The 288358-nt window shown below is 33.4% G+C and overlaps 14 protein-coding genes across 18 annotated transcripts in view; 6 read left to right on the forward strand and 8 right to left on the reverse strand.

Annotated features, from left to right (window-relative positions):
* Nucleotides 1–4369: 4369 nt before the first annotated feature.
* On the reverse strand, nt 4370–16160 carry LOC148608573 (ovoinhibitor-like). Its single transcript, XM_088543909.1, has 7 exons — nt 16025–16160; nt 14249–14369; nt 13503–13555; nt 8932–9052; nt 7967–8028; nt 5046–5178; nt 4370–4440 (listed from the first exon to the last, which is right to left on the reverse strand). Exons 1-7 carry the CDS (start codon nt 16056–16058, stop codon nt 4386–4388), a joined length of 579 nt encoding a protein of 192 aa, XP_088400035.1. The 5' UTR covers nt 16059–16160; the 3' UTR covers nt 4370–4385.
* On the reverse strand, nt 10743–12890 carry LOC148608574 (turripeptide OL11-like). The gene is made up of 3 exons (XM_088543910.1): nt 12833–12890; nt 11422–11542; nt 10743–10879 (listed from the first exon to the last, which is right to left on the reverse strand). The coding sequence occupies exons 1-3, from the start codon at nt 12873–12875 to the stop codon at nt 10822–10824; spliced, it is 222 nt and encodes a 73-aa protein (XP_088400036.1). The 5' UTR covers nt 12876–12890; the 3' UTR covers nt 10743–10821.
* Nucleotides 16161–18357: 2197 nt separating the features above from the next.
* Nucleotides 18358–31544, forward strand: LOC148608575 (uncharacterized). 2 transcript variants are annotated; one of them, XM_088543898.1, is made up of 3 exons: nt 18358–18779; nt 26953–27161; nt 29875–31544. In XM_088543898.1, exons 2-3 carry the CDS (start codon nt 27143–27145, stop codon nt 31476–31478), a joined length of 1623 nt encoding a protein of 540 aa, XP_088400024.1. In that variant the 5' UTR covers nt 18358–18779; nt 26953–27142; the 3' UTR covers nt 31479–31544. The 2 variants fall into 2 exon arrangements, with proteins under 2 accessions (XP_088400024.1, XP_088400023.1); XM_088543897.1 differs by lacking the exon at nt 26953–27161.
* A 15553-nt stretch (nt 31545–47097) lies between these two features.
* Nucleotides 47098–49722, forward strand: LOC148608576 (uncharacterized). The gene is made up of 2 exons (XM_088543601.1): nt 47098–47196; nt 47715–49722. The coding sequence occupies exons 1-2, from the start codon at nt 47098–47100 to the stop codon at nt 48210–48212; spliced, it is 597 nt and encodes a 198-aa protein (XP_088399727.1). The 3' UTR covers nt 48213–49722.
* Nucleotides 49723–50130: 408 nt separating this feature from the next.
* LOC148608577 (putative tRNA (uracil-O(2)-)-methyltransferase) lies at nt 50131–69534 on the reverse strand. Its single transcript, XM_088543892.1, has 11 exons — nt 69003–69534; nt 65902–66013; nt 65324–65534; nt 63745–63813; nt 63180–63287; nt 61641–61712; nt 60558–60664; nt 58993–59176; nt 57911–58259; nt 55284–55400; nt 50131–51010 (listed from the first exon to the last, which is right to left on the reverse strand). Exons 1-11 carry the CDS (start codon nt 69388–69390, stop codon nt 50793–50795), a joined length of 1935 nt encoding a protein of 644 aa, XP_088400018.1. The 5' UTR covers nt 69391–69534; the 3' UTR covers nt 50131–50792.
* Nucleotides 69535–74138: 4604 nt separating this feature from the next.
* LOC148608578 (putative neural-cadherin 2) lies at nt 74139–115710 on the forward strand. Its single transcript, XM_088546988.1, has 35 exons — nt 74139–75380; nt 83284–83469; nt 84249–84480; nt 84925–85168; nt 85629–85737; nt 88238–88346; nt 89335–89585; nt 89956–90236; nt 90773–91225; nt 91635–92012; nt 92673–92876; nt 94290–94476; nt 94926–95066; nt 95739–95860; nt 96293–96469; nt 97519–97837; nt 98973–99430; nt 99775–100019; nt 100520–100686; nt 101303–101557; nt 102195–102416; nt 103149–103263; nt 103515–103693; nt 103851–104074; nt 104574–104836; nt 105511–105862; nt 106287–106517; nt 107120–107321; nt 107659–107840; nt 108527–108818; nt 109237–109426; nt 109887–110131; nt 111038–111160; nt 111683–111781; nt 112368–115710. Exons 1-35 carry the CDS (start codon nt 74372–74374, stop codon nt 112619–112621), a joined length of 8700 nt encoding a protein of 2899 aa, XP_088403114.1. The 5' UTR covers nt 74139–74371; the 3' UTR covers nt 112622–115710.
* Nucleotides 115711–116243: 533 nt separating this feature from the next.
* On the reverse strand, nt 116244–138137 carry LOC148608579 (WD repeat-containing protein 89 homolog). Of its 2 annotated transcripts, XM_088546393.1 has the most exons (11): nt 136789–138137; nt 129454–129538; nt 128075–128201; nt 126228–126417; nt 123500–123526; nt 122069–122177; nt 121310–121341; nt 120137–120239; nt 119519–119584; nt 117529–117621; nt 116244–117089 (listed from the first exon to the last, which is right to left on the reverse strand). In XM_088546393.1, the coding sequence occupies exons 1-11, from the start codon at nt 136989–136991 to the stop codon at nt 116958–116960; spliced, it is 1167 nt and encodes a 388-aa protein (XP_088402519.1). In that variant the 5' UTR covers nt 136992–138137; the 3' UTR covers nt 116244–116957. The 2 variants fall into 2 exon arrangements, with proteins under 2 accessions (XP_088402519.1, XP_088402520.1); XM_088546394.1 differs by lacking the exon at nt 123500–123526.
* Nucleotides 138138–138291: 154 nt separating this feature from the next.
* Nucleotides 138292–146976, reverse strand: LOC148608580 (WSCD family member CG9164-like). Its single transcript, XM_088546399.1, has 4 exons — nt 146836–146976; nt 140020–140318; nt 139197–139436; nt 138292–138702 (listed from the first exon to the last, which is right to left on the reverse strand). The coding sequence occupies exons 2-4, from the start codon at nt 140291–140293 to the stop codon at nt 138359–138361; spliced, it is 858 nt and encodes a 285-aa protein (XP_088402525.1). The 5' UTR covers nt 140294–140318; nt 146836–146976; the 3' UTR covers nt 138292–138358.
* A 381-nt stretch (nt 146977–147357) lies between these two features.
* LOC148608581 (uncharacterized) lies at nt 147358–155915 on the reverse strand. The gene is made up of 6 exons (XM_088546392.1): nt 155712–155915; nt 154177–154412; nt 152856–152989; nt 151602–151734; nt 150124–150265; nt 147358–148027 (listed from the first exon to the last, which is right to left on the reverse strand). The coding sequence occupies exons 1-6, from the start codon at nt 155871–155873 to the stop codon at nt 147563–147565; spliced, it is 1272 nt and encodes a 423-aa protein (XP_088402518.1). The 5' UTR covers nt 155874–155915; the 3' UTR covers nt 147358–147562.
* A 1386-nt stretch (nt 155916–157301) lies between these two features.
* LOC148608582 (striatin homolog) lies at nt 157302–175566 on the reverse strand. Of its 3 annotated transcripts, XM_088546395.1 has the most exons (10): nt 175325–175566; nt 173910–173994; nt 168482–168626; nt 164312–164501; nt 163915–164023; nt 163491–163522; nt 162775–162874; nt 162025–162090; nt 161273–161365; nt 157302–159663 (listed from the first exon to the last, which is right to left on the reverse strand). In XM_088546395.1, exons 1-10 carry the CDS (start codon nt 175435–175437, stop codon nt 159532–159534), a joined length of 1065 nt encoding a protein of 354 aa, XP_088402521.1. In that variant the 5' UTR covers nt 175438–175566; the 3' UTR covers nt 157302–159531. The 3 variants fall into 3 exon arrangements, with proteins under 3 accessions (XP_088402521.1, XP_088402523.1, XP_088402524.1); XM_088546397.1 differs by lacking the exons at nt 173910–173994; nt 175325–175566 and adding an exon at nt 169200–169348; XM_088546398.1 differs by lacking the exons at nt 173910–173994; nt 175325–175566 and adding an exon at nt 169041–169171.
* Nucleotides 161419–192024, forward strand: LOC148608583 (N-lysine methyltransferase SETD6-like). Its single transcript, XM_088546391.1, has 12 exons — nt 161419–161589; nt 175717–175871; nt 178188–178332; nt 179651–179798; nt 181688–181816; nt 182109–182322; nt 182749–182847; nt 183606–183704; nt 185234–185314; nt 186791–186887; nt 190417–190462; nt 191838–192024. Coding segments are annotated over exons 1-12 (1377 nt in total). The 5' UTR covers nt 161419–161588; the 3' UTR covers nt 192001–192024.
* A 37177-nt stretch (nt 192025–229201) lies between these two features.
* On the forward strand, nt 229202–231194 carry LOC148608584 (LHFPL tetraspan subfamily member 7 protein-like). Its single transcript, XM_088544967.1, has 2 exons — nt 229202–230055; nt 230619–231194. Exons 1-2 carry the CDS (start codon nt 229680–229682, stop codon nt 230843–230845), a joined length of 603 nt encoding a protein of 200 aa, XP_088401093.1. The 5' UTR covers nt 229202–229679; the 3' UTR covers nt 230846–231194.
* Nucleotides 231195–247128: 15934 nt separating this feature from the next.
* On the forward strand, nt 247129–252965 carry LOC148608585 (uncharacterized). Its single transcript, XM_088543602.1, has 6 exons — nt 247129–247279; nt 247552–247716; nt 248230–248267; nt 249057–249217; nt 250801–250982; nt 252859–252965. Exons 1-6 carry the CDS (start codon nt 247219–247221, stop codon nt 252906–252908), a joined length of 657 nt encoding a protein of 218 aa, XP_088399728.1. The 5' UTR covers nt 247129–247218; the 3' UTR covers nt 252909–252965.
* A 33124-nt stretch (nt 252966–286089) lies between these two features.
* LOC148608586 (uncharacterized) overlaps nt 286090–288358 on the reverse strand; it is a 2978-nt gene continuing 709 nt past the window's right edge. Inside the window, exons 1-2 of the mRNA XM_088543603.1 lie at nt 288285–288358; nt 286090–288253 (exon numbers count right to left, since the gene is read on the reverse strand). The exon at nt 288285–288358 is cut by the window's right edge and continues 709 nt beyond it. Of these exons, the coding sequence (XP_088399729.1) occupies nt 287485–288253; nt 288285–288358 (843 nt within the window). The 3' untranslated portion in view covers nt 286090–287484. The remainder of the gene's footprint in view (nt 288254–288284) is intronic.

Below are 288358 nucleotides of genomic sequence, written 5' to 3' on the forward strand. Positions count from 1 at the left end.
CCAAAGACGTAGAGTATATATTATTTTGGGGTTTTACTACATCTGTAGATCAAGGGTTGATAGAGTTGAAAATGAAATTGAGAAATTTGTGTAAGAACAAATATATACGAAATTTTCCCTTACTAGATTCGACGAAGATTTTAACGTTATTTTATTGAATGGCATTTGATAAACACGAAGAGAACTAAAATTTGATTTCAGATCAAACGAATGCTAGTTTTACAGATTTAAAACTGATTAGACAACTTGAGACTGTTGAAATTGACGAAGACGTGGATCTTCGTCTAACATTTAAGGTTAAGGTATAAGTTTATTTTACACTAGAGAACATACTTAATATCTGAGTGACTTGTTAATTTAAAACACTATTGATGAGAATAATGTAGTTACATTGTTGCTTTGTTTTCATTCCTGCTGCCAATACCAGAGTTAAATGTAGTTTTTAAGGAAAAAATGAAAGTGTACAGCATTTAAGTGATATTAATTTCCATGAACCAAATTATATTATTATTTTAATGATCAATTAATTACAGCTTTAAATGAAATAAATGTAATCAAATATTGGAATAAAAAAATGTCTAGCACTTGCACGTTTTAAGTTTTGATATTCCTGATTATCTTTTTGTGTATATTTCTGATTTAGGAAAAACCAGTTGAGTTGGAGAACGTCCCAACAAGCACACTTCTAATTATGAAAAAAGAATGTAAGGATGAAATACAAAAGAAAGATAATCCCATAGAAACAAAAGAGCTAGAGCGTGATCAGGCAAAAGTAGAAATAGAACAAAAAGAAGACAAAATCAGAGAGAAATCCAACAATTAAAGGAAGACCTTAATAGACGGGAGAGCTTGGGAGAAATCATTAGTTCTAAATCTAACGAGGGGAATGTCAACGGGAACAAACAGAAATATGATCAAAGTGCTGAAACAGGATCGGACATCGAGGAGATAACCTGGACAGATTCTATAAGATCAGAAAAAGTTGTAAGTCCATCTTACTCGTAAACGGACAGCCCTTTAACTCAAAGGGATATCGTTTTTGATTTAGGAAAGAAAATGGCCGACGGGAAGCAAAAATCACAAGATTTACAAAATAAGATGAATTTAAGTGAAGAAAGTAGATCTTTCGTTAGGAACGGACTCAACAAACAAGATGGGAACAATATCAGAAATGAAGTAAACGATGCGCATGTTAAGGTATCCACAGCGAAAAACACCGAGGGGATGTCGGAACAGAAGCACGGCATGACAAACGGTGATGCTGTATCACCACCTATGGTTATGGATATTACTACGATTAGAATGCATCCACTTGTGATGCCATGTGAAATGTTTGGAACCACCCCAAATGTTAAACACTCCGAGCTGTACCGATATAGTCATGCTCTTACAAGACAGATACAAGAATTAAAAGAATCACATGCCTACGTAAATAAAATGGAAAAAGAAATAGAAAAATTGAAAGAAGAAAAACACGAACTCGAGCAAAAACTGGAAGTACTTCAGGAATTCATAGACGAAAAAGACAAAGAAAACCAACGTTTATTGTTTAAGATACAAGCAGTACAAGAACAACAAAAGAAAGGAATAGACCGGATCACTAAATTAATGGAAGGTTTGTATGGATTGAAACTTTAGGTAAATAGAGAAACTTATGGATGCTCCATTCCTTATTTCTTTTTTATACCTTGTAGAATAATATATTGTTATCCACATATAAGTGGGTATTCTACGTCTGTTGACGAGGGAGCATTTTGCGTTATTGGCAATTTCAGTATTTGTCAAGAATCTTTACGAAAATGATAGTAATCATGTTAGTTATCATTGACACCATTTCATGGTTTTTGCAAGAATAAGGCGTTATACCGTTATACAGAAAGTCGACAAATATCCCTGAATCGTCAACAAAAGTATAATAAAGATATGTCCAAATCCAATTGTTTTGTATGTGAAAACAGAAAAGACGATTGCATACATAATATAACAAGCCAAATGAAATAGACTACTGCATATTGGATCCAAATAAGAATCGTGTTATTGGTATATTGACGTTTAGTTTGTTACTGTACAGTATTTTATTATGTTAAATGCTAAATCTATAATACTAAAATCGGTACTGAGGTTTTAAGCAAATTTCGAAGTTCGATTAAGGTTTGCATGTCATGGGTTTTCATTTGTTTTGTACATGAATTCTCCTTTTTTGTATAGAGATGTAAAAACAGTAGTAATTTTGATCAGCTTATGCCTTAATTATCCTGGACCAAATAAGTTTATGATTCAAACGGTTATGTGTATTTTGCATACCGTTGTTTTCGTATGCGCTCGTGATGTACTAGTAATTTAATTACACCTGTCGATATCTTCTATTAAATGTAATTTTCAATGAATGCCTTATGTAACATGTTTTGGGTGAACACTTTTTTCGACATTGTCGGTATAGTTTTCCTTTTTACCCTTTGATCTTAAAGACGCTCTTCCATGGAAACGCAAGTCGCCTGATCGCAATTCTGTTTCCCGATTGGCCAAATACTGATAAATTTTATAAAATTTTAGTGCGTCGGCCATTTTTTAAGGAGAAGACCATGTTATTTTGCAAGTCATAGATATCGAAACTAATCTGTTAAATATTCATGAAAATTAAATTGAAACAAAATAATTTCCTTTTCTTTATTAATTAATCGAGATTTACAATGATGAAATTTGAATTTCCCGCGCCTATGGGTGCTACCATGATCGGTTGAACTGTGACGTCACGAAGTCGGTTTGTAAAGTGAAAGTAAATAGGTAATTGGTTACGATGTCCGAAGAAATCGCAAATTTGGGACTTTTCTTCTACAATTTCAACCCAAAATAAATAGAAGAAGAGATTGCGGCACAACATGTAAGCAAATGTCAGACATCATTGACGAACAACGGGATAGGCAGCCAGATAGTATAGTTCGTGTTGCTGGTAAAAAAAACTTTTAGAACACTTCCCTTTTATCATTCGTGCAATGGTAAACCTGACAAGTCATCATGTTTCGGTGATTAGATAAACAGGATCGTAGAAATATTTACGGAATATTCTTTGTTTACATATTATTTGGAGTACTTGTATCAGTACCAAACCGACTTAGTGACGTCACGAGCCAATCGGAAGCTATCGGTACAAAGCGATAAAGTCTGACTATGATCTTCCTTCAGATTGGAGAGTTCTGCAAGATGGCTATCCACTTGCATTTCAAGGATTTCGAACTTTTAAAGGTTATTTATTTTTGTTTTCATGGGTATGGTTTATCATAAGAGCGTAACTTAATGCAAAGATTGTCTTTCCCTTTAAAGATAGCACTTGTTGGTGTTAACCTTAGCAAAAATTCGTTAATAATCCCACCTTATATTTTATTTTTATTTAGAACAGAAACAATGGCAACAGTCTAAACAGAAGTCAGAATTGTGTGTTGTGTCTTAGAAGCCAGGATTTCTAATCCCCTATAGACTTTACAATGGCAACTATATATTCTTTTATTTGTAAATAGAAGAAACAAGTATTTTTTTCTCATTTATTGGACTGAATGTTTTAATTGAACACGTTCATGAATATCCAAACTGTTCTTTTTGTTTGACATACACTTCATTTCCGTGGAAACCACTTTGTTTTGCGTTTTCGTCTGTCGGCATTTTATATTGAACGTGCTCGCAGATGTTTTATTTATTAATTACATTAGAGTTCAAAGAATAAATGGTTTTTTTATATAAATGTTAGATGTGCAGTCGTAGTTGTTTTGGGTTATGTGTTTTGTTTTTGTTTGTTTGGTTTTTTTCTGACGCATATCTCATTTCATAAAAAAAATCATTTGAATTGTATTTAAGAGAATTGTAAAGTATAGCATTAGAGTATTGAAATGTGTTCGTATATGACAGATCTACCATGTAAATCGTTATGGTCCGTATCGGCTGATACTAAGGGACTGAAATAATCATGATATTGTGCCCATTTCAACTATTCAGTTATGTTTTGTATGATGCTGAACTCATTAACATGGCGCAGATTGGAGGAAAAACGGAAACTTTAATTTTATTAGTTAACCCAGTGTTTTGTTTTGTATTGTTATTTTTTTGTTTATTTGTTTGTTTGGTTTTTTTTATAGTTTTCGTGTTGCTCAAATTTGGTATTTGTATGCGCTATTAGTAGATTTTTTTATTCTGCCCCGCATCCTTTCAATGTACATTATATTTTATCGCTATTTTTTAAAAGTAAATAAATAAGGAAGATATTAAATATAATATCCATAGATACTATTGAGGGACATCGTATTTTTACATTAAAATAAATATATAAGTTGAGGTGTATGTAGGTATCCTGCTTAAATTTGCTGTACAAATAAGTTCATTTAGATACTCTATCTTTATTGAATGACACTGCACGGGCCTTGATGTAATGTAGTAATGGTACTCTTAGTCCTGGAATGAGAAGTAGTAGATTTAAGTATTGTGTTCTACCTCAACTTTAGTCGAACTGATATAAAGTTTTTCAGTGAAAATGGTCAAATCTTTACATCAATAAATATGACTGATATCTTATGATATTTATGACTGGTTAAGTGAAATGGCGAAACATACTATAAAATTGGACAAATTGATATCTCTAGTAATATTTTTTTATTCTCTCCATATTATCAAACATCATTAAGTATGAACTGTACGGTGTTTATGATAAGAAGGGCCTTAATAGACCAAAATTCCAGGTTTTGTTCGAATTAAACTTTACATTGTCTCCTGCTGATATCTTACTTGTGTAACTTGTTTCGTCGCTGCTTCCCTAGGTTTTGTTGTTATTATAGCTGACAATTCAGTCTTAGATTATCACTCTTGCAATTGGTCTTATTGGTATATCTTTCAACAACGATTTTTTTATATTTTGTATCGTCACTTCATGTTATTTGCCAATTTTACAAATTGGTTTCGACACAAAAAATCCACGTGTATACATACTTATATATTACCTCTTGTCTTCATTATATATACACTTACATACAACCTCTGGACTTTATTATATATATACTTACATACAACCTCTGGCCTTCATTTCACACTCATTTCCATATGTTCTACCATCAGTTCCACAAACAGGCATATAAATAAAGGGACAGATCATTAGGCACCCAGTCTGTTTACTGTCTGTTAGAGCGTCAGGTGTGGCTACAATATAATGATTATGTAAGCGTTAACGTAAGGCATCATAATTAAGGCCTTGTTGACCTCATAGAAATCGGTGACAGCGACAATATAGACCGATTGTAACCAAACTTACTTATTTTTGTCTCTCGTCTGAGACATTATTCTAGAGCCTGCAGAGACTTTTGGAACATGGTTCCTTTTACTTAAAAGGACTTGCAAAAGCAGCATTTTAAGAAACGAAGTAAAACATACGTGTATAGATAAGTGAAGATAAGTCACAACCTCAAACTCCTACAATGACGGTGTGAATAATTAACAATAATTTTACTGTACTTATAGGGCATGATATATTGCGTTTAATGATAAATATATGTCTTCAATATTTTTAGGAATTCAGAAATGAAAAGAAACATTATATCGTTCCTGTTATATTATGTTCAGTCTTCCAATTGATAATTTTCATTATGATTAATTTGAAACTATGTATAGATGAAGACTTTTAATTGAAATTCATTCTAACTGACGAGTTCTGGGTAGCGTTTATTAATGAAGTGGAAAGTAATTGCATAATTAACTTTAACCATTATATATATAGAAAAATTATTGGGGGATATTGTAGTCGTGGGACATTCTCCTGTTATATATAGAGAAGACTTATGGGAGGAAGTTTTAGTCGTGGGACATTCTCCTGTTATATATAGAGAAAACTTACGGGAGGACGTTGAAGTCGTGGGACATTCTCCTGTTATATATAGAGAAGACTTACTGGAGGAAGTTTTAGTCATGGGACATTCTCCTGTTATATATAGTGAAAACTTACGGAGGATGTTGTAGTCGTGGGACATTATCCTGTTATATATAGAGAGTAGACTTACGGGAGGAAGTTTTAGTCGCGGGAAATTCTCCTGTTTTATTTATATATATAAAGGTCTGAAAAATTCCCAACGATGTTAGAATTGTCAAATTTGCGATGCAAAGTTTTGCTCGAACTCGTACTGCTGTGACATCTATGGCAACACCGCCTGCACAGAGTCCAGCGCCCTAGACCAGTCGGCCAGCTAGGCTATATAACATCGTTGGGAATTTTTCAGACCTTTCTATATATGCATCGCAAATTTGACAGTTTTAACATCGTAATATATATATATATATATATATATATATATATATATATAGAAGGGTCTGAAAAAATTCCCAACGATGTTAGAATTGTCAAATTTGCGATGCAAAGTTTTGCTCGAACTCGTACTGCTGTGACATCTATGGCAACACCGCCTGCACAGAGTCCAGCGCCCTAGACCAGTCGGCCAGCTAGGCTATATAACATCGTTGGGAATTTTTCAGACCTTTCTATATATGCATCGCAAATTTGACAGTTCTAACATCGTAATATATATATATATATATATATATATATATATATATATATATATATATATATATATATATATATATATATTTATATATATATAGAAGGGTCTGAAAAAATTCCCAACGATGTTAGAACTGTCAAATTTGCGATGCAAAGTTTTGCTCGAACTCGTACTGCTGTGACATCTATGGCAACACCGCCTGCACAGAGTCCAGCGCCCTAGACCAGTCGGCCAGCTAGGCTATATAACATCGTTGGGAATTTTTCAGACCTTTCTATATATGCATCGCAAATTTGACAGTTTTAACATCGTAATATATATATATATATATATATAGAAGGGTCTGAAAAAATTCCCAACGATGTTAGAATTGTCAAATTTGCGATGCAAAGTTTTGCTCGAACTCGTACTGCTGTGACATCTATGGCAACACCGCCTGCACAGAGTCCAGCGCCCTAGACCAGTCGGCCAGCTAGGCTATATAACATCGTTTGGAATTTTTCAGACCTTTCTATATATGCATCGCAAATTTGACAGTTCTAACATCGTAATATATATATATATATATATATATATATATATATATATATATATATATAGAAGGGTCTGAAAAAATTCCCAACGATGAAAGAACTGTCAAATTTGCGATGCAAAGTTTTGCTCGAACTCGTACTGCTGTGACATCTATGGCAACACCGCCTGCACAGAGTCCAGCGCCCTAGACCAGTCGGCCAGCTAGGCTATATAACATTGTTGGGAATTTTTCAGACCTTTCTATATATGCATCGCAAATTTGACAGTTTTAACATCGTAATATATATATATATATATATATATATATATAGATGGGTCTGAAAAAATTTCCAACGATGTTAGAACTGTCAAATTTGCGAAGCAAATTTTTGGTCGTTCCCTCCGCGGGATTCGAACTCGTACCGCTGTGACATCTATGGCAACACCGCCTGCACTATGTCCAGCGCCCTAGACCACTCGGCCAGCTAGGCTATATAAAAATATAGCTTTCGCTGGCCGGGTCATTCCTCCTCGTAGGAATAGTCTAGGGCTGTAACTTAGTACACGATGTATGGTAGTACGGGACAGTTCATCTAGGTGTTATTATATAGGATAGAGGATCAAATTAATGATGCATGTCACTACAAATCAAGCTGGCTGAGTGGTCTAGGGCGCTGGACTTAGTGCAGGCGGTGTTGCCATAGATGTCACAGCGGTACGAGTTCGAGTCCCGCGGAGGGAACGACCAAAAATTTGCTTCGCAAATTTGACAGTTCTAACATCGGTGGGAATTTTTCAGACCCTTCTATAAGTTTACGTTATCTTCCCTGTATCAATTTGATCCGATGGAGCAGTGTAGCGAATAGAGTCGTCACATTCTGAGACGATATATATATATATAGAGAGAGAGAGAGAAGACTTACGGGAGGACGTTGTAGTCGTGGGACATTCTCCTGTAGACATAACTGTAAGTGTTGTCTTCAACCTGTCAACAACAAAGTAGGAATGATATGACAATATTAAAATGTTACTTATCAGATTAATGTTATTTGAATTCGATGTATACCTGGTCTGCATGTTAGTGTATATTTAATTTGATGTGCATTTCGTTTCAAATTCATGACAATAACACCTATCAATTACCATGTATGGCGTAACTTGTTCGGTTACATGTAATGAAAAACACCAGGATTGTCTCTCTTTACATGTAACCACAATTATTAACTTTTAGGTCATTAATTTTGTAAATAAACGGTGATTATATACATACATATGAAGGCTACATACTGTAATGTTTGTTTCCGTTTATCTGCGAAAATGATTTTAAACGACTATCTTAAAATTTCCGTTTTTTTTTCTAATCGGAAACTTCCTGTGATTGCTAATTGACCTTTGACACACGAATTTAGCCAACTAACCCGCAGGCTGCTGCTTCCATCTCACACTTGTTACCATGCCAACTTGCCCGCAGGCTGCTGCTTCCATCTCAAACTGTTTACCATGTCAACTTACCCGCAGGCTGCTGCTTCCATCTCACACTTGTTACCATGTCAACTTACCCGCAGGCTGCTGCTTCCATCTCACACTTTTTACCATGCCAACTTACCCGCAGGCTGCTGCTTCCATCCCACACTTGTTACCATGCCAACTTACCCGCAGGCTGCTGCTTCCATCCCACACTTGTTACCATGCCAACTTACCCGCAGGCTGCTGCTTCCATCTCACACTTGTTACCATGCCAACTTACCCGCAGGCTGCTGCTTCCATCTCACACTTGTTACCATGCCAACTTACCCGCAGGCTGCTGCTTCCATCTCACACTTGTTACCATGCCAACTTACCCGCAGGCTGCTGCTCCCATCTCACACTTGTTACCATGCCAACTTACCCGCAGGCTGCTGCTTCCATCTCACACTTGTTACCATACGTTCTTCCATTACTGGCACACAGCGGCATGTAGATCATTGGACATGCTCGGAGACAACTAGTGTCAACACAAAGACAAGCACCTATAACATTTTACAATTAAGAATAATTTTATAAAGCACAATACATCTGAATTATCTAATACACAAACTATACCGATTTTCTATAGTCATATGCAAAATAAAGTATATGTAAATAAATAAGGAACGATTTAATATAATTGTTTTAATTTAGTTCTATGTTTTATCTATGGTCTGTATTTTTCTTAATGTACGATCTCGACTGATAGTCTATTCTTGGTTAAAAAATCGGGAGCAATCGGACTTAAATCTGCACCGTTCCGAAGCAGGTATATTGTACATGATGTACTGCCTATGGCATGATTTCTTGTAAATTATCCAATGTCTTAAAGCATTTTATTATAGATGTTATGAAGCTGACATTACTTTATACGCTTTCGTCCATATATCTATTAAACTGATTTTGCTATACATTTGCTCTGATTTATTGTAAATATGGGAAAATCCATTATCATTCAAGCGGCAAAGAGGTTTTTAGCTTTTGGGCGTTTTCAGTTGCATTTTCAAATAAAGATCGAATGTGAACTGCAGAACAGAGAAAGCCAGTTAAAAATTATATCTTAACCTGAAAATGTAAAAAAAAAACTGACTATTAAATTTTCTATAAGATGGTTCTGTTTTAAACTTTAAATTACTTCTTTAAAGAACGTAACTTCCCAATGCTCGTCAGACATAAGCATCATAAAATTTTAGGGGTCAAAGTACTTGTAGACTCAGGATCACAACTATCTTGATAGTGCCGTGTCACAACTGCCGATTTTCTTGGGGTTTTTTGGGGTTTTTTTTTGTTTTTTTTTTTTTGTTTTTGTTTTTGTTTTTTGTTTTTTTTTGCATACAAATTCAAAATTAGGTTTAACTAAATGATAATATATTCTAAACAACACTCTCTTGTTATAAGTTACATCTATATTAACAAATATAGATGACCAGAACTTTGTCTTGCATAAAATCTACATATATACATGTACATGTTAGTAGATAAAAATCTAAGTTAATGATAAGGGAACATAAGATAAACTTTCACATCTGCATACATGTACTTACCAAATAAAGCGAACAGTACAACAAAACACTTCATGTTGACAGCAGATATACAATTAAAATGAAATTACAACCTGAGATAAGATATTGAACATGAGAAGTGCCATTTGGCGTTCTATGGACACTTTTCCAAGGTGTGTAATTTGTAGTAATCTGAGTCATCATACAATATTTAGATTACTTATGTAGTCCGCTGTCGGATTTTGTGTGGATCTGAAGCAATATTGCCTGATATTGAATGAATGAATCATGTGCATTTCTATATATACAGAGAGCTGTAATTTTATTTGAACATTTTACAAGTACATACACAGTTGTAATGTTGTTTTTTTTCTTGGTACGTGTAATATGTTTACAGGAGTTCTTCAAACTCTCAAGGTTAAGGTGTTCTGTTCTCCTGATGGTGTTTGATATATTTGTGGGAGTTACTTATCGAGTGCATATTTTGACGACGACTTCATGCAAAACAATTTAAACTATGAATTTTCTTAAACCTGTGAGTTTTTTTCCAAATCTTTATGGTCATTAGAGATGTCATTACAAAAGTGATTTAAAGAAAATCTAAAAAAAAATATGTCAAAGTCGGGCCCTGCTTAAAAGTTGATATTTGATTCATTTATCATGCTCCTTTTATGATAAAATATTCAAGAACTGAAGTATTTCAGTTTTAATGTTATTTTTGTTTTATGCCTTTACATTCTGATAAAAACAGTGAGAATCTAGGACATTCTTTATCCAACAGGGTTAGAACAAGGTCCACTGTGGAGTTTTGTTACACCTGACTTGGTTCTGAAAAGAAGAGAATAATTCTTCAGCAATATTAAATTACATTTACGCATATGTCTAATAAGAATGGGGGATCTGAGTAGAGGTGTGGCCATCGGAATCCATCTTTTGGTAGAACATTTTGTTAATTATATAATTATTTGCCTTTCAAGGGTAAAAAATATTAATAATTGTCTGGGGTCCCCCTTTTTCTGATAACACTAGATCCACCATTGAATAAGGTTTCATAGATTATCTTTAAGTTCAATCTAGACAAACTGATTCAAGTGTGTATATATATAATTTTTTTTGTTTTACAGTAAAGTTGACATGAAAAAGAAACAAATATTGGAAAATTCATTACCGTGACCTTCGTCAGATATAACTAGGTTTTCAAATACAAACAACATTCGTAGGTTTTCTTTAAACACATTCCATACGAGCATAAATATGTATAAAATGTTCCAGGATGACTTTTTAAAATAGACGGACATATTTTTTTCTCATATATTAAAGTCACAGGTACATATACATGCACATTCTGTTAAAGCGTTTTTTTCACTTACAGACAACTTTTAGAAGTCAGTTGGCACTCATTTCCGTATGTATGTCCATCAGTACCACAGACTGGGGCATATTGCATGGTACAAAATACTGCACATTCCGTCTGTCTTACGGCCTTAATAGCTAGAATTTAAAATTCTTCATGACTGAGTTATGTTAAGTTTGTCTAATAAAAAATTTTACGTTAGTCACTTGTCACCAAGACCGGATTGGTATCTATGGTGTCAGTTACCAGTATTACAAATAGCTGTGTTTGTGATCACAGATACAACAAATAGAAATGAAACATAAAAAAGGTAAAATATTATACTTAAGAATGGGAGGCGCATTTTTTTCGTTGGTCTTCGTCTGGGTGAATGATAGCGGACAAAAAACACCGAGTTCTGTTTTGGGTGAATGATCGCGGATAAAAAACACATAGTTCTGTTGAGGGTGAATGATCGCGGATAAAAAACACATAGTTCTGTTTTGGGTGAATGATCGCGGATAAAAAACACATAGTTCTGTTTTGGGTGAATGATCGCGGATAAAAAACACATAGTTCTGTTGACTTAAAAGAAGCAGCCATGGTCTTTCTTTGTAAGGTACAATAATAAGTTTTATCTTGTTTTGTTTTGATATTGTTTTTGTCTTTGTTTTTTATTTATTTATTATGTTTCTGCTGCCTGTCTGTTTTTTTTTATTTTTTTATTTTACGCGTGACTTGTTCTTCTTCTGACCTCTCTTTCAGTTTTCCGCTTGATCCTTTTTACATTTTATCTGTACCTTTATTTTACCTATACATAATATCCTATATTAAACACTTATTACAGTATTCATACATTTCTATATGTTGCGAGTATACAATGTACGTATGAAAACAATTCTACAGCAAAAGATACTGGGGCCAATGATACCTGCAACGTCTTCCTACTTTCTTATTCTATGGAGGTCTTATTTAAAATGTATAAATAAATGCATTAGGTACGGGTCAGGGATCGCAAAAGGAAATGCACTTCCAGAGTACTGATTTAGTAATGGACTTACAGATCCCATTGTCATCATCACACAAACGCCATTAAATAGACAGATCGGAAGAATCCTTTTTTAGGTGGGGTTATTGTAGACGGATGTAATGTTTGGTCTCTTGGTCTTTTGGTGTTTTGGTGTATTTTGTGTTGGTTTTTAATAAAATTTCATCAGTTTCAATTGAATTGCTAGTAAAATATCACACAGTATTTCAGAATCAATCATTTCAATACTTACGTTGGTCATTAGTACAGGGACCGGTTTTGGCTAAACTTAATCACTCCAATACGTACCTTGGTCAGTAGTGCATGGACCGGCATTGGCAACACTTAATCACTCCAATACTTACGTTGGTCATTAGTACAGGGACCGGTTTTGGCTACACTTAATCATTACAATACTTACGTTGGTCAGTAGTGCATGGACCGGTTTTGCTACACTTAATCATTTCAATACTTACGTTGGTCAGTAGTGCATGGACCGGTTTTGGCTAAACTTAATCACTCCAATACGTACCTTGGTCAGTAGTGCATGGACCGGCATTGGCAACACTTAATCACTCCAATACTTACGTTGGTCAGTAGTGCATGGACCGGTTTTGGCTACACTTAATCACTCCAATACGTACCTTGGACAGTAGTGCATGGACCGGTTTTGGCTAAACTTAATCACTCCAATACGTACCTTGGTCAGTAGTGCATGGACCGGCATTGGCAACACTTAATCACTCCAATACTTACGTTGGTCATTAGTACAGGGACCGGTTTTGGCTACACTTAATCATTACAATACTTACGTTGGTCAGTAGTGCATGGACCGGTTTTGCTACACTTAATCATTTCAATACTTACGTTGGTCAGTAGTGCATGGACCGGTTTTGGCTAAACTTAATCACTCCAATGCGTACCTTGGTCAGTAGTGCATGGACCGGCATTGGCAACACTTAATCACTCCAATACTTACGTTGGTCAGTAGTGCATGGACCGGTTTTGGCTACACTTAATCACTCCAATACGTACCTTGGACAGTAGGGCATGGACCGGCATTGGCTAAACTTAATCATTCCAATACTTACGTTGGTCAGTAGTACATGGACCGGCTTTTGCTACACTTAGTGTTGTCTGTAGTCTGCAAAAATATTAAGATAGTCATGATTTTCAAAATAATTCACATTCGTTTTTAAGACTGTATACAGTCAAACTTGCTATGATAAGGAAGGCTATATCTATTGTTATATGATAGAAAAGGGAACAGATATGGTGATATGCTCCATCGTATAATTTTTATAAAATTAGTAAATTATATACTTACAAAGATCACCGGAAGTCTTCAATAAAGTAAACACACTATCAAGTAAGCTCTGAAAGGCCCAGACAACAAAAGTAAAAAAGTCCACAGTAACAGAACGATGACACTTCTTCAAAATAAACTAAAAAGTCAAATATGACACGAAGACACATTTATGACCCATGCACACTATTGATATTTGGGCAAAATCATTCATTTCAAACTAAGAATCTTGCTGCAAGCGCAGCAGAAAACCTGGAAATAGTGAAGAAACATCCATCCAAAATCGACAAAATTAGATTAAAGCAACGAAAAATCGCTATAAATCATGCGTCTTTTATCAATGTTGTATTGAAAATTTCGAATTTGATCTTGAACTTGATATCATAAAGCAATGAATGATGTGATAAAAACCAATGCAGGGGCAAAAATCAAAACAAATAAAATGTATGTATATCTCGATGATATATACAAGTATAGAAAAAAATGAGCTCAGTCGTATATAATAACACTATGTTTGAATAGTAAACTTACTCGCACTCGGCTACGGTCATGGCACACTTGTTAGGATATGTTACACCGTTGCTTCCACAAACGGGCATGTAGTTCATAGGACATGGTCGAAGGCAGCTGATGTCGACGGACAATCCGACGGCTGCAGATAAATTAGATAATTTAAAAAAATGTCAGTCATTATTTTGAATTGGTGAGGTGCAGCTTACGTAGAATCGCTCTTATGCATGTAAAGCTGGAGAAGGTTGATTGCATTCCCCTAAAATTTGAAAAGTATGTTTTGTCATGTTTATTTTTTCCCTAAATTTCGATCGACAGAATTTTACACCTTTTAATCTGCCTTTAATTAGAAAAGTATCGAATTATTCAAAGATGAAATGGAATCCTTTTCTACCAGCGTATCGATCAGAAAACGTCCATGGAATACAAGTACATCCCAGATATATGTAAAATAGTATTATCAAAAGGTTTAACAATAATTCTGGTACATGAATGATTGACTTTCCTCAAAATCAAATTGTTGAAACATGTCGACAGTGATACAATTAGATACCGTTTAAACTAAGTATAAAAATAAATCACACTGCATGAAATTAGATAGAATGTAACTGTCTTAACGCTGTCGAAGTTATATTATTCGTTAACATCTATAATAGCGAAACCTGTCTAAGCTTTACCCCGTGTATACCAGAAACCTGTCTTAACTTTACCCTGTGTATACCAGAAACCCGTCTGAACTTGACCCTGTGTATACCAGAAACCTGTCTGAGCTTTACCCTGTGTATACCAGAAACCCGTCTGAACTTAACCCTATGTATACCAGAAATCTGTCTGAGCTTTACCCTGTGTATACCAGAAACCCGTCTGAACTTGACCCTGTGTATACCAGAAACCTGTCTGAGCTTTACCCTGTGTATACCAGAAACCCGTCTGAACTTAACCCTGTGTATACCAGAAACCTGTCTGAGCTTTACCCTGTGTATACCAGAAACCCGTCTGAACTTAACCCTATGTATACCAGAAACCTGTCTGAACTTTACCCTGTGTATACCAGAAACCCGTCTGAACTTGACCCTGTGTATACCACAAACCTGTCTGAGCTTTACCCTGTGTATACCAGAAACCCGTCTGAACTTAACCCTGTGTATACCAGAAACCTGTCTGAGCTTTACCCTGTGTATACCAGAAACCCGTCTGAACTTAACCATGTGTATACCAGAAACCTGTCTGAGCTTTACCCTGTGTATACCAGAAACTGTCTGAACTTAACTAATGTGTATACCACAAACCTGTCTGAGCTTTACCCTGTGTATACCAGAAACCTGTCTTAACTTTACCCTGTGTATACCAGAAACCTGTTTGAGCTTTACTTTGTATATACCAGAAACCCGTCTGAGCTTTACCTTGTGTATACCAGAAACCCGTCTGAACTTAACCTTGTGTATACCAGAAACCTGATTTAACTTTACACTGTGTATACAAGAAACCTCTCAGTGCTTTACTCTGTGTATACCAGAAACCTGTCTGAGATTTACCCTGTAAACAACAGAAACCAATCACATCAATTAATTTCTAATTTCTAAAATGTGCATCTCAGTAAAACATACCAGTAAGTACAGAGTTCATTTCACTTTAGACAGATATATACAGACAGGCATATACATGTAGCCTTACAATATTTTATTTTGTTTTCATTCTTAATGTTGTGAAAATACAAAGAGCATGTCCATATGCAATGTTTTACTGTATATCGAAGTATATTACGAACGTAGAAAGCCAGCCAAGGGGAAGACTTACCAAAAAGAGACAACAAAATGATACACGTCTTCATTGTAAGTCCTGGTGTCAAATATGGTCGACAATCTTGTCAAAGATAAGGTTTGTCCCAGACTGATTGTTGATAATAGTTGTCCGCATTTCAATGTAGATTGTGATTTAATGTGGTACCTGTTTTGCTACCTCAACAATTTAGTTTATTATACCTCCACTTGGGTGTCCGTCCTTCCTTCCGCCTGTCCGTCCTTCCTTCCTTCCTTCCGTCCATCCGTCCGTCCGTCCTTCCGTCACAGATTTTTTTTCTAGTTTCATTAGTATCTGCCTCTGTATTTGGAACGAATTCGCGTAAAATAACTTTACATATGACTTACATACTATGATGATATTTGTAAAAGGGATTATAGAAATGTGTCTTAATATGTGTCTTAATAGAAAAACATTGCAAAGTTGCCCACACAATCAGGAACTACATGTACGAAGAGGGACGTATAACTTGTTTTTTTTTTATTTAGGTGTCCATAGTCTCCTTTTCCCGTCCATGCTATTGTGATTTTTTCCATTATTGTGTCATAGTGCTGTTTATCTGACTTTACCGACTTTATATAAAATCATCAGAACAGCAATTAAGTTTCGTGATTTGGCTAATAACAGCAACATCATCCACAACATTTATAAAGATTTATTTTCAAATAATGAAATATTACAGAAAATCGATAGAACTTCTATTAAAAGTAGAAATTAATTACTCTACGACTTGGACGAGCCGTTAAATGAAACTACCATTAGACTGTAATCTTTAGAGTAACAATAATCCTATTTCACATTACAATAGACATATTGGTGCAGCATGAACACGTGACTACATTGTGACTTTGGGACTTCAAAATTTGTTGTTTAGACAAGTTTTCTATTTACCAATGTTCACATATAAGAAATATTAGATGTGGTTTGATTGTAAATGAGACAGTCATCCACCAAGCAATGAACAATTAAACTTTTACAGGTCACCACATGGTTTTCAATGGTGGGCAAAACTAAAGTACATTTAAGTGATAAAAAGAGACTTTTAAAAAAGTATCTGGTTTAGACATGTTTTCATTGTTTTAGGAGACGGTTTAAACATGTTTTCAGTGTTTTAGGGGACGGTTAAGACATGTTTTCAGTGCTTTATGGGACGGTTTAGACAGGATTTCATTGTTTTAGGGGAAGGTTTAGACAGGTTTTCAGCTTTAAAGGTGACGGTTTAAAAATGTTTTCAGTGTTTTAGCGTATGAAAGGTTTTCTTTGTGAAGTTCGGATAACTTATAATTTATTAAGTCTTTTCCTTTGTTTTCGTTCGGTTTGTTTTGTTTGTGTTGTGTCTCATACACATTTATGCATGGTGTTTAATCTGGTCTTTAGTATAATTTGTGCATGTGCTTGATTATTGTAAGGTAAGGATTCAGTAAGTCTGCTTTACAGCAGCTGATGAAATTATAAAAACAAAATACTGTACAAACTACACATCCCTTCTCATCATTTGCAGACCTTGGCGAGTTGTACTGACTGTTAGTTATATCCTCAACTTGTACGTCACAGTTGGATGCGAATTGTACTGACTGTTAGTTCTATTCTGAACTTGTACGTCACGGATGCAATCTATACTGGTTATACACACTCGCATGTACGCGCATGCGTTTGAGGTTTAATAAAGTCTTGTCTTACTTTGTCTTGTCAGTAGTTCTAGGTTATGATATAGTCGGGTGGTACTGGTGGAAATGGGTTTCAACTTCTTCGAAAATGTGTACAAGATGATCTGATATATTTAAAGTAAGCGTTCCTTTGGATTGACCTTTGCACAGAGCTCGTGTGCTTCTTTGAGAATTTACTTAGTTAACAGTCAGACCTACATGTACATATATTGACTGACATGAGAAATTTGTGTCTACATCAAGATCAACACCGATACAAATGACGTTTGATAGTTTTCATAATACCGAGTTATTCTCGTGTTTTACTGAAAACCAAAGGTTTTTTGTACCAGTTTTGTAAAGAAATGAATAATTGAATGGAATTTTTTCGTCAATCTGAATAAAATAATTTATTCAAATGAAATGCGTAGAATTCTGGATAAGTTTCAGGGATGTTTACTTCCTAGTAGCCAGGTCTAATTTTATTACCTATCGTGATTTCACATGACTTTACATCAATAGGTGCATATACATGTACACAAAAGAAATAGTTTACAGTCGTTTACAGTCCTGTAGATCACAGATATCATATATCAATAGAAAATCGATTTTTAAGACGTTCCTCACAGGAGAAAATAGAATGATGATTGGATGCTTATTCTGACTTCCCAGTCCTAATGCAATTTGTCAGCTGAAAAGAATTAAATGAAAATATTAAAATATGCATTGTGGTGATCGACAGCTGCAACAATACCCCAATACACACCCAGGTGAGAAAGCTATATTAAATCTCGATTACCTGAATGTGATAAACAGAAGCTTGGCTCATGCTGAGGAAATTTTTTTATTCGATATATAGAGATTTTAAAGATCGAGATAAAAGGAATATTATATTTACGTATGGAAGTATAATTACGGAACAAAGATCATCACACTGTCTTAATATATACATCCAGTTTAATTATTAATCATTTATTTTGTGAAGATTAAATAGTGAAATATATGGATATAGAGTTGTCAAGGATAAGACGATCTTGTGGACAATAACTATCATACCATTCAATTGTTTCTATTTGAAGAAATGAACGGATTACCAGGAATTGAGGGTAAGATTAATAACCTTTTCACTTCTTTAATTATGTCATAAGATTGAAATCTAGGGAAGCTGCTGTAAGAAATACGTGGACAAAATAATGCCAAGAAAAAAAAACATATAGAAGCCAAAAAGGGAAAATAACCGGAACAGAAAAGATATGCTAGGGTTTGTACGGATGAACCATTTGGTTTTTATGGAAATAAATGATCATGTTTTTTCCGGATTTTTTAATCGCGTAAGTTCATACCTTCGTTTTACACTTTATGCCAAAATCTTAAGCATTATACTTCAACGTTTGTTAATCTTATCTATTTCACTCTACACGTTGACGTACTCCCAAATAGTTAGAGTGGGGAAACGCTCTCGGACCCATGTGGGGTCTGTGAGTAGGCCAGAGCGTCAACACAGCAGCCCAGCCCCTAGTAGGACATACTCAGATTGAGTTCTTCGGTCAGGTATCCCGAAGGCTACCTTCTACTACTAACTGGCATTACTAACAGAATCCTCGCAAGGGGCGGTCGTGCGAGATCCGTAAGGATAGTCAAGACCGTAAAAACACCCAATCATCTTATCTATTTCAATAAGAATGATTTGTTTTCCAAACTCCACTAAAACTAAAAAAAATATGTCAATAGAACACAATGGCACTTAATACAGGAGGTCAAGGGATAAAGACAAAATTTAAAAAAAAAAAAAAACAGAAATTGAGAGATAAAAAAATACACGAGCTTAAAATAAATTAAGGGTGTGACAATGAAAGGACAGGTAAAGTGTAATCGATTAATTAATTCTGGTACATGTGGTAAACTCAATGATAGGAGAGAGATATGCGTATTATACATCTTAAACGAAAAGTTTAAGCTCAAACAGGTGCAATTAAATACTTGTACTCGCGAAAATGTATATACAGATGGGACGGATCCTTGTTTTTCGATCAAATGTTTTACAAGAAATAGTGCATGTAATACCGAAGGTCAAAAATGGAGGAGGCGTCAATGGGCAAACTAGCGCCTTAAACATCTTTAAATGAAATTTAAACCAAACAAGTAAACACCAAAAAACGAACAGCACGAAAACCACTCGTAAACAGGGTGAACTGATGTGCCCCGGAAGAATGAACAGCAAATGTTACATGCAAAATTCCAGCAATGCTCTTGTTGAAAATGGAGTCCAGTGAAATAGGAAGACTGTTAATGAAATATGGAGGTCTTATTCATTATAATGATCATATTAGATTGTGACAACCATATAAAGTTTTCAAATTATGACATAAATCTATTAATACAATATAATTACCCTTGTCCTAGTAGTTTTGGTCTATGTAAAACTTTGTGTCGACAAATCAGACCATGTAGCCTTGAACGATTTGTTATATTGTACAGTCCTTTGGTCTGGTATCAATTAATTCTCAAAGCAAGAATTTCGCCAAATTCATCTCCAACTCATCTATCGATCAAACTGTTTACTGGTAATGAAAAGTAACATTACGAAATCCTCTGTGATTTTAAGAAGTACTAACTTTGAGAATTTTTATGAAAATGGTTTCTGAAACCGTTGGGTAATTATACCAAGTTGGATTCACTTTCGGTTATGTAGACTTCACGGGAATCTTGTAGGCATATGGAAGAACACCTACATATAACATTATCTTTGATTGGGTATTGTTAGACTTTTTACAAGCTAATATAAAGAAGAATGCAATATATGGTTTGAATTTAAATTGGCAACTCAAATGTTTTATTACGATATAGTTTTCCAATTGTATAAATATTTTGTGTCATCATAGAAATTTTATCTCTCCTGCTTAGAAAAAGTGCTTCTTCTCATGTGAGCCTTTGTATATATGTTTTAGCTGTATTTAATCTTTTCAAATAATCCTCCCTGTGCATTTTTATAAAATGTATTAACTTTAACTCAAGAAAAAGCAGATTTTTATCCATTTATTGATACGCATGGCATACACTTCAAATGCCTTTTTATTTTTCCCGAGTGTCATAAAACCTTTTATATGGGTGTATTATTTCATTCAAATAATGAATAGTTATTTGGATGCACAATTACCACAAACAGCGATATACAACCGTAAAACGGATATAGAAGTGTCATAGGTTTTTTATTGAATGTTGAGATACAGTATTGTGTAAGGTTGTAACTGTCTCTTGGCATGTATAGACTATATAAAGTCCACTTTAATTCAATATTTACGATGCTTTAATACAGCTGTTATTTTGAGGAGTTTTCCATTGTATAAAGGAAAATAAGGAAGCTGTTGAATGTCTATTTCTGTACAGTTATTTTTTTAAGTAACAACTGAATAAATATAAACATTTATAAATAATTGAATATGTTTATTGACAGGAATTTGGACACTATAACGAAATTTTGGCACATAACATTCTTCTTCCTTGTTCCTATTTACATGTATGTGCTCAAATATTTGTGACTAATGGCGTTCCGTTACATCGGGACACCAAAGATTACTATACGCTGACCAGCACCGCTAACTACTTTTGAGGTTTATGTTAGATAAGGACACACACTTCAGTCTAAGTTAACTATATATTGACCATAGTGCTAGGAAACAAAGAAGCATAATTTTTGTTGCGTTTTAGTGATATCTTGGCTATTGGCAGGCGCGTGGCTGCCGTTAGGCAAAAAAGCTTTTGCCTGGATTTAATTTTGCCATTTTTTTTTTTTTTTTTTTTTTTTTTTGAGATAAAATACATCCAGGAGAGGCATAAATGATGCTCTAAAACGCTATATCCGCGGGGCTTCCCGGGGGGGGGGGCTTTGCCCCCTGGACCCCCTGCCGTAATTTTGCCTACACTTCAATTTGACCTCAGCTACGCGCCGGATTGGCCATTATCTTGTATTGATGTTAATGTTTTGTTATATATCTATTGAACTGTGGACCAAGATGTTTCATTCTATCTTACCTGAATATACTCTATGTTAGTGCCTTTGGCCGGCTGTAGAATAAATAATAATTTTTGTCTTTTTCACGTCCTACCAGTACGATGAGAACTAGAAAAGCGGTTAAGAGAAAGATATAAATAATAATACAGTGTTACTGATTTTGTCTGACGTTGTGGTGCAATCATCTGTTGGTTAAATCTATGAAGAATTTCACTTAATAGACATACTCATATGGTAGTGATATTTTGTTTTGTTTTGTTTTTATGTTTGCTTTCATTAATCCACCTGTTTCACGTATCGTTATGGTCGGTTTAAACCTATATATATATTGTTCTTAGTTTGTGCTAATTTCACACGGTGGAGAAAAAGAAACAGCTCAATGAATTAATGTGTGCAGAATGAATGCGCGCGCCCGTGTGTGTGTGTGTGTGTGTGTGTGTGTGTGTGTGTGTGTTTTATTGTGTTCATGACATCTGCTGAGAGAGAGGTTCTCGAAAAAAAAACATTTCTAGACCTCAAGTCCTGCAGCAGTAAGAAAGGAATTAGTCCTGATAAACCGCGGATTGATGTTCTTTTAAAAACCATATAAAACCATTATATTATAATTTTCAACTCAAAATCTACAGTTCACGGTCACATAAATCGTAACAGAAATCACAATCTTTTAAATGCTGTTTTCAATTTATTGAACTTTTAGTCATGCTTTCACATATCAGTCCTATGAAGCAAGACCTATAAGATTTTCAAGGACGGACCATCTCAAGAATTCAATTAAATTAATGTGAAATCTTTTATCCGTGACAATATCAGTTTCATTTAATAATATTCAATGTAATATGGTTCAAGTTATCAATAATTTCATTCATATAAACAATGGTGCGGTAAATAGGACAGTATCACTTTTATATGGTGCTCCCTCGAGGGAATCCAGATATAATCTATGGACAAAGTACGTCTCGCGCTATGACACAGCAAAATAAATGACAATGTTTATATTTTGTTACCAAAGTTACAGAAGCTTCATTGTTCTGGCTGAAATGAGACGGGGTGTTACAACGAAACATAATGCCTCAATAGCGAATCAAGGGGGAGATTCCTGCATTGGAGCCCCCCTCCCCTTATGAAAAAATGGTTAATTTCGCACAGAATGTAGACACCCCCTTCAAAATATCTGGATCCGCCCTTGAATCTATTTCACATGTATTTTATATATGTCCAGGATTGCCCTCCGTTTGAAAACATTTCAGGACATTTAATCACACACCATAGGCGTTTCACATCACATTAAGTCTACACCATGACTTTATGGCCAGTATATTTACATGGTACGTTAGGTATTATGATATGTTCTGGTCCATGCCTTCCCTTTTGGAAGGTAAACATTTAGCTGTAAATGATAACCATAGTCATCAAACGGTGTGTTTATCTTTTTTCTTTTCAACAGGGAATCAGCAACTCTTTGTCAATGGCAATACACAACGTATTATAATACATGCATATACATATGCCTCGTCGTGCTCAATATCTTTTAAATAATATAGTACATGTATAAGTGTGAGTGTTATTCATGGATACATCATTATCTTGCTCTGTGTGTTCAATAATTTACTACAGTGAATTACTGTAATGCTCTATGAACACTGAATACACATTTATATTAAAGAAAATTTATAAACACAAGTTATAATCTACTAATTGATTCGACTGAATATCAAAGTAGCTGGTTCGACTAAATATCAAAGTAGCTGGTTCGACTTTTGTTGTTTTTTTTTAAGGACAAGTCGATATCAAGCGTGTTGATTCTACTGCATTAAATGTGATAATATAATATACCACTGTATGCAGATATTTCTATAAACCCATTTCTGAATCCAACGAACTCCTTATTCCAGTGTTTCTTGTGCTATCTATAATATAAGGGTTAATGATAAACGTATCCAACACATGAACGTTTATCCAGTTGTGTCTCCTGCATAGTATTTTCGAAAGCAAAATCCAACAATTATACCTTAAAAAGTTGAATTTTTATTTTCAAGAATTCAGTTGTGTAAACAATTCCTCTATTGATAGTTCCAGAGGTATCAAGGATAAGTCATAGTTTGATCTATGTAAGCATTCAATTTTGATTTTTCCCACTAAATCCATAAAGTAACACGGTGATTGTGTTGTAATTCAATTCAAAGATTGAATGTTATGGTAATAATACAACACAGATCATACATTCAATGTGTCTTTAGTTACATCATACGATTACAGATTACAAAAATGGTAGATATAAGAAATCTGTTCGAACATAAAATTCCATCTACGTAGTTTCGCAAATGGTAAGGATTCAGTAATTCTTGCTGATAATTAAACAGGTGACGTTTACCATACCGGCGCACTTCATGTGGTCTGTTTTTCTTTTTCTTTTTCTTTCTTTTTTTTTTTTTTGTAGATGTTTATTACCCGATATATGAAAATCAATGTGATACACATTTTCAAAATAAGAACATTTGAAGCTACCAGAGACAATGATTCAAAACCCTGCATACAATACAAGCAAAATGGGGAATCTATTATTGACAGAATTGCTGTGGTTATGTCATCCGATGTCACTATAATAGAATATCAATCAGCTGACATTTTAATGCTCACTCATGGTGTCTTGATCATCTTAAACAAAAACTATTGAAATAAAAATAGGAGATATGGTATGATTGCCAATAAGACAGTCATCCGCCATATACCACGCAATGAACAATTCAACTTCTAAAGGTCACCACATGGTCTTCAATGATAGTCAAGTTCCATACCATAAAGCAAGCTGTAAAATAAATCATGTTAAACTATTCACATATGACAGAAATCGACTCCATCTGTACACAAATAGCAGTGAACATAAACGTCAACGACAACTTGTGAAATAGAAACATCCAAATCCAGAAAGGACAGATACAACTGTCCATATTATCTTTATTTAAATGCCAATTCATTAGGGTAAATTTTAGCAGTTTTTTTACAAAGTCCGGGTTTTTCATCGTAAACATATCATCAAGATAGCGATTAGTATTGTGATTTTTTTTTAAATTTTACATCAGATTTGGAAGGATAGTTACTCTACATTTGATTATTTTTATTTTTATCTCGGCAGTCCAAACTTTTCACAGGATCGCCGCCATGCCTCTTTCGTCTATTATAACAAAAAAATCTATATAGGAGAAGCGTCTACTTGTATTGTTTCTAATTAATCATGTAAACGTCTGTCCATTATACTATATAGACAAATTATTTAAAAAGGTAGACCTAAGGTAAGGGACATAACTCTTATAATAAGTGATATGTTTACATCTTATACAATATCACAAACGCCTATCAAGCTTTTATTTGAAAAAGAATGAAATCAGTTCAAGCACTTTGATACTTGCATGAAATTGATTTAAAATGCTGAATACAAACGTTCTAGTAATTTGTAAGAGTTGTGTCCCTTACCCTAGGTCTACCTCCTTAATCAAATAAAATGTGCGTCAAAGTTTACGCACAATCGTGTAATTGAGCCATGGAGAGAAAAAATATTCTATATTTCCTCATTACTTAAAAATGTAGATGTAATATTTGGTGTATAGTTAACGTATAGTTGTGTCACACTTAAAACCGCACACGCTTATATCTTGCACAGGTATCTTCATTTCCGTCAGGTATGAGCGAGACCATTACCGTGGTTGCCGCAGCTGTCATATACTATTGGCTTAACACAAAAATACCAGGCCCCACCCCTTTCGAGAAGAAAATGGATTGTGATAAGAGAGCGACTCAGTCAAAACAATATTTACCAAGGAAATTTAAGGGCTGAAATAAGAGTTTCCTTGATGATGCGGGTCTTTGCTTCATTCTATATGTATAATCTAAAGTAAACGTTGCTCACTGTGTTGTACTGGTGTAACGTTATATTTTATATCCAGTATAAACATTGTTTTTGCTGATTATAGCTCTATAATTTTCAAAAAAGTTTGTTTACTTTTACTATAGAAAGTCAACTTCACATACAAAGTGCAGGCGTGTCATATTTACATAACGGTAGTTAAAAGGAAAATTCAAAGAGACATTAGTACCGATGAGATATATTATATTAATTATGTTTATAGCTGGCTCAGTTTATTTACTCTTCAAATGCACTTAAAATCTGTACAAAAAGTACATTTATTGACGTTATAGTCTATTAAACTATTCGTTTTGATGCATATAACTTGTGCATTACGGAAATTAAGACCAAAATCTCTATCATGTTTACCAACTTTAACTTCAAACACGTCTTGTATTTGATAAAGACTGGAACTCTCCACAATTTTGTATAAATCCTGATTGGAACATCTTTGATGAAATTAAATACACGTTTAAATATGTTTAACATCACCAAATAATGGTAAAATTTACACTGAATATTTCGGATAACTCCTTTCAAGAGGGTTAGGGTTTTTTAAGTTCATCCTTAATCAAACACAAGAAGTGTTTGAGGTTAAAGTTGGTATATATATTTAACCTCAATGTGCTTTAATTACTCTTGCAGAGGCATTTCCAAAAACCGAAAATAGATATTAAAACGTATACAGAAAGGGGGCGTAAATTTTGGGATGCATTCCAATTAAAAAAAAACAAACACAAAACTGTTTTATTGTTTATACTCATTAGAAAATCACGATATATTTGTTTTGTGAAGTTAATTGATATAAATAGTTGCAGATTAGGAGTCTACTTGAACTCTTCTTGTCGTAGTGTATCTTTATGTTTTAGCTCGTCCATTCATCCTCCATATGCATTTATGTTTTTATAGGTTTCTTTTATCCCTCTTGACTATCTCATTTCACCATAATTTGTACATTATACCTTAATTGTTATTACAAGTCTTGATTTATATAGCGATAAGATTGATAATTTAAAGCTATGATGACCTAGCAATTCATTTGATATTTCGACCTTATATTATTCCAAATAAAAAAATCTGCATTTTCATTATTTTAAACAACAAACATCGTTAGGTTTATTACTATTAACATTATAATTTGATCCCTGGATGATTTTGAACTACGAAAACTACTTGTTATTTGAAGCCGTTATCCAGCTGGATCCATCTGAATTTAAAATTTCATGCTTATCTTTAATGAAAGCTTGTCGTTTGAGAAACTACTCACTTGTCTACACAAAAGAAAGTGTTGAATTATATTAACAAATGACAAATGTAATAATGCATTGTATTGACAAAACGATTCAACTTCTATATTAAACTGCAGGTGATCCAGAAATTTATTTAGAAAAATGCAAGAAAAAAAAAAAGGAGGACTCAGATTCAGACAATTAAAAAGGAGGATTCCATACAATATGCTTACACAAAATGACTAAATCTCCAGCAAAAAGGGGGACCAACCCAAGCACACCCGCGGACATCCCTTGGATTGGTCATTGAGCTCTACTTTTTCGTTTATGAAAACTACTGATACAAGTTAGTAGAAAAGGAACAATATACACAGATGTAATAAAGATTTTTCTCTCTTAATTAACACCAGACTTATCAGCACATACATTGTACATATATATCTTATGTGGTGTTATTTAGATTAAATTGTTCAATGAAGTGCAAACAAAGTTATAAACATAATCTGCATGTATGCAAGTTCCTTTTAAGGTTCAAATCGGATACTGCAGAATATACCTAACATGACCTTAATTGCTATGCAAGTATCAATATCACGATTTGTCCCTGGTATGCAGATCAGCCATCACCAATCCATCAGGCTTTTTTCGTGTATCGATGTTGAATATCCACTTTTGATTAGTCTTAAAAGTCTTATAATGCACTAATTAAACAACCGGCTCGATTTCAAAATATACTATTATCATTATCAAGTGCTAATCAATACCACTGTACCACTATCCATGCACGTACACTGATTAAGGTTATGCTCTCAGTTTATCATCGGGACGTCTGTTGTCTCTGTTGTGTTTGATTCTGCATGCTAGATATTGTTGTTATAGTCTCCGTTTTTGTGACTTTTGTTTGTTGGTTAAATTAAATCGTTCCACGTGTAGAGAGCAATGATTCATTGTTTTGCTGTAACCTAATGCGATACATTAGGTTACAGCAATGCAATTTGTCGATCTATTAGTGGGCAGAGTTGAACAGTTATTAAGTTGAAGTGTCACTTGTATAATATCTCGTCATGTTTTTGTATAAAGTGAAATAAGAGGAAGCCATTATGAAAACCATTGTCCACAAAAGTACTTCCTGGACGTAGCTTTCAGGAACAAACACGCCAAATTAGGCTTCTAGAGTTTGATTGATACTAATAACCATTAAGAGGTTGTCTCAAATGACTAACATGGCACTTTAGGATTATTTTGAGTTTGTGATGCTGGCGGTACATGTATCTTAGAAGAAATCACATTTAAACAACGATCATGCTGATATATCAAGTAGTGACGTAGAGATGACATCGCCAAGGGAGAACTGTTTATAAGACGGTTAACCGAATAAACCAACAAGAGGGCATATGTGAACAATACGAGGGACAACTTAATCTAAATTTAATCTCTTATCTATCCTTTCTGTGTCACTTATAACTGTACTTAAAGTATCAGCTTGATCGCTGTTTAACTGTGCTTTCTTTTGTGATACTAATACTACCAGCTACACCGAGCGTTTGTAGTGTCTGTCTCACTCAGTGTTGGGTACCGTCCTCATTGAGCGTAAGGCAACGTGTGAAGTATTTGCCTTACTGAGTGTTAGGCAATGTTTACAGTCTTTGCACCACTGAGCGTATGACAATGATTTTAGTCTTTGCCTTACTGAGTGTTAGGCAACGTTTATAGTATTTGCCTCACTCAATGATATGCAACATCTGTAGTCTTTGCCTTACTGAGCATTAAATAACGTGTCTAGTTTTTGCCTCATTGATCGTAAGGCAACGTGTGAAGTCTCTTCCTTTTTGAGCGTAAGGAAACGTGTGAAATCCATTCATTTTTTAGCGTAAGGCAACGTGTGAAGTATTTGCCTCACTGAGTGTAAGGCAATGTTTATAGTCTTTGTCTCCTGAGCGTAAGGCAATGTTTGTAGTATTTGCCGTACTGAGTTTTAGGCAATATTTGTAGTATTTGCCTCACTAAACGTTATGCAAAGTTTGTAGACTTTGCCTTACTGAGCATTAGATAACTTGTTTAGTCTTTGCCTCATTGATCGTAAGGCAACGTGTGAAGTCTCTTCCTCACCGAGCGTTACGCAAAGTGTGAAGTATCTTCCTCATTGAGCGTTGGGCTACGTTACTTTATAGTCTCTACCTCACTGAGTGTTAAGCAATGTTTGTAGTCTTTGCCTCACTGAGCATTAAATAACGTGTGTAGTTTTTGCCTCACTGAGCGTTAGGCAACGTGTGAAGTCTCTTTTTCACTGATCATTAGGTAACGTTTGTGGTTTTGCCTTACTAAGAATGAGGCAATGTTTGTAGTCATTGCCTCACTGAGTGCTCGGCAACGTTTGTAGTCTTAGCCTTACTGAGTGTTAGGCAATGTTTATAGTCTTTGCCTCAATACGTGAGAGGTAATGTTTGTAGTATTTGTATTACTAAGTGTTAGGCAACGTTTGTAGTCTTTGTCTCACTGAGTGTTAGGCAATGTTTGTAGTCGTTGCCATACTGAGTGTTAGGCAATATTTGTAGTATTTGCCTCACTGAGTGTAAGCCAACAGTTAGGAGTCTTCCCCACTGAGTGTTAGCCAACATTTAGGAGTCTGCCTCATTGAGTGTTGGGAATCGTTTGCAATCTTTGCCTCAATGAGTGTTAGTCAATGTTTGTTGTCTATGCCTTACAGAGTATTATAAAATGTTAGTAGAATTTGCCTCACTTAGTGTTAGCCAACATTTAAGAGTCTGCCTGACTGAGTGTTTGCTAACATTCGTAGTCTTTGCCTCACCTAGTGTTAGGCAATGTTTGTAGTCTAGTCTTTGCTTCACTAAGCGTTAGGCAACGTTTGTAGTTTTGCCTCACTGAGTGCTTGAAAACGTGTGGGAGTCTTTTCTTCACTGAGCGTAAGGTAAAGTATGTTATCTCTTTACATGCATCGTATTAGTTGACATTCGATAATTTTTTGTATTTAATTTATTTATTTACTTGTGCTGTGCATTCACTCCATAAAGAATGATTCTTTTTTTGTTTATTTGTAGTTCTGTTTCGTGAGAACAAGAGACTAGCCAACAAACTAACCAAGGACGAACTGAAAGCTTTGAAAACCTACATAAATGATCGTTTAGTTCAAGATAACGAGGATTTGATTTTCGAGTACAACACTCTTAAAGCGACCCACAATGCTAGTAGTATTCAACTTAAAGAGACAATAGACCAGTTGCAGAAAGAAATTGCTTTTAAGAATGAAATAATTCAGAATTACAAATCTAGTGATGAGAATTTAGCTACTGTTTATAAACGGCGTGGTGAGAAGTTGGAAAAAAGACATTCGGTACTCCTTGAGGATTATGAGGCAGATAAAGGAAACATAAAATTATTTGAGTTGAGAGTTAAGAATCTTCAGGGTGAACTTGAGGATTATCAAAAAAAGGTTGAGGAACAAAGACAAGTTATTGAAAATCAAGATGAGACACTCAGACGGCTAGAGGAAGCCCAAGAAAATGTGATTAACACGGACCAGTTGGCAAAAGATTTACTCAAAGTCAAACTAGCTGTAGACGATAAAGAGCGAGAATATCAAAAAGTCAGGAAACAAAATGGTGAGCTATGTGATCAAATTGAAGCGTATAAAGCTAAGTGTTCCGAAATGCAAAAGCACATGGAGAAAATCAAAGCTGATTTTAATGACCAAACAAGAGAGTTTAGGTCAAAATGTGAACATATTGCTACTCTCCAATATCAGATCAATCTAGAAAAACGAAAAGCATTAGAGCTACAAAAAGAGCTACAAAGTCTCCACGAATCGCAAACAAATGGTAGAGGACATTCAGTAGAGCAGAACAATCGCGATACAGTTAATAGTAAAGGGGATTCATTGAGGTCACAGACACATCACTTGGAAGGGAGAGTTAAATTACTCGAAGAAAGATTAGCCCTGTATCGAACGACGGTTCGCGATGCAACAAAAGAAGTGGGAATAATCTCTGGTGATTGTAAACGACTCGAACAACTTATAGAACGCTTAGTAGTTCACGAGTCTACTAGTATAGAAAAGACTCTCCTTGAACTCCGTGAGAGCACTGAAACACGAAGATGTGTGTTAGAGGAAACTATTGATGATATATTGAAACAGGCTCCTGCTATTATATCACGTGATGCAGCTGAAGTTAAAGCGGAAGTGACATCGTTGAAAAAACAAGCAGAACAAATAAGGTTGACGGATGTAGTTGCTAGGTGTTCTAGACTTTTCCCAAGAATAGAAGCATGCGAGAAGGCCCAATTTGCTGTTAATGACAAAGTTATCAACAGACAGTGGAAAGAAAGTCCTCCGTCACCAAAACAGATGATAAAGCCTCGACGAAGTATTGATCATACTAATACAACTTTCTCTGGCTTGCCGAAAAAGCCTCCGACCGTTCCGTTGCTTCTACGATCCAAAACGCAGAATGGAATTACACCCATATGGAAGAGAAAACACTCCGTTTCGATGGACAGTGTTCTTGTTTCGCCAACATTAGTTGATCTCACGGTCAATCCAACTGGTTCCCCACACTCCTCAGACAATCGATCTAGGACTTTCTTCCCGTCAAGCCGACCACTTTCCGCCTTTTCAAACTCATCTCTAGGAAAAACTAGCCAGTAGTTAAAAAGTATCCGAACAATGAATCATAATCTGAATTCAATATTATCATTAAATTTTCAAAACTGAGCTATAATTTTATTCTGGGTATTTTCAATCAGTACACACTAAAGATATATTCAGACCCAATTTAGATTAACAGAAATCAGAATGATATTTAGCACGCTCTTTAAATCTTATTGCATTTTATCAGAAATCGACGTAACATTAGAACTCCTACATAATAAAACCAGCGATAAAATAGTGCAATTATCTTAATGTACAGAGTCACCAGTACTTAGAGATGCATTTAATGATAGATGAAACTTGTATTTAACTTCCTATTGGTATAATTACCTTATGTTTGCTTGTATTTAAGTGCCTGACTTGTATCCAGAAAAGTTTGGAAAATCCTAATAAATGACTTTCCAGTGGAACTGAAACTGCCATTATGAAAAGCTGTTATTAATAGAGATACAATGCCGTTGATTCGTTAGAAAAAAGAATCCAATGTTTTTGGCCATAGATTTACGTCACAACAATGATTTGAATGATTCATCAACAACCTTTTGTTCAACGTTCAAGATTATACCTAATATTTCGGTCTGGAAGAGTAATTAAGGGAACCAAGAATCTAGAGTATATCAAAAGAACGCCATACAGGGACAAAGACAGACAGAGAACAAAATAAGGAAACCAAAATGATACGTACAAAGAAGCAAAATCAAGGATCATGAACCAGGTGCACCGGTAGAGTAAGAGTCCCCTGATTTTCTAGAAACCGTCGCCGAGTTGCTCCTAAAAATCAAATCTGGGGTAAAAGTAAAAAAGAAAAGGAAAACTATGATGGATTATAGGTGTTGCCCTTGAGAGTACCATTGATATATTTTTACCTGGATTTTTTTTCTTGATGTGTTTTCCTACTAAAAATTGATGTCATCAATGTAGGTAATTACCGTGTGAGGTTTTTAGTTAATCAAATGATAAAGGTAAATATCCCAAGTTTCCAAACGTCTTCTAACTTTTCAATATAACATTAGAACTTGTACTGAAGTAAAAAAGATTAGTACTTATTTATGTCACATCAGTTCACAACATTCTTTAAAATTTACATGTGACTGTAAAACATTGCCCCAAAAGTTTGCCCGTATGAATTAATGAAGCCATTCCAGGAAAAAGATACAGTTTCAAAAAGACCTAAAGAGAACCCTCCCAAACTACCTAAAACCTGGGTCGAAAAACGAAAAATCTACTCTAATACTATAAATTGCCAGGTAGAGGAATCACGAGTACGTTTTGATCCCTCAAGTCCATTCGTCAAGAACTACACAATATATTAAAGGTATCATAAAAATCAAATATTGATGAACCAAACACATATTTTTGGTCAGGGTTAGAAGTTATAAACAAATTAGAATAGTAAATGTAAAAACTCCATTAAAAACACCTCAACAAACAATTGTAGTAATGAGACCATGTTCTGGTCAGGTAATGTTGAATGAGATTCGGTATTCCGCCCCTCCCCCACTTAAAATTTTGGGAAAAAAACAGACTAGGGGGAACTTTAAAAAAAAAAACTACATTAGTCTTGAAACTCTTCTGAAAGCGCACCCAGATCAAGATTAGCCTGAATCGTTTATATGCTTAATTTTTTGTCTTTCAAGGGCAATAAGTCTAACATGGAGTATTTGACAATATTAACTAAAAGAAGAATTTGTTAGTCATTAATTGAAAGTTTCTTTTTATCTATCATAGTTTTTAAGATATTTGCTGAAAACTGTAAAAACATAAATTTTTAAAACGAAAATTTCGCCAGGGATAGATCTCTTCATGCAGAACACTTTTATCCTGTCAAATTTTGGCTAAACCGAAGAGTTTTGTAGATAAATGCGAAAAACTTCTGTATGATCCTCGGTTCTATTTTTAGTAACGGCGGCCATGTTTTTGCACGGATCAAACATCCTCACATCATTTCCATACAGAATACTCTAAAGAACATTCATACCAAGCTTGGTTTGGTTTTGTCCTGTAGTTTCAAAGGAGAAGAGTTTTAAAAATTGTTAACGGCGACGGACGACAACGATGACGGGCGCCAGGTGAGCTAAAATGTAAATGAAACGACTTGCATTGAAAATTACTCGGAGTTAGAGATGAACTATATTGATATTTACTATATATCATACATGTACTTTCAATTTGTCTGATTTGGGTTGGGGGTGGCGATTAAAGTGAACAGAAAAAAATATAATGATCAATCTTCAATTTTTTGCATTAAAAAATCTTCGTGTATAAATGTCGTAGTTTCCAGTGGTATGTGGTGATAATCGATTTTCCACATTTTACACTATCACTTCTGTTTCCATGGCATTTATAATTTCTCACAAGAACGAAATACTTATCAAGACTAACTGATAATTACTACATTAGTTTCCAAGATGTCAAATACAGGAAACGAATGTTGTATTTATAACCAACATGTAAAGCTATTTATATCTTATGATGCCAATGGAAATACGTGAAATCTATTTTCGAGCGAAAATACAGATGTATTTTCTGGCGAAATTTCATGCTGTTTGTTACTATTTTAATGGAAAACAAAATAATTGTAAAAAAAGATAAGAACCCTAATTTACTTTTTATTTCATGATTTTTTTTATATTATGAAAACAATACAAAATGAAATGAAAACAAGTATTATATTTCAACGTAAAACAAAATCTATGGAATTTGAAACTTCTGATAATATTATAACAGATGTTTGTTGTTTTCTTAATAAGAAATAAGTTATAATACAATATTTCAGAACTACATTATGGTCATTAGATAAATAAGTTACATGTATAATACAAGATTTCGGAACTACCGTATGGTTATATTAAGATAAAATAAGAACAAGAAGCAAGTAGTATCATCATTGATTAGAAAGAGAAAATTTGCTTGCATTATCAATATTTTGTAAACTAACTTGTTTTTATACAATTTTTGTTAATTACTATTATACAAAAACAAAACTAAATGAAAATTATATCTGTTTATTGTCAAGTTTATTCGAAGTGTATGCATTGTTTGTTTAAACAATGTAAGCATAAAGGGAAGTCTTTATCAACGTAAAACAGAACCCATCTTTTCTCTAAAAAGTGTATCAATCCTTGTATGTAGAATTAAGACCATATCAAATCCTGTTCTTTGGCCGACGAATGTATATAGTCATTATGTATGGGGTTATTGTGGATAAAGCAAAAAGTGTATCATTTCACGCAGTATTGTTTGAAAATACGTATAGTTTCGCTCTTAACTCTTCAATGGAAACGTAAGTCACCTGATTTCAGTTCTGTTTCCCGATTGTCGAATACAGATAACTTAGTTACGTCCAAAAAAAGTGGATCGAAAATTAAAAAATTGTAAGTAAAAAGAACAAATTTAACTACGTCGCTTATCTTTATTTTTAAAGATAGTACTTGGTTTTTTTTACGACTTCGAAATTTTACGCGATTGAAAAATGACATGCTGCTGTAGTAGGACTTGGGATAGTATGCGTATTGACATATGGATCTTAGTGAAATTCACTACAACATTGTGATTGACAGGAACAAAACTTTAAAGGAGTTTGTTCAGAAGTATGAAGTACGATTCGGTCTTTTGAAATAAATGAATGAAAATAGATTTAATGGTAAAATTATAAGAAGACCCATTTGAGCCTACATTATTATTGACATTTTATTGTTTTACAATATATATTATATTATAGTTTTAATATATTTTTATTTGTTCTACCACATTTACAGTAAATGGTCGCAATACAAATAATAGAAACAAAGTATGTAAATTCTGACAACAACAAAGAAAAAAAAGAAAGACATAAATGCATATAGTCTACATCTAGTTTGATTAACATGGGAACTTGCGGCGGTGGTGACTCAATTGTGTCAAAAGAAAAAAAAACAAACAAAACAAAGAGCGTAGTAAGAATATGCGAGAGGTAACAAAATATAGTGGAAATAGACATCATAGAAAGAGTATAATTTGGGGTTTAATATTAAATGTTTTGAAAATCTAGTGTCTTAACATCTCATTATCTCAACAATAAAACCGAAAGACTGTGAATGGATATTCATGAACTAAACGTACACTATACCACATAAAAATGATATATATATATATAATAGGTATGGTAAATATGTCAAAGAGACAACAATCTCACTGAGATGAAGATGTCAGCCCAAGGCTACCAATTGGTCTTCAATGAATGAAGATAAACGCTCACACCACAGGGCAGGCCGCAGCTGGCCCCAAAAACATCATAATACACGGGTCTGGCGAAAGAGTTGCCCTAATATACTTCTCAATTAACATAAAAATAGAACAAAAGTGAAAACGAAACAAGACATGAAGAGGCCTGACTTGGGACAGGCGCAAAAAAAAATGCAGCAGGGTTAAAGTACATTGGCGTGATCATAACATCCCTTTAAAATCTTGCAACTGTGAAAAAAAATATTACACAAAAAGTAATGTCCCCATCGTATGTAAAATCAATGCCAATACTTCCCAAGCGGGATTGAGAATCACGGTACACCATAAGTCATACAATAAGGACACGATTCGTGTAATGCCAAAACCTGCCTTTAAATGCAGTGTTTTCTCTGTAAAGATCTCATATGAGCGAATCAATAATAATACCAAAAATGCTACCCTAAACGATATACAAGATCATAAATATATCCCTTACGAATGAGTCTATTCAGTGGTTTAGTAAGCTTATTGGGTGAGTATCCATCTGTCGTGCTTTGTGTAGAATTTTATTGTAAAATATAAGTACATCGCTGAACATAGAGGTGTTTTGACAAATTACTTATCATGGTACTAAGGGGGATAACTCCATTTCAACGTTGCTTAATCATTTTCAATCTTCACTTAAGTTTCTAGTTTAATAAATAGACAAGTCATTTCAATGTTACTTTGGGTAATGTATTTCCATTAAGGAAATGAAGGAACCAAATTGCTTCAATTGCAACAAACGAATAGAAAAATACCCTAATCTAATACTGATCATCATGTTCGTGGTATAGAGCTACCGATCATCATGTTCGTGGTATAGAGCTACCGATCATCATGTTCGTGGTATAGAGCTACCGATCATCATGTTCGTGGTATAGAGCTACCGATCATCATGTTCGTGGTATAGAGCTACCGATCATCCTGTTCGTTGTATACTACAGCCGTTCAAGCCCGTTTCTTTTGCTGATATACACACGAAAGAAGATATCTTCCTTGACTTATTTAGATAATACAGTGTAATAAGTAAATTACCGAACTGATAGAAAAAATCTATTCAATAGTCAAAGGAATAGATTTAATTGACTTAAAATCATTGAAAAATGTAAGAAATAACTAGCCGAAATAGATGCTATGAAACCCGATTAATCCGCTGTGGATTGTTTTTCCTTCTGACCTTCTAACAGATGAACAATTTCGACGAGGTAACTAGGCTATTTCAGGGACGTTTTCAGTAAATCAGAAATCAGCAGATTCAGTGTATCATTGCATAATATTGTTTGATAAGACCACAGGCAAACAGAGGCATCGTCGTATTCCACTTTCAATGTTTAAAGAGGTACTCAACCACCTTCAAGAACTTTAAACTGCTGGTATAATTATACGATCCCAAACACCATGGTCATCGTAGTCCTGCACCGAATATAAGACGAAAGGTTGACAATTTCCGTTGCGTTCTGGGAACAGTTATCTTCTGGATATTCAAAGTGTTGAACATCAGGCATAGCTTAAAAGAAAATAAGGAGGGAACAAACATCATTTATCGGTCCACCAAGATTTTACGAATTCAACGCCTGATATTTGTTTATTTTTTAAATCAAAAGTCCATCCAAGTACCAACGGCTCTTGGGAGAGATCCTTAAAGACTTATATCTTAACATTTGATTTATCTTAATAACCTTTGCTGACACTTGTTAAGGAAACCTACACTGACCATTAATAGATTGAAAAGAAAAAAGAGAGCGTGGACATAAGCTATCACAAAAGAGTTGTGAATTTATCAAGAAAATCTTGGAAATCCCTCATGATGCCACCAACAGATGGTATACTTCCTGGTCCTGAAGTTTACTAACTTGCCCAACCCATCGTTATTTGGAGCGGTCAGAACCTTTTTGAATTTGTTGGCTATTATCAAAAGTTTGTCAGAGACTTATACAAAGTAGCAAGACCACTAACTGATTTGGTGCCAGTTTTGATGATGTCACCAAAACATCGCAAAGCTAAGAGACCCCTAGTAACATCTTGGATATGGGTCGATCTACACGAAACTACACTTCAAAAATTGAAGGCAGCATAGCATCCTTATCCATACTCGTTATTATATTATATAAGTATCTGACAGAAATATTGAAGACGATATTTTTTTTCAATAATATTGATATATTCTTCTGTGCTGTTTTGATTACTAAATTTAAAAACTTTGCCCACATTTGTTCCACTTATTATGAGGAGGGGGTGAACTGGCTGTAAGAACCTGAGAGTAAGGGGGAAACCCTTGGAACCAAGAGTAGAAGACGGGAACTGGTTGTGTAGGAGGCCAAAACAGTTTTTTTTTATGGTGCAGATGAATACACCATTCGTACATGATGACGACTATAAAACTCTTGTAGTGATGTCTTCAATCTTGTAGAAACATCACCCTGCTCCAGAAGCCTAATTATACGACGTTTGCGTAGTTACAGCAAGCTCTGGCATTACGTATGAGTTTTAATATGAATGCTGCATACGCAGGTGCTGAAGGGAAGTTGCCACAGATGAAAGAGTAATCAAGGGAACCAAGGTTATAGCGGTAATCAAAAGAATGTAATCCAGGGACAAAGACCAGACATGGAAAACAGACATACACAACAAAGAACATAAAGCAACTAAAATCATACATACAAAGTAACAAAAGTAAATGAGCAACTCGGACTCCACTAAAAACAGGGAGCGTGGACAAGGTGCACCGGTAGGGTAAGCGTCCTCTGCTTTTCCAGAAACACCCGCCGAGTTGCTCATAAAAAGTCAAGTCCGGGGTAGACAAATGAGGTAAGGAAAACTATGACCCGTTGAATAAATCAGTTTTCATGGTGCTGATGGATACACCATAACGGTCCACAAGTTCATGATGACGACCATAAAACTTCTGTAGTGATGACTTCAATCTTGTAGCAACATAACCCTATTCCAGAAGCCTATTTGTTAGAGTTCTAGTGCGATACAAAAAGTCTGCGTAGTCCCGGCAAGCTCTGGCATAACGTATGAGTTGTGATATGAACACTCCATACGCAGGAGCCGAAGGGATGTTGCCACAGATGAAAGGAAAGTTGACAATTCTGAATAAAAAGTCATCACGTTTGTCGTAAAGTTTGGTCAATAGTTTTCCTTTACTATCGATTTCTAAGTGTAGGTCAAGATATGAGGCTGACTTCACATTGTCTGTAGTATCTTTTATCTCAAGTTCTTTTGGGTAGATGCGATGTATCAAATTCCCGAAATTAGGATTGTTTAAAGATAACACGTCATCAGTGTAGCGGAAACTGAGATTGAAGGATCTAGCCAAACAATATTCTTTCTTTCTGATCAGATCAGCTATAAAGTCAGCCTCATAAGAGTGAAGGAATAGGTCAGCTAGTAAAGGAGCACAATTTGTTCCCATTGGAATGCCGACCGTTTGTTGAAAAACACGTCCACCACACTGGACAAATATGTTGTCGATTAAAACTTCCAGCATTTTGTAAACATCTTCCTCTGTATATTTACAAAATGATTTGAAATTATTTCTTACAAAGTATGAGGAATCTCTACCAAGAACTGTATATTTGTATCTAGGTGTACCATTTTTTTTGAAAAACAACGATGCATAATGTTTTTAAGTCAGGATTTTAACTGAGTATGGGGAATAGAAGTATACAGTGTTGAAAAATCATAGGTTTTAATGCTATTATATTCAGATAATAGTCTTGAACTGATTGTCTCCAAAAGATCTTTTGAATTTTTTAGGATCCACATTGAATTAATACCACTACGGGAGTAACAAGTGTTGTGGTAGGACTGTAGACCCTCTTTGACAGTTGTGAGTATAGAAGTTAAAGTTTTGAAAGAGGCTTGGTGGTACATTTTGCAGATCCAGCTATGAAACGTTGTTTGTATGGATTCTTGTGAAGTTTAGGAATCCAGTACATAGACGGTAAATCACAATCATCGTCCTTGGTAGAGAGACCAAAAGAGGATAGCACAGATTTATGGTTTTCCACAATCTCTTCTTTGGAAAGAATGGTAGCAGTGTAGGTCTTATCACTGCTATTATTTTCTACCTCTACCTCTGATAATAAACATTGGATATAAAACGCTTTGCAGACAAAAACAATGTTGTTTTGGGCTTTGTCTGCTGGTACGACAACATATTTGTCATGTATAGTAGACAATGTTTTTGCTACATCGCGGTCTTTGAAAACTGACGTAGCCTTGGCACTCATTGACCTACTTAAAACTTTCATTCGTTTCAAAATTAAAGACCTCACGCCTTCAACCACTCTGACAGAGAATCAATGTCTTCTTGTTCTCGTTTTATCCATTTTCTTGCATAGTCCTCGACGGCATCCATAAGAACTTTAAAGTTATAATTCCAATTTATGGAGCGTGGTTCACGGTACTTGGGACCTTTAGAAAGGATATTACGCAGAGATTCGTTTTCGATAATGGTTAAATCTCCCGTAACGACGTGACCAGAAGGACCATATTTGAATGGAGAGGTTTTGCAAGAACAGTCAGGTGGTTTAGCCTTGAAGTCCTCAATCTCGAGGTTCTGCAACAGCCTTTTTATAATTGAAAATTTTGGATGTGAAGTATAGGAATATGAAATAATTGGTATGGATTTGTCTTTGAAATGTGGGGGAATTTTGTTGGTAACGTTTTTGTGATGGAGGATGTTAGCCAAATTAATTGCCTCTATACCTTTGTTGACAAACGGTAGAGGAAGAAATGATCGTTTTTCTTCATCTTGACTTTTCACACAAACTGGTTTAAAGAGTCTGTCGAAACCAATATCCAAAATGATGGCAACAAGTCTGTATAATGATGAAGTGGGGTCAGAAGCAGGAGTGTCAAGACTTGTTTTGTAAAGGGAGTGTAGTAGAGTGAGAGGTATAGAATAAAGTTTGGTTCTAATGTGATGAAGTCCAACAGGTTTTTGTATGAAAGGAAGGAGACCATATGTCATGTAACTTAGGAGACGTATAGTGGCGATGGCCATGACTCCTTCCGCGTCTTGGATTTTTGTCAAATAAATTCATCACATTTATGTTATTGTTATATTGGCTTGAAAGGTTTCCTATACTTTTGATGTTGTCATTGCATCCGTAAGGTATTGCAGTACCTAGTCTGCGTATCCAGTACTCCTCTCTTTTCCTACGATAGGTTTTACTTAGAACGGGACTGTTCGTAGAATGGTAATTTTTTTCTAAAATACGAACTTTCATGGAGAGGATTGAATGATCTTGTTGATTAAAGTGTTTATAAATTGTCGGGAATTTGGTGGTGTTAATTCCCGAGCGATGACCGTACATTCTCTTATTTAATCGTTCTTGCGTTTCTCCGACATATATTAAACCACATAAGTTGCATTCTAATCCATATATTAAGTTTGTTGATTTGCAACTTAAGTCGTCGTGACTTCTTGTATGGAAGGTTTTGTTTGTAAGGGAACTGGAGAAGTAAGGGTCGGTTATAAGAATTTTGCATGTTTTGTAATTTTTATACCACATTTTGATATGGTACAATGTGGTTCGTCATCGTTGTAGTCAAATATATCGTTTAAAGTGATAGAACATGGTTTGATAATTTTAAAATAGTCAGAATTTTTGTACTTGAATAGATGGTCTGCAGACTGAACGTGTGATTGGGTACTTTTAGTTGAATTGGTCGGGGCACTTTCCATACCAGATGTGAGTGTGCTAAGATTCCCATCTGGGGACACCACGTACTCACAAGACAACAGAGTATCCGATCTGCTGTTAGGTTCTGACCTTTTTATACCGGGGACGTCCGAGCCAGTTTTTCTTTCATTCCTCTTGTTAAAACCATTAATTTTAAAAATTGTATTACTGGGTTGATGATACCCTCGGGGACAAAATCCACCAGCAGAGGTATCGACCCAGTGGTGTGAAAGAGTAATCAAGGGAACCAAGGTTATAGGGTAATCAAAAGAATGTAATCCAGGGACAAAGACCAGACATGGAAAACAGACATACACAACAAAGAACATAAATGCCACAGATGAAAGGAAAGTTCACACAACCGAGTTGTTCTGAGGGTTCTGAGCACTGTTTAGATTTAGCCGCCTTTTACGAACAAGCTTAGCGCTTCTGTAGGCCTATTCTTTTGACACCCGGACCTGCACAGGGCAAAAATAAGGTTCTTTTCAATGTAGGGAGTTTGTATCATTCATAAACTTTACATACATGTATCAAGTACCGGGTAGTTATTGATAAACAATAATACAGAAATTATTGGTTTAATGCATATTTTGAAATGATTTAAAAATCCTTGGTATGACTACTAAATATGAATTTTCAGGGTACAAAATTGTTCATGTTTTCCGTCCCGTTCCAAACAACCATCTTTACCCCTTCAGTAAATGTTCAGAAAATCTTTCACATTATATCACTGTACCATTCAAACATATTGTGGTTAATCTTCCACGTAATTCAATCAGGATTAATCATAATTCAAAAACCAAGAATTAGTCTTTTGGATGCATGTTATTACAGTCACTCTGTAACTCATTTTTTTTATTTACGTTGTATCTATATATTTAAAAAAATACAGATATTTTTGTTTAGTTTATGCATTTAGAGCTGTTTATTTGTTTTACTTTAGTGTAGTGCAGATATAAGTGGTATCAGAAAACGCCTACTTTAATCTTTTTACAAAATCTTTTTTTGCCAAAAACGCTTCCCAAAAAAATTGTAAGCTTTGGTAACAGCAAGGAACCAAAGTCATCTCCCCTTTTTAAAGTCTCAATTATCCCCATTTTATTGTTATTTTTGAATTAAAGACAACAGTTATGTAATCAGTAATGTGTGTTCTATGTTATGAGTTATTACAATTACAGTTCAGAACATAATGATTTTCATTTTTTCTCTCCCCTAAAAATTAGACAATAAATGGCTTAAAAATATTCTGACGGAGGTAAAAGCAAGTATTATCTTTTAAAAAAAGATAGCCGACGCAGTAAAATTTTATTTCTCAGTTTCTACATTTCTTTCAAGAAAATAACACATAGCACGCAATTTAAATTTTCGATACGGTTTTGAACTCTATTTCAAGTTTTCGATACGTTTTTTTTACGCCACTAAGTTATCAGTATTTTGGCCAATCGGGAAACAGAAATGCGATCAGGTGACTTGCGTTTCCATAGAAGAGCGTCCTAAGGTCAAAGGGTAAAAAGCGAAAATATGCCAAGTACGTCGGAAAAATTGTCAACACGGAAGTAGTTTTGAATTTATACAGGATCTACATTGAATTAATACCACCGCGGAAGTAACAAGTGTCGTGGTAAATTTGTACGACTGGAGACCCTCTTCGACATCATAGCAAAGCTTGAAAATACACCACTGTACTTTTCCAATTTGTTGTATGAATTAATTCCCTGTGAACATTTCCATCTATTTCTCTCTTTTTTGTTATATTAAAGGTACATCTTGTTGGCAATAACATCAACGTACACAAGGAAATGTTAGTAAACTTTTTGAGGTTGTTCAAATGGGTCATTAAATGTACAACATCAATCTTCTTTTTTGGTGAAACTAATTGCTTCTGCTATAAGCAATTTCAAAAATAAACGGGTTCAGAAACATGGGACACCACAATCCGGTATATGATAATAAAACACTCTGTGTATGACTGTGTAAAATGTGAATGCATTCATTTTGCTTAACATACTAAGTGCCTGGGATGTCTCACTTAAAGTGAGGAAAAAAAGTGATGCACTTTCTTGCATCACAGTAATGTCTTTTAGAATTGTTAAACATTTCGCCAACACCCGATGTTTGTTTTTTAATTGTTGTTTTGTTGGTGTTGTTTTGTTGTTTTGTTTTATTTGTTTTTTTTCTATTTAAAAGTTGACACTCATTTATCTCTTTCAAATGACTCTACGAAGTAGAGAATCAATAATCTAATGACAAGGTTCCAGCTGGAATCAAAAGATTGTAATCCAGGGACAAAGAGCAGACATGGAAAATATAACACAAAAAAGAACATAAAGTAACTAAGTTAATACGTACAAAGCAGCAAAAGTAAATGAGCAACTCGAACTCCACTAAAAGCTGAGAGCATGGGCCAGGTGCACCGTTAAGGTTAGCGTCCTCTGCTTTTCTAGAAACATTCCCCGAACTGCTCATAAAAAGTCAAGTCCGGGGTAGACGAAAAAGGAAAGGAAAACTGTGATACGTTGAACAAATCAGTTTTCAGGTGCAGATGGATACACTATAACGGTCCACGAGTTCATGTTTACGACCATAAAACTTCTGTAGTGATGACTTCATTTTTGTAGCAACATAACCTTTTTCCAGAAGCCTAAAAAAGTCTACGTAGTTTAGGCAAACTCTGGCATAACGTATGAGTTAAGATATGAACACTCCATACGCAGGTGAGGAAGGGATGTTGCCACAGATGAAAGAAAAGTTGACAATTCTGAATGAAAAGTCATCATGTTTGTCGTAAAGTTTGATAGATTGTCATATAGGACTATGAAAGAAAAAAAAATGATCGTTGCTTAAAGGTGCATTATCAAATATTTTATTGCAGTGATGCTTGAGTTCAATATATATTCCTTGTTTTCAAGTGATCTGAATAAACAAAAACAAAACAATAATTTATCTATATCAATTCACGAAGAAGCACACTAATCTTTTTGTGTTTACTTAAATTCTTGTAATGATTAAATCGTTTTTGAATGGATTTTGTTTTTCGAAAGTTATTCCTACCTTTGTTTAGCCTTAATTTAATGTTTCTCGAGAAAAGTTCTCGTGTAAAACTATTTTCTTTAATCAAAATACACAGTTAATGAACCGGTGAATTATGTTTCAATGTTGTGAATTACGTTACACTGCAATATATACCAATGCTTAATTTGTATATCAAACATAGCAATATACTATTGTCATAACATCTTACAAATACATGTATTCTCCGTTTCTATACTAAATTAAACTGAAAATCAATAACATTTAAATAATTGCACTTAACAGAAATTAAGGACATTTACGACTAGAGGGAATGTTTACATCAGGAATTACTTTACAATTGTTCCCGCATCACAACTTCCCTTCTTAAGATGCCTGTATTATAGGCAATTTCACTGATAATGATTTATAGTTAATTTGTTCCGAGAACAGCATTTTTCGTTCGTTTAAAAGAAATTACCGTAACGTAATTCATGGACTTTACCAAGAATGTGAAAAAATATATAGTACCTGAAAAAGCTGTTTAAGAGTCATTTATGACTGACATTGGTATGTGTATAATTAAGAATATGGAAAGTTCCTTACCACCATTAACAGATGCAAGAGACACCGTAACGTAATTCACAATTAAATACATTTGAAAAAAGATAAATATCATGCATTTTTTTTCAATAAAAGCATTATCCTTTACGTGTAAATCACTCATTTTTATCTTGTTTATAATTTTATGGTATTTTTTCCTCACATGGACTTACCGTATGTGTCAATTACATTTGCTTTACTGCTTCAGGAAAATTGAAACGTAGTTATGTGTTTCATGGGGCATCCGTATTTTGTGTAAAAAAATTAAATCGTTTTCGATGTAAAAATAACTGTTAAAATTATATTTTCTAGTCATTTTTCTCCCTAGAAAACTTATTGGGCGTTCTTTATTTTATATTTTTCTCTGTAGTTTTTAGGGGAACCCTAATTTGTGACATAGGGTTTTTGTCGATTTAATCTTAGATATTTACCGTTTTTGTTTGGTGAACCGGATCAATGCCCTGTTAATTACGTTTTTACAATCTAGCAAAACCCTGATAATAATTTGTATCCCAAACTATATCAAGAAATAGCTTTATGTCTTTGAAAACAGCTTGTGACTACAAAATCGGCTTAGGCGCACTTTAACTGAATTTGAGCGATTGCTGCACGATTGAAATCATCACAACAGAAGTTTTTTTGTCATCATCATGAATTCGTGGATCGTTACATTTTGTCCATCTGCAACGTGAAAACAGGATTTGTTTAAAGTGTCATAGTTTTCCTTTTCTCTTTCGTCTACCCAAGACTTGACTTTTTATGAGCAACTCATCGAGTGTTTCTAGAAAAATAAAGGAAGCTTAGCCTACCGGCACACCTGCTCCATGCTTCCAGAGTCCGAGCTGCACATTTACTTTTGTTACTATGCATTTGTTATTTTAGTTATTTTATCTTTTTTGTTGTGTGTGTCCGTTATCCCTGCCTGGTCTTTGCCCCTGGACTACATAAAAGTTGGAAAGTTGACAATACGTAATGAAAAGTGATCGCGTTTGTCGTCTAGCTTGATCAATAACTTCCCTTTACCATCGATCTCTAAGTGTAGGTCAAGATATGAGGCTGACTTCTTAGTGGGGTTACTTTTGGGTTATATGCAATGTATCAAATCCCCGTAACTGTTGTTTAACGGTAATATGTCATCTATATTGCGGGAACTGAGATTAAAGGATCTACCTAAACGATGTTCCTTCTTTTGGATCAGTTCAGTTATAAAGTCATCCTCAGAAGAGTGAAGGAATAGGTCAGCAAGTAGAGAGCACAATTTGTTCCCATTGGAATGCCGACCGTTTGTTAAAAAAGGCGTCCACCACACTAGATAAATGTGATGTTGATAAAAGTTCTAGCATTTTGAAAACATCTTCATTGTTATATTTTGACGATAATTTGGAATTATTTTTACAAAGTATGATGAATTTCTACCAAGAACTATGGAAGTATCGCGTTAATACTACAGTCGATAAAGAAAATGTAATGTATTAATCTATAACCATCGTCTGCATATAACATATAAGAAAACATCACCTTTTCTTAATTATTTCTTCAATGGTGCCCAGAACAATGTATGACGATTTAAACCATCGTCTTTAATATTTTTTTCTAATGAGTTAGGCTTACTTTTAGTAATTGTATAGTTTTGAGTACTGTTTGTTTTGTTTTTTTGTTTTTTTGTTTTTTTTTTTATTTTTGAATGCCGATTCTCTAGGTACTTGATTTTAATATTGCCGGCGAGAGGTTAGTCTTTAAAATATCTCTTATACGATGTGCTTAATAGATATGTGTTTTGATTTTAAAAAATAGTATAAAGTCCATTGGGTATCTTTTTCAGGAATATTGAAGCAGAATGACCATATCCGCTTGTTTATTGCAGACTACGGAGCTTGTGATGGTGGCGACAGTCTAGAGTTATTCCAAAACATTATTGGTTAAATAATTTTATCATTTATTCGAATATCAATAGGCTTGAAATTCAATTTACATAGAAAAATCTAAAAACATCTTACCGTAACATTCAGAAATAGTTACCAAATCGATGGAAGATCACAAGATAAAATTAGCCAAACGTTTAGATGCGATGGAAGACGTCTTGTCAAAGAGGCTTCCAGAAAAAGGAAAGAGCAGTTGATGAAATAGAATCGGAAAATAAGACAACCACACACATCCAATCAGTAATTGGAGACTCTTCCCGCCAGTTAGAATTTTTTAAAACGCGTGGCTCACAAAACCAAATGTTCGTGTTCCTGTGCGAACTTTAACTTAATCTAACAAACCAAGATGCTCAGTTATCTAGTCACGTGAAGGAGTATGTTCAGTACTCGATGTCATAAAAGAAAACTCGATGGGTGAGATCAAAGTAATCTCCAACTTTTGTTCCATTAATTATCAGCAAGATAAATTAGTCGGCGCTCACAAAATGTCGTCTTTAAGGTCAAAGGTGGCGAAATAGTTTAAATTCTTGAAAAATATAAAGTAACCAATGATGGAACGATTTCTGGTATACTTCCTATAAATGGTGATCATTTGATTCCGTTTTTTTATAAACCCAAAGACATATGTTCAAGTATGATATAACGGCGACCGACTGGCGACATTTGACATTGTCGGTCGTCCATGCGGTATCACTTATGGTCAGATACGTAATGATATTATAGTTACTACACCGTGTAATGGTATATATCACGTGCAGAACTTCCGGGTATCAAAGTCCATCAGTGTAACCAGGGAGACGTTTGGTGTATGTTGGGTCAATGGTAAACTGTTTGTCGGTGGAGTGGATAAATATTACATTTTTGACGATACACTTTCATTAATAGACAGTAGAAACATCGAGGGTATACTAAAAAATTATTACATACATTACGTAGACAATGAAGTCTATATGACAGATTATGGTTCAGTTTACTGTTGTCGGCGGGGAGATCATTTTACTTTCAGTTCATTAGACCTTCATGGATCTGTCGGCATAACATCTGATCCTTCCGGCAACGTGTTTGTTGTCGGTAGAGGATCATACAACGTTCATAGACTGTCACAGGACGGGAAGAGTAGTGAAATCGTTCTGTCAGAAAAGGATAAAATCAGAGGCCCAATGGCTATGGTATTTAGTAAAGGTTACCAAAAGCCGTTTCTTTCAAATCAAGGAGGAAGAGAAATCTGGATCTACAATTACAATGTAGAATACTGAAAATTGACAACTATCAACCAAAAATAACATTAAACCATCTTTAATAGACTTATTCCATCACTTTATATCAACATCATTACAAAGTTTTACACGAAATTTTAAAGTTTTCTGCTTTGATAGATCGGTATGTCCGGTAAAATATTTAAGATGAAACTGGAGATAAACACTTTTATTTTAAGGGAACTGGAAAGATAAAAAGGCTCAATGTTCGAGATGGAAGTCATATAGTAACCTCATGTAATTTAATAACTGTAATATGCAGTCAAATTATTTATCGCATTTGTCTCAGAACATCAACAAAATGTACAGTAATTTAAGTATTACCGGGCGACCAACTCAGAAAATGCATAATGTTATATATTTTTTTACTGGTCTGGAAATGAAACATCCCTTGTATCGTTTCTTTTAATGTACAAATGTAACCAAAATTACATTATAATTTCTTTGATTTTCGAGACAAAAAAGATTTATCTCAAATACTACCCTCTTAAATATGTTTATTTCTTGCAAAACAAAAATTATTTCGGGTTCTATTTATATGTGAATGATTGTAATACAAGAAGTGGCATCTGTATTTCTCTGAGTAATTTATAATGACAAATATTCTGTTTTATAAAATAATGCAATCTGGGTGTCCCATGTCAAACATACAAACATTTATATGAATATGTTACCATACAGATAGTGATTAAACAGCACAGAAAGCACCTCAATCTGAGCCATATTTAACTTTGCCAACTAAAAACTTCAATAAAACTGTAAAAAACATCAACTAATGTATTATATTTTTTGTTAACTATGGCATAATATTGTTACATTTTTGTTTTATCAATTTAGTCTTCATTGTCAAAATATTTAAGTATAAAGTGTTATCGAGAAATACAGCCTATATGTGCTTAAGGATAGGCAGAAATGCGAGTCACTGTCTGATTTATTTTACAGGTATTTTATTAGGAAAACGCTAATATTGTTTACATCCTTCAATGAAAAAGGGGGTCTTTTAAAAAGTAATTCAAAGTGTCCTAATCATTACTGTACACATACTAGTTTTGTATAAGACAATTACATGTACATATTGTTAGCGGTCTTCTTTCGCTGTTTCTGAGATCAATCTGATTTCATGTTGTTTTAAATACAATACTGTTCCTCAAATTGCATGTAATTTTTTTCAACAAGAATTCATAACAGTTCAGTTTTCATGTTAGGAATCTAATAGTGGAAATAAAACTACCCCATAATGTCATGATCTTAAGTATCATTTATAAAATACAGAAGATATTGTCTTGTCACAATATTTGTCTCATTGAGTGAGTAAATGCAGTATGTCAGATTGAAAAGTAATCAGTATCATGTATTTTGTATTGAAACATATCAGACGTCTGTAACCTTCCAATTTTCGTAATTTTTAAATTTCAAGAATCAGTTTTCATATGGGAGAGTATTATTTGTCTTATGTAATAGAACAAGAATACAATGTAAATGTAGACATGATTTTAAAATAAACAGAAATTAATGATTACTGTTCTGTTTCTGAAATAAACATAATAACCAGGTAACTAAAATTTTTGTGGTAGTTTCGTTTTTGAGTGATTTCATCCTACTAACAGACTAATAAGAACTGAAGTTTTCATTTTCAAATCATATTGAAGCATCAAAACAAAAGGGCAATACAAAAATTTCAGTGCATGGCTAAAACATGAAAGAGGGGAAATCCAAACACACAAGGTCAACATCATAAGATACATGTACCATAAAAAGCTTGTCAATATAAAGAAAAAAAGACAACACAAAAAAACTAAACACTTTCAATAAAGAACACAAAAAAAGAAAATGGGAGATGTGAGTTCTAACTGAATATATCATACCTCATCAGTAACGAAAACTTAAGGTTGATAAATTTGTAATGACAACAATAAAATACATCATTCACACTTTATTTTATTATTGTATTACCTGTACATACATATAAATAAATCAACAATAGCCCAGTAGCTCATGGCTACTAGATTTTGAGCTGGGCTCCCAAACTTTTGGGTAAAATTTAGTTGAACATATAGAAAATATACAACAAAAATATGGTCTGGGCTACCAGCTTGTATTTCCTAATCTTTACCCCTGTGTACATATATTTAAATAAATGATATATTGTAACTTCATCTCATACAGAAAAAAAAACAGACTCTTCTGGGCTAAAAAACACAAAAACACAACTATCATGGTTTTATAGAGAATACACCCTGTAAGGAAATGCCCTCACATCTTTATTTATATTTTAACATAACCAACTATACAAACAAAACATTAATACAATTCAGTACCTATCCATCAGTCACAATTCAGTACCTACCCATCAGTCACAATTCAGTACCTATCCATCAGTCACAATTCTCCTATACCAAAGCTTCTTCAAGAGACTAACATAGTATAAACTTATTACTGATAAACTTAACCAACTTGAGCACATATCATACAACTGACCTCTTAAGTTATAACATGGTTCCAAGTTCTCTTACAATAATAAAATATGAAAGACCTATGACCTATACTCAGATTTCAAGTTTTCTTTATAATTACAAATGGTCATGTGACCTCTGACTTAAATTTAGGTTTCAAATCTTGTTCACCATGAGCAAAAGTACATGTGGCCCCAGTCCTAGGACATCCATCAGGGTGGTTGGTATAAAACCAACACGGCAGTGTTTTAAAGTACTGGCTCTTGTCTTTACGTGTCAGTTGTGACTTCTTACTGAATGGTTCATCTAAACTCAGGTCACGTAATTGTACCAGGCCACCAGATACTGCAATGATAAACATCAAGTAATGATTATTTTAATCCCATGATCATATGAAAGGTTTAGACTGCCATAATCTTGTTGAATATTATTTTATTTTTCAAAACCTTTTCAATTCAAAATTGATATTATAAGTTATCTACATTTTATATACCTGAAGTACGTTAGTAGATCCTGAGGTGAAGCCCAAGTTTATTGAAATAACGATGGAAATCAACAATGTTATTTTTGCCGGTCAACGTCTCAAAAGTCTTCAAGAAAGGTGGGAGCTTTCTGAGTATCGAAACGATTCTAATGAGTTAATTCTGTACATTTCACTGTCAGATTTTAGAGCTTCGAGATAGAAGTGGTTGATAACCTCACTTAATGTTTTGGAGCTAAAGTGTTCAAACTGTGAATCTTCATTTTTTAGACTAGATATTGTCGTAGCAACTTCGCTGCTCTTTTGTTTGTCCTTCCGGTGCTTGATGCAATGCTTTTGGCTCTTTTATCAAGGATTTCACTCGCTGTGTGTGAAGCAAATCGCTGATAACCTCACTTAATGTTTTGGAGCTAAAGTGTTCAAACTGTGAATCTTCATTTTTTAGACTAGATATTGTCGTAGCAACTTCGCTGCTCTTTTGTTTGTCCTTCCGGTGCTTGATGCAATGCTTTTGGCTCTTTTATCAAGGATTTCACTCGCTGTGTGTGAAGCAAATCGCTTCGCCATCTTGGATGCTGTCAGTAGTGCGTGTGACATTCCTGGGGAAATGTCTAGCAACCCCCGGGAATATGGCTTAGCAATGTCTGGGGATATGGGATTTTAAGCGACGTGTAGCTAACCAATTTAATTTCAGTACTGATACCTAGCCGGGGATAATAAATCTTGTTTTTACCATAAAATTTGTAATATGTGATACACCCCAAAAAAGGCTACATATTTTTATTTTTGTTATTATGTTGCCTTATAGGTATATATGATGGAATACATAATTATTCATTTATACCACATGTTGAAAATAAAAAGCCTTTAAGGAGGTAGACCTAAGGTGTGGCACATAACTCTTGAAATCAGTGTTATGTTTGTATCATATTCAATTTCTCCAAAGCCCATCAAGCTTTCATTTGAAACAGAATGAAGTCACTCCAAGTTATTTAGATGCTTAAATGAGATTGATGTAAAATGATGAATACAAATGTTCCAATGATTTCTATGAGTTGTGTCCCTTACCCTAGATCTACCTCCTTAAATCAAAACATATTAAGCCCAGCATTATATGACCCCAGCTAATCAATTTACTTCATTTAGGACAAGTGTGGACACAATATTAGTCTTTGACACACTTAAACATAGGGACTTACAGTTCATTATGGACATAACTGGTCTGGATACAATATTGCACAATATTTTAAAATTCAAATTAAGTAAAAAAGGTCTGCTTTCAGGGTGCTTATATGGATCACTTTGTACACCATTACCACAAAAACAAAAAGGTTGATTTTTGGGGTTTCACCTTTTCAGTACTTTATAACTCAAATTCTGAAAGAGATGTCTGAAATCTGATTGAATAACACAGGCAGAGATTTTCATAAGTAATCCAATTAAAGAAAATTTTAAAACTGAACCAAATATAATAAAGTTGTTTTCAGGGGTGTGGTCCCTTTGAAAACTGTAAGACCTGAAATCCGATTGAAAAATATAGGCAAGAATTTTCATAAGAAATCCAAAAAGTAAAAACAAAATTGAAATTGGACCAAAAATAAAAAAAGTAGATTTATTCAGGCAATGCCCAACTTTGTATCCCTTTTATTCCAAAACAGTTAAAGATAAGCTTACCCTGTAAAAACTTTTTAAACAGAATTTCAAAAGGAACAGATTGGTATCTAAATCATAAATATTGGTTAAACTTTTCCTATCAATTCTAATGATATAACACCCATTTTCCCCCTTTTAGCCTCTTATTTCCAAAAAGGGTGGGGAAAAAACCTCCAAAAACTATAGGGCTCTTTGTCATGTCCCTAGGAACAATGTGTTGAAATATAAAAAGTTAAGTTTTACTAAACTTAATGGATGCAACCGACAACGGCAACAACAATGACAGGAAAAAAAATATTTGAGGTTCAATAATAAAGTTGTGTCCCAGACATGAAATGTGCCATATATAGCAGGCCTATGTTGAAGAATGAATAGGGTAAGGGCTGGACACCAATCTGCACAAACAGAAAGAGTACACCCGAATGAACTTTGCATCATCTCTTAGTAATACACCCATTTGTCAAATATGGTATAAATAATAACAAGAGGCTCACAGGAGCCTGAATCGCCCACCTGGTTGAATTTTGACTCAAGAAGTCTTTTGGTAGGGCTTGTCATAAGGATCATTTAAAAAATTGAAAGTTCCTTTTAATCTATCACTGTTTTCAAGATGTTGACTGAAAACTGTTAAAAAGTAAGTCATTTTCCCCTATCAAGGGCAATAACTCTTACAAGGAGTCAGGTCTCACTAACAACTTCCATTTCAAATGGCCACCCCTCCACACCCACGTAGTACCAAAATCACACTGAACCTAGAAATATGCATTGTAAGTGCATTATTTACGTGTATTCTGATCAAAAGTAGTTAAAATAAAGCTGAGAATGTGTACTTTAAAATCATTTTTGTAATTTACTACAAAAGTGTATGAATATTGCTTACATGTGTGAGTAATTTGCCTCCATGCTGTCAGTCAGCAGAAAAGGTAAAAATTGTGGATATTCAGTATTTTTTATTCAAGTAAATTTTGTGAAGAATTTCTACTGTCATTGTACCATTAGAATAATGATTTTGAAAGCCTTCTTTTCCAAGCTTCGAAATGGTATGCAACATTGAAAATTACTTGTTTAACAGGTAAAGTAATAGTAACTTTAGAAGTGGTTAGTGAGATCTCATCTGACAAATTTTATCCCTGAAGACTTTTGTAGTCCTAATAATAAGGATCATTTCAGCTACTGAAAGACTTTGGCTAAACCTGTTTTGGGGATATATGCGAAAAACACCTGTCTGACCCCTACATTGTATGTTTTATTTTTAGTAATGGCTGCCATGATTTTTGATGGATCAAAAATCCCCACATCAGTTCTATGCAGGATACCCCAAGGAACATTCATACCAAGTTTGGTTCCAATTGATAAAATAATATTAGAGGAGAAGATTTTTGAAAGAAATAACATTAAAAATAGCAAAAAATGTTGAAAAAGGGCAATATCTCCAACACGACTCAACAGTTTAAAACCAAAATTTGACCATAGATAGATCTCATCATGCTGAACACTTTTACCCATGTCAGAATTTAGTTAAACCTAACAGTTTTGGAGATATGTGTGAAAAACTAATGTCTGATGCCTATGTTCTATTTTTAGTAACAGTGGCCATGTTTTCTGAAGAATCAAAAATTCCCACATCAGTTCTATACAGGATACCCCAAGGAATATTCATACCAAGTTTGGTTTCAATAGGTCAAGTAGTGTTAGAGGAGAAAATTTTTGAAAGAAATAACATTAAAAATAGCAAAAATTGTTGAAAAAGGTCAATAACTCCAAAAGGGCTAAATGGATTAAAACAAAAATTTGACCAGAGATAGATCTTATCATGCTGAACACATTTACCCATGTCAGAATTTAGTTAAACCTAACGATTTTGAGAAATATGTGAAAAACTACTGTCTGACCACTATGTTCTATTTTTAGTAACGGCAGCCATGCTTTTCGACGAATCAAAAATCCCCACACCAGTTCTATGCAGGATGCTCAAAGGAACATTTATGCCAAGTTTGGTTCTAATCAGTCAAATAGTTTCAGAGGAGAAGAGTTTTGTATAATTGTTAAAGACGACGATGACGGACGCCTAGTGATAGTAATAACTCATATGGCCCTTGGCCAGGTGAGCTAAAAATCCCAAAATTTTACTCAAGTTCAAAGATCAAGGTCATTTAAAGGTCATGAATGTACCCAACACATAGTGATCCACCCACACACTGAAAATGGAAAGCTTACAACAAAAGGCAAAAAGTTGTGTCCCAGGCAAGATTCCATTTTGAAAAACCTACAACTTTGATTTGAGGTCAAGGGTCAAGGTCATATAGAGATAGTGAATGTACATGACACATTGGTTCATGCTGATACATCCATGCCAAATATGGTATACCTACGTTAAAGAATATGTTATGGCCTGGTCACAAATTTACGGACAGACGGACTGACAGTAATTACCATGTACTCTGCTTAACACTACTTACAATCAGTACTGTAAGTAAAACTTACCATGAAAAATATTATTATGATTTTTCAGCAGAGTTTGGAGACCACCACATTCAGATTTTAATTGTTTCAATACTTCTTTATCAAACAATTTGACAACTTCTCCCAGCGGTAAGGAACCTAATAAAACAAATAAAATGTCAATGAACATAAAAAATTGGCTATTACATCTGGAGTACACTGACAGGAAGAATCATAATCGTAGTTAAACTTCTTGGCCTACTGATTGATTGAAACTAGTCACTAAGGCCACACCATATGTTTGATATGTTTTTTTCATTAAGGCAATACAATTCTTTTTCTTATAACAACTTGTTTAACAGAGACGGTTTTAATATTAGACACATTAAATTAAACCTTCTCACAATTGTTCAATGTCAATGTGTAAAAATTATCAAATTCGAAAGAGAAAAGCACGAACAATCATGGATGTCATGGTCCCACATGGTGACATATCTTCAAATACAATATAGTTATCGCCATTCTTATACAACTGAAGAATATATTAGGGAAAATTATTAGTCAAAATAAATAAAGTAAAGCCTGAACATGTGTAAAAAGTTCAGAATACCAATCTTGAAATATTCTCCCAACAATTTATGTTACTGCAGTGTATATGGTATTATCATGAAGTATTTGTCATGACAAGTAAAAGACACGTTGACAAGTCAGAATTTTAAAGGTGTATTAAGTTCGACTGTACATATTTTGGCTGCTGATAACTTTACAAACAAGAGGCTCCCATGATCCTGAATCGCTCACCTGGTTAAATTTTTGCCTTTCAAGGGCAATAACTCTAACAAGAAGTTGTCCGACAATTTTGACTCCATGAAGACTTTGGTAGGACTTATCATGAGGATCCTTTCATCAATCGAAAGTTTCATTCTATCTACATTGTATTATAGTTTTCAAGATATTGACTGAAAACTGCAAAAAACATAATTTTTTGCCTTTCAAGGGCAATAACCCTTACATGGAGTCGTCTGACAACTTTGATCCCTGAAGACTTTTGTAGGCCTTATAATGAGAATATTTCAGCAATTGAAAGATATTGGCCAAACCTAAAGGCTTTGGAGATATATGCAAAAAACTACTGTACGACCCCTATGTTCTATTTTTAGTATTTTTTTAGTAAAATATTTTTTAACCGATCAAAAATCCAGACAGTCATTATGTTAAGGATACCTAAAAAACAAAAAAAAACCAACTTTCATTGAATTCTGTATAGTAGTTTCTGAGAACAAGATTTTTGAATGTAATAACAGCAAAAACAGCAAAAATGCCAAAAAAGGCAAGAACTCCAACATGGGTCAACAGATTTTTACCAAAATTTGACCACAAATAGATCTCAGCATGCTGAATACTTTCACCTGTATCACAATTTGGCTTAATCTAACGGTTTTGGAGATATATGCAAAAATCTACTGTCTGACCCCTATGTTCTATTTTTAGTAATAGCAGCCATGTTTTTTTATCCATACGGTCATTTTGTGCAGGATACTATGAGGAACAGTCATTATAAGTTTCGTGTAAATCAATTCAGAAGTTTCAGAGGAGAAGATGTTTGAAGTAATTGTTAACGACCACAACAACGACAACGATGATGATGACCACAGACGCCAAGTGATGGCAATAGCTCACATGGCCTACGGCCAGGTGAGCTAAAAATGTGTCGAATGTCTATGTATTGAGACAATACTATAAAAATGAGTTACACTGCAAGTATAAATGTTTCTTCTAAAATGATGCAACATGCTTCTTTTTTTTAAATTACACTAATTTCAGCTAGTGAATGATGGATCAAAATTTTCAGTAAAGAACATCAGCATATTACCATTTTACATCCATGGTTGGATAACAAATGCTTTGTTCAAGAATCATATTGTTAATAATGTTTGTTCTGGATTCAATTTAAAAGTAGACATTGCCCCTACTGGTACTAATACCCCCACAGCCTGTTGAATCCTGTACATTTGTGGACCAATGTAGCCACACAATTCATATTGGACACAATTATTATGGCAAATAAACTAACCACTTTCGACACACAATTTTGCTGCCATTTCAAAAACACCCAACTTCAAACTGCAACAGTACTTTTTTTGACAACATAATGACAGAATATGACTGCAAATTTACTTTAAACATAAATTCCTGATTATATGCAAGTCCCAATATGGTAAATTAACACCCCATAAAGTTTCACAACTATCCTGTGAGTTGTTAAGGAGTTGAGGACAACAAATGAGGCCAAGTCCAACAGCTGTCATTTCTAAAAGTTTTGCCCAAACATAAATTCCAGAAAATATGAACATATCACAATATGGTAATCTAATATTCCATTAAGTTTCATAACAATCCAATAAGTTGTTGAGAAGGAGTCTCGTAGTTGAGGACAAAGCATGAGACCAAGTTTTGCTGAAAAAGGCCCAAGTTCAAACAGCTGACATTTCTTCAATCTTGGTCAAAACGAATTACTGACAGTATGCACATCTCCATGTGGTTATATTACATCTGACAAAGTTTCATAATGCTGCAAGCTGCTAATAAAGTAGTTCCAAAAGACAGACGGACAGACAGGCTTCGTTTGCAGGGTGTTTCAACACGATATTATCAAGAATCTACATTACCTCCTTTTCTCCAACATCTGCCATCAGATAAATTTCTTATCGTCTCTACATCACTCTCCAGAACTTTCTTAAAAACAGTATTTATAATCAGCTCCTTAATCTCTTTATCTACATGCTGACAATTCCGTGATTTCTCTTTATTCTGTTCTCTTGGTTCAAAATCTGTGGACCATTTCTGTCCACTGTCAAGTTTTTGGTATTTAGCACTTCCAGGGTCTGATTCTCCGGTTGAGTTGTCATGGCTCTTTGTCTTTGATTTTGACCTTGACTGAATATAAACAGTTCTTCTACTGTCCACTTCTGCCTCCTCTGATTCAGGATATGTTCTGTCTTGTCCAATAAAACACACCTATTAATATAGGTCAAACATATATCTTGAATTCTAATATGATGTTCCACAATTGTCAAATGATATACTTGTATTACCGAATATATCTACTCCTGGGAGATTCAGATGCAGAAATAGCTTTTTTGTCACATTAGAATAGAAATAATTCATGTTAGGTATTGAGTTGTACTCGTTTACACATGGGCTGGGTCATTATATTTATTATTAGTGAGGTATAAAATATCAATATAAAGGCCCCATTAATATAAAAACTCAGTCCATGTGTAAATGAGTACAACACCATACCCGTATGAACTATTTCTTTCAAATGCATACATTTACATGCTGGATATATCCCCACTCCTACAGGTAACTAATATCACATAACAACAAAAACTTCATGCTACATGTATATAAACCATGTATCATATTTTAAATCAATTACTCCAATGGCAGCCATACTGTAAACATATTCATTTTGGCCGCTTCTGTCAAGTGAACATATTCATGGGTATCAATTATTTCTCCATCCAAAACTGGTCTTTGATAGCATTTTTTTTTATACTTGTTTATAGAAAATATGTGTATAAAACTTGCAGTAAAGGACATCCATGAACTAAAAGAAATGCAGGTTTGGTTGTAGCAGAACAAATTTAAAAGCGTCCATGACAGACATATACACAAGGGAATATAAATTAAAAAAAAAAGAAAGAACATCAAAACTAAGAGATATATGTAGATACTTATTACTTACTCTTTTTGTGGAGGGTATTCTCAATGTATCCTCCTGAACATTGAACCCACAGACCTTTCCAACTTCCTTCACAAAGTTGAGGTACGTCCTGTAGTTACTTAGACCAGGCTGTTTACTGCCAAACTTACAATCAAAATCATAGTGGCAACATGGGAGAACAAAGTACTGACAAGTGTAACTGGATCTGGAATAAAAAAAAATGTCATGGTGTTTAATAAAATGATTCATGGTGTGTAGCTTGGTACAACCACTCAGGACAAACTCTTGATAGTTGGGCAAGTATTGACATACCAATCAATCATAATAGAGCCTTGGATTTTCATTTGCTGAAAGATAAGAATTTCACCAAAAGTGAAGTGGCTCATTTTTTTATTTTTAATTCATAAATGGTACGTGTCAAAATTTCCGAAATCAATCCCAATCTTCTTGGCAATTGTGGTACAATTTCAAAGAAATCCATTCACTTTCATTCAAGTTAGCATGTAGACATTGAGATAATGCTTGTTCCTGAATGGTTCCTGAAGTTACAACCCCCACAAATTAATCTCGGCCTTTCCTTGGTGGTATGACACCTTGTGTTGTGCTGTAATTTTAAAGAGCTCCATTAGTCCTGACTTCAGGAAAATACTTGTTTCTAAACCTTGTTTTTAATTTTGATATAGATCAACTATTAAGATATCACATGAAAACCAAGTCTCTACCAGCAATGATGTGGACAACAGTGCCATACAATGTTACAACTGCATTTTTTTTTAAGTTGAATAAAAGATGAAGACAAAGAAGACAGGAACAACATGAAGTTAGGTATATTTGCATATGCCTTTACTCTGTTACTGATATGGAGGATAACGGAAAAAGACGAATTTTGCCAAACATTTCATCCAAATATTACTACATGGAATATGCCAAGATTATTTCTGCATTATTTGTTATCCTGATTTAGCTAGATTCATCTCAGTTAATATCATTGGAAAAACATATAACTACCTAGAGTTATCCCTCTTTGTATTCAGATATAAATTTGCATTCCCCTCCATCTATTCCAATGTTCAAAGGGGTATAACTCCAACAAAGTCAGTAGATCACGAATTCCTTGATTGAATATACAAAATTGTATATCATATCTTATCTACCCTCAACTTTTCAAGAAATTTGGTGAAGTAGTTTCCTAAAATTGATGGACATACAAACCCAAAAGAAATGCTTGCATTCGGCACTTTTCTGTCCTCAATTCTTCATAGTTAAGGTCATAACCGAAAAAAAAAATCAATCACAGTATGATCTTTGTGGTATGAAACCTTGTGGTACCATTGCACAAAAATCTTAACACTTATGAAATTATGTAGTCAAATTGAATGAAATACAGTCCTTTGACCATCATTCCTAAACAATGTGGGTCATAACTCCTCTAAGCTATTGTCTACAAAACAGGAAAATGCTTGTGTTCCCTTCACTTTATATACTGAAGCTAATTTCATATTTTATTAATGCTTGTTTATATGACCACCATTTTTTTATGTTTTTTTTTTTAATTTAAAAATCTATATAAAGAATTAGCAACATACCTTGCTGCTATAAGAGGGATCCAGGGGGTTAACTCATCACTGTGGTTACCAATTAGCCAATCATATTCAGGAAATGTATTCTCTGCTGATGGTGTGACTGTTACTTCCTTAAAGCATTATGAACAATATATGCTATAATGTGGAACAGCAAATCACCTACATAATGTTGTTTCATCACCAGAATAATAAGTTGTGAATGCAAAAAGTGTAAAGTTTACAAATGCACCCAACCCCACTTAATTAAAATATGTCAATTTTATAAGATTTCAAAATGGACTGCAGAAGTGATACATGTACCTAACGTCTATTACATGAAGTAAGTGATGGATATTGCATTTCAAAAGACCTTAAGTTTTAGAAATTTAAACTTTTATAAACAGAAAATGTAGAGCAAAATTTTGAGGTTTTGGCTCTGAGTTGTCATTAGTAATGTTTTTGTTTTATTTATCATTTAGATGACACAGAAATAAAATCAACAATCTACATGTAGTTTTTATGTAAACTACATAAAATTTGAAACTGAAAAAATAACAGATACCAACCATATTGATACACATGTACATGGAACAACAAAACTCCCACAAATTTCAGTGGTAAAAATTATGATACTATGCACAACTACATATCTACACAGTTTCATGAAATTACCAAGGACTTGAGCTTATGAAAGTGTGACAGTTGTACAAGGCAGAAACAATGTCTCCCCACCACATAATTACAATTAAATGGCCCTAATATGGCAACATTTCAATAACAATTCAAATTAACAAAAATCATTATAATGAACATCAATGCATTAATTTGAAGTAATATTTTTACAATATACAAAACAATTACTTAGTAATAATTTAAATAATCTATAATATCATTCCTAGTATCATGAACAAGAACATTATATTTTCTAGTCTTAAAACAATCAAAAATATATTGCAAAAATAATATTATTCATGATAGTAAAACTTTTAATATTTTTCTGAGATTATATTACAGTAAAGTGTCTTCAAATTACTGTACACAGAACATTCTAAAAGAAAATTTATTTTGCCTTCTATGTAGTTTTATTTACATTCTGTTTATATATACCTTAAGAACTGTACTGTCTCCATACATATCCCAAATCTTCCTCTTCCGAATATCAAGACCAACACCAGGGTGCTGTAAGGTATATAATAGAAACAATTTGGACAGTTGAATAATAGAGAGCAGCTTTTGTTAAAAGTACAACTATGAAGGATCCCACAATATTTGATAATTTAAGTATTGGAATAGCTTCTGTGCCAGTGAATTGGCTAGATACTGAAAAGTTGAAAAAATAAGTTGTCCTGAAGACATAAAAGCATAATCTGGAAATTCCTGAAACACTGTATGTAGCAACTTATTTATTTTTAAAGTCAGAATAAAAAAGGATCTTACAATCCTGTCAGTTAAATAATGAAATCTCTCAATAAAGTTTTACTGTCTTGATTGTAGAAATGTGGTAACCACCTACTGATTAAGATTCTATACATAGAACATATTTCAACTTTACTAAGTAAGACCTACATAATTCAAAGCATATTTCTATCAAAATAATCCAACATCCCACTCCATTTCCAAACCTTACCCCTTAACACAATATGTATATGTTCTATTACCAGTAGACCATTTCCACATTCCAGATCTTCCCCTTTAGAAGACAATATGTGTACCAGCAGACCGACCAACCCCTTCAGAAGAAAGTCTGAGTACCAGTAGACCATTCCAACATCCCAGACCTACCCCCTCAGAAGACAGTATGTGTACCAGTAGACCATTCCCCCATCCAAGACCTACCCCTTCAGAAGACAGTATGTGAACCAGCAGAGGATTCACATATCCTAGACCTACCCCTCCAGATGACAGTATGTGTACCAGTAGACCATTCCCCCATCCAAGACCTACCCCTCCAGAAGACAGTATGTGTACCAGTAGACCATTCCCCCATCCAAGACCTACCCCTTCAGAAGACAGTATGTGTACCAGTAGACCATTCCCATGTCCCAGACCTACCCCTTCAGAAGACGGTATGTGTACCAGTAGACCATTCCCCCATCCAAGACCTACCCCTCCAGAAGACAGTATGTGTACCAGTAGACCATTCCCCCATCCAAGACCTACCCCTTCAGAAGACAGTATGTGTACCAGTAGACCATTCCCATGTCCCAGACCTACCCCTTTAGAAGACAGTATGTGTACCAGTAGACCATTCCCATGTCCCAGACCTACCCCTTCAGAAGACAGTATGTGTACCAGTAGACCATTCCCATGTCCCAGACCTATCCCTTCAGAAGACAGTATGTGTACCAGTAGACCATTCCCCCATCCAAGACCTATCCCTCTAGAAGACAGTATGTGTACCAGTAGACCATTCCCATGTCCCAGACCTACCCCTTCAGAAGACAGTATGTGTACCAGTAGACCATTCCCATGTCCCAGACCTATCCCTTCAGAAGACAGTATGTGTACCAGTAGACCATTCCCCCATCCAAGACCTATCCCTCTAGAAGACAGTATGTGTACCAGTAGACCATTCCCACATCCAAATCCTACCCCTTCAGAAGACAGTATGTGTACCAACAGACCATTCCCACATCCCAGACCTACCCCTTCAGAAGACAGTATGTGTACCAGGAGACCATTCCCACATCCAAGATCTACAAAGGATTGTTTCTTCTCTAACTTCTTTTTCTCTCTTTCCATCTTCCATAATACCTACAAAAAGAGATAAATGAAAAACCATTAGTTCCTTCTGTAAGTTCATACTCAATCACAGCTTAAAACATCAGTGACATATAAACAATTTTTAGTTTGCAACTGTCTTTTTCTCCCGGGAAACATAACATTAAAAAATTAAAAAATCTATGGATCTTCTCTTTGGCGTAGTTGTCCATCGATCACTTCACAAAATGTTTTTATATCCAAAGAGTACAGTAACATTGTAGTAAAAGTTTAAAGGAGCAATCAAGGGAACCAATATTTTAGTGGAAAACAAAAGAATGTAATCCAGAGACAAAGATCACACATGGAAAACAGATACACACAAAAAAGAACATTATTTTAAGTTCGGTGATTTAAGGTGAGTTAGTCAACAGCATGGGAAACAATTAAATTTCTTAAATTATGGCTCATCATGAACACTGCATACAGGAAAGGCATATAACTACTTTACCAGCAAGTAAGAAGCTATGGCTACATCTTCATAAACAAACTTTTGTGGATCTGTACTTTCAGGCCAGTTCTAAAATAAAAAGAATAGTGATTAAAGGTTTTATTATCAACTGGAAACCACAAAGTTTATTCTTTAACAATCACCTTTAATTCATGCTGATTATTTCATAGTCTTCTTCTCTTATAATTCTTAAATCTATTTAAAAAAAAACATCAACAATTCTTCCAAAAGCTCAGCCAAGCATCAAGTATTTTGACCTATTTGTACACTTTCATCATCTTCATACCCCAACAAAAAATACATTTACTTTAGTATCAGCATTGACAAAGGTGGAAATAACTTGAATTAAACAGTGAGTACTCTTTTGAGGAAGGTACAGTTTGTTGTCTTTTGTTCTATTTGTTAAGGTGTTCTGTATCCATCTCAAGAGTGAAATCTAACACTGACAGATTGTTTTATTGATGTATTTTCCCACCCCTGTCCCTGGTTAGGGGAAGGGTTGAATGCTCACAAACATGTTTAAACCCAGCCAGATACTTTATGTGCCTGTCCAGAGCCAAGAACCAGTAGTTCAGTGGTTGTTGGTTTTTTTATGTTCATTGCTATTCCTTTTATGTTTTTTCTTTAGTTTAGGTCAATTTCATCTTTTATGGATAGTTTCATATAATCTATTTTGGGGTCTTTAACAGGTCACTTTAAGATATGGGTTTTACCATCATTGAAGATGCAGGGACGGATCCAGGGGGGCCCTGTCCCCTCTTAGAATTGCAATTTTTAAAAATTGTTGAAATATTGTTCAAGATACCCCCAGAATGCAGGATTTAAGGTTTGATATTTCAAAATTTTATTGAAATTTTATCCAAAGCCCCTAACAAATTCAGATCACTTCGTGACCTGTGATCCTGTCAAGAAATTTTTATGAGGCCCCCCATTACCTAAAACTCTGGATCCACCATTGAGATGTATGGTGACCTGTAGAAGTTATTTGCCATTTGGTGGATGACTAGCAATCATACCACATTTCCTATTTTCACATCCTTACAACAGTAATCACAAACAATTGTAAACATAAAATAAAGTAATTCATGATTTACTACAACTAATCCAATAAAACATTAAAAACTTTTTGTGAATATAGCAACTGGAAACTAAAAAAAATTTCTAAAAATTCTAATTTGTTGCGACATCACATCATTATATTTATCTTTTTTATTTCATCAACTATTAATAGTTGATACTATAAATGCGATTCATTTTTACAGCCAGAATCTAACTAGAAAAACTCAGACCAAATCTCACTAAAGGATACTCCCCCTCATCAGTAACTATATGGTTAAATTAATAAAGAAAGATGTTGAATATGAAGTAGGTGTTGCTTCAATCTGAAATCATTCTCACAGTAAAGCTTCCATCACAGTATTAGGTTGCCATGGTAAGTAGTTGCAGAGAAAACTAAGAAAAAATTGTGAACAGATGAACAGATGTACTAACAGACAGACTGAAAACACAACTAATGATCAAATTACCACCCACAAAGCAGAGGATATTATAATTGGAACTTTAATCTAGCATCCCTTACCTGAACAAAATATCTTCCATACTTTTCCTTTAATGTGTTGTAAACCTGGCTATACTCCTCAATGGGAAGTTGTCTAAGGGAAGTAACTGTTGTTTTTAGTTTGGACTCAGCACTCCAGGAACATAGCTTTGGTAATAAAACAGTGGACATCCAATCAAGAACACTTGATTCATCACATGACTCTGTAATATTTATCTTCTTCAGCTGAATTCTAAAATATACCTTATTGATATAGAATCATTTTGTTCATGGATGGTAACACTGCTAGTTACTGTTTTTTTTTGCCAAGTATGCAGTGAGTAGGAGACAGAGTGACAATTGAATGGTTCTGAGTTCAAATAATGCTTTGGGGTGAGATGACATATGCCTAACTACAGGCCAAGATTCTGTGAGCTAGCACAATAAAAATCCAGCTCAGCTTGTCATAGTATTAACAAAATTATGTGTTAATTTTGTCAAAAATTTTACCCTCACAAATTGTATCCCTAGGAATTACCAGATCAAATCAAGCACTTTCAAGTAACAACTTTTTGTGATAAAAGATTGTTAAAGAAGACTTATATTGATTATGTATGTACCTGTTGTTGGATTGCTCTGGACCAGTAACAAACACTAACTGGTAGGATGATACATCTGGAAACTTTTCCTCATTATATACATAAAATGATGCTACTACACTCCTCTCTTTGTCTAAAATACAGTATCATAAATGTTCTGGGTTTCATATGATGTAAAATGTATCAAGTGTGAAATGATTACTAGATGTTCACTTTATACATGTATATAACTTGGTCCTATTGTCTACTTCTCAGATGAGTAGATAATTGTGATTATATATCACAACAATGTGATACCATCAAGCACATTCTTTTCTTTTTTTTGGTTGCAATTGGTTATTGTGTGATTGTTTCATGTTGACAATGAAATCTGATTGGTTAAAAGAATCATACTGACAGTTCTTGCACTGTTCTCATAGACAGAAAATCCTTTAAATTTCATGCCAAATATCAAGCACTGAAATATTCCAAATGATATCTCATTAAACCCAGGCAAACTACAAAGTTATTCAATTTCAAAATCATAACAATGTGGGTAAGGCAATATACCCAGTAATTAAATCATCAATGCTTACAACACTGTACTAAACATGACCTGTGACATTGTCAAAACTGATTTGTGACATTGTTGCCTGATCTGTGAGATTGCTATCATACATGTGACATTGTTATCTGATCTCTGACATTGTTATCTGTTCTGTGATATTGCTATCATATACATGACATTGTTATCTGATCTCTGACATTGTTATCTGTTCTGTGATATTGCTATCATATACGTGACATTGTTAACTGATCTGTGACATTGCTATCATACATTTGACAATGTTATCTGATCTGTGACATTTCTATCATACATGTGACAATTTTATCTGATCTGTGACATTGTTATCATACATGTGACATTGTTATCTGTGTGACTTTGCCCATGTATGATCATTGAAGACAATGGTTGTATTGATGAACAATTTATAGAGAGCTACGATGATCAGACGTATTACAGTCCTGATCTTCATCAATATATGAAAATGAGAGAGTGACATCACTTTAATTTTGGTGTTGTCAGAGGGTAAAATGACCAACACCAGGACAACTACTTTGCCCAATCGCCAGTAGCATGAACTATGATCAACAGTCTGTTGACAGGCAGCTCAGTACTGACATGTAGTCATAAGTTGGTGTTACCTTTAGTTTTTCATTCACTGTTGATGTGGCAAACATGAAAGATTTCTTTTATTCTTATTTGAATCAAAGAAATTTTTCCTTGAATTGAACTGGTTTATGTTTTATATAGTTCTATTCCAGACAATTATTTAAAAGGATTTTAAAAGTCATGACTTAAAGTACTGAAAGAGTAATCAAGGGAACCAAGGTTGTAGTGGTAATCAAAAGAATATAATCCATGGACAAAGACCAGACATGGAAAACAGATATACACAATAAAGAACATACAGTAACTAAAATAATACATACAAAGTAACAAAAGTAAATGAGCAACTTGGACTCCACTAAAAACTCGGAGCATGGACCAGATGTACCAGTAGGGTAAGCATGCTCAGCTTTTCTAGAAACACCCGCCAAGTTGCACATAAAAAGTCAAGTCCAGGGTAGACGAAAGAGGAAAGGAAAACTATGACACGATGAACAAATCAGTTTTCGTGGCACAGATGGATACACCATAATAATCCACAAGTTCATGATGATGACCATAAAACTTCTGTAGTGATGACTTCAATCTTGTAGCAACACAACCCTTAGTCAAAATTTCCTCTGTCCCTGCAACCCTCCTCTTTGTTATTTGGATATTGATATGTTGGGTTGGGGTCAGAACGATGTGCCATACAAAAAGTTGGAGATTTAGCGGTACCGCAGAGTATCGCCCTTCAACCGCTTGCAACGACTTTCAAGTTGAAATTGTGCATGTCACACCTACCTAGTTCGATTCCGGAATCATTTTCCTGTATGCTGATACCAAATTTGCTACAAAAATTACATTTATCATTGAAGTTTCGATAATTTTTTACGAGAGACCCTGTTTTGTTGACATTTTGAACCGTAATAGAGAGTAGGCGGAGCTTGTTACCTTTGGAACGGAACGGAGCAGAAACGATTTTTTAAACAGGAATCCAACAGAATATTTCAAAATTCCGCTGAAAAATTACGTGTCCATTACCTTTCCGTTCCAAAAGTAACAAGCTCCCCCTACTCTCTATTACTTTTGGAACGGAAAGGTAATGGACACGTAATTTTTCAGCGGAATTTTGAAATATTCTGTTGGATTCCTGTTTAAAAAATCGTTTCTGCTCCGTTCCGTTCCAAAGGTAACAAGCTCCGCCTACTCTCTATTACAGTTCAAAATGTCAACAAAACAGGGTCTCTCGTAAAAAATTATCGAAACTTCAATGATAAATGTAATTTTTGTAGCAAATTTGGTATCAGCATACAGGAAAATGATTCCGGAATCGAACTAGGTAGGTGTGACATGCACAATTTCAACTTGAAAGTCGTTGCAAGCGGTTGAAGGGCGATACTCTGCGGTACCGCTAAATCTCCAACTTTTTGTATGGCACATCGTTCTGACCCCAACCCAACATATCAATATCCAAATAACAAAGAAGAGGGTCAGAGGAAATTCGGACTACACAACCCTGTTCCAGAGCCTACTTGTTAGAATTGTAGCGCGATACAAAAAGTTTGCTTAGTTTCGGCAAGCTCTGGCATAGCACATGAGTTGTGATATGAACACTTCATACACAGGTAATGAAGTACTGAGAGGTTTGAAAAAAAATATATGTCTTTGAACATGAAAATTTTACTTTCAAATGCTTCCTGTTTCCATATAAATGTATCATTCTAATTTGTTTATGAAATTATCAATTCAATGAGAATCTCTCCAATATTATCCCAGTTATAATCTCAAATAAAATAGATCTTTTCTATAATGGAAGCAAATGCGTTTATAAGTCATCTAAGGGACTGTGATGTTTAGTGAAAGTTACTTCTTTCAGTATAATTTTGATTGAAAAAAAATCACTAGATTACGTGTACATGTAAGTCAATTCAAAACAAATATCCTTACATGTAGCTTTCTGAAACTTCAACCATTGAAATCTTTAAAGTACCTTCAATAAGAATTAATTCATTTGTATTGTTCCTCACATCTTTACTATTCTTGTAAATCAATTTTCTTTCAATGACAGCTGTTTCATTTTTTGGAATGTCCTGTAGATTTTCTATTTCAAGAAAAGTAGTCTCTTGGTGAATTTCGTTGTGACCTATCGAATTTCTTGATTTTTTCAAGTAATCGTTTATCTTTACACTATCGCCGTCCACAAAACAGAAATTCAATATACAGGTACCACAGAGTCGCCTGTTCACGACATGTGGTTTGTTTATCCAGACTGTGATGGCATCAATAAAACCAGACTTATTACCGTTCGTGGTTTTTTCGGCTATAATATGGTCAAAATTAAATGGGTCACACATATCGGAAATCTTTTCAGTAGTCATGAAAACATCTTTCAAGGTTATTGTCCGTCATCTAAGAGGTTAAAATGACGATACTGTAAAAGGACGGCACTGGTATTTGATGTTTGTCTTCTCATAATTTCAACATGAAAAAGGGGGCTGACATCTTGGAAAACATAATACCCTAACTCATTGACGGACAATTCCGGATATTTCACATTCACGTATTAGGATGAACAGTGGTAGAAATATATTTTATACACTGACCCAATCATCTGTGCCATGGGAAAAATTAAAATTTCAATTAAAAAGCATTATGTGCACAAAATACTTGACAACTTGTATGCTGGGCTGGATTATGAGATGTTTAAAAAAAAATGATAGTTGAGGGGAAGCATGGACTCGTTAATAGTTAGGTAATTATTACCCCCCCCCCGTCTTTTGCATAAAAAATGAACGATATCCTGGATCAGCCCCAGTAGTCTTATATACAGCTACATACACTGCTAAGTAAACAGATCTTTGGTTTGGTTTACATAATTTGATTGAAAGACAAGTTTCTTCATTTGAATTTATTGAAAGACAAAGAGTAATTAAGACAATCGTAAAATACACCCCATTATACTAACATTCACCAAAAGATTTTTTAACTAAAACAAGACTAAAAAACCTTCTACGTGACCATAAAAATGAGATGATATTTTTTTTATTCATATGTAAAATTAATTTGAAAAATGTAATCTTTAACAGTTCTTCTTTCATTGCGAACGCATATCTCAGGTGAAATATTAGTGCCCTAAATCTGATAAAAAGTGTACTTCATAAAACAAAGGCACGGATGGTTCCTTTTTTCTCAATTTAAGAGGCATTCGTGAATTTAATTTACTTAATTAAAGGTGCTGATCCACAGGTGGGTGTGATTATATTGATCATAAACATTTTGTATCTGGTCTGGAAAATTGGCTTCTTTATGAATTTAAGAGTTTTCTTCTTGCCAGTAAGTTACTGATTTAAACTGAACACCAACATGACTTAGGACGTCAATTTGTATCAAGAATTTAAGAATTTAAATTACTTTTCAACATTTCCAGGGACACGGACGTTTACATATGTCCCTGCCATTTCTGATGATTTCATATCACAAGATGGTTGACAACACAAGGGCAATAGAAAATACCATGTAGTAGTGCATTGAAGATTAAATGAGTACCAGGAGCTTGTTCGTGGTTACATACCTGTGGGGCTGCATATTTGATCGTGGGAGCAAGCCCTTGTGATGAATGCACTCTTTTGAGAATTGAGGTTGCTCTTCACAGACAAAACATGTAACAGTCATTCCTTGATTATACAGAAAAAAAATCATTTTATCTGTTGTTTCTAGCAGGGAGCATATATTGAAAGTCCCTGTTTCTAGTGGTCATCATGGGTCAAGCATGCATTAAAATGCCAAATGTTCATCTATCTTTCGAATTAAAAAATATAAATAAAACATAAGTATTACGATATCAAATTTAAGGTATTATATATTTCAAGGTTTAAATCACCAGAAGATGATATTACATTATGGCATAATTTAATGGATGGGTGTTTCAAAAAACGTCATTGAAAATTTGTATTTGGGAATGAGCAGAAATCCACGCGAAGTATTACTTCAACAAAGGATGATTATATTCGGATGAAAAATAAATATTAAAAGCAATTTTACTGAATACACAAAATCGTTTTACTTTTGAAGAAATGCCAATATAAGAGACATACAATCTGTAAGGAAAGGGCTCTTCATTTCTGAGTGGGGATCATTTTTCATGTAAAAAATAAAAGAAGCTATAGGGAATCTTTTTTATGAAGACAATTACAGAATGGGACACTTTTTTGTGTGTAGGAAATTAAAAGGTGACATTGTCATAACTTATTGCGTAATTACACAAAGGAATTAGATATACATTTGTATGTGGATTTTTTGGAGGGGTCGGTGTTTCTACTGTGGTTGTACCATCTTGCTATAGTCAAACTTTGAAGAGAACAAGAGGTGAAGGTTGTTGTCTGAGTGATAACATTTGTTCCAAGTGACTATGACATTGAGATTGACCTTTATATTCAAACATCTTGGTATATCAGTGGGAATGGCCCATGAATTCCAACTTTGGTGATATTGAAGAAACTTACATTGTATTTGTGTCACAACCTCGAGGGGGGGGGTATACTTCAGTTAAAATTTGGTACGGGATGAGCTAGTTCATAAATAAAAACAATAGGTCCCCAGCATTTTGTAGAAAGGGCACATAATTGCTAAATGTTTTGACCGAATCTCGTACATCTGTAATTTATCAATACATCACCTTATCAGTTAAGATTAAACAGACATTTTCCCCATGGCTATTAGCTGCAGCAGACACCAATTGAAGATTAATAGGTGATATAATTGGAAAGTTTGTCTTTTCAATAAACCGTACATTTAAATTGTAGAAATATGACCCATTGTAATAGTATAGTTCAGAAATGACAGCTCATTGACATATGAAAGTAAAAAAATATGACCCAATCATATATTTCAACTCTAGAAAAAAAACAGACACATTTCAGCGGCACGTCTGTATATACTCAGTCTGGTACAATGTACATAGGGAGTGACAATTTCCACCTCCCCCCTCTATGGTCACAACTCGTTCAGCACCTGGAAACATCTGAATTATTACATAATAAATATGAAATAAATCAATAAAATTTTAAAAAGAAGAATATAATTTGTGTTAACTATATATCTAACAAAATAGGGGTGACATTTTATTCAGAAGGGCTAGAGTGGGGGGGGGGCATTTTTTCTCAATCAGCATTAGAGGGGGGGGGGGTTTACATATTTTTTTTCTTTTTTCATTGGTCAGGGATGAGAAGATCCTGGTAAGTCGATATCCCTAATAAAGTAGTTTTTCTATCGAAAAATAAGTGTAATGTTGAAAACTACACATGACGGGATTCTTTGCCAACTTTCTTCGCGTCATTCTAGATTCAAATATGGAAACAGTTTATTTTTTTCCAAGACAGTCAATTATTTACAAAAACAACAAAAGATTTTAGGAAGTTGATTACCTGACTATATAGTACCAGTACAATGTACCAAATTATACTCCGTGACATGTCATATCCTATTTTTTCAGGGGTAACTTCCATTCTTCGATTTATATACGGAAAGTTCTCAATGTTTTAAAATGCTGTTGAACATTGAAATGCTGGCGTTGTGCGACTGTTTCTGGTGTTGTTTCAGTTAGAAGCATTCATGCAACGGGTTATTAGTTAACATAGAATTAAAATGCTTAAGAAAGCAAGGAACTGTATATCAGAGACGTGGAACTGACTACATTTACACGAAAGAGAACGATAATTATCACAACAACAAAATATATTCAGTAACAAACCCTATTTTCGAATGATATACAAACAATGAAGACAACATATCGTATGTCCATATTCATATCTGAATAAAAAACACACCATTAAGGAATGAACATTAAAACCACACCCCAACGCACGTTTAACTACATGGACTGCACGTGAATGTAAAGACGAAGAAAGAGAGTAGAAAAAAAAACATTTAATATTTCCGACAGTCGTCAAGATTAAAACGAATTGCACTTTTCTATATGTAAATAAATATTAACAATTGTTATTGGTTCCCACGGGAATTATACCATGTTTAAAAGTATTATACGACACCTTTTCACGCTCAAAATGAAATATTTATTACTTTTATTTTGTATGTTGACATAAGTTTACTTTCAACATGCATTGAGTTTACAATCAAATAAATTAGTAGAACGGCATTCACGGGCACTCAGGCTGATAAGCAATTGCACGGACGGACTGACAAGAACACGGTGAAATCATGAAATTATTCCTACAACATGATTTATAGCGTGGAATTCCGTTCCTCCATACTCAAACGATGACACCTATACAGTAAATTCATTATATAGCTTGCCATATACAAACTCTATAGCATCCCTGGAGAAGCAGATAAAGCAGGCAGTTGTTCACACGTGGATACGGGTAGACAGACAGATAATTGAGTGAGCAAACTGTCACGACCAGTAGAAACACAAAGTGACAAAAGAAATGAAAATGTTTATGAAGGTTTTTGTTACCGATAACGCGAATTAAGGTCTGGAGGGCCGGACGCGCGTGAATTAAAAGAAAATTACTGAAGCGGACTGTGTGTGTCCCGTCCTTAGGTCAGTCAGCAATTTCTTCAATTCCCGCATCCACTCGGCCCTGAGATTAACGAGTTTTCTTGCGAAAATATACTACGAGTCGTCATGGACTTTAGTATATGAACATATCTGAATTTTATTAAAAGATGCAATCAGCAGTCAACTTTATTGACCAATTCCTTATATAAACATAGTAAGCCTTTCTACTAAAATGTATCTATACACAGTCCTAAAATTTACAGCCTGACAAATATATACATAGAAAAGATTTGCCGTAAGATGATGAGTGCAGATAGAGATATAATCATTTACAAACAATAACGCCGGTCTCTATAAAATAAAGGAGTTATAAAACATGTAACAAATTCACTGTGCAAACACAAATGTATTTTATTGCAGTAGAACATTTATGTCTTTTGTGGTATTGTAGTTACCTGAATAGCTTCAGGAATTTTAAAATTGAATTGGTCATTATCTTACTTTTGTAAACATTCTTTTGAAATGTACCTAATTTGATCATTAAGATAGTATTTTTAACCTGATTAGTCACTTCGTCCCACAGTTAGTCTGTGACGCGACCACTTACCTGGATTTTTACCTGTTTCAAGGTGGGGATAATTCATAACAACATTCCATACATAATATGTGTGTCATATTTGAATTTTCGAAAATGGAAGTGAATTTGTGAACAATATGTAAAAGGAGGAAATTTTGGATTTTGTTTCTCATTCTGTATGTATTCAGTTTTTGTTGATAAACTTAGTGTTAAGAAGATCAATTTAGATTTTACTGTTCAATCAAAACTTCTATAAACCAAGATGGCGACTAAAAATCCGGTAACAATTCCTTATATGTGTTTGGAGTTATTAGTTTTCGTCTCTTTTGTTTTCGGTGCGACTGTATTTAGAGACAGCGTTGATTATATTGTACCAAGTAATGCACAAACTGGACATATTATAACAAAACTTGGGTGTAGTGACACCGGTATATTAATACGACCTGAGATCAGAGGTCAACTAGATTATCAACTATTTTCAGAGTTGTTTTCTTTAGATAAAAGCGGAAATCTAGTCGTTAAAAGTGAGTTGTCTTTACACGATGGAAAATATTTTACAATATCGGTATTTTCAAAAGATAATTGTTTTCAAAATGTCGAGAACACACGGACGTTTGGTGTTGTTATATCAAACCCACAAGATCATTTAGACTTGGGAAGACAAATATTCAAAGGTTATGTGGATGGAAATTCAAAACCTGGAGATCTAGTGAAAGGACTGGAAAATTTAGTGCAATCGTTGAGAGACCCATCAATTTCATGTTCCCTGATTGGTGATAGTGCCAATTTGTTCGATTTATTACCCTCATCAAAGGGTGTAAAAATCTTGTCAAATCCCTTATCCCAGGGTGAATCCGTGTATTACTCACTCCAATGTATCAGAGGTAACGCTATAACAACTAATGGTCTCCATATATCATATCAAAATCAATCACCAACAGACACCGCGGCCGATCAATCCGAACCACTAATTGACAATCTCCTCAAATCTTTTGATCAAATATCGGTATACCCACATACACAGTCACATCACCGTAGGAAACGACAAAGTATCGATGTCCGGACGCTCACTGTCAAAGAGAACGTCACTGAAATCGTAACCCTACCTAACGATGCACAAGGAAACATACAATGGTCAATCATAGACAACACCGATACATTTACAGTAAACAATCAAGGCAAAGTCAGTGTGAAGCCTGGCAAGAAACTGGACTATGACTACGGTAGACGACAGTATAGTATTACTGTTACTGTAGCAGATGGGCAAACTGGTAGGTATACACAATCATCTGCATCAATAACTTATAGTGCACATTGCGTACATTCACCAATGACTTAATACTCGATCATTGACTAAATTTGAATAGCACACTTGTAGTTTAAAATATATTTATTTCATATACACTGTCGTGTACATCGGTTCCTTTCCAACTTTCAAGACGAGCCCTTTTTGTTAAATTCCGTGTACACCACCCTGTCACAACATTGCAATTCACTCGACCATAATATCATTTTATTTTAAGTTTAATCCAATTTTAAAAAGTATGAACAGTTGTTCTGCTGATAGGCTTAGGGGGCAAAGGTCAAAAGGTGTTTAATAGGCATTAAATGGTATGTCCTGTGTTCTGTTACTATTTTATGGTAGAGTTGACACATGTATACCCACAGGACTAGTGCATGTCAAAGGTACATTTGTACACACGAAACTGGAGGAATGCATGTCAAAGGTCAACAAATTATAAACATGTATGACTTGTATACCACAAATTCATGTTTAGAAACAAGGAAGACTGGTTGATGTCATATTGACAATAGTTTGAATCTGACTGGCAATTGGCACCTACATGTACACTATAGTACATGTACATGATTGTGCGTTTTAAGTGTTTTAGTTCTATAGCTTGTCACCCCATTGTAATGGTATGACAGTATAATAATTGAATTCTTCGATAACTTTATCTTAGGTTATCATCAGAATAAACATAACAATTTCTGCATAGACAAAACAAATTAGGAAATGTTGAGATTGAGTCGTTTACAATGCAGGAAAGACAAAAATGCAGTTTATTTATATTATAGTGAACACAAGTAAATGTACATGTACCGCTATCATAGTTGATAACTAAGCATTCGTAATGTTCACTGTTAAAACCGATGTCCCACCCCATGTCTGCATTTGTTAACCAAACACCGTGACCGAACTAACATAAATATACCCCAATCTTACAGTTAGTCCAAAATTTCTCTTGACACCGCAACTTTTTTTTATTTGGGCCGACATATCAATATCCAAATACATGTAATAAGGAGGGTTTGTGGCAAACGCCAGAAGAAAATAGTGTGTGAATTGGTCCGTGTATGACTCGTAAAGGAAGAGCATTCGGATATGTCCAGGTAAGAGCAGAGATTTCATCTCAGCCGAAACAAAATACAACGGCCCAGTGTCAACCATGTGGAGATATAGGCAGAGGCTGTTCTTGCTTCGAAAATTTTGTCGTGAGAAAAAAAGATGCAAGACCTGTACCCAGATACTGCACAGTGCTGAAAACCCGGACGGACGGACGCCCGGCATTTCCATGTTCCCTCGACGCGTTTTAAAGCTTCTGCACTGGAAAAGGAATACGCTATTTTTTTGCAACGTGACTTGCAAATTGAAAACACCATATATATACCTTCTCCAGTGCCGATGTGGTATGCAGGACGTTGGCGAAACAAAATAACCTTTCAACAGGCGTATGAATGGTCATCGCAGTAACTACAAGTGTAAACCAGACTTCCCTCTAAGTCGCCATCTTAGATCTGCCGGACACATCCACGAGTATCTCCACAACATTGCTTTTACGATCATACTAACAATTGGTCAAAAAAGTAAAAGAGTATCTCTCGGGAAAGCTTAATTTTGGATGAAAAAATTACAAACAATTTCTCCAGATGGAATAAAACGAGAAAAAATAATTCATTGTTAGGTCCGGTTATAAAGCTGTTATAGCAGTAAATGCTATATATCAATGCGTCGTACTAATATAATTTGACTTTTCTTAATTGTTTTCCACATTAAAATCATTTCTAGTTTTTGATACAAACACTCCCGTTTTCGTTCTCATTCAGATTCTTTTATCATTTGCGTATGTGTTTCTTTGATATAGGTACAATCACCCACAGCGTGATTCAGCTTCAGAATCAATTAATGTTTTGATCTTGAACTTTGTTAGTTTTATGTTGAAGAAGGATATCGGTTATCCGAAATATTTAAGGTAAATTTTACCATCATTTGGTTATGTTGAACATGTTTAGACGTTTATATATATATATATTTGACAGTTCTAACATCGTTGGGAATTTTTCAGATCCTTCTATGTTACATTATCTTCCCTGTATCAATTTGATCCGATGGAGCAGTGTAGCGAAAGGAGTCGTCACATTCTGAGACGTTTGTATAATATTGATTTGTTGTGACATGTATCGTTAATTTGCTCCTCTATCCAACATAAAAACACCTAGATGAGCTGTCCCGTACTACCATACATCATGTATTAAGTTACAGACCCTCCTATGCTTACATTATCTTCCTTGTGTCAATTTGATCCGATGGAGCAGTGTAGTGAATCGAGTCGTCTACTAAGGGTTTTTTTTAACGTCCTTGACTACCCTATCGGGTCTCGCACGTTCAGATGGAGTCGTCAAATTCTGAGACGTTTATATAATTTTTGAAAGACTTGTGCACGGTAATATGTTTCGTAAAATAGAATTAAGTGAACGAACTTGCATTTTGTGATAACATAATTCTTAGTACATTGACCACACAAAAAATCGCGAACTGCTCTAATTCTTTGTTTCGTTTTTAAAAGGACGCTTTTGGGTCAGAATAGAAAATTTTAGTCATATTCGGACACTAAACAGGAAATAGATCTATATTAAGCTTGGTGTAATAATGTTACTCATACTTAAACAAACATGAAAATCCAGGTATACCCAGGTGAAGGGACAATAAATTAACCATTTGTACTAATCTGTTATTTATCGGAAGTCCAAACATAAAAACTATTGGACCGTAACGCGGGTTGATTCTGATCAGCAGATAGGTGTATTTAGCTGATCATAGAACTATATACACTTACATCAAGGATTTAAACTACTATATATGTAAACACTTATTAGAAATAATGGCCTCTTTGGTTGATTCTACATCTGAACTCTTAATTATTGTGCGTTGAGTATATATTCTATGTACCCTCTCCACTTTTCCACTACATGTACATGTAGGTAACAAGACTTACCTCTTACTGTTGTTACGCACATTAATTTCTTTACTCTTCTACGCCGTGTTTTTTTTTGTTATTGTTTTTTTTTATGGGGGTAGTCCGTCTTCGAAGTTCAGTTATGCTCTGTTCACTGCGTTTTTTTTATTATAATGTACATTTAACTGAATAATGAGTCTCTCTATTATATATAGAATTTTCTTCTTCTATTTGAAAGTACATGTGTACTTATGGCGGTTGCTTTCAATATGCTATATACATCGGAAGGCAATAAAATAATGTATTATAATGAATTAAAACCGATTTTTGTGTGAAATCAGACGAATTCGCGTTATTTGCACAAATCTAATTTTATTCAAAATTGTCATTCTGCCAAGTCATTTTTGGGTGACTCGGTCACCATTCGAATTCAGAACTACAACCATAGATCGTTTGAGTATAACCTACATATCCCGTAGCATATATATTCTACATTTAATAGATTATTCAATACCTAAAGAGATCGATTGGCCTTAGGGTAAAAAAAACCTCCAGATTATAATACATGCGATTACGTATGGTTCAAGTATTTTGTATAAATCCAAGTAAAATTCAGCGCAAAAGATGCTTTGAATAATGATACATACACTGGGGAGGAGGACTAATGCAATTTGCATTCACCAAACCAGACAATCAATAAATATGAATCTATGCTAAGATATATTTCATCCGTTTTCCTGTCGTTTAAAATGGCAACATAAAACTATACAAGCTTAAGTGTTAGACCCGAAGAGATTTTATCTTTAACACCACTTTAAATGTTTACCCTTATAGATAAGTTACTTTAAGATGTATAGAACTTGTAACAGACACTGGAATAAAAGTTCGATTATATATACATGGTACCAAGGATAATATATAAATATTCTATAATTAACTCCTTGCTGATACGGACCATTTTTGTATGAAAATCTCTGCTTTATTATGTTATGTTGTCGTTTTAAAACTGCATATTATTATCACCTATGTTACAATGTATATAAAGGAGCCCATGTTGTTATGCATGTATATATGATAATAATTTGATCATATACAGTCATATATGCCCTTCAAACTTGGCTGAGATTGGGAAAATCTGTTAAAAAGGATGAAAAACACCATATGTTTAGCAGTTTTTCACTCTTTTAACTATGGCCACACGCGTGTTAACTCTCGTCTAGACTGGTTCCCTATCGCAATATTCAGTATGTTACACATATACAAATGAGTGAGAGTGTATTGCTAGTAGCTAATACCTGGAACGTAGTCCCAGTAACCAGGAAAACTCTCGTCCTTCATATATTTTGTGTATAATTGTCAGTTACAACTCATGTAAAAATATCTTGAATCAACAGATGTGTGGCCAAGTCTGTTCCTCACAAAAAGCATCCTAAAAATTAAATGTTAAAAGTTAAAAACTTTTGTAAAAGTTACATAAATGCAGACTGTTATTTCTGAAATAACGTTATGAATCTTATATTCTTCGTTCGCGTCCATTTTACTATACTAGTACTACCTAGAAATCAGCTATAATCAAATTTTCAAATATTCTCAAGTTATGAGGCCGAAAGGGAACCTTACCGAACTTTCTCCTTTGAATAAGAATGAGCTACTGATAATCTTGAACCCTTTCATAAATTTTTAGATCCGCCCGCCCTGAATAAGCGGTTATTTATGTGACAAATTGCGATAAAAAGCCCGCATTTCACGATTTCCATAAGCCGACTTTGTTTTTCTCTGGTCGGTACAAATGTATTTTTTATCCTTTTTTGAAACTACAAATACATGTAGAATACGAAATGGAGAACACTGCCGACAATATTCTATATAGCTGTGCACAATACATATCATGTTGTATGTATATTGTATGTTCTTTTGAAAAGTAAGAAAATTGTTTTAGAATAAAATGACAAAAATATGGAAAGAAAAACAACAACAACAACAACAAAAATACACATGCATAATTACGACAAAAGAAATTGACTTAAAGTACATATTGTATAATTGAAAGAAGGTTTCTGTTTGTCATCATATTAAATTATACAAAATCAGTACCCTATCGAACCCGTCTGTTCATAGCTTCTCCTCTTTGGCAAATTTTGTTTTCTGTACGCCTTGCGATTGTAATCAATGAATTGTGGTAGTCAGCACAATGTATTTTTTGAAACAATATGTTAGTATAAGGATACATGCCAAGAGACTTGCAAGGGAGTCCACTTTTTGTTGTTAACATGGACATGGTCGGTAATTTACACAATTTACAATTACGAAATCATTCAGATTATAAATAAATAAATAAATAAGTTTTATTAAGAATCGACATGAAATACACAATAATAAACATAAGCTCTATTGATCTTTGACCGACATATTTCTATATGACTAATATGAAAAAAAATTGAAACATGAAACATTTCAAAGACAAAATTCTTACTAAGCAATGAACATTTTGTCAGCATTGGTTTGACCGATGTTTTATTAATGCTGCTGATTTCTATAGTTAGCGATACTACCACCTTTTATAATTCTTGAGCGTGTACATTGGATTGGGTCTTGTTGATATTTTTTTTAATAGATTCAATAGCCCCTTGTGATTTTTCGATGCTTTCTATAGCAAGGCTTGTACGTGCACATCGTTATGTGTTATCAATTTCCCTAAAATTATAAATCAAGAACTCCAAATAAAACTGTCTTGTGTAACATCATTGAATTACATCAGGCACGTTCAATAGTGATTAATAAACCTTATGTGGGTAAATAGGAAAGTGACTCACACCACAATATGCATACCATGGGAAATGTTTACGTCTAGGAAAAACATTACAGGTAATGATCAAACACAATAAAACCAATATATCAGGTGAAATATATACCTGTCATACTTACATGTTACATTCTTATAAAATTATCAAATTTAAATATTTGAAAGATTTTGAAAATATAGTGCATTGGTTTACATGTACATACACTCCCGAATTATTTAAAATTATATCATTCAAAGCCATGGCAATAGGTCAAATCCAGATCAAAATATGGTGCGTTTAAGGAACCCAAAGGGAATGTTAAATATATGCTGTAATAAGAGTGAATCTAGTGATTGTTTTGTTTCGTGGTGGTTGGAGTGGTAGACAGTTCCTACCGTTCTCTTCTTTATTCAAATTTGATTTCTATACACCGGTTACACCCACTTTCAGACCCCCTAACTTGTGCCACTTAACAGCCCCTGTGTTCCTGGTAAATACTGATTTGTCTAAACCAGGAAACACTACGTTCGCTCGGATTTGAACAATGGTCACTCGAAAAAAGAAAATAAGGCAAGGTTTGATTTAAAAAAATTAATCAATGTAAGTTTAACGTCGATCCTTAACATTTAAAGCCAGGGGCGGATCCAGGATTTTAGCTTTGGAGGCATACAGTTATAATTTCACCGAGCGGAGGGAGGCGAAAAAAATTTTTGAGGTTAAATCTTCTAGAGTGGGTGCAATGTAAATAACTTTTGTGGTAAAATAAGCGAGAAATTAAAGTTTTAACCTAAAGCTCCTAAATCTACCCCTGACAACCCATGTTTTGCAAATTTTAAGGGGGGCATACGCCCGCCACACCCATGCCTGAATCCGCCTTGAAAGCCACGTTCTGTGATCAAGTCAGTCTTGAGAATATTATTAGACTAATCAAATCGTCAAATGTTCTATGCCACTGATTTTGGGTTGCTTTCAACATCCATGTAAATTCAATGTTCCATTATTAAATCAATCTGTGAAGGTATATGTATGGACTTGGTTCAGATTTTAAAACACATTTAAAAAAATCACAAATTTTGGTGAGCTGAAACTTTAAGATTTAGGTCGATCATAGAAAGACTATGCTAGGTTGGTAATCGTGTTCTTTTCTATTTCACATCTTTTGTACATTACTAGCAAATTACGTGTAATTATACTTGACTCTTTAGAACTATATTAACGAACGTAACAATTCGTCAATCGGCTGAGATTGACTTTAAAAGTGATTTTTTTTGGAAATATTAATAAGGATTTAATATACAAATGAGGAAAAACAAACACTGATCCTATATAATCACATTAATATCAGACTCCGATAGACTCCAAGATCATATGCTTTATACGTAATACGGAGTGCACGTTTGCGAGAAAACAGCGTGAAAAACCTGTCAGTCATTCGTCCATCTTATGTCCGATTCATCATAGATGTTACTTCATGTTTGATTTAACAGAAATATAGACACCATTGAGTTAAATTAAAGAAGGCAATCTTGTAAGTTCGCACCCGTTTCATTCCCCAGTTGATTATCTCTCGTATCTCTTTGAAGCTGATAAACGATCTAGACTTTTTATGAAGACCACTAAAAGAGTGAATTTAATAATTATGTTGATAATGACATATAAATTATATGGAATATTTAACTCAATCAAAAGCAATACAATTAAAAAATAGTTTTTTTCTCTGGTAAGTAACTGCCTGGGTTACCCTGCCTTATTTCATACTATGTCCAAAATCTCCCCCTTTTGACATCATTGTGGGTATGATTTGATATCAATTTTCAATGGATCATTGATAAATGATGTGCATTCAGTTTCATGATACATTATAATTTCTGTTGAGATTTAGTGTCAGAATTCTAGCTGGATACTTACTAAAGTACCAAATCAGAAAATGTTTTTTGATAATGAATCCTAAAAGAAATAACAGATGCTTAATGATTATGGTGTCAGGCTTATAAGAGCAACCAATGTGAAATCATGTATTAAATTTAGTAATAAATATGTTTTTTTTTTTTTTTTTTTAATTTTCTTTCTTTCCTAACTTCTTATGATCAGTTTTTATTGTTACTTTTTAGCAGTTCTGTTTACATTGTAAATTGTATTTATATGTATTTCAGCACTGAAGAATTACCAAGTTGATATCACAGTAGATGATATTAATGATGAACTACCAAGAATCATCAACCATCCTTCACCTTTCCAGGAGCGAGTAGATCCAGCCTCTGCTACGCCTGGTACAAGGGTGTACCAACTGAAAGGATTTGATCCTGATGGAGGTTCATCACTAAGTTATTATCTTGATGGTAAGCACAAACTTTTAATTGTCCATCTATGTAGATTGTCATTATTATTCATCACAATATTCTCACTCAGTCATTGGTTTCTTTGCTTGAGATGGTATACTGGAAGCTCAAAAATCATTTCAATTGAAAGTAACAATGGTAGTCTGTATATTGGTCTTATATTTGTGTTACTATTTAAAACAAGATGTGCATGTGTCCTTTGTTTATATATCATCATGTGTCCCTAGTTTCTAGCAATTATATTCATTGTGATCCTGTTGTACATCAGTCAGTAAGAACAAAGGAAAATTTGTAGTGTTACGCGACAGATACTGATATTTTGCAGAATTCCTCTGCTGGTATTCATGTTTAAAGCCATCAAATTCTGATTGCGTGTCTCAGAAGTTTTTTCCTTGGTAGCAGGGTTTGATTAGGGGATACCCACAATGCAAGCAGCCTAACTAGTATATAAAAACTAAAAAGGGTGATCCTAGATTTGGGGAGTGCATTACTTCATCACAATTATTTCGAATATTGTATTGTTATTAACTGCTCTGTAATCACTTTACTAAGGATGGATCCAATAGATATAGATTTGTACATTCAAACTCCACATTTCTACAAGTGCTTGGACAGAAAGTGAAATTACTGCAATTGCTAGACAAAACTGTTTTTAGAGTTTCTGGTGTCATTGCACACCACATGATAAGTATCAAGGAAACCTGGTCTAGTGATGTCAAGGTATCAAATGATTCCTGAGACTCTGAAAAAAAACTTTAATAAAGAATTATAATTTTTAGGATTAAATGACAATTTTGATGTTGAATTAACTGGAGGGTGGATCATAACAAAGAGACAGTTGAGTAGCGATAATGTTTACACAGTCAGAGCTTATGTTATGGATACAAGAGCTCCATCAACACAAAGGAGTCCAACAGTCGAGGTCTTTATCTACACTAGGGACTTGAAACCTCAGTTCAATGAAACAGCTTACACAGCTAAAGTACAAGAAACCAACCAGCCAAGTCAGACGTAAGCTTTTTCACAAGTGTGGTATTGTTTTTTGTCTTTTAATCATCATTTTCATGTACAAGTACAAGGTGTGAACACGACTTTGCTGTGTATTTTGTGAACATGTACATTTTTTATTATTCCAATATACTATATAGTTGGAGATCCTGGACACATTGGTGATAAATCAAATACAAACACATGTCTACTGATAATAAAAACTATTTTATTGTGTTTTCATTGCAGGATAAAACAATATTAGAGTATTGTTGAAAAAATACAGCCTTTAGGAGTACTTGACACAGGACATTCAATTTCCATTAAAACTTGACTTCTTGCTGATTGTTTGTGAAAAGTGCTCTGCATCATTTTGATTTTCACAGGATCTCTTTCATCCACCCCAGCTTGAAATCCTTGATAGTTCCTGTTAGCATCAGTTCAGTTATATACCTAACTCTTTTTCAGCTTTGATACATATAGGCCAGATGGCCATGTTAGTCTTGTTAGTGTCAAAAACTTCCAGGCCAAACTTGGTGGCAGTACAACGATTGCCGTCATGGATGGTGGCACAGAATCTAATAAGTTTAGGATAGACGAGGATGGACGTGTTGTTACCATGACATCGTTAGATTATGAAACAGATCCACAGACTTTTGATCTGAAGATCGTGGCAACTGATACCAAGTCTTCAATGAGCTCTTCAGTTAATGTAGGTTTTGGATTAATTTTAACTTTCATGAAGCATTTTATATTTGCTATTTTTTATGGTGGATAGTGGAAAAAAGTATAAAACAATATTTCTTATTCAATGAGACTTGCCATCCTTTTTGAAAGTCAAAACTGCATAGAAATAATGCCACTAAACATATTTATTCTACTAAATCCCCACAAAAGAAGCTTCCATAAAAATTACTTTTACACCTTTACATTAAGTTTATTTAAACTTGTTTATGTTGACTCACCTTTGTTTGTTATTCCACTGGTGCAGAATTTGCCAAATTAATTTTCAAAAAAATGGTAGTGGTGGAAATTAAAAACTACATAACATAACTCTTTATTTGCTTTGTAAATTATCATTTAAAAAAAAGAAGCAACTAAATTGTGAAGACCTTAAAGTGTTGTGACTGATATTACCTTGTCATTACAATTTTGTTTTTTGGTATTTGTAGTTAACAATAAATCTGCAAGATAGCAACGAATATGACCCGACCTTCACCTTGTCAACATACACAGCTAGAATAGCAGAGAACCTGGCCTCAGGATCATCTGTTCTGCCAGGTAATTATTTGCCACAACAGTCACACTCCTCTAGACAGTCATAAGGAAGATGCCTTGACAGTCACAATTTTCCTACTGCTTTGGGGAAGGGACCTGGGGCCCATGCAATTGGCAAAAAGTCTTTAAAAGACTAAAATGTACAATTCTTGAGATGAAGTCACAATCTGGAATTTCACTAAAGAAATTTGGGAAATTTGTCTTCAGGAATGTGACCGAAATTGAGACCAAAATAAGGTTTGGAATACAACCGAAGGAAGATGTCTCAACAGTCATACTTTTGTCCCTAAGAAGGGCCATGGTACTCACAAAATTGTCCGATTCAATGAGTCATTACAAGCAAACTACTGTCCATATTGAAAGCCATGACACTCCTGTCCCATAGAGGAAGCCATGACAATTCCATCCCATAAAGGAAGCCATGACATTCTTGTCCCATAAGGGAAGCCATGACACTCCTGTCCCATATATGAAGCCATGCCACTTCTGTCTCAAACAGGAAGCCATGACACTCCAGTCACATCAAGGAAGCCATGGCAATCCTGTCCCATAAAAGAAGTCTTGACAATCCTGTCCCAAATAGGAAGCTATGATACTCCTGTCCCATAAAGGAAGACATGACATTCCTGTCCCATATAGGAAGCCTTGACAATCCTGTCCCATAAAGGAAGCCATGAAACTCCCTGTCCCATATTGAAAGCCATGACAATCACATTTTGTTCAAAGATGGAATTGGGTATCAGTCAATGGATTTATTAATATTTCAGACCATTTGGTTTCCTGAGTTGTAAATGGCAATGATAGCATAGGCCCTAAATAAATAATAATAATAATCAAATCCATGGCTATGATTTCTGAATGTACCTGGACTTGTACTGAATTCTTTCTTTAATTTCTGTGTTGACAAAAAATTACCCACATTCCATTAATTAAGTTTTCTGTGACTTTCTTCAACCATTGGGATAAATAAACAACATGACAATAATAAATTGTTTTGTACTGACAATCAATCACTCCAGATAGCAGTGTTGTCTTAGTTCTTCATTTTTCTATCTCTCTTTTTTTTTCCATTTTAGCTGGTAACACAGGTATTTTGATTACATATAAAATGGTGTATTATAATTATCCTTGTATTATGTATCTATTATGACTTTTACCTGTTTTAACTTGGTCCTATTTTACTTTTTAGTTTATAATTGCTCCCAGTATTTGGTTTAATACCCAGTCTCATCATAATTGTCTGATATAATCTCTAATCCAACTACAGCTGTACCGACTTACAGCCTATATGTAAACCTTTGGTTCTAGTTCTGCTAATCACAAATAATCTTCCATAGCTTCTCTGGGTACAAATTTAACCAATGTTGTGAATTATGAAGCCAGTATGATCTGTTGTTGAGTTGGTTTAGATGTTTCAAAGATAAGGATGTGAAGCGCAATGTAACAACTGATCTCATGGTAGGTTGATGTTACCATTTGTACTGGACTTTAAGCCATGCTTCCTTAAACACTTTAATATATCCTGTTTGTTGTGGAAGTTACATCCTTATTTACTGTTCTGCTTCATAATTTCATTTTTGTTTCTGTTTGAAAAATATTTGGTTTTATTTTCCTTCACTTAGTAATTCTATATCCATACTGTCCTTTGATGATTCCCATTGTGTTTTTGTACCATAAATACTTGTGATTTGCTTTGTTCACAAGGTACAGATTTACCAGATACACTTTATACAATTTACCATCAGTACATTTCAAGTTAACATTGTACAGCTATATATACCATTGTATTACAGTGAATAACAGAATCTAACACTATGTACCTAATATAAGTGTATAGTTAATCAGAACAAAGATGGGTGGCAGACAGTGCTCTGACACAATGTACTCCAGAAGATAGAGATGTCTCCCTTTGATAAAGCTCAGTGCCTTTTAGATAGGTCGATCTTTCTATGAGTGCACTATTAAGGAGCAAAGTGCAGTATTTGCTTCTCCCAAATTTTGCTTTATTGGTTAAAGGTTTGATTTTATCAAGAATTTTGCAAGGAATTTTTCAGAGTTAATTATTTGTCATACATTGATAGAAACAGTGCTTTGGAATGTGAAAGTGATTGATGAAGTTTGTTGAAGATTTCTGTTAACCAGTAGATCTGTTTGATACAATATATTATTATAATGTACAGGACATGTAATCTTAATTTGGCTTGTGTGTATTCCTTTTATATCTCATTTAAATGTGGAAGACAACATTGTGGAATTGCCTTGAAAGTATCGACTTTTGTATTGCATTTTTAGGATATTCCACACTTGTTACCCCAGTTGTAGTATAAAGCTGAGTCTTTTACTTAGGTCACTACGTCTTACTTACAACATTAATATATATCTGACATAGAAAAAGAATGTGGCGTTTATTTATAAACAGGTAAAAACTTGCATCTTTTCGTACAATATCATGTAAGTTTCACAGAATCTGATCTACTTATGTGTGTATTGTTTGGTTTTACAGTGACAGCAACTGACCAGGATGCAAACTCGGTTTTGACCTTTTGGGTCAGTGAACCTTTATTTTCTGTACAGTCTTTAAGTGACACAGTTGGTGAACTCAAAGTGAATGGGTAAGTCAGTGACACTTGACATTTGAGTGGCTATAACTAAACCACCACAATTAAGTTCAGGTGAATGAGTAAGTCAGTGACATTTAAATTTTAAGTGGCTCTAAATAATCCACCACAATTAGGTCAGGGTGAATGAGTAAGTTAGTGGCATTTGCCTTTAATGGGCTATAACAAAACCACCATAATTAGGTCAAGGTGAATGAGTAAGTAATTGACATTTGCCTTTAATTGAGCTACAAGTAAACTCCCACAATGAACAGGGTGAATGGAAAATTCTTTAGAAACCTGGCTCTGTAGGGCTGACCAAACAACCCCAATGAACTGAGGGTGAATGTGTAAATCTATTGAAACCTGGCTCTGTAGGGCTGACCAAACCACCACAATGAACTGAGGGTGAATGTGTAAATCTATTGAAACGTGGCTCTGTAGGGCAGACCAAACCACCACAATGAATTGAGGGTGAATATGTTAATCTATTGAAACCTGGCTCTGTAGGGCTGACCAAACCACCACAATGAACTAAGGGTGAATGTGTAAATCTATTGAAACCTGGCTCTGTAGGGCTGATCAAATTATCACAACTATATATTTAGGTAATTCCATTTCAATCTACTGTTTTGATGTTTATAAAAAAAATATTCTGGATTTGAATTGTGTTGTAAATTAACTTTCTTACATGTAACACTTTCCTTACTGATTCTTACTTTTGAAGCCATGAACCTCCATAGACGGAAATAAATGCAAAAATATTATTATAATATGCAAACCAACATTTTAAAGCTGGACCTTTGCCAGTTCTTCAAAAGCTTACATGGCATTACCCATAGTTCTATTCATATTAATATTTTCCATTGATAATTTTTATGATGAAATAAAGTTCAAGTATTCAAAGCTTAGCCAATCATCATATGTGACTGTAACCCAACAAAGACCAATGGATAACAGGTTCTTTACAATATCATTTGAATGTGATGGTATTCCTTTTTAGAACCCTTGATTACGATAGATTGACAAGCCACAGGTATGAATTTGACATTTACGTGAAAGACAATGGACAACCGAGTAAGACAAGTCAAGCTAAGGTGCTGATTGATGTTACCAATGTAAATGATGAAAAACCTGAGTTCCAGAGCAACAATATGGTTACTACCATTAAAGACAGTATACAAACAGGTTCAGATATCTATCTGGTGCAGGCTGTAGATCTGGATGGAGATAAAATCACATATACCTTTGAAAGTAAGTAGATGAACTGAATTAAAGACAATAAAATTATTAATATGTATCTACCAGGCGTTCAAATAAGTGCAGATCCCAGTGTTTGAGACCCCCAATTTTGTTATGAAATATCATTTAACCCAGGTCCAGGATCTACCAAACTTCACATTTAATCATATTGAGGACCTTTCACTTTCTTCTGGTTTGGACCTTTCAACATTATATGATTGGTTTTACAGCTTAAAGCCTAATTGACATTTATTTTTAATAAATTTACTGTAATTGAAATTAGAAAATTTTGAAAATTGCAGTTAAGCACATTTTTCTCTAAATTAACATCCATATTTTATTTTATACTTGAAGATCACTTAAGGTATATTTACTTTTCTAGATAATGCTCCGCAGAGAGATATCTTCCAAATCGACAGTAATACTGGCCAGATTAAGATTAAGTCAGGACAGTCAATCCCATCCAATGTTGACGTGTACAACCTTCCTGTTTGGGCAACTGACGATGGAAGTTGCTGTGGTGGCACCAACAGGCTTACAAGTGAAGCTGTAGTCACCATAAACATTGTGGATTCTGTAAACACTAAACCTGAATTTACACAGTGTAATACTTACAGACCTACCATAATGGAGAATAAAGAAATTGGCACTTCAGTTATAACTGTAAGTCAAGCTAGGCTAATATACAACCTATGCTTCACATACAACATAAGTTCAACTTTAAATAAAATTGAGTTGAATAAAATATGGGATAGAATAATCACATATCTATTGCAATGTCATGATTAAATAACATCAAATCTTAAATTACAAGAAATATTAATAGTTTATCGTCCTTTATTTTATTATATCATGTTTGAACTGCATTTAAGTTGTGTCTCCTGTTCTTGTTGTATAATATACATGTTAGAATTGCATTATAGTTGTCCCTCCAGTTATACATGTTAGGTCTCTTCTGTGAGGGTGATATACAGGATTGTCCTGTTACCATGTTATAACTGCATTATAGTTGTCTCCCCTCTTGCACTAATTCAATTAAGCTTTCTCTCATGTTGCAGTAATATACAGACTATAACTGCAGTGTAGCCATCTCTCATGTTACATGTTAAAACTGCTTATAGTTGTTATGATTATACATGCTGTATTATACTTGGGTATCCTGTTATGGTACTGCATAATAGTTGTCTTTCCTGTTTCAGGTATCGGCAACAGATAATAACAGAGGAGAAAACGGAATAGTGGATTATTTTGCTGTTACACCTGGAAATCAAGAAGTTTATTTCACCATAAACAAAACAACTGGAGTTGTCAGTACAGAGAAAGTTCTAGATCGAGAAAGCTTTGGATCTCGGTATCTCTTCTTCACAGTTAAAGCTGTTGATAGGGGAACTCCCCCTGGTGATGAATACTGTACATTTCAGATTTCGATAGGAGATGACAATGATAATAAACCTGAGTTTGGAGTGTCATTGTATAAAGGTAATATTGTAAGAACTGCTGGTATTGGGAGAATTGTTATGACAGTGAAGGCAACAGATAAAGATATTGGACAGAATGCTGAGATAGTCTACAGTAAAGTAACAGCATCAGATTTCTTTGATATAAACAATGCCACTGGTGTAATCTCAGTTTCTCAAGCTCTGAGCAGTGCAGTAAGTTTAAATTTACATATTTTTTGTATGCGAGCTACATTTGTATCACAATCTTGTATATTAATGAAATTCTTTACTTAAATCTGTAACTTTCTTCTAGCAAAGGTATTTACATGTATTACTATTGTTGTAAACACTTACAAAATATATCCTAATAGCCGAACATTTTTAAGTGTAAAAAAATTTTAAATTTACTAAGTGAGCTAAACATTATTGAATTTAAATTTTAAGCCTGTCTGTTGGTTTTAACAAAATGCTTTCGCTCTCACATAATTCCTGCATTGTTGATCAAATTAATTGAAACTGAGTTCAATGTTCAAGATTATTACTGTCTGATGTCAACTATGTACTCAGACATAGAAAGGAAACTGGTACATATTGTTTTTCATACTGTATTTCTTTATTTCAGCCCAATCCTACAACATTCAGTATTAAAGCAACAGATAAAGGTACACCATCCCAGAGTTCTGATAATGTTTCAATAGAAATAACAATAACAGACAATGATGATTTAAGCCCACCAAAATGGAGTACAACATCACCTCAGTTTAGCGTTAATGAGACTGTCCCACAGGATTTCTTAGTTGGCAGTTTGACAGCCACATCTCAGATTGCTGGTAGCACTGGTGTCACATTTACAGCAATTGCTGATGGTAATGCAGGAAGTCAGGTCCCACCATTTTATATAAAACAGGATGACAATAATCCAAACCAAGTCAACATCTACATCCTGAATAGATTAAATTATGAAGAAACGAAATCTTACTCCTTCCAGCTGAGAGCTAGGGTTAGTATAAGAGATTAAATTTATAGAATTCCTATCAACTATGAATGATACTGTTATGATAATGATATCATATCATGGTGGATTGCTTAATGTACCACATTTAACATCAGGTTATGTAATGAAATGGCTTTAAAGAAAACTGTAAACATGAACATTTTTCTAAGATTATCAGGATTTCCTAGTTCATTCTCCGTAGGTGTAAATTTTGCAGTATAATCTTTAAAATTAATTAAATCAGGATATTGATGAATGGTTGTTATATATTGGTTAAAGTGCATTAGGCTGTTCAAAGTCAGTATTTTGGTTCAAAGTTCATTTTTTATAAATACAAAGAAAATAGAAATGATGTGGAGCTGCTGTTTTGTTGTTACAGAAAAAACCTGTCTAAACCAAACTCTGAATAATTAGACCTTATTCTAAGATAATCCTTCTTGGTGTACCAGGCACTGAGGATAGCCTATAAATTGATACCTTATTTTAGGTTAACCTTTATTGGTGTACCAGGTACTAGGGAGAGCCTGTGAACTGATACCATATTCTAAGGTAACCCTATTTAGTGTACCAGGCACCAGGTTGAGCCTACAAACTGAGGCCTTATTTTAATCCTACTTGGTCTACCATAATATTTGTATATGGACAGTTACTGTTTTATCATTTTAGGATAGCAAACTAGGTGTACAGGTAACCAGTGATGTCTTCCCTCAGATTGTTATTTTGGATCAAAATGATGAGATTCCTTTCTTTCGTGGGCGTGATCCAATTACTACATTCATTGAAGCATCAGTCCAGGAAAATCTAGCGGCTGGTGCTGTTGTCACTACTTTAGCTGCTGCTGATGAAGATATTGATGCACGCTTTAAACAAGTGAGTTCTGAGACTTCTGTAAGGAAAATCTTTTTTTTTTCTATTCTCAGCCAGTTTATGAATATGCACACGTCTTTCTAATATCAAGGTAGGGCTTTAATTTTTGTATTGCTTTTCCATGATTTGAGTGTTTTTTTGGTATATTATTTTTTTTTTCATTTTGAGACACATTTCTTCTACAGTCAAACCTTGGTTAAAAGATAAAACATCTTTTTTGAAAGAAAAAGTAAGGATTTAAAATATCCATTGAAAAGCTTCCTTATCAAATATTAATATCTATCTGCAGGAAATAAATGAAAACTGGGCAGTGCTTACTAAAACTATACCCTCACTTCTCCAAAAGTGACTGTATACACAGAAATCTTAAATCTTGATATATTCAAAAGTGCTGTGTACTTGTCACCTTTGAAGTGTATATCATCAAACATCTTATCATTCCTTCTTATGGGTGTTAAGACATCTGTGATGGAAAATTTCCCAATACCGCACATGAAAAAATTCTAAATCGCTCGAAAAACATGAAGTAAATGACCTAGAAAGCTGGAAATGGGAAACACTGTTCAAGTCATGATGCTTAAGCCATATTCAGAAAAACTAATCATTCCCTTGAATGGGTGCTGAGAAATCTGCTGTGGAAAATTTCCCATGTAAAAGCAGGAAGTAGATGACATAGAAAACTTAAAAAAAAGTACAAGTCATCATGCTTAAGTCATACACCAAAAAAAAACAATCATTCCCTCAAATAGGTTCTGAGAAATCTATGACACAAATTTCATAATACCTCACATGTAAAAACTGTTAAGTCGCTCGGAAAACAGAAAGTAGATAACCTAGAAAGCAGGAAAGGGTAGACATGGTACAAGTCACCATGGGTAATTCTTATATCATATATCTAATTATTCCAACTTGTAGAAACCAAGAAATCATTGACAGAAATTTTAGTTACAGACAGAATGACGGACAGACACTATCATCACTATATTTCCCATGCTTTTTAAGTAGGGGTATAATGAAGGTGAACCTTTATCTTATCAATCCTTTTCTTTATTATTGTGAAAGTATTTTAATTCGTGGATACCAATTTTCATGAATTACGGAAGAAACACAAGTTTGTGGATTCTTGAATTTGTGGTTTTGAGGTTTTCAGTATACACATCAAGGGATTCTCCTTTTCATTGGGAACCAAATTTCGTGGTTTGGCCTATCCATGAAAACCATGAAAATTGGTGCCCCAAAAAAAATAGTGCTTTCACAGTATTGTCTGAAAGTTCAGTGTTTTACTATATGAAAACCATTTTTTAATTAAAATTTTCAGAAGTTGAATTTACATATATTAAAATTACATTGATATCTTCTAAATTCCTCCTCATTACATGATATACATTGTATAAACATGATTTTACTCTTCCACAGTTGAAGTACTCATTAGATGGTGTTAGTGCACAGAACTTTACAATTAATGAACAAACTGGTGTTATACAAACTGCTTCAGTATTTGACAGAGAGAGTATACCTGGACACTACATTGTCTTAAAGGTCGAAGTAAATGACGGTTACCCATCGGCACGTCCCGGTTCATCCAATAACCAACCAAACAGCGGTATGTTTTAGGCAGTATGATGGTCCTTCATAGTTTTGATTTTTAAGCTTATAGAAAACAGTGTGGATTCATGTAGCTATAACGTCACGGACTTTAATTGGGCATATGATTTGTTTTCAAACTAAAGTTTTTGCAGATATTAAACTAATCAATACAAGGTTTCACTAAAAATGTGGAATCAGTATTGTTTACCTGCAATCTTGAGACTCCACCTCAAATGTTTTAACTGAACCAATCTGATGTGTTGCAGTTTAAGTTGAACTCGTTAATGTTGATGATCAACATATTTTTAAAATAAGTCATTCATTTGTTTTTAAATTGTTTTATCAAATTCCCTCAACAATTAGATATAACAACTTATATGTATACAATTTATTTCAAGGTTTTTTGAGTTAGTATTCTTTCAAGTATGTGTAAAAATTGGTGATTTAATTCTATCTTTATTCCAGATACTGCACAAGTACGTGTGAAGATTGGTGATGTAAATGACAACAGACCATTTTTTGAGCAACAACTTTACACAGCTAACATTAGAGAAGATGCTTTTATATCTGATATCATTACCACAGTTGAGGCTAAAGATCTAGATGGTATGAACACTGTGCCAGAAAATGTAAAAACTGATAAATGAAATTGTTTTAATTACTGGTATTGTAATCACATTTTCTGATTTTTAAATAATTTTTAAAATATTTTTTTTGACTTAGTATTGGCTCAGATATAATTTCTGACTATGTATTGGCTAAAAGTATGATTTCTGATTACATATTGGCTCAGTTATAATTTCTGACTACTTATTGGCTAAAATATTATTTCTGACTACTTATTGGCTTAGATATAATTTCTGACTACTTATTGGCTAAGATATAATTTCTGACTACATGTTGACTAAGATATAATTTCTGACTACGTATTGGCTTAGATATAATTTCTGACTACTTATTGGCTAAGATAAAATTTCTGACTACATGTTGGCTAAGATATAATTTCTGCAATGCTTTAATTTAAAGATTTAAAGAGATATATTTGTACACTTACTGTAAAAGTGTTAACTTTTGCAGTGTATTAATTTTTGCTATTTTCATGGTGGACTGAAAAGCACAAAAAATTGTACCCACAAAATTGATTTTTAACACTGTAGAACACTTTTCATTTTTTAAGCAGCAGAAATTGATACCTGTGAAAATGTTCACTTGACAGAAAAATTAGCAACCACAATAATTAATATGTTTACAAAAATCTATACATGACTATTTTTACAGAGGCTGTGTTCCAGTATAGTATAGTACAGGGGGCAGGCTCAAATTTCTTTGCCATTAAGACCAGGGAATTGATAGGAGAAATTGTAGTAGGTGGTAATCTGGATTATGAAACAGGACCAAATGTAAGCGAACTTTGCTTTTTCATTTTTTTTTCTCAATTTAGAAAGGAAAATTGTTTTTCTATGTAGCCATATGTATATTTTCTGTATACTTATGAGAAGCCTAGAAATTACTCAGTGTACAAATACTTGGAGAATCAATATGTATAGTATAATATCCCTTAAAGTTAATTAAGATAATTATAATGTTTATTCAGTATAACTCTATGTTGTCAGGAGAATTTTTCCTTTTCCCACGGTAAATTTTACTTTTAACCAGCTTTTTAAAAAAAAATGGGAGTAGTAGGAATGTACTACAAAACATGTGCAAAGCATCTGTGATTGATTGACTAATTTATTGATTAATTAATTGATTAATCATCAATCACACCACCTAGTCAATGCTTTAATTAATTAATTAGTCTTTTACTAACCTTTACCTTGCTCATTTTACAGAAATACAATCTCACAGTAAAAGTTGATGATGGCAAATTTACTGCTGAGACCATAGTAGAAGTATCGATTATTGATGTAAATGATAATCCACCGATATTTAATCCTTCAAGTTACTTAATCACTAATGTAACTGAAGAGGTTGATTACTCACTCAGCAATCCCAAATATATATTAACTGTAAGTATACCCTACTCATATCTTATAAAATCAATTATACTGCAATTCTTCTATTGAAGTAACCAAAATGTATTGGCAGTATATTTATTGATGATATATGGTCACTGACAGTATATAACTACTTTCCTACCCTTGCATGAACTACCTGTTTATTGTAGTTTCACCATCAGGGGCTACTAGTGGGGAAGAAATGTGTAGTTTCACCATTGTGGTCTACTAGTGGGGATGAAATGTATAGTTTCATCATGGGGGTCCACAAGTGGGGAAGAAATATGTAGTTCAACATCAGGGGCCACTAGTGGGAAGAAATGTGTAGTTTCACCATCGTGGTCCACTAGTGGGGAAGAAATGTGTAGTTTCACTGTCGGGGTCTACTAGTGGGGAAGAAATGTATGTGGTTATAAACATGTCGTATACAAATTAAACTTAATTTGATAAATGATTAAAGTATAAAGACAATAACAGTATTTCGACTAGAATGAAAAAAAATGATAATTGAATTTGGTACAAAAAAGAAATGCTCAGCATAGCCATTTGTTTTATTCTGATTCTAAACCTCATCTCTATATATTGTTTTCAAGTCAATACACTGTTATTGTCTATGTCTACACAAACTGCCAGGAACATGTAATTAATTTCTGTTTGATGCTCATTATGATGTCATTATTACTTTAGTTATTCAATGATTCTAACATGTATATTTCCATACATGTAGTCATCTGATTACCATATGATAATCAAATCATAGGAGCAATATGTCATAATCATTTGTTGCACTTTGAGCTGTATGAATATTTTATGAGCAAGAAAAGTTTGACAAAATAGTCGTTTTGTTACTTTTCAATTTCTTAGGTTGGTTATCCACCAAGTAAAGTAGTTTCTTAGCAGTTGTGTTATTAAAATGGCAGTATTTTTTTCAGGATTAATCAATCATGCCATTTATAAGTTTTTTTTAATATGAACTATCAGAATTAACATGTTTCATGATGTTATCTGTGAACACCGTTTACTGTATATATTTTTGTACATGCAAATTTGAATGATTTCAGGCAAATGCCACTGATCCTGACACATTTAGGCAGAAAGGTATGGAATATAAAATTGCCAATGACGATCCTAAAATATCTCAACTCTTCACGATCGATTCTACCACTGGTGTTCTTAATCTTGTTGGGAAGCTGGATCGTGACAAGCCAGATGGACGTGCCGTTTACCAGTTTAATTTATTGGCCATTGATGAACCAGGTGAAACAACAAGATTGACAGGTTATGCCACAGTTCAGATTAAACCTATAGATATAAATGACAATGCTCCTGTGTTTACACCATTAAATCCAACAGGTTCAGTAAAGGAAAATTCACCTGTGGGTAAGTAACCTGAATTATACTTTGCTTTGAATATATATATATATGGCCAGCCCATGGTAAAATTACTATAAAGTGGAGTTTCTGTGATTTATATTTCTCCTTTTTTATTTATACACAGCCTATGTGTTCCACGAAATTGTGACTGCTTTTGAGTGAAATTCTGTTGAGAAGTCTGTAAAATGATATAAAATTAATCTGTGACATTGCAAAACAGACTGTCAAATGTCCATGACATTGGTCAAATGGCAGGTCCAGGTGTTAAAAGAATAGGCCTGCAGCAGCACTAAGCTTGTCGTAAAAGGCGACTAAATAGAGCAACTGGGATGTGTGCCCCAGGTGGTGGAATGGGGTACCCCTGGCATGTTACATGCTGGGGTTGTCAGGCTATAATACGGAAACCTGACCACAAACCATAGTGGTGCACCGTGTTGGGAAAGATGCCACGTTCCTCGCACATTAAAGAACCATACTGTGGTATTCTCCTGAAGTAGGAACCATAGGGCTCCGCCACAGGAGGCTAAATTGCCCAACCCTACCCACCTCTCCCTATTTCCAGTGGCAATCAAAATTTGTCGACCCCATTGTCCTTGTGTTCCATCCCTTTTTCATTTCATCATCATTTCATGTTCATTTTATCATCAATTTCATGTTCATCATCTGAATATAGCTGAAATATTGCTGCTCGGACGTTAAACCCCAACAAACAAACAAAACAAAATTGGTCAAATGTTTATCACTTTTTGAACAGAGCTTTGGTTTTATGAGCTTTGAAACATGTCATATTAAAATGTTAATTTAATGCTTTCTAAATCAGCTTCAGCTTTTAAAATTTCCTGGTTTTAAGACAATTAATTATTTTTGTTGACATGTACAATTCTTTTTTTTCCTTAATAATATGATATGTTTGATAGTATGATTATATAAGCCTACATTTGATCACAGAGATCCTTATAATTTTGTCATGACCTTTTATTGCTACTGATTTAAAATGTTGGTAATTAGATACTCAAGTACATTTAGATTAGATCTTGATGATTTGTCAGTAGCTTACAGTATCATGGAATAAATAGTTTTAACATAAAACTAATGAAAGACAATGAAGGTTATTCTATGTTTTTAAATTTGAATGTTTTAGGTCAATCTGTAATGAGAGTTCAAGCTGAAGACTATGATGAAGGAGTTAATGCTCAGTTTTCCTTCCAAATGATTGGACAAGGTAATCCTAGTACAGCCTTCAGAATAGAACCTGATTCAGGTATTGTCCATACCACTATTGGTACTTTGGATCGAGAGATGTATAGCCAGTATACTTTTGTTGTCATGGCGACCGATAAGGGAACACCTCAGGCTCAAAGCAGTACAGCGACTGTCACCATTAATCTGATTGACATCAATGACAACCCACCTGTATTCAACCAGACTGTTTATAAAGAAACTATACCAGAGACACATAGTGGACAGATTTTAAAGATCAAAGCATATGATCCGGATGTTGATGAAACTCTAAGATATTCTCTCAATAAAGAAGCTTATGCACATTTCACAATTGACACTCAGGGGAGAGAAGGCATTATTGGTGTTTACAATGGTAGTGTAAGTTGTCTTATAGTGCTATTCATTATGTTTATAAAAAAACAAAGAGGAGTAGGAGGGTCAACTTTCGTGTCTAGCAGAAAAAAACTGTAGTCCTCCATAAAGAATAACAATGAAAAAATAGATAGGAAATAGAAATATGAAATCAATAAATCATTTTACAATATAAATAGATATCAACAAACCATCCTAACAGATATTCACCATTTGTATCAATGTGAAGGAGTTATTTTTTTTGCAGGGTACCAACTTCCATGGGTTAGGCAAATACATGTCTATTTATAGAAGTGTTTGGTCTATTTACTATGGATTTTGTCTATTTTAAGACTTGCTTCTACTTTTAGAACCCTGACTTCGAAGCGGGAGAAACATTTTTTAATTTAACTGCTACGGTAGTGGATAGAGACAACAAGTTTTCAGCATCAACAAACATTCAGATAACAATCACTGATGTCAATGATGAAAAACCAATATTTAAGGAGGAAAACAAAGAGAAAAGTTTATTAGAGGGACCACAGAATCCAGTGGGGACAGTCATAGCCAACTTCACAGCCACAGATAGAGACAATGGCATTAATGGCCAGATCAAGTATGTAATTGTTTATTATTAATTGTTTATTTACAATTGTATTTATTGTACCATTTATTTTGGGGTTTTCTCTGAATGGATGTTGACAGACTAGTTCATTTAGCTTAGGTGTTACAAGTTTAGTTTGCTTTATTTTTTTGCAAGAATGTTACTCTGAAACTTTACAAAATTTGAGGACTTGCTTTTGAATTCTTTTTGAACATGTTGAAATGTTATGTGCCATATTATTTATAGTGATTATGTAATTTTGTAATACTGTGAAAGTTCTATTGTTGGTGGGGAACTAATTTTCGTGGTTTTTTTGGGTAGTTCAAACAACAAAACTTGGTTCTCAATGAAAAGAAAATTCCTATTGATGTGAATACTGAAAACCTCAAAGGGCATGAATTCAAGAATCCACAAAATTTGAGTTTCTTCCCTAATCCATGAAAATTGGTATCCATAAATTTCTTTCACAGTAGTTACTGTTTTAACTAAAAATAAACCTTATCATATTTCAGGTATTCAATAGCTCAAGCACCTCTTGATCAAGAACCAAGAAAGTACTTCAGACTCCAAAACTACCCAAGTGATGCAGATCAGCAGTACACTACTGTCATTCTACAGAGAGAGTTAGATAGAGAGACAATTGCCAAGCATACAGTTAAAATTCTTGCTATGGATTCTGGTATGTAATGACTGATTCTATTCAGTATTTCTGATAGAACTCCACAAACTAGTTTTTCAAAGAAATTTAAAAAGTTTTTAAATTTTTTTTGGTCACATTCATTAAAAACCTCTAGACTGCATTTGATTTTTTTTTTCACATTTTGGTTTGGGTCTTCTCTCTTCCAAACAATGGCTATTCCACTTTTTTCTCTACAGGTATGTGAAAAAAATTGTAAAATTTCATACACGAACCTATTCAAAATTCAAGTTCATCAATTATTTGTGTTCAAGTTTAAGAACTAGTGAAATGTTCATTTTCCTTAATAAAATAATTACTATCCCTTAATTCCATTCCCAAACCATGAATATGACTATTCACTGTATTCTGTCAATATTGGCCCAAAACTGTCTTTAGCAGATAAATATTAATTCGAAGAAAAACTTATATGGACTGTACTAGACTTATTCAGTGGAGTAATCTTTCTAACAAGCGGTCCCTTGTCAATAAAAATCACCCAAGATTTACTAGAAATGTAAATCTGTAAGTAACCTATATGATTTTGATCTTGGGTGATGTTCAGTGAGTCATGAAGAATGTTGCTCAGTAATAAATCTGTCTATAATTTTGATTTTAGGTTATCCCCAGCAAACAGGAACAGCAACTCTAACAGTAAATGTCCTTGATATAAATGATAATTACCCAAGGATAAAAGGTAAACCATATGCTACAGTAAAGGAGGGTGAAGCAGCCCAAACACTGGTGACAACTGTTGAAGGTGACGACCCTGATTCAGCAGAATATGGACCACCTTTTGGATTCTCTGAGGTTCCCTGCAATCCAACAGACCCCAATGCTGCCCAGTGTAAATTTAGTTTGACCTTTGATCGTAGTAAGTGTGTCTTATTGTTAACTTCTTTAATCTGGCTTTATATACCTGACCGTTTGTAAGTTTTATGTGATGGGCTCAGTTTTTTTATTAATGGGCATTTGTACATCAATTTGTCCATTGTTCTCCTGTTGGTTTCCTCAGGATAACTTAAGAAGTGATCAGATCACTCACTTGAAGAATTTGTTATAAAGACTATTCCAGAAAAAATGTCCTGAGGGTTTGGAACACTAAAGCATAACAGGGGTATCACCAATAGTATTTAATTATATTGTAATATTTAGACAATGCTGTTATCAAAGAATGAACCTTAAATGCCTCGATAATAAAAATCCAGTTGAGTTTCAACCCCCTGCCCATTCTAAGCTGGAAAAGCCCTAAGATGATTGTGTCCTGTCTACAGTCTGATAAAGGCTTGTCATCTGCATAGTACATCCATTTTTTTCCTATATCCTTAAACTTTGTTGATAGGTATATAAAGGTTGATGGGATTGATTTTCACTTAACTCAGTAAAGGGTGACCACTGTTTTGGGAGAGGGACTGAACTTTTCTAAAGAGTGTGAATGGGGGTGCATGGGGTATTGTGAGCATGCATACTAAGGTTCTTTGTCATTGTGTTAATGTTATGTATATTTTTAGATGGGGATGGTGGAAATGGTGTCGCACAAATTAGGACAAAGCAGGTGTTTGACAGGGAGCAACAAAAATTCTACTACTTACCAATTAAAATGTGGGACAAGCGGGGAGTGACTGGGGCCTTGTCAATGACTGGTACCAACACATTGACAATAGAGATTGGAGACATCAATGATAACCCACATGGTCCTGGTACACAGAATATACATGTATATAATTATAAAGGTAAGAAAGCTGTTCCTCTATTTCATCTGGTCCTTTCTAGAACAAGTAATCAGTGTTGTTCAGGGGATATAACTTCCCTTTTTGAAGCAAAATAGAAATGAAATTGGACATGTTAAAAACAAGCATAGAATTGTTTAAACACTTATTATTAATATCTTGGGAAAATGTGTCGTCAAAAACACCCCCTCCTAACTCCCTAGAAAATTTCTGGCTATAGGTTTGTTGATTGACTCATATTGAGTATTTACAAAGATGTTTGATATTTTTGATATGTTTTTAATGCTCAAAAACTGGATAGAAGAAGTAATCAAAGTTGCTATACGTCAAACATTCTTTGTCATTGATTTTGGCTTGCTTTTAGCATCCAAAATAGCATGAATACGATATGCTCCCAAATCAGGTGGCTCCCATTAGAATCTTGGTTCCTTTGATTTGATTACACTTTCATAACCCTGATGACCCATTAATGTTTCTCAATCAGAACAACCGGTTACCATGAAGTGAGGGTAATGTTTTTGTTCCACAAGTTTCTCTAAAATTTTAAGCAATCTTTGGATTGCTTATGATATTGACCAGGAAACCAGATTAGGAACCAGATTAAAAAATATATGGGGGCCCTGATAATGTTTATGATCTGTATAGTCAATTGTAATGAGCCCCTGTTTCTGAATCAGAGACTGAGTAATATTGTAAGTGAACATATACTTTAATTCATAATATAATTATTTTTAGGGATGTTCAAGAACATACCAATAGGCTTTGTGAACTATGAAGACCTGGATGATCATGACATTGATGACAAGACTTTTACATTCAGAGGACCGACTGAAATGGCCAAGTTCTTCAGGTATAACACTTTTGAAAGAAAAATTGAGTTCATTTATCTAACTTGGTACATTTTTAGATAATTTCCTAGGGAAATTAAAATATATATATATTTTTTATCTTGATAAGAGTGGTATTGGAAAAAATCAACATCAGTTGATTTTTTTTTTTAATTTTGTCCTTTTATTCGTGGGTTTTATCAAAATATTTTGTAAAACTAAAACACAATAACTATATCCTTATAAAGGCAATGATATCCTATGGTATTTTCAGTGTGAATGCAGCAGATGGTATGGTAACCTTATTGCACAATGTGCCTACAGGAACATGGAGGTTTAAAGTAGATGTATATGACCGAAAGTTTGCCACAACAGCAGCATCAGATGTTGTTGTGAAGATTGAGGAGATGCCAGAGGAAGCACCGTACAAGTCTGGATCCATAAGGCTTTCTGGTCAGTACTGTCATTTCCTAGTCTAATCAATAAGCCTTTTTGTATGTATGATTTTTATTTGAAAATGTTTAGTACCAGTAAATTATGAAGTAATGAAATCAGTCTTTGAAAATTAAATAAAAATCAATAGCTTACTTTTTATTTATTATTGGTACAGGAACAACCCCACAAAATTTTATTACCCCTGACAGCTCTGGTCAATCACCATACAGTAAATTTCGTTCCCGTCTGGCATCAAGTCTTGGTACAGCTGTTGAAAATGTAGAGATGATAAGTGTACTACAGAATGGAGATTATACTGATGTGAGATTCTCTGCTCACGGTTCTCCTTACTACTCGCCAACCAAAATGAATTCTGCTGTTCTGAGGAACGAGGCTGGTGTAAGTAATTTACTCAGTAAATTGCTTTAGAAGACAAGACTAGACAAGACTGATTCTTTATTTAACCTCTGACACATTTGTGTACATGAGGACAAAACATAAACAAACATACATTCACACATGTATAGTACAACAAGATATTAATGTCACTTAGTCTTATAAAAAAGTAAGCATATAGGTTCAGTGTAAATTTTTAAAAAGAAGTTGTAATATATTTCTAACAAAGATGGCTAAGTTTCTATACATTTGCCAATTACAGAATGACAACATCCCCTTTAGTTTGTATTCACATGGGGTCTGAATGTTGTATTGTGGTATATAAGGTACACACAGATTTTTAACATTATATAAAAGGGTACTGAAATTCATTTCAAAACCATCCTTTTTTATAAATAGTTAAGGGTAATGAAAGAAAATGATGCTTTGAGAGTATTTTTTCAGGACACACTAGAAGTTTTTGACTGATAATTTCATTTTAATATACTACATGTTATTTTAGTTTCAACAAGATGCTGGTGGTAAGATAGAAATGGTAAACATTGATGAATGTCTGAAGGAGAGCTGTGAATCTGGTTGTTACAACTATCTGAATGTTACTGGTAAAGCCAACTTGGTGAGCATCCGAGGAAACTCAGTTGTTGGTGTTGAAACATTCGTCACTGGTAAATGTGGATGTCATGAACCAGTCAGCCAAACAGACTGTGATCCTACTTACTGCTTTAATGGTGGAACATGTAAAAAAGATTATTGGAATGTTCTAAGGTATTTATTGCCCCTCTTTTAGATTACTGGAAGGTTCTAAGGTAGTTATCTCCCATTACTGGAATGTTCTAAGGTATTTATTGCCCCTCTTTTAGATTACTGGAATGTTCTGGGGTAGTTATCTCCCATTACTGGAATGTTCTAAGGTAGTTATCTCCCATTACTGGAATGTTCTGAGGTATTTGTCTCTCCTTTGACCTCTTTGAGGATTTTCTATTTTTATAGGTGTTAAACAATGGTGCATTTGTTGTGTTCCTTTTTCTGTTTTCTGAGATAGTTATCTCCCTTTCTTTAGATTAATGTAGTGATCTTCCTTGTTTTTTATTACTGGAATGTATGAAGGTAGTTATCCCCCTTTTTCAGTTAACTTTGTAATCCTTCCCTACATTTTACTGGATTTTTTTAGGTATAGTTTATCTCCTTAACCTTTACTGGTAATTATTTAGATTACTGTAATGTCCTTGAGATAGCCATTTCATTATATTTATCTTTTCTATTTATACATGTTTTTTCTAACTCTAATTGCTTACCCTAATTAGTTGTACATTGGAAAATTCAAAGGGTTAGGACAGGTGATGGAATAACATGTAGCACTGTTAATTCTCATGGTTTGAATCCAACATTTATTTATAGATATACGTGTAATGATCTGATTAACAATCTTTATTTTTCAGTTGTGAATGTTCAGCAGGATTTGATGGACCACGTTGTCAATCAACACGCCATGGATTTGATGGCACAGGATATGCCCTCTACAAACCCTTGGAGCAGTGTGAAAATTCTGTCACTAGTATTGAATTCATTACAACAAAGCAAAATGGCTTGATCATGTATAATGGTCCAACAATGGATAATTCTGAGCCTCAGGATTATTTCTCCCTGACACTCGTCAATGGATATCCGGAACTGAAGATAGACCATGGATCTGGTGTAGAGACTCTGTATATCAACTCTCCAAGACTAAACGGAGGATCTAAACTGAGTGATGGCAAGTGGCATCATATCAATATCATCAGAAAGAGCAAGGTAGGATTCTTGTTAAAATAGTCATTAACTATATAGACTCATTGTAGAATGTTCAGAGAACCAAGTTGTCTGTCTGTCTGACTGTCTATCTGTCTGTCTGTCTGTAACATGATTCATGTTGTGATGAATATCAGTGAGTCTTTATAATATAAAAAAGCAAGGTTTTGTATGTTATTTTTCCTATTCAGTAAACACCCTTAATAACTAATAGAAGAAGAAAAATGTATCAGAAAACTATAAGTCTGATTATCCGTGTTAGCTACAAAAAAAAAACCTAAAGCAGATTTTACTCATTTATGAAAAAAAAATCTCATCACCCATTGTTACTTGGCTTATCTGAGTCATATCTGTCATCTTATTTTTTGATGTATAATTAATAATTTTCTATATAAACATGTATTTACATGTAGCTTTGTTATTACAGCGTGTAACGATGACTGTAGACTACTGTAAGGACATCCAACCTACCACTGACAGTATTGTAGAAGATAGATCCCCATGTGAAATGACCAAATCAACGCCAGGAGAAAACAAATTCCTTAATATCAACGGACCATTACAATTAGGTGGTCGTTACACCACTCCTAATCTGCCAGCAGGAATTACAACTAACAAGTTTGATGGCTGTGTGCGGAATCTCAAGCATAATAAAGAGGTGAAATAACATCACAATAATCTGTCAGATTATCGTTATTGTAGAACTTTGATAAATTTAAAAGATATTGTATTTTCAAACTTTGTATAGTTATTGTGTGTCATAACATACCGATTAAGTTCCAATTTCAGTTTAATATGCACAAAAACTTTTACCATTTTTACCCCTCAAAATTTTTGGCATGTTTGAAACATTGTAGGGTATCATTTAATGTTCTATTAGATGCTGTATTTTTTTATTGAGAAGTTATTCGTGTTTGTATATAGATTTTCTTCAAAATGCTTCATTTGCACATGTTACACCTTACAGAATCTGCCAGCTAGCATAGACAGTCTTACATAAGTGACTGTAAAGTCAGTAATGTCTAAGTGATATAATAAAATAAGACATGTAACTGAATTCTGACAACTATGGATCATACTGATGTATTAAAGTAGCAAACTTAATACAAAGCAGTCATTGGTTATGTCTGCTCTTGATAGTATGTATTCCACAAAAAAATGTCAAAAAGAGACTTAGAAGCCTGACTAGTTGATATAAGTTTTTAAAATGGATAATTGTCAAATTGAATGTTAGTAACATAAATACCTGTTTCATTGTAGCTGTACGATTTATACACGGGGTCAAATACCTACCCAGGAAGTTTTGATGGATGTCCTAAAGAAGATGATGCTTGTAATTCTAACAGCATCAACCAGCCTAAGAAATGTGGTGATAATGGTGACTGTCAGCTGACTAATGCTGTCACTGGAGAAACTGTATGTGTTTGTCACAGTGGTTGGAGAGGCAATAGATGTCAAACCAGTAAGGAACAGTCAACTAATTATTGCAGATACTTCTTTTTTTAATATATAATCATTGTTGAAAGTGTAATTTGAAATTCTCACCAAGGCAAATCATGAAAATTAGCACAAACGAAATTTCCATGTTTAAAGTGACCAAATAGATGTCAGTTATTGTTCACCGTTTAATTCACCATAACAGTCTCACATTCTTTATGTACTTTTTAACATAAATGTTTTAGAAGTTGGACATAAAAATACTATACTAAAACTCATGCCCCACAACACAGCAGCAGCAATAATCAATTTACATTAACATGCCATATTAGGCTGAGTAACTTTATAGTGCTTTCTATCAGGTACAACTGTGAGAGACTTGTACCAGGCTGGTAGTTACATGGACTGGACACTAACTTCAGCCCTACAGAGTTTGTTGAACCAATGGGATACTGATGTCCATGTGATGTATAGGACACGAGACAAGGATGGTGTAATATTCCATGTGTCGTCCACCATCAGTGATGAGTTTATCAGACTTGAGGTATGTTTCCTTTAGACAGAGTTGCGTACCCTTACAATGTTATGTATTGCTTATGACTTTTAGGCAATCTTGTGACTTTTAGGCAGTCTTATGACTTTTTATGACTTTTAGGCAATCTTATGCCCTTACAATTGTTGTCAAACTTTCTGAATTACTTTTATTCCTAGATTTTTTTTTTATTTCATTACATCTTTTTTATAAGACTCTCTAACTGTTGTACCAATGGTCATTTCTGGTTTGAAAAAACAAAACAAAACAAAACTATGTCCAGACATAGTTGTGGTGAAAAGTGATGCATTTTATTCATATTCAGCCACAACTTGGATGGTTACTGTCCACAAAATCAGCTTTTTGTGACAAAAAAGGAACATTTTGATTTTTTATCTCAATTTACTATTTTTTGGGGCACACCTTACGATTTTCATCATCAGGTCTGCCTTAGAATTTCAGGTTACAAATTACAATTGAAAATAACCTTAATCAGTGGGCATATTTCACTCCAGTAGAATATGACTAAATATTCTTGATTTCTGAAAGGTCTGTAAGTTTTCAAATATTTATTATAGATATTTGTAATGATGACACCCCATTACTATTTTGTGTTAAAAATACTATGAACAAGTTTTACATATGATAGTTACTAGAGAATATATATTACAAGTACATGTATTCTATGATGTCTACAGATTGTGAGTGGCCATTTACAAGTATTGTACAACCTTGGTGATGGTAACCATGTTGGTAGTCTAGATCGTGTATCAGCCAATGATGGACAATGGCACACCGTCAAAATTAAAAGACGAGGGAAGTTTATGGCTTTGTCAATGGACAATGGTGAAGGTTCACATTACTGGGAGTTCCAGGGACCAGACAGTGGTCATCATTTGTTTGAAGTCCGTCCAAACCAAATATATGCTGGGGCTGCCTTGGACTATGGTCACACCACCCCACAAGTGGCAGATAAAGATTTGGATAGCGGTAAGTCTAATTGTCAGATTTTACATGGAAAATCACACAATAGACAGGTGAATACTGAGCATTCCTGGTAAAATCTGAAAATATTCAAATAAAAGATCTACTTTATAGACAGCAGGTTCCTAGTTATGTTACCAGTAATCAATATATGAATTTAACCGTTGACCATCTAAGCACTGAGAGTCTGATTTCATTCTGACAGGAAATTAATCTGTAATACTGAGTAAGGATCTTTACTAGTTTCCTATTCTTCTATAAAAACAAGATGTTGCTTGCATCTTTAATTTTTTTCAAATTATGAAGAAAATTAAATCCTAGCTGACATAAATACATTGGATCAATATATTCAAATTCGACCTCTTACAGGTTCCACCTTTCTTGTATTATTTTCTATTTTAATTCAATGTTGTATTTATTTCAGTTTGCCTGAATGATATTCGTCTTCATAATAAATGGTTCCCTGTGACAAAAGCAGAAAATTCCCAGACTACATTTGTAAAGTTGGGTCAGTCTGTGTATACAAGAGAGAACTGTGTAAGGGATGACTGTGCCAATATTGTATGTCCAGATACATTTGTCTGTCGACCTCTGTGGGAGGCCTATGAGTGTGTGTAAGTATACAAATTATCTTTTGTTAATTGACATCTGTTGATGGCCTTTGAGTGTGTTGTAAGTACAAAAATATTAATTCTTCATATTTTCTGTTGCTGGAATAGAAGACAAATATAAGGTAGATTTCTCAGGGGTTATGTCCCTTTGACTGAATCTGGTGTAGATACAATGAAATGAGGTCTTATGAATATATTTTTGTTTTATCATCAATTTTGTTCTTTTTTAGAAACTAATAAAGCATACACACTTATATGGATTGTTAACTTGCAATCTCATCTGAACTTTGAAGTTATATATCTTATTATATTATCTGTTTTTAAAAGAGCTTTGTTTCATAATATTTATAAAATCTCTGATATTTTACATGAAAGCGCTGATATGGTCAAATCTGGGTAAACATTTTTCTCAAAATTCTTGGTATATCTTGTGACTTTAACATACCATCTTGTCTATTTCCAGTTGTCCACCTCACCACATTAAGGTTGGAAGTGACCAGTGTGTTCCAATCGATTACTGTAGTCAGCTGACACCGTGCCACCCTGACGCAACATGTGTTAACGATGTCACTAATGACTATGGTTATCGATGTGACTGTCATGCTGGTTGGTCAGGAAGAACATGCTACACGGCACCTTATGTAGAACCAGCCTCTGCAGGCATTTATGCAGAAATATGGGTCCCAATTATAGTTATACTACTTATATGTAAGTCTATTTTACTACTGAAATATTTAGATTTGTTTAACATGATTTATTGCTTTGTTATATCAATTTCAAGATCAAATGTCCCGGAGTATTAGATGTGTATATTTAGTACCTGTTCCTTGTTTTATGGTTATTTGTTATTGTCTTGATATGATTTGTCTATTTCAGATAATTTTTTACTATTTCCACATTATTTACTTTATTATACCTTGTAAGCACAACTTCTCTTAAATTTTTTAAAGGATTTTGATGAAATTTCATAGGAAGGTTGGGTATCATATGTAGTTGTGCATGAAGGAATATGATTTTTGTTTGATGACTCCATAAGAAGATATTCCAACAAGCTTTTTACAGTTAAGGCAAATGTACCTCTGTGTTAGTATTATATAGTTAATAGGTGAAAATATATTTCTCTCTCCCTTTTATCTTTATTACAATATCACACATTTGTAGTTTTCTGCCACTGCGCAAAAGGGGACATAGAAATACTGGTGACAGTCCGTCCAGTCACACTTGTGGATGCAACTTTGGCTTGGAAACTTGTTGACAGATTTTGTTCAAATTTTGTAGGATTGTTATTTACCAAATGAGGTTGATCATATTGCCCCACCATTTTGATTCGATACATTTTATAGGAGTAATGGGACTTTAACACTTCCAGTATTTTTGCAGCAGCAGAGGACATATGGCTACGAATTGCTTGTTTATTCCAACTTTAAACTTTTAGTAGATAACACTGTAAGACTGCCTGGTTAGTCAGAAGGTAATCAGATAGTACCATCAGTACTTTAAAACTTACTTATAAAGTCAGTTTTTTTCTCTTTGCATCTGTTGTGTATGCCATGTCATTTGAACTTTGACCTTTTGTTCACGGTAGAAGTATATTTTGCTCTGATTTTTTTTCAGTATTAGTGGCTGCACTCATCTTCTGGAAGTGTCGCACAACTGATGAGGGTCTTATTGATGAAGATGAAAAAGAAGATTATGAAGTACGGGAAAATGTCATGGATTATGATGAAGAAGGAGCTGGTAACTGTTGTTTTGAATTAAAATTTTGAAGTCACGTTTTGTTTTTTAAGGGTATAAAACTGTACCATGTATATGGTGTGACTAAAGGCAAAGATAATGAAATGCATATAAAATGTGTTTTTATCTGTGAAATTCATGATTTAGTACATGAAACTGTCAACTGAGAAAATCAGTCCACTTATTCTGGCTTCTATTATGGGATAAATGTTGAAGGTTTTTTTTTATTTTGTGTAGTGAATTGATTGTACACAATTAACTTATATGTATATGATGAGAAATGTACATAAAAATGAAAACCCTAGTTATAAGAAGAATTGAGTTGTAGACTTAGATGATGTTTTTAGATTTATTTCAGTTAATATTATTATACCCCTCCTCCAAAGGGGAGGGTGAATATTGTTTTACCCTTGTCCTTGTGTCTGTGCTTCTGTCCGTAATTGTCACTGATATATCTATTTTTCTCTATATGATTTAGATGGCAAATTCACACATAATATAGTTGCCTGACATTTGTTATTTTAGGTGAAGATGATTATGAAGGTCACATAGCTGGACTTGGAAGATTACCAGATCTGACCCGCATGGATAAACCAGTTCATGTTGATAATCTCAATAGAGGTGGTAAGTATTGATGTACTGCAACATAACAGGAAATCCACCAATCATAATTGTCATTAGCCTAGGGGGCACTTCCTTTATATAAGGTGATAAGACATGCCACTGGAATAGGTACCATTTTCCAGCTTGCAAATATGTGAATAGTTATGGAGAAATGAACATAATTATATGACAGGAAGACTCCACTGTTTTTCTTGAGTTCTAATGTAAAGTTCAGATTAGGTTCCTTTTTAATTTTCATTTTTACTTCTCTAAGTATGCTGTTTTATACCTTTGCTCCCCCTTTTATACCTTGCCAAATGGTCTGTCCATCCCTTGTAAGTTTTCAGATGATAATCTGAGAACAAATCAATGAATGTTTTTAAAACTTTGCACAGTATAAGTAGTATAAAACACAGGTTAAGATTAGTTTGCAATCCCCTTTTTTTCAATATTACATGGTAGTGTATCACTTAATATTCCATTTTCACCCTTTTTTATTTTTTTAAGATTTGATGTGCATTCTGTATTGCCTTACAATGTGGCAGAGTATCAATTAAATTCACATTAGATGCCTTCTTTTCATATTAGTCTTTCTTTTATATTACAGCACCACCAGGTGGTCCAGGGATTGGTGATTTTATTGGTGACCGTTTAGAGGATGCTGATGATGATGGCGGTGCTCCACCATATGACACAATGAAAACATTTGACTTCGAGGGAGAAGGTAGTGATGCTGGCTCATTAAGTTCTCTTGGCACATCGACATCTGGTGGCGATCAGGATTACGACTATCTCAATGAGTGGGGACCAAAGTTTGCTAAACTTGCTGACATGTACAATAAATATGAGGACTCTGATTGAATGAGATAAAAGTGCTTTTATGGTTGTGTGTATGTGCCAATTTGCCATAGCATTGAGCTCATGAATATTCATGAAGTTGTGTGAGTGATTTAACATGTGGCAGCTGCATCGTTAATATATGCAAATGAGATGCAAATAAAAAACTTTCATTTGAATTGCCATGAAATCAAAAGCTTAAATAATGCTTGTGATTTGATTTTGTTTTAAATGTAGTATTACTGTAAGAAATGTTTTGTACAATTGATTATTTATTTAAAATCACATTTCTCATTTTGATTTGTCAGAATTATTTTATTTTACTACTTGTAATTGGTTGGTAGACTGGTCTTACCTAGATACATGTATTGAATTAGAATTTGCAGGTAAAACCATCTAGAACTACTCATTCCAGTTCTATCTACTGGTATTATAGTGTTGTGCTAGGGATTAAAAGGCTGACATGCAGTTGAAAAAATTCCTTTACTTTTGAAAGAAAAAAGAATAGGAAGAGTTACTAACACTGCTTTAGATTAATTTGTTCTGAGCTTATTTGTCTGAAATTAGTGCTTATGTTGAGTTTTGTAAGCTTGATACATATACAATGTATTTAATTGAAATAGTTTAAAGAATTTATCTTTTTTTATGTTTAATTTTTATCAATAGAAGTGTATTTTTGTCTCCTTAATGACCTAAATATCTGTATGTTACTGTCTTCTGACAGAATATACACCTCATTACATGTAATTTTCATCAATGTCTATTTTTAGATTTTATGCCTTTTTCTAATTTATAGGTATGCATGGAAAATATGATTATTCATGATTCATCATTTTTATCTGGATGTATATAATATTGTTCTTTTCATGACAAATTTTTTTGATACAGACATATCATTTCCCCTCAAAGGAGGTTAATATTTAGATCATTCCCAAGAACAAAGTAACATCCTTTACTTGCATATTCAATATTGAATTATTTTGAATCTCAGTCTTATGATATTTTTGTGTCACTATTCTATAAAACAAACATAGAAATGCAGCTTCAATTATATATTGTACTTATAACTATTGAGCAATGGATATCTACTTCACTGAATTATCATTTGTATATAATGAAGTCAGACTTTTAGCTCTACCAGAATACTATTGATTGTTATCTGATGGAGAATACATTTGTAATTGACTTCATTGACAGTCTTTTTTATAAAACCATTCATCATTGTTGCCATTTCCAATCATTTCATCTGTAAATAAAATTTGAGTCATATGATTTCTTTCATTGAAATCGTGTGATATTTAAACCATTCCATTTGGTATCAGTGTCACTAATACTGAGGCATGTGATGGTGGCTGTCTCTCACTATTTAATTACCAGCTTTGTATTAATTGAATTGAATTTTCTTTTCTCGTGTAAGCAGTGGTATACCTGCATGAACTGAAGGTTCATTTTCAGGTAGAGTCACATGTATATTACGATTTAAATTGTCTAAACCTCCTCTAGATTTTTTTTTGATAAAGTAACAGGCATTATTGTTTCCAAAAGGTTCTAATATGTAGAAACTATTAGCATTGAAGGAAAGGTCATTTTACATACAGAAAAATGGCAGTTTTAAAGTCCAGACAAAAATAAAAAAAACATAGCAAGCTGTAATTGCTGATAAAAGTTTCGACAAGTTTCTGATTTGTTCAGTATTTTTATGTGATTTTGTGACAATTAGTCTGCAATAATCACAAGATCGTCATAGTCATTTTCACATAAGTTTGGTGCAGATTTGTAAGTAACATTTATTCTGTTCAATTGATGGGCAGAGTGTCTTGGTTAATAATCAATCTTTGATTATAAATAGAATGGAACAGTGTATACAGATGTATAGATTTATTAATATTTACACTTTATTTTGCTAGTTAAAGAGTTAAGAGTGGTCAAACTTTGATGTAAATATATTTGATAGTTTCATAAAATTAAATTTATGTTCATTTTGCTGCACTTAACATTGAACTTAATATATGACAATGTACTATTTTTACTGGAAACCAAGGTTTAATTCTACTTACAACAGACATGCACATGGAAATTTAGGCTAACTAAAATGAAGTTTTGGTTCTCAGGCCTTCCAATCTTTAAATGGTGCCGCTTTATCAATAAATTTAAAACAAAGTATTACCTCCCTTATTTTCTTTCTGGCCTAAAGTTTCAGTAAAACTGCCAGCTGTGTGAATTTTTGGGATAATTAAGAAAGTTTGTGTCTTCATTGACCTTTTGAAAAAATGACCCAAAATAAAAGAAATTAAATTTGAATGACATGATTGAGATATCTGTCATTTCTGAGACTTTCAATTCATAAGTCACCAAATTATTAGTGCATTTATACATTTAAAAAAAATCAAATTCCCAGCTTAATTTTGGTATATTTTGAACAAGAACTTTTAGTACTGTCTGATATCTTCCATTACAAAAATTCAGTTGTATAATTTTTTACTGTGTATTCAGAAATTTGTTTAATGGCTCTTATTCCAGTGATGCATTATAGCTGAAATGGAATTTTTCTTTATACTGTGAAAATACTCTAATTTGTGGATACCAATTTTCCTGGATTAGGGAGGAAACACATGTTTATGGATTCTTGGATTCGTGGTTTTTAAGTTTTCAGTTAATACATCTATGGAAATTTCCTTTTCATTGGGAACCAAACTGCCTGGTATGACCTACCACAAAAACCATGAAAATTGGTACCCCACAAACAATAGTACTTTCACAGTATTGTACACACTAAATACATGTAGGTGTTTTGTTCTTAAATGGCAAAATTGCAATAATACATGTAAATGTTCACAATCAGTTCTGAATATATAGTACATATAGATGGATTTTATCAGAATAGAATGTTTTTATGATGTACTAATCTATGAAAGACCCTTTCTTAGATTTATTGTTTCTATAGAAATCCATGCATGTCCATTGTTGTCATGGTAACAAATCAAAGGTTGTGATATTTTATATGATTAATATTTCTTTTATACATATCTCATTTGTGGAACAATGATGATTACTATGTACAATGTCTATTTCTTTAACAAAGTGATTTAGAGAAATAAAATTTTTCTAAAATACTTACCAGTTTTTCTATTACAGTCTTGAGTAGAGCTTGTTAGGGTAGAAAATCATAACCCACGAAACCAATAGGTGGTACAGATTGATAACCTTGTCTGTCCATCTCCACTTTAAATAATTGGATTGGTTCCAAATTTGGTATATTATAAGCAATTTTGGTTGCTGTCTGATATCAGATTCCTGTTTAATGGAGATACCCTGCACAACAATGTATGTTACTTCATGTTTTATTGGTAATGTTTGCATGGACTATCTGTAAATTCATTTTAAAGTTCTTCTGTTCAACAAGTAGATCTCACCATTATCACAATAGAAGCAATTTTCGCTAAAACTGGTCACTAAAATTTACTTCTGAAATCTTTCATGTGATAGCATAAGATCAACAATATATTGGATATCAAATCTTGAACAGAAACATTTGGTGCAGGACAAACAGAAACATTTGGAGGTAACAATTAACTTGCTAAAAACAACAAGATAGGTCTTGACCAGTAATACATTTTGTAGTCTGAAAAAATAAAACTACACTGTGTAAAAGAATAAAATACTTTATTTGCAGTTCTTTAAATTCATCCATACATTATGAACAAATTTAAAACAAAACCATAACTCCACACTAAAATATTCCAATGCATATCTTCAGTATACTTCAGTACCTAAAAAAATGGTTAAACTGTTGCTTGTTCTATTAGTAGTGGAACACAATAGACAAAAAACAATAATAATAATGCCTAGACAATATCTTTACATATCTTTCCTAAGGACTGCAGGTAATTGACAAATATCTACTAAATTTGATTGAAATAATTAAAAAACAATTTGGAAGAAAAGATCCCATTCCTCTATTGAAGAAAATTGAAAAAAATACAATGTTTTATTGACAGGACATGGTGATACAACAATGTTATTTATTGTCCAACACTGTAAGACATACAATGAAAACTGCATGAAACAATAAATTAACATACTCAGCAACAAGTTTTACACAACACACATAGGTATAAAGAATCATGTTTACATTGAAAAATCCTGTATAAATAGAAGTACTTTCCATATAATACACAGAAAAGTGCTTAATCATTTGTAGCATGTATGTTAAATTCCTATGTATCAAAATAATAAGATAAAACCTTAGAACAGCATATTTACTTTTTTGAGACACAATTAGCATTGCACTTTTCACAAATTAAATATTTTAACACTCAGTTTCTGAGAAATTTCCTTTGACAGTGTTACTTAGATGATTTCAGCAGTCTTTCTCTGGTTTTAGAATGTAGATATTGTTCTTACTGCCAACGGCCATGTAAGGTCGAAGGCCACTTCTGTCATTATCTATACAGTACACTCCTTGGGGCAAATCAGACAGAAGTCCCTTGGTCTATAAACAAAAAATGTCTCAATGTAACATTTTCACAAAGACAATTAACTTCACATGTTTATATTTGAATCATGCTTCAGATGAAATCATTATAATTTCCCATAATTGACATGTGAAATTAATGAACAAGTAATGGTAAATTCTATAATGAAGGGTTCCTTTATGATATTATTATTTTAGACTACGGATGAAGAGCTATTTGTACACAAATAACGGCTGTTAATGATGTACCATCAAGTTGTTATTTGTGAAATCTCATGCAAACAAAATATGAGAGAAACAATTACTTCAAAATTACTTTGGGTTAAAAGTTCAAATTATCACTTCCAAATTTAATCATTTTTGATAGAATGATTTTGAGCAATCATGTGTCAGACTCTGAATATAAGTAGGATGTTGCTGGGGCTCCAATACCTTTAAAACAATTCATATAACTTACACTAATTGTAATCCAGTTAACAACCTTGGCCAGGTTACCATCAGATCCTCCACAAAGTATACTTTCATTTCCTAACCACTGGCAACAGTATAGCTAAAACAAAAACATTACGCATTTTTAAAGTATTATTGTTGAATGATTGGGAATAATTTTTTTCCCTAACATTAAATTTTTTCCTGAAAAACTTGATTGGTTAAAATTTTTTGCAATGTCAACAGATTCTTTGGAAACTCATTCTTGAGTTATTTAATATACACTTATTCGCCTGTCCAAGACTTTAATTTTTGGCATAGCTGGCTTATAAACATAATAAAACAAAAAACTTACAAAAAACATTTTTCATTCAGTTATCTCCCCTTTTCAATGTAAATTTCCATTTTTTGAAAGAACAGTTTTTAAATGCCTGCCACTGTGTTTGTATGAGGCAAATTGATATAATTTTTAATAAAAACATTTTCTATTACAATTTGTTTAAGGCTAAAATTTATTTTGACTGGACTTTATATAAATTATTTCATATTAACAGTTTTGTAAGTTGAAATGAAATACAACAATTTATGGAAAAATAGAAATCTTATTTCTACACTGTAATTTGTAAAATTTAGAAAGCAGGTCTCTAGAAAAAAAGGAAAAATTCTTTGAAAAGAGCTACAGAGGCTAGAGAGTACTTAGAGAAGCAATGAGACAAGTCCCATAATTGTTGTAGAAGTCTCTATCAATAACAGGCTGAACATGATAAATGAATACAAAAATTAAAGTCTGTTTTTGTCTGCAAAAACATATGTTCTCCCCCCAACATTCTGCAAACTGCTCTGAGTAGAAATGAAAGCTATGCAGGTAAAAAAAATGGTTTCCCATATTTCTAATTATTTCTATCGGTAAGTTATATCATAATATTGTTCTTGGATATTGCAAATACCTCTGAACAATTTTTTTTACCTGAAAATTTTTGTTAATGGAGTTGTGCTGATAAGGTAATTCATGAGGATTTTTGGCAAATTTCTAAGTTCAAAAATTAGGAGATCAAAATTTCCTGGTAATATGCACAACTACATATGTGTCCTTGCTACATACCAAGTATCTTAAAATTTGGTTTGGTAGTTTGAGAGAAGTTGAACTGACAAACTTTGTGAAGGACAGACCAACAGACGGACAAGTCAAAAACAATATGTCTCTCCACCAAAAATTAACTGAAAAAAACAGTTGAAGACCACATAGTCATTCAGATGTTTGAGATAAAAAACATATACTGTTCGAATCAATTTTTGTGGTTAGAGTGAACTAGAGGCTCTAAAGAGCCTGAATCTATCTTTTTGCAAATGGAAATATGAGGCACCAATGCTAGTTGAATGGGAAACATAAGTGGAAAACTCAAGTGAATGGAAAGCTACTTTTGCAACAACATCAATGGAAAGAAGAGAAAAGCTGAGAAAACCATACTTCACTCTAAGGATTTATTTTTGGCTACCAAAGACATCACATATCTCTGATAGCCCCAGGAATTTATGAGGCTATTAAACAACTAACTTTCATTTTTATAATAAAGCAACTAACAGTGACATAATGTCAACAGCTTAATATTGCTTCTTCCAATTATCAATTGAATGATATGGAGATGATACTATCTGATTAAACATTCATCCATGGAAATTTTTTTCATTGGAAACTGAATTTTGTTGTTCATTACTAACCACAAAAACTATGAAAATTAGTAATGAGCAAAGAAAAATTAATCAACAGTCAATTATATATGAAATAAGCAACTAAGCAAGATTTATCAGTCTGGATTTGGTTGACCCAAGATGGAGATGAATGTATAGTTTCTCCAAAATCCAGATAAAAAAATACATGTAGCTTTAATTTCATAAATATGGTGTATGAAGATCAAAAAACATATTTTGTTTGGTATTTTTTTCTGCACCTTGTATCACCTTAACCATTAGCAGTGGATGAATTTTTTAAGGATTTGTACTTAATTCAATATTATTACCTGGCATCTCTGTGAGCTCTCTGGAGGTATGTCTTTCAACTTCTTTCCAGTGTCAAAATCCCAAACCTATAATATCAGGATAAACACAAATTAAAAGAATTACAAAACATCAACATTCCTGGCTATTTAGTTCTTACAATGAAGGAAGTAGTCATGTTACATCAGGAATTAATAGAACTAAACAGCCTTAATATTCCTTGACATTTAGTTTTTACAATGAAGGGAGAAGTCCTGTACAATCATGAATTAATAGAACTACACAACCTTAACATTCCTGGTCGTTTCGTTTTTACAGTATGGGGAGAAGTCATGTACAATCATGAATTAATAGAATTACACAACCTTAACATTCCTGATCAATATGAAGAATTGTTTATAGGAGAAATCTGTTTATAAGTTATATGAAAACTGTAATACATTGTACTTGAAATTTGTTTCCATTGCTGTGAAGAGTTCAATTTTAGTCAAGTTTGAAATGATATTATTCCTGAAATGCTTTTTTCCAATAGATAAATTTTCTGATATAAGTCCATGACCAAACTTCACAAAAATAATACCCATGAATATCATGACCTCCAGAGCATTATATCTAGATCAGAAACCTAAGTTATACATCACCTCTAGAGGATTTTTCCTTCTCCATGACCCAGTAAGCAACATCCTCTTGTTGACTGGATCAATTTCTAAAGCATCTCCACAAATATGGGGGCCACTAATTGACCTTCAAATTGAATCAGTTGAAGATAATTTACTAAAGTTTTAAAAGTATTAATCAATGATAGTGTTAGAAAATTTAAAGCATTTTAACAACTCTGTATATTTCAACAAACTGGTTGAGTATTAAACATCAAAGCCCTTTTTTTTACATTATTTGGTACAATGATAATAGTGAAGTTGTATCAGACCTGTTTATGATACTCTCTGACAATCCATCTTTTTTTTTTACCATATTTTACAAAAATGATTAGTAGAATTATAGATTTTGTGATTTTCAACAAAAGCAGAGGACACTTACCCTACCGGTGCACCTGGTCCATGCTCCCAGTTTTTAGTGGATTCCGAGTTGCTCATTTACTTTTGTTACTTTGTATGTATGATTTTCATTACTTTATGTTCTTTGTTGTGTATGTCTGTTTTCCATGTCTGGTCTTTGTCTCTGGATTACATTCTTTTGATTGCCGCTATGACCTTGGTTCCCTTGATTACTCTTTCAACATAGATACCACAGAGAGATTTACAATCCTTTGGAAAGTTTGCAGTCAAAAATTGATAGGAACTGCAGATAATCTATAAAAGTATATACCTGACAGAATGTTATTATGAGATATAAGGGACTATTTTATATCTGTATATATTATACTTTATACAAAATTCTACGTTTTTCATTAGTTTACAAAGGTGAATTATTCTGGTAAATAACCACTCCATTGTAAATACTGCCCTCCCATCAATCATGAACAACATTCTTCCTTCAAAAATACAATCAGCACCAAAAGGAAATCTCATCCTTTCCTTTCCTTTCTCCACATTTTTATACATCCACCAAAACACACAAAAAATTTCAAAATGGGTTTTGCAAGTGTAAGAAGGAAATATCAGAAATTTTTTTGGCAAATAATGATGCAAATGGAACACAACAAATTTTGCAAAGAAAAATGTAAAAAGACAACTGCTTATCTTTATATAGCTGACAGAATGCTATCATTAGGTACAAGAAACAATTGTTTATATGTATATAGCTGATAGAATGTTATCATAAGGAATAAGAGACAACTGTACATCTGTAAATACCTGATAGAATGCTTCTGTCTGTCATCCCAGTACTGTCAGCATAAAACAAACAATCATCATTATTATGATATCACAATGGAACATAACATAAAAGTATATAGCTGTGTTTTAACTAAGTTTACTACTCCTATTACAGGTATTATTCTCTTTTTTACTTACATGAACTGTATCATCCCACAAACTGAAGATCTTTACTAACATAAGTTTAAACATTCAAAACACACTTTTTTGACTTACTTGAACTAATTGATTGATTGATTGTTCGGGTTTAATGCCCGAGGAGCAATATTTCAGCTATTTTCAGGCAATGAATATGAAATGGATGATAAGAATGAACATGAAATGATGATGAAATGAAAAATGGGATGGGACACAAGGATAATGGGGTGGACAAATTTTGATTGCCACTAGAAATAGGGAATGGTGGGTAGGGTCGGGTAATCTAGCCTCCTGTGGCGGAGCCCTATGGTTCCTACTCCTGGAGAATACCACAGACCGGTTCTTTAACATGCGAGGAATGTGGCATTTTCCCCAACACATTGCACCACTATGGTTTGAGGTCAAGTTTTCCGTATTTTAGCCTGACAACTCCAGCATCTAACACACCAGGGGTACCTTGTTCCACCATCTGGGGCACACAACCCAGTTCCTTTGTGGGCAGAGCACCCTAGCCCCTGGCCAGGGTTCTGAGCTCATCTCACAAACTGAAGATCTTTACTAATGTAAGTTTAAACATTCCATACACATTTTTTTACTTACATGAACTGTATCATCCCATCCACCAGAAATAAACAAATGGTTTTCATCTGGGTGATACTGAGCAGCAAATACTCTGAAACAGTGCCCATCCAACTTCTGATTTTTCTCTCTAAGTAAAATAGGAGGTCACGGGTTACAATTAGGATATTGAAATTGTTGTTTATTTTCACTCTAAGTAGAGGCTACTCTTGAGTCCATATTTTTTAAATAAAAAAATTCCTGCATTTTAGAACATTTACAGGTACAAGATATAAGAACAGTACACCATTGTCCCAACCTCATGAATAAGTTTTAATACAAATAAATATTTCCAAGTTAAATCTTAAACACATCTTGCAGATGAATTTATCAAATATATCAAATGCACAAATAAATATATATATACGATATAGGAGTGACAGTTACATATACGATACAGGAGTGAGAGTTACATATACGATACAGGAGTGAGAGTTACAAATATGATATAGGAGTGAGAGTTACATATACAATATAGGAGTAAGAGTTACATATACGATACAGGAGTGAGAGTTACATATACGATATAGGCAGGTGCATAGCTGAGGCCAAATTGAAGTGTAGGCAAAATTATGGCAGGAGGTCTGGGCAGAGCCCTGGTAGGGGGTCCAGGGGGGCAAAGCCCCCCCCCCCGAAGCTCTGTGGAGATAGCGTTTTAGAGCATCATTTATGCCTCTCCTGGATGTATTTTATCTAAAAAAAAAAAAAAATTTAAAAAAATTGGCAAAATTAAGTGCAGCTACACGCCTGATAGGAGAAAGAGTTACATATATGATATAGGAGAGAGAGTTACATATATCTCTTTATAATATATGACACAGAAAATCTATGTGATAAACCCCTCTGATAACACCTCTACTAATTGCTTTCATCCCGCAATAATTAGTTGATCTGCTTTTGGAGAGATACATGCAATCAATTAACTTTTTCATTATTCTTTAATATAAAGAGAGAATTTTCAAAATTCAAAGGGAGGTTACTTTGCATATCATGTAATAGTATGATTGAGAGGTCACCAAAACATGTTCTATTACAAATCCATTAAAAATGATGTGCACATACAATGTGAAGAGGCAGCAAATTTGTCCTTGTATTATTTTGCAGTACTAAGGAGGTAAACACTACATAATAATCTCACCATAATTAAATGTCATTGTAAATTAATACTCTGGAATCTATACTAAAAAGTCAACAGTCAATATTTTATAAGAGATCGACACAATTAATATCAAAATAAGAATTCCAAAATTTTTCACCTATCACCACTTGTGTAAATATCTAAATTGACAAAGTGAAAATCAAACACTTGATTCCTTATGGCAAAAAGTGCAATTTATAATAATCAATTTGACCTGTGACCTCAACCAATCAAAACCACCCTGATATCTCTTTTTTTCTTATCAAAATACTTGCATTGGGGAGAACGACAAGGATGTAACACTGAAACAGAAGTTAAATCAAATATAAAGAGAATAGAATCAACATGAAGTATAAAGGTTTAAACATAGAAGTTATGTATTACCTGTTTATCCATCAAACTTCTGCTTTTTATCTGTAAAACATGACAAATACTAATAAAAAAATTTAATAAATGCATCTTAGACAAGTCAAAATTAAAACCCATTCCCCTATTCAAAAACATTCACCCTTTCATCTCCAAACTGATTTGGCTCAAAATCTTAAATAGTAGGTACAAAATGGGAACTGTAATAAAGATTATGTGAAAGTTTCACTAAATTTCCTTTAGTGGTGTCAATAAGGAGGAGTAATGGCTAAGAGATGGGTAAATCTCTGTAATGGAAGGAAGGAAGGTCAATAAGGAGGAGTAATGGATAAGAGATGGGTATCCCTCTGTGTAATGGAAGGAAGGAGGGACGGTCAATAAGAAGGAGTAATGGATAAGAGATACGTACCCCGCTGTGTAACTGAAGGAAGGAAGGTCAATACGGAGGAGTAATGGATAAGAGATGGGTACCTCCTTGTGTCACAGAAGGAAGGAAGGAAGTTCAATAAGAAGGAGTAATGGATAAGAGATGGGTACTCCTCTGTGTAACAGAAGGAAGGAAGGAAGATCAAAAGGGAGGATTAATGGATAAGAGATGGGTACCCCTCTGTGTAATGGAAGAAAGGAAGGAAGGTCAGTAAGAAAGAATAATGGATACGAGTTGGGTACCATTCTGTGTAATGGAAGGAAGGAAGGAAGGAAGGAAGGAAGGTCAATAAGGGGAGTAATGAATAAGAGATGGGTACTCCTCTGTGTAACAGAAGGAAGGAAGGATGGTCAATAAGAAGAAGTAATTGATAAGAGATAGGTACCCCTCAGTGTAATGGAGGGAAGGAAGGAAGGTCAATAAGAAAGAATAATGGATACGAGTTGGGTACCATTCTGTGTAATGGAAGGAAGGAAGGAAGAAAGGAAGGTCAATAAGGGGAGTAATGAATAAGAGATGGGTACTCCTCTGTGTAACAGAAGGAAGGAAGGATGGTCAATAAGAAGAAGTAATTGATAAGAGATAGGTACCCTTCTGTATAATGGAAGGAAGGTCAATAAGGAGGAGTAATGGAAAAGAGATGGGTACCCCTCAGTGTAATGGAGGGAAGGAAGGAAGGTCAATAAGGAGGAGTAATGGATAAGAGATGGGTACTCCTGTGCGTCTAACGGGAGGAAGGAAAGACAGTCAACAAGGAGGAGTAATGGATAAGAGATGGGTACCCCTCTGTGTAATGGAAAAGGAAGGAAGGAAGGTCAATAAGAAAGAATAATGGATAAGAGATGGGTACCATTCTGGGTAATGGAAGGAAGGAAGGAATGTCAATAAGGAGGAGTAATGGATAAGAGATGGGTACCCCTCTGTGTAATGGAAGGAAGGAAGGAAGGAAGGAAGGAAGGTCAATCAGGAGAAGTAATGGATATGAGTTGGGTACCCCTTTGTGTAATAGAAGGAAGGAAGAAAGGAAGGAAGGAAGGTCAATAAGGAGGAGTAATGAATAAGAGATGGGTACCCCTCTGTGTATCAGAAGGAAGGAAGGATGATCAATAAGAAGGAGTAATGGAAAAGAGATAGGTATCCCTCTGTATAATGGAAGGATAATCAATAAGAAGTAGTAATGGAAAAGAGATGGGTATCCCTCTGTATAATGGAAGGAAGGTCAATAAGGAGGAGTAATGGATAAGAGATGGGTACCCCTCAGTGTAATGGAGGGAAGGAAGGAAGGTCAATAAGGAGGAGTAATGGATAAGAGATGGGTACTCCTGTGCGTCTAACGGGAGGAAGGAAAGACAGTCAATAAGGAGGAGTAATGGATAAGAGATGGGTACCCCTCTGTGTAATGGAAAAGGAAGGAAGGAAGGTCAATAAGAAAGAATAATGGATAAGAGATGGGTACCATTCTGGGTAATGGAAGGAAGGAAGGAATGTCAATAAGGAGGAGTAATGGATAAGCGATATCACAATTTGAAAGTATAAAAAAACCTATGTCTTCCCCTTGCAAATTTTAAGATTTTGCAGACCCCAAAAAACTGATATGCAACAGCACTTTATAAACCACCCCCAAAATTTTCAGTGTATATAGATCTACTACTCTGTAATGTAGAATTATAACACAAAAAAAACAAAAACAAAAGGAGCTTCCCTTCTCATATCTTGACCTACTCTTAGAGATTGATGGTAAAGGAAAACTACTGACCAAACTATACAACAAACGCGATGACTTTCCATTCCATATTGTCAACTTTCCTTTCGTCTGTGGCAACATCCCTAAAGCATCTGTGTATGGAGATTTCATAACACAGCTCATACTTTATGCCAGAGATTGCTGCAGACTTTTTATATCATGCTAGACTTGTTGATCATGTTTGTCTGGCAAGCCAGATTAGTACCATAGAGGGATCAAATTAGTCTGGCAAGCCAGAATAGTACTGTAGATTGACATGTTTATCCAGCAAGCAAGAATAGTACCCAAGATTAATCACATTTTTCTGGCACGCCAGATTAGTACCGTAGATTGATCATACTCCTACCATGTTCTTATCTGATTCCTCTATCACTGAATCTACAATAGTTACATGTAATGAATATATACCAGCAATACATCGATTTATCAACAAACTTTATTAAAAATAAGTAACTTCATGAATTACCTTGCTTCAAGAGAATTAATTTTCTTTCTTGTGTCTCTATCATATACATAAATTTCTGGTGTATCTCCCATAGTAACGAACCTACGGCCATCTGGACTGTATGCTATATTTAGTAACTGTCGATCTTCTGTCATCGTCTGTAGACAATTTCCATCTTTATAATGCCATAGTTTTATATGACCAGATGCATCTGCAATAAAGAATTTCTAGCTTAGAAAATCAGTTTAGTATTAATCTAAAAAGCTGTCATTTAAAAAAAAATGTAATCAGCCTATCAAGAAACAGTTCTTGAGAGTTTTCTGACATCTTTTTAGATTTAATTCATCAATAATAACATTAAATTACATTGTACTTACAAAAAATATTTACACAAGAGACGAACAAACCATCTCAAATCTTATCAGTTTTTCTAAAAAGAAATGCTAAACTGTCTCCCTCTTTTTAACCATCCAGGTAAATGCACATGAATTTTTTGCCTTTTCAATGAAAGACCAGGCATGACCAGTTTAAGTAAATTTTCTGGTAATATTCATGTTTTTGCAATAAACATAAAATTTTAGAAAGTGCTTTATAGGTAAGAATTTTCAAAAATTTGGATGTTCACAATATACATCATAAAATCTCAATATCAAAAAATGTTGCCTTAATATTTGCTAAAACCTTTCTAAACATAAATTAGCTACAATGTACATTTGTAGGTGTAAGTACCTTTAGACCTTCAAAAAATACTTACAGAAAAAATACATTATCAAGAAAAAAAATTGTCAAAATTACATATTCAGCTGATCTGGGACAAAATTATATAGGTATGATATTTTGAAGTAAATTTAATTTTGCACTCTTTCAATGTATTTAAATAATTTGAGATAGTTTGGACCACTTTTACGAAAAAATATATTTTGCCATGCATTTAGATTTAAGGTATAACAGTCACTTTCCATGAGCTCCATTGCTAATAATGGAGCTTCTATCATATGTTTAGCCTTAAAAAGACTTAAATATCACATACATACAAATGCTGCTTTTATAAACTAAAAGCTGTGATAATAGGAGGATTCCTAACATGCACAGCGACACAGGCTCCTAGAAGTCAAGAGCTTAAAATAGAATGGGAATTTCCCTACATTTCACAGTGTAAAAATATGATATTTTTGAGAGAAATACCAGTAGATTTTTCATCAAATCAGAAAGCATGTCACATCTGAAATTAAATTATTTCACAATAAGCCTCATTATTTTGATGAATTTGCTTTCATCATGAGTTTTAGCCTTTATCCAGTGGTGGATCTAGAGAATAACCTAAAGGGGCCAACAGGGGAACCACAAAAAAATCCTTGATAAACACATTTACACACAAAAATACGCTTTTTTCATAAAGTTTGCAAATTGATAAGGGGACATGACATATAACCTTTACAACTTGTACACAGTCTTCACGTTTAATTTTTGGAACACAGACACAAGCCGAACTTTAAATTTATGAAGTTTTTCTTTAATTATAATTGGTTTGTAACTCCACAATTTGGAGAAATTTCACAAGCCCAAAACAAGGTTTACTGACCAGGGCAATTTTGAAGACTGTGAACATGATGCTATCAGTCTACATCCTTCCCTGTTCCCTCAATTACCTACATGTATAACCTTTGAACCTTAGCACCTCTTTACATGAATTCATCAGTCTATCCCACCCTGGAATAACCTTTAACCCTACTTACATGATGCTATCGCTCTTTCCTTCCCCTGAATAGTTGACCTTTTTCTTCTTAACCTTTAACCCTTCTTAGATGATGCTATCACTCTTTCCTTCCCCCTAACTGGCTGACCTTTTAACCTTGACTCCTACTTACATGATGCTATCAGTGTATCTTCTTCCCCTCTTCCTGGATACCTAATTTGTGTGACTGGTAGATGGTGACTAGTAGTATCCTCATCCTCTAGATAATGGACTATCTGGGGGTCATGACATTTAATCATCTGGAGAAACACAAATATGACTATCAGAACTGTTTTTTTTTGCAGCTTTGAAACTATGGTAGTACATTGATCTTGTTTATTGCAAATACATCTCTTGATTATATGATAACCATTTCATACAGTATAAAGTATGCTTTAAAATGGTTAGGAAATACCCTTGTCTATGTCTAGGGAAAAAATCAAACAATACAGATGTATCCATACAAGTATCCTTAGTGCAGGGGTATTTTCTCTATTTTAGAAATATATCTCTTCCATACTCAGTACTTAACCACACCATTTTATGCAAATTAATTATGACAGCAATATCCTAAATACCTAAAGGTCCAAAACCTTGAATTGCTCAAAATTGTTTTGTCTGAAATGACACACTCAATTAAGAAGTGAATGTTTGAACTTTTAACTCAGGCACAAAGATGGCGTTCTAGAAAGTCTCACATATACATAACCCTTGGTTGAGACATCTCCCTTATAATAATTACTAATATGTCAGTGCAAATAGATTTGTCCCTCCTAGAAAGAGTCTAAATCATATTTCAGTACAGAAAGAAGAGGTTTGCAGATTTTTTTTGGAGTTTGCACATGCCTGTCAAATTACTAATAAACTATGGCCAGAATAGACTTCAAGACAGACACACAAGATGATATCAATGATACACATGCAGTGCTCGCCTTTAGCCACTAGCTCAAAGCCCGGGGCTAGTAAAATTTAATTCGGGCTAGTGAAATGAAATGTACATTTCTTGTTTCTGTCTAATTGAATCCAATACAATCCTCTAGTATTTGGGCTAGTTGTTGAGAATTTTGAAGGAAAGGACTGCACATGTACCTGAAAATGTTTTGGCTAGATGTGCAACAACATTTCTCTAATTACTTTTTTTATATTTACACAGCAATCAAGTATCCCTTACTACATATACACATGCTACCACAAGGAAAACGGAACATTATTTAAGGTAACAAACCCACCAAGCCTGAGGCCAAATAGTCTTTAGAAACAAGTTTTTAACATAACAGAGAATAATTACATGTAGTAAATCAAAATCATCTACATGTAACTGTAAAGCAAAACTAAAGAAGTCATAAATACCCAACACCTGACACTAATAAAAAGAGACTACTAAATATTTAATGAAAAAAAAACTCACCTTGAGAATACTTCCTCCCCCACCCTCCGCAAAAAAAAATGAAAATAACCTAGGACTACTTCGACACTCTGGTAGTGGAATTTTATCTTTAGACAAACACTTACCATTATAGAACCATTAACAAGACCAACAGCCAACATAGAAGCATCAGGTGTGTATTTACAGCATATAACATCACCAGGACAATCACTAAAATAACATTATAAATCATGTTTCATCAAGTAGTACAAAAAAGGTAAGCTTGGAGGCACGTGACAATTAGTTTTAGTGTGTTGGTGGCTCTGGGAAAGCATGCCAACTCGAGTGTAGGAGGTTGTGAGTTTGGTCCTCAGCCGAGTCACTCACACCAAAGACAAGTAAATGGGTAGTCACTGCTTTTCCCTAAAACACATGGTGTTTATGGGATAGAGTAACACCTGGTTGGCTCAGAGTCAGCATAATATGTCTGAATGGGTTGACATGCCTACTTGCAGGCTTGTCAAACTCATCCTAAAATGCATGAAACATCTGTCATATGACTTCAAACAATAATCAATCAATCAGTAATTCAAGCCTCCCTCATATCATGGTTCTCAAACATAATTGGCCATTACCATTGGAAAAAAATGAAAAAAATATTGGGTCAATAAACATTGTACCAAAAATGATCAAAGTTAGTATCCTACCTGTGAACCTTGTCCATGTTTCCAGTTTTTAGTGGAGTTCAGGTTGCTTATTTTTACCTGTTATTTTGCTTAATTCATGATGTTTTTTTTCTCTGTTTAGTCTATTCTTGGTAAACAATGTGTATTCTTTTCATTAATCCTCAAATCTTGATTCCCTTGATTACTCTTTGTCAAATCTTCTTAATGAAAATTATGTAAGGATGTGGATAGACTAAACAGCGATATATATACATGTACAATACATGTACATGCCATATTACATAATTATTTGTATGTCCATCTGATAAGTAGCAAAAAATTAGCATAAACAAAAATCTGTACACTGAGGTTTTTTTATTAAATAGTACATGTAATTTATATAGGAGTACCAACAATTCATGAAAGCTAAGACAATTAAATGGCTGCAATATTCAAATTCATCTCTGTAAGTTTAACATTGATTTTGTCACCCAGCTTTTGCATGTACAATGAATGACTGGCGGACTAACAAAGCATTACATAATTCCTCATGTTTAGGTAATTGATAGTTTTTATCTTAAATGGTCAAAATCAGGAACATGTATACATTGTGCTACCTAGGGATAAGTGCACTTTCATTTGTCAATCCCTTTTATATCACATTTCAACATATAGAATTTATTATCTCAAATCTTTTATACAGAATGCTTCATTAGTAAAGCACTGGTTCATTTTTATTGTTTATTGCATTGTTTCCTTAACAAAGGTAAAGAAAGAAATTAATGAACTTTTAAATACAAAACTGAGCTTTCATGTTCTAAGTTGGATCCTGTGAAATCAATCTTTAAATACTAGGTTACTAAGTCAGCATGCCTGCTTAAACACTTTTTAAATCTCTTATAGTCTGTGACTGTCCAAAATATGTGTTTAATATAAAAAAAAGTGTGAAGTCAGGGTCATTACAAAAAAAAATGCACCAGGATTTTTATTTTTGTGCTTATCTCAATTCATAATGTTGCACTATTGGTAATATTCTAAGTCAAAAGTCATGAGACTATAAAACACACACACACCTACATGTATCTATATGTTTGACTGTATATAACAGTATTATTACATGTACACTACCATCAACCAAAATTTTAATTTCTCCATTCTTCACAGTGGAGTCACTCATCATCATTCCTCCTCCACTATGACTCAACCGAGATAAAAACCAGGATAAAATTGCTCTATTTCAATAGTTTTCAAAATTTTTGGGGTCCATTACTGAAATGTTATTAAACTGCTAAAGACATTAAATACATTTGTATACCTTGGTATAAAGACAGGAGAAGTTGGTGACAGTCTGTGGAGTGGAGACTCTGTGTCTCCACTTAAAATATCTCCACAGTGGAGAGTAAAAAATTAAAATTTGTGTTGACAGCAGTGATATACATGTACACAAAAACCTATAATACATGTACAAACAAATGTGTACAAAAATGTATAAATACATGCACAAACAAATGTATACAAAAATGTATAATTACATGTACACACTAATGCATACAAAAATGTACACTACAAGTATCATTAACTTAATTCAAACAAAAAAAAGAACGATATCAATATGAAAAAAAGTAAGTTGTAAATATTTGTAGTGATATTAATAAACCTTTCAAAGGCAATAACTCATTAACTTGTGGCCTCACTCACCACTTCTAACATTACCATTACTTTACATTTAAAAAAGTAACTTTTCAAAGTTTCACTGTGTATTCCAAGGACAAATGACATTTGAATGTTGCATACTATTACAGAGCTTGGAAAATAAAACTTTCAAAGTCATTATGCAAATGGTTTGATGATAGTAGAAAATTTTCACAAAATCGACTTGAATAAATAATGTAGTATCATCATTTTTTAGATTTTAAGCATGTCACAATGAGATTTGTGGGAAATAATGGAACTAATCTCCACCACTATAGCTAAATTTTTCCTTAAAATGCAACATTTTACAGGGAAAATACATGTAAGTACAGTACACTTGTCAAATGAAACTCAGATTTCTTTCATGTGTGAGAAAAATTCATCACATATCACTGGTTCAGCTGTGCGAATCACTTGTGCGAAAGACAGAATTTCTAAACACTTATGTAAGAAATTCCAGGCCTTTAGTATGGACTCACGTATGAACCTACATGTATTACCAGTAGTCTATAGGTATAAGGATGTCTGAAATGACTTCCATTTTCTAGAAGTGTCTGGTTCTTTATCTTACTTATAAAAACAACTTTGTGAACATGTAAATGTACATGTATATTAACTCAGAATGCTCTGTTTGGATTTATATCTTTAGTTTATAAGATGCCATGTATATAGCATGTTCAATTGTGACCTTCCTGTCCTCACAAATTGTATGAAGCAATAATTTTTTAGTTTTTGTTCCAAAATTTGATTTTTATTTGATTCCTGTGTTCAATACATTTACATGTAGGTGCAAAATGTGTAACCCAACTTTTCCCCTTACCAAGCTTACCCAAAGAATGTTTTGACATGTACATGTAAGTTATGAAAATTACACTTGTATGCGATAGTCTTTTTTCAATTCATTCCAAGTGGAAGTCATGAAGATTATTGGATAGTTTACTTATATTTCTTGTTAGAGTGGTTTTCTGTTTTCAAAAGTGACAAAATGTGTATCTGGAAGTTACCGTGTACCAAACTAATTATTGTCTATTTCATACTCTCATGTCTGATTTTTACAGGTTTCTGAAAACATTCATAAATTAACACACTTTACTTTAAAATTATGTATGTTTTGAAAAATTTGAAACTGTTTAAAAAAAAACAAAAAAAACAAGGGGCTCCCATGAGCCTGACTTGTTCATCTGGTTAAATTTTGTCTTTCAATGGCAATAAATTTAACAAGAATTTTACTGATAACTTTGACTCAAAAAGACTTTGGTAGGACTGATCATAAGGATCAATACATGGCTTAACAGATAAAAATGAAAATTTGACCACAGATAGATCTCATCATACCAAACACTTTTACCCGAAGTCAAAGTTTGGCTGAACTTAAACATACCTTTTGTGCAAGATACCACAAGGACATTCATACAAAGTTTGGTTCCGGTTGGTCAAATAGTGTCAAAGAAGATTTTTGAAAGAAATAACATTAAAAATAGCAAAAAAAAAAAACCAAAAAAGGGCAATAACTCCTAAATGGCTTAACAGATTATAATGAAAATTTTCAACACTGATAGATCTCATCGAGCTGAACCCTTTAACCTGGTCAGAATTTGGCTAAACCTTATGGTTTTGGCAATATATGTGAAAAACTGCAGTCTGACCCCTATGTTCTATTTTTAGTAACATCTGCCATGTTTTTTGATGGATCAAAAATCTAAACATAACTTTTGTGCAAGATAACCCAAGAAACATTCATACTAAGTTTGATTTCAATTTGTTAAGCGGGGTCAGAGGAGAAGATTTTTTAAAGAAATAACATCAAAAAAAGCAAAAAGACTATGAAAATGGGCAGTAACTCCTAAATGGCTAGACAGATTAAAATGAAAATTTGACCACAGATATACTACTGTCAACCAAAATTTTAATTTTTCCACTCTTCACAGTGGAGTCACTCATGTCCTCCACTGTGACTCCACCAAAGTGAAAAACAGGATAAAATTGCTCCATTTCAATAGTTTTCAAAATTTTTTTCTGTCCTTTACTGAAATGTTATTGAACTGCTAGACCCATTAGATATATCTTGGTTTAAAGACAGGGGAAGTTAATTACAATTAACAATTAAAATTTGTGTTGACCGTAGTGTACATCAGAGTTTTATTTTCCGCACTGGTATTCTGGGTTACACATTTTGTACCTACATGTAAACAGAATGAACTCTTGAAGCGGGGAAGTGTTGCAGTACTGCCTACATGTATGTACATAATTTTAAACTCACTCTTACTGTTTATTTTTGAATTCACTCCTTTTGTTAATATTTAAAATCACTAGTTTAATTTAGTTTCAAGTTTTAAAAAATTGTAAACAGCATGCCCAGAGAAAAGTGACAGTATCTTCAGCATGTTGAAGTTGGTAAGACGACTGTACTGTAGTAGTTACATGCAGTAGATTTAAATAGCGAGTTACTTGACTTGACTTAAGGATCAATTCATTATAGTTCTCAGTATCGTATTAATTTTTCCATAGACTTCTATAGTGAAGTGCATATTTTTAGGATTTTTTAAAAAATATGTAAATTGATTCAATAAAACTTTCACTTATGTAGCATTTCTAAGGACATGTGAAAAAATAATTTCCCGCAAAGAAAATAGGGTGAGTCCACGAAGATCGGACAGAAAAGTAGTCTCGAACTATAAATAGCCATTTTCCCTACTTTCACTTTCGTTTTGCACTCACCAAACCAACCTTTTCAGTGGAACATTTTTATGATATTATGTTAGATTTTCTTTTAAAAAAGTTCTTCATCTTACAGTGTGATGTTTGCTCTATTTTATAAGTCATTGTTCATATCTTTTGACAAAATATTAGTTTGTAGAGAGGCAGAAAGAAAATGCACTATATTTTTATAGCATCCATGTTTTGACGTACACCTGCTCAGGGATATGCAATACGATACTGGTACCTATTACTAATAAACATTTCAATATAATCATAAAAGTTGTTGTTTTTCTGCTAGAGTATTCATTTTCATACTGAAAATTCAGAACATCATTGCCCTGCTATAAACATGAGTTTTCTATTAAAATTTTTATATAGGTACCCTATTCCAGGCATGAGACTAGTATCTCAGTGTTAGCCAGAAAATATTACTTTTGATAAAAAGCTGCTGCATTAGTCAAACTAAGCAAATTTGTGGTTTATTCTGACATGGTAGATACATGAGCTGTACTATGAGTTCCAAATCATTATTTAATCCCCACTTGTGACTTCCATATATGGAAATATTAATATTGGAACCTCCGTTTTTGTCTTTAACTCAAGGGAGCCTCTTGTTTAAAGTAAAGTATAATGACTGGTACAACCAACTGTTTTAAACTATAGATATGGTCATTTCAATAATAATAAATCCAAAAAAAATTATACCAATATCATAGTTTTAAAAAAATATAGCTTTTCATATGCAGAAAATACAGATTTTAAGCCATTTTGGTACCCCAGGCAGATACAAAAGGACCTCAATATGACAGGAAAAGGACTTTTTCTTTAAAAAAGATAGCTATGATGCAAGAAAAATAGTTTATTGGTATAAATATTATAATAACAACTGTCTGCTTTAGATATTTTTTGAAAAAATTCAGTTTTTATATGAAAAAACACCTTTATTTTTCTTGCCGCATTAGAATCTGTCCATTTGAACCACTAAAAAAAGTCCACTAAAAAATTGGCTGTTGACTTTTGTGACATTTCTGTGTTTAAATCAACCACACAGTTATATGGCAACTCATTTTAGCTATTTATTTGAAAGAAAAACGAAAAATAAAAAAAATATTCATTTTTTCATATATAAGAGGCAATGTATGGAAAATGACTATTTTCAAGTCCTAACCACATACTTAAAATGTGTTGTAACTTGAAAACTATCCTTTATGCAGGAGTATTACTTGCTTTAGGTTACATGAATATATATATGCTCATCATAAACAGTCAAGATAATAATTTTATTGAACTGATATTATACAAATTCATGAAAACAAAATGCATTTCCAAATTTGGTAAAGATTAACCATAAATGCAAAAAACCAGAGCTACCATAAAAAATTAGGTTCAAAAGTTGGCTAATTCATCTTAAAAGTGTTACCTGCATTGGGGTACTACTTTTTCAGCTGGTAAAGACCACTTGCTGAATATCCAACTTTACTTGAAAAACTGGCTTACTAGGTCTCAGTATCGTATTAATTTTTCCATAGACTTCTATAGTGAAGTGCATATTTTTAGGATTTTTTAAAAAATACGTAAATTGATTCAATAAAACTTTCACTTATGTAGCATTTCTAAGGACATGTGAAAAAATAATTTCCCGCAAAGAAAATAGGGTGAGTCCACGAAGATCGGACAGAAAAGTAGTCTCGAACTATAAATAGCCATTTTCCCTACTTTCACTTTCGTTTTGCACTCACCAAACCAACCTTTTCAGTGGAACATTTTTATGATATTATGTTAGATTTTCTTTTAAAAAAGTTCTTCATCTTACAGTGTGATGTTTGCTCTATTTTATAAGTCATTGTTCATATCTTTTGACAAAATATTAGTTTGTAGAGAGGCAGAAAGAAAATGCACTATATTTTTATAGCATCCATGTTTTGACGTACACCTGCTCAGGGATATACAATACGATACTGGTACCTATAGCCAAATTGGTTTCTCACTGGCCTGCCACCAAACAGTCTATAAAGGGTTCAATCCATGGTGGCAGAGGACAGAAGTATAATCTGTGGTTCAAATCATATGCTCTGCTGTTGCAATTTCAAAAGGGAGGGTACCTCCCTTTTTTAAATCAGCACTGGAGATATTTGGTGGTGGTAAAAACAAAAACAAAAAAAATCTCCAGCCAGTAGTGGTCAAAAGTAAGGAAGAAGCCAGTAATTTTTAAAAATAGTCATGTTTCATATTAACAATAATCATTAGCTCTTATGAGCTTTTAATAACGACTTATATGTTCATATAAATGCATCCATAAAATGAATAGTCTATAGACACAAGACATACACATGATATATAACAAAACAAAATCTCCAGCGCTGAATTCCAAAATCGGTTTGGAAGGGTGCAGTAAAAATAATTGAGCTAAATTTAAAAACTTACATCTTATGCTCTAATCGTATTAACTTATCGACATTTGGAATGGAATCACGTCTTCTGTGAATAGAAAAATCGAAATCATTGGGAACGGCACACGGTGTATTTGCAAGTGAATTGTCAGGCGTCCTTGTTCCATCATAATGCAAATTATTCTCTTCTTGAATAATTCCTAGAGCAGAACTTGGTTTGGGTTCTACCATATGCATTATTCGTGTAACTGTTCACTAACAGCTTTCTTTCTATTTAAGTCCGTAACCGTTCCGCTACCACAGTCACCTGTAAACAAACCAGTCCCGCGGTTAAGTCAGAAAACGTGACAATTCGGTCCACAGGAAATTCGGACCATATAGCAACACCATTGATTTTTTTGTTGTCTTTATCCTTGGCAATACAACGGATTCAACTTAACCTGTGTAATTGCATATTCCTGCTGATCTGTTAACTGCTATTGTGAGTCGTTTATCCTGTGTAGGATTGCTGTCTTATAAGAATTGTCTCCTCTGTACCAAATATATTAATCAGAATGTTGTTCATTTCTAAGAAACATTTCGTTTTTATCTGTTTGTGAGATGCCTAATATACGAAAATTATACGCACTTAAAAGTTTAAAGTACCTATGCAACTATTATGTAAAGCGCACATAAGATTTGTAAACGAGGGGAATCAAGGGAACAAGGATTAGAACGCTAATAAAAAGAACACAATCCAGGGACAACAAACTAAAGGCAGACACACACAGCGAAGAACGTGGATTAACTAAAATAGCACATACTTGGAAACAAATATAAATGAGAAGCATGGACTGTACTTAAAAATATTTTAGTGATGAGGTTTCCCGTTTTTATGGATCTCTAAGTTTAAGTCAAAATATGAGGCTGATTTAAAAGTGTATTAAGGTATTCCAAATGATTGAAATGAATGTATTATTGATTGAATTTAGTTATGTGTTTGTTTGTTATATCAGTTCAATTTAGACCTTACAATTGATTAAAGTGGGCAGATAAAGCCTTATATTATAAATCTAGTTAAACCCACAGCAGATTTAATGATCCTATCCACAGTCAGATATTGGACATTAATGTTGCCGTTGCATAGCGATTGATTTTGTGGAAATGTCATCGTGACGGTTCTGATACCATGGACAGTTTTACTTTTGTTGTCGAGGCCTTTCAGAGTTTGTTTGAAGGTGTTATTTAACCGGTGCACCTGGTCCATGCTCCCAGTTTTTAGTGGAGTCCGAGTTGCTCATTTGCTTTTGTTACTTTGTATGTATGATTTTAGTTACTTTATGTTCTTTGCTGTGTATGTTTGTTTTCCATGTCTGGACTTTGTCCCTGGATTACATTCTTTTGATTACCGCTATAACCTTGGTTCCCTTGATTACTCTTTAAGACCTTAATACGGCAACTTCCAGGTATTTACCGATATACGTTATGTTCATTTGTTGCGTTTAACTCAGTTCACTCTTTCGTTGTAGTTAATGAATAGATATAACCAACTACAAACTTAGTCATCACTGATTTGTTTTATTTGTAAAATAGATGCTGTATTGGTTTTCTAAATTTCTTGCATGTTACTTTAAACTGTGTAATTGTTTCCTATTGTTGCATCCGGTTAAAATATTGTTCCAATATCTGACTAATTTCTCCTTTTCAGATACCGTAAATATTGTTTGTCCAAAGTAATTATGAGTATTTCCTGGACGCTTGAATGTCCCTTCGACATTTCTAACAACACAAGATAAATCTTCATTTGTAACTATAATTTTAAGGTATTCCAGCACTGATTTCAGTACAATTTCCGTATTCTGTTGAAGAGTGTCGTATCTGATGATTTTAAGTGGTCCCGAGTATTGTAACCAACGACTGTTAAATGTATACCAACGTTCCATCTCTTCATAGAGAAAACTTTTCCATTCTACAATGAATACATATAAAATAGAAATGATCGGAGGTAAATAGGCTTAACGTTTTGTTTCTTCTTCGTGTATTTTTTGCAAGATTTTCAAAACCACTCAGACAAATACAGTTGAATTTCTAAAGAAATTCAATACAATCGAATAAAAAATCAATTAAGCAATCAATCCAATTTAAGATAATATACTGGCCATATAGTTCAAAGGCGCATGCCGTAAAATTGTGGATTTGTATTTTCATATTACATGTACGAAGATATCCTAATGTTTTTTGGATACCTTCAATAATAATAATAATTTAAAAAAAACAAAACAAAACAAAAATAATAAAAACAAAACAAAACAAACAAAACAAAACAAAACAATAAAAAAAAACAACAACAAAAAACAAGAAACAAAAACAAAACAAAACAAAACAAAAACAAAACAATAAAAAACCTCACCAAATCGTCAAAAATACCAACCTAACAATTACAGTATTTGTAGTGTTAATTACCTATTTTAAAATGTATTTTTTGAGCGTGTCCTAGGTGTCCAGCGCATCTTCTGTTAAATTCTGCAAGCAATGCATCCTCGGGTTTCCTAATTAAGAGAATCCCCTTGTCGAATTTCTGTAAAGTTTCGTCTGTTGATTCGTGTGTTTTTACTGTCAGTACAGACCGATTGCTGATTCCCTCGCCTGGAAAACCATAGTACTTTAATCCTAGGTCCACATATTCACTTCCGGTGGCAATACCTGAAACACATCAGTAACAATCGACAGTGTCAACAAGTAAGAGTCAGGCTGATAGTGACACCCCTAATTCTTTCTTCGGTACTTTCTTTTAATTACTAAAGCGCATTAAAAACACACAAAAAAATGGAATTGCTAAAATAGCGTGAAGAGAGATAAATGTTTATAGTTAAGAATTAGGAGCATAAAAATGGCGTGAACTCCCTTGTGCATTTCTATCATTTTTTTAATGATTTCTTCACACATCGTAGATCTGCATTATATGACGATGTCTTCAAAGATGCATTGAATGTATAACAGTAATAAGAATCTCCGCAATATTACCTGATGTAGCACTATTACTATATAAGATCTTTCGATTTTTTCATGGATTTTTAATTTATTATCGCGTGACTGTTACATTGTATAATCAGTAGAATAAACACAGGTGAACAGATTTGGCACGCAAGTATTGCTCGTCAACAAAGCGTTCAAAGTGCGAATCTCAAAACCGTCCACTCTGTTAAATTGTCGTGTAAGATGTACCAAGAATATACACTTGTATTATCAACTAAAGTAACGGAATTCTTTTTAAGAGATGACATACCAGTTGCTTGTTGTAACAGATGGCGTAACCACGTGTTTCCTGAGCCGGGGTAACTAGCTAATGATATCAGTGGTAAAGGCTTAGAAGACAGACCAATTGGTCTACAAGTCTTAAACTTGTTCAGACGTCCAACATACAAGGAACCATATGTATGGATGAAGTGACTTGGTCTTGATTTAGATAACTGGTGAACAGTCAAAATATTAAAGAAGACAATGACGGTTACTAATACAGCACAGACGTAGGACTTTGCACATCTATGGCTCCGAACCATGTGGTACCACTCTCCTTTTTAAAACCTTTAAGCACAGATTGAAAATTAGATTTTTTTATTTAAACTTTCTGAACAATCTACCTGTAATTTTTTAGATTTGTGGTAAAAAAGAATTGTCTCTGACATTTGTAGGTTTGAAATGCCCTCAATGAACAGGTTTCTATTAAATATATTTATCAAAATTTGGAAAAAATGTACAAATAACATATTTTAGGAGTACCATTTGCGCCGCATTAATATTATTTAACTTTCATTATTTATCAAACTTGCTCAATTGAGTGATTTTAAAATGTCTGCAATTGAGTTCACAGAATAAAATAATAAGTGGTGCAAACCTACAACGGTCGCAAATAATTTGTTGTGCAAGCGAACTCAAAATTGTCGCAATCGGACATCCCCTGAAATTTTGGGCTTAGTTATCTCCCCTTTATGTAGAGAATCATAGGTGATCCTGTACTTTATAATTTGTAAAATATACTTGAAAAATTAATCAAAACTCGTGTATTTGCTAATAAAATCAGCCTTATAGTTCACAACTTTGAAACTGAGCGGACCTAAAGCTTTTTAGAGATGTTTATATAAAATATTATCCAAGTGCTCAAGCACTAAATCAATTAAGACTTTCAATCTATGAAGCCCAATTTAATCTTGAACGGATTCTACAAAAATAGTAAGGTGACTTCCCTATTTAGAAGAATTTCCGAATTTCCTTTTTTCAATGTATCAGGGAATCTGAAAAAAGATTGAAAAGGGGAGATAACTCAATTACAAGAAAATGATCAAATATCAAAAATATGGCAATATTTCATGATCAAGCTCCATGTGGTATGTTTTTTTTTAAATTTTTTAAACGAACTATTTTTTGGACAGATACTTCTTGGTATTAAAATGCAAATAAAGAAACTTTATTGGAATTTTGATTCGAATTCATCGATTTTTTTAGAGACCAAACATTAAAATTTTAGAAAAAAAGGTGGTCTGACAATTTTCCGCCTATCTCTGTAAATAGTCGGGTGATCCTCTATTTCCTACCTCAATAGCGGGATTTGACTAAATGTATGTTACAGGATATATTTATTGTTTTATTTATATTTAAAATGTAGTGTATGCTAAACACATAACAACAATAAAGGCGCTGGAGTATTATTTCAATTTGCATATATTCTGCATATATACTACTCAATCTAAAGGAAATGTGAATTCATTTCAGGGCATAATTCCCCATTTTGGACCCTGACTTATCAGAAAATGAGTCGGGTGACCCACTACTTTCTTTTCATTTTTGGAAAAATAGGTAAAAAGTTGTTCAACATATATCAAAATAAAGAAAACGAAACTCGGGCTTCATAAATCAAGGAGCCACCTTTATTAAAAAATATAATATGTAATACGATCTTAAAAAGTGAAAAAAATGACAAATTCATGTATTTCATTACGAGAGTATTTGAATATTAGAATACATAATGATTGATGTTTAAAGCGAAATACTGAACCAAACTTCTGACGTGTCATTAAAGTTTGATCGAAGAGAGTTGTGGAACCTCATCCATCCAAGCCAGGGTTTATGAGTCCACATTTGCTCCCTCAACGAAGGTGGACTCAAAACCCTGACTTAGGAGGATGGTGGACCCCCCGCCAAAAAATCAAATCAAATCAAAACCAAAAACAAAAATTCAAAAAAACAAAAACAAAACAAAAATAAAAATACACATGTACTAAAATTAAAGGACCATTGTTGCAAAAGAATTGCTAAGGTTTTTCCCATGAATATTACTTAATCCCAGTGTTTCAGAGTAAGAATTATCCAATTTTTAGAGTGAAATGTAAAATAAAATAGAATAATAAGAAAAAAAATCATTTTCTCATCGAAACTCTGAACCAAGTATTCATTGTTTTAGACGTCCTAACTGACACGTCCAGCTGTGTAAAACATCAACTGAAATATGAAGCGTGTATCTTTTACATGTGTACTTATGTTGTTACACATATTTATTTGGTATAGAACTCAACTTGATTTCAGATTTTCAGATTTTGAAAACAGATGATTGCAGAGCATGACATTATTGTATTAATACTTAGCATAAAAATTGTAAGTAGAGATATTATGAAATTCGAAGGGGTTAATTGGCTTAACTTTTCACGCCTTCCTACAGGTAAGAATACGGAGAACACACGCTGAAGTGTAATAGTAACTTTCACGCCTTCCAACAGGTATGAATACGGAGAACACACGCTGAAGTGTAATAGTAACTTTCGCGCCTTCCCACAGGTATGAATACGGAGAACACACGCTGAAGTGTAATAGTAACGTTCACGCCTTCCCACAGGTATGAATACGGAGAACACACGCTGAAGTGTAATAGTAACTTTCACGCCTTCCCACAGATATGAATACGGAGAACACACGCTGAAGTGTAATAGTAACTTTCACGCCTTCCCACAGGTATGAATACGGAGAACACACGCTGAAGTGTAATAGTAACTTTCACGCCTTCCCACAGGTATGAATACGGAGAACACACGCTGAAGTGTAATAGTAACGTTCACGCCTTCCCACAGGTATGAATACGGAGAACACACGCTGAAGTGTAATAGTAACATAACGTCATTGAGCGCAGTGTTAAGTTGAGAAAATGCTCCGCCTGACAAGTGTCTGTGATCTGTTATGGTAGTTGATATATATGTTAGTATTGAAGACAGAAAGAAAATACTGCTTTTTTCGGAATTTATCGATTTAAAGCAGGAAGCGTTTCCTCGAGTCTCGGACTATGTTTATAGTATGATAATTTATGCAACGAATTTCTGTACAAAGGCTTTAGTCATTCTCTTGGGAATACACCATCATACTTCATTTACGACACAGGGATTTCAATGATTTAGAAATACATTTTTTTTTGTATTAAAGTGAAGGTTCGCGCTTTACGCTGTAATCATGGTGACATGCACAAACTTCTAGTTAGCACTGACCGTTTCCTTCTGGAATTTTATGTTAAGATTTTTTTTTCGGCTAAAGCGCAGGAACTAAAAAATAAATTTTTGAACGTCTACAGTATTAAGTTATGGGGGATATTGATTTTTTTCCTGTCAATGGTAGAGTGAAACAAAATGCTCAAATTTTGAATATTTTTTTTAATCCAATCAATAATCTAAACTAGTTTGTCAATTATTTGTAAAACAGTTGCAGGTCTTTGCTTTGAAAGCTTTCCCCTTCTAATGTACATGTTAAGACCTTTTGTTTGACATACAACATCAAATAATCCCAGTCCCCCCACCCCTACCCTCAATGCCTTACCAATAATGACATCGAATCACTTGAATCTACTAATATACTAAATTATTTTATTTTCAATCGAGGGCCAGGCGATTTCATCTTTATGTATTTAAGCATTGGATATCATGGTGTTTTGAACCTTTCCCTACATTTAGTGAAACATGATCACGCATATATTTGTCAATGTTTGTCATAATTGAGAACTATATACAACAACGCTAGAAAGAATTACTTGAGGTCAACAGCTTACACTACCAAACTTATCAAAAAATGATTTCAAACATTAAGATAAAAAGTTTAATTGATAATACCCTCCATATTAAAATCATTATTAAATATTATTTTAGGGATACCAGATCTACACATAAAACTTTTCAAAACCCAATTGAGGCATTATGTTAGCCATGAGTTACTTAACAGAAGCGAGTCGGCATGTATAGCAGATCAAATATTAGTCGTTAAATGTATCGACGACGTCGTTTAATGAGGTATTTATGTTACATTTATCTATATTTCGATCAATTTCAAAAAGATATAGCCTCTAATCAACCTCGCTGTGAAACAAGCATTCACTGTTTCTGAAAGAAATTAAAAGCTTCACGAAGCATGATAAGACTGCAGCATGTTGAACACTGTTCCTTTGGGGCATATGTCGTCACAATACTAGGATTTGCACACTTAAGAATAGGGACATACAGTTCATTATGCAATTGGATAACCAGAAGTGTAGTCACAACTGATTTCGAAATATAGCACAAAATTTAAAATTAACTTAAAGAGGAAAAAAAGTTCTGCTAAACGGCGCTAATCAAAGACCCTTGCCTTCGATCTCTGTTACTGTATAAAAGAGTTGTAAATCTGAATGAAAAACGAAGGCAGCAATTTTTATAAGGAACAGGCGCGTAGCTGCACTTAATTTTGCCAATTTGTTTTTTTGGAGATAAAATACATCCAGGAGAGGCATAAATGATGCTCTAAAACGCTATCTCCGCGGAGCTTCGGGGGGGAGGAGGGGAGGGGGGCTCTGCCCCCTGGACCTGCTGGGGGCCTTAAGCGTCCCACAGATCCCTTGCCGTAATTTTGCCTACATTTCAATTTGGCCTCAGCTACGCGCCTGAGGAATCTAATACAAAAATCGAAATTGGACCAATAATACAAATGTTGATTTTTTGAGGGGGCGTGGCCCCTTTAGCCCGGCCCTTCAAAATCGAAGACTGTAAGAAATATCTGAAATCCGATTGAAAAACGCATGAAGGGATTTCCAGCAGCAATCAAATAAAAAAATCAAAATCTTTTTTGAAGTAGATTTTTTTGGGCGTGGTCCTCATTTCTCACCCTTTGACGGTTCAACATAAGTCTACCTTGTAAAACGGTTCAACATAAGTCTACCTTGTAAAACATTTACAACATAATTTCAAAAGTAATACATTGACAATTCGACCATCAAAGTCAGATCAACAATAAACTTTTTCTATCAATTCTAATGATAACACCAGTTTCCTCCTTTCAGCCTCTTATTTCAGAATGGGTTGGACAAAAACCTCCAAAATACTAGAGAGCCCTCCGCCATGTCCCTATGAACAATTTGAAATAAAAGAATAAAAAGATTGGATAAGTTTTACTGAAGTTTCCGTAAATAAACGAATGTTAAAGGCTAAAAACCACTAATTCCACTTCCCATAGGCTTCTATGCTAATTTCACAATATTCAATGGCTTCTCTAGACTTTACCTTAACTTTAACCTGCAGAGGACTATATATCAGCATGATTCTACATATGTCAGCTCACAATCCTCAGAATGGCATGTGGGGTTAGCAGACTTGCAGTGCAGTACTGGTCACCGGAAGTGAAGGGTCTATAAATAGCATGGGAAATCCCAGTGTTTTCACAAGATAGGGGTATATTTAAAAATCATTATGGAGATTAGGCTTCACATCACAAGAAGCAAAATGCACCTATAAAATGTTTTTCCTTTCAGAAACTGTTTAAATTTTTTAAATAAGATGAGAACTTTTTTCACAGCACTATGAGGAACAGGGGTAATTTCTGCGTAGGACTATTTTTGCGTACGTTCCAAATGCTCATTGGTTGAATTGGTGGTCTGTAACCTAAAGGACGCTAAAGATGCAGACGGCGACGAAGACAGATTGTTTCCATTATACTATCGAAAACACATCGCAGTCGTATAAAAACTTGCTTGAAAATTATGTCACTAGATATATCTTCCTGTGATGATAAATTCTATTTTAATAAGGCGACAAATTGTATAACCCTTTTCTGTGAAAACAAGAGGATCTCACGTCCTATTTAACTAGTTCATTCCACTGTTCACATCAATCGAATTTTGTTCAAATGTATGAAATCTGTAATACCCATTTGTCATCTACAGGAATACGAGCTGACGCATGTAGTTTTAGTTTTAGAGTAAAGTTTTAGTATAGTCAAGGGACACCATTTAAAATTTTGACATTAGCAATGAATCTTGTTGGAGAGGATTCCAAGCCTTATTTGGGTAATAATTTCATATTTTGCCTCACTGTTCTCCACTCGCTAGTCACTATCTTATAAATATTGTCCCGTTTTCTTTCTTGGCAAGTCGCTTGTTTATATATGTCTATGTTTTACCATTTTCATATACTCAGTAACACACAGGACTATAATCTACCAGACTGAGTTTATTTTTTCTTTTATTGCCGCCTTTTCAATCAAGTGGGTTAGGTTCCCATCGAATAATGTTTGTAAGACCAGGTATGTTGAAACAGCTCCCACATACCAAACTTTACTTCCAACAGAATCGATAAAACAAATTCAGCATATGTTACCTCCCAATTCCTTCGCCCGGCCCTTATTCATGCTACCCTCAGTTTTTTTTCCTCATGCATGCCCACAAAAGACGTCATTTTAAAAGACATCAGTTGGTGGTCTTTCATTTTAGTGACTGGTTGTTGAATGTCCACGGGTTAATAAAATGTAATCTCTTGTTGTGTCATTAGCAAGCAATACAAATCTAGCTACTATTCATCGATTAATTTGATGAAATATTCTTCTTGAAATATCTTCCAATGTTCCGATGTAAGCTAGCTGAAATAAATCAATCAAAACGAACTTATATTTCAGTGGTGGATCCCGGGGAAAAGGGGGCTAAGAATCACATTTGGTGAAATTTTGGGGAAAAAATTTTTCAAATGCCAGCCAGGACCCCCTTCTTTTCTAAATTTCTGGACCCACCCCTACATTATTACAAGTTTTTAAATAACCAATATTATCTTACCTGTTTAAATGGATAAAGAATCCAAGCACACTCTCCTGTTCATTCTTTAGGACATTACAACCCTACTACCACACTGCATCAATGTGATTAATGATAGATAGCACAGACAATGGTACGTGCTCATAGATAACATTGACATTATATCGTATTGAATTAATAGTAGATGGTAGTTTTATCTTCCAGCAGGTATATCATTCGGATGATAGTACATAAAACAGAATTTACATAGTAATTCATCAGGCTTCCGGTCGGGGTCATTTGATTATATACTGACAATAACCAATAATATATATATACAAGCTTGTATGAATAAGAATTTATGGAAACTTCCTTGATCTAGAATTGTGCTTTTCGTATTTATTATAGTATTATTGCGACTAGTCCAATACGTCTTAATGGCCTAGGCCACCGTGGATTTTTTGGCGCACTTTTTGTATTTTTGTATGTTGTATTGTATTGGCAGATTTTATCATATTTGGCTAATATTCGAACGTTAGTCAATAATACGAAATATCAAAATCCTTAAATTCTTTCTACATTTTACTATCAAACAATTGAAAGCATATGCAAGCTATAATTATCTTTTTAAAAAAAGCTCTGATGCGATTGTGAATTATTCAATAGTTACACAGGTATTTAAACAATGGTCTGTTTGATTCATGACACACCTGTAGCAAGTTTCAACACAGAGCCAAATCTTTTTTTCTTTTAATTAATCATTTGCACGTCATCCAATGGGATTGAAACCAGTCAGATGTAGATGTAAATTAGTATAGGAGGTGACATCTTCGTCAAAATTTCGCCCTCGTTTTGAGTACCCGGCAGAACCGTCAACAGCGCGTGAAAATACTACTCTAAATGTCGGATGTTTTTCCGATGTATCTCCGTATCCGCTGTGATGATCTAAAGCATCGAAAGCACTCGTCGCTACTTTCACAAATTCTGATTTTCGCGAAGTTATAGGAGTCTTGGAATTAAAGATGTCTCTTGAGTTTAAAGGTGTTGGAAATCTCTCATTTCCCAACATAGATGTCTTTGACGATGAGAATTCTATGGATTTGTTACTAAGAAACATTTTGTCTCCTTCTGTCAGATAATGCAGAAATACGTTCTCTATTGCAAAGTAGAAATGTTTCATGTCTATAGATGACTTTGAAACATCCATGAAGGTGACTCCATTTTCTCCTATTACCTACAAAACAGACAAATCGTTTTACAGGTGTACAGTGGAGACAAAAGTTTGGTTAAATATAAAAAAAAACAAACTAGAAAATCACCGGGGCACCCCCTTGCCGAATTTCTGGTTTCGCCAGTGTAAACACTTTTTGTTTAAATACTGACACACATACACACTTGTACAAAATATGAATCACTAACTTGTATAACAGTGAGTTGACCGTGACCCCTCTGACCTTGTTAAACTAGAATAGCCATTCATCTTTTGAATTAGTAATAATGGAACTTAAACTCTTGCTTTCAGTTGTTTAACTGCTTGAATTAAAGTGTCTATATAAATGGCCATAGAGTTTAAGCTCCATTGTAACTATTCAACAGGGGAGTTCATTTCGCAAAACTGGTGTTAACCTAGGGCTACTCCAATTCAACAAGGTCAGAAGTGAAAGTCAACCGACTGTAAGAATTCGTAAATATAACAAGAGGCTCCCAGGAGCCTGAATCACCTACCTGGTTGAATTTTGCCTTTCAAAGGCAATAAATTTAACAAGAAGTTGTCCAACAATTTTGACTGAAGAAGTCTATGGTAGGGCTTATCATATGGGTCATTTCAACAAATTGAAAGTTTCTTTCAATCTATCATTGTTTTTAAGATAATGACTGAAAACTGTTAAAAAAGTCATTTTTCCCCTTTCAAGGGCAATAACTCTTACAAGGTGTCAGGTCTCACTAACCACTTCCGGGTCAAATTGCCACCCCCTATGTAGTACCAAAAACACACTGAACCTAGATATATGCATTGTAAATACATTATTTGTGTGTATTCTGATCAAAAATAGTTAAAATAAAGCTGAGAATGTGTACTTTAAAATCATTTTTGTAATTTACTACAAAAAGTGAATGAATATCATATAAATGTGTGAGTAATTTGCCTCCATGCTGTCAGTTAGAAGAAAAGGTAAAAATGTTGATTTTCAGTTTTTTTTTTTTTTATTCAAGTAAATTTTGTGAAGAATTTCTAAGATCATCGTACCATTAGAATAAATTTAGAATAATGATTTTGAAAGCCTTCGTTTCCAAGCTTCGCAATGGTATGCAACTTTCAGGTGTCATTTGTCTTGGGAATTCACAGTGAAACATTGAAAATTACTAGTTGACGCTTACCCTACCGGTGCACCTGGTCCATGCTCCCAGTTTTTAGTGGAGTCCGAGTTGCTCATTTACTTTTGTTACTTTGTGTGTATGATTTTAGTTACTTTATGTTCTTTATTGTGAGTGTCTGTTTTCCATGTCTGGTCTTTGTCCCTGGATTGCGTTCTTTTGATTACCGCTATGGCCTTGGTTCCCTTGATTACTCTTTAACCTCATCTGACAAATTTTATCCCAGGCCTGTAGACTTTAGTAGTCTTAATAATAAGGATCATTTCAGCTATTGAAAGAATTTGGCTAAACCTAACGGTTTTGGAGATATATACATGTACGTAAAAACTACTGTCTGACCCCCACACTGTATGTTCTATTTCTAGTATCGGCTGCCATGTTTTTTGACGGATCAAAAATCCCCACTACAGTTCTATGCAGGATACACCATGGAACATTCGTACCATGTTTGGTTCCAATTAATCAAATAATGTCAGAGGAGGAGATTTTTGAAAGAAATAACATTAAAAATAGCAAAAATCGTTGAAAAAGGGCAATAATTCTAACATGGCTTAACGGATTAAAACCAAACTTTGACCAGAGATAGATCTTATCATACTGAACACCTTTACCCAATATCAGAATTTAGTTAAACCTAACGGTTTTGGAGATATATGTGAAAAACTACTGTCTGACCCCAATCTTCTGTTTTTAGTAACAGCAGCCATGTTTTTCGACGAATCAAAAATCCCCACATTAGTTCTATGCAGGATACCCCAAAGAACATTTATACCAAGTTTGGTTCTAATTAGCCGAGTAGTTTCAGAGGAGAAGAGTTTTGTATAATTGTTAACGACGACGACGACGGACGCCAAGTGATGGCAATAGCTCACATGGCCTTTGGCCAAGTGAGCTAAAATATGATGTTCACGTTATGATTTGTATACAATTCAATGGAAATACAGAAAGCAATACCTCGGCAACAGCTTGATCAGTTCCCACGTGTCGGATGATTAATGCAGTGTTCTCGTCAATACCGATGCCCCATTTCACTCCATTCGGGAGACGTTGAGTTTCATGCAACACCCTGACAAGACGCCCCTCTCTACCCTTTTGACTAAAATAGAATGTTGGGGAGCATATAATAATTACCACTGCAAGGGAGGAACTATTTCATTGAGAACTTGTCTTAATTTTCCGCGATTTTATGTGTTTATTTCAATTAAATATTACATTTAGTCCTAGTCAATCTGATATATCAAATATTCCATAGGCATTTCTGTCTTAGCAAATAAATCATTCATTAGATGTTTTGGATTTCCTTTACATGATTATGCAACACTTAAAAATTTTAAAGAAGCTCGGAATTGGTCAAAATTATCATTATTAAGGGAGGTCTGTAAATGTTTATTTAAGACCCTTACGTATTTATGAACCTCAACAATTCGATTTCAGAACGTCCACAATTCGATTTCTGGACCTCCAATTCGAATTATGGTGGTCCTGAAATCAACTTGTGGAGCTTCTCAGATATTTATGGAAGTCCTGAAATCGATTTGAGGAGATCCTGAAAACGAATTGCGGAAGTCCATAAATAATTAAAGACCTCCTTAAAAAATGATAATTTTGACTTATTCCGTACCTCATATATTTTACTGTTTTTCGGAGTGATAAAAAAAGTCTACTATAGGTAATCATTGTTGGATATATAATTATATACACTGAAATTACTTTCTATATGTTAACTGTTTTTGCATATAATATCTATGTATCGTGTTTAGATCACACCTTTTACGTCCTCTTTCCAGTAAAATATTGAATTGAAAATGCATATACTAAATGCTTATAAAACACAAGACTATTTGTATCGCGCTAGAACTCTAACATATAGGCTTCTGGAACAGGGTTATGTTGCTCCAAGACTGAAGTAATCACTACAGAAGTTTTGTGGTCGTCATCATGAACGCGTGGTGGATTGTTATGGTGTATCCATCTGCACCATGAAAACTGATTTATTCAACGGGTCATGGTTTTCCTTTCCTCGTTTGTCTACCCCGGACTGACTTTTTATGAGCAACTCGGCGGGTGTGTCTAGAAAAACAGAGGACGCTTACCCTACTGGTGCACCTGGTCCATGCTCCCAGTTTTAGTGGAGTCCGAGTTGCTCATTTGCTTCTGTTACTTTGTATGTATGAATTTAGTTACTTTATGTTCTTTGTTGTATATGTCTGTTTTCCATGTCTGGTCTTTGTCCCTTTGTAAATTCTCTTGATTACCGCTATAACATTGGTTCCCTTGATTACTCTTTAATTTCCATTGTCTTAACACATTTTGTAGCAGAAGCTGTCATTTTTGTTTATGCCCAATCAAATGCTATGCATGAATTAAAAATATAATCTGCTTTTCGTGAAAGTATAAATTTAAGGTAGATTTATCATGGTTGATATACGAACCTGAAATGAGCATCCAGTACGAAGCCATCGAGGAAACCTAGACCTCCACGTTGGTCGTACAGTAAGTAATCTCTGTTTTGGCTTGCATGTATCTCATACGGACCGTACTTCAATGTATCATACGAGTTACCGGCTACAATATAAAGATGCTATTCTGTACGTATAAGCTAGCAATTTTACTTTACTAGAGCTAATTTTAAAAACTAATCATGATCAATAAGTAATACCGGTTTTCTTTAAAACGTATATACTGCATTATTTCCATTTAAACCATAAGGTGCATAGGTTTGGTAACCCTTCTGCGTCATAATAACCCTTCAATAAAGGAAACTGATTAACACATGACTATGCCCGGGGACTGTGTAAACGCTTCAATGCTTTAAACCGTGTGTGTGTGTGAGAGACCCCAAATGACAGTCAAGGGGTTAAGAAACCCATCTGACCGTCATGTATTAGAAATACCACATATGAGTGCAAACCGGGTCTAACAGTATTGAGTATATATGTTGGCAGAAAACGATAATTAAACCAAGTATATCCTGCAAATGATTGGCTAACATTGTATTACGATAGATTTTTTGGGGGGATTTTATTGGTTTATTTTCACAAAGACAGTCGAATTATCTGCTAAAAGCAACAATATCCTAGCTTTATAATGCACGAAATGAAGGGTGTAACGGATATATACGGAAAGTGCTATAATTTTCAACTTTATTGTTATAGTGCAATTTAACAACAATTTGCGTGTAGTTAAGGGTGTTATTTTATTTTGCAATCTCAGGTTAAAGCAAATAATTATCAAGTTATTTATTCCACAATCATAAAGCCAACGAGTTTCTGAAACTATAGATATATCAGATCGTTTCCCTCCCTACAACATGACAACTAATGACATACATGTACATCCCTGTCCGATAATAAAAAGATGTGAAGTACCCACTCCTCCGCTGAAAGTACATACCTCCTCCCCCTGCATACATGTAACAGCTGGTGACACACAATTTCCTGTTCGGAAATGGAACAAGATAGTTCCGCTTTTGTATTTTTAATTTTCCCTTCTACAACATTACGAAGTACGAAATGCATTCCTCATCGTCGCTGGATATTTATCACAAGGGCCATTTTTTTCACAAAGTTAATAAAGATATGTTGAATTTGAATTTATATTTGTTTCTATGTTCCTTTCCTACAATATGACAGCCGAGGACGCAAGTTGTCTCCCTTGTTGGAGCTAGATATGATTACACTACTTACTTCCTCCCCACAGCATTACAGCTGAGGACATGCATTCCTCCCCAGCGCTGGAACCAGATACCACAATACCTTTGTTATACATGTCCTTAATGGTCAGTAGTGCTGGTGATGGTACTCTGTTCCGTGAGTAGAGACTTGAAAGTAAAAAATGTTGAAGAAAATTGCCCGATTTAACTATATTGCCATTAACGAAACGAAACCACCGAAAAGTCTATCGATTATAGTCCAAATCTCAAATTTGGCTAGGCAATGCTAAGAAATGTTTTTATTAGGAAAACAATTTCTAGAGAAACCACGAAATGACTAAATAAATCAAGCGATAAAAGTCCTAATTTTTTTGGCTAAATACTTAGAAAACATTTGTAATAAGACAATAATCAAAGTGGCCAGCCATTTTAAATTAGGTCACAAATTTTACGGAATACAATATATTTTTGACAAAACGGACTTAAAGTTAGTAATGGCAATTCGTTGGCTATTTTTATATTTTCTTTCCGCAAATTAAAATACGTATTTGTTAACTTCTAACCAGATGTACCCATTCAAAATGCTGAAAACCAAATGTTAAGTGCGTTTAAACTGCTTTTATAAAGGATTTCCAGGATTGTTGGACTTTCTCATCAGGAAGGTCACTTTTGTTTCGTCAGTTTAGTCACAATCTGCCGTGTTAGGGTAAACAACTATATAAAATGTTTTAAATGGGAACTATTTTACTATAATTCGGCAGATTTCAAGGAACGTCGGAACAAACGGTTTGCAATATGGCGCTCAGAAGTAAGAGGTTGAGGTATGCGCATGGAGAAACGGACTTCAAACCGCTTACACTGTAGGAGTAATGGCACGCGGATTCCCAGTTTTCCTGTTTTTTTTTTGTTTTTTTTTTGTTCAGTATTATAAAAATCTGACAGGAGGTGACTCATGCATGTCAAAAACCCACCAAATTCATATTTATTACTTCTTAAGAAGCAGTTCTGAATACATAATCAGTCTCAGTTTTTCATTTGATTGTTGCTCTTTTAAGAAAAAAATAATATAGAGATTGTACATGAAACTGGCACTTCGCAAGAGTTATCGTTTTTTTTTTAGATTTGATTTGGTTGTTTAGAGTGGGAGATAAGTGTACGATTTTCTCAAAAATATAGACCTGAATACAGAAAGGATCACAGTTATGCAAGTATATAGCATATGCAGACTGGAAGTAGCATTGTTTGTTCGGTGAGTTTTTCAACACAATGAATCACTTTGCTATTGACAGTGTCTGTTTTATATGAATTGGTGCTTAAGAAGTAAAACAGTGCAATAAAAACTAGATTAAGCTTACGCATCAATAATCCGTTCTGGTTCTCCACCGGCGAAATAAAAGCCTGTCTGTTGTCTTATCATGCTAATAACAGTAGGATCTGAGTTTCTTGAGTAGTCGGTCCAGGAGATTGGAATACAGTACACTGACCTTGCATGGTGTTGGTTAATGAAGACATTAGTATATTGTTTACAACTTGATGTGGGATATAATGTAGCCGCCACTATTACACCAATTTTGGCTACATTACTGCCTCCCTGCAATGAAATTATCAGAAGTTGAACAACAAGAACAACGCTTATTTATTCGTGTTCTATTCAGTGCTCATTTTTTTAAATTAAGAATTGGCAATAATAAAAGTGCAATAAACAAATATGCACATGGAAAATTTATGTTATTTTTCAATGGACAATTTTTTTTATCATAGCCATTTATTATTAGAATTAATTTTAAAACATGTTTTTATCTTTAAACAATGGAAAAGTAGCTCTGAATTTAACTGAATAGGGGGTGTGTCAATATTTTTTTATCCATTGAGATATAACAAGATTATTTTAACCAATCAGATTGCAGTATTTATCTCAAATCAATTTATTTAGAAATGTTGTGTACCCTAAAGTGACCTTCTTGCCGGGTTTCTTAATTGTACGTATTGCTAGGACAACTAAGTTAACTACTAAATCCCCATCTCAGGTGTTTAACAAGTGTCACAAAATTGTCTCCAAAGTATTGTGGTACTTGTTATTCATAAAGTTCCTTCAATCAGATGTTGATTTCCATATAACCGGATAAAAACGTAATATTTTTTTTTACTCTTTATACCATCATCACATTTTCACAACAAAAGGAAGACTGGAAACTTTAATTCAAAACTGCTTTTTATACAAATGACGAGGATTGTAGCAAAGATACATTGTCAAAGCCCACTAGTAATCTTTCTTGTTTGAAGATAATTATCTGTACAAAAACAAATATATACAGGTAATGAAACCACTTTGTTGAACTTTCTGATTGATACAAAATTTGTTCAGTTTGGAAGATGTCTTTTTTTTTTCAACAGACAGCAGAATCCCTATGGTTACCAGTTTTCTACCTCTATTTTCTGAACTTTTAAATGATTACTTAATCCAAATAAAAGAGACGAAAGTTGGCACAATCCTTTATTGTCAGCCTTCACTATGATTAAATAATCCATTTACCCAAAATGGTTCACACTGAGATTCATTTTGAAATTGACCAAATTAGAGAGCACTCAAACTATACGATAAGGATCTCCAACTGTCATAGATAACCTTTCTCTTCAAAAGTGCGTATTGAAAAAAGAAGGACTTTATTAGCACTCGCCAGGAACGCGGATGTCACCCTTGGTTTTAAGTTTTAGTTAGACTCGTGTTGTCCGGTTTATTTATTTCTGCTTTTTAGATCATTCGAGTTTTTATGTTTTTGTTTTGTGTGTGTTAGTTTTCATTTACATCATCGGTATTTCTATACTTCTTCATTTAGATATTAATCAGCATAATATAAAAACTTATCAAACTCGTGGTTACATAACTTACCGCGAGGTCAATGATTGTCTGATAGAAATGAGTATTATTATCGTTATAAATCCCTCCCCCTAAAACTAAAGTCCTCGAAGCAGCACCATCACAGCCTCGTACTAATATGGAAACAGCAGTAACAAAGAGGTAAAACCAGACTAACTGGTTGCTTGCTGACATAGTTCCGGCGAAGATCGCGTAGTAAAAGAACAGTACGTTGATAACAAGACCGTGACTACAGGGTTATAGGTCTACATAATATCCAAGGTTATCTATAATAGTTCATAGACAAGGTCATTGGTGCACTACTTTGCATTTCTCTCTATGCAGAAGTGTCAAGTGTAAATGGTATACTTTGGTTTATATAGTTCGAACATTGGGACTTGCATATAGTGTAAGTAGTGAACAAAACATTTGGATTTTTAAAATGCCCGATGGTGAAACAATTTCTCTATGTACCTAGTCCATGCCCCCAGTTTTTAGTTCTGTGTTTATGTACGTGTTATTTGGTTGGTTATTTCATGTTCTTTGTTGTGCACTTCTATTTCCTTTATCTAGTAGTTATGTGCTTTTTGGTATCCTTTTACTCCAGCATTGCTAGAGGTTGTCTGGCAAGCTATTTTTTGACTTGGTGCCATCCTTGAGGTATGGAGGAACGGAATTCCAACCTCTTACGTTGTAGGAGTAATAACCTTTCTAACCGTGTTCCCTCAATTTCCCTAGATAACATGCGTATACCCGTAAATGGTCTAGACCAACGAGCTGAACCTTACACTTGTCTCATAATCAGCACTGTTCCTGTCAGGACCATGATGTTCTTCTATACGGAAAAATACAAACATTTATTACAAAGGGATGATTGTACGCTTCTTCTGTTGTTCATTATTATTTGGACGGTAACGTACCTCTAGTTATTTTCTCTCGTCTGAATATAGCTGAAATATTGCTGCTCGGACGTTAAACCCCAACAAACAAACAAACAAAAGTTATTTTCTCGTATGTGCAACTATTTGTCTGATTTTCTATACACCTGAATAGTTTTTGCTATCAAAAACTTGTCAATAGTTTTATCTATTTTTTCATTGATACGAATGCATTAATTATTCGTAAATATGACTTACAGACATCAGACACGGCTCACGAATTCAAATCCAATTTAATGGTAATATTTCTTTTACATTGCACAAATGCGCATACTCATTTCAAAAGGGTATGGATCAAGGCATTAGAAATGACATTTTTCGAATGAATATTGATTCCCAGTCCCGGGGGCTTCGCATGTTGCGACGGTATTTGTTGACATTGTACCGGACAGGGGTATGCTCTCCTCGCATACAATACCCTTATACTAAAAATAAAATCTCACAAGTTTTCAAATTATTCCAATCACATTTAATACAAGAATCCAATTTGAACTAGACACAAATATAATATTGAAAATTCCGTCAAACTAGCGCAATTTATTATTTTTAATATTTATGCAATTATTGGCATTGCATAGGACTGTTAAACTCTTTCTAATATTATTGAACTGAAATGTTACATATGATTTACGTCCATAACATGACCAATTGTACTAAATACCAGGCAGAAGGAAGAAGAAAAATATTCATGTTGCTGAAAAATTTATTTCAAATTAATTTTGATATAAGGTAAAACAAGTACTACCTATAAAAATCAAGATGGCCGACGCAGTAAAATTTTTTTCTTTTTACTTATAATTTTCTACATTTCATTCAAGAAATAACAAGAGGACCAAACATCATTTGTCTATGTTAACATGCAATCGAGATCTTTAATTCATTAAAAATTTAATGATACAAGAAAATACATATGCATGAAGGTACCTATAACCTAATGGCTTATCATCCAGCAGTTAGTTTCTACCCTCAAGTAGACACAAACTATTGGTGTTTTTTTTTTATTTGAAAAAAAAAAAACATTTACTTATAACTATTGCTTTAGAGATCTATGTCTTATCTAGCATACAATAGAGGGGATACAGCCCCTCCCGAAAAGTTTTTGATGTGCCTTCACCCAGCTCAAGGTTTAAAAGATTATCCAACACCATTTCAATCATAACTTTCCTTTTTTCTGGAAACGTATGTTTAAGTTTTACTAGGATGAACCATGAAATAATTATATTACAATTGAATGTAAAGACTGGGTTCTGTAAGTATCAGGCAAAATTGAAAAATTATTAATTGTTCAGAAAAAAAACCCCCACAAATTTCACAATGTGGACACATAGTTTATGGTCTATTGAAGAAGAATTGACAGTTTGTTTCTCTTAGAAGTGTCAGAGGAGGCAGAAATACAACAGACTGTTAGCGGACAAGTGACTAATGAAATTGCAATGCATTATGTATTTATACCTCAAATTCCCGACACATAAAAAAATTCTGTATAAATTCCAGGTAACATTTTTGATAATATTTTTTGAAGACTTGTGTGTATTCATTCACTGTCTGATTCTAAGCATATAATCATACTCCACCCCACAAAGCATTAAGTATGCCTATATGAGTTTGGCTTAGTGAACTTAAGTGACCTCCAGCTGTCGCACTGTAAATGATTGGATTTATCATCGATTTGTCAATGATAACGCATTAATTTTCAGGTTCATATTTTTATTTCACAGGTTGAGAATTTTTAGTTGTACTTCTTGGTCCACCAAGGACATAGTGAAAATAACGTGGAAATTATTATATATTATATGTGTTTCTAACAATTAATTTCCCCCTTAAATATTGAAAGTACAGCACATCATTGAAAAATAACCAAAAAAAAATCAGCTACATTGTAACAAGAGAAAAGTAGAGACAAAAAAATACAGTGAGACTATCTAAACCAAACACCAGTCTATACTGAAGGGGTTTGGTTTACATAGGTTTTACTGTATTAGAATAAATTATAAATGTTTGAAAAATCATAAAAAAAACTTACAAGTATGATCTGGATTTCTCAGTCATAAATAAAAATCCATACACATTTCAATTTATTTTTTCATTCATGTAAAGCATTGGTTGATAACATGAAGGATCAAGAAACATGAGAACAGTCTAAGTACTGCTCAGTGACTCCCTCTTTAAAGAAACATGAGAACAGTCTAAGTACTGCTCAGTGACTCCCTCTTTAAAGAAACATGAGAACAGTCTAAGTACTGCTCAGTGACTCCCTCTTAAAGAAAAATGAGAATAATCGAAGTACTGCTCAATGACACCCTCTTTAAAAAAAAAAACACTAGTAATCCTTGTAACTCAAATCACATTAAAAAAACAAGCACTGCTCATGGTTCTGTGTAATGAAAACATATTTTTGGTAACAATGACCTTGAGTTTCAACCTACTAATATGTAATTCCATAGGTATCTGCGGTTGATTTCATCTAAAAATTGCAATTGTAATGGCTTTTGAAAGAAAACAGCATTGTGATGTCATTAATTAGGACAAATATTACACTTATGACTTCATGGGAAATGAACCATTGGTTTTCTTTGGGGATGAAGCTTCCAGTTACGTAAGGTCTATCAAGTTCTATCAAGTTAAACCCTAACTCTATCAAGATCTACTGAAGAAAACTAAAGTTTCATGAAAGAAAATAAATATAAACAGACAAATGGTCATTCATAAGAAGGGACATTAAGCCCATTTTATAAAAAAAAACATCTTCTCTGTAGAAAAGTTAATAGTTTGTATAAAGAGCAAATTCACATACAAGTATCTTTAAGATCAGACAGCATACATTTAATACAGAAATAGAAAATATTGTTAGAATCACAACCATACAACATTCTAACATACATGGATATCACATAAAAAAATATCAAATAATAGCACTATATTTTTTTCTCTGGTTTGAGTAGATATATCTGTCTATAGCTGCCAATGGCCATAACGGGACGGGCGGAGTTATTGTCATGGTCACAGCAGTAAACTCCCTGACTTAGATCTGTTACCTGGCCTATTGTCTGTTAAGAAATAAAAAAAAATGAATATAAGACATTTGCCACATTTATCACTAAAGATAAAAAATATCAGTATTTTAGGGTTGTGACAGAAGTCTACAGATATAGGATTTTTATAACTTGTGTAGTGTTCCATACATATGATTATGTGTGAGCAAAAGGAACCATGCCTTTATGAGGGATTTATATAAGCACCCTGCCATTTCTGTCAAATTTCTCTAAATAGATTTTAAAGCTAGAGTTTTTATTTCACCTGGACAACTGTGGTGCCTCTTCAAAAGATGCAGAGAACACTATTGTGTAGAGGGCCATGAATTAAATCCTTGACAGATTGTAACAAAAGACTAGAGGGCTGCATATGGAAGATAGCATTAACTGAGCGTGTCAGTATGTGCCTCACATTCTGTGTGGAAGGAGACTGACAAAAGTAGAAAGAGAAGAGACAACCCAATGATTTTATAATGTAGAAAGAAAAGGAATATTTATAAACCAAATTACAATCCCATGAAAGACAAAGTAATACATATTTATTGCGTTTGTAATTTCTCTTTGAAATGAAATATATGAAAGTTGTCGATAAACTAGTCAATATTGTGATATTTAGACTGCTCACAGGACAGTGCTATTGACAAAGACCATGATAATGACCTCACTTACAGCAGGATCATTATCGCTGTCATAGTCGACACCACTGTCCTGTGGGCAGTGTAAATATCACGATATTGACCAGTTTATCAACAACTATTATGTTAATTTCATTGAGGAACCATATCCTCGATTTTTTTTCAGAAAGTCATGCAAATCATGTTTCTGCATTATACATTGACAACTGCTTGATCACAAATGCATTTTAATAAGCGGATGTAACTCTAAATTTGTAACCGGTCATTTCCAATGTGTGATAATGCCCGCGGGCATTATCACCATATGGTATTGACTGGTAAAACTTTATACTGCAGGTTAATTAATACCAAATGTAAAAGTTTTAACCAATTGAAATTACTGATTTTTCACTGATATGAAATGAATTAGTGTTAATATATTTTACAATGAAGTAATCTTGTGATATTTTTTAACTTACACTAAGTGTTCTTCTCCATCTACCAGTGTTTTTAAGTTTAAACTTACACAATGTACCAGTATTCATCTATTTCCTTTTTGAGCTAAGTGTTCCTATATCTACTACTTTGATTCAGTTTTTACTTACACTAAGTTTTCCTATATCTACTACTTTGATTCAGTTTTTACTGACACTAAGTGTTCCTATATCTACTACTTTGACTCAGTTTTTACTTACACTAAGTGTTCCTATATCTACTACTTCGACTAAGTTTTTACTTACACTAAGAGTTCCTATATCTACTACTTTGATTCAGTTTTTACTGACACTAAGTGTTCCTATATCTACTACTTTGACTCAGTTTTTACTTACACTAAGTGTTCCTATATCTACTACTTTGACTCAGTTTTTACTTACACTAAGAGTTCCTATATCTACTACTTTGACTCAGTTTTTACTTACACTAAGTGTTCCTATATCTACTACTTTGACTCAGTTTTTACTTACACTAAGAGTTCCTATATCTACTACTTTGACTCAGTTTTTACTTACACTAAGTGTTCCTCTATCAACTACTTTGGCTAAGTTTCGATCAGATCCTCCACATAGTATACTGTCTCTACCCAACCACTGGCAACAGTATAACTAAAATCAATTTAAAAAAAACCAAATATTTTGGTCAGAGCTTCTAGTCCTACTTAAATGAGCTGATAGAAAATCAATATAGTGGACCAACACAGCAGAAAATCAATATAGTGGACCAACACAGCAGGAAATCAATACAGTGGACCAACACAGCAGAAAATCAATATAGTGGACCAACACAGCAGAAAATCAATATAGTGGACCAACACAACACAATTCACCTAGTATGTATATTGTTTTAATTCATTTTCAGATCAAAATACATGTATCATGAAGTACACCAAGTTTCCTTCTTTTAGCCTTAAAATTGTTAAAACTGGCTTTTTTGCCATTATTGGCTGTTTTGCCCTTAGATACAATCTAGGTGTGGTACAAAAAACTGTATTGTTTATATACATGATATATGTGATACAAAAAGGGTAGTAACAATAAACACAAGCCAATAATCCAAAGGAATAGTTAAAAAGGAAAGTCTGTGTAAAAACTGGAAAGTTGGACCACCCTTTTGTTCAGAAATGTTGTTGATTTTTTGGAAAATATGAGCAAAAAAGAGCAAATTATTGCCTGGACGCCCCTCTGTTTCTTAAAATGTATGGAATCATCCCTACAATATGTAGATAATAAGAAAGTGGGAATGAGGTCAGAAGCTGGTAACATACCTGTGTTTGACCCATTGGATCTGGAGGTACATCTTTTATTTTTTCTGCTGATGAGAAATCCCAAATCTGAAATGTCATTGTTTATACAAAGTATGGGTAAATCTTAGATAAAACTCATTTAATTAAGAAAAATATCTAAATTTGTGGAAAAATGTATTACAAGATTAAATACAAGTATCATATAGGATTGAATAAGAATTTCTTGGGTTATTTTCTAACCATCTTAGTTACATTTTTTTTGCATATTCCTTAATTCACACATTACATAATAATTTTTCCTTATCAGAGGTAAGTCAGAGAATGATATGATGATTTATCTGCAAAAAAGACATATTTAAGATAATAATAAACAGTATTTAAGACTTTGGAGGCATCATATGTGGATTTGGTGATGGCAAATTGATTTTACTGGAGATGTATAAATGGGAGATAGTAAACCAGTATTGCAACTGTCAAATCTAGATTGATGAAAACAAAATTTTTAAATACTATACAGTTATCAATGACTCTAGGTAACTGTCAAATATATTTGTGAAAATTACATTTATAAATCTTTACAAATGTTGTCTGCACATGTGTAACAGTTTTGAGGCAGTAAACTGTGGAACTGATACCCCCAAATTAGCAGTGTTGTCCAATGCACTTCCCAATTATAACAAATGTTGCATTAACATTGTTTTCTTATACATTGAACATTAGTATTTACTTCACTGACATTTCTCATCTAAAATTTGGTTACATGTTACTCACCTGTAAAACTTCATTTTTCCTCCATGACCCAGTCAGTATGTGATTATTGTAAGGGTCTATATCTAAAGCATCACCACAAATATGAGGTCCATGCAAATATCTAGAAAAATAGGACATACAATTGAGGAGTCCAATTTCGTGAATGCTTCCTCATTTCATATTCAACCAATCAGACCCAAACTTAGGAAAAATAACTTCTATTAACTTTAAAACTTATTAATTTTCAATTTTCATTTTCTGACAGAGAAAGTTCTTTTCTGAGAGTTTTTTTAGGACTGCACCAATTCTTCCATTCTAAATGTATTGAAAAGCAACAGGAAATTAAATTTCCATATTATCTAAAAAAACTATACTACAGTCAGTTCCCACAAAGTAGTGCTATGATATGTCAGCTAGCTTTGTTTTTTTTTAATATGTGATCTTTTGCCAGTTATATACAACCCAGACATGAAATTCAATGAGTAACTTGTCGGGATTTTTTAGAATAGTAGAGGATACTTCACCCAACCTGTGCACCTCGTCCATGATCCAAATTTTTATTTACTTTTGTTTCTTTGTATACATGTATGTGATTCATATTTTTGTGTGTGTGTCTATTTTCCATGTCTTGTCTTCATCATTTTAATATATTCTTTTGATTATAGCTGGAATCTTGGTTCCCTTGATTAATATCTGATGTACATGAAATGCATAGAAATATAAAGAAAAGGTTTTACCTAATAGAATGGGGTTGCCTATCATCCCAGTACTGTAAAAAAGTAAAAAGCTGTAAAAAATCTCATTTAAACATTTCCAATAAATAATTAAATACACATTTAACACAAAATTCTGTTTTATAACAGATACATTCCAGAAGTTGACAACGTAAATAAGAATAATACATTTACTAGTAATTAAGATATAATTTAGTTCTCCTAGATATTTAAATATCAAAATAAATTGAGTTAGCTCCCCTTTTACTGACATCAAAAGCTACAAGATAATATTTTAGCATAATTCAAGGCCAATATACATGTGATTAAAGATCATTCAGTCCCACTATGTAAAGACCATCACTGAAGAGGGACCACCTGATTAGTTAACAAGGCATTGATCTCTCAGAAATGAGGAAGAAAACAAGGAGTTTGCCTAGTAACTTACATGTACTGTATTATCCCAGCCACCTGACAGGAACACATGAGGTATTTCTGGATGATAGATGGCAGCAAATACTCTGAAGTGATGGCCATCCATCTTGTTCCTACTGTCACTATAAACATGAAATGAACAATCATGGATATCATATCATTTGGAAATGAGTATGGCAAGATATATATTAGTATGTTTGATTCTAATCTGTAAGACAATGACATGATTTTGAACATTATAACTATAATGGTTTAAGAGAGAAAAAATATTCTTATTCATTTAATCAAAGCTCCCAAACTGACAACTCAAATACTGTTGGTCAAAAATTGAAATTTGAAAATATGTATTAATTGTTGACTGTAAACCATGCAGTCTGCCCAGGCATTAATGTGCTATCTTCCAAACATACCTTGGTTCTAAAGTACTCAGTTTTTTCTTGGTTTCCTCATCATATACATATATCTGTGTGGTATCACCAGTAGTAATGAACTTTGTCCCCTCAGGGTTCAAGGCTACATTCAATGTGGTCCTGGCTTCATTGATAGTATGTAGACATTTACTAGAAGTGTAATGCCAAATTTTAACATGACCTGATGCATCTGGATAAGAAAATAAAAATAACCAACATGTAAGAAAGTTTTATGTCAAGCCCCACCCCCCCCCCCAAAAAAAAAAAAAACCCAAAAAAAACTGTTTCTTGGAACCTGCAAAAAAATTGGGTAGGTACATGTAGGTAGGGAAATTATTTCATTTTTCAAAAACGTTCTTCATTGAGTTATTTGGGAAACAATCCAGACCTTAACAGTGCTTGAGCCAAAATGGCCATTTAATGTTTAGGGTATGCACTAAAAATAGGTTAGGTAATAAATAGGTAGGGTAACAGGAAAAAGATAATTTTTTGGGGCCTCAGATTATTTAAAAATCCTGGAAATTCAGAAAATTACTGCTCAAAGTGTAGCTGAGACTAGCAGATAAAATGATTTATTCACAGCAATAATTTGTTTAAAATGACAGTATCAGTTTTTAACTTACTTGTAGAGAAACAATTTTGTAACAAGCAAGCTTCAAGAGGTCTGGTGGGGTATAGATTACAGTAACAGATGATACACCAGTAAAGTACTTTTATTACTCTATTTCAAAGTGTCCCCTAGCTATATCTTGTAAAAGTTTTTAATTGGGAAGGAAAGAGCTGGTTTTGTTGGGGCATGGTGGGAATGCACCCTCTCTAAGATTGACAAAGCATGAGGTATAAGATGAAAAGAAATTCATTAATCTATTTTGTAGTTACAAAAACAAATACAAACATTTAATAGGACAAAATAATCATCTGTCTTAAATAGAGATATACTGAGAAACTATTCGTCTATAAGACAGGTGGCAGCCTGAATTATTTCATTGCCTTTTATACAGGTATAGACATAAAATATCCAAATTACACCAAGTTATGGTTTAAATATTTTATATATATACTTGTTTATTATTTTACCTAGTATAAGGTGAGGCAATAAAATTTGGCCATGACTTTAAATCTGATGTTTCAGTCAGTTAAAAACACCAAATTATCTTGTTGCATGAATCAAATCATTCTGACACTTTGATAACTAAAGCCAATTAACTCTGGTACATTACAAAGGCAGGAGACTATGTAAACAACTATTTTATAGGGCATCCATTATAATGGAATTTTATTGTTCTGAAATCTTTTATTTTAACACTGAACTATGAAAAATAGATGTATAATACCAATTATGAAAATGAAGGTCAATGAGTGCTTAGCTTTCTGATTTGTTCCCAAGAATACAAACTTCAACTGAAAAGTTTTGTATAAAATTTACTTTTTTGGCTTCCATTGATTAAAATAGAAAAAGGCAAAAATGCCAACTAAAAGGGAGAATATTAAAGGGGATATCCATGGACATATTAGATGGGAGAGGCAACTCTTTGGAGGGTATCACATAATACCTTGTCATTTCATTCATGAGGCCAGGTACAAAAACATGTACGAGAGCATATCATCTGACAAGGACAAACAACAAAAAAGACAAAAAATATAAGTTCACACAGAAGCTGTGAGCCCTGTCAAGTACCCTCCCTCCCCCGAAAAAAAAGTAAATAAAAATGCACAAAAAATTTTGCACTATCAAGGCTATCTCAAGTTTAACAAAGTTTGTGTCTTTTGTAACCCATCTATTTCTATCTTTTTTGAAACACACTTTTCTGACAAGGTTACCAAGTACCTTTATTTTTATTAGTCAGCTGCTTACGCTTTTTTTAAAGAGTAAAATGGAAACGGAAAATTTGACATTTATACAAATAAAATGGGAGCTTAAATCAATAGGTATGAATAATACACCAAAGTTTCATAAAAGTTGAGGAAAGTGTTTTTGAGTTATTGCGCAAAAACTTGAAAATCTCCCTTTTTTTAAGTATAAAATTCATAACACAGAAACAAAAAATCTGAAATTAATAAAAATCGAAAGGAAGCTTATGTCAATAGATATGAACAATTCATTAAAGTTTCATTAAAGTCGGTGAAAGCATTTTTGAGTTATTGTCCAAAGTATGGACAACAGTATACCATAATACGTTCTGTCTTAGACGGGTGTATAAAAAATGTCACCAATTTATTTTTTATGTTTTTTTTTTTTAGATTTGAATAGGATTTGTAAGTTTACACTATCAGTTCCCTTTGAAGCATCTGCAAGAATACCACTTATGTTCTCTTGTGGTGCTTTTAAAACTGACCTAATAATTCATTTTTTCATGATAATTAATCAATAACACTTCACAACTTATATGTATTTTGTTCCAACTTTATTTATGATCAAAGGACAAGACAATTTGTTTTTTTTTAGAAACTGTAAAAATTCTACAACAGTGAAACAGAGATGTAGGGAAATTTCCAATAATCAACCACTAAAGTAAATATTTTACAACAAGGAAATCAACTAGAAATATTGTGAACAAACACTTAAAGAGAATATGCTTCAAATTGAGTTCAATGATTTAATGTTAAAAGCTCTTTAATTGTACAATGTATTACAAAAATGTATCTCCCTTTGGAGACATCAGACAGTAATAATATCCCTCCATCTACATATGATGCCAAACCTTCTTATAAAATTTTATCATAAGCCACTGGGAAGAGTTGCACTTGTGAGGCTTTAGCATGTAAAACCCTTAAGTTGGATTATCTCCCTTTGGAGTCCTCCAACAAATAATGCATCTTAATGCTCATCTACCAATGCATGATGCCTTATCTTCCTGTAAAAATTAATCAAACTCCTTTGATTGGTTTAGGAGGAGTGACACTAAGATGGATTATCTCCCTTTGGAATCATTTCATCAAATTCCTTTGAGTGGCTTAGGTAGAGTTGTGCTTACAAGATGTAATGCCAGACGGACAAACAGACTGATATGGTGATTCCTATATACCCCTAAATTTTGGGCTATGAAAGGGTAAAATCACATCAGCTCCTTCTCCTGGTTTTGGGACAGATGTTTAAAAATATTTAAAAATGTGTTTTTTTAACTCATTGTTGATCTATTTTATTATGCTGTGTTGTCACTGTAAAGTGATCAAAGTACAGAATATTGCAGAACATGTGAGGTTGTCTAAAATAAAATATTACTTTTACAGAAGCAGGATTTAGTCTTCATGGCTTAAACAAATTAGAGCAGTTAAGGTTTTTTTTCCATTTTTTCTATTAAGGGAAACACTCAACAAACTCTATTCACTTTCAGAACAATATTAACATCACAAGACGAATACCATCAAACAAAGACCATAATGGGCAGGAACTATGGACAATAAATATGTTTGAAGATCAAACTAAACAGACTTATCTTGAGCTTGTCTTTATATAATCAATCACTATTAGTCAAACTGTTGGGATAAAGAGATTTAACCTAATATTTCTACCCTTTTCCATAAAATGTCAAATTGGTATTTAATCACTCTATTCCCTTTCTGTCAACATTCTTTAAAAAATCTAGAATTCTATAAAAGTATAACAGACCAATCGACACAGACAGAGCAGCAGTGACGTCCTACATATGTAGATCCACTGTCAAAACATGTCTTTCTGCCGAGAGTGACATATGCAATTAGGATGTGATTGTTTGAACTTTTGATACACTCGTCATGTGCACATTCCCATTGGTAATGATTGAGACATTAGTGATATAACAATATAACATCACATGATCAATTTGAGTACATTTGTATATGTATAAATGTAGCTCTATCCCTAATAGGCAAACCCTAAAATAATATTAAATAAAATTACTTGAGTGTATATGTATATTTTGATGGTCATCTTTCTTCAAAATAATTGATGCAATTTACTAATCAATCAGGCAACAGTGGATTCATGGTTCCAATAGCAGCTAGCTATAGTTCCTGTCGGCTCTGCTTTTGTAAATTTACTTCAATCCATACATTTATAATGAAAATGGATAAGGTGAATTTGTCAAAGAGACAACAACCTCTTTATCTGTCACTTAACGTTTAGTATTTGACGACACAGAAATTACTGATGTCCAATGCATTTGGTTGTTGTTGAGTTTGAATACTTACATGATGCTATCAAAATGTGTGAATATTCCTCCTTCTCTGTCTGGGAATAGATACGGAACTTAATTTGTGTAACTGGTAATGGATGCTTCAATAAGTCATCGTCCTGTAAACTGTATAACATCTGACTGTTGTGTGCATTAAATATCTGAAACAATAAAATTACAGCAAGTTACACATGTTGTGCTAAGTATATCCCCACTCATGTGTAGAAATTATGCATGTTGTGCTGAGTATATCCCACTCTAATGTAGAAGTTACATGTGTTGTGCTAAGTATATCCCCACTTATATGTTGAAGTTACATGTGTTGTGTTAAGTTTATCTGCACTCTTATGAAGAAGTTTCATGTGTTGTGCTAAGTATATGCCCACTTGTATATAGAAGTTACATGTGTTGTGCTAAATATATGCCCACTCGTACTGAGAAATTATTCATGTTGTGCTAAATATATGCCCACTCGTACTGAGAAATTATTCATGTTGTGCTAAATATATCCCCACTTGTATGTAGAAGTTACATGTGTTGTGCTAAGTATATCCCCTCTTGTATGTAGAAGTTACATGTGTTAAGTACATCTCCACTTGTTTGTAGAAGTTACTCGTTGTGCTAAGTATATCCCAACTTGTATGTAGAAGTTACATGTGTTAGTATATCTCCTCTTGTATGTGGAAGTTACACATGTAATGCTAAGAATATCCCCACTTGTATGTAGAAGTTACTTGAGTTAAGTATATCTTCACTTGTAGGTAGAAGTTACACATGTAATGCTAAGTATATCCCAACTCCTATGTAGAAGTCACAGGTGTTGTGCTAGATGTATTCCCAGTCATAAACATGTAACAGTTGATATTAGACAGCAACCAAAAACAATGCATGTCCCATAAATGAAAACCACCTGCCAAATTGGTAAACAATCTGTCCATATAAAGGTGTGGAGATAATTGTTATAGAACTTATACAGGACAGAATCATGGACAAGGACTAAGGTTATTTCAACATACAACCTTCTTGTTGAGTGGGATATAATTTACACATCTTAATTAAGGCCTAGTTACGAATAGCATGTCTGTTTCCTGCTTGCCAAAAATCCTAAACATTTAATGTCCATTTTGGATCCTGCACCTTTAAATTATATTCTATTTTTGAAAAGTAAAATAATTCTCCTACAAATGTACCTGTATCAACCCTATTTCTATCTTGCTGGTAGCAGGAAAGAAGAATTATAATCATATATCAATATAATCAGCAGCAGTGTGGTAATGAAGGATGATAAGTTTAGGTTCTTACATTGAGTACCAACTATACATGCATAAAACCAAGGAACTTCTACTAAAAACTTGTCTGAATCCTGTGAAAAATAATTTTAAAAAATGACATCTTTTTTAAAATGTGATTATGAAATTTTGTTTCAGCACAGTACACACAGTATTAAGAATTTCTCTTATTGTTATTCATTGTAATAACAACCAAATTTCCAATGAAAAGCAATTTAATAGAAATTCCAAACTTCACATATGACATCAAATTTTCATTGTAAAAAGACATGTTAAAACATCTCTTATTGAGAAATAACATTTCAGATGAAAATTCAATTTGAATAAATAAAAGGAGATGGTCCAAAACAAATTATGTTTTCATATATCTACTTTATGGTATCATTAAAAAGTCATACATATCATAACATTATGTAACAATTTTTAAGAGGAAAAAAATGGAGTGTTAAAACATCTATTTATGTAAATATGGAAGTTTTATAAGTTTTTATAGCTGTTCTCTTCTAACAGTTGGGGTCATATAAATCTGAAAGTTCAATATTTACTTCCAATAGAATTTCCTCCCTAAACAAACAGAATTTCTCGAACAATTAGGCTGTGCAAATGTTGAACAAAAATTATACTGGTACTTCAATTTATCAAAACTTATCTAACTTTATAAGGGACCATCATTGTATAGATTTCAACAGCTTATTGATCAGTTGATTAAAAACAGGTGTCAAAAGGATAAAAATATTAACCAAAGTTAATTACAAACCTCAACCAATCTACACTAGAAATATATATTTTTAAATTAAGAAGTGTTTTAAGTCATACAATGTCATACATATTAACCACTTAAATCCGTCAATAATCACGAAGTGCACTGCACTGTACAAAGCAATATACAAAAGCAGGTGATGTTTGTTCATAAAATTAAATGCTTGAGAATTTGTAAACATTGCAATCTACCTTGAGTATGTGTGGTCTAATTAAAAGACTAGTGTATGTAAGAAGTTTTTTTTCACAAAGAACTGCAGACATAATTCTCAGATAAGAACTCAAAAATATGTCATCATAGATCCATCACATCAACAAAAGGAATAGAAACATTAGCCCTGTGGTCCTTTCTACATTATTCTTAACCCATTTAAATGTTGAACACTGTTCCAACATCCAGGACAAATAATAAATTACATAAGATCTATAAACCTCCCTTTTTGGATGGCACAATTGAGGTTGTCAAAACAAGCAGACCCCAATCTCCTCTGCATGCAGATCTAGTAAATACTTTTTGATTTCCTACATACATTTTTGTACATGTATCACTTAGCTAGATAAATGACATACTTGTAGCTCTGTTTTCAAGAATTTGAAAATTTACAGTAAACGAGGCTGTGACGTCAATGAAGCTGCCCATGGTGTACTGTAATAATTTACGTAAAGAGGGAGAACTTAGTTTCGTATGAGCGTGCTTCAAGCTTCAATATATACATGTAATAATAATCAGGTATGACATCAGGGAACCTCATTTATTGCTCACATGGCCCTTGGATCATGTGTCAGCTATTGCCATTTCTTGGGTAATGTTGTAAACCATTGACAGCTTTTCAAAATCTTAGACTCTGAAACTACTGAGCAGTTTTCTTTTGACAGTTAGATTGTTCCTTGGGATATCCTTGATAATGCGAAAAGTTGTGATTTAATTTTTGATAAGACTTCTATTTGGAGATACTGTCCTTGAATGTTAAAAAAATACCAGTATCCATTTTGTAGTTTTAGCTTAATATTAAATACGAACACTAACAGATGGGAAGAGGTCTCATTTAAAGGAATAATCTTTCATTCATGACATCAATAATTCATATTATGGAAAAAATGAGTTCCAGGTTAGTGATGTTGGTGGATTAATTTTTTAACCTGGGATAGGTTATAAACGTACAGGTGCATAGTAATTATAAAGCACCAAGGACTGCATGTACAGTGACGTCTACAACCCTTATACTGAATTACATGGTGAAAACTACAGTTCAGCTTTTTACAAAAGACTACTTAGCATAACATATTTCAAATTAGTTTTTTGAATATCTTAAATTTTTAGTGTTTACAATCTTAAGTTCTACTGTTTGTTGCAAAGCACTAGTGTTTTTAGAATCACCCATAAACTTGGCAAATACCTTGACCATGCTGTTTGTCATGCAGGTATAAACATTACAAAAGGTTTGGCTTTATTTTCAGATTTCTAAAACATGTAAACATGGGTGCCTTAATATTTAATTATAACAAGCTATTAAAGTCAACATATTTTAAACCCCTACATAAATGTGTCTGGTGACATCTTATTATCTTTTACTACACAATCTTCATTGCATTATCAAGTTTTGAAATGTTTCCAAGACCTTTATATCTCGTGAATAACATGGGTTCAATCCTACCTTTACTCAGATTTTTGCAGGGTTGCAGTACACTTGATTAAATCTAATGTAAATTGATTTGATAAATTGTCTTGAATTTGGGATTATATTCAAAATCCTTGGTGCACCAAGTGCAGCAAAACAATATTTAACTACAGAATGAAAATAGAAATCTCTCCATAAGCCTATATATCCTAGATTTTCATCCCCCTTCCAACCCAATTTTTTCATCCTCCCCGAAAAATTTTATTCTGGTTTATATCCAAATTTCGGTCAACTTCTTTCAAATTGACGGCATTTTTCATTCAAACTGATAAAAAATGGAAACCAATACTATATTTTTCTAGAGTCATTACTAAATATTTGATGCATTTTTACATATGTTGAAGAAAATAAAATATACTGTTTATTGTTACTGAAAGTACTCTACTAAATGATGCTAAAAGATTTGAAATAAGTTTCACATATCCCATAGCAGTGTGTGCACCAAGAGACAAAGGAATGATACAAGTACAGGCAAAATCATATCATTAGTGTTTCATCTGAACATTTTCTCATAATTTCCTTGAAAACTAAATGAAAAATATAAAATCCTCCATAGAGACAAACTTAAAAAATATACATGTAGGATGGCTAACAACAGATAGCACACACTTAATTTTCCATTTTAAATTCTCACTCCCTACATGTATTTGCTACTTTTGACATTAATTGGCATTAGAATGTCAATGTTTAATAGCCACATACATGTATTGTTGTATGACATGTCTACACAAGTCTACTATGTTTTTCACTATTTTCAACATAATATTACAACTTAACCATAATATGCACAGTTTATTGTTTAAAAATGATCTGATTTCATAGTATGCAATTTTTGATCATTTGTTAAAAAATGATATGGTTGTGTTTGCCAGTCATTAGATTCTGTTCTTTTTTTAAAACTCCAGACTTTTTTTAGAAGAAAAAAAAACACATTTGATGTTACATTCTTTTGTTGTTCTCTAACTTTTGAAATTCAATTTATGTCACACAATGTGATAAATTGAATTCAACAATAATTTTGATACATGAAAATGTATATAATATACTTTTTGGAAAGGGAATATTTTGTTACCCTGAGAATATTGCAGTGTTAAGGTTCTATAATAATAAACTTTATTTAGTACATTGTACTTTAGCCTTAATAGCAAGCACTGCTGAGTAACACAAAGTGACTGTCCTTATAGAGAAAATTTAACATAATCTTAAGCCAAACAAATAAAAATGTTTGATGAAAGATCATGTCTCAATAAAATTAAGTTAATCTTTTCTGATAGTCTTGAGGTCTTCTCTTAATTTTTTTTTTATCTAATAAAAAGAAAAGAATATGGTTTTAAAAAAAAAGTTTGGGAAATGCATGTACACATCTTTCTCTGCTGTTTTGCTCCAATGGCTGTTAAAAAACTTAGCCAGCCTAAGAAAAAATATAGCTTCAATTGTTTTATCCTAATCAAAGCATAACTTATCTAAGATAGGAAAAGCATTCAATATATTCTTGAAATAGATGCCCAGTTGCATCTAAAATTGTTTACGTCAAAACTTATGTGTAAAATATTACCACTTTCCATGGAGAACTGACATTGTTCCAGAAGCATAAAAATTATTAAAAAAAATGATATGGCTGGAGCTACTCATGAGGGTAAAATAAAATTTCAAGTATGGTAAATTACAAGGTGCTCGCTTTTATAGGCCATGCCTACTTCATATTAATTACACTGACCTTAATGACACCATCTTTCTGGCCTACAGCAATAAGGCTGCCATCAGCACTAAATTTACAGCACATTACATCATTTGTGCATTCTCTGAAATTAAAATTAAAAAAAAATATCCAGAGAAATCTTTATACAAATGTTTGTAAAGATTAATGGTATAAAAAATAATTATAATGAATCTCTTAAAAAAGAAACCGACCTTGAAAAACATAACTTAGCTAAATTAAGTATATAAGAAAAATCTTCATTGTTCTAATTCTAATTCTGAAATTTCAGGTATCATGGAAATGGTGGTTCATGAAAATCTGTATTGATGAATGCTAAGAATTAAACCAATCTTTCAAAAAAATTAACTGATATTACTTTTAACCAGTTCAATAAATATTTACAAACACCTAGTAATTTTCTGATTAGGGCATATACCGGTACATGTAATCTTATATTTTATAAACAAAATAGTCTTTGTAACCATGCCACTTATCCAGTTTTAAAAACATAAAACAATGTTAGCTCCACTAAACAAAAAACAACAATAAGTGCAATTCTTAAGTAACAATGATTCAAATTTTATATGAAATCAGGAATTTACATTTCAAGATGCAAACCTAAAAAAAGTGATTTTCATTTAAAAAAAAGTAAACGTATATATACTGTACATTATCTACCCTGTATCAACAATGATCCAATGGAGTATGTAGAGAACATTCTGAGATGTACATACATGTAATGTATACTGGTCAGAGAGTTCATCTTGCCATTTTCAAGACAATTCTCACTGACTCAACAAAATTCTATCCCTCAATGAAATAGAAAATCTTTTATGAGAGCAAAATATCAGCATTCTGTTTGATATTTTTATTTTTGAATTTTGGGCATGAACTTGTTTCACAAGAGAGGACAAAAAATCAGTTGGCGAGAATAACTTGACCAGAACATGTACATAATGCACAACATATAGTGATAATGTATTGAAACCTTTCGGTAAAAAGTTAGGGTTCCCAAAAGTACATGTAGTTACAAAGCCCCTGCAAAGTTGACTACCTATGTCACAGTCTGTGAAATGAAAACTGAGATGCATGAATGATTTATAGTAACTAAGGAAACCAGTCCTGGGGTTAAAATTATCTGTAGTCAAAAACACACAATTTCTAATGCAGGAATTTTGAAATATCATTAACCTTTGTCCTGGACCTACCATATTTATGATCACTCACTTTCTTGACCTTTCATTTCAGTTGCAAAAAACAATTCACTTTTAATTTGAACATCTGCAGACCAAAGGCTATGATCTACCTAATGGTCAATGAGTCTACCTAAAAGGTTGTCAATCCAATTTGACAATAAAATCCTCTTATTGACTGCAACCGATTCGTGTCATTTCATCTACAAATACATGTATGGGATACAAAAATGTACTTACAGAGTGTCGATTAGTTTCAAATTTCCCTCCAAGTAGGGACCTGTCTTGGAATTTTGTGACAGATTTGTCTTATCGGACAGACTGCTTTCTGGTCTGGGACTGAGCATAAACATTCTGGCTGTTTACACATTAATTATTCTTCGAAGATGAAATGTCCTCACTGAACGTCGTCTGCAGCAATTTAACGTGCCCAACTATTTCCGTGTGTTTCCACTGTAAACGATACAGATTCGCACCGAATAGGTGAGAAGCAAATAACAGATTTAAACAAAAGCACAAGATAAAAAGCAGTCAAAAAATAATAAATCAAGAAAAAAAAAAACACAAGAAGGAACAATTATTATTTTTTACTTTTATTTAAAAAAAAATCAACTATTTTTTTTTATTTTCAGTGCGAGATTTCAAGATGTCTGCGCCCATGAAAAGACCGGCAGGTCATTCTAACATCTCGATACCTGTGAAACTTTCGACTTTTAAGGCGAATAATGATAAAGTTGATGTTTTCAAAAAATGGATGACCTCAAATGAGTTCAATTTGAACTCTAAGGTATCTTATTTTGTTATCATGGCACTTGTTTAAAAAAGTTATTAAGTCGCCGACCACGAAGTGGCGGTGACTTCTTTTGAACTCTAAGCCTAAGGCATCTTATTTTGGTATCATGGCACTTGTTTAAAAAGTTATTAAGTCGCCGACCACGAAGTGGCGGTGACTTCTTCTTCTTCTCATGTCATAAAAATTATTGAAAGTGTCTGCCCTTTTTCTGGCTGGTCTGATTTAGATGAAACTTTTCCAGAAGTTGGAATGACTTTGAAGGATGCAGGACTGCCGCCATTTTTTAAGAATGACCACCTGACTAAAGGTGCACATTTTACGCAGGAAGTTTGAATTTCTTATTTCTTGAAAGCTGCTGATCAGAATTTGACCAAACAAACTTGGTATATACTGTAACAGGAGAGCATAATTTGACTCACAAAATTATACGTCGCCACCGAGGATCAAACCCTAGACTGCCCAGTGACAAACTGCTTCGGCTAAAGAATTAATCCTTTAGCCAAGTCAATTAACTGGCTATTTAAATGTCACAACCTACTACAATGCAGATTGGCCGTCCTGCCCAATTTCTTCCACCTTAAGAGTCTTCGTACCACAAATGTTATCAAAACAGCTGCCAACGTGGTGGAAAATTCAAATTTGTCCGATTTTGATGAAAATTGATATCTAATAAAGATTAACTTTCCCACAGTATCATGAAATTATAAACACAGGTGCATAGATATATGGCACTGACCACCAGTAGCTTTTGTTTATTTACTATCTAACTATTAGACTAAAGATACGTAATTTGATAGCTGTTACAAATTATACTCGGCGTCACATAAATAACATACTGTTAAAATTTGAATAAAAATATTTTCTACGACTTTATTGACACCAACCGTCGTTTAAATTGTCTTAAATGACTTGCTCATTCGTTTAGATAAACAGCTTCTCAAAAACAAGTCGCTTATAAGCTTAAATGATGCGTAACAAATCCTTACGGGAAAATAAGCTTAAATCATGCGTAACAAATCCTTACGGGAAAATCCCATACTAATATCTGCCATGTTGGTTTTTACAGGACGATTTGTTTACAAACGAAGTTCGTAAGTTCCCGTCGAACTCCGGTGACAATCGTCTGCTTGATCAATTTCTCGGTATTGTACGTTGTTCACGTAAAATAAATCCGAGATATCCGAAATAACGCCGAAGTGCATTCTGGGTTCTTCGGTTTTTGGACAAACCATTTAAACGTAAACAACATCTCCTAGCAACCCGATCACTGTATACATGGCCGACTTTTTACAATGTAAATATTGGCACCTAGAATTAAAATCTGACCGGAATTTAACGATTCAATGTTTAGGGAGAAGCCGTTTGGCTAAACGAATGAGCAAGTCATTTAAGACAATTTAAACGACGGTAGGTGTCAATAAAGTCGTAGAAAATATTTTTATTCAAATTTTAACAGTATGTTATTTATGTGAGGCCGACTATAATTAAGTTGATACTACATATTTACATCATATGAAATGTAATTACTACTTTAGATCAGATCTAGAGAGAGAGAGAACAAGCTCTAACATCAGAGCAATTAACATCTATATTGTATTAGAACATCAAAATTAATCTAATAAAAAGTGAACTTTATTTTTGGACTTAGTATTGTTGCAGGAAAAAGGGCGACGGTGACAAAACATATCATACAATACAAAAACCTCTCGCAAAGTAAATTAAATGAACCTACCTTTCCAGAATGTATGTTAAAAAATATTACAAATACTTCATGATTTTTCCTTTAAAAAGATTATTTTTATAGGACTTAATTGTTGCATTGATACAGTAGCATTATGGTACTGTTCATATTCCACAAAAGCCATTCAACTTTATTCGGACATAACAAATTTTCAATTTTGATGTTTTCAGGAGCGGATTCCCCCTCAATTTTTAATGTATGGATGGTACTGATAAAACATTTTATGTCTCATAATTAAAAACTTGCATATTTTACAAATAGTGGTGTTGATTTCATTAGGTATCATTTTGATGACTTAATATGTTGTTGATTTGCATTGATCAGGTGTCAACTGGGATTAAATTCTACAACCCCACTTACATGTACATTGTAACAATAAAAATATTCTGAGTATTAATAGCAGTCTTATCAGGAAGAAAAATATTTGTTGCATTTTGTTGAGCCACTGTAACATGTTAGGGATTTGGTATCTACTGTATGATGTTTCCTCAGTTGGGAAAACAAACCAATATTTTTTCTCTAAATATTGGTAAATATCATCATACACCCATATGCCTGGTATTCTGTAGGTTTCAATAGAGACAGAGGGGTCATGTGCGCAGTATGGTGCTGTAGCAGTTGATGATATAAAGGAAGGAGAATGCTTGTTTCAGATACCAAGGTCATGTCTACTGAAGCCAGAAACATCTGCTATCTCTAAACAAATCCATCATGGTAGGTTTTAAATAGTATTTAATTACACAGTCTATGAATACACAAACTTTCCTAGAACAAAGAGGACTCAGGGAAGTATATTTTGTCTATTTCACACTCTCTTCCGCCCTGTTATGTAGATATGACTCTCTTTCTTGTTTATAGCTTGGGATGTTAATGAATACTGCCTGTGCTTTAACCACAAGCCAGACATACATAATAACTTCGCCTCAGTCCTTTTTTTAAAGTAATCAAAAGGCAGTAATTTCAACCTGCTATAGTTAAAGGGTAAAAATTAGGAAATACAAGCTGATAGTCCAGACCATATTATTGTTTAATATTTTTGTGTATGTTCAACTAAAAATACCCAAAAGTTTGGAAGCCCAGTTCAAAACCCTTTGGCCATGGGCTACTTGGCGACTGATAAGTTTTATCCCTGCAGTTGTTGATCTGATTTTTTTATTTTTACCATCTAATCTGTGTAATTTTGCATTTAATTAAGTAGAGGTATTCAACTACATTTGTAAATTTTGAAAGTCCAGTAGTGGCTACAATGTACAAAAAATTATATAACAGATAAAAAGTTAAAATGTTATTTCATGCTTGTCAGCCACAAGTACATGCATGTGACTAAGTCATGGAATACTAATGATATCACATAGTACAACATGGATTATCAGTTAATGAGTTGGCCTTCCATGAGATGTTTCTTTTATCTTGTACATCAATTTATTTGATCTTTAAATATCATGACATTATACAAGTTGACAAGAATTTATGTAAAAAAACAGATTTTTCAAGCTAACATAAAAAAGGACCTTGCAGAAAAATTAATGCCATTTTCATATCAAAATAAACTAATCTTTTTTTGCTTTTAAATTTGAATGGAAGACAAATCTGTTTAAGTGAGAATAAAATTATCTCATGTCCTACCCAAAGTCTAATAGTAGATGAAAGTGAAAGGTGAAAACGTGATTTTTTTAAAGAATTTATGTTGTTACATTGTATATATGGTAGAGTTATATCTATGTACATGTGACTTTTTATTGATTTATGGTGTAACATTGTAGACATTGTAGAGTTACATGTGATTTGTTATTGGCTAATTTTGTTACATAGTAGACATGGTAGAGTTACATGTGATTTGTTATTGGCTAATTTTGTTACATAGTAGACACGGTAGAGTTACATGTGATTTGTTGTTACATTGTAGACATGGTAGAGTTACATGTGTTGGCTAATGTTGCATTGTAGACATGGTAAAGTTACATGTGTTGGCTAATGTTGTTACATTGTAGACATGGTAGAGTTACATGTGTTGGCTAATGTTACATTGTAGACATGGTAGAGTTACAGAGTACCAGTGGATGGGTACCCCTACTGCTATGTCTCATGTATGAATATAATAGTCCACAATCTAAATGGAGACCATACCTCGACCTAGTACCTGATTTTAAGGAGTTGGACCTTCCAATGTTTTGGCCTAAGTAAGTAGTAGTATTTAGTCTAGATTTAGGACATGCTCAGACCCTAACCAGACTTAAAGGAGTTGGACCTTCCAATGTTCTGGCCTTAGTAAGTTATAGTCTGTAGTTTAGATTGAGACCATGCCTAGATCTTTCCCTGGCTTTCAGGAGTTGAACCTTCCAATGTTTTGGCTTAAATAAATAAAAGTCTACAGTCTAGATTGAGACCATACCTAGACCTATAGTCCCTGGCTTTAAGGATTGAGACCTTCCTATGTGTGCCAAATAGTACATTAAGTCCTCTGTCTAGAAGGGAAGTATCAAAAACCTTTAAGATTTGGACCTTCCAATGCTCTAACTTAGTAAGAAATAGTCCTAGTTGAAAGGAGACCAAACCTAGATCATGTATAAATGTACCTTGATGGACCTTTGCGGCCTTCTTGCCTGAATGTGTTACAGTCTTCAGTCTAGATGGAGACCATATCTTTACCTTGTACTTGTACATTACTTAAAAAGATCTGGACCTTCCAGTGTCCTGGCCTAATTAAATAATAAGATACAGTACATATGGATACTGTTTGAATGTGTAAATAATGGCAGGTGCTTGCAAGGTGAGACAGTCTAGAAACATGAAAAAAAATTCACAGTTTTTGAATTTCTAGTCTTTGCCTGCATAAGATGAAGTTGGAACTTCTTTTTTTAGAGTCTTTAGAATGACAGTCTGGGCTTGAAACCACTACAGTATGAAATAAGAAGAATATCTGGTGTTACAGTTTCCAAAGCAGCCACTGCTGGCATGGGACAAAAGGAAATGGCCGGTTTATAGGGGTGGCCGGTTTTGTGAAAAATAGCAATGCATTCTAAAGTTCTCTCCCTTTATGTGTTTTATAACCCTACACATTGTCAATTTGCTGGTCGAGACATGTTTAATTCCAATTAAAAACTTTGGGCATTTTTATTACATTTAAAATCTTGCATCATTTGTTAATGATTTGATTTTACAAACTGTACTGCCAACAAAATAATGTTCATGGTTTAGGAAGAATGTGAATTTAAAGATCAAAGGGCCTTTGATGGTAATTAATAATTCATTCTGTTTTAGTAAACTCCTGTCAATAATGTTTAATAATTTCACCTCTTTATTGTGTTGGCTTGGGACAGATCAAATTAATGGACAGTTTAAAGATGGCACTATTATATGACCCCGATTGCCTGATGTGTGTAAACATCAATAAACATCAGTGACAAAATGTGATGTCTGGATTAAATTTGTTGATTGTCCACTTCAATTATCATCTGTTCACTGATGAAATACCGGTCAGTAAATGAATTATTAATAACGTAATCATTTACTGTTTCGTTGACACATTTGTTACACATGTATTATAACCCATCTGCCGGAATTCAGAGGTTGCTTTACTTGAATTATGTAACTAAAACTGTGAAAAATTGGCCAATGTACAGTTTTGTGGGGTGGCCGGTCTATTGAAGACAAAACACACAGGTTTTAAGGTATATTGGCCAGGACTTTTGAAAAAGGTTGGTTTGAAGGGAAGACCAATTTTTTAAGGGTCCAGTTTGGAGAAGTTTCACGGTACATTGAATTCCTGATAAGATGAATGAAAGAAAGAAATTAAACAATTAAAGCTTCAGGAATATGCAGTTTACAGATTCCAAGGAAAGATAACCAATGTTTCAAGTGTACCCAGTGTGATTCTTTTTAATGTGTATTAAGTTGCCTGTCTCATTTAACTGTTCAAAGAAAAGAGAAAATATCTGGTAAAAACAAATTTCGTACAAAAAACCAACTGATTTCACTTACAGTTGGTGATGCATTAGTGACTTATATTATTGAGTACTTTTTTGGCTTGACTAAACTTAGAAAATATGTCCAAGTTTTTTTTTTTCAGAGACAAAAAAGAATGCATATTGAAAGGCACTGGTGTAATAGAAGCAGTGGACAAAGATATCAAAAATATATCAACAGAGTTTAATGAGGTTGTACTGCCATATGTCAACAAACACTTAGATCTGTTTGGGTTAGTGCTGTAAGATTACCATTATCTATGTTAACTAAATTAGCCCACTGAGACTACTGTACATGTATTTTCAAAATGTATCAGCAGGTTTTAATACAATAGAGATGATAGATGTAGCTATAGATGGAACAAACTCCCTACTTTACCGGTAGATCATATCTTTTGATGTTGAAAAGATAACATTTCACATTTTAGTATGTAGGAAACAATACACTTTTAAGTCTCTACAGCCTGAAAGTAAGAACCTGCAATACATGTAAAAGTCAATACTGGTCATACATGTACATTTTAGAAAGTGCTGTAAGAGTATGGAATTCTACAAACAGATGGTTGCCTTTGTGATGGCGTATAGTTTCACTGAGCCCCCTCCAGATGAATTTGAAGACAGCCCCCCACCAATGATGGTCCCTATGGCCGACATACTGAACCATGTGGCTAAAAACAATGCTCATTTATCCTTTGAAACAGATGCTTTAAAAATGGTGGCAATTAAACCAATCAAGAAGGTAATTTTGTAATTCCAACAATGTTGAACTTATAATTTCAAACTTAGCATAATTTCAAACTTAGCATATGCATTGCCTCCATTTTAAGTGAATTTGATGATTTCTATGATAAATCATTGCATGTTGCCATATTTGAGTAATAATACATCTAGCCTGGCAAACAGTGACAATTTTGAACCAGAAATGTAAATGATATTTTTTGCACAAGTTATATCTAATTTTGTGGTTTACCAAACCCATTTAATCCATGAACAATGATACTTTCACAGTAACACCAATTTTGAACTTTTGACAGAATATCAGATCTCCACCTTTCTTTTTCAATGTGAAACATTCTGTTGAATTCAAAACTTGTGTTATTCTATGTGTATCATTTACTATCTGTGTCTTCACGACAAATAAAGAACTAAAACTATCTGTTTACAGGGTGAAGAGATATATAATACATATGGTCAGTTATCTAACTGTCAACTGTTACAGATGTATGGCTTCTCTGAACCATACCCTAACAACCATTATGACACGGTAAGTTTTTCTGATCTTCTGATTGGCTACTAGTTTTCAAGCATCAACTTTTTTAAAGCCATAAATGTCAATGTTTTGAAACTATATAGGGTTGTTTAACTCAATGAATGTATTTACCAAAGATCCAATCTTTTGTGTGGCTAAGATGGCTCAGTGGATGGCTGTGATCGCTCAGAATTGCAACTGAAACCCTATGGAGAACATAGTTTGGTATATAAAAATCCTTGCAAATACTTAACCATGGTGTAGCAATTACGGCAGGAATGATGTTAGAAGGCACCTTTGTAAATAATTTATTGTCCTCCCTGATTGAAATGATATGACGTCAAATATCATTTTGGTTTTTCTGCAAAGAGATTCCTTTAGTTGTTAATCCTGTTCTGTTAATTATGCCTTTTTTTATTAATTACATTCCAAACCTAATTAACCTTTGGCATAGTTTATGGGAGATTCAAATATACAAATGATATATTTTTCTAGTTTCATTTGAAGGTCCACATTTATGTACCTACCAGCTTAAGTAATGTGGTAGTAGTTTTTAGATTTATTTATAATTGATATTTTTAGGTAAGAAACAAATCTGAATATTATATTGGTTCCTTTCCATAATATTGGACAGTGCTATGGGCTAGGAACTCATAAAAGTACAAAATAAAAATTTAAAAAAATACACATTGCATGGCAAAAAACATGTAAATTTACAGTGGCTAATCTATTATGGAAATAAATGGCTTACAATTTGATAATGATTTTCCTAGGTAGATATTCCAATGACTGTTGTACTGGAGACAGCAAGAGAATTACCTGGTAATACTGAGGAGTTGATAAAGGACAAGTCAGACTTCTTAGTGGACATGGTAAGTTTTCAGATCACACCCCTAGACCTATATTGTGTACCCTATATCACACCCCTAGACCTATATCATGTACCCAACATCACACCCCTAGACCTATATTGCATTCCCTATATCACACCCCTAGACCTATATCGTGTACCCTATATCACACCCCTAGACCTATATCGTGTACCCTATATTACACCCCTAGACCTATATGGCATACCCTATATCACACCCCTAGACCAATATTGCATTCCCTATATCACACCCCTAGACCTATATTGCATATCCGTCACACCCCTAGACCTATATTGCATACCTTAATACACACCACTAGACCTGTATTGCATATCTTATATCACACCCCTAGACCTATATTGCATACCCTATATTACACCCCTAGACCTATATGGCATACCTTAATACACACCACTTGACCTGTATTGCATACCCTATATTACACCCCTAGACCTATATGGCATACCTTATTGCACACCCCTAGACCTATATTGCATACCCTATATTACACCCCTAGACCTATATTGCATACCTTAATACACACCACTTGACCTGTATTGCATACCCTATATTACACCCCTAGACCTATATGGCATACCTTATATCACATCCCTAGACCTATATTGCATTCCCTATATCACACCCCTAGACCTACATTGCATACCCTATATCACACCCTAGACCTATATTGCATACCTTATATCACACCTCTAGACCTATATTGCATACCCTATATTACACCCCTAGACCTATATGGCATACCTTATATCACACCCCTAGACCTATATTGCATTCCCTATATCACACCCCTAGATCTACATTGCATACCCTATATCACATCCTAGACCTATATTGTATACCCTATATCACACCCGTAGACCTATATTGCATACTCTATATTACACCCCTAGACCTATATGGCATACCTTATATTACACCCCTAGACCTATATTCCATACCCTATATCACACCCCTAAACCTATATTGCATACTCTATATTACACCCCTAGACCTATATGGCATACCTTATATCACACCCCTAGACCTATATTGCATACTCTATATCACACCCCTAGACCTATATTGCATATCCTACATTACACCCCTAGACCTATATTGCATACCCTACATTACACCCCTAGACCTATATTGCATACCCTATATCACACCCCTAGACCTATATTGCATACCTTATATCACACCCCTACTTGGATCACACTAAATCTAAAGTTATAATTAATGATATGATGAACATGGCATGTCAAAATCTGTATCACATGCAATATCAACCCGTGACCTATATCACCCTATGAAGCATTGATCCTTGGGATGATATAAGAGTCTTGGGTTTATACATGTGATACAGGTAAAATATGTGGTATCAACCCTAGAACTGCTGGTATATCAGCCTACAGACAAGTGGTCATTTGGGGGATATAGCAGTGTTTGGTTGATACAGTATGTGATATAGATTTTGGCATGTAATACCGGATGCAGTTTATTTTGATCCAGGATTTTTTTATTCACAGGAATTAATAATTGAAGATGGATGTTTTGTGTTGGGATTTCCTGGAGTTTTGACAGAAGATGAAATGTACCAATCAATCAGGGTAAAATATCAAACAAAAGTCTTCATATTAAATCTCCACTGCAATTTGCTATAATTGAAATGCTATAACCCTGTCTGTCTGTTTAGAACACTTAAGGGAAGCATCTCCTCTAAAAGTATTTGGCAGATTAACTTAAATTGAGTAGGATGTACTAAGGAAGTGTAAATGCATTTTAAGCTTACACATTTTACCATTGTGGGCATCAACCATTTTATTCCTGAGGGGGCTGGGATTTGATGTCAACAAGGGCAAAATGGTCTGTGCCTTAAAGGACATGAGCAATTTCAAGTTACACTTGGGGATAGCTGGCATTGACCACATAAAATAAATTATTTTGTTATCCTTTAGACATTGTATGCTTCAGTCCGTGAAAGGAAATTGTTATAGATTTTACTGATACTGCCAAAGCAATGCATGGAAATTGATCAAATCAGAAAATATGATAGGATTGAGCAGATAATCAGTTTCATGTACTCTCTCAAACAAATTTTAATGGAATCACCACACTTCATCTACTGTAAAAGTACTTTAATTCGATACCAATTTTTGTGGAATAGGGAAGAAACACAAGTGTGTGGATTCTTGAATTTGTGGTTTTGAGGTTTGTAGTATACAGATCAATGGAAATCTCCTTTAAGTTGGGGACCAAATTTTGTGGTTTGGCCTAACCACAAAAATCACGAAAATTGACACCCCATGAACAATAGCACTTTCACAGTATTTGTCCAGCTTCCCTCTAATTGTCCCTGTCTTTGTTTCTTATAAGTACGATTCCTCCTAAACTTCTTGTGGATGTTGGTTTGGGATCATATGTAGATGTGTATGAAGTTAGATATGTCAGTGTAGGGGGATATGAAGTTTTTTTCATTGTAACTCCTCAATGAACTTTGATGTAACTATTATTCTCCTGGTACCAAAACTTCATCAAAGGAGACATGATCACCAAGAACCAAAAAATAGCACTGCCATGAATACTAAAATGGGATAGGGCAATAGTAAATAATTATGTAAGTAAAGTGGATGGTCGCACGACCATGCCGACTGAAATTTAATGCATCAAACACTCATAATATAAATATATATCAAAACACATATATGTATATATGACCAAAAAATAAAAATTTAACCTATTCAGTGTAACGTCGTCTTACTGAATGACAAGACTTACACAAAACCCGGGAAACTTAATTCAATGAAGCGTGACCAAAAAACCCTAAAAGCACCCTCTAGACTACATATGATGAAACACCCAGGAGAAAATAATTTCATTCTAATGCAGTACCCGTTTAAACAAAAGAAATGATATATTTATTATGTATGTGTATTACACATGTCATCAGATACAAGCAAAGGTGGTAACATTAAAACCTTGTTCATATGATAAGTGACCATGTGCTCACAATATTTTTAGTTAGCCTTAGAACAGTTTGGGTGTGAGTTCTACTGTAACCTTTGAAGTTTATAAATGTTATACAGGTTTTGATGATGTCGGCAGAAGAGTATAAAGAACATAAAGAAAAGGAAGGATGGAGTGAAGATGAAGAAGATGAGGAAGAGGAGAGTCTAGAATACAGTAAGGATGTGATAAGGAATAAAGGATACTCTGAAATTAACCATGGTCTCATTTACCTCTTCAGGGTCAAATGACCATTCCCTAGTGTAGTACCATGGTCTCATTTACCTCTTCAGGGTCAGATTGCCATCCCCTAGTGTAGTACCATGGTCTCATTGACCTCTTCAGGGTCAGATTGCCATCCCCTAGTGTAGTACCATGGTCTCATTGACCTCTTCAGGGTCAGATTGCCATCCCCCAGTGTAGTACCATGGTCTCATTGACCTCTTCAGGGTCAGATTGCCATCCCCCAGTGTAGTACCATGGTCTCATTGACCTCTTCAGGGTCAGATTGCCATCCCCCAGTGTAGTACCATGGTCTCATTGACCTCTTCAGGGTCAGATTGCCATCCCCCAGTGTAGTACCATGGTCTCATTGACCTCTTCAGGGTCAGATTGCCATCCCCTAGTGTAGTACCATGGTCTCATTGACCTCTTCAGGGTCAGATTGCCATCCCCCAGTGTAGTACCATGGTCTCATTGACCTCTTTGTTAGTCAGACTGATTTCTGACTGCATGCATTGCTAACATTTCTCAATTACAACAAGTATATCTGCTTGTTTTTGATAAATTCGATCAATGTTGAAATAAATTATTACAAGCTAGAGTTGTTTTTAAAGTAGTAAGTAATTAAATTCTTGACAAGCTATGTGAATTGTTTTAATACAGCCATTTTTTCATTCATTCTAATTTTGGAACAACCAATAACTCAATTAAAATCATAAATATATGGAACAACAAAGAATAAAACACAAAGTTTATGATACTCTAACAACTAATTTTTGAAGGTGATTCTGTAATTAAAGAGGTTTTATCTTAAGGAAAAAGGAATTCATAAAAAAAATTGTCATAACCAACTGAAATATTGATTACTTTTGTCACAAATTATGGTACGTTAGTGAGTCATTTTTTTTATTACACTTTTGGGTTTTTGGCTATATGAGTGTACACAAGTAAAACATGTAAAAATCAATACACAAAATGGATGAGTTGGAAATACAAATGAAATCATAAAAGGCCAGTATTATTGCAAAATAAAGACTAAACAATAAATATTCATTTACTGAAAATTTTAGTTCCTAAGCTAAATATCATCTATAAGTCAGAACCCTTTCCAGCAGTTAAAAAATAAGTCCCAAAAATCTGACTGATTGGCAAGTATTTATGGTAGTACCATGGTCTCATTATCAATTCTGGGTCAAATGGCCACACTTCTATGTAGTACTATGGTCTAATTGACCACTTCAGGGTCAAATGACACACTTGCCCCCAACTGTTCAGGGTTTGTCAACACGTGGTTGTATCATGTTGTGCTTTGCAAAGCTCTTTATTTTTAATTCAGGCTGTTTTCTCGAAAACACTAACAAAGAGATACATGTAGGTTCCCTCTGTCAGGTACTTTTAATTCTAGACATTTCCATAACTGAGAAAGAGTAAGTAAATTATTTTGAAATATACATGTATACAATGTCACTTGCATGTAGTTGGTAATGCCATTTTAATGAGTGTTATACACACATTTTCTAAAAGTAAATAATGTCACTCTTATGCACTATTGTCAATAAGTTTGTAACAGGTATGGCCAGTGGTCCGTTGGATAAGATGGCTCTGGGCTTTTAAATATTACGTTTCTGTGTATACTGTAGGCATATGGATGTAGAATAAACCAATTAAAAATAAACGATTAATTTATTACAATAAATGTGTGTTCTATTCAGCAGGATATATAACAGAATAATGTTGACTCCTAGTGATAGCAGTTTCTGTGTCTTTAATAAAATGTACACCTTGTGTGACTTGTTATGTTGCCGTCATCCTAGTCCAAATGTAATACTAATAGTATTAACCAACTGAAGTTAATAGTTCCTAGTTCCTTTTCCACATCAAACGATCCTTAAATGTTATCCATGTGTCCTAAAGTCCCTTCGTATTTCTTATCTACCATAAATAATACTTGTATTTCACTCATTTCAAAGTCAGGTTCCCATTAAATTCCTCCGGTGGTGCTCCTATATTGGCGGAAAATATCGTATGATATTGTAAAATCCAATAAACGTCAAACAACACTATCGGTGTGGTGGGAGATTGCATTAATGATGATTTCTTGCAGTATTGAGTCCTTCCCATAACTGTTTCCTTATATTTCAAATGATGTTGACAGCACTGCAGCCAAATGCAATCTGCCATGTTCGACGAACTTTCTCCTTTGAAAATTATTCATACGCTGGCTCATGATAATGATTACATGTGTACATGTAAGCAAGTAAAGGAACATTGGCTCATGATATGTCCCTAATGTTATTTCATGGTTGTGTAAAGATCCCTGTGGTTCTCTTCCATGAACTTGTTCTTTTTCTATAAAACTCAAATTAATCGGCTAGCATTTCCATATTGACGATGTTGATATGTGAAGTGGTGAAATACGTCACTACAAATAGTCCATGGTCCCAAATATCTATAGGTTTGAAATATCGGAATAAATATCGAATATGCTATCAATCTAGGAGTCAACATTTACATTAAACAATATCAACATATAACTTAAACCTAGCTTGGAAACTGATGAAATGCCATCGCCAAAACCCGGAAGTGAAAGTAAACGTAAATGACGTCATTTATAAACATTGAAAACTGTGTCATGCTGCTTGGTTAAAAATATACCATAATAATCATTATTTGACGTTTGGGTAATAAATCAAACTTGTCATTACTCTTCAAAGGTAATGTTTTTTTGCACATACATTATGACTCTTCTTAAAACGGAACCCAAAAAATATAGTTACATCACAAATAGTGTTTTTTGGACATGTGCTTGAAGCATGTTGAATGAACTTGATTTATCCCAAAATTTAAGATTATAGTCATGTTTACAGTAATAAGGAGACCTCATGCATTGTTACAATATAATATACATGTAATTAGTTGCAGGGTCTTATGATGTAACCGTAATGTGTTCTTGTACAACAAACTGCCTCGGTGGTCTCATGGTAGTATGCTCACCTCAAGTGTGGGTGGTCCAGTGTTGGATTCCCATCTGAGTCAAAATAAAGACATCAGAATTTGTAGTCAAGGCTTCACCATTTAGCACACATCATATACTAGTAGAAGATAGAATGACATCTGGATGGCTTGGAGTCAGGTGAAGTCCTTTTTCCTAAGAGAAAGATTCCTGGTGGGCTGACTTGTCTATCTGTGAGCTGTTGTTTCTGTAAGCTAGCACGATTAAAATCTGGCTCAGCTCAGCATGTTGGACTAGTACAAAGCAGGCTCTGTGAAATTGGTAAAATATGTTCATCCTGAAATGCATGAAATTGCTGCCATAGGACATTGAAACACCCTCAACCAGTCAATGACATGGATGATGTGGACATTTTATAATTTCAATGCATTCATAACACTACATTAAATTTCATTCACCAATTCAATCTATCCTGTTACATGTTTTTTTATTAAAGGAGTCTCAAGTTTCTCTTCAATTTTGTCTTTTCAGATGCAATAAAGAAACTTCCTGAGAAATGGAAACAGTTTTTGTGCAGGTATTATTTCTTATTTTATAGTAGTATTGATGAACTGTTGTCTACCTCTTTATAACATGATGCACAGTATGTAATGAAGCCATAACCTTTATTTACCATGGTTTATATGTATGTTAATCAGCGTTAGTGACAAGATAGTTATTTTAGCAGAGCGTAATAAATGGACTAAAATGAGGTATTTTAAAATCAGACCTTAGTGTTCGATTTAGTCTGTACATGTAGAATCTGACAATAATTCATGCTACATGTACTTTCTGTTCAGATGTACGTTTTCAGAATCCTATTCCCTTTAAATAATGCTTTCAAGATCGTGAAAGCTTTGCTCTGATTGGCTAATCGGTAAGTTCATATGAACAGAAAGTAGAATGGAATATTTTTACATCTGACATTTGTTAATGTAGTGACTTAATGGAAAACTAATTAGGTCTATAATTAGTTGGTTTTAATAAGATGAGACTGGTGTATAGTAAATTATAGACAATCTTCCAAATTGGGAAATCTGGAATTGTTTCGTAATTGTCCATCTCTACTGGAAAAATACAGGTACGGAAATAAACGTATTCATATAGCAAAACATTTGTCTGAAACATAGTTGGCCTTCCAAAAAGATCATTATTGTATACCAGTTTTCTTTTTTTAGATAGTGAGAGCATTGTTAAGCTGTAAGAATCCATAAAAAAATGATTTCCCACATGAAAATCTCACTTGCTCCTCAGTGTTACTTGCAATTTTACCCCAAATAATCTTGACCGGAAATGGGGAAATGTCTAAACATACGAGATTTTTCATAACTTGCAATATCGTCTCCCTGCAATCAAAAGTTTTGGGGAATATATAAGAATCAACTGTCTTTCCTTGTAAGGGCAACACCTCTTAAACTGCTGGATTTTGTTGAAATTTTATAGAAAAGTAAGGCATCATTTGCCTATGTGCATGAAGGAATACAGGTACTGTCAGAGAACTCCAAAGGGAGATAATTGAACTTGCAGGTTATATATTTAACTTCATTTGAAGTAGGATATTCTCTTTGTGAGCATGCTCACACAGTATTTCTAGTTTCTAATAGTTACTGAAGGTTTAGGAGCCATTTTTCCATCAGTCTCTCTGTCTGTTCATACCATTGATTAGGTACCTCTATGTATTACTCTATTTAAGATTTAAGATTTGTTTAAAGTATTGATGAAAATTGTTTACATTTTGACTCATCAGTATTTTGCTTTTTAGTACAAGAAAAGCAAGTTGGACATAATATTGTGTTGATCACTGAATTTTATAACTTGTTTTACACAGAAAATTGAATAAATCTATTTTGTGTTTAGAATGATTTATTAATGTATTTTTAGCTTGTATTGATGCTCATGTCTTTTCCTTGCAGTTGTGCTGAGAAGTGTCTGAAAAGATACAGTACTACCATGGAACAGGATGAAGTATATGTGAAAGACACAATCCGCAATTTAACATCCAGGCAAATCTACTCACTTTACACAAGACTTGGACAAAAGAAAATTTTACAAATGTTGATAGATGCCTGTAGTTAATAAAGGCTTGTTTATTTTTTTTTATTTACTTGACATTTGTTTAATTCTGCTGTTTATATAAATTTACACTGGATTTGGTATTTCACTGATTTTTCAACATGGAAGTCCGAGCTCTATTTAACTACATACCTGGTGAAGCCATGAGGCCTTCATTAGCAAACATGAGGGTCACACACTCCTCCTCAAACCTACATGTACAATATAACTACATGTAGTTACTATAAATGGTATTTTAGTATTCTAAACAAGTCTCACTCTGCAATCCTTAGTAGTATAGTTTATCTAGATAGTTTATTCATGTAGATGTATAAAGTAACACATAAACAATCATTCAACACAAAAGAACAAAAGAGTTAAAAAGAGCAACGTACTGTACAAACCTTACTAAAACTGGGTGCTCTAAAAAGGTGAGCAGTTTCTGTTTCTTGTATGACACAAGCTGACATCTATGGCAGTTTGAGGTTGCTTATCATACTGAAAAGAATATTAGAAAAGTCATTCAGAGCAGGGAGTGTATATTAAAGGTAGACGTCACTTGTAATTATCTGTATTTAAATGTGCCATTGCTCTTCAGTTACATGCCAAATTTCTCTTGTAAACCGGGTTACTTTTCTAGGAGTATTGATGTGTGTTTCAAATTAAAGATGGAATCCCAAAGAACATATGATAATTTTTGATTGAAAATAAAGATGAACATTAATATTTAATTGTTCAAAAAATATTTTTAGATACACCATAAAAAATCACCATTTAATCAGTTAATTTGCTGTAGAGAGTTTGTAAAAAAGCTACATCTATCAAAATAAAACTATTCAAAATATCTAATGAACATAAAACTTGGCAGAATTGTAAGGGGTTGAAAACTAGATTTTGCAATATTGATATCATTTGAGTGGCATTTTTGTATTAAATAAATGTGCTTTGAAGAATGATAAAACTATGACTAAATAAATGTACCAATGCTTTGAGAAAGAAATATGACGATTTCCATTTATAAACAAGTTTACTCGCTCATTTGTGTAGATGAGGTGCTTTTTTTATTTGAAATTATATGAATACAAAAAAAAATTTAAATACACATATATAATAGTAATGTAAAGAAATGTTTTAAAAAGAACAAAAATAGAAAAGGTGCAAAAATATTTTTCACAATAACAACAGCGGTCCTATGTTCAACTAATTATTCGGTCTGTAAATGTATGTAATTTTGGCAGGAGTGAATAGGTACAAGAACACAATTAAACCCCCTTGGTAGTAGGTACCTTCCACATTTTTTTCATATTTTTATTGGAAATTTATTTGCTGAAGTTTTGCCTCTAATTGGTAGAAAATAGGTTAAAATTGCAGGGGATTTTTTTTTCATTAATCAATTCTGACTAAAAGAGTAATCAAGGGAACCAAGGTTATAGCGGTAATCAAAAGAATGTAATCCAAGGACAAAGACCAGACATGGAAAACAGACATACACAAAGAACATAAAGTAACTAAAATCATACATACAAAGTAACAAAAGTAAATGAGCAACTCGGACTCCACTAAAAACTGGGAGCATGGACCAGGTGCACCGGTAGGGTAAGCGTCCTCTGCTTTTCTAGAAACACCCGCCGAGTTCTACAATTTATATATAAAATCCTGTTTGTACATATCTTTAAGCCAGAGAAGTTTAGCGCCCGTGGAATTTTTTTAATCTGCTCAAATGTGTATATTGAAATGCACTTGAAAATTAATTGTGGTCACGTGCCATTACTCTGTGAAAGTATATTGCTAGTTGCTAATACCCGGAACGTAGTCCGGAAACCAGGATAGTTACCCCTCTCGAATGCTTGTGATGTCATAAACATAAAAAAAATGGCGGACGAAACCGTGACTCTATACGGTAGAAAAAAACCAATATCTTTCTTATGCCTCATATTTGCGATGTAATACTTTGCACAGTTACTTTTCTCGACCATCTGAATCGATATAACCTTACTCGTAAAAATCGCCAACTTACACTTTAATGACATTTTTCTAATAAAACATTTTTTGAATGTTTGGCATCATATGTAGATGTGCATCTAGCAGAATACTTTTGATTGGATGTTTTTCAATGATGGGGTTTAATGTGTACTTTGAGTACATTGTAATATGAAATGTGTTTGGAGTAACAAACCTTTTAAAAATTATTTAAAGATACGGTACAACAGAACCTTCCATATTAATATATAGGAATGGAAATGTTGAACTGCAACACACACACACACACACACACACACACACACACACGCACACACACAATCATTTCAATCATATCTACACTGACAGTAAGGGATTAGTATAGGCGAAAGTGAACAAAAATGAGCATTTTCTAATATTAAAAAATGATTTGTTTAATATTACAAATTCATTTTCTGATATTACAAATTGGATTTCTTATATCACGAAACACTTTTTTAATATTAAAAAAAAATCATTTTTAATATTAAAAATTCAATGGAATTTCTAATATTAAAAAATCTTTTCTAATATTAAAATAATGATTTTGTAACATTAGAAATTCATTTTCTAATATTACAAAATATTGATTTGTGTCCACTTTGGCTTGCCATAAATATATATTAAAAAACAAACAAACGAATGATTTTTGTTCACAGAAAATTAGACTTGATGTATATATATGTGCACAATATGAAAGACAATTGTTGCCAGATGCCTTGAAAGGTAGATAATCCAATTTAATTTATTCTTAAAGTTACAACCACATTTAAGTGGTATAAGGAAGTGAGCTCATTCCAAACATTGGAAACAACAGATCGATTAAATTTAGCTTTAGATATAATAGATAGACCAAACTGAAATATCAATCTTATTTACTTATTTGTTGATGTATATTAATTTCATAACTTCATGGGGAATTGAAGGCTTACTTAATGTGTAAACTAAATATTTAAGAGACTGACAATTTAGAAACCAGGCAGCTCCTATGAATTGATGGCACATGGCAAATTTTATCCCACGGAAGTTTTTGTTTCAATGTAATGTTTATATAATGTTGACCGTATATGTCCAATAGTACAAAGATTTTTTTAAAAATTGACAATGGATGGCTCAGAAAATGATTTTACATTTCCGTAAGAGAGCAACCAAATTTTGCATAAAACGAAAGAGTGAGTTATCTTCCTTTTTCAATGAATTTCAATGCTTTTTATGTAATTAATTTCTCTTTAACGTTGAAGTTAATCTAAATTTAACATTCAACTATGAGAAATGATGCATTTGCAAAATGAAATAGATGACATTGTTTTATAGCAAAATTTGTCATGGGCCATTCAGTGCCAGATTTTTGCATTGATGCACTCTTAATTAGATAGTTATTCTGTAGCACAGAGAACTCTAGAACCCATACCCTTAAATTGATTTCGACCATATTGGTTATAACATACTTGAATACATTCCTAGTGATTTTCTATGCCAATGGTCAAAAGTCCTTGTCACGTGAAGGCTTGCAGAGTAAAAGAATGTTTGTCCTATAGTGCACGCTACAAAACCTGCATGTTTAACCCCACCTTTAATTTTGAAATGTCAGTACCAAGTCAGGTTTCCAATTTTCTGGGTTTTGCCCTGATATTGCCTTTTATTATACGGTCTATCGTTTTAGACTATTCCTTTTGACTACAGCGTGGATTCTATCAGTTCGGTAATTTTCTTATAACCCTTCTTTTAGTATTCGCTGGAAAATATTTGTGTAAACCAAAATGAGTCCTTATTACTAAGTAATATGAAGACGTGCTTATTGTTAGTAAACCCTGTTATGTAGAGTGATTTTAAGTTAATATCTTACTATCTGCACCACTTAATTCTAGAATAATTAATTATCAACACTCAATTGAAGACACCACAATCAATAGATACTCAATAACCACTCAATAGTCACCATATTGTTCATGCTGTCTAACTATTAAATTGTCTATATGAACATTCACTTCATTTCCTTGGTTTAATGAAGGCTATGTAAACTGTCAATCATTACAGCTGGAAATAGATTTTCTCCATTGTGATTTACTGTTGAGTTTGCCTCTCATTCATTATATACCATACAAATACGGCTAATATTAAATCTACTACGAATCTACGTTGTGAGGGACAAAGTTGTTTGGCATCATATCCGAGCTAAAAATTGTTCTATCTTGAACACTTTCCGTTGTCTCTTACTTTTGCCACATTTTGTTTCTTTTTCAAAACATACATGTATTCGATGACTAAAGATAAATTATATTTCCTATTGAACTGTCTTTGAATACAGCAAATATTGATAATAAGATATGTCCGTTTCGTGATAGTAGTATTCAAACTGATAATGGTAAACTTAATACTAGAATTTACAATAAAAGGTCCTAGTGTTAACTGTCCGTTTTTATATGGTGACGTTCCCTTGCCACCATCATATGGTGTTTATATATCTAAGCTGGTTTGATGTGCTCGTATTTTGTAACAATGTTTCGGATATTAACGACAGGAATCTTTATATAACCGAGAAATTACTACATCAAGGTTTTCAAAATCACAAGCTTGTTAAAACATTCACAAAATTTTTCAACTGATATATACAAGAAACTCTCCAGTAAAGAATTAATACGTGCGGGTATCTATCACCCTTTGTTTTACGGTAATAGTCTTCACAAAGTACGAAAAGCTCGATAGTCACCCAAAATGTTAACCAAAAAGAGTGATCAAGGGAACCAAGGTTATAACGGTAATCAAAAGAATGCAATCCAGGGACAAAGACCAGACATGGAAGCAGATATACACAACAAAGAATATAAAGTAACTAAAATCATACATACAAAGTAACCCCGTTGAATAGGCTCATTTGAAAGGAATTAGTTATAATATTATTGTCAAATCGTTAAGGATATCATTTTTTTGGTATTAACATTGATTTGTTCAGAGGGTCTTTAAATACAAATTAAAACACTATATTTAAAAGCAGTTTTTGGCATGACATGGTTTTCTCCTGATTGTATGACTTATGATGTACCGTGATTCTCAACCCTGCATTGGAAGAATTGGGATTGATTTACATAAGTCCGGGATATAACTTTTTGAAGGTTTTAACTGGTCTGGGGCTGGCAGGTCGGTTAACTAGTAGTAGTCCTTAGTTTGTACATTTGTGTAATTTATATACAGTGTATTCAGTTTTTTTCCGTTGTAACAAGGGACTCAGACCTTTTTGAACTGATTTACAGGCTTGTTTAATTGTGTAATATTTCTTCCACAATGGCTAGATTTTAAAGGGGAAGGTGTTGATCACGCTTAAGTACTTTAACCCCGCCGCATTTTTGCGCTTGTCCCAAGTCAGGAAATTTCTAGCCTCCGTATGTCTTGTTTGGTTTCCACTTTTAGTTTATTGTTATGTGACTTGAGTATGTAGGAGCAACTCTTTCGCTGTACCTGTGTATAATGATGCCTTTGGGCCAACTGCATCCCATTGAGAGTTTCCTCGTCGTTCATTGAAGAACAATGGGTGGCCTTTGGCTGACATTTTAATCCCGGTGGGTTTGTTGTCCTGTTGATATATACACCATACCTATTCTCTATATATCAGAAAACCGAAGCCGTTTTGTCATGGAAGATGGCTTTTGGTATATGATACAGTTTGAGCTAAGGTCTCCGTTCTTTAAACAAAGGTATATGTTATATGAGCGTATGGCATGGTTATGGACCAAATTATCAAATTTGTCGTTGTAACATAAACAAATGTTCAAAATTACCGAACGCAAATCTGATTCATAATCAAATCAAGTCCCAAATAAATCTGGCAAAATAGATATTACACCACCGGAGCAGCTGGTACCGCAATGGTCCTTACTAAGTACAAACATTTTATACGAAATGGTGGGTTGAATCATGTTTTACAGCACGCTAAATCCGAATCTTCTATTGCGGTGAGAATATCCAGTGGTGATAAATAGCATTTGCATGCTATTGTCATAATCGATAAATAAGCGGTAACAAAAAACAAAAACAAAAACAAAAAACAAACAAACAAACAAACAAACGAATTACATAAATCAATAATTGCTCTTTATTTTAAAAGAAACTGAATACTGTGTATTTTTCAACCAAGGATTAATATCTAAAAAAATGGCATTTCCTCATACCCCTTGATTCAACAGGAGTCTTGTACGCGCATTTTTAGCGTTCCAAGTAAAAACATAGAGAAATGTTTAAACATTAGGTAAATGAGACTTTTGTGGCTTTAGTTTATTGTAATGACGTCACAATGCTACCATAAGTTTACACCGTAATTAAACAAATTTCTTTCCCCTCAGACGATGATTGTGATCTATCGTCCATGTACTGGATTCTTAAACTCTAAAATAATTCATACAAACAACGCTACATAGCTGGATCTGCAAAATGTACCACCAAACTTCTTTTAAAACATCTAACTTCTATACTCTCACCTGTCAAAGAGAGTCTTCAGTTCTACCAAGGCACTTGTTACTCCCGTAATGATATTCTTTCAATGTGGATCCTGAAAAACTCGAAAGATCTTTTAGAAACCCTCAATTTACGATTATTATCTGAATAAAATAGCAATTAAACTTAACAATAATACTACAGACACTGTGAAGTCAGCCTCATAACTTGACCTACAATGCTCACTTAGAGATCGATAGTAAGGGAGAACTATTGACAAAATTATACAATAAACGCGATGACCCTTTTCTTTCCGTATTATCAACTTTTCTTTCGTCTATGGCAACATCCCTTCAGCACCTGCGTATGGAGTATGCATATCATATCCGTTATGCCAGAGCCAGTTGTAACTATGCTGACTTTTTGTACCGGACTTGACTTCTTACAATAAGGCTTCTGGAACAAGGTTATCTTGCTACAAGGTTGAGTCATAACTACTGAAGTCTTATAGTCGTCATCATGAACTCATGGTTCGTTACGATGTATCCATCTGCACCATGAAAACTGATTTGTTCAATGTGTCATAGGTTTCCTTTCCTCTTTAGTCTACCCTGGACTTGACTTTTCATGTTTCTAGAAAAGCATAGGACGCTAACCCTACTGGTGGTCAAATCTCCTAGTTTTTAGTGGATGCCGAGTTGCTTAATTACTTTTGTTACTTTTTTATGAATTAGTTTGGTTATTTTATGTATTTGTTGTATGTGTCTGTTTTCCATTTCTGGTCTATACTATCTGATTGATTTTCGCTAGAATCAAGGCAATCAATTGACATTTGCTTTTAATCTAGTAAGGAGTTTATAAATGAATTCTGATATCAGTGTAAGAAAACGCTAAACATTCCACAATCTACTTATAGAAAATATCACAGACACATCTTTTATCAATTAAACCTACATTTTGTCATTGATTTATGAATTAACGATGCAGATTACAGCGCATCGCATAATAAAAGTAATTCAAAATACTCCTGCCCTAATTCAAAAAAGCAGGTGTCAAACAATTTTACACGTGCATAACAAAAGCCATAGGCAACCTAATGTGTCCATTTATTCAGAGTCTCGGTAAGTAAACCTCAAGTCTGTATAATCGAATTATTATATCAATACTGTCGCGAATGATTGAATTGATGTACAAAAGAATAACTTCATTTCCGATGTTCAATAAAGGACATGTTTCCTGTCAATCTTTTCATTGTGATATATAATGTATAAAACCGGTGGTTCTCTTGGCAACTAACTATATAACGCTGTTGTTAACTCCTTCTTAAGAGAAGAGAAATACTACGGAATATTACTAGCAAAGGTCTTATTATTTTAGAACGTACTTTGTATTAGCCTGTCCCACAGCAGTGGCGGATCCAAACACTTTGAAATGGAGGGATGCCAACCGGGATCAATTTTACACATGAAGATGACAAGTTTTTCAATCGGAAGGAGGAGTGCAAACCCCCTGCACCCACTGGATCCGCCACCACCACAGTATATAGACAGCTGTTTACAAGTGGACTAAATTAACATCATCACACTGTATACGTTTGGATCAAAGATGTTACCCTAGTCCTCTAACAATATGTATACTTACTGACGTCATCACTAATCATAAAACTTAGTTGGAGCCAGTTAAGAGAAAAGTAGGCTCAAACTGCATTCAGCTTAAGGACTTATTATATTACTCAACACTTACATGTACTCTATAGGATCAACTCCTCAGCCTTGTTATAAAGCCTTCATTGTTATATTGTATTAAACAGTATAAAAAACCTTATATCCCGCTTAAATCCAAACTCACGCACCTTTCATGGTTTGTAGGGACGGAATATGCCACAAATGTACCAGCATATAACCTAAATACAAAAAAAGATGAATACTTTCAGAGATGATCTAAACGACACGAAGACATATTAATGACAATGATTAATAATTAGTGTTCACATTTGCTTCACCAACCCATTATCATTTATATCTGATAGCTATGTCATTTCTTGCATTGTCGTAATAGTTTTCCTTCAACGGCATTTAATGAGGCAGTAGGTGGTGTTTTGTTTTTTTTTTTTCAGGAACAAAATCAGGATTATCTCAAATCACGATCAACAGCGATAAATCAAAACAGATTTAAAGAGAACTTAATTGGTACAAAGTTTGTCCTTTATACCAATAACGAAGACAATATATTGCATAACCTATTGTTACCTGGGGCCTCTTGAGTGTAAGGCTCTTGTTGTCATCAACAAATTTTGAGTGGGAGTTTCATTATATGGGTGTCATGTGATGGATTTTCATAGTGATGCCCATTGATGCACACAAAAGATACAGACTGAATTAATTTGCAATACCATGTAGCGTATTTGAAATCTGGATAAACATTGTCCCTTTTATAATCTTTGTATTAAATGGTAATGTTAAAATCATCAGTGAACATAATTATGTCATGCAGAGCAACACACACTGTGATGACAAATACACCAATACTTTCATTTTATCAAATATATTGCTGGCACAAACTGGAATAATAAGTTATAAACGGCCGCCCAAAATAAAATAAAATGCTTATTAAGTCATTTACCCAAAATTAAAACCAACGTTTATAATTGACATGACATTGTGTACAGCAATAATGAAAATGTAACAAAAAAAAAACTCGTTGGACCATCAACTTTAATTCTATAATTAAACCAGAGAAGAAAACAAAAGCATATTACAGGTTTTGACACTTTAAAATCGTCATTTCCTCCTTGTGACATTATTAGGTGCCAGAATTTTGGTTTCTGAGAATTATTACAGAGAAAAAATATTTCCAAATTTAAAATATTTCAGTTGCTAGTGCATATTTACATACCAAAAGATATTCGTTTTGTGGTAGTAATTTGTTCTCTAGGTTTTGGTATATGTCCTGTTTTCTTTATCTTCATTTTTGTAGACGTAATTGACTTTCATTCTGTTCTGTATATGTATGTTGAGTTCCTCTGTTTCCAGTTTACACATATTGGTCATGTACTTGGATATTGTCATTTTGTTTTGAAGTATTTATGCAGCGCAAAAATTAGGACATTATAAGAGACAAAATCTGTTTAGTTATTCAAGTTTTTGGTGACCTTAAAACACTTTTATTCACTTTTATCATGGTAACTGATCTTGAAAAAACTTTTTAAAAAATTATAAGACAGGATATAAGATATCGCAAGTTAAGCACTATACATCATAAAAAATACACATGATATCTGAAATACCAAACAGTGTGGGATGGTAACTACCTAAATTACTATGTAGGCATAAGTCAGTATGGAAATCTATACAAATCCTTCTTTTCGTATTTTAAATCAATATTCTTTAGACAAATATTATCTGATAAAATTGGTATAACAGGTAATGAAGGTAATAAAGGTAACACATATGTTTCATCTTTAAAACGAAATCAAACATTTTTTGAAATTTGTAATGATACAATATTGAGCATCCCCTTTTTTTTCTGTTTACCGTATCTATTTATCACTATTTTATTGACATTATTTTAGGCGCCTGCTCTATCACCCACAATAATATTTTATAATCCATGAAATAGTATAGAAGAAGTAAATAATTGGAATATGATACATTTCGCAGCATAAGGAACTTCTTATCTTTATTTGTCAGATGCTGGTTAGAGTAATAAACAATACATTGCCTTTTCTGGTGCCTTAAATATTACCTTAAGAATACAAAATGAGAATGAAATGATTGCTGACAAACAATAGTTAATATAAAGTATTAGGAAAAGTTTATATTAGTTAAATATTCAATGTCATACTTCATCTTGATTTGACACCGCATCTTAATAGACTTTATATTTTTTATATTTTTTTATTATAATTTACCTTCGACATTTTATTTTTATCTTCAATGATTTATACAATGTATTATATTTCTTAATTATATACCGACACTCATTCAATATTTTCACATTTTTGAAATCAGTCTACATTTAGATTATTTTCAATAAAGATTTACGATCATGGCAAGTCCATCTGATTTTGTACAATAATGGCATGTCTTTCTGATTTTGTTCAATCAGATTTATTAATTCAAAACCTAGAAACTGTTTCTAGAAAAGCAGTGGACGCTTACCCTACCGATGCACCTGGTCCATGCTCCTAGTTTTTAGTGGAGTCCGAGTTGCTCATTTGCTTTTGTTACTTTGTATGTATATTTTAGTTACTTTATGTTCTTTGTTGTGTATGTCTCTTTTCTATGTCTGGTCTTTGTCCCTGGATTACATTCTTTTGATCACCGCTATAACCTTGGTTGCCTTGATTACTCTATTGCAGCAGCGGTATTATTATTTTGGATTTATAACCAAGAAGATTACTCCAAAAACATAAAAACCATGTTAATACCACCATTATAGAGGTTTTATCAATCGTCTTTCGGCATCACTATTAAAACTTTCGAACTTATCCTCGTCAAATATTTTATCTCAATTATTAGGTAAAACATGTCTGAAATATTCAGCCTTTGTGAATCTTGTGAGCTTTTGATGTTTTTATACAATACTGGTAAAATGTGATGCCAATGTTACGGGCCGGTCGAACGTAGACTCCAGTTGCCCGAAAAATGGTAGGACTGTTGTCTGTTTTATATTACCCCCGTTTCCACATTCTTCTCTAAAACAATTTAAAAGAAAAGTAAAAACAAATATCTTCACAGGCATCGAAATTCCATGTGACTTTCCAAAAGTTGACAAATACTTCATCACATCTCGAAAAAGAGTCCTTAACGTAACTTAACTTAAGGCGATACATTCTGAAGGTTGCTTTTCAATCCAATATGTGCTTTAAAAACAATGAATAAAAAACCAATATGAATGTACAAAATAGCCAGACTGCGTCAGTGGTTGCTGCGGGAATCGAACCCGCATAGTTTCAAGCCCAGTATGAAAGTTAAACGAAGTAACCACACGACCACAACTAATGTATTGTACTTAATATTTAAATACCTAAAAATATTGATTACCATAATTACCCTACCATACTACTGATATGATTCTAACCGATTTAAATCAGAGAGATATTCTCACACTTGTCTTGCAGTTTATATTTATAAATTAATGCTATATACTGTGTTTTTATTCCTGTTTTGTTGTTGTTTTCTTTTGTTTGTCCGTGATTTCTGCTTGCTTCACCTTATTCATTTATAGTGGAGGACATATGTGCCAACAGACGCATATTTTAAGTGTTTAATTGACCGAAATACCGCACGGTTGAATTTTGTGTAATTTTAATTATATTTAAAGAAAAAGATTCGATCTGTCGTAGAAGACTTTATGAAAATTTAAGGTCAAATGTCAACATGAAAATGCTCAATAATGGAACAAAATATGTGCATTTTTGACATTTTCTTTAAAACTAATTGAATTAACTTGACAAAATTGAACACATAGGTTTGTTAAGGTATTTCTGCGGAGTGTAAAATAGTCATATATTATATTTTCTCTTTTTGATTATTAGAATATGTCTTGCCTATCAGACATGAGAAATTTAAACATTGCAGAAACAAATTAAGTGAAATGTTCAGGTTTTGCATTTGAAATACAATTAATGATATGTCAAGACATTTTGTGAAAAAAAAAAGCGCCAAATGTGATAACAAAATCTTTCCACCAGATTAAATGTTTTAAATGACAGATTTGAAATTATAATTTTTTTGAAGCTAATACATTCACTTTCAGATTACAGTTCCATATTTGATATCGATCACTGATCTATGCCCTTGAATTGAACATCGTTTTCGTCGGTCCAGGACCATAAAATAACTTTCTCTCTTTTAAATGTTACTCGTATTAGCTATTAAAACATGGTCGTATCACTGCTCCCTGTACGATCCTAGACCTTTTTATGAAACATTTGAAATTTTATTGCAGTCATGTAATATGTGATACTGGTATATACAGATTGAGACTACCGCCATCATTTGGTGGTGTTCTATGTTATATATGTTATCATCGTAATTTTCCAGGTCAAGTAAACCTTAAGTGGAAGGTGGTGTCTCTGTGACTTCCGGTTCTGAAGTTTTGGTATTGCATCATATTTCAATTATTTATTGTGCCCCAAATGAGCTCTATATTTGTCCGTGATGACCAATTTGCAAAGCAACGAAACTACAACTTGAGACAATGTTTTTGTACATTTTATAAGATCCTATTTATAGAAATCATGTTATATTATTTTTTTTCAACTTCGTCAGAGGGGAGCATGTCAAATACCATTTTGAAGGTCTAAATGGGCACATTTCAAAAATCAAAGTTTCATGCATTTTTAAAAGATATGGTCATTAAGTGCAAAAATGAAAAGTTCTTCGAAAGTAGTGAATGTATTGAATGTTCTTTCAAGATAGGGTTGTCGCATGTCAGTTGAAAGTTTTAAAGCGTTCATCCGAAATATCGATGTTTTGTTCCAAAAAAAGACGGATTATATGGGGTCAATAAGTGCTAAAACTATAATATTATGTATGGTAAAGTTGTTGTCTATCAAATGAAAGTCATAACGTGTACATTACAAATATAATTTCGTTTAACCGAAAAATAATCTGTTTGGTGTTAATAAGGGGGAAATGCTGAAGTTCATAGACATTTGGGTTGTTATACATCATTAAAAAGAAACACTTGATATCTGAAATATCAAACAGTGTGGAATGAATGATAATGTTTAAGTCGTCAATTACTTTGTAGACATACAATGTACATGTAATTCAATATAAAAAAAATCTTTCTTCATATTGTAAATCAGTATACTTTACCCAAATATTTCCAAATATTGGTTTACTGGTAACAGGTATTAAGTATACCCAATCTTTAAAAAAAAATCATGCACATTTTGAGGTTTTTATATGGTAGAATTTTTGACGCCCCTATTTCTCTACTTACCATATCATTCTATCGATATTTTATTGACTAATGATTTTAGGCGGCTACTCTATCATCCATTAGAAGACTGAAATCCATTAAATCGTATAGAAGCGAAGCCCGTCTGTTATCATAGGATATCAATTAATAATCTTTAAGACTTTGCAATGAATATGCTTAAAACATCCAGACGTCACTTTTTAAGCTGTCCAATACAGTTTTGAAATCATGAGAAATACCATATATTTAATTCCATTAAGAACATATCTGAGACATATTAATTTATATTTCGTGTATCTGTCAAAGATGGATTCAAAGAATAAATTGGGGATAGACACATTATATATGAATATTGACGAAATTAAACTGCTCTCATACAGTTTTTTCTTTGAATTTTATATTTTTGTAATCTGAATTATTTTTTGTATCACCGATATTGATTAAAAAGAAACGCATTTTTTATGATTATAAAAATCACGGAGTATGCCTACGATCCATCGTTAATAGCAAAAATAAATCTGTTAAAATGCCGGGCAGTTTACTACAATATTATTTTTATTGAGACACAGAAACTTGCTTTCAACGTCAAACATGCAGACCAACTAGTACAAACAGACTGCAAACTTGATTGCGGCATGAAATCTTCTGTAGTTGAAACATTTGTATTATATAGAACAAATAAAGAATAACACATTTATTATAATGACCTATTGAATATTGAACTTATAAAGGAAAAAAATAATTGCATGTATGTTATGTTTCGATTGGCAATATAACGAAGAAGGGCAAACGTGGAGAGTATTATTTTCCCTACCACTTCACCTGATCCATGCTTCTAGGTATTTGGTGACGTTTATTTACTTATTTATATATCTCATTTGTTTCTCCTTTGATAAGTGTCCCTCTCTCTTTGATTCTTTGTCATCGTCGATGGCTAGTTTTGAGTATAGCGTTTATTTCAATTACTAATAAATTTGATTAAAAATATTTCAATAAACAGCATCTATAAATTACTATACTCTGTGACGGATGATATTACATAACAAATGTCCTCTGGAAAAGTAGTAGATAATTGGAATGTGAAACATTTCGTATCAAAAGGAAATTCTTATCTTTATCTGACAGAAGCTAGTGGTTAGAATAATGAACAATACATCCCCTTTACTGGTGCCAGAAATATTACCTTAAGACTAGTGAAATGAGAATGAAATGCTTATTGACAAACAATAGTCGATATAAGATATCAAGAAGGATAAATATTAGTTAAATATTCAATGTCATACCTTATCTTGATTTTTCAGACAGATCTTGTCATAAATTGTTGGTCATCGCAAACAATAGTATTTATAGTTGTCAACTGCGTTGGTCATTTTTATTTATTATTCGTCTTGAACATTTTTTCCGTCATGATTTATATTTGATTTTTTTTTTAATTTATACTAACGCTGGATCAGTATTTACAAATGTTTGAAATCACGTTACGTTTTGCATATTTTCAATGAAGATATTATACTGCAATCACCACAAGGCTACCAGATTTACTAATTCAAAATATTTTGCAGAGGTGATATTATTAAGGAATAATCAAGGAACCAATGATATAGCGGTGATCAAAAGAATGTAATCCAGAGACAATGACCAGAAATGGAAAACACACACAACAAAGAACATAAAGTAACTAAAATAAAACATAGGAAGTAACAAAAGTAAGACGTGAAAACTGCTTCGTCTTATCTATTTCGAGATATTTCGGCAGTACACGTGTTATAGTCCACATACTTAGTAGTTCAACCGTCTCGGTTTCTCGGAAAACAGAGACCAAATATATATGTCAACGATGATCCGAATGAATCTCAAAATAAAACGTTAAGTTTTGTATTCTCGTATTCATTTGTTGCTTCTTCTCTTCTTAATATCATTCTTAATTATATGTATTTCGAATGATTTGATGTTTATCTTATTCGTGTGTGCACATTTATTTGCATTTTTTGATGACACAAAGGGAATGTATGGCTTTTTGAAGTATACTGAAACGGTAGTCTCGGTTTGTTGTTGATAACCGGAAATTTATCGTTCGGATAATTTTGGGCGATGTATCAAAATAAAAAAAAATCATTGCCATCGGATCGTTTAAAAATGTTGAGTCGATGCTGTTTATTAGGACGATTGAAGTATTACCTGCTCTTGATGCAGCAACTTGAAATTTATTTAATGTATCGTGGTATAAAAAAAAAACATTACTCATTATTTTAGAAGGAAGAAACTGACTATTTTTGAGCCATTTCTCCAAACACCTGATTCGGGAGAAAATAAGACATGTCGTAGTTTACTAAATACTGTTATATGAGAAAAACATAATAAATTCAGAATTTTTCGATCAACATCTGGGCGAAAAACATTAAAACAGAGGTAATATTTTACCATCACAAATTCTGGGATACTTATTGATATTTGTTTTATTATGATTAAATGTCACATATTGTTACATTGTCATTCAAAATAACATCTTATGCATTTAGTATCAACAAAATGTATCATTGTATTCGGCTATTTTATTTATTCCATATCAAACAGAATGATACTTTTAACTAAGATTTCATTCTAGTCACTGTTCGTTTTCTAAACTTTGCTAACACTCCTTCGAAGAAATATTTTTCATAGCGATTAACTTACTAAACTGCTTATTAATACAATATTTAACCAACACTATCCTATCACAGTGTCTAAGATCTTATCTGATGTCGCTTTCCGATTGTTATTATCACAGTCTTACCACTTGATGCATTGTAAATTAAATATTCTATTAGCAATGCAGCAATAATATTGATAGACAACCTGCAGCACCCTTTGACGTTCTTAGACGGGTTTAGATAAATAGAACAGCTGTAATTTTACATTGGGGAGATGTGGTGTTACACTGATAATCATAGCATACTCTAACTGAAGTTATTATGTTCACATAGCTACTAACTCTCCTGGTTACGACGGGAGACTCTCGATATTGTACCATGAGTTCTGGAACTTCCCGCTTCCTAGTGCGTCCCCGGTTGGGATTCTTACACTCTGACAAAAAGGACTTGTTCTATATCAATAACCTAAAGAAAGCACCACACATAATCAAAAAAGCTGAGGAATATCAATTCTGTTTCATGTTCACAAGAGCTGTATAGAACTAACAAAAACTTGTTATTTTCTTCTATTTTCTGAATTATATTAAGAATAACTCATAAAAGCAAGGCGTTTATTTCGCTTTCCTTCTTTAGAAGCAATCATCAGTAAAAAGATAGATACTCAAAGTGAATGGTAGTTACCCGGATGGGCACTATTTGTTTCTATTGGTATGAGTGTTAATATAGGTACGAGGACACAATTAATTTCGTAGTGCATTTCAACAAACAGACCCATCTTGAGATATAAAAAAAATCCACCGCTTCAAACTCACTAAAACTTCACTAATATGGAAACATGTATAAAAGCAGATTTCTATAATTCACCATCATTGTTTTTATTTTTAGCAACTTTGCTTCGGAGACACCGTAGACATGAAAAGTGACCACTACCAATGTCCTAAATTTTGACCTTCTTCCATAGGACCAAAACATAACTTCCACATAGAAGTACAGAATAAAAAAAATCCTTTGTAAATTTGGTCCTTGCCCTACATTTCTGCAGTAAATACTAAGCAATAAAGTTTATGACAGCAAAACAAAAATCAGGAAGAAACACACTAAAAAAGAAACTATATTTGTATACAACGAAAAGTCAAGGGAATTAATTGTGATCTCGTACCTATCAGAAAAAAAACGTATTTTTAGCTCACCTGGCCAAAGACCATGTGAGTTATTGCCATCACTTGGCGTCCATCGTCGTCGTCGTCCGTCGTCGTCGTTAACAATTATACAAAACTCTTCTCCTCTGAAACTACTTGACTGATTAGAACCAAACTTGGTATAAATCTTGGGGTATCCTGCATAGAACTGATGTGAGGATTTTTGATTCGTCGAAAAACATGGCCGCTTTTACTAAAAATAGAAGCATCTATCTCCAAAACAGTTAGGTTTTGCTAAATTCTGACAAGGTAAAAGTGGTCAAATTTTTGTTTTAATCCGTTAAGCCATGTTGGAGTTATTGCCCCTTTCAACGATTTTTGATCTGTTTAATGTTATTTCTTTCAAAAATTTTCTCTTTTGACACTACTTGACCAATTGGAACCAAATTTGTTATGAATGTTCCTTGGGGTAGCTTGCATAGACCTGATGTGGGGATTTTTGATTTGTTGAAAAACATGGCCGTCGTTACTAAAAATAGAACATAGGGGTCAGACAACAGTTTTTTTGCGTATAGCTCCATTACCATTCGGTTTAGCTAAATACTGACAGGGTAAAAGTGTTTAGCATGATCAGATCTATAACTGGTCAAAATTTGGTATTAATCTGTGAAGCCATGTTGAAGTTATTGCCCTTTTTCAACGATTTTTACTATTTTTAATGTTATTTCTTCTCCTCTGACACTACTTGACCAATTGAAACTAAACTTTAAATGAATGTTTGTTGGAGTATCCTACATAGAACTGTTGTGGGGATTGTTGATTCGTCGAAAAACATGACCGCCGTTTCTACAAATAGAACATAGGGGTCAGACAGCAGATTTTTGAATATATCTCCAAAACCGTTAGATTTAGCTAAATTCTGACACAAGTAAAAGTGTTTAGCATGATGAGATCTATTTCTTGTCAAATTTTGGTTTTAATCCGTTAAGCCATGTTGGTGTTATCGCCCTTTTTCAACGATTTTTGCTATTTTTAATGTTGTTTCTTTTAAAAAATCTTCTCCTCTGACACTACTTGACCAATTGAAACCAAACGTGGTATGCATGTTTCTTTGGGTACCCTGCATAGAACTGATGTGGGGATTTTTGATTCGTCAAAAAACATGGCCGCTGTTACTAAACAGCGGTCAGACAGTTGTCTTGCATATACATCTCCAAAACCGTTAGTTTTAGGCAAATTCTTTCAATAGCTGAATTGATCCTTATTATTAGGACTACAAAAGTCTTTAGGGATAAAAGTTGTCAGATGACTCATTGTAAATGTTATTGCCATTGAAAGGGGAAAAATGACCTTTTTAACAGTTTTCAGTCAATATCTTGAAAACTATAAAAGATTTAAAGAAACTTTTAATTGTTGAAATGATCCTTATGATAAGCTGTATGATTTTAGTTACTTTATGTTCTTTGTTGTGTATGTCTGTTTTCCAGGTCTGGTATTTGTCTCTGCATTACATCCTTTTGATTACCGCTATAACCTTGGTTCCCTTTATTACTCTACCAAAGACTTCTTGAGTCAAACTTGTTGAACAACTTCTTGTTAAATTTATTGCCTTAGAAAGGCAAAATTCAACCAGGTGGGCGATTCAGGCTCCTTGGAGCCTCTTGTTTATTAATCATTAAATTTCCTGGATTTTCATATTTCTAATCCTGTTTCCGTACATGCACAAAGTAAAACAAATCAGGAAATATGTATTTTATTAACTATTTTATGATCACAAGTGTTTACAGTTCAAACTGAAGCTTGTGATTTATTTTTTTTTTCATCATCTCTCATCAAAGGTACGTTTTAAAACATGCTCATATAATAATGTAGTGTAACTGACTGGCTGGTTTTAAGTCGCTAATACTGTGAGCGACTTCTTGCACTCGTAATTTAAATACTTTATGTTCGCATATGATTTGCATAATTAAAAATTAAAAAAATACTCCACGTTATGTTGCGAATCTGTGCTGTGTTTACCACCATAGTTCTAGCTTCATACGAGATAAAAATGTACCTCTTAAATATCATACACGCGTGTTCTACGTGTGATTCTTGCTTGTATGAGAACGAGAAATTTATTCGAGATGATCGATTAGTTTTGATCATTACCGTTTTCGATTCAGGTACAGGGGCTCGTTACAAGACAGGTCATATACATTAGCAAAACCCCGATATCTATAAATTTTCATTGCCAGTTGTTTAATCAGGTTCCCAATCTTGTTCCCTGGTCAATATCAAAAGCGACCCAAACATCGCTTAAGAGAAACTTGTGGAACGAAAACATTACCCGCACTTCCTGGTAACCAGTTAATACGAGAACACAATTAATTCCCCTTGGTTTTCGAATATAGTTCCAACTTTGGTAGTAGGTACCTTCCACATTTTTTTTTTATATTTTGACTGGAAACTTATTTGCTGAAGTTTTGCTTCTAATTGGTAGAAAATAGGTTAAAAATTACTTTTTAAAAATTAAATTAATCAATTCTGACTACACGTTGTGATTTGGTTCAGTGGCAGAAGGTTAAAATTTAGGACTTTTGACTCAGTTCATTTGTCATGTTTACCCCATCTCCGAATTATATGTAACAATTTCAGAAAATGTTGGTAACATTTTCTACAATTTGTATATAAAATCCTGTATGTACATATCTTTAGGCCAGAGAAGTTTTGTTCAGTTTGCGCCGGTGGAATTTTTTTAATCTGCTCAAATGTGTATATTGAAATGCACTTGAAAATTAATTGCGGTCTCGTGCCAGTTATTTTGATGAAAAAATATTCGGGTCATCACGGTTACGAAAGAGTAATCATATCAAGGTAACCAAGATTCTAGCGGAAGTCACCCGATATTAGAGCATATCGCATTCTTGCTATTTCGGATGTTGAAAGTAAGTCAAAGAGTAATCAAGGGAACCAAGGTTATAGCGGTAATCAAAAGAATGTAATCCAAGGACAAAGACCAGACATGGAAAACAGACATACACAACAAAGAACATAAAGTAACTAAAAGTATACATACAAAGTAACAAAAGTAAACGAGCAACTCGGACTCCACTGAAAACTGGGAGCAAGGACCAGGTGCACCGGTAGGGTAAGCGTCCTCTGCTTTTCTAGAAACACCCGCCGAGTTGCTCATAAAAAGTCAAGTCCAGGGTAGACAAACGAGGAAAGGAAAACAGTGGCATAGATTATCTTACGATATAGCGAATTTGAAGACTTCAGTCTTTGATTTTCATTGGCCATGGTACATTGTATTGATTCGAGGTTATCATTTTTGTTCCCGAGACCTGTCAGGCCGAGGGTCAATACAGCTGATCTCGAATCAATACGTAACACTCTTATTGAATAGTCCAAACAGTCGGTACATCTGGTCCAATTGACCAATCCGTTTGGAAATCCATATTGGCCCTTTGGAAAGATGTACGACCCTGTGTATATGTTGTATTGTTGATCAGTTGATTGTAATATAATGGTACATTTTAATTATTTTTCTCTGTGTTACCTCATTGATATTTATTACAATATTTTTTCTAGTCTACATATATGCATGTTGTATGTCTCTTATTAAAAAGATGTCCAGGTCATGAACTACTCATTCAACCAACGACTATAAACAAAAACTAATAACAAGTATAAATTTTGTTAACAAGAGAATTTTTTTCAAATTAATATTGGTATTGAGGTCTATTAAAATTTAAATTTATTGTTCCACGCTCTGTTGATACATGTGCCAAAATAGCTTATAATGTAGTCAATTGCCAACAGTAACATCCATGGCAGACGACATCTTTTTGGGGTTGTATAAATTGATGGACCAGGAACAGGAAGTTTTTGGGCTGTATAAATTGATGAACCAGAACAGGAAGTAGATACAAAATGGGCCAATACAACTTTCTGTATTGGACCGGGTCGATAATTGGAAAGGTTATCAAATGGGTAGATTTTCTTCTTAATTCCCATATATTTATAAGGACTAGGGCATAGTGAAACATCTCTGTCATGTTGATTTTTAAACATATTGGGGTAGAAAATAAAGCAACTTTTTACCCTGTCACCGCGCCAGATAATCAAGGAGATTCATAATTAAAATACTTTCAGTTTTTTAATATTTGATCCACCCCACAGTTGTACGATAATAAACCAACATTTTTGGGGAACAAAGTCTTATAATAAAATATATTCAGCAAAGCGCTATTTTTACATTTTATAATTTGTAGTTATTTATGTAATATTGTATTGTACAAAAAGTTAAGTCATACTTCGATTTTATAATTTTATGATTTAATCTATGCCGTTAATAGTTATTTTCCACCTGACACATTGAATTCACTTGTGCTGTCAATCCGGGGCGTGGCTTTGACAAGATCCATGTAAAAATCTTGAAATCAGGAAATATTTGGATAAATGTGTTTGTCTTAGTCATGCAGGGCATTAGTCTGAGCAATAATTTCATTTTAACTGTCTGTTAAGACAAAGCGTTCTCTGGGGGATTTACGAAGTCGTTTCCTTTTCGGATTTCTGATGAAATGTTCAATGTAATTAACAATACTGATTTATTAAAGAGGATTTCAATTATAACAGGCTGAATGACTCAGCAGCTAGTAATGGGACAGACAAACAGTGTTTCCATGATTTCTGCAATCTCCCCCATTTTTTATAAGGTAAATGATCAGTTGCGAATCCAAAGGGGAGGGGGTCCAGGGCTCAGTCCCCTTCATTAGGAAAACTTTATTTATTTCGTAAAATAATTTGGAAAAAAGAATGAAAAAATAATAGCCTGAACCCCGCCCCCCCATTTTTCTTGAACCCCCTCTATTAAAATCTCTGGATCCTAGCTTGATGCTAAACTATTGAATACAACTGAAAGGTACTGTCATTCGTATAAATACACGTAACTTAAAAAACAAACTTTATATTCGTTACAACCGCACAGGATGGAAATGTTTTGAAATATCCTGAAAATTATTTCTGAAATATCTTACTAGAAAAAAAGACAAATAAGAAAACGTTTATATATAATACACTAAATAACTATACATACATAACTTCTATCAATAATAACGTATTTGGACATCCGATACACTAGCAACAGGACAGAGTCCGATACACTAGCAACAGGAAAGAGCCGGATACAGATACTTTGAAAAAAGATGCCAGCCGAAGTTCCTCAGAAAAAAAGGGGTTCCAGGATATTATTTGCCATTTTTTTTTGTCAATTTTACGCATGAAAAGAACAAATTTCCAATAGAAAAGGGGTTCCAACCCTTTTTCATTTTTAGGATAATTAAAATATTCTTTTGGTTTCCTAAACTGCAAATAAAGCTCGTTTTATTCTTGGATTTAAAAAATTATATTCAGTAATTAGACTATATGAGTATAAAACTATAAAAATAGTTTTATATGCAAATGAAGATTTACATATAATTTTCATTACAAATTTATTTTTCACGTAAATGAGTTATACAATCACATACAAAATATGAATTATTTAATCTAAAAGAAATATTTACAGAACCAGAATTGGATATAAAATAATTATTATAAATTAATTAAGTTTTGAAATTTAGTTGTTTATTTGCCAACCATTCTGACACTTAATTATATACAAATTAGTGAATATGAGATTGGCGAACTAAAGTAATTAAGTTTTGAAAATTGGTATTCTAATGATGAAATTGTCAATTTATGATTTCTTGGGCCAAACGTCCGATTGTATTGTTAGAAAATATAAAAAAATGAAGTTACTTTTTTCAGCTGAAACATTTGACGTGTATTATTTAGACAATCAAAATTGCTGTAAAGGCGAACCACTATATCTGTACGGTTGGTTCATTAGTTACTTAAAGCTTTGTATTTATTCATGTCATTTGAGAATTATTTCACATCATTTGGTAGTCCATATCTAACAATTGTAAAGAATAATAATACAGAATTATGATTACGTTTTTCTCACGTACATCTATTGATAGTAACAATGAACTATCGAAATCAACAGAAAGTTTTGTTGTGTTGTCTTCTTCAAAGTTGTATTGTGTTATTGAAAACATGCAACGTAATGCCATGTGCAATGAAAAAAAAAAACAAATATTTCATGGAATGAAAAAAAATTATTATAATTCTAAAAGGAGCTGTTGAATTCAGTGGGGAACATGACAAAGTGCTTGCCAATTTATTAAAACAGGGTATTTTTGTGATTACTGAAATATTACTGACTGCTGAGTCACGCCGTTTGTCGTAATTGAAATTCTCTTTATAAATCAAACTTGTTAATTGCTTTGAACATTTCATCAAAAATCCACAAGAGTGAAACGAGATTGGGAAAATCTCCAGACACCGCTTTGTCTTAACGGACAGCTTACAGAATTACATTCCCCTGGATAAATCCTCCCCTGCCATGACTAAGCCATTCTCATTTGTTTAAACGTTTCCTGTTTGGGGTAATTTTGAATATTACTTTGGTCATGCTATTATAGACCGTTTGACAGATTCGATCTAATACAATGGCTTAATGGGATGCGATACGGTTTTGTTTGAGGTGATATACCGGACGATAAGATTTTAATTTTGATGAAAAAAATATTAAAGAACAAAAAAAAAAAAAAAGAAAAAAAAAACCGACGAAAGAAATATTTTGGAGTTTTGTGTGTCATGTAATGTAAATTATGTATATGCTTAAGGTTGCCCGTTCTAAATTAAGTATTGAGTAATAGTTTACAAATAACAGACATTATCCTTTGTTGCGATTATCTTGTTCTTTATTTTCAGATGAATTCCGAATCATTTGATGTAATTCTTAGACTTTTATTATATACAGGCTACCACATGTCAAATTCAAAAGGGACATCAATATAAGTTTTTTGTGAAACGGAACAGAAAGAAAAAAAACATGAATAAGAAGAAAAGGCGAACCCCGTCATGGCGTGGATGGCAATAGACAACGTTGTACAAGTAACATGTGATTGTTTTGTAACCTTTAATAAACTGTTTTGATATCAGACAGAAACATTTTATCTCACAGGAAAACAAATTATTGTCAACTTGAATAAAAATTATATAACTATAAACAAACAACAAAACAGACACCAAATCAAACCAGAAACGAAAAAAAAAAAAAAAATGTGTTCGAAATTGTTTTGAAGTTGAATTAAAGTAAACGATTTTATTGTTTATATTAGATCATCAGCATCCATTGAGGAAAAGCGATATAATTATAACGATATAATGATCGACGTAATTCAATTCATCTCCATATCATCAATGTTAATATAATGTACACACAACTAATTTGTCAAAACTAACGGCGAAATACGACGGCTAATTTCATGAATGTCAGTTTTAATGTTTGGTGAATTTTCTTGAAGATGCGTAACATATTTAAATGGCCTGGGAATAATTAATTGCTCAATACGAGTTACAAGTCAATAAAATGAGTCAGAAAAATAAAATTTTAGCAAACTCTCTATCCTAAGGGGCTGTTTTTTAGGTCTCTCACTGAAGTTAACTTTTTTTCAGTCCATTACCTAGAATTTAAACAAAATGCAAATATCATGTACTGACTACACAGAGTCCATTTCGGATTGTGCTTCTAGAGAGGTGTGGTTTTTTACTTAACTCTTTGGGTAAATATTTTTATTCTGATTTTCGCAAGTCAAATTTTCAGAGCAAGTGACATATCGACCTTACGAAAGGCAAAGCGCCACACTAGTACTCTGCTCTTTGTAGTTTTAAAGGCTTATATAAAAAAAAAACTTTCTAAAAAGAATGTTGTAGCTCTGATTATTGCATGTCATTCTGCTATTTTGACGGAGCTAGGTACATGGACGTGTATAATGCGTATTCGTGTGTATGCATAGTCAAAGTGCAATGCCGTATTTAGCTCATCTTGCCAAAGGCCAGGTGAGCTATTGCCATCACTTGGTGTCCGTCGTCCTCGTCGTCGTCCGTCATCGTTAACAATTTTTCAAAACTCTTCTCCTCTGACACTACTTGACCAATTCGAACCAAACTTGGTATGAATGTTCTTTTGGGGTATGCTGCATAAAACTGGTGTGTGATTTTGATCCCTAGAAAAACATGGCCGCCTTTACTAAAAATAGAGGTCAGACAGAAGTTATTCGCATATATCTCCAAAATCGTTTGGTTAAGCCAATGTTGATTAGGTTAAATTGTTCAGGATGGTGAGATCTATCTTTGGTCTTTGGTCAAATTTTCGTATTAATCTGTTAAGCCATGTTGGAGTTTTTGCCATTTTCCGACATTTTTGGCTTTTTTAAATGTTATTTCTTTAAAAAATATTCTCCTCTGACACTACTTTACCAATTGGAAGCAAACTTGGTATGAATGTTAACATTACGTGGGTCATCTTGCATCCTGCAAAGAACTGATGTAAGGATTTTTGGACTGTCAAAAACATAGCGGCCGTTACTAAAAATAGAACATAGGGGTCAACCAGCACTTTTTCGCATGTTATATTTATCAGAGTTTTTTTTGTTAATGTTAGTTGTTTGTTTCACCCTTGGCTTACGAGAGGTGGGACACTGTAATTTAGAAACAAAGTTTCTGTACTAAAAGGTTTATTCACATCGAAAGCCTTTACATATATTATATGCGAGAGTACATAATATGAATATAATATTTACATAAAAGAAACTAATAAATTCATTACTGATTTTATGCTGAAAGATAATTATTTACAAGACTCCAGAATTGTGTAATAGAAATAAGAATAAAAATGACTGTTCTCAAATACTTTACAATTTAATGTTTAGTCTTGAAATAACGATTAAACTGTCAAGTTAAAATTAATTAAAATCTATAAAAGTTTACTATAAACTGACCTGTAATTTAGAAACGAAGTTTCTGTACTAAAAGGTTTATTCTTATCGAAAACGTTTGCCAAGGATGCGCAACCCTTTTTATACTAACAGAAACCTCGTCTCCTAGGCCACAATTGATGTTTCTTAGTTTACGGCCTAATGAGGTCCATCTTAGTTAATTTACTTTAAATTACCAAAAATAAACCAAACTAATAATTACAAATTTCCTTTTAGGTCGCCTCTTTTGGTTAACTGACCCAAACAGAAAATGTGTATTGGCAACGGGCATATGATAAAGTAATGTAAATGATTATGATCATAAAATCATGTTTGTCATCCTCACCCTTATGCAATTTCTGTTGACCCTTGAGGAACATGTACTGTCCTGTGACTACATGTTAACCTCCTAAGACCGTATATCAAATACTTTAGTTTGACTTTAAATATACAATTTTCTCTTGATATAGCCAAATTGACCTTTATAACTTAGATCAATAAAATTCAGATATAGCGAAAAATGTTAAAAATATTGTTTCACATATTTCCAAAACTGTTAGGTTAAGCCAAATTCTTTCAATTGCTCAAATGATCTTATTGTACGGCCTGCAAAAGTCTTCAGGGATCAAAGTTGTCAGACGACTTCTTTTAAGAGTTATTGCCCTTGAAAGGTGAAACATGACGTTTTCAGTCAATGTTTTGAAAACTATTACAGATAGAAAGAAGCTTTCTCTTGCTGAAATGATCCTTATGATAAGTCCTAGCGAAGTCTTCTTGAGTCAAAATTGTTGGTGAACTCCTGATTAGAGTTATTGCCCTTGAAAGGCACAATTTAACCAGGTGAGCGATTCAGGCTTCTGGGAGCTTTTAAAAAATATTATAATTGCAATAGCGGTCAATAACTTCGGGACGGTATAATGAGAAGTCGGGAATATATTAATTAATTGACCATTCTTATCTGATTATTGCTTAAGGTGGTACTAATAATGACATGTAAATCTCCATCGACCGGTATTTATATGGGTTAACAATTGTTTGATCACATTTTCAATGAATTATTTAAGATTTATTTTATACATTTAAAGCTTGTACAAGCACGGCTATTTAATCCACCGTATAAACTGACCAGTTTAAATAGTGGTCAGAAAAGGGATCGTTAAATACATGTATGTGTATTTGTTTTCTAAAACAACAGTGGTTATGTGTAGCTTTTGTGTACAATCGAGGGCAGAGAGAAAAGTGTAAGCCAGGAGACGTAGATTTTTGTGTTCAATACAAATCAGGTAGGCTGTTTTTCGAAGAAAGTCTTTGCTGTAATTAAGGGTCAGTGGATTTGACCAGGTTGAAATAACACCATCATTGATAATATGCATTAAGTTCGCCTACATTGAAAGGTATTATATTTTGATATGGTTAAAATATGATATTAAGAAAACGTATCCGTTCGAAGAAAAAGAACTGTCCAACCACGTCGCAGTACATGAGCTCATTAACAGATTACTGCACTGTTTGTGCTGTTCATGTTTCTGTGTATACTTCTTAAATTGTTTTTTTTTCGTGTTGTTTGTTTGATACGTTTGGTATTCCCGGTATTGTCTTGTCAAATGATACCACCGGTTTGGTATTCCCGGTATTGTCTTGTCAAATGATACCACCGGTTTGAACTTTGTGTTTTACTACTTCTTAGTAGAAAGCATTGTAATTATGACATTCAATCAATTTTAACTAAACATTAGTTGATTATGTTAGACGTTGTCCCATTTTGTTTGATGGAGGTAGAATTTATTTTATATTGCAATAAAACTCAAGGTACATGTATGCCGTAATAAGAGATTTCTTGACTGAACTACTTTCACCATCTTGATTGGGGAATGTTATGATATGATTTAAAAAATTAATCATAGCCTTTACAATGAGGAGAGAAAAAAAACAAAAAACAAACAAACATAAAAAAAACGTTCAATTTCTACACGTATTATCTGCATCGTCTAATTTTTCAATCACGTTTTTTTTCAGAACAACCATCAGATATGGGACAAATAAAAGTAAAGCCATCTTCAATAGTAGCCATTATTACAGTTATTGTAACATTAATTCTCATCAAGATAATATTTTTCAACTCATGTGCAAGCCTGAACGTCTGGAATACCAATGACCTTGAACTCGTGACCTCTGATGTTGAGCCAAAGATATATGGAGACATGGAGGACATCAATAAAATTGTCAGAACAGCAAAAAAGATGATGACGCAGCCTGTTATGATTTCATTGGTGAACGACGCTTTCCTGTCCTTTGTCTTAAGCTGGTTGTGTAACACCAAACACATGGATATACATCACAAGGTACATCACTACAGTCCAGTATAGATTATATGTGCATCGTGGATGCGGATCCAGATATTTTGTGCAGAGAGGAAAAAAGGGGGGCAGGCTGCTATTAGCTCATTTTTGCTGAAATTGTGCAACAAACTTTTCCAACATCAGGGGTCGGTATCCATCTCCGGATCCCCTTAATCCGCTACCACCTTAGGTAAAACTCCTAATGAATACGGTAAATGAAAACCCATTATTTTGTCTATTTTTTGTTGATTGTCGCCGAAGATAGAGAACAATATTATAGGTAATTTGTCTTCAATAACTCTTCTCCACTCAAATAACATATTTAATGATTTCAAACAAGCATAACCTTTATATACTTGGTTTTGTCCAGTGTGTATGCATGTGCTCGCCTTAAGGTTCTATAGAGTTAGAACGGACTCCTGGAATAGTGGCATGCAATTAGCCGGAAGTTTGATTCTTTAATATAAGTATTAGACTTTATATATGTCAGGAAAATAAAGTTCTGAACATGATAAAATACGTACATAGCTTATGATGTGTGTAAAAGTGTTAAGTATTGAGTTAATAAGAACTGAGGCCAGGCTTAAAAATGTTTGTTTCCTCTTACCCGACCTTATCTCCTGGCTTTGAGTAGATAAACAAAATTTTTTTTCCCCAAAGTTCATGATTCTGTAAAATTCATGATCAAAGGAGTGATAACTGTTGTTTTGAAATTAAAAAAAAAATCTTGTCGGAGGATGGCAAAAAGATTAATTGGGTAGGGCTAAATTTTATGGCTATGTAGGTTAAGGGGAAACAAACTGAATTGAAATTTTGGTCTGAACTGGTCGGTCGATAGTAACATTATTGCTTTCTAATGATATACAACTGATAACAATTAACTATATTTTTGTTTTAAAGGTATTATTGATAACAACTGATTCTAATACTAAAGAGAAGATCACTTTCCATTGGCCAGATATTAACGTTGCAGTAATATCCGTTGATAAGTCGCTCCATGGTGCGCAGACGTACAGTCAAGCAGGCTACATCAGATTGGTCATCAGACGGACTCAAATTCTTTTAGCTCTGCTCGACAATAATATTGAAACTTTCATGTTTGAGGTCGACTGTCTTTGGATAAATAACTCCGTGCCATTGTTACATTCCCACAATGGTGAATACGATATGGTCTTTCATGGCATTTCTGGTAAAGCTGAAAAAATAAATGGTGGATTTTTGTATCTGTTCCCAACTGCACCAACGAAATCAGTGTTCAAAGCTTTGAATATGATTTTACTGCGTATGGACAAAAAGCTTCAAGAGTTGCCACCGGGACAGTGTATATCTGAGAGAGAAAATGACCAAGAGTTTTTATCAAAACTTGTATATATGCAGTACGCAGGTGCAAAATCAAAAGTGTTTCCTTTAACAACTTTTGGTGACGGAAAATGGTATAGTTTACCGGAAGTAGACAGACAGTCCTATAAACCTTATTTGATTAATTTTAATTGGATAGTAGGAAATAAAAATAAAATTTTGCGTGCAAAAGAATGGGGCCATTGGTTTATAAAGGAAGACGGTATGTGTGATAATGATAGAGTGCTGAAGACACTGAAATCAATGTGAAACCATGTAAATCCCAATGACAGTTTCCCAGAGTATATGTCATTTTTAATATTTCCGTCGGAGAAAGCCACTAGCCACAAATCAGACAGCGACAGTTTAGTTCATGCATAATGTGCATACACTTGTTAAAGGAAAGCATGTGTATTTATATCTATTTCATTAAAAAATTATAAAAAATATATATATAATGGGTAATTTCATTTGAATTTTTATAAAAGTAGCTGAGCTGTAAGTTATAATTGCAGGAATGTTTTATGGAAATGATTATTCAATCCAAAATATTTTTTTCCTTGCTAAAAGTCGGTCCTAACAACAGTAGTGTTAGTCATACTGAAACAGGCTTCATTGTTATTGTTCTTTTTCTCATTTGTCAAAATCCATCTATTTTTTTCTGTATAAGACGGTTTTCATTAAACATCGGAAAACTAATTTCGTTTTAATTCTAGTTTCAACTGTAATGATTGTGAGCACAATTATTCTAACCCTTTTGTATTTTGCTTCCATTAAAGAGCCAACCACAATATGGCAATACAAGTCGTTGTTGTCACTATCAATAATGGATGACAAATCGCCTAAATCAGAGAGAAAACTCGAAGAATAATTGTAATATCATACTGAACATCAAATCAACAGAGTGTCTACTGAAGCTCATTGACTCTTGATTCCGATCTATAAGACACTAGCCATTTTATTACCGAGGTGGGGTGAATTTTCATATGTTTTATCAATTGTTTTGTTAGCTTGTTCTTTTACTTACAATTTACGGTCAAATTACCCAACCATAGCCCGAACAGGTAGCTAAATTACCTTTGAAGCAATAAATGAAATTATTCAACATTCAAAACCGAGATGGTAAAATTTTCCTTGGTTTGACAAAATTTGAAAATAATGCTGCAGTGCTAGGAGATTTAGGTATGATTTCACGTCTTGCAAAACAGCAACTTGAAACGCTCTCTTGAAAATATTTTAAAATAGTTAAGCGTGAACGAACTCGATGGAGCTTATAGTATAGGAGGCATACTGCAAACTGGAACTATTTCTCAGAGATTATATGACAATTCAAATAAAAACGACACATGTATACCACGCCACCTTCTTAGATGTGGAACTTTTCCTGTATAGACGGGCCGTTATATGAAAATACCACGTAATGAAAAAGTTTGTCCATTTTGTTGTACATCTTTTGATGATGAGTTTCATTTTCTGATAAGCTGTGATATCTATAGTGACTTGAGGTTCAATACATTTAATATAGCTATGGTCATTAACAATTCTTTTTTTATATTGTCAAATTTGCTCCGGTGGACCCATGATTTGTGCAATAAAATACTTTGAGCTTTTGTATTTTTATTTTATACGTTTAGGCGACATATATTGTTATGTAAAATGTATAACTAACTTCTATTTTTTAATTTAAACAAATCTATTTTAAATAAATTTTCATAATGCTAACTTAATCAAAATGTTTATTTTACTTACATGTCTTAGATTGCTACATTTTTACTTGTATAAACCTTTTTTATCTTTTGTTTTACATGTTGATGCATTTTTCAGATTCCTGTTATCTGTATATTACAAAGCTCTATTTTTATGAAGTTTAGTTTTCGATGAGGAAAATCGTAGCGCATGTAACATGTAACAGCAACATTTTGTAATGGATATTTTTTTACAAATATTAAGGGCTTATATCTACTAACCAAAATAATAATAAAAAAATGTGTATGCATCTCCACAGTGGGGAATCAAGCTGTACTGGATAGGAAGGGCCGAGTGAAGCAAGGTACGAACAATTTGTTGGTGAACCAAGATTTCATTCTGAAAATATTGTTTTCCTATTTTGTGTGTGGGGGGAGGGGGGTGGGTAGGGATGTGCGTGGCATCTACCTATATGAATCCACGACTTGTTCAAAGTTTTAAATGGTGTATAAGGGATATAAGGTACCGCTTCTAATCTTATATCCATTAGATTATTATTATATAATTATCAATTCTAATATGACGTCATCAACAGGTTTTGAGACCACAGCTGTGGTCGATTTTCGGTTGCTATATGAGCAGCAGGTACGAGAACACAATTAATTCCCCTTGGTTTTCGTTGTATAAGAATATAGTTCCAACTTTGGTAGTAGGTACCTTCCACATTTTTTCATATTTTTACTGGAAACTTATTTGCTGAAGTTTTGCCTCTAATTGGTAGAAAATAGGTTAAAATTAAATGGGATTTTTTTTCATTAACAATTCTGATTAAACGTTGTGATTTGGTTCAGTGGAAGAAGGTTAAAATTTAAGACTTTTAACTCAGTTCATTTGTCATGTTTACCCCATCTCCGAATTATATGTATTAATTTCAGAAAATGATGGTAAAATTTTCTACAATTTATATATAAAATCCTGTTTGTACATATCTTTAGGCTAGAGAAGTTTTATTCAGTTTGCGCCGGTGGAATTTTTTTAATCTGCTCAAATGTGTATATTGAAATGCACTTGAAAATTAATTGCGGTCTCGTGCCAGCACGCGACTTATTGGGCGTGGCTGGTGTGTGTGTAAATTTCTGCCCACCTTAATCATGTAAACAAACATACGTAACATTACGATGTGTATCAGCTGTTTTCATTCATATTATATTCCGTAAAAATCACTTACACATATATTCGGGCGCACTCGCCACATGCCACGTGCGCCATCATGTATGAAACCAAGCAATAACAATCGTCAATGAATGAAACATTGTATCTGTCCACGTGTGAACACTGTGACCTTATAAGTACAATACAGTTAGGTCATTTATGAAAATGTGGTCTCATTTTGTTGAAATTTTTAGTGTTTTTTGGTTTCATTAAAAAGTGCATAGTTTTGAAATCCTTGGTGTGTGGAGGTTCAAGTCATTTATAAGTAAATTAGTGATTATTGTTATAAAATCCAGTAGCCATGGTAACATACTGAAAAAAGTATTACTGAGTTTTAGTACAAATCAGGGGTGCCTTTGCATAACTTACAGCCAAATACTATATTTTATAAAATATCAGGCACTTATACAATACCACAGGATGAAAACATGCACGGAGTAGGAAAAAAGGTAAAAATAATAAGACCCTTTTCGATTCATTCTCCCACAATTTCAGTTCCAAAAGTTCGTGCAAAATAAGGTATTTTGAAAATCAGCCATGTGATGCAAAGGAAAGAACCTAATACGGCAGGGGACTGAAACGTTCCGGATACCATTCTTCATTTAAGTTACACCTGTTTTCCGCAACATATGTTACATCTGTCTATGTATAAATGCTTATGTACATTTAAACAATATATCCACCAAATTTCAAATTACAATTTTAAGTTTTACAAAAATTGACGGGGTTAACTAGGTGTGCGAAACAGTGCGCCTTAATGCAACTGTATAGTGTACCATAATGCAAACGACTATTGCCATATCTAACATCGTTCTACTTAATTCGCCCTTTCCCTCTTTATTAAAACCACAAAGCAAAATTAATTTAGCGACCATTTCAACTGACACAGCTAGCGACAAGTGTACAGCCAAAAATGGACAAATATGGCGGGTCTACGGTAACCGTAATAGGTCACGAGAATGTATTGTCTTATTATAATCGAAATCGCTCCGGGTAAAATAATGCGGCACAAATGGTCAGCCCGTGGTAAAACAATGATAAATATAGTTTCCGTGATTTATTTCTTAGTTATCACTTACTAAAATTACCTCCCGTCATAAAATAATGTGTAAGGAACAGTAGCTGAAATATCAAAATTTTATTCTAATTTTGTTTCTGTTTATAAAAAAATACGTTGTGAATTTATTGTATCTTGTAATCAATTTATCAGCAATGACGCCAAATGTCTAGATGTTGATCTCCGTATTTGTTTCCCGACAGTACGCTTACCTAAACCAGAACAATTTTTCTTTTCATTTTGCGGGAAACACCAGAAGTGAGTTTCCTAAACATAATTGTTCAGATCAATACTTTTTCTACACACAATAAATACAAAAAATGTCCATGTCATTTTACGTTTTGTAGTAACATTGTAACGTTGACAAATGTTACGTTGACATTTAATATAAAAGTATATTGAAATATTTTTAGGCATGAAGAAAGGCATTAAATTCATTGTTAGAACGCTGGCTCTATTAGTCAGAAGTATGAAATCTTTTGTTTATTTTCCTCATTTGTCAAAAACCTTTTGGTTGTGGAAGACGTTTTTCATTAAAAACGTAAAAAATCGATTGTGTTACAATTTCAGCATTAATCGATATCAAGTTATCAAAAGAAAAAGAATGGACACGGTGAAACAAATGCAAGGGCGTATAACCTTAAATATTAGATATTATTAGATACTTTCAGAGATCACGCCCCGTGCAGGTCCGGGTGTTAAAACAATAGGCCTGCAGCAGCGCTAAGCTTGTCGTAAAAGGCGACTAAATAGTGCTCAGAAACCTAGCCGGGGCCTAGGCGCTCTGCCCACAGAGCAACTGGGATGTGTGCCCCAGGTGGTGGAATGGGGTAACCCTGGCGTGTTACATGCTGGGGTTGTCAGGCATACAGAAAACCTGACCGCAAACCATAGTGGTGCACCGTGTTGGGAAATATGCCACATTCCTCGCACGTTTAAGAACCCTGCTGTGGTATTCGACAGGAGTAGGAACCTTTGCGCACCACCACAGGAGGCTAATTTGCCCGACCAACCCATCTCTCCCTTTTATCTTGTGGCAATCAAAATTTGTCATCCTTTTTTTTATTTCATCATCATCATTTCATGTTCATTTTCCTCATTTGTCAAAAACCTTTTGGTTGTGGAAGAACGTAAAAAAAATCGATTGTGTTAAAATTTCAACGTTACTCATCATTTCATGTTCATTTTGTCATCCACTTCATGTTCATCGACTGAATATAGTTGAAAAATTGCTGCTCGGGCGTTAAACCCCAATAATCAATCAATCAATCTTTTAGAGATCACCAAAAGGTCTTCATTATGTGCAAATACAAAGTTGTACACCTATGATTAAGCGCTGAAAAACCCAGACAACAAAGTAATAAAAAAACATGACATTTTACTAGTCTTCAACAAACCACACAACTTATCCTGATTTAAGGTTGTTATGTCAGCATCATCCTTATTCTACAGTGGAGATGTAAATATGTACATCATGGATATGTACATATGTACATCATGGATATATAAATATGTATCTTTACGTGATTGTTTCTTCAGGTGTTAGTATATAACCTTGACCACTTGTCATCATAGTTCTCATCCATAATGTATACATTGTACTATCGAGTAACAAAGGTTACTGGAGCAGAAGTGGACCCAGACGTCCTTATAGGGATGGGGATGAGAAGGGGGGGATGCAGACTATCATTTGCTCATTTTTATCTTAGTTTTTCATAAAGCTAAAATAAATTTCCACAAGGAAAGGGGGTCAATTTCGAAACCCTCAATACGTCTCTGTGGAGGTTGAGCACATGTCAATGAAGAAGGGAACTCTCGATTTTTATGTTTGGAGTTTAACTTGCAAATAAAGAGGCAGGAACAGAGTACATAGATTAAAACAAATCAATAACGGAGAAAATGAAAGATCAAGATGAAATGAACTATATAAAAACAATGAAATAAATCGTAAGATGTATGCAGGAAAAAAGCCCCAGTAGAATATCTTGCCGGTAATTCCCTCAGTGTAATTGGATGTAGAATTATACCCTCACTTTAAAGCATCCATAAACAATCTGTGACATTCATTATTTTTTTTAATTATTATTAGTTATGATTGTAATAAATGTACACACACGCTTTATAAACACGACCTTTTTAATTCATTTCACAAGCAATCATAGTTAAAATACCATCTAGATATAACCCAATATCTATATTTGATAATTTAGATTGGAAAATAAAATGTCTGTAAGTTATTAATTACTTACCATATATGGAAACTATGAACTTAAACAGTATATATCTCTGCCACAGCTGACATAGATGGAGTTGGAACAGTGTGATGTATAGTAAATCATACGATAACTCTGTATACAGGCCGTCTTTTAAGTTCAATGCCAAAAATATTTTGCAAATGCAATTTTACAATTGGAGAACGTTTAGTTTTATACACATTGAATGCTTTAAAGTGAATATTTAGAAACCAACAATACATTGTGCTAAATAGTCTCGGAAACATCACTACAGTATGTATACATGCTTATAAGTACATATTGAACCTTTATTACCGCTAATGAAATTTTTCGTATTTCTTTACTGAAATGTCCATGAAATAAGGGTTTTGGAAGGTTACCAACAGTGTCATCTGAACCGATAATGAACAACTATTCATGAAATTTGTGAAATTCAAAACATTCTGTAAACAGAAGTGTTTGTGATCTATATTTAATACTAAGATCAATGCAGGTAAAAAATCAAAGCAAATCAAAGTAAAAGAATGACGGTAAAGCACATATGGCGATTAAGCAAGTTAATATGTACACCCTCAACACATGAGTACGAAATGAAAACTGGTAGATACATATGTCGTTAAACACGTGTGTATTTTGTCAGTGGTACGTGCGATGGAAATTTGTGACTACATGTAAGGAAAAAAAATGCTGTGATGTACGTCGGACACCTTTCCTGTTCTATCAACTCGTAACAGCAAAAAAAAAAAAAAATAAATAAATAAAAAAAGAAAAATAACACACTAAACAAAAATTACCCCTAAAAAAACCATAACAAACAAAACCAAAATCAAAATAAAACAAACAAAAACAAAAACAAAAAATTCCCCAAAACAAACATCCTCTAATCACGATGGACTTTAATGTCTATCTAGATTTTCCAACTGTTAAAATATTAGATTAACTGCTTTAAACATTAACACTGAACATCTGGTACAGTTGTCGTAAGTCTATTGACTTATACTTTATTTTAACCTCCCGTCTAAATGACCATTTTGGTTATATGTTGCTCTACTGTCTATCTAGATATACATCCAACCACAACAACCCACCTTGTATTTGATTTTCTCAGCAAAAAAGTTAAATATCTGGCACATCCCGTACAGATACAGATATGGAAAGTTATCATTCTAGTTTAGCAGTAACTGAAAATGTATTTATTCTTACAGTTTAGTACCAGCTATTCTACACAGCATAACGACTAGTTATTTAGCCCGCTACAAGTCCCATAAAATCAAACAGCATTTCCCCATAAGCATTTAATATCCTTTTATAAAAACCTATGTACGGAAGAACTGTCTCCACTTATGTGTTCAATAGATCAGACTGGATTTGATTTGATTGACAAGCACCGTGTTATCTGATATCATTATAATGTTTATTCACTAATCTGGATTATTGATTCCAGTCAAGAGGCGAAGCAACAGTAGAGGAATTTCACTTGTTGGAATGGATTCAGTATTAGCTGTACGTATAAGTGGTAATGGTATTATAACGGAACTCCATTCGTCTGGTGTTGGTTTTCTATGGAGATAACGGAATACAAATCAAATTTGTTGCCTCTTACAGGAATGCTTTGAATTCTAATTGCGTTTTATGATACAATGATTTTTGGATGATGGTTATAATATGCTAGATTTGAAACTACGCACTGTAAAAGGAACACGTTTAAGTACCATTTAGAGAAAATGGTATGTTTCCATTAGTAACAAGTCACCAAAAATGAAAAATAAATTGAAGTAACCAAGACTAATTGTATACCGAAAAGGATTGGTTCTGTCACAAGGCTTTCAGAGGAGAACAGAAAGTATGTAATACACAATGAACAAACTGGTGTATATAGTATGGATGTCTCTAACGTTGACTGTGACAGTTCTGACGATATTCTGTATGTTTCAGCCAGCATGGTACGTCCACGAAAACCATATGAATTCCTTTGGGCCGACGATATATTGTGAAGGCATGCCAGTGGGTAACCATTTCTCTAGGGGAATGAAACAGCACTGCCAACCATACGGTGGAAGATTTGCTATCGGTAATATACCGTCCGGAGCTTGGCAAGCCTCGTTCCTCCTCTTCTTTACAGGGACATTTTCATTTGGAGTCTCTGTCGTGTTAGGAATTGTAGCAACATTTATCTGGGAGAAATACGTCCAGAATATCAGTTCATTGGTGCTTTACTTCCAGACGAGTGCAGGTAGGTAAAAACATAGATTTCCAAATACAACATACTGAATACAGAAGTTTTTTCTGGTTTTAGCAAGATCTCACTTACAAACAAAACTACCATACCAATTAAACTCTAGTTTCATACATTTTTCGTAAGAACTTTGTTGATACGTTTTGTTTTAAATTTTGACTTTTGAAAATACATTAACAGTTAATGAACAAAGACATTCAATGTGATATCGAAAGTTCAGAAAGTTAATAAATAACGAATATACTAACTGGTAGCTACATGGGTAGCGTTTTCTGTCGTTTATATTTTTACAATATAGTTGTCAGCAGAGCATACAAAATGAACATGTTAAGTACAGTAATGTTAGGGGACAAAACCATGGCGATAGCTATGAATGAAACTTCACGAAGAACACGGGCATATCCTGTTGATATACAAGGGAAGTAATCTATTTATTAAAATGGATTGAATACAATGTTAAAAAGGTATAGAATACAAATAAAAAAAGAGTTAAAATACCTACCCATTGATTAAAGCGTTATTAATGTTAACAATATATGTATTTGTTTTTCATTTTACAGTACTTTTGACGTTAGCGGCGCTAGTTACATTTCCTGTGGGTCTGAATTCTCACTACTTCCGGTATTTCTGCGGCGAATCAGCGACCATATTTTTTCCAGCTAACTGTAATATAGGATGGAGTTATATGGTGTCGATTATGACAGTTTCTCTTTCAATCTTCTGTCCAATTCTTTGGTGCTTTAAGGATTTGAAATGGAACGAATTCCAGTTCAAGGAATATGTTTAAAAGCTACATTATATTTTATCAATGAAACTTTCCCCCTTTTTTTTCAATTCTTCCTCTTCGTCGATATTACACGACTTGATATTTTATTTATCAAAATGGCATCGAATTTTGTACATTTAATAAAAATACATACATTGAGTGAAGTATGTGTACTGACATTTGTTTCTAGGCGGCAATGGTTATGATGTATAGTTTATGTAGAACATTTGTCTAAAGCTGCAGTGTTTATGCATTTCAGACAAAGACTAATGAGTGTTATGATTCTTGAGATACTGTGAGCAAGCTTTAAATAGGAGATACCAAATACATTAATGTTTAGTTATTGGTTGTGATTTTAATAAAGTTATTGTTTATAAATGAAATCAGTTTGATATACTGGCTAGTTTGTCTAGTGTGAGTGTGACCACCTCGAAGTAGGAAGTTATCACTTCGCTATTTGCAAAAAAAAAAAAAAAAAAAAAAAAAAATTAAATAAAAAAAAAAAAAAATAAAAAATAAAATAAAATATAATAAAATAAAATAAAAATAAAAAAAGAAGACTACAATTTCCTTCCAAGCAAGTTTCAGATAGAAGACAGAGAGTGAACGTTCCTGTGAAGTAAGAATGTGCCCGGATGGGTAAACGTCAGCTTCTATTGACATTCGTGTAAAATCAAACTGATACATTCTACTATCAACTACTCATGCTACCTGCACAATATGCTCTTCGGGTGAATATTTGATAGTTGGGACAAGTCCGTCATTGTCCAAGGAAGTTTTAGCCAAACGATACCTCTTTTTTGTATCCCTACTCGCCAAAATAAATAAAAAGAGACTTAAAAAAATACAATGAACTCATGTACAAATTTAAATCCGAACCACAATTTGTCGTAGCTTAACAATTTCTTTTCACGATATAGCAGTATAGAACTCAAGGATCTGTAAGAGTTTTAATTGACTCGATATTTCTGTACCGACTTCGGGTTTGCAAACAATGTTGACACTTGATCAATCGACAAGTAATTTGATAGAAATAATGATATTCTAGTAAATTCTCTTCATTCTCCGTCAGAACTGGTATTATTGTACATTGTAAGGATTGAAATATATATTCACAAAAGGAATTTCATTTTGTTTCGAGTGCATTTTTAAAACACACCTTACTTAAAAAAACTCTGTGTAATGTTTTTTTTACAGACTCGGTGAATGGCTGATACAGTTACAGAATATAACTCAATGTTAAATTCCAAGAGACCGGAATGTTCAATAAATGGCTATAGAGACTCTAATTGACTCGATATTTCAGTACTTAAACTGAGTTCATCTTTATCGTTGGCAGTCTCAATCGATATGTCAGGTATATCTTTATCTGTCATTTTTATAATTTGAAACAAAAACTTGCAGATCCTTGAACGATTACCAGATCACAGACATCTGTAATGATCTTGTAATTTGTACGTAAGCGGCTTGTAATGTCACAACCATCTATACTAGAGACAATCACGACACAAAAGGAAAGGTTGAAAATTCCTCAGCGGTCATTAACGTTTTTCTTTGTTATACCAGAGTATCTATTATAAAGGGCAGAAAGTGAATACGAGCATTTAGTTCATATCATCTACTGTTAAATGGATATAAACATTGTAGAAGTAAAGGATTATTAATAATGTAAAAATAATAATAATAAAAAAATAATAAAAGAAACCCAAAGAAACAAATACAAATAAAATAATGAAAAAAAAAAGCCACAAAAGAATATCTTTCGACTTCTGAATATAGGTGCAAATTCTTTTTTTTGGACACAAATATAGTGGACTCAATTGATGATACAACCATTTACGTTTCGTCGAGAGCATGAAAGAATAATCAAGGGAACCAAGGTTATAGCGGTAATCAAAAGAATTTAATCCAGGGACAAAAACCAGACATGGAAAACAGACATACACAACAAAAACATAATGTAACTAAAATAACTCATACAAAAAGTAACAAAAGTAAATGAGCAACTCGGACTCCACTAAAAACTGGGGGCATGGACCAGGTGCACCGTTAGGGTAAGCATCCTCTGCTTTTCTAGAAACACGCGCCGAGTTGCTTATAAGAAGTCAAGTCCTGGGTAGACGAAAGAGAAAAGGAAAACTATGACACATTGAACAATTCAGTTTTCATGGCGCAGATGGATACACCATAACGATCCACGAGTTCATGATGACTACCATAAAACTTCTGTAGTGGTGACTTCAATCTTGTAGCAACATAACCATGTTCCAGAAGCCTACTTGTTAGAAGTATAGCGCGATACAAAAAGTCTGCGTAATTTCAGCAAGCTCCGGCATAACGTATGGGTTGTGATATGAACAAACCATAAGCAGGTGCTGAAGGGATGTTGAAAATATAAGTTAAAAAGATAGACAAGAAGCAAGAGTTATAGATTGCCATGAAAAAAGAGTGACAAATTATCCTTGGCATTCTCTGAGATAAATAGGGAGTTTCATTATGAATGCCGGATGGAATATGTCGAGGTAGTAATGAGAAGGATGAAATATGTCGAGGTAGTAATGAGAAGGATGGCGGAATATGTCGAGGTAGTAATGAGAAGGATGGAATATGTCGGGGTAGTATTGAGAAGGATGGTGGAATATGTCGAGGTAGTAAAGAGAAGGATGGAATATGTCGAGGTAGTAAAGAGAAGGATGGAATATGTCGAGGTGGTAATGAAAAGGATGGAATATGTCGAGGTAGTAATGAGAAGGATGGTGGAATATGTCGAGGTAGTAATGAGAAGGATGGAATATGTCGAGGTAGTAATGAGAAGGATGGTGGAATATGTCGAGGTAGTAATGAGAAGAATGGAATATGTCGAGGTAGTAATGAGAAGGATGGTGGAATATGTCGAGGTAGTAAAGAGAAGGATGGAATATGTCGAGGTAGTAATGAGAAGGATGTTGGAATATGTCAAGGTAGTAATGAGAAGGATGGAATATGTCGAGGTAGTAATGAGAAGGATGGTGGAATATGTCGAGGTAGTAATGAGAAGGATGGAAACTGTGTTTTAACTTACTAATATTATTCTTACATTTCTATATATATTTTTTTAATTAATGGACAGTACAAAAATATGACAAAGCCAGGCTTATAGAGTTCTATGTAACTCGATAAAAGAGAGACTGAACACTCGAATGACAAAGCTGTAACCCCAAAACGTGAAGCTAAAGTCTCGGAAGACAAAGCTCGACAGACAATACAGTAATTCAGCAAATTGCAAAACACAAAACATGAATTAGAGACAAATAAAATTGAAATAAAGATAATCCCGTATTAGATATTCATGTCAACAATCTAAAGGTATTTTAATTCCCTAAAACATCACGAGTTTAGTTCTTAATCTCAGGTAATTCATAGAGAAGAATTTTAATATCCTTTATCAAAAATGCTACAGAAAGAAAAATGTCTAGCTGTTCTGATCGATCTTATCGCTGAACACTTCACTGACGGAATAAATACCGAATACAACAAACTCTGCGTGAAAGGCTTTTTATTCTCCCATTGTCTAAATCTATGTAAAATTTCAATATACCGGAATCTACAGTAAATCTCAACTGTGATTCTAATTGACTCGATATTTCAGTACTGAATCTAGGGTCGCCTTATTGTTGACACTTGCTATCGATCATAACAAGATTTGTGTAAAATAGTCTTCATTTAATGCTTCTTTCATTGAGCTTCTATGGCAAGACTTATCTGAAAGTTAACAGCTTAAAGAGTAATCAAGGGAACCAAGGTTATAGCGGTAATCAAAAGAATGTAATCCAGGGACAAAGACCAGACATGGAAAACAGACATACACAACAAAGAACATAAAGTAACTAAAATCATACATACAAAGTAACAAAAGTAAGTGAGCAACTCAGACTCCACTAAAAACTGGGAGCATGGACTTGGTGCACCGGTAAGGTAAGCGTCCTCTACTTTTCTAGAAACACCCGCCGAGTTGCTCATAAAAAGTCAAGTCCGGGGTAGACGAACGAGGAAAGGAAAACTATGACCCGTTGAATAAATCAGATTTCACGGCGCTGATGGATGCACCATAACGATCCCTTCGGCTCCTGCGTATGGAGTGTTCATATCACAACTCATACGTTATGCCAGAGCTTGCCGAAGCTACGCAGACTTTTTGTATCGCGCTAGAATTCTAACAAATATGCTTCTGGAACAGGGATATGTTGCTACAAGATTGAAGTCATCACTACAGAAGTTTTATGGTCGTCATCATGAACTCGTGGATCGTTATGATGTATCCATCAGCACCATGAAAACTGATTTATTCAACGGGTCATAGTTCACCTTTCCTCGTTTGTCTATCCCGGACTTGACTTTTTATGAGCAACTCGGCGGGTGTTTCTAGAGAAGCAGAGGACGCTTACCCTACCGGTGCACAAGTCCATGCTCCCAGTTTTTAGTGGAATCCGAGTTTCTCATTTACTTTTGTTACTTTGTATGTATGATTTTAGTTACTTTATGTTGTGTATGTCTGTTTTCCATGTCTGGTCTTTGTCCCTGGATTACATTCTTTTGACTACCGCTATAACCTTGGTTCCCTTGATTACTCTTTTATCAAAAAAAAAAAATGTTTCCTGTGACAATCATTCACGGTAGCTGACTGCTCTCTCATAAATGACTTCCCTTTACTATTTGGATAACTGTCCTCCAACAAATACTAGTCGTTTCCATCGTCTATCACAATATACTGTCCTTAAACTGATAGTCTTCCTAGCCTTTCAAAATGTACTGCCCTCTCGCCAACAATTTCTGCGATCCTATAGGGTTGACCGTCTTTATCCTAATAGTTTCCCTTGGCTCTAAGAATTGAATCTCGTGATCCTATTATTCTCGAGGTTCCTATAACTGCGTTCTCCATATCATTCCCGTGACTTGCAGAATTGACTGTCTTCCACCCCATTGTTTTCCATGGCTCGCAGAGTTAAGGCTCCTCTGACCAATAGTTTCCTGTGAATCTCAGAATGTAGTGTCCTCCATGTATAGTTTACCTTGTCTCGTAGAGCTTACATTTCTCCATCATTATTTTTTCTTTACTCTCGTTGGTAACTGACCTCAAACCAATATATTCAATTGATTTTAATTTTGACAGAACCAGCAATACCCATGAGAAACTTGGCGTTATAAACAGTAATTCTTCTAGACAAGCACCAGATTTAATAATCAAATGATTACATACTTGGTTTAATATTCACCACATCAACTCTCAACAGAATGCCAATTATTGTAAGTTATGGACATGACAATGCAATGATTCTTATAAATGTAATGAAGTAGAAGATATTTCTAATTACTCTGAGCAGCAAATCAAAACGGATTTATTTTAAAGGCTTTTTTTCCAGTACCACTATGATTAAAATGGGATCGTTACTTGAAGCTTCAAACCAATGAATAATGTTTTACCTAATATGTCTGTCTAAAATCATTATTTAATAAAAATTATTTGCAGTTAAGTGTTTATTTAGAAATCTAACAGTAGCAACAAATTAATACTAGAATCAATTACATAATATTTCAAACAGAAAGATCCAGTAGGTTTAAACGCAAAACTAAATTTATAACAGAACTTTTATTAGCGATTTCAATTGTCACACCTTTAGACTATCACAAATGACACATATAGCATTTAGTGTAAAAATGTACATTGATACTAAGCAAAAGCCTATCAAACAAATGCAGTTTACATCTCTGTATTCCACCAACCACTTCATAGACAAACTCTAGGAACGGTAAAAAAAGAAAGTTTGTATGACAAATGGCAATAATATGTGTAGGGATGTGCATATCTGCTTCGATTTGTATAATGCAATCGGAGCTATACTTTAAGTAATAGCAGTAATAAGACTTATACCGCTAGTGGAAAACCATTACTCTGCGCGAACCTCTTTGGTCTCTCTACCAAAGACGACGTTTGTAATCTACCGTCTTTTAACTAGGTTCCAAAACTCCGCAAGTATTCATACAAACAACTCTGAATAGCTGGATCTGCAAAATGTTCCACCAAACCTCTTTCAAAACCTTTAATTCTATATTCACAGATGTCAAAGAGTGTGTCCAGTCCTACCACGACACTTGTTACTCCCGTAGTAGTGTTCAATTTGGATCCTGGAAATTGAAAAGATCTTTTCGAAACCTTCAATTATAAGAACATTAAAATTTATGATTTTTCGACTCTTTACACTTCTTTTCCCCATACTCAGTTAAAATCCCGACCCAAAAACATTGTACATGGTTGTTACTCCAAAAAAGACGGTACACCTTGGTAGGGATTCCTCATACTATGTAAAAACTAATTCCAAAATCATCTTCCAACTATACCGAAGAAGATGTTTTCAAAATGCTGGAAATTTTGATCGATAATATATTTGTATAGTTTGGTGGACACAATTTTCAACAAACGGTCATCATTCCAATGTGATCAAACTGTGCTACACTACTTGCTGACCTATTCCTTCAGTCTTATGAATCTGACTTTATAGCTGTTCTGATCTAAAAGAAGTAACATCGTTTGGCTGGATCCTTTAATCCCAGTTTCCGCTATAAAGATGACGTATTATCGTGAAACAGTCCTAGTTACTAGGATTTCACATATCGCATCTACCCCAAAGATCTTGAGATACAGGATACTACAGACACTATAAATTCAGCCTCATATCTTGACCTACACCTAGAGACCGATGGTAAAGAAAAAAATATCGACCAAATTACACGACAAACGTGATGACTTCATTCCGTATTATCACATTGCCTTGCACCTGTGGCGACCTCCTTTCAGCACCTACGAATTGAATTTTCAGACGTTGGTCGTAACTACTCAGACTTTTTGTATCGCGCTAGACTTCTGACAACTAGGCTTCTGGAACATGGTTATGTCGCTACAAGATTGAAGTCTTCACTACAGAAGTTTTATGGACGTCATTTTGAATTCGTGGATCGTTACGATGTATCCATCTGCACCATAAAAGCTGATTTGTTCACGTGTCATAGTTTTCCTTTTCTCTTTCGTTTACTTTGGATTTGACTTTTTATGAGCATATCGGCGAGTGGTTCTAGAAATGCGGCCCACCTGGTCCATTCTCCCAGTTTTTATTGGAGTCGGAGTTGTTGCTCATTTACTTTTATTACTTTTTATGTATTATTTTGGTTGTTTTATGTTATTGTTGCATATGCCTGTTTTCCTTGTCTAGTCATTATCCGTGGATTGAATTCGTTTGATTTACGCTTGAATATTGGTTCCCTTGATTTCACTCTATAGGTTAGTGAACAGCAGGTGGAAAAGCGGAGAAATATGCACAAATACCATGCAAGTTTTCCGATGTAAATTGTGGGTCAAACCAGGTCGGCCTATTGACTCGTGGTTAGTGAGACATTAAGGTTTTGGGGAACCTTTTAAAGTGGCACTTCCTTTGCATATTTCGAATAAAAAAGCCATCATACTTGATTCTACCAGACTGGGTTCTGATTCAATGCCATTTAAAAATATATAGTGTAGTGAAAAAAAATAAGGTTCTGACGTCAAATAATATAGAAATGTGACTAAATAAGTGCATTTGTCTATGTTACAAGTTGTAAATAAAACAAAAGCTTCATTACCAATACTTATTTTTATTGTATTTGATCACACAAAGTGGCATGGTCATTACAACTATGAAAAAGTGCATATTTCGCAAAAATATTGATAAAGAGTAATCAAGGGAACCAAGGTTATAGCAAAACTGTCTATTTTGATAAAATTTCCTTTTTGCAATAAAAAATGAACCTATTAAGAAGATTAAATAATTCTACCTCAGTCATTCAGTATCAACATGAACCAATATATATACTTACTTCCATGTTAACTTGATTTTAAGCGCCTTTAGTTGACTAAAGACAGATAACTCTAATTACCACATAATAGTGGTAAGGAAAGACGACAAAGAAAATATTTGGCAAAGAAAACAAAAACAACGCAACCCAAGGAAAAAGACCTAGAAATACCCCTCGAGTTGCTCATAAAAAGTCAAGTCCACGTAAGACGAAAGAGGAAATTAAAATTATGACACGTTGAACAAATCAGCTTTCATGTGAAGATGGATACATCGTAACGATCATGTAACAATATAATGTTCCAGAAGACTAATTTTAAGAAGTCTGACAATTCTGAATGAAAAGTCATCACGTTTGTCGTAAAGTTAAGTTTTCCTTTACCATCGATCTCTAAGTATAGGTCAAGATATGAGGCTGACTTCACTGTGTCTGTAGTATCCTTTATCTCCACTGATAATGATGCCCTAGGGCTAGCAATTTTAAAAACCAAAATGGGAATGATATACAGTTTTTACCTGAAAGCAAAATAGTGGCTTCATCCGAGGGCTACATGTAACAGCGGAATATAGATAAATCTGAGAATAGTGGAATTTTATCAGTTGACACCACGACAAGCAATGCATGTAATCAGATAAATAAAGTATACAAATTCAACAGAAAACCAGTACATCACCTGACTTGCTTTATACATTAAATGAGAACTTTTTAAAAACATATAAATATCACGAAATTAGAAACATCATCAAACAAATTTGGCTTAGAATCTTTTCGCAATATACAAAGCAACTACCTTTAGCATTTCGTAAAAGGGTACAGAAAGAATAAAGACGCATACAAAGAAAATGTAAACATAATACAGTCCTTGTGGGGTTAATGCCCAAAACATTTATTTTCATTAGAGAATAAATTTCTCTGACAATTAATGGCATTAGGTTCATAGCTTAAATATTCAATATTAATGCATAGCTTCTCATGACACAAGTGGCCCACGTGCATTGTAGAGTTTAAAGGTTCAGCATTATTCGATTAATAGAAAAGTAAGGCGTTTCCTCCAGCCTCGACAAATTACTCTTAAAATCGGGTATCGATTCACCACGGTAAATAAAACAGTTTCTGTCATTGAGAGTATAAAAATTGTTTAAAAAATAAATAAAACATTGCTGAAAAGAAATGACTGTTCTTCAGCACTATCTTTTCCTTAAAAATGAGACTCGTGGTTACAAGAATGTATTATATAACTAACAGCTCTGTAATATTTCAAGGAGAAGAATGGAATCTGCCTGACACTTACTATGGAAAACTCGTTACCAATTGAAATTATTAAATTATTTTAAGACTTTTTGGGTAGAACTGATATTCTAAACAAACCTACTACATTAGCAGTCATCTGAATGAGAAAATACTATCACAAAAAATCTGTACATGGCTACAAATATGCAAGTGAGTAAGTTAAATATAATTTCAGCATGTGACGTTTATGGTCTCACTAACCATTGTTGACATTCATTAATTTACGTTAAAATTGGGATGTACGAGGTTTAACTGTAAATTACTAGGACAAGTGTGACCAATGCGAAGTTTTAAAGAGGGAATATTCATATTGGTGCATAAATGGTACGATGATCGTCAAAATTTTTCACAAATAAAAGTAAGATAAAATACTCATAAAAACACATGTTTACATTCAGTACAAAATGGCAGCATGGGTTCGACTTATTGAGTCATAACAGCAATATTCATACGCAATAATTAAAAATAATGCATAAACATAGATTCTCTAAGCTTTGTTTTGATAACAGTGTCCATTAATACAATAAACTAAAACACTCATGATGAATAGACGTACATATACTTAGTTTTTAGAACTACAAAGGGGAGGCAAATTGACCCGGAAGGGGTTAGTGAGACCTTATGTAGTATATAATGTTAAGCGTGTAACAGACTCACTGCATTTGTGATACCTCTTTCACTGCGGATACAATCTTGGCCAGCTGAACACATATCTCATTTGGTGATCCTGTAATGTACCTTCGTTTATATAGATTCGTATGTTGTTTTGTAATCATATACAAAAAGGTCCACACTTGAGCCATGAAATATAACTTTTTTGTATATTCTCATTTTTTTGAGTAATGTTCAGAATAACAGTGGTTACAAGACAAACAGGGAATTTGGAAAAGTCACAAGTCTTAGTGCTGTTACGCCTTGCCTCAACGCTTCACCTGTGGATACTACCGAACACAACAGGGAGGGAACTTATCGAACACATGTGTGTATTTTCGTAATACCGAACACAACACAAAGAAAAAATACAGTAATGGTAAACACAATACATAGAACACTTTTCTTATAGACTCATTTACAAATAGTTTTAATACTACACAGAAAACACCGATCTTTCATGTAATTCTGTTCACACTACCAAACAGAACAAGAGAACACTTACTTTAGTAATGGTATTTACTCTATAACCACTGGGTCGATGACAGTGCTGGTGGACTAAGTTCCCAAGGGTATTCAACAACCCATTAATCAGACTATCAAAATTTGCAGTATTCAAAATTTCAAAATGCAAAAAAAAAAAAAAAAAAAAAAACAATAAAAAAAAACAAAAACAAACACTGAGGCTTCATTCATTGTATTGCACCTGGTAGATCCTCTTGGTGATAAATTAAGCTCCCTACTTCGATAGTTTTGGTTTAGAGTACTTCTTGTACGCAATTATTATTCTTCTTATTGGGACCTACCTATATATCAATCATAATGCTGCTGAAGAGAGGTTATTCTTGGAAATACGTGTACAGCATATCGAATGTTGTAATACATGTAATTTGTATTACAGAATGTTAAGGATGGCAATTGAGCGTTTTTCTCATTTTACGTTGTTATAAAAAAATTATACCTACTGGCTTCACATTGCACATATTCTTATTAATATGATAACTAATTCCATTTCAATATAATTGCCTTACAGGCTTCCCTTTCGTTTTGCAATTTGGTCATACATTTCATATTTAGAGATATGAATATATGAAAATAATCCTCCCCTGGAGCCACCAATGACTTGCAAATGAAATAAAATCTTAAGCTAATATACCCGGCCCAAAACAAATTATGTGACACGTGAAAAAATGTATGAATAGTGATTCAAGTAACACTGGTAACTTCTAATAATGGATGATTTGTTTTGTTTTGTTTATTAATTACACATTTACTTCCCTGTTTGACTTTCTTGGTCTCGCAAAATTATTAGCGATAATTTATTTCAAAAATATTTTCACTCGACGTTGAAAAATGAAACGTTACCCTAAGTGGAACAAATATACAAAAATTTGCATAACGTCACATATTGACCTGTGTAATCATCCGAACCCTGGTCTTATAGGTTCACCTGTTTATACTTTCACTCATTATATAATTTCACAGACATTTGGTTATATATTTGCTTGTCTATGCAAAAAAGAAAATTGAAAGCTTTTAATAAATATATTTCGTCAATCTAGTAGTCAGACTTGTCTGACCACGAATCATTTCATATATCATTTATAAAAAAATGCAGAGTTACAAATTTCTAAGTTCATGAAACACCAAGGACTCATTCCTTGTAAAATAGAAGTCATGTATTTTCCCTCTGTTTAAAAGTTTTGTATTTTTCTAAATTTCCGAGTAAAGTAATATAAGAATAATTTTTACCGTCTAAATCGTACTTTAGATATTGGACCTTTTAGTTACAATAAGCTATTCTTTGTCGTATTCAATTAGTAGCCTCTTCGATTTACAAAAATATCATTAAAGGTCTCTGATTTAGTGAAACGTATTGTAAAAGAAATACATACATATATTGTAATGTGTTGGCTTACTATATATAGAGCTTGCCAACACAACGCGACCTTTTTGTTATATTTCTTAAAATAAGGCTACTGGAACAGGGTTATGATGTTACAAGATTATCGTCATCTCTACATAATGGTCGTCATAATGAACTCGTAAAGAGTTATTTTGTATTTGTCTGCAGCATGAAGACCGATTTGTCTACCGTGTCGTATTTTGCCCTTCCGTCTATCCAGGTCGTGACATTTTATGAGTAACTAGAATTGCCGCAGACGCTAACGCTACCGATGCACCTTGTCCGTGATCCAAGTTTTAAGTAGAGTCTGAGTTATGTGCGTATGACGAGTTACTTCATGTTCTTTGTTATGTTTGCCTGTTTTCATGGCTAGTCGTTGTCCTCCGATTATGTTCTTTGTTATTACTGTTTTAACCTTGTTTAAAAGGTTTTTTGTGCAGTTATTGGTGTAAGAATTGTATCATTTCACTAAAAACATATTGGACTTTAATGAGATGCTTGTCAGTGAATTTGTCTAGTTATAAACAAAAACATTGGCCTAAAATAGCGTTTAGTCCTACACAATCATATGATTAGCATATGTAATTATAGGTTTAGAACATGACACATTCATATGTTAATGCAAAATTGATAATTGTAATATGATAGGCATCATGAATACATTTATAAACTGAAACAAAAAATCCCGGAGAATGCATTTAATCCGTATTGTTTTTAAATTGGAAATATAAGATTATTTATTTACAATATCACACATTAATTGTGCATATGTACTGCCAGGTTTGCGTTTTCCGATGTCTCGCATATCTCGATATCTTACTTCGAGCAACAATATAGTTAAACCCATTTCAGTTGTATCAATATGAGCTGACGATAGCTACTTATATTAACATAAAATATGTCACATATACAGTACTGAAGAATATCCTTTGTGATGTCAGAAAATTTGAAGCAATATAAAATATTAACTATGTGTACCATTGACTACTGTTTTGAGTTAAGTTTTCGTATAGTTTAAAGCTATTTGATAATTAATTCATTTGATTAAACCAGAACAGTTTTCATATAGTTTAAAGCTATTTGATAATTAATTCATTTGATTAAACCAGAACAGTAAACAAGGGTGTATAACGTTTGTGGTGGTAATTATTCATCAACTGCAAGCGATTCAATTCAATACATTTACATAAATGTCCAGACCATAATTCAACATTTCTATAATTTTGTATGCATAAAATATTTTTTCTTCAAATACTCTCACTCATACAAAAATTGTGCATATTTGTGCGTATTTGTGCATGTTGTGATATTGTGATATCTTTATAGTCAGCTTGCGGTACGGTAAAATTATATATATATAAACAAATTGTGTCCAATGGATATAAAACAGCTTGTGGTATCAGTCATGTATTACATATAACTAAAAAATGGAGGCTAAAAAATATAGTGCGCTTTTTTGCCTTTTTTTTTTCTTGTTTTTTTTTCGCAAACAATTATCATTTTCATCAAAAGTACATATCAAGCTATGACACAAAAAATTGATTTTGCGAGAAAAATTTTTCATGAAAAATAATGCTCCAGAAAATTTTATGAGCTCAAAATAAAAGTGAAAGTAAAGAATTGTATTTATAGTTCGATCTGTTCTTGGGTATCAAAGTTCGCGCCTTTTTTATTGAGTTTAATTTTATTCCACGTGAAATCCATGGCAACCTAAACAATGTAACTTACAACATTTCATTGAACAAATGTGACAACAACCGTGATATGTAAGGCTCCATTGGAGGCATTGCCGCCCGGATTGTTTTCAATCCCTTTTATATATTGAATAATCTTTTATATATTGAATAATTGGAAATAGTTTACTTGTTGAAGGAGTAATCAACGTCACCGGTAATCAAAAGAAGGTAATCCAGGGACAAAGACCAGACATGGAAAAAATGGCTGACTTCACAGTGTCTGTAGTATCCTTTATCTCAAGTTCTTTTGGGTAGATGCTATGTATTTAATCCCCAAAATAAGGATTGTTTAAACATAATACGCTATCTATATAGCGGAACCAGAGATTAAAGGATTTAGCTACACGATATTTTTTTCTTTCGGATAAGATGAGCTGTAAAGTCAGTCTCATAAGAGTGATGGAATAGGTCAGCAAGTAGATTAGCACAATTTGTTCCCATTGGAATGCCGATCGTTTCTTTAAAAATGCCCCCACCACACTGGACAAATATGTTGTCGATTAAAAATTCCAGCATTTTGTAAACTTCTGCTGTATATTTGGAAGATGATTTTGGAATTATTTCTTACTAAGTATGAGGAATCTCTACCAAGAACTATATATTTGTATCTAGGTGTACCATCTGTTTTGGAAAAACAACGATGTGTAATGTATTAAGTCGGGATTTTAACTGAGTATGTGGAATAGAAGTATATAGTGTTGGAAAATCATATGTTTTAATGTTATTATATTCTGATAATAGTCTTGAGCATGTTGAACTGATTGTCTTCAGAAGATATTTCGAATTTTTCAGGATCCACATTGAATGATTACCACTAAGGGAGTAAGAAGTGTTGTGGTAGGACTGCACACAATTTTAATCAGTAGTGGGTATTAACAAAGCGAAAATTTGCGTCGGTTATCTTTTTTTTTTAAAAATATAGTGCTTGATTTTTTATTAACCTCAAAATATTTTTGACATTTCCGTAATGGAAAAATTTGGTCAAAAGTGAGATTGAAACTCCTTGTCTATTTTTCTTTTAAAAATAATGAAAATTTAAGGTTTAATTTAGAAGCCGATGGGCAATGAAGTCAAGACTGAGACCATCTATAACGTTTAGTATAATAGGCGTTTCTTCCTGATTTGTTTTGCCTTCTTTTTAAGCTTTACATCTCTAAAAAGGTCTAAACTAGACAAATGAAATACACTAGCACTTGCAGGTTCTTCATTATAAATAATGTTGCTCACCCATTTATTCTTTATGTAAATATATATCATATGAATGAACAATCTTTCAAATAAAATCCGTTGGAATTATCAACTGCCATTAATAGATTTAGTCCTAAAGGACACGATTATCAAATCATTTTCTATTTCTTAAACCTTGTGTTCATAAATACAGATATTCGACACTTAATTGCACCCGTAAGTGAATGCTGAGTCATTTTTGTAGTGGACTACATCACATCCTACCTACTATGAAAGTACTTCAATTTGTGGATATCAATTTTCGTGGATTAGGGAAGAAACACAAGTTCGTGGATTCTTGAATTCGCGGTTTTGAGGTTTTCAGTTAACACATCTATGAAAATCTTTTCGTTGGGAAACAAAATTCGTTGTTTGACCTACCCACGCACGGAAACCACGCAAATTGGTACCCCACGAACAAAAGTACTTTCACAGTATTTAGTACTTGACGACACTACTTCAAATTTGTCTAAATGTTGTATTTTAATTATTCCATAAAGATAATTGTATGTTTTACTGCGCTAACTTTACAATGTATTTGTTTTCATAAATATGATGTTACTTGTGTCCAATACATTTTGTTATACAACAAATAAAATATGTTTAACCTAAAAGAACTATCATATGATTTTATGATTCTAATAAATAAATATAACAGCCTGATATACAGAAAGTATTGTATTTTAAAACAACACATAACATCAATAATATGATTAACATACAAGGACATGTTAAGGGTAAGTCAAAATGTATACAATGTGAAACATGACTGTCAAAATACCGCAGATTCATAGTTGCATTTGCACGAATTTGGTTTTCTATTTCGATAGTTATGGGTTTGAGCACTTTTTGCATACATCAAATATTTGGATTAAGATCTTCCTTTTTGATTCTAATGCTGTTGTTAAGAGGTTACCCTTTGAAACATGTATAAATCATAACGAAATTGACAATAATTATGATTGGTATTTTTATATTCACTCCTGTATTTGTATATCTTCGTCATTGGATGACATCAGAAATTATGGGATTTTTTGTAATAGAATGTAAGAAAGTTTTGTATCTTGCTTGAGTCACCTCCACCTAACTGTTTTATTTACAGACAAATTAAAATAAAATTAAAATATTTTACCCCAAACGAAGCGGCAATTCAATACTTTATTAACTTTACTCTAATTAAAATTAACGGTTAAAGATATGATTTTATGTTCGAATCATATACACATGTTACACACAGTGTCAGATTACTACAGGTATTGATATGAAAACAGCTATTTATTGCTTGTAATAGTCATGTTGACTAAGAATCAAACGATCTGACAATAAAACACTACACAATAAAATATGCGTTAGATAAATCAATACAATACCTATTGAATTTGTCTATCAAATAACGAAAAAGAGAACCTTTTATGTATCATTACAGTGAGTAAAGGGTTTCAAATGATATTTATCTATCGTGCAATAATTAGACAACACCCATTAGTAATAGTTTTATGTAAAAAGAAACGGTACTTTTTTTGGTAATTGTACACATCTGCCAAAATATAACAGAACATCTGATTAAGTAGTAGAGATAGAGACACGATAAACCATGAACATGTTCTAGGTTTCATGTTACGGTAATTCTATCAACAACCCTCTACTCACTCTGAACGGTATAAATATGATGGTTGTCCAAAGCGAAGTATAAGTGATATACAAGTGGTTTACGCAACACTATGATAATAGTCCTGTTTTTCGCTGTTCCAGCTTTGCTTACTCAGCTAGTGTTAGGTGACGGTAAGTATAACTGTATAACACGATATAACTGAAACAACACTAAATCAATTGACACATTTTCTATTTTACAGAGTTATAAGCAGTAATTTGAAACTTTTTAAACTTACCAGTTACACTATATCTTAAATAAAGTAAAATGTTAAGAGTGGCCCACCACTCAATATAAAAAGTTCAACTCAGTTAGTCTTGTGAGGTTGAAAATACAAGAATTGGTTAAAAATACATGTATCGACGCATTTTGTATTGGTTAATACAATACACTTTGTTTTCAGTTTACTTTCCCGTGTTTATTGCATTTTCTGGCAACGGACAATCTGTATATGACGCCTGGAATGGTATATCACAGGAAATTGATATATTGACCAAATTGTTTTGGGATAAAAAACACTATTACCGTAAACATATTCGGAGTTGTTTTATTGATCACTGGGAAGGAGGTAAAAATACAGTTCTATTACTTTATTATACAGATAGAATGCAAAGCCTCGTTACTCCATCTCGCTACAAAAAAAAATTCAAATCTATGCCGAAAATAGCAATACATTTTGGTGAAAATATATATGATAAATAGGATAATCAATTGATCAGGTTTAATAACAAAAATACAATTAAATATACTCCTGCCAAAAACGAATGAAGATTTAAGTTCGTGTCTGTATAAGTCAAAAAGTGGTTGAAATATGGTAAGAAAAAACACACCATAGGGAAGTGTAATTTGACTTTTGTACCATCAGAATCAAGGACAAAAGACTATTTTCCATATTTAGTTCATTCATCAGCACTCGTGATCATATTTTCGTTATCCATTCTTCCCGTAGGTTTTCAGTACTTCTTGTATATAATTAATTTTTGGATTAAGGTTTTCTTATTTATTTGATTCTTATGCTGCTGATGAGAGATTACTTCACGAAACACGTATATGATTGGTAATTTTTATTTAATAACCACAGGGTCGATACCACTACTGGTGGACAATAGGGCCCTGACTGTATTCAGTAGTCGGACTTGGCTGACCCGCAAATATGTCAGATTTTGCAGTATTACAAATTTCAAAATATCTCAAACACCGAGGCTACATTCCTTGTATTGCACATGATAGTACCTCTCGTTGTTGGATTTGGCTTCCTATTTCAATGGTTTTGGTTTAAAGTGCTTCTTGTATATAATTCTTAACTACGACTATAACAAAACTTACGAAAAAACAATATTTGTAATGCTTGCATAACTATTCCAGAAGTTAGATACAAAAATCAAGGGTTTCGAAGCAAAAGAAAATCAAATGTTAAGGCTTGACTTAATTTTAAGATATTTTGAACTGATACGTGATTATTTTGTAACCACCATGCCTCAAGAAAGAAATCGCATAATACTGGAATTCGAACTTCCAAAAAAACATGCTACCGCATAGAAATCTCATGATAATGAATGTTTCCAACCAGAATATTTAAAGATTTAAATCCCACAAATATGGAAATTTCAAACCACCATGTTACAACATAAACATTCTATTATTATGAGAGTTTTTGGCCACAATGCCATAAACGAATATGGATATGGTGAATATGTCATAGGGACGACCCCCACCGGGAAAAAATGTCTGCTAAATGCCACCCATTGGTCTTCAATGAACGACGAGGAAACCCACAAACAACAGGTAGACTGCATCTTGCCCCAAACACCATGCAACAGCAAAGTAATGATAACCTCTCATGTTACTGTTTAAAACTATATTTAGACAGTATGATTTAACGACAATATAGATTTAATAGGGTTTTAGGTGAAACTGGAATTATTCAATAGGAACAAGCGAGTTGTTTGGATAACATTTGACGGAAAGGGAACTAACAACGAAAATTGGTTTTCAAAAGACAGACTTGTGGACAGCAGTTTTGATGACTTGGCACATTGTAGCACCACCAACTACTTTTCGATCTTTGGGTAAGTTTTGCATTTGAAACTGATAACATGTTTTGTTAAATTCTTTACTTTACTCAAATTGACGAAGAACAACACTAATGGCTTCCGTGTTTCAAACTGATGCGTCTATGACGAAAAAGTAATACTGAGCAAAATAATGATAAGAACACCAAAAGGACAATGTACGAATAATAAGTCACACAACGCATACAAAAGGAAGTTGAAAAAAAAAAAGAACTAGAAGTTCTAAATCCGGGTTGAAACAGATACTATGGAAGAGAATAATGTCCCTTATTCTTGCACTATTTACTGCCGAGCTGCTCGTTGAAAGTCAAATCGAGCTTTAGGAATAATGATCTTGACAGATTAACGTCGCTTTTTGGAAATTGACTCCATAATCATAGTGGCGATCGTAAATATTTTGGAGTGATGACTCTAAAGCATTGACATCACAATATTTTCTTGATTACAAATTGTGTCTCTAATGTAAAAGACATAAGTTTTGTAATGGTGTTGTAATAATTCCATAAAAGTACTTATATCGGTATTCTATACAAAATAGAGTCATGGTTTGGATGGACCGAGAGCCTGATTCCAGCATATAGGTTAATTTAATTCATGAAATGATATCAGGTGACTTCTTCGTGAAAAATAAATGAGAGGTTAAAACGACATTAATACCGTTTTTATTTCCAGGTGTTTTTATTTTACAAAATGCTCAATTGATTTAATCGACAACATACTGTTCAATTTGATTTAGTTTCCTAAATTGTAGTTTTGTTTGTTTTTGTGTATAAAAACATTTCTGTATCAATTTCCCGTTTTGCTCCTTTTGTTGATCCAGCGCAAATAGTTAATTTTACCCTTCCTGGGAACAATTTTAGCTAATACAAGAATCGTACCCGTGATATTTTCTAGAAATATATAGGTAGTGTTATCGACCGAACATTTGGATTGTATAACTTCCCTTTTATTGACGTCATATTTCAGTGTAAGGTAATTTAAGTACGGCACACTTGAGATTTTGTTTTCATTTGGGAACTACGTATGCAAAGCTTGTATATTGGAGTTTGGTATCAAAAGATTCGGATTTTGTTAACGATTTGCTTCAGGCATTTCCCAAGTCTAAATTTACATGTTCCAAGACACAGTACAGTACATGCACATCAAGAATCACGTCGCGGTCAGCCACGTTTAATTCTTCATATGGCCGACCGGAAGGCACGTATTACGAAGCTTCACACACATAGTTCTGTATTGTTGTATTTTCGTCATTAAACGCGTTTATCATATGATCTTCAATAATTATTCAAATTCAGATACTTTTGTCTTTAAAAAAGGCCATATAAGTTATACCGGTCCCACTAACAAGGGACAATAAGTGTCAAGAAGCGTCAAAATGTAACAACTATCTTCAAGTGTCTAGAAAAGACGCAAGAGTGAAAAAATCAAAATGTTTTTCTCTCAATATATATATACATTCAATTTTGTCCTATTACAGGTTGCATTTGCCATATTTCTAAAAATCAATATCGTTTATTGGAAATATGCATAGAGTATTTATCAAAATTAAAAAAATATATAAAATTGTTTTCGCATTTAAGAGATGCAAGAGGTGACATCTTGAAACGAAGATTTTTTATTAATCGCTCCTATGGAGGATGCGATAAAGACTATGGATGGCTGTGTATAGCGGATACACGCCAAGTTTGTACATGGGAAAAAAGAGGAAAGACTCCTACATTCATTTACACCAATAACAATTCTGATCGACACTACAATAGTCGTAAGTAATATGTATTTCGATTTTTCACTTATAAGATAAAGATATTCCCCTTTTTACCCAAGTAAAATATCATTTTCTCGATAAAGGGACATTTAGAATGTAACATCTGTAACAGTACAAGGTAGGGAAATATCCGACACCCAAGGGTGTAAATGTCCAAGGGTTTCTGAGATGTCTCAATTTTGCATGAGAAAAGCAGGTGTTTGATACATTTTCTCACATGGAGTTTTTCGAGAAAAAAAAAAGAATTGAAATGAGTTGCATTAAAAGCCGATCATAACGTATCATGTCATGGATACATCACGAATAGGGGTAAAATTTAGCTTACATCAAAACAATATAAACAAACTGCAAGAAATAATTAATCACCGGTTATTATCGATAAAATCATTATTTTAATAGTGTGTTCAAAATTTGATAGAGGTACGATTGAATCATTTATTGACTTTTTATTCAAATGTGCCATTTCTTTAACGGAAAATCACACGTGTTCTGTCTCAACCCGTGGGGGAGAGATAAGGAAATCTTGCACAGCTCAAAATAGGAATTTTCGTATCTGGTAAGCGAGAAAAGGATATTCCTATCTTAAGCTATTTCATTATCTCATCTCATCTGCCGTTGAGTTAAAATACGCCAAATTTCTGAGATCACAGGATTAATCTTGTCTTGTCTTGTAAACGCGAAGAAATTTCGGGAAGCAGGGCGTTCTAAATTTGCATATTGATCAAGTAATTCATTTTTAAACGGAGACAAAATAAAGCATCGCTAGAAATTGCATTACTAAGAAAGTGCAGTCACCCTCGGGTAAACTGTTCTCGGTGGAGACTAGAATATCATCCTTTGGTGTCTGAGATTTTTCTGTTTTGCACTATCAGCGGTGAGATGAACCACGTGGCAATACAATTTCCTATGATTTTTTTTTGTAATTAGAAGAAGCATGGCGATTTGAATTTTGAAACTACATTTTATCATAGAATTGAATTTATATCTGCGAAAAGAATCACCGTCAGAAAAGGCAAGAATGAAATATCTCTAACACAAGTAGAACAAGATCAAATGAACAATACATTTCATAAAAAAATATCAAAATATATATACCATTACATATTAGGAGATGTTTATAGGATATTTATTTCATGTGACTTGTATCGATAATTTGAGCCTATATCTTACATAACAACGCCTTCTAAATTAGCTGTCCTGTTCTGTCGGAAACAACACTAGATTAAAGCGGAATCTATATTTTAAGCTGGTTGATTAGTCTGGTCTTGGAAACTGGACTCATATTTTTTTTTCAAAGTTTGTTTATTGTCTAAACCTTGATGAGTACAGCCCAAGGTTAGTGTACGTGATGCAATGATGTATGATTAGTTTTATATGATGTTAGTTTTACATGATGTATGGTTAGTTTTTTAACGTAACTATGTAATACAGTGCCATATTTATAATTGACGTTAGTGCAGTTATTTGTGAAAAAATGCAAACAAAAGACAATATGTACCAAAGCAAAAAAGCAAACAAACAAACAAACAAAAAACATTACAAAATATAATTATTACAAACAAAATAGCAAACAAACAACCTAAGAAAAACAAAACAATACAAACAAACAAACACAAAAAACACAACTTCGAACATTAATTGTAATAGACGTAAATGCCATTATATGTAAAACGAATCAAACAAAGCAAACAAACAAAAACAAACTGAAAAATAAACAAAATAAAAACAGACAAAAAATCAAAGAACAATAAACAAAAAGAAAGAGAAAAAATATAAACGAACGAACAAATGAGTGAAACAAAAAATGAAAAAAAAACAACCAAATAAACATTATAGATTTAAGTGACTTTAATTATCGTAATCGTATTTGCAGATTCTCCCACTGCTGATAGAATGGTGGTGTCAGTTTCAGTTGAACTGTGACATTGTTTAAAATGTCCTTAAAACCAATGATTTAAATAAACGTTTCTTTGCATCGAAGTTTTATTGAATTAATTCAATAAGAAAACAACATATATTTATAACATCAATGTACTGTCAGTACTAGAACCTGTTGTGGATAAAACTGTCGATCTATGAAATTAAAGTTTTAGTGCATCTTAATGTAGCCTTTACAACATATACAAATGTGAGTAAATGAACTTTCTTCTGTCAAAAGTATTAGATTTTATTTCAAATTAAAAGGATGCCTTTCCACTAAAATATTTCTTTTATACTACTGTTATCAAGTGTTTGTTTTTTATTACAAGCTTTTAAATAAAATGTAGATATTCTAAACTTTGAATATTCAATACTATCCTTACCAAAACTATATACTAGTAGCATCAAAACCAAAATTTGTGTGATTTGAGATCATCTTTTCGGTAACAAGTGGAACGTGAAGATTAATCAATAGCTTGAAATTGGACGACAGAAGACCAAAAAATTTTGACTTAGCAACTTCATATTAAAACACTCAAGTATTTAGATATTTGCCATCGGTAGACGTTGTCCTAATTAATTTCGACTAGTGTCTGGGCATTTTGTTAGGACGAGGCTTCTGCGTGTTACATTGTGAAAACTGTCCCAGTATCAAAGCAATGTTTCTTGACGAAGGAAATATAAAATTCTTCCATCAATAGTTGTAAATATAAACACGTAAACACTTCAATATATTTGTTGTGAGAAAGCGATATGTTGTCAGTTACTATAATTTAAAAAAATGAAAATATCACGGATCCATTTATCACATTGTATTTACCAGAAAATTATAATTCAGATGAGAAATATAATGCGCGTCTCTGAATTCAAACACAATAATTCTTCCATATTTAAATTGCTGTCTAAAGTTTTAACCTAGAACATTGAAATACCTTGAAAATTTCATTGGTTAGAAACTTAAAACTGTTTGTTGATAGATTTGTATAGGACTAATGATATTATTTTAATATATGGAAGAGTAATCAAGGGAACCCAGGTTATAGCGGTAATCTAAAGAATGTAATCCAGGGACAAAGACCAGACATGGAAAACAGACACACACAACAAAAAACATAAAGTAACTAAAATCATACATACAAAGTAACAAAAGTAAATGAAGCAACTCGGATTCCACTAAAAACTGTGAGCATGGACCAGGTGCACCGGTAGGTTACGCGTCCTCTGCTTTTCTAGAAACACCCGTCGAGTTGCTCATAAAAAGTCAAGTCCGGGGTAGACAAACGAGGGCAGGCAAACTATGACCCGTAAAATAAATCAGTTGTCATGGTGCTGATGGATACATCATAACGATCCACGAGTTCATGATGACGACCATAAAACTTCTGTAGAGATGACTTTAATTTTGTAGCAACATAACCCTGTTCCAGAACTCTTTTTGTTACAGTTCTAGCGCGATACAAGAAATATAGTCTTCATAAACAAATCTTAGAGCCCTTTCCTATATTTTTGTCAATTTTTTTAGTATCACCTTATGAACAAAAATGCCATGCAAGTGGGTAAAAGTTAAAATTTGACTGTATAAATGTGTGAAATATCGTTAGTCGATTTAATTTGCTCAAGTTTTTACTCATTCTTTTTAAAATATTTAACTGTTGCTCTGCCTTTTACACAAATTCTGTATATGGAAATTAAAATTTAGTTTAAAGCCTGTGTCTACTCCTAATAATTTTACAGTTTCATCACAGCTTAGTTTTGCAGATCCAATATCAAAAGTGGGTGTTTTATCAAAAGTCTTTTTGCCAACAGCTATACGTATCATGGTACTGACTGATATAATTATGTGTTTTGATGTTTGTCAAAATATCTTCTGTGTGTATATGTATGTCTTGTTTTACTTACCTGCATGATTATGTTTGACTGTAAATATTATGCTTATCGGTTCTTAAGAGCTTATGTTTACTGTTTTATGTCTTGCCGACTTTAAATAAAACTTTTCTGTCTGTCTGTCTGTCTGTCTGTCTGACATAAGAATCAAAATGTAAATGAAAAAAAAAATTAAGAAAAAATTCAATATTTTAAGTTTTAATAAACGACCATGACTAAAGAATATAAAGAATATATAAATAAGCGTTTTGTTAAAATCATATATGGATCGATAAAGAAGTGTTTTGTAGTGATAATAAATTCATATCATTATTGGATTCTATTCAGAAAAAAAAAATAGTTAAAAATAGAATTATGTCGCTTTGATCTTAAATGGAATTTATAAAAGAACTTATCAAAATTCACTTTTCCAGCAAAAAAGACATTGAGGAGCAGCAACCGATATCATCTTATGTACAGCGCAGTCCATCGTGCGCCTTAAATGACCAAATCCACGGCATTCTACAAAGCATGTAACACATTCTTGTGCAGCACTTTTGATCCTAAAGAACAAACTTCATTTCCAAAATTCCGGAGTTCGGAAAGAAATATGAAAATAGGATTTGACCGTGGATTTAAATTAATAATAATTAATTGAAACAGTAAATAATTACAACAGTTACCGTTTACAGTCTGGTTGTTGAGGAATAAATTGAAGAAAAATAAATCTATATTCACAATGTGATTTGTGAAGTTTAGGCTCAGTTTGTAAAGCGGTTTGTGTTAATTCAAAATCTCACCATCTGAAAATTTTGCTAGTAGGAATGTAGGGGATTTAGTTACTTTTTTGTAGTATTTCAGTATAAAACTTTCGTAAAAAAAAGAACGACATTATGTGCGCTTTATCAGCAGGAATGAAAACAAATTACTTGCCGAGTTTATTACAATTGTGTTTTATTCGGGAAATACGGCTTTTATATTTTATAATGAGTAAAATGACCTTCCTTTCGGATGACAACTATTTTCATAACTGTTTTGAAGAAAGAGTAATCAACGAAAATCAATAGAATGTAATCCAGGGGCAAAGACCAAACATGGTAAACAGACAATTACAACAAAGAACATAAAGTAGTAAAATAATACATACAAAATAACAAAAAATACTCCACTAAACTAAAGATTCGACTAAAGACTGGGGGCATGGACCAGGTGCACCGGCAGGATGACCGTCCTCTGCTTTTCTAGTGTTGGGTAGACGAAGGAGAAAGGAAAACAATAACACGTTTAACAAATCAGTTTTCATGCTGCAGATGTATATACCGTAACGATCCACGAATTCATGATGACCACCATAGAACTTCTATAGTGATAGCTTCAGTTTTGTAGCAACATTTTAAACCGTGTTCGAGAAGCTTAATTATAAGATGTCTAGCGTGATACGAAAAGTCTGCGTAGTTTCGGCAAGCTCTTACAAAACGTATGAGTTGTGATACGAAAAATCCATACGGAGGTGCGGAACGAATGTTGCCACAGATGAAAGGAAAGTTGACAATTATGAATGAAAAGTCCTCACGTTTGTCGGAAAGTTAAGTTCATAGTTTTCCTTTACCATCAACCTCTAAGTGTAGGGCAAGATATGAGGCTGCCCTCTCAGTGTCTGTAGTATCCTTTATCTCAAGTTCTTTGGGGTAGATGCGATGTATCAAAACCCCAAAACTAGGATTGTTTAAAGATAATACGTCAATTATATAGCGGAAACTGAGATTAAAGGATCTAGCTAAATAATATTCTTCCTTTCGGTTCAGATCAGCTATAAAGTCAGCTTCATAAGATTGAATGAGGCATCAAGTAGAAGAGCACATTGGAAAGCCGACCGCTTGTTGACAAACTTGTCCACAACACTGAACAAATATGTTTTCGATAAAAAATTCCAATATATTGAAAACATCTTCTTCTGCACATTTGGAAGTATTTTTCTTTTTACAAATTATGAGGATTCTCTACCAAGAACTATATATTTGTATCTAGGTGTACCATCTTTTTTGGAAAAACAACGATGTATAATGTTTTTAAGTCGGGATTTTAACTGAGTATGGGGAATAGAAGTATACAGTATTGAAAAATCACAGGTTTTAATGCTATTAAATTCCGATAATAATCTTGAATTGAGGGTCTCCAGAAGATGTTTCGAATTTTCAGGATCCACATTGAATTAATACCACTGAGGGAGTAACAAGCGTTGTGGTATGACTGGAGTCTCTTTTTTAACAGCCAAAAGTCTTGAAAGAGGTTTGTTGGCACATTTTGCAGATCTAGCTATGTAAAATTGTTTGTATGGATTTCTTTCTGTGGAGGTTAGGAATCCAGTACATAGACAGTAAACCACAATCATCGTCTTTGGTAGAGAGACCAAAAGAGGATAGGTCAGATTTATGGTTTTCCACTATCTGTTCTTTGGAGTGTACAGTGGCAGTCATTTCATTGCTATTATTTTCAACGTCTACCACTGATAATAAACATTGGATGTAACACGTTTTACTGACAAAAACAATAATGTTTTGGGTTTGTCTGCTGGTACGACAACATAATTGTCATGTATAGTAGACAATGTTTTAGCTACATCGAGGTCTTGGAAAACTGATGTAGCATTAACACGCATTGACCTACTTAAAACTTTCGTTTGTTTCAAAATTAAATACCTCACGTCCTTTACCCACTCAGACAAAAAACATCAATGTCTTCTTAATCTTGTTTTATCCATTTCTAGCGTAGTCCTCGACGGCATCCACAAGAACTTAACAATTATAATTCGAATTTATGGAGCAAGGAAAGTCAACAAAGTTTCAAATATAATGATAAAAATTAATGAAGTATCAATGATTGAAAATCAAAAGATAAAGAAATAAATGCATTAACATCATTAATCTCAAGATCAGTTTCCGTTGAGACAGTTGAAGCTTCAATAACCACCCCGTCTTGGTTATGAAGCAGGTACTCAATTATTCTCACCATCAATGGCGGAAAATATTACAACAAAAAAGTTAACCCTATCAATATGGATTATGTCAACAAGTTATGCAGCCACAAAGTTAAATACTGATTGCCATAAAAAAATATTCGAACAATAAAACCATGGCCTTATTGAAGGATTACATGTTACGGAAAAATTGATAAAAATAGATAAAATTTAGAATAATTTTATCAATTGACACCATAATAAGCGATGCATGTAATCAGATAAATATAGTATGCAAATTCAACAGAAAACCAGTGCGTCACCAGACTTGCTTTATATATACAATGAGAAAATTTCAAAAACATAAATTTTATGAAATTATAAAGATCATCCAACATATTTGGCTAAGAATCATCACAATATACAAAACAACTAGCTTTTCCATTTCGTAAAAGGGTACAGAACGATATTTGGATGCATAAAAAAATGTAAATATAATACAGTACTTGTAGACTTATGCCCCAAACATTTATTTTCCTTAGAACATAAATTTTTCTGACAATTAATGGCATTAGTTTTCATGGTTCAAATGGATATACCGTAGCGATCCACGAGGTCATGATGACGACCATAAAACTTCTGTGATGATGACTTCAATCTTGTAGCAACAGAAAACTGTTCCAGAAGTCTATTTGTTAGAATTCTAGTGCGATACAAAAAGTCTGGCATAACGTATGAGCTGTATGAACACTCCATACACAGGTGCTAAAGGGACGTTGCTACAGATGAAAGACAGAAACACATCAAAGCATAACCTAAATCCAAGTCAGTTAATACCTTTAGAGGTCACCATAAAGTCTTCAACAAATGATAACACACTTCTAAAATGTTAGGAAATAAAATGTTATCCTGAATGGAATTCAAACTTCCATTCACCATGCTACTGCATAGAAATCAGTTGATAATGAAAGTTTCCAACCACTATGTTTAAAGATTGATATCGCATGATTATGGAAACTTCAATCTACCATGTACAACATAACAATTCCATTATAATGACAGTTTCCAACCAATATGCTATATTTAGATGCTTGAACGAAAATATAAATTTAATACGTTTGTAGGTGAAGCTGGAATTATCTAATGGAAACAAGCGAATCGTGTGGATAACATTTGACAGAATGGGAACTAACAAAGACAATTGGTTTTCAAGCCTGTGGACAGCAGTTTTGATGACTCGGCACGTTACAGCAGTTCTAACTATTTTACTCTCTCCGGGTAAGTTTTTGAAACGAGTAACATCTTGTACTTTACTCATACTTGACGAAGATCATCACTACTGGTTTCCATGGAAATGCTTCAGTCTGTTGCGTCAGTTGTTATGAAGCGTCAGTACTATGAAGAAAAAGTTATACTAGACAAAATAGTGATAAGAATACCAAAAGGACAATGCACGAATAATACAGAAACAAGTTGAAAAAGAAGAGAACGCGAAACTCAAAATCAAAGTTGAAGCAAGTGCTATGGAAGAGAATAATGTCCCTTCTTCATGCATTATTTATTGCCGAGTCAACTCCAACAATAGGAATAATATTCATAACTGATTGACGTCACTAGTCATATTGGAAATGCGCACTCCATATATGATGATCAAATTATGGTAAAGATTGTAGATATTTTGAAGTGATGACTTTAATGTATTGACATTACAATATTTTCCTGATTACAAATTGTGTCTCTAATGTAAAAAACATTACTGTTGTAATGGTGTTATGACAATTTGTCCATAGAGGACGAAGTCCTCATAACGGTTTTTAATGCAAAATAAAGTCAAACTTTAAAGTACCGAGAGCCTGATTCCAGCATATGAAAAAATTCCAATATTTTTATTCGTGTGATGATATCACGTGACTTCATCATTATTGATCACTATATACGTAATTTCACCGATCAAGCACCTGAATTATACACTTCCACTTTCATTAGCGTCATACTTCAGCAAATGACAACGAAGCCAAATAAAACACATTTTCAATGGCAATAAAGGTACGGCACGCCCTAGATTTTGCTTCAATGTGGGACCTAATTATGCTCATTTTGTATATTAGAGTCGGGTATCGGATTTTTATACTCTTTCTTTTGAGGACCTGGAGTGTAAACAATTTGCATCAGGTATTTTGTTTTCATCTATATCAATGTGTTCCAATATATAATGCAATTCATGCATATTACCGGAACGTTCGCGGCAAAATGGCGAATATGCAAATGATGGTCTATCAGGAAGTCACATATTACGGAGCTTCCCATGCATAGTTCGGTATTTTCGTATCCTCTTTATTAAAAAGCGTTTATTACATAGTCTTCAATAATTATTTAAATTCAAATGCTTTTTTTGGTTTCCGAAATGCCATAAGAGGAAGTATTTTTGGCTTCAACCAGATAGTCCAAATTACAAACACTACGTTATACTGGTCTCACTTATTAACGACATGAAGTGTCAAATATTACCATGAAAAAGCTACAAGTGTTTTAACAGTAGCGACCAAAAGATCTATATCTTTATATGCAACTTTGTACTCTTACAAAACATTTCGGCAAGCAGGGCGTTCTATATTGGAATATTGATCAAACATTTTTTTTAAACGGAGAATAAAATCAAACAGCGGCAATACAATTTTCTATGACTTCTTGTCATTTAAATAACCATGGCATTTTAAATTTTGAAACTTAATTTTATCACAAAATTGAATTCAAATATGCGAAATGAAACATCGACAGAAAAAGCAAGAATGAAATATCTCAGACACCATCCGCGTTGTCTCGTCAGAAAACAAACAAAAACGAAAGCAAATAAAATAAACAAAACAAACAAAAGAAAAAAGATAAAAAAGTAACACACAAAAAAAAATCCACAAAAACAACATACAAAACAAAAAATAACAAACGAACAAACAAACAACCTAAATTCAAAAAGTCCCTAAAACACAAAAAAGTACAACATAGAATATTAATTATAATTGACGTAAATTATTTGTTAAACAAAAAAAAAAAAACTAACAAAAAAGCCGAAAAACAACCAAAAAAACTAAAAAAAAATAACATAAAAAATAAAATTAATACTCAAACAAACAAAAAATCAAGGTAAAATAAACAAACCTAAAAAGAAAACAATAATAAACAAACGAAACAATGAGTTTAACAAAAAATTAAGAAAAATGTAATGTATTTAAGCCCCTTTAATTAGTCTATTTGCATTTACAGATTATCTCACTGCTGTAAGAATGGTGGTGTCAGTTTCAGATGAACCGTGACATTCTTAAAAATGTACATGTCCTGAAAACAAATGATGTGAACTTTCTTTAAATAAACATTTTTCTGCACCGAAGTTTTATTGAATTAATTCAATACAATAACAACATCTATGTATAACATTAATATACTGTCAGTGTTAAAACCTTGCGTGAATAAAACTGTCGACCTATGATACTGTCAGTATTAAAACCTTGCGTGAATAAAACTGTCGATCTATGATACTGTCAGTATTAAAACCTTGCGTTAATAAAACTGTCGATCTATGATACTGTCAGTGTTAAAACATTGCGTGAATAAAACTGTCGACCTATGATACTGTCAGTGTTAAAACCTTGCGTGAATAAAACTGTCGATCTATGATACTGTCAGTATTAAAACCTTGCGTGAATAAAACTGTCGACCTATGAAATTCAAATTTAAGTGTATATTAATGTAGCTTTTAAAACATACAAAAATGTGAGTTAATAAACTTTCTTTTGTCAAAAGGATTAGGTTTTATTTCAAATTGAAAGGATGACTTCCCACTAAAATTTCTATTATACTACAGCTATCAAATGTCTGTATTCATTACAAGCTTGTATATTCTAGAACGTTGAATGTTTAATACTATCCTTACCAAAACTAAAATGTATGTGATTTGAGATCATCTATTCGATAACATTTGAAGAGTGAAGATTAGTCAATTGCTATAAATATTTGACAATAAAAAAGAGACCAAAACTGAGATTGAAGGATCTAGCCAAACGATAACCCTTCTTTCTGATCAGATCAGCTATAGAGTCAGCCTCATAAGAGTGAAGAAATAGGTCAGCAAGTAAAGGAGCACAATTTGTTCCCATTGGAATGCCGACCGTTTGTTGAAAAAACACGTCCACCACACTGGACAAATATGTTGTCAATTAAAAATTCCAGCATTTTGTAAACATCTTCCTCTGTATATTTGGAAGATTATTTGGAATTATTTCTTACAAAGTATGATGAATCTCTACCAAGAATTATATATTTGTATCTAGGTGTACCATCGTTTTTGGAAAAACAACGATGTATAATGTTTTTAAGTCGGGATTTTAACTGAGTATGGGGAATAGAAGTATACAGTGTTGAAAAATCATAGGTTTTAATGCTACTATATTCAGATAATAGTCTTGAACTAATTGTCTCCAAAAGATCTTTCGATTTTTTTAGGATCCACATTGAATTAATACCAGTACGGGAGTAACAAGTGTTGTGGTAGGACTGCAGACCCTCTTTGACAGTTGTGAGTATAGAAGTTAAAAGTTTTGGAAGAGGTTTGGTGGTACATTTTGCAGATCCAGCTATGAAACATTGTTTGTATGGATTCTTGTGAAGTTTAGGAATCAAGTACATAGACGGTAAATCACAATCATCGTCCTTGGTAGATAGACCAAAAGAGGATAGCACATATTTATGGTTTTCCACAATCTCTTCTTTGGAGAGAGTGGTAGCAGTGTAGGTCTTATCACTGCTATTACTTTCTACGTCTACTTCTGATAATAAACATTGGATATAAAACGTTTTGCAGACAAAAACAATGTTGTTTTGGGCTTTGTCTGCTGGTATGACAACACATTTGTCATGTATAGTAGACAATGTTTTTGCTACATCGGGGCTTTGAAAACTGATGTAGCCTTGGCACTCATTGACCTACTTAAAACTTTCAATCGTTTCAAAATTAAAGACCTCACGGCCTTTAACCACTCTGACAGAGAATCAATGTCTTCTTGTTCTCGTTTTATCCATTTTCTTGCATAGTCCTCGACGGCATCCATGAGAACTTTAAAGTTATAATTCCAATTTATGGAGCGTCGTTCACGGTACTTGGGACCTTTAGAAAGGATATTACATAGAGATTCGTTTTCGATAATGGTTAAATCTCCCGTAACGACGTGACCAGAAGGACCATATTTGAATGGAGATGTTTTGCAAGAACAGACAGGTGGTTTAGCCTTGAAGCCCTCAATCTCGAGGTTCTGCAATAGCCTTTTATAATTGAAAATTTTGGTTGCGATGGGTGAAGTATAGGAATATGAAATAATTGGTATGGATTTGTCTTTGAAATATGGGGGAAATTTGTTGGTAACGTTTTTGTGATGGAGTATGTTAGCCAAATTAATTACATCTATACCTTTGTTGGCAAACGGTAATGGAAGAAATGATCGTTTTTCTTCATCTTGACTTTTCACACAAACTAGTTTAAAGAGTCTGTGGAAACCAATATCCAAAATGATGGCAACAAGTCTGTATAATGATGAGGTGGGTTCAGAAACAGGAGTGTCAAGACTTATTTTGTAAAGGGAGTGTAGTAGAGAGAGAGAGGTATAGAATAAAGTTTGGTTCTAATGTGATGAAGTCCAAGAGGTAATTAGATTTAAAGTAATTAGATTTCGGACACTTGTTTGTCAGGAATGTTGCTCGTCTAATCCTAAACATCGGGGATTTCGGACACATGTTTGTCAGGAATGTTAAAGTAATTAGATTTCAGACACTTGTTTGTCAGGAATGTTAAAGTAATTAGATTTCGGACACATGTTCATCAGAAATGTGAAAGTAATTAGATTACGGACACATGTTTGTCAGGAATGTTGCTCGTCTAATCCTTAACATCGTAGATTTGGGACACATATTTGTCAGGAATGTGAAAGTAATTAGATTTCGGACACATGTTTGTCAGGAATGTTGCTCGTCTAATCCTTAACATAGTAGATTTAGGACACATATTTGTCAGGAATGTGAAAGTAATTAGATTTCGGACACATGTTTGTCAGGAATGTTGCTCGTCTAATCCTTAACATCGTAGATTTAAGACACGTGTTTTTCAGGAATGTTAAAGTAATTAGATTTCGGACACATGTTTTATAGGAATGTTGCTCGTCTAATTCTTAACAACGTAGATTTCGGACACATGTTTGTCAGGAATGTTAAAGTAATGAAATTACAGTCAATACAAAATGTAAATGGAAGAAAACGATAGAAACATTCTGAAAAAAAACTCAGTTTATATATTTTTTGAAAATGTGGAACACGTTGTTACTAAAACAAATGATCAGGATTAAGATTGTATAGATATAGAATATATGAATAAACCTTATTTTAAAAACATATATGGATCGATGAATAAGTGTTCTGTATTGATTATGACTTCGTATTATTATTGGATTCTGTTTAAAAATACCACATTGGAAAAAAAAAGAGTTATGTCGCTTTGATCTTGAATGGCTTTTTATAGAAGAACTTTTTAGAAATTCACTTTTCCAGTCAAGAGCTGCAGTACTGGTTTTATCTTATGTATAGTGCAGTCCATCGTGTACCCTAACTGACCAAATGCACGACACCACTCAACAAAGCATGTAACACATTCTTAGTACAACTTTGATCCTTAGAAAAAGAAACTGCATTATCGAAATTCCGGAGTTCGTTAAGAAATATTAAAAGAGGATTTGACCGTGCATTCAAATTAATAATAATTAAAAGAGTAAATAAATAATTACAACAGTTACCTGTCACTCAATATAAAACATAAGCACTTCGGTTTTCTGCCACCAACATAACAAAATAAATTATTACAAAGAGGTAACAACAAGCTCTTCGAATCAATTGATCTTGATGACCTTAGTATTTGCAGAGCACAACCTATTACATTTGTTCTTTTACTATATAATTCAAATAATTACAATTATCTACTCAAAAAGCACGGTATCAAAGCAAGTAATGCATGTTTTTCACGGATGTACACTAATACTTTAGATATTAAAATATGCAACTCATAGTGATAAACGGAATGTTGTCTATACACAATCCTAAACTATTATCATACAGTAAGGTACTATGAACGATAATATTACATTTGAATATAAAATTAGGTTCCAAAAATATTATACTAATATGGGCACTACAATTGTATCCCGGGATTGTGTTCTAATTAAAAATTGTTCGAATCATGGTACCCTTTATTTCCATTACAAACAAATCATTTTCGTCAAACATTTGACTTTTTGCAAAAATCAATTTATAGGGGGCACGTCCATAAAGTATACTCTCTATCTTTCTTTTATTATTGACATTTAAAATAAACAGATCGCTAATATAACAAAACACATCCATACATTAAGATGCAATGATCTTTAATATTGCATACGAATTTTATCATACAAGCTTTATTAATTTGTAGGTTTTTAGGAAACCAATGTCATTTTGATGATTTTGAGTAAGCTTAACGATACCCGATATTATAAGTATAAAATTAGTCTAGGTGGTCTTCTATTTCCTTCAATAGTTATCGAATTTTATATAAAAAAACCAATTTGAACATTTGAATAGGTAACTACAAATGACAATAAGTGGGCAGATATATATATATATATATATATATATATATATATATAGAAAGGTCTGAAAAATTCCCAACAATGTTAGAAATGTCAAATTTGCGATGCAAATTTTCGGTCTTCTCTCCGCGGGACTCGAACTCGTACCGCTGCGACATCTATGGCAACACCGCCTGCACAAAGTCCAGCGCCCTAGACTGCTCGGCCGGCTAGGCTACATATAAAAATAGCTTTTGCTGACCGGGTCATTCAAATTATGTAGGATAGAGGATCAAATTTATGATGCATGTCACAACAATTCAATACTTCTGGTTCTGTTCTGGTTGTGACATGCATCATTAATTTGATCCTCTATTTTAGTGAATTCGGGCTCAGGATTACCCCCAAATTTAGCTTAGTTTGGAGAATTCTAAGGTGGTGAAACTATGTCCCGACAATAAGATACAAGATTTCTGTCTCTGAACACTGCTCAATTACATTTACTAGTTCCAATGGAATGTACCAACACGGGAGCCCTAAAAGTACCCAATACAACTTCTGATAAGTAGTACATATTACTATATAAATCTGTGCTATCCTCTTTTGGTCTCTCTACCAAAGACAATGATGGTGATTAACCGTCTATGTAGTGGATTCTTAAACTACACAAGAATCCATACAAACAACGTTATATAGCTGGATCTGCAAAATATACCACCAAAACTCTTTTAAAACTTTTAACTTCTATAAGACAAGCGTGATGACTTTCCATTCAGAATTGACAACTTTTCTTTCATCTATGGCAACATCTCTTCAGCACCTCCGTATTGAGTGTTCATATCACAACTCATACGTTATGCAAGAGCTTGCTATAACTACGCAGACTTTTTGTGTCACGCTGACTTCTTACAATTAGGCTTCCTGAACAGGGATATGTTGCTACATGATTGAAGTCATCATTACAGAAGTTTCATGGTCGTCATCATGAACTCGTGGATCGTTACGGTGTATCCATCTGCACTACGAACACTGGTTCGTTTAAATGTCATAGATTTCCTTCCGTCTACCCCAGAATTGACATTTAATGAACAACTTGTTCTAGAAGAGGACGCTTACCCTACTGGTGCACCTGGTCCATGCTCCAAGTTTTTATTGGAGTCCGAGTTTCTCATTTTCTTTTTTACTTTGTATGTATTATTTTAGTTACTTTATGTTCTTTGTGGTCTTTGTCCCTGGATTACATTATTTTGATTTCCGGTAGAATCCTGGTTCCCTTATTACTCTTTAAATCAAAACCAAAAAGTACTTTAAACATAAACAATTGATAATGTAAAGCGAAATAAGTTCAGCAGCGTCCTATTTATGTTGCCAATTTAAAATATGAGTAGCTCAAAATCATTCATTCGGAAGTATCGTACTATGGAAATGACGTATGCATTGTGATAGTGACTGTTTGCACTTTTTTTGCGCATATGCAAAGCAAGTGTCTTCCAAATCCTCGCATGTTTTCTATGATCGAGACATCAACTATAAGCTTTCAGTCTTGTATCACAATTTCCAGATTGGGTGTACGTCAAAACATGGAGGTTGAAAAAGATAGTGCGCTTCCTATTTGCCTTTTCCTATTTTGTGGGTTTTTTTTTGCAAATTATTATCATTTTCCATCAAAAGTACATGGTAAATATCAAGCTATGACACAAAAAACTTATTTTTGAGGAAAAACAGTATTTTCATTAAATATAATGTTTTAGAAAAGGGTTATATTTTATGAACTCAAAATAAAAATTAAAGTATAAGAAGTCTATTTTTGTTCGACCTGTTCTGGTGTACCAAAGTTCGTGCTTTTATTTCTAAAATGGACCAAAAAAATTATTTTTTTTTTACATTTCCTTAATGGAAAAACATAGTCAAAAGTTGGATCGAAACTTCTTGTCTATTTGTTTTTTTAATCATGAAAATTTAAAATTTAAGGTTTACTATAGAAACCTATGAGGCAAAGAATTCAAAACTGAGACCATAACAAAGTCGACATTTATGTGAGAAATACCTCCGCCCCTCATAGACACAGCCAAAACCACATTATAGTTTAAAACGCATATAGGTTTTAGTAAAAAAAAAATACCGAAATTATAATTGTTTCAGCTACAAAACATTTCATTATTCTCAAAACTAACAAACAGCAAAAAATTAGAATATTTCGTTCTCCAAATTTCTGCATACAATAAAAGGCAAAGAATAATTTTACATCAATCCTAACCAGACAATTTCCCCATAATTAGTAAAACAGGAACCAATCAAAGACAATAAGATAATTAAACCACTGATAACATGAATGAATTGATTTACTATTCTAGGTTCCTGATCAATATTTGCATATTTTCATTTCCTCTTTTGTCTACCCTGGACTTGACTTTTTATGAGCAACTCCGCGGGTCTTTTGGGGAAAAGTAGAGGACGCTGACCTTACCGATGCACCTGGTCTATATTTGGTGGAGTCCAAGTTGCTAATTTCTTTTGTTTCTTTGTAAGTGTTATTTTGATTATTCTTATTCTTTGTTGTGTGTTTTGTGTTGTGTGTTTTGTGTTGTGTATGTCTGTTTTCCATGCATATTCGTCATCCCTGGATTGCATTATTTGGATTTCCGATAGAATCTTGATTCCCTTAATTACTATTTGAACGTTTCATGCTACAAAGTAATCATTAATATTATTTAGTGTATTTAATTTTGAGTGTTACCATAGCAATGCTATTCACTCTATTAGGTTAGCATGTTTGTATTTCTTCTTGCGAACTGCTATTCCAGTAATCGAAGGGCATTCGTGTAGTAAAAACGGTAATATTTCGTTATTATCATATCGGTAACGTAATTTTTTGACAAATAATATTATTGATAAGGATCATGGAATCATTATATAACAGGAAATAGGGAAAGTAACTTCAGCATAGTTTGTTTTCATTCATTCTCTTTTTTTTAAATCTATTTTTGTTTTGTTTTTTTTTTTGTTTTAATTTTAATTTTTGATGTTGCAAATTTGCATTATATATCTCTACCTTGTGAAAATGATTTATTGAATATCAAAAAATTCCACTAACATTTTTATTTCCTTTATAATGTACTTTTAGAACAATTCATATTAATGAATTGTTTTATATTCCTTTTTATATCAAATAAAACATAAAAACTGTTACTTTACTTCATCAATTCCATATGACCCTAAGCTCCTTACATCAAAGTGTGTTCCACTGAAAAAAAAATGCGACTTGTATAACAAAATATATCTTTAAATTTGAATTCTGTTGTTAAACAAACCCCCTTAACATTTTGTAACACCTAATTGGAATGTAAACTATCAAATGCAAAGTTTTCAGGTAGAAGTTGCAAAAAAGAAGATGTCTTATCATAATTAAAGTAATTCCAGCAATTTTTTTTATCAGAAAAAACGCGATGACAATATGATACCTTCCTGACATAACGTACTCACTTACGAAATGGTTGTGTGTTTCCAAAGAAATAAAAGTAGACAACATGTCAACTTGTATTCAGGTACATATATGAAGATTGTTTTGATTTGTGTATTCAGGTACATGTATGAAGATTGTTTCGAAAAGATACGTAAACGGCGTAAAATCAGCAAATTACAACAGATATGAGACCTATCCTAGATGGTGTGGTTTAAAAAAAAATAACCTTATAGGAAGCTCCAACTATGTTTTTGTTAAGAAATGATTTAACTATTAATGATTAAACAAACATGCACTTTGTATATCCCATCTGATGGATTTTTACTTTATTAAACTGGAAGTAAAATAATCATAAAAACCCCCTGGTTCTAAAAGATAACATTTGTTATTACAAATTGAAAACACTTAAACAAATATCGGGTTGTATTACAAGATCCAGGATTGAATATAGAGATTATAGTCCATTGAAATTCTATAAATCTAACTGAAAAAGAAAGTCTTAAAACTTAAAAACAAAATAATTTAATGTTTTAACTGCAGATACTTTTCTAATGTGTATACAGACTCAAAGAAATGGTTTAAAAATTTAATCTGAATAAACGAGTCGTCTCATATTAGGCTAAAGGTTTTTTTAAAATGTTCTATTCCGTATGTATGAATATTGGAGCTGCTGTATGAACATTTAAATATCACTAGATCATATGACCTTTAGATGATGCACATTAAAACAAGACCCAAGTGCTATAATCACAACGAAGCCTTGCGACTATATGTCATTTTAATATTTATAGCCTGTAGTTCGTCAAATTGGCATAATTATATTGATTATACATGTACAATTTTGGTGAAGTGTAATTGACATATGAGGCAAATCTATATAGGAGAGTCAAAATGAAACTTATTGATATTCGGTTGATTTTGATTTATACACATTTTATAGTCTCCAGTCTCTGTCCCTTTCACTGCTGTTCTTATTTTCACTCTTCTCATTGTCAGAACTTAATAACAAATTTAACTGTTTTATCTTGAACTGCATCTTTTTCCAAAAACATGGGTTCCACTTCCTTTTATCAAACGTTTTATTTGCCACATTTGTTTTTCAACAGTTTCATCGTCTCACAACTCAGTTTTGTTTACATCATTCTGTTTTAATGGTTTAGTTTTCCCTTGCCTCAAAAACAGTTAGGTCATCAAAACATTTCAATTGGGTTCATTTCGATTTGTTGGTAATCATGCATCATGAAAACTGATTTATTCAACGTGACATAGTTTTTCTTTACTCCGGACTTGACATTTTATGAGCCACAAGGCGGGTGTTTCTATAAAACCCAGTGCACCTGGTGAATGCTCCCAGTTTTTGGTGGAATCCGATTTGCTATTTCATTTTTGTTACTTTGTATGTATTACTTTGGGTATTTTGTGTTCTTTGTTGTGTGTGTCTATTTTCCATGTCTGGTCTTTGTCCCTGGATTACATTCTTTTGATTTCTGCCTTGATTAATCTTAACACTTCATATCCTATAGAGTGAAGTAGTACATCAATTTTTTATCTAGGCTGTATTTTTATCGACTTGATTATTCCATAGAGTTGTGATTTTCTGAATTTGCAACCAAAAAAATGTAAGTTTGCTGGAAACATACTCACAGGTAATAGTTTTCGAATTATTAAAGAAAAACTTGTGAAAACGTAATTTCGCAAATAGCGGTTATAAAAGGATGATTGAAAAACGAAAAATAATAGTTTTGCTTCGAAGAATGTATCCGCATACCTCAGATTTTCCCATTTTTATTTCATTAGTCGATGATATGGCATCTTTGAATCCTTTAATTGTAACTGCTTTGAAATCCGGCTTAAATATCTAAAAAAAAAATCGCTGATAGTTTTTAAGAAATAGATATTTGATTCATGACAAATTATCTGTTTTCTTTAAACTTGATAAAATGAAGTTTTTTTTCTCAAGTTACATCGATTCTAACTTCTAAACTTTTCATTAAAAACAGCACAAAACCAATTAAGTTTACTTGAAAAAGATATTCTGTAAGCATTTAAATTTATTATGGCAAATATAACTACCTTTAAGGTATAAATAAAATAGAAAGAATATTGGAAAGGTTTATGATTTTGTAGTTTAAAAAAAATAAACGAATATCTGCAAAAAAATTAACAAAGCGTCAGCAGTGGGATATTGGCATGGTACGAAAACAGGATTACATCTGGTTTTTAGCGTATATTAGCTATCAAGTAGCAGTCTTTGTAAGAATCATGCAAATTCTGTAAAATATGGTATACCCCCCAAAAGGCTAGATATTTTTATTTTTGTTATTAAATAGTACTCCAGCTAAGGATCATGCAAAATGTGATTCATGGGTAAAAAGCCTACATATTTTTATTTCTGATATTATGTTTGAAATGTCATAGTAAACAGAAATTAACATGTGGTTTTTCATATATCCCGTGCTCTTAGGAGATAAAAATTAAGGGAGATAACTCTGAAAATGACGCTCAAATACAATAGAATCTACTGGATTTTCAATGTTGATTATCCCCTAAGAGCAGGCAGATTTGAATGAATAATTACACATTTCATAGTATTGACCCATAAAACAACTTAATTACAAAAATAAAAATATGAAGCCTTTTTGGGGGTGTATCATATTTTTCAGATTTTGCATGATTCTTACAAAGACAGCTACTTAAGTTGCTTTATAGGTATATATGGTGGAATGTATAATAATTCTTTCCAACCTGTCTGCTCTTAGTAGATAATCCACATTGAAAATCTAACAGTTTCTGTTGTATTTTACTGTCATTTAAAGAGTTATCTCCCTTAATTCTGAATTCTACAGTACATTCTACTTAGTTTTTTAATCTCCTATGATCACTGGTTATATAAAAAACACAAGTTAATTTCTGTTAACTATAATATTTTAAACAAGATATCAAAAATAAAAATATGTAGGCTTTACAACTATGTATCACATTTTGAATGATTCTTAGCTAGAGCGTTATTTAACATTTTATTCTGATAACTGAAATTAAACTTTATTCAAACCTGACTACAATTTCTAAAAAAAATATCACTTCTTTTGAAATTATGTTTAATACCGGTCACTAGGTTACCCACTATTCTATGGGAATGTAATGAAATTTCGTTCAGCAGTCCAAAATATGAAACTGTTTAAATTATAATTGCCGACTGTTATTGCAAACTTTTCTCGAACATTGATCGTCAAGAAAATTACAAAAAGCATTTACTAAAAATAAAGATAATTTTTTTCCAATACCATTTATCAACAAAGGTGTAGATGCAATTGATTTGGCTAACATCCTCCATCACCAAAATATTACCAACAAATTTCCCCATATTTCAAGGACAAATCAATACCAATTATTTCATTTTCCTTTTAGTAGGATAACAGAGGTTTAAAAAATCTTCAAATAACGAAGTTTAATGCACCGACATATCATACGGCTATAATTTGTATTATTTTTAGGAAAACTATTCTACTTTCAAGTTAGAACTGTCGTACAAACGTATTGTGGACCCAGTTTGTAAACCTTTGCGTTTTGTGTGGGCGCCCTGTTTTCCTCCACAAATACAGGCTGCTAAAAAGTCAATTTGGATTGTGAAAACATACAAAAAAATTGTTAATGATCTAAATGACTTTCAAAGTAAGCATTAAGGATTACATGAAGCAGTAATTTTGAATTAAATATTGTCATGCAGAAAATATTGACTTCTGCAGATTTTTGCGCCAATTTTAAGCCAACTTTCTTCAATTGTATGAAACTCGTGCATGTTTATCGACCACAGTGGGTTTAAATGTATAGATGTTGTAACCATGGGAAACCTCCTTTAGCTAAAATACACTTTTTTACCTCATGAAGAACAGGGACTTCACACACACACACTTTCTATATATATATATGTATATATATATATAGAAAGGTCTGAAAAATTCCCAACGATGTTAGAACTGTCAAATTTGGGATGCAAATTTTTGGTCGTTCCCTCCGCGGGACTCGAACTCGTACTGCTGTGACATCTATGGCAACACCGCCTGCACAAAGTCCAGCGCCCTAGACCACTCGGCCAGCTAGGCTATATATATATATATATATATATATATATATATATATATATATATATATAAAATTAGGACTAAAGTGATATCATGTACTGTCAATTTTTATTTGGCATCATTTACAATAATTCCGAATCTAATCTCATTATAAAATCTATAAACAAGGAAACAGGGAGTCCTGGCAATTCAAAATTTCTCTGTCGCTTATGCATGCAATAACCGATTGTGATATACCTCAGCAAACGAGCGCTTTACAAAACAATCAAGAACCACACTGAGGGTCTGTTCTATTGATAGGTCGTTCTCGTTCTTTCTGCAAAAGGACGTTTAACCATAATCAGTCAATTTTCAGACATTTGAGGATCGTTTTTTTTATATCCCAACTTCCCAAAGGGAACTATTTAGTGATGAGCGTGTCCGTCCTTCCGTCCGTACGTACTTCCTACCTACCATTACTCGGGAAAGGGGGGGGGCATCTCACATCTCTCATATCTTCAATTCTTTTCAACGTGCTTAAACTATACTTGTTTACAAAAATATTAGTTGACAGTATCTGTTAACTTAACATATGTGATTATTCTGGTACATGTAACCTACTTTTCTGGTATTATCAGTTGCGTAATCTACCTTTTCATATGCTAATAAATATATAGATATATACACATATGGTTATTGTGTAAAATTCGAAAAAACGAAAGCAAATATAATTAAAGATTGAAGTCCTCAAAGTCGCTAATCGTCATATATTCTCCGCCACTAATTTTGGCTTACTTTCAACATCCGAAATGGCACGAAAGCGATATGCTCTAAAATCGGATGACTTCCGCTAAAATGTTGGTTCCCTTGATATGATTGCTTAATCTCATGTAATCGTGATGTCCCGAACGTTTTCCGTTACCCCGAACCAGATTAAACAACTGGCAATGGCTACATATAGATATCTGGATCCTAATAATGTATATGACCTATATATAGTAAAAGTAATTTGTAACGAGCCCCTGTGTTTGAATCGGAAAGATATTACATAAATTTTATGCTAACCGATCATTTCATCTTGTAATGTAAACATCCCGTACAAGCAAAAACAATACAAAACACGCACGCACGCACGCACGCACACACACACACACACAAATGGACATGTGTATGTTGCTTAAACAACTGCCAATGAATATTCATAGCATTCGGGGCCGTGCTAATATGTATGACCTATATACTGGTACGAGACCACAATTATCTGCCCTTAGCTCCTATAATAATAGGGGATTTTTCAAAAAAAAATTAGAAACACTTCCTTTCAGAATTTCTCATACTTTTGTGCTCAAATGGAAGAGGAATAATGAAATTATTTTAGTAGATGTGTTGAAAAGAGAAATTTGACATTTAGGTTGTGATTTGGTGAGGTCAAAAAAGGTCAAGTTTGTGACATCCAGAAGCCATTTTGGGTCATTTTTTAGGGTATCTCTGTGTTTATGCGTAAAATTTGAAAAAATAATGGTAAATTTTTATATATTTTTTATATAAGTTGTTGGAAGGTTCAAATTAACATCCCTGAAAATCTGAATTGAATTGCGCCGGTGGAATTTTTTTAAATTACAGAAAGGCTATAAAGAAGACAGTGGGAAAATTAATTGTGGTTTCGTGCCTACTAGTCCTGCAAACGATTCCGTGTGCATGAATCGGAAACTGTGTAATGTTCTGAATGTTAAATTCCCGTTCTCATACAAGCAAGAAACATACATAGAAAACACGTGTATGATAAATAAGAGGTACATTCTTATCTCGCGTATGAAGCTAGAACTACATGTATGACCATATGGCGGTAAACACGGCACAGATCTGCAGCATAGATACGTATGATTTTAACCCATTTTCTTCTCTTTATACATGTTCCTCTTTTTCTATTATTTCTAGGAAAAAGAACAACATAAAAAAAAACAAACACAAAAAGTGAGAAAAGAAAACTATTAATTTTTTTTTTGAAAATTTATCATACGAACATAATATACAACCATAGACCTGTAATTAAATCAAAGGTTTATGATATCATTTTTTTCTCATATAATAAGCCGATGATTAAAAATCGGTACGTGTCTTTTTTTTGCCACTCACTGAAGCCCGTAGGTCGAAATATCCAAAAATTAACTCTCTCAGGGGGAGAAATCTGGGAATCCCTTCGAGAATGGAAGAGAAGCAATATATTATACACTACCGTGTTAATCACTTATGGGATTAAACTGATAGGTATAATGTGATTTCACGGATCATTACCTCTTGACACGTGCCGGTCCGGTTGAACGGTATAATGTATATTGTCTAAATATCGTAAAATACTGTTTTTATTTATATCTTGATTTATAATGATGAACGTCACACACAAGTATTTAGTCTATTCTTTGTTTTCATCACTCTTGAGTGGTGTTTGGATGCACCGATTCTGATTGTTTAAAAAAAATACAATGAGAGGCAGAACCGGATGATTTTAAAGTGGCTTCAGAGGGTTCCAAGAGAGGGGTTTAAAGCTATTATATGCCCAATTTTGTCCAAAATATATCACTAAATCAGCTTAGTTAAACGTTCCCATAAGGAATTCGGTCCCCGGGAAACACTGATTCTTTATATCATGAAGCGGTATAAAACAGATTATATATGAGAGAAGTAAGTCAGTGAGAAATGATATACTAGTCGCCTCTCTCAAGAACTGTTTGCTTACTCTTTACCCTGAAATCCAAGAGAGCGCCCTCCAACATAGTTAAAAATTCGAATGATACTGATTCATTCTACTTAATGGAAATATTAACATTTTGAGAGTACATTTTGGTTACAATAATGAACACACAACTTCTGACTCAGACAATTTAATTCACTTTTAATAAACAAAAAATACCACACTGTACTGTCAATACTATTAAACTGTTTATGCAAATCAAAGGCCGCGGCAATGGATTGTTACTCAATGGATTGTTGGCATGTGCCTGGTGGATTTTTATCATACACTACTCGAGGAGTGGAATATGTATATTTGAATCACCTGCAGTTCTTCCGATCGTCTGTCCTTCCCGCCATTTATCCGAATAATGTCACAGCTAATATTTCTGATACTGTATCAGTGGATGACTCTGCATTTAGATTGGACTTATTTTTGGTTGCTGTCTGAAATAATCTATATTTTCATTGCTCCGTGTATCATGTTAATGTCAAATATTAATACATTTCACTTAATTTGTCGGTTGTATTTGTACAGGCAATTTAGATTCCGCAAACCTTTTAATCAGAAAATCGAGCGTTACACATTTCGTTTTTCTTTCAAGATAATTTAAACTACATAATACGGTATTTTGCAAACATATGTTGATAGATATCCAACAAGTGTGCAATTGTAAGAACATTACCATAATTGCAGGTCTTACCAACATATACACATGTACTACATGTACATGTATCATTTGTCGAAAAAAAGATTAAAAAATTCCTTGTGTCTATATAATTCAATTGTTTCTAGTTCTAAATTTGCTGAGGAAAAAAAATATGGGGTTAACTTCAAGGATGCCTTTACCGCGATTTTCCGTAGATGAAATTTTCTGAAGTTACCCTTCGTTTGATTACTACATTGTAAATGTTCTTATAATAATAAAGGCTTAAGGACATTAGATTCAATAAGAAAACAAGATGCGAAGGCATTTTCAATGTTTTTTTTTCTTTTAATTTTGATATAGGAAGATGCGTTGATATATTAGATACCAAAGCGTCAGATTAATTCATAGACGCGGGACGTTAATTTAAGTGGTTGACACGTTTGTTTATTACATGTATACCGTTATCCCCGATATACGCCAGTGTGTCCCCAGCGCGTGCTCCACAATAATTAATCATACAAGTAGCGCCTCCCGTTCTGAAAAAGAATATCTATATAACACATTTTAACCAAACATTATAATATAATACAAAAATGTATAATTTTGGCTGAGGTTTTCACATATCATTTTTTACCTTAAATTTATACATTTCGCCTTAAAAGTTTGTTAGGGAAAAAAAAGAAGATTTAAGAGAACCAATGGACACATTTGTATTTACTTCGGGAGGTCGATAACAGTTTTTTTTCTTTAAAATTCAAGATGATAAGTTGAAAATAGAGTAAATGTATAAGTGTTTCCAATTTAAATGCAACCTTATTTTTCTTTAAAAAAATGAAAAAAAAAAAAAAAAATGCAAATTTACATTATAATCCATTTCATATTTTATTGTGCCCCTTTAAATTAATAAACGTCTGGAGTTGCGTTTTGAAATGACTATATTCAAGAAAGTTCCGATGTCTTATTTTTTTTTATAGTTAACCCTCTCTTGTAAAAATCAATTAACTTCTGAGTTATTTTCTATTTTTCGGATATAGATTTTATTAACGTACTATTTTAGGCTTCCGTTAGCCCACGGAACAGTTGATATTTTCTGGTGTTTCATTTATCTCAGCTGTTATTTTTATGCTATATTTTGGCCTAAATTACGATTTTCATAATTTTATTACTCTTAAATAATAATCAGTTTTTCATCCTTATCTTTATTTTATTTATTTATTTATTTATCTATTTAAAAATGATATAAAAAAATGAAATTAATGATATTTAAAGCCCACTAAATTGGGCCGTCCGTGCGAGACCGGAAATAGATAGACAGGGACGTTATTAAAGCCCTTTAGTTTCTACACATTTTATCTACTTTTTATTTAATATCACATTTTATCTACCCTATTTATAAAACCTTGCAGTATTCCAAATTTAAAAATACGTAAAACAGCGAGGCTTCATTCCTTGCATTGCATATGATAGAACCTCTCGGTGATGGATTTGGCTTCCTCTTTCGATAGTTTTGGTTATGAGTACTTCTTGTATACAACTAATATTTTGATTATGATCTTCCTACATATTTGATTTTAATGCTGATGATGGGAGGTTACTCCTTGAAACACGTGTACAGCATATCTAAATTAACAACATAAAAAACTTGTATTTTTTTTGTATTTAAACTGCACTTATAAATAGAGGGAGGTAACTAAATCTGATTTAATATCAAATTCTGGTATAAATAAATTATAAAAAAAATGTTTACTTAACAATAAAGGAATACACTTGTTTTCCCTTGACAGAAAATACTGACCACTCTCAACGCACTCGACTTTTCCTTTGACTACGGCCTGGAGTCTTTTCTATTAGTTAGGTAATTTATGGTATGTTCTTGAATTTAAACAAAAATCGATCTTAACATTACTGAATAGATGTTGAGTGAAGTTACTGAATTTACTGAAATTCCTCATGACAACTCTTAACGACGGGTACTAAAATTGCACTGAATCGCCACTGAAAAACCACTGAAACTATTGTAATTATTGAAAATAAATATGTTAGAAGATTTTAGTAGATGTTAAGTAGGAAATGGCCGATTCAGTAAGAAAATCGGCTACTAGTGTAATGATTTCAGATCTATGTGAGGCTGAAATCGTAATATTGTTGTTTCATTTGATGCTACATGTAGCCAACGGCATTTTGCTTTACCATTAGACTCAAAGGGATTATAAACTGAACACACAGAGCCAAACTATCTAGGAGTTAGATTGACAACATTCAAATATTCATATTTATTACGTTAACCTACACCCAAACAACAAGTATTCATATCTATATTGCTTCTGTTTGGATGTCTTCACAAACACCCAAGCCTCCGCGACGTCCATTGAAACGGAAAACTTATAACAACCTACAAGGTTACAAAAACTATTCCAGTATGAAATATGACAGGTTATTGGTATACGACAGACTTTTTATTCATACAGGTCTGTGTGAAAGATATGGATTTAGCTGACAGAATGTTCGATACTTTTACTCACTTGTAATCTACGACAGCTTAACTCCGTTACGAACCTTTTCTTTCAACACCAGCGGTCCTTTTCACAAAAAATCTTAAGTGTAAAATTAGTTGTAAGTTATGATGTCATAATAGAGTTAAGTATTGTGACGTCACAACTTACGACTAATTTTACTCTTACGATTTTTTGTGAAAAGGGCTACTGGATATTGAATAGTTACTAGAATGTTTCATTTAAGATGTCGAAGTACTACTACACAATAAAATGAACGTCTTTTTGTTTTTTTCTATTCGCTTGTACTGGCATGTTGAAGACGAATATCGGCAATATGGAGTCAAAAAGAAAAAAGATGAAAAGAAAAAAACTAAGACAAAATCAATTAGGATACAATAATGCACTGTTTTGATACGTGCAATAAAATTTACTTTGGCCAACAATGAAATGTTGTTTCTGCTTTTTTTTTTAATTGCATTTATTGCATTATTGGTATTGTCTTTCTAAAAATTAATACATGCTTTATGTTTCCCAACAGACTGATAGTTTTCGTTATAGCCAGGACGATAAAAATTATAGACAGATTCAGTGGTGTTCTTTTGAGTTGATAATATTCCACAATTTATCACGAAATTTGGTCACGAACTGAGATGGATATATAAAATTTAGGCATACTAAATAGTTTTGTTTAGTACCATATGATTATCTTAGCAAATATACGACATATTCACAAAATGGACCAAATGGGAACTTGCATATGAACTGATGGAGAAATGACACTTTCAAAGCTTCTATTTTAAATAGAAAATTCAAAATATATCATATACATTGTATTAAATGTTAAAAATAATTTCTAAATGTTTGTTTTTTGTTTTTTTGTTTTTTTTTAAATATTTACTTTCTAATTTTACATTTCGATACCTAAAGGGTCAAGATCACCTTTCAATTCAGACTGTTAAATTTGATTCAAGATTCAAGATTCTTTATTTCACTCAGACACAAGTTATGTGTAACATGAGGCAAATACAAATACAATTAATGAAAATGCCAAGGTAGACAGATATACAAACATTACATAAAATATATGCATTAAATTACAATATAGCTGACAGTTTTTTGATAAACATGGAAATTTTAGTTAACAAAGTTGTATGACAATATGGAAACATACCCTTGAACTTGTGTATTGATGGGAGGAATGAAAAATAATTTGGTACATATAGCTTCCTAAGATTTACACCAATATAATTTTTACATACAAATAATGAAACTCGTCTCGTAATAAACCTTCGTTGCATAAGCTACATATTCGTTCATGACTAGGTATATTGTGCCATCGTCCAGTTTCTATAGGAAATTTTATATTGGAAGATCTAAATTTGGTTATCCAGATTTGGGATTTCTCGGGTAAACGAAGTAACTAAGTTTCAAGACCAACGTTTTGCTTAAGTAACTCATAGAAAGATCCTCTAGAGGAGTTATCAATGTCACTATGCCATTTTTGAACGAATTGATCTTGCAATATCTGCTTAATTAGTTGTTTGTATAAAGAAAAATCTGTAAATTGTTGATCGATGAATATATAGATTAATCCACATGAATCAAATATTGACTTCAGGAACGAGATTCACTTAAAATTACAAACATTATCAACATGTAAATTAAACATAAGTTTAAATACAATACAACTTAGTTTATTTTTGTTTTTGAGGAGGCGAGATTGACACCATCCTCAGTTTTATATCTATGTCTAAAGGGAATCGCCCAAGTTCTCCATACACCATGAAGTTCGGCGTACTTTTTCTAACATTAAGAATGCGCTTGCAAAATTTCAAGTGAACCTTTTCTATGGAATTTGTGTTTTCGAATCCCCAAATTTCAGATCCATATAATAAAACAGGAGCAATCATAAAATCAAAAAGCTTTAATTGAATGTCGATAGGTAAATTCAAGTTTCGAATTTTAGTGTAAACGGCAAATAATGCCTTTTCAGCTTGTTCAACCAATTTACTTTTGGCATCAGTGAATGAGCCGTTATACTTAAGCAATAATCCTAAATAATTATAACTGTCGACAATTTCAAGTGATGCATCATTAAGTTTAAACTCTGGCAGTCGCCGTGGTTTGCGTTTGCAAAATATCATAACTTTAGTCTTGTTAGTATTAACCGATAATTTCCATGTATCACAATATGCCGAAAATATGTCTAACGATTTCTGCATGTTGTCGCTCGTTTCTGCAAAAAACAACAATATCATCCGCATACAACAGTATACAAAAATCTCTAAATATATCTGCAGAGCATCATGAGATTTATTTAGAATAAGGTCTAATGGCCGGCCATCAGCATTCCTAAAGAATTCTTCCAAGTCATTCAGGAAAATAGAGAAAAGGAAAGGCGACAAGTTTTCTCCTTGACGGACTGCTATCAAACAAAGAAAGAATTCTGAACGATCTTTTCGGTATTGAGCGCATGATCTAATACTGTTATACATATTAAAAACGACATCAAAATATTTACCACTAATATTACTACGCCTAAGTTTAGTCCATAGTCCGGTGCGCCAAACCGTATCAAAAACCTTTCTAAAATCTATAAATGTACAGAAGAGTTTTTTTCCGCTAGATAGATATAATGAAATCAAAGCATATATGATAAATATGTTATCAGCAGTTGAATGGCCTTTGATGAATCCAGCTTGATTCTTTGAAATCAGACTTATCTCATTTGAAATATCTGTTAGTCTTTCATTTATAATGGAAGTAAATAACTTACCCAGACAATAATAAGTGTGATAGCTCTGTAATTATCAGGGTCGTTTACATCCCCCTTATTCTTATATATTGGTTTAATAATTCCAACAAGCCAGTTCTCCGGTACAATTCCGCTGTCTAATATAACATTGAATAATTTACAAAATGTACCAATATGATCTACGGGTATATTTTTCTAGTATTCATTAATAATTTCATCTATACCGGGCGCTTTGTTATTTTTAAGATTTGAGATTGCTCTCAAGACTTCGTTTTCACAGATCGGAGCATTTAGAATATTATTAGCTACCTCTTGATCAGAGGCCGAAAGATTAACATCCTCATCATCTAAATCGAACGATGCATCATTTGATTCATCGGCATTTAAATTCTTGAAATAATCATAAAGAACGTCAAGAGGAATAGCTGGTGAATCTTTTCTATAATTATTAAATCGGTTCAACAATTTCCAAAAAAATTTCGGATCTGTAGAATTAAATTTTCGCAATTCATTTGCACATTTATCCTGGTATTGAGCAAAACTCACATTTAACTGAAGTTTATAGTTTCGCGCTGCTCTTTGCAAGCGAGTTTGAACATTTTTACTCTTATTTGTATTGTATTCTTTCTTCGCGCTATGAAAAACATTGCGTTTTTCTTTATATTTCTTGTCGAACAAAGGTTTATCTCCTAGTTTAGCTTTATACTTATGATTTGCGGATTTAACACCACCCATAACATTCTTACCATTATAAGTAAGAATATTTGCCAATTCATTTACTAGTTCATTTACCTTTTTATCAGTAATTTCGTTAGATTGTAAAAGTTCATCTAACTTAACATCAATATCACAAAGTGGATCCGTAATAGCATGCCGGAATGTTCCGACTTTTCAGGGGCCCATCTCACACGTGTAGATGAATGAAGTGTATCATTTATGTTGGGATTTAATTTTTCTTTGGTGAATGACAAGGTAAATTTTATTCTATTGTGTACATTTGATATCATAGGGTCAAAATCTAATACACAGAATTCTTCAAACAATGAGAACAAATTCGGGCTTACAAGTACATAATCAATCAAACTAAATTTTTTACATGTAATTTTTCCAATATCTCTATCTTCGGAAACTCTACCATTTGCTATATACAAAGATAATCGTTTACACATTTCTATCAATTTATGACCATAATTGTTACACCGACCAACATCTTGAGTTGATCTATTAAGAGATATACTATTGATTCTAGTGAGAGATGGAATTCGAGCTGATCTGGTGTAAAAAAGTTTGGAATTCTACTTATCGGCAAAGGGATGTAAGTCATACCAAATTGATACAGCATTTTTTCTTACAAATCACGATTGACCTTTGACCTCATTTTGTTAGAGACGTGACCACAATCGGCCCGTACAACATTGATATTTCGATGGAGCTTGAAATAAGCTTGTCATCGATTTACAACCTAGACGTATTATATTCCAGTGCATTAAATTCTCAAATTACTATCCTACTACCGTATATACTTCACCTATTACATCCAAAATTGTCTATTATGAAAGGCTATTGCAGAACCTCGAGATTGAGGAGTTCAAGATTAAACCACCTAACTTTTCTATCAAAACCCTCCATTCAAATATGGGCCTTCCGGTCACGTCGTTACGGGAGATGTTAGCATCATCGACAACGAATATTTTCGTAAGGTCCTTTCTAAAGGTCGCATATACCGTGAACCAAGCTCAATAAATTGGAATTATAACTTTAAAGTTCTTATGGATGCCGTGGAGGACTACGCAAGAAAATGGATAAAACGAGAACAAAAAGACATTTTTTGCGAGGTCAGGATTATTTACATGAAAAAAGGTCCACTTTAACTTCTTAAAGTGACTAGCAGTTTTATCCGATTCGTCTCTTGATTAAAGAAAAGAATGGAAATATATTTTAATTTTTTGAATATTTTTCCTCAACAATTGAAAGTATTAAAGTAATTCACTTTTATCAAAAAATCAGTTTGTATATTTCAATATCTTTAAGATTACCGTATTTGTACATAACAACACGAGAGTCAGTTCACACTTGTTTATCTAGTTGTGTGGCAGAGTGGAATTTAATCAAGAATTGACTGTGGATATAATATTCATTTAATGTTACTCTTTCTATATATTTATGTATTTTATTTATTATATGATATATGATTTTAGATTAATAAATGAATGGTTTATATGTTTATTAAAACTTACTCACATTTATATCAAAATGTATACTAGTTGTTACTTGTATCAATGTAATTGATAATCAGTTACTTTGACTGATGGATTTACCTATCAGCTGATGAGCTATTTATATAACTCTTTATTTCTCTTTTATTTATTGGTCTATTCAGGTCACATGTACTTTAAAATTCTCTTTGGAGTTTCCTTTGGAATGTGAGTATTATTCTCTTTGAGTTTACTCAGTTGGATGGCAGACATATTGATTTCCTTGAGATTTTTATAACTTAGTCAATAGTTTTCTGCCTAGTATTTCAACATAAATCTACTTTGGAAGTTTAGTTGTATTGCTGAGTTTCTGGAACTTGTATTTGAGGTTTGTTTCTATATTTCTAGCACTTTATCCCACTAAAATAACTTTGTCTTAATTGAGCAGCTAGTATGAGGTTGAATGTTTAGTTTGAATTTGAGAATGAATTTGTAGTATGAAAATGAACTGACTGAATGAACAAAACCTATTTAAATCATTTAAAAGAGACTAAATGATATAAAAGATTATAAATATATAAATATGTCAAATAGTTAATAATTGAGCTATTAAACCAAAAGTTTCAAAAGAGACAAATCTTGAATGAATGTGATTTCTTATAAATAAATAGGAAATAAATAATTGATTAAATGGTTATCTTTTAATATGTTAAATGATATTTTTATTTAATGATGTACTCAAAGTATTTGGTGTTTGTTATGAATGTATTATTGTTCCATGAGCACATCAGTTATGATGCATATTTTTGCTTCAGGTTTATATGATGTGTCATACTTTATGAAGTACTGTATTGTACCAGATAGTTAACCTGACCTTTTCATCTATTTGAGAGGTAAGCATTCAGTTGTGTTTTTATTATAATTTTTTGTGTTAACATACCATTTGTGGCAATGTTTGGCAAACTAATGTTTTGCTGTTATTTTAAATTTTACATGTTGCAATTTATAGAGTATAAGTTTGTTTGTTTGTTTGTTGGGGTTTAACGTCAGAGCAGCAATATTTCAGCTATATTCAGACGATGAACATGAAATTGATGATAAAATGAACATGAAATGATGATGAAATGAAGAAGGGATGGGACACAAGGACAATGAGGTCGACACATTTTGATTGCCACTGGAAATAGGGAGAGGTGGGTAGGGTCGGGCAATTTAGCCTCCTGTGGCGGAGCCCTATGGTTCCTACTCCGGGAGTATACCACAGTAGGGTTCTTTAACGTGCGAGGAACGTGGCATCTTTCCCAACACGGTGCACCACTGTGGTTTGCGGTCAGGTTTTCCGTATTATAGCCTGACAACCCCAGCATGTAACACACCAGGGGTACCCCATTCCACCACCTGGGGCACACATCCCAGTTGCTCTGTGGGCAGAGCGCCCTAGCCCCCGGCTAAGGTTCTGAGCACTATTTAGTCACCTTTTACGACAAGCTTAGCGCTGCTGCAGGCCTATTCTTTTAACACCCGGACCTGCACGGGGCTATAGAGTAGAAGAGATCTGTACAGAATACCATTATGTCAGAAGTTACAAAATTATATTGGTATCAGATTTATGTCAATCATGAATAATTATAATTTATACATGTGGACACAAAAAAATATTGAGTCTTAGAGACAGACAAATACATGAAAACATAATTTATATTTTATTCTAACTATAATGTACAGGTTGACAGAATATGTTCTTTATTTAAAAATAGAGTTATCTTTCTTTTCTCTGTAAAGTGCTAGAAATATAGAAACAAACCTCAAATACAAGTTCCAGAAACTCAACAATACAACTAAACTTCCAAAGTAGATTTATGTTGAAATACTAGACAGAAAACTATTGACTAAGTTATAAAAATCTCAAGGAAATCAATATGTCTGCCATCCAGCTGAGCAAACTCAAAGAGTTTGTTTGTTTGTTGGGGTTTAACGTCCGAGCAGCAATTTTTCAGCTATATTCAGACGACAAAACAAACTCAAAGAGAATAATACTCACATTCCAAGGGAAACCCCAAAGAGAATTTTAAAGTACATGTGACCTGAATAGACCAATAAATAAAAGAGAAATAAAGAGTTATATAAATAGCTCATCAGCTGATAGGTAAATCCATCAGTCAAAGTAACTGATTATCAATTACATTGATACAAGTAACAACTAGTATACATTTTAATATAAATGTGAGTAAGTTTCAATAAATATATAAACCATTCATTTATTAATCTAAAATCATATATCATATAATAAATAAAATACATAAATATATAGAAAGAGTAACATTAAATGAATATTATATCCACAGTCAATTCCTGATTAAATTCCACTCTGCCACACAACTAGATAAACAAGTGTAAACTGACTCCCGTGTTGTTATGTACAAATACGGTGTTTGTAGAAAAGCAGAGGACGCTTCCCCTACCGGTGCACCTGGTCCATGCTGCCAGTTTTTAGTGGAGTCCGAGTTGCTCATTTACTTTTGTTACTTTGTATGTATGATTTTAGTTATTGTATGTTCTTTGTTGTTTATGTCTGTTTTCCATGTCTGGTCTTTGTCTCTGGATTACAATCTTTTGATTACCGCTATAACCTTGGTTCCCTTGATTACTCCTTCTGTACTTATAGTATTTTATTGTATTACAGGGTCAATTAATTTATTTGTAACAGATTCAATCAATAAAAGAACCCTAAATCATCCATGTTTATTTTGTTGATCCCAACATGGTTTCAGTTGAACCGTCAACACGTCTAAAATACAACTGCTGCATTGTTTTGTTTAACGTGACTTAACATTCAAAGGGACATAACTGGTAGCGCGACGTTTCCAAGTAAAGATTATCCAAGACATAATGAGTTGTGTCACGAGTATTTGTGTTCTGAATTAAATCTATTTTTTGTTTCTAGGCTTATCCATTATGGGATCGGAAGTTTTTCATATGTTCTTTTTATTTCCGCTCGAACCATAGTTCCCTTGATTACTCGCATTTATACAAATATTTCAGTACATATTAATGAAAAGCTAGATAAAGGACATTTTCGTTCCATTTTCTGTGCTGGCTCAGTCAATATTTACTCGAGGTGAATGTAAGCCGTGTCATCCATGTAAAATATCTTCTTCTGCTCCATGCTCCTATGTTTAGTGGAGTTGGGGTTGTTCATTGACTTTTTACTTTCAATTTTATGACCCTTTTGTTTGGGTTATTTGATTTTATTTGATGTGAGTGTCTATTTTCATTTTCTAGTCGTTATCCTGGTGTAAGTTATGAACTGCTAAAATTTTATCGCCGTCATCATGAACACTTGATCTCAAATCTTTGTTGTTTATCGATCTGCATCATAATTTGATGTCAACCCGTAAATGATACTTTATGATCAACTTGACGGATATTTCAGAGGACTCATACCCTACTGGTGCACCTTGTCTATATATATTCCAAGTTTTTAGTGTAGTTCGGTTATCTTATTTGTCTTTGTTTATATGTTCGTGTTTATTTAGTTATTAGTAATTGTTTTGTGTGTCTTTCTCTAGTCTTTATTCTTGGATTATATGACTACCACTCGAATCCTACTTTCCTTGATTTCCCCTACAAATGATTAATGATAGCAATATCAAACATAAGTTTAATATTATGAAACGATTTACAGAATTTATAACAATTTTTAGCCATGTATCATCTGTTCATACTCTGCATCAATTACACCAGTCTGTTTTAACTTTCTCCTGTTAAATCTACTTAACAAAGTTCATAAAGCTGCGATCTAGGTGTGTTATCTGCTTCATTCACGGCTGTCCTCTGAGTAACAACCAATGTTGAACAGTTAAATGAATCGTGATCATATATAAAAGCATTACAGTGGGAATCTAAATTACACATAGCACTACATTCAACAAGCGATGACGCAAATAAAACATTGGTCGTTATTGACATAAGAGAAACAGAAAGCGATGAAGCACAGAACATTTGTTTGGTTAAATCAGGATGGGTGAGGTTTTGATAACTATCGCAGATGATGCCACTCCCTTTAGCAGATTTTGAATTAAGCAAATCGTTTATTTCAATTATCCCGTTTTCACATAAAATCGGGTTGTCGTCAAGCATAAGTTGTTGTATGTATAACATATGATTGAAGATACTCCCATCAATGTTCAAAATATGGTTTTTAGTAAGCAAAAGTGTTTTCATGGCCACTAGATCCTTGAACATATCAAAAGTTATAACTTTAATCTCATTGAATCGTAAATCTAAATACGTAAGATTAACAAGACCAGAGAAAAGACCATCCGGTATTAATTCCAATTTTATTCTTTCCATTTGGATTCTCTTTATACTATTTAGACTACGGAACAATGTATCACTCACGTTTTGTAAGGGATTTGCATTAATTCGTAATATCTCTAAAGAGGTTATTCCATCAAAAATTCCGAATGGTAGCTCTGCTAACTTATTATTTTGAGAATGTAAATACAAACCTTCAATACTCTGTAGTCCAGCAAAAATTCCGCTTTCCATGTTTGAAATGATATTATGGTTGATGTGAAGTGATTTCAGACTCGTAAGTGACAAAAAATGTTCCATTTAAGAAATAATCTAAGTTGTTATGATGAAT

The sequence above is a fragment of the Perna viridis genome, chromosome 9 (assembly GCF_037379345.1).
Source record: "Perna viridis isolate PV_CMFRI_1.1 ecotype Kerala chromosome 9, ASM3737934v1, whole genome shotgun sequence".
Lineage (NCBI taxonomy): Eukaryota > Metazoa > Mollusca > Bivalvia > Mytilida > Mytilidae > Perna > Perna viridis.

Bases quoted from the DNA above. Each gene is read 5' to 3' on its own strand.
- LOC148608574 (XM_088543910.1), bottom strand. From the start codon at position 12,875: ATGATTAAGTGTAGCAAAACCGGTCCATGCACTACTGACCAAC. The intron at 11,543-12,832 runs GTAAGTATTGTA...TTTAAATTCTAG, and splicing joins TCCATGCACTACTGACCAAC to CTATTAAGGCCGTAAGACAG. The intron at 10,880-11,421 runs GTAAGTGAAAAA...TCTTCTTTTCAG, and splicing joins CTGACTTCTAAAAGTTGTCT to AACCAAGTCAGGTGTAACAA.
- LOC148608573 (XM_088543909.1), bottom strand. From the start codon at position 16,058: ATGAAGACGTGTATCATTTTGTTGTCTCTTTTTG. The intron at 9,053-13,502 runs GTAAGTATTGGA...AAAATGTTATAG, and splicing joins TCCATGTACTACTGACCAAC to GTGCTTGTCTTTGTGTTGAC. The intron at 8,029-8,931 runs GTAAGTTGGCAT...TGTTGTTGACAG, and splicing joins ATGGAAGCAGCAGCCTGCGG to GTTGAAGACAACACTTACAG.
- LOC148608575 (XM_088543897.1), top strand. From the start codon at position 18,755: ATGAACGGATTACCAGGAATTGAGG. The intron at 18,780-29,874 runs GTAAGATTAATA...GTTTATTTGTAG, and splicing joins CGGATTACCAGGAATTGAGG to TTCTGTTTCGTGAGAACAAG.
- LOC148608576 (XM_088543601.1), top strand. From the start codon at position 47,098: ATGCGATGGAAGACGTCTTGTCAAAGAGGCTTCCAGAAAAAGGAAAGA. The intron at 47,197-47,714 runs GTAATTGGAGAC...TATCACGTGCAG, and splicing joins CAACCACACACATCCAATCA to AACTTCCGGGTATCAAAGTC.
- LOC148608577 (XM_088543892.1), bottom strand. From the start codon at position 69,390: ATGACTACTGAAAAGATTTCCGATATGTGTGACCCATTTAATTTTGAC. The intron at 63,288-63,744 runs GTAAAGTAGTTA...CTCTTTTTGTAG, and splicing joins CCATAGCTTCTTACTTGCTG to GTATTATGGAAGATGGAAAG. The intron at 61,713-63,179 runs GTAGGTCTGGGA...TATACCTTACAG, and splicing joins ACATACTGTCTTCTGAAGGG to CACCCTGGTGTTGGTCTTGA.
- LOC148608578 (XM_088546988.1), top strand. From the start codon at position 74,372: ATGGCGACTAAAAATCCGGTAACAATTCCTTATATGTGTTTGGAGTTA. The intron at 94,477-94,925 runs GTATGTTTTAGG...TCTTTATTCCAG, and splicing joins CAATAACCAACCAAACAGCG to ATACTGCACAAGTACGTGTG. The intron at 100,687-101,302 runs GTATGTAATGAC...TTTTGATTTTAG, and splicing joins AATTCTTGCTATGGATTCTG to GTTATCCCCAGCAAACAGGA.
- LOC148608579 (XM_088546393.1), bottom strand. From the start codon at position 136,991: ATGCATATGGTAGAACCCAAACCAAGTTCTGCTCTAGGAATTATTCAA. The intron at 128,202-129,453 runs GTAAGTGTTTGT...GTGTTTCTCCAG, and splicing joins TTGTTAATGGTTCTATAATG to ATGATTAAATGTCATGACCC. The intron at 122,178-123,499 runs GCAAGTATTTTG...TATTTTACTTAG, and splicing joins TCCTTGTCGTTCTCCCCAAT to AGAGAAAAATCAGAAGTTGG.
- LOC148608580 (XM_088546399.1), bottom strand. From the start codon at position 140,293: ATGGTTCGGAGCCATAGATGTGCAAAGTCCTACGTCTGTGCTGTATTA. The intron at 139,437-140,019 runs GTATGTCATCTC...GATGTGTTTCAG, and splicing joins TCTGTTACAACAAGCAACTG to GTATTGCCACCGGAAGTGAA. The intron at 138,703-139,196 runs GTAATTAACACT...TATTCATTGTAG, and splicing joins AAAAATACATTTTAAAATAG to AATGGAAAAGTTTTCTCTAT.
- LOC148608581 (XM_088546392.1), bottom strand. From the start codon at position 155,873: ATGTCAGCAAGCAACCAGTTAGTCTGGTTTTACCTCTTTGTTACTGCT. The intron at 151,735-152,855 runs GTAAGTAGTGTA...TTTATATTGTAG, and splicing joins TGTAATGCTGTGGGGAGGAA to CCGGTAACTCGTATGATACA. The intron at 148,028-150,123 runs GTATTGCTTTCT...TCTGTTTTGTAG, and splicing joins CTGATCAAGCTGTTGCCGAG to GTAATAGGAGAAAATGGAGT.
- LOC148608583 (XM_088546391.1), top strand. The intron at 179,799-181,687 runs GTAAGTAGTAGT...TTTTTTTTTCAG, and splicing joins CTTCCAATGTTTTGGCCTAA to AGACAAAAAAGAATGCATAT. The intron at 186,888-190,416 runs GTAAGGATGTGA...TTGTCTTTTCAG, and splicing joins AGAGGAGAGTCTAGAATACA to ATGCAATAAAGAAACTTCCT.
- LOC148608582 (XM_088546395.1), bottom strand. From the start codon at position 175,437: ATGTTTATGCTCAGTCCCAGACCAGAAAGCAGTCTGTCCGATAAGACA. The intron at 173,995-175,324 runs GTAAGTACATTT...TTTTAATTTCAG, and splicing joins TTGAAACTAATCGACACTCT to AGAATGCACAAATGATGTAA. The intron at 164,024-164,311 runs GTATGTTTGGAA...TCATGTTTATAG, and splicing joins CTGAGTACTTTAGAACCAAG to TGACAGTAGGAACAAGATGG.
- LOC148608584 (XM_088544967.1), top strand. From the start codon at position 229,680: ATGAACAAACTGGTGTATATAGTATGGATGTCTCTAACGTTGACTGTG. The intron at 230,056-230,618 runs GTAGGTAAAAAC...TTCATTTTACAG, and splicing joins TTACTTCCAGACGAGTGCAG to TACTTTTGACGTTAGCGGCG.
- LOC148608585 (XM_088543602.1), top strand. From the start codon at position 247,219: ATGATAATAGTCCTGTTTTTCGCTGTTCCAGCTTTGCTTACTCAGCTA. The intron at 247,717-248,229 runs GTAAAAATACAG...TAATAACCACAG, and splicing joins TATTGATCACTGGGAAGGAG to GGTCGATACCACTACTGGTG. The intron at 249,218-250,800 runs GTAAGTTTTGCA...TTCGCATTTAAG, and splicing joins AACTACTTTTCGATCTTTGG to AGATGCAAGAGGTGACATCT.